This window comes from Falco punctatus (assembly GCF_963210335.1).
Source record: "Falco punctatus genome assembly, chromosome: 8".
Lineage (NCBI taxonomy): Eukaryota > Metazoa > Chordata > Aves > Falconiformes > Falconidae > Falco > Falco punctatus.
The window spans coordinates 2,159,139-2,447,496 of record NC_137588.1 but is presented as its reverse complement, the minus strand read 5'-3'; the positions used below and the strand labels follow the sequence as shown (position 1 = coordinate 2,447,496).

Here is a 288,358-nt window from a genome sequence, read left to right as displayed (position 1 = left end):
AACAAATGTCTTCCAAGAACCACAGAAGAGAAGAAAAGGAAGTGGGTATTTTGTTTGTTGTTTCATGATTTTTTTCTAATTTGAAGGTAAAACAGGAATGTTACTGTGATAAATTTTTAATGGCAAAAAATGAAAGAAAATCTGTCAGTCCTCAATGAAAAACAAGCAACCTCAGCTTTGCAATTGAAAGATAGTTGAATTCTTTTCACATAAATACAGTTTTAGGAATATTTATTTGCAATTCCCTTTGAGACTGGAGTTTCAAGTGCTGAGCACCTCTGAAAGCAGAATTTAAAAGCTTTTTAATAGCCAGCATCTTTCAGGATAGGGAATGCTGAGAGCCTGAAAAGCTGGAGGGAGCTGCCTGCGCTGTGTGTGAGTTTGCAAAGACATTCTCCAAAGCTCAGAACAGACACGAAAGCCACAGGGGAGAAAACATCCCTACTGATTCAGCAGTGCTGCTCTTCATTCTCATTCTGATTTGTGTTGCAGCTCTGCATAGTTCCAGCCACTGTGCAGCTGTGGTTTCTCTTTTTTGATGACCGTAACAGGGCCTATCATTGCAGCAGCTGACCAGACGTAGGTGAGATTCTTCAACAGCAACTCGTCCTTTCTGGTGCACTTGGCTGCATGCCTGTGACTCCTGCTACTTCTCTTTCCAAATACCTCTCAAGCTTCAGGGAGTGCTATCCACTGTTCTCCTCCCAGCTTCTGCTGTCACTGGGGTCATGCTGTCTCATGCCATCCAGACAGGGGAGATTTGTTGCTCTTTGCTACCCATAAGTACCCCATCATTGCTGTCTTAATCCACTTCTTCCATCTGCTACTTCTGTACTTCAAAAGCCCTCTTCCCGCTCTATACCTTCAAAAAGATACTCCTCGCCATCACTGTTGTTGAAAATAGAGGCACACACAGTCCAAACCCGCACTTGTCAGCAAACTCCAGCTTGGTTGTTCTTTTTATTTTCCTTTTCCTCAAGTGTGTATTGTGCAAGTGGAGATTTAAGTGTGACTTGAGCAAGTCTGTGTTGGAGGCTTTTCCACATCCTGCATTAATCTGCTATTCCAGCCTTATGCTTGTCTTTTAATGACAATCCACCCAATTGTTTGCTGATTTCACATAGGCACACCCACATACAGACAAAAATCCTTTAGGGAATATCAAAACCTTGCAGAGTCTTTTGAAACAAGATATATAAAGTATGGTCTTTAATGGGAGCAGCTGGTATGTTACTCACTAGTTGGTGGCTTAACGGTAACATGTTCTTTCTCCAATGAACACTTCACCCTCATGAAATTTGTGCTTAGCCTTCTTTAATAGCCCTATGAATATTTTAAGCTCTTCTCCCAGCAGTACTCCTCTTACACGTTATTTCCCCTAAGATCAGTTCTCAATTTATGTGCTACTCATTTGGCAAATGTTTTGCTCAGAACCAGCATGGACTCTGTAATTCAGGTAAGCATTTGAAAAGGCACACGCTTTGAACATGTGCACAAGAATCCTGTGAATCAAGATGCAGCAAAGTAAGGGAACAGAGATCTGTCCTGTGCACATGTGTAGATTTTTCTCAGTCTTTTCTGTATCACCTGTGTTTTAAATGTGTTTTGTGCTGGGATGTAGGAGCAGAATAGCATGGGGCAAACTGCAGTGTGAATTTGTAAGAGTTAGCTACTCCCTGGTAAAATCAATGCCTGAGAACACACAGTAAAATGCAATTTAGGCATTTATCATGTGCCACTGCCCATGCGTCTATTCCATTGAAGCAAAGATGTTGAACACTATTTTTCCTCTTTTAATAGAATTTTGTCTCGCTCAACTTTACAGTCAATTCTTATTGTCTATTAACAGTAGCAGTCTGTAATATGTCCTATCAGGCAATATGTCATATTAGGCAATCTTTCATTGGAGGATCTTAGAAGTTAATTCCACTATATAGCACCCAAGAGAGACAGTTAAGAAATATATTTTCACAGGAATCTCTTCACTCATCATGGACATGTATCTTCTCCAAGAGGGAGTTGCAAAATATACAGAATAAGGTACAGCAGTATGCATAATGGTTTCCAACAACATGGAAAGGAAAAATTATATGGAATTTAAGTCAATGCCATCAACCTCATTTTTTCCAAATTAATCCTGGAGAATTTTTTCACATTCATTTAAAGGCAATGAACCACATCATGTTGTCATAAGACTAATATTTTTATACAGGAGCAAAATTTGCACAATGATTTTCTTTGAAAATTAAAATCAATGAAGAATTGGTGAAGCCTCCATTTTAACTGAATTTCAACACAGTGCATTACACATTCTTTGTCTGGCCTAAAAGGCAGTTGTTTTATTACCATTATTCTCATCAGCACTCCTGTTATTGCACACATTTTTTGTGTATTTAAACCCATTGTGAGTTGTGAAAGCACTTGATTTCATTTAATGTATAGGGAGAAAAGGAGCTTACAGGTTTTTGCTGAGTCTACCTAGAAACAGCAGCACTAGTATCTTTTTTAAATGGGGTGAAACTTAAAGGGGGGCCTTCAGCCCAGGGGTAAAGGCATTTTTATATTCAGTATAGTTTTAATGAAAACGTCTGTCAAAAAGTCTTAACTTGTCACTAATTCTGGACTTATTAATTCTCTTGGGTTTTGATTAATCGGCTGCTCGTTGTTTTGGATGATACATATTAATTCCTTATAATTCAGAAATAACTACTTAGCCCAGAATTTTTAGTTATTAAAATTAACATTTTATTAATGTTTTCTTATTCCTTATTTCAGTCCATAATATAGAAATATAGTTAAAGCATTAACACTAGCATTTTAAAACAGCTTTGCGTTGTGTATTTTTTTTAAATCAGTGGGTAGTTTGTAGTCTTTATGTAAGGTGTTAAGTCTAGGAGTCAGATAGAAGGTTTCGTTGCTCTCTGGAGCAATAGTGTTCGTGTGCTCCCACCACCAGCTCAATGCATTTTTTTCCACCGTGAGTAGCAGGGCGATGTAATGCTTCAATTTATGTGGTGTGGCAGTCAGATAAGGGGTCTGATGCAGAGGGTCTGCTCTCTAATACTGGATCAGTCAGTAAAACCCTCAGGCTTTGATGAGTTTGAGTTACTAATTTATGACAGGGTTACTGAAGGAAGGCAGCTTGGTGAGATTAGAAGAAGAAAAAACATCCTTGCCACATTTTGGAGGACAAACAGGATGTGGAGCCCTGAGCTTAGCAGAGTTGTTTGGAAAGAACAACAAAACTTATTTATATAGGCATGATAAAAACAGGTGAGCTGCCAACCGGCCTGAAGGAATTCTGGTGAAGAGCTGGCAAAGCACTTGGACTGCAGAGTGGGAGGTAACTGGGAGTACAGGACAAGTGAGGAGCAAGTCTTTTTGTCTGTATGTTCTCTCATCATTCAGAATCTGGGTTGTGTTTCTTCTCCTATCCTTACACTGTCTTCTAGATACAGGACTGAAAAGATTACTTGGATTTCCTGTACAATTCCAAATGTTAACTTCCTTCTGCAAAGCGTGCCTTTCACAAGGCGTTTTTGGCATTAGAGAGAATGAACTGAATTATGGGCTTTGTTTCTTTAATTCTAATTGAAGAGAATCAGAATATCCATATTTTTCAGTTGATAGCATTCTGCAAAATGCTGAGGTGGCTATTTTAAGTCCTGTATATTTTAGCAAGACTGTCTTTCATTTCAATTCAGGGTAAAAGTAGAATACAGTCATTTAAATGCACTATGTGACAGAGACATTTTAACATCTCTAGTGCATTATTTGTTGAACAGCAAGTGAAAGTAACCAAGTTTTCTGAAGGATTTGCAGAAATAAAAAATATTAAGGACATATAAAAAATAAGCTATAGTTTGTACTTCCAATTCACTAATATTTTGACATGTGGTGCTGTGCTCCCTAAGTGGATCTTTGACTTTTTCTGAGTGAACCAATTGTGAAATTCTGTGGACAGAACTCAAGATTACAGGATTCTTTTTAAGCTAATGAACTGATGTAACTTTCAAATATTTTGGGAACTATTTTGCGTGTTGCATACAGACATACACCTGAGTTTACTCGGGTCCTGTAGTCCTGAAACATTCATGTCATGCAGAAACTTGTCTGAATATAAATGTCATCAAAATCTGGTACATTCAAATCACAGCCTCTCATCTGCAAGTTACTTCTGTAAAGAACTATGTCAAACCTCAGGTCTAAACACATCTAATCTTAGTTTACACCCAGATCAAAATTTCACAGTGGAGACTGATCTGTCTTATTCTTAGTGTACCCTGTCTTTAGTGGATCAATCTCAAATCTGCAGGAAAAATGGAGGATATTTTAAAGTAAATATTAAACACGTTTGTGCCGTTGATTTTGAGAGATTTTTTTAATTATTATTTTAATTTAAAAATCCAGTTTTAAAATTCTGTCCTGTGCTCAAATCGCTTCTCTAACTGAGCTGTGTTCGAATAATCAATCTGTTGTGTTCAGTTCTTGGAGTTAGAATTCGTGGCTTTCAAAAGTAATTTATCCTCAACGATTATGTAAATCCCTGTACAGACCTGCAGTAAATCCAAATCAACTGGGATTCTGTTAGATTTATTTTTCAAATGTCTTTTCTCTGTTCTTCACAGCTGAAATGAGAAATACTGCTATTTTCTAGTATGCCAGATATATCTGGCTTTTCTTTCCTCTAAGAGGGAACCTACTTCCAACATGTGAACTTCTCTCTGATCATGTAGACAGGAATAGGTGCAATGCTCAGTTAAGTTACCAAAACAGGAATGAAAAGACATTTTCAGAATTGTTTTCACTATAATATATAGTTCTTATAGTTGCTACATGCACACACATATGGAAATATTAGCCAGTGAAACAGAGATGTAATGCATTTGCATATAACAGATCTTTACTGTTCTCTTCCCACTGCTGTATTTCCTTGGGGTTTAATACAGTGTCTTAAGCCCCTAAGCAATCTCAAGCAGCCAACAATTAAAGCTCTGTAAAAAATGTTTCCATTTCCCCTAAGTATGGAATTTCCCCTAATCTCGCATACGTTAGCTTAGTGGGTGGCTTGCCCTCAGTGTGTTTTCAGAGCTACACCTCAAAACAATGGTGATCGATTCACAAGTAACAAAGCAACTTGTGGAAAAAAGTGGCAACAGAAATGTCATTTTCTTTCTGGTTCCCCATAATTGAAATCTTGAGCCCGGTTTCAGTTCAAGGCAGTGGCAGCTGAAATGTAAAAGTTATGTAAACTTTTAAGTTTACATAAAAGCTGGAAACTTACCTGCTCCATCTCCATTTCAAGCCTGCCTTCCCTGCTGGTTTGGCTGCCCTTCTCTGTTCCTCGTCCTTGTTCTCTGGTTTAGCGCTTCACCCAAGACCTTGACCAGCTCCCCCATGCTCCTGCAGGAGCTTGAGCTCTGATTGCTTCTGCTCCCCTACAGATTTTCCTCTGTTCTTTCTCGCCTTCTGATATGCCTGGACATTGCATATTAACACCAAAGTAAAATCACCATTACTTACTTAAAGAATACATGGCAGTACAGCTTACTGCTCATCAGCCCCAGGGCAACTATGCAAGATTCACCAAAAATAGAGGCAAGTTGTCATTTTTCCTTTGCTAAAGGTTAAATGAGCAGGCATGCTGGAAAAATTCTTGAGCCAGTTCTGCATTTCACCATGACACAAAAGGCTTGGCCTTATGCAGCTCAAGATAGGAAATATAGCTCCCTGACATTCTGTTGATGTAACACACTGCAGAATTCTGCTAGACAGCTATGAAAAGAAATAGTAGGTTTCTCTTACAAAGCATGCTATGAAAAGAAGATATGGAAGATTATTCCAGCTATACAGCACAGCCTGGATTTAAATTAAACCATGACAAGCTGCGTATATTTCTTAAACTCATGACAATTATTTAACAACATTTGTGCTCTGGTTGGATAAATCACGGAAAGCAATGCTCTGTCACAAAGGTAGCTCATGATTAACACTGAATAACTGCTTAACCAAGCATCTCTTGCTACTCCGAAGATAAAAGAAGTAGCTGCTTACTCTCCATTATACAATTATCAGGTTCTAATCCTTTTATAGACTATAATCTAGCTTTAGGCCTTTCCCCGTCCATAGCGATGCCTCTAATTGGGTTTATTTAGGAAGTGAATTATGCAGTTGTCAGTACCAAAACTGACAGGCTCATTTTTCTACTTCTCAAACAGTCAGCCATGCAAACAGCCGTAATATCTGGCAGAATCTTGGTATTTGACTGTCAGCTTAACATTCTTCATTGTCTCTCTAAAATACCTTCTATTTATAAAATAATTTACAGGTTTCTATGGATTCCTGAAAGGTACAAGGGTCTGTAATGATGCTGTTAATGTGGTGTTCAACAATACAAACTGATCTAGTTATTGTTTTAGTCTGAAATTTTTTTCAAAAGGACCCTTACTTACCTAAAGCAGTCTACTCACACTCTAACAGGACTTGGAGCTGCTATTCTGTCTTGGTTCCATGCAGAGAAATGGTGTAAGCAAACCAGAGCAGACAAGTAGATTTTGCAAATTCCCTTTGCAGCCAATGTAGAACCTGGAAATGGAGATAGAAAATGCAGTTTGTCAGTGACTTACATTGAAGTAAGGCAGATCCAAAAGGCAGTTCCTGGTCCCAAGGAACTTCCAGATGAAATAGCAAGAGGAAGCAGATAGGTCAATGGGGGGACGACATCTTAGAGGAACAGTAAGGAAAGAACTAGCACGGTTTAGACATGGCTCTGAGTCAAGGGAGGTGTGTGTAACTTGGTTAGTTGTGTGGTTGATACAGAGGATGCTGATCTGTTCACAGCAGCACTACTGGTAGAGAGTCTTGCCATGCCCTTGTATTGCCTTGCAAAGAGGAGAATCGAGGTAACACAACGTACAGTGCAACACAGGCTAGCAGTGGTTGCCCTGTCTAGTCTGACTTTGCATGCACAGAGAGCTGCAGCCCACTGGGAGGAGTTGACCAAAAAGTGGTCATTAACAGAAATCAGGGATGGGGGTGTTAATTTAAAAAAAAAATAAAATAAAAAAGAAGTGGAAGTCAGACAAGGATGTAAGTCCTCTTTCAGCTCCAGATACCCCAACACATCACAGTGAAGAAAACCTTTAGGTAATGTTCAGAAGGTGACAGACTGAGAGTGACGAATGTGGTGACACACAGGATGAGAGGAAGAAGATGTGATCATCTTTCCATCTCTCTGAACAAGGCTGCACTCCTAGCGACGTATTTAGCTGTCACTATGAAAGGGCACTGTTCTTCAGGGTGGAAAGATCTTTTCATTTACCAGTATTATCATTTCAGATGCCAGGTTTAAATCACTTGTGTGCTTCAGATGAAAGTTTACAAATAAAGCTCAGTGGATATAGGAGTAGGCATACATCTCCTAGAAAATACGTGGATAATGAAAAGCAAGTCAACCTCTGCCATTTTGAAACCCTAGACTGCTTGCTCCTGCTGCTTCATATTCCAGTGCAGCCGCAGGCGGAGGGTGAGGAGTGCTGCAAGCGGCTGTGTATCACCGACGCTGAGGTGATACCGTTGTGTCTGAATGGGGGAGCAGCTCAGATCTCAGCACCAGCACATTTGACGTAGAGAATTTTATCCATTGAGACTAAATAAATTGTTTGACCCTCACAAAAGGGGAAGTCTTCCCCTGGGTGGAAGCTTACGTGTTGTGGTACAGGCCCAAATTCTGCTTTATTCAGCAAACCCCACATTTCAGTCTGCATTAACTTCCAGCAGGTGTTTATATTTTTTGCTTGTATTGAAAAAGTGTAAAAACAACATGAATTTCAATACTTTGTTGCTTTCCCGAATGGTGATATAATGCCATTAAATAAAGCTGTTTTCACCATTGCTTTAGCTTCTGTAAGATTAGTTTCACAGTATTTCATAATTGAGCTTAAAAGCCTTTCCACAGTTACAGTATAACACAAAATCTGCTGTTCATCTAATGTCCTGACCATTTGCAAGTATGACTGACACTCCTAACATTTGCTATCATAACAATAGCCTTTGTTTCTTGGGACAGTTTTAGTGTCTAAAGCAAGAAATCTCGGCTTCTGAAGAGTTTTAGAAACTTTTTTTTCCTTACAAACTTCTAGAAAAAGCATAGCAAAAAGGGCTGGTGTTTTCATACAGTGAGTGTGTCTTTCTGAGTGCCAATGGCAGCTTATCTGACTAACCATGAATAGTAATTAATCATACCAATATTTTCATCATAATATCACCTGTTTTCCCTTTCTAATTCCAAGTGGCTTTCCTGGGCAAGATAAATTTACAAATATAAAAATCCCTGAAAATACAAAGCATAATTGCTCCAGACACTGACTTTTCCCATATCTACTTATTCTTATAACTGTAATTAATTATAATAGTAATAGATATGGTGCCCTTGTCATGGAAGTACATTACTTCTTAAATAAAGCTCCATGTATCTAAAATATTTCTTCAGATTTAGCACATGAAAGTAGTGCTTCTAATGAGTCAGGGAATGCCACACTATTGCAGTTAATTTTACTTGTGCAATGCCTTAGCTCAGAATTAGCATACGATTCTTTTAGTCAGCTAAATGAGATTACCTCAATATAACTAAATTCCAAATTTAGGCACACAGAAAACCCATGAAAAAGTAAATGTTTGTTACATAGGGTATTACTTGGTTGTATTACATGCCACTGAACTATGCAGACATCCAAGAGTACTAGTGTGATCATTAAGCGTATGAGTAGTACTGAATATCAGTGACTCGGGAGAATCAGAGAGAAATATGACCTTCAGACACAGAAAATCTGCATAAACCAATAGTTTGTACAAGACTTTTTATGTTATAGAACCCCAGCAAACTGTAAATCTATATATGTTTTTATTATGTAACAATCAACATTAAAAATTCCATTATCAGAGCTAATAGTTTGTGGTGGATAAGGCACGATCAGAATATGCTGTCTTTATTGTCTGTATTAATGTCATCTTTCCATTTGCTGATAATACTAAAACCTTTTTTTATTAGGAGATGAGGCAGATTTGACTTGGAAAATATGCATGCACTCTGATAGGTATGACATTGTTGAAGGTCCTTCTTCCTCCTTAAGTTTAAATGTGTTTTTCCCCAGTAAATTCCCTGCGGTATATACATTTGTATTTAAAACATGTAGCTACTTTTCTTCTCTGAGGCAAAATTGCTAGGCTTTTTATTTTAATTTCCTTTTGGATAAAACTTTAATCTACATCTGCTAGAGGCACAAGAAGCTCTAAAGTGGGATCACTGGTGGAAAACTCTTTTGGAATTCATTTTTCCAGAATAAAATTAAAGCTTGGGGATTTTATGTAAGAGAAGAGGCACCCTACTGCAACGCATCTTCTCCTTGTTGCTTTGTACAAGCATATCAAAGTAATGTTCCTTTAACTTTGTTTTCTGTGCATATAGATTTTCAAGACACACCAAAAGTCAACACCATGTATTAACTCAATCTTCCAGTGATAACAAGTACTGCAGCATTCTTATTTTGATGAGTCTAGTGTTTAACGCTATTTCACCAGAACCTCAGACTTTTGTCAGAGAAAAATACAGAGAGCTCAGTTCTGAGCAGAAAATTCTGGAAAAGCCTGCTGTTCCCCTCAGCCCTTCACAACAGAAGTCCAGAGAGGTTCCATTCTTTTCCTTTCTCTGATTGCCTGGATGAAGCTCTTGTTGGAAGTTATGTTCTGTAAAGAAGAGCAGTGCGGGGACAGCAACAAAGCACAAGGAAAGAGTATCACCTTGAAATACCATTGGCACACCGAGACTTACTGAACCCCATTGAAGAATGGGACTGAATTTGAGCAGAAAAAGAGAGTGGTGCTGGAAGATTAACATGAACACCATTAAGTCACTGTACCAGTTGTACGTGGCCTCTGTTCACATAAGGAATGTGCTGTCTGGAGATCTGTTTTGCTGCATCCAAATATCCACGGTAGTGGCTGCTAAAATGTCAACTTCTTTCTGTAGAGCACCAGAAGATTGTCCTTTCTTATCAGACTCTAACTTGGCAACAGCGAAGCGCACACGCGACTTCTAGGCTTGGTGATTGCAATTCATTACAGCTAGGAACGAAGCCATTTGCCTTGAGACAGCTCCAGTGCTATCAACCCGCTCATGCGGTAGCCAGAGCTGCCAGTTCCCTGCCACCAACTCGCCACCCTACTCTCTGTCCTGGCTCCCTGCAGGGTGCACAATCCAGTTCCAGTCTCTGATCTTTCCCAGTGGGTGCGGGCTGCCTAATCAGAAACCATCACCGAGGCTGGCGCTGACTGGTGCCTCTGTTGGCACCAGCTGCTGAGCGCTGGATGCGCCTGGAGACTGGGCTGACTGCTCCCTTGCAGATGGGCTCTCTCCACCTCGTTTAGAAGCCAGCTCCCGCGGTCTTTGCCTACTCCAACCACCCACTGACATGAGGATGTTTTGCATGCACACAAAATGAGCAGGATGCCATTCTCTTTCTTCATCTGAGGAATATTTAGTTAATTAAGATGCTGTAATAGAACCGAGGTATTTATAGTTATTATCTAAATTATTATTATATGTCAATGTTTTTATTTGAAAATAGTATCTTATGTTATTGCAGTTCATAAAAGACTGTGCAAGCACTGCTTGCTACTGTTATTGTACAAACATAGATTCTGCGAACAGAGACTCGTGAGACTGAACTCACGCAGGATGGACCAAAAGTCTGACGACAGCTAGCAGCAGATGTCTAAACAAAGAGCGCTGAAATTAAGCAAGCACACAGGGACAATTTCCATGATATTCCTTCCCAATTTCCTAGACTTTTCCTTAGGAACTTCCTGAAGGGATTGCCTATGTTTTTGTGTTTGACAGACTTTCAGTCTATTTATCTTATATATAAATTATATCTATTACCTAGAATGTAGTTATGAACAAATAGTCATTCTCGCCAAAGATGTGACAAGAATAGGTGTAATCATGAGACTACATTAATCCTGTAAAAACAAGAATCACAGGGTTGTCTGGTCCACAGCAAGGCAAGCAGAGATCAGAATTTCATTTTGTTTTTTCTTCGTTCTGCAGTCTATATATGTTAGCTGTCTTAAGGAATGTCAGATTTCTGACGATTTTCAAATTCTCTCCTAGGAAAGAACAGCAGCGAGCGTGTTGATCCTGGTTACACACACAGTTTAGCCATGCCGAAGTCAGAGCGAGTCCAAGGTAAGCACTGTTTACAGACACAGCAAACTCCATTGCGTTAGTAATTCAGGAAGGATTTCAGGCACAGTTGTATCACTAATCTTTATGCTCCTCACACACAAATATTCTCTATATCTATACTGCTGGGAATAGCAATGTAGCATGGCTGTACTAGGTCACACCAAAGGTGATTTCTCTTCTGTCTGTGATGCCAAGGGATCAACAGGCAGAGTGTATGTATATGTACAACTAGTATTTCCCAGCCTGCAGTCATTTGCAGTCCTGGGGCATTTTTGAGATTAGCGTAGTGACGGCAATGTTTTCCACTTTCAGAGTTCTCTTTTTGAAGATGCAGGCACTAGAAGAGTGCCTTCATTCAGTTTGCCTTTCTTATTGTTACTGAGCACCAAGTCGATTTTCTTATACCATCATCATAACACCAAGATTTCTGAGTCATAATGTTCAGCTTGAAACTCATCATTTTCTGCATGATTGCTGTGCAACATTTATTTGATTTATTTATATTCAATTTTCCCTGCCATTTTATTCACCCAGTCACTTAATCTTGTAAGGTTCTTTTGCAATTCTGGCTGTGTTTTTGCGAATTATGAATCTCAGAATAGATAGGAAGTATTCTATGGACACTGAAAGAAAGTCATAGTAGAAATGCCATACTACTAAAAAAAAAAGTGCATTCACATTTTAGGAAATAAATGGAGATCATGTAAGAGCACAAAAAAATCAACACATTTTGATTGATTTATTCTAAAGCAGAGAAGACAGTTTATGCAGCATTACAAGAGGAATAGATGTGATCCACTGTTTGGATCAGCTTCTTTTTGGGGAGTAGCACAAATAGGTAAGTAAGAATCTGGTAAGACCATATTCTGCTTACATTATAGGAAGAAGTACTGGAAATCTTTCCTGTCCTATTCTATCCATTCTGTAGCCATTGAGCTTTAGATGGTTCATCTCCAAACCTTTGGAGATTCTTCTATTACTTATTTTCATACTAGTTATAGAGTAAATAAGCTTTAATATTTTAAACCCAACCTTGTAATATCCTAAACAATTGCAGAAAAAAAGTAAAAGACAAGCATTTGGGACCTTTTTTATTATTGAATTTTATCAGCTAGTACATGGTAAATAGCACCCTGGAAATGCAGCCATGAAAGGCAATTCCCTGTCACAAAACTTGAACAAACACAGTTCTAGGAATATTGCTTGCTTTTCATCTTGCAATTGGCATTTCTCAGAGCAAGGATTTTGACTTAGTGACCAAGTTACTGTGAACCAATGTCCTCAGCTACCTAAATATAACTATAGATGCTCAATTGAAACGTGAGTTACCTTTCCCCTTTGGCTGGACAGGTATTAGAGCACACAAGCAGGTTAAAGGTCTCTTCTGCTCTTTGGCTCATTTCAGTGATTGCTGGGCCAGCCCTAGTGCAGCTCCCTGGCAAAGCCTTGCACAGCAGCCTACTCCCAAAGCACCCTGCGTTGAGGCTATGATAACCAAAGGCTAGGCTAGGCTTGAGCTCAAAGGTGTGACTGCAGCCACAGAAAAGCAGCTGTTTCATCACTGTCTTCCTCGGTGGCTGACACGGAAAGGAAAAGGCTGTGGGATGTTGACAGCTGGAGCAATAGTCACTTAAAAGGAAAGCTGAAAAATATCAAATGAGACTGTAAAGTAGCTAGAGAAAATCAAAATACATTTTAAAACATTAAAACATGCATACCTAGATGGTTGGCTGCATTTCCTGCTGAATGCTTTGTAGAGATACTGGACCTCAGGTTTTCCCGTTTCATCATAATACCTGGTATAATTTATTAGGTTGTCACCTACATTATTAGTGCTGGAAGGAGAACTGAATCTGGAAGCAGTATTCCTTTAAATCCATATTAGAAATCAATATCCAGAAGACTTTTCAAGGCTAGAATATGATATGGTTGTAAAGCAAACAAAGGAGCAGCAGTATGAATGACAGTTTTAGTGAAACATTAGGCTTCACCTAAGGCCAAAATCATGTGTAAGTGGAATAAAATTGCCACTAATTATCTTGGTCATTAATGTTTAATTATGCATTTCATTATGTAAAGTTCTTATTGTAAAGGAGTTCATTAGTAACGATTAGTGTCTCTCTTCTAATTTATATGCACCTGTTCTTAATTACCATGGTATTGAAATCAATAGTGAAAAATGGTTAGGTGTTTTGCATTCTACATAACGTGCTGTATACAACTAGGATTACAACACTTCCAATGAGCTCTGCTGATATTGGATCTACCTCCTGCTGTTCAGCACCATACGGTTATTAGCTGAAGATCAGGTTACCTTAACATCTGCTAAAATATGTTCTTCTTTGTGCTAAAATGAGGTCAAATCATACTTCCTGTAAATTCCAAGTTTCATAGTGAAGGTAGAAGTTATCTGAGTGAGTATGAAACTGGTGTTTGTAAGCCATTTTAAACTAATCTTTTCTGTTTCCTGATTTTTAACTTCTCAGTTCTAGCGTCTCTGTCACTATTATATACCACTGCTATATATAGTATACATAGTGTAACTGTTAAAAGTCAGCTTTGCAAGGCATTCATTACCATACGATGTCCTGACAGAAATAGTTGCTAGGGATAGTAACTATGTGCCAACAGCAAGAAAACTAGCCTTAGATGTTTCAAGTGAGACATCAGATCAAAAGCCTTTTATCAATTCACTGCTCACACATGCCAGTTTGACTGTAAAAATAATTCTTATTCTTTGTAATTTTTCATACATAGCTAGACACATTCTATTATGGAAAGTCCAGTTTCTTTAATATTTAACTTGATTATTTAACTTTAAATGGGTAATGGTGCTTTCTCATGTAATTAATGAAAATTTTTCTTGATATGTATCGGTGATTACGCTTAAGAAGCAACCCTTCAACTAGTAAGCGATCCTTAAAATAGTAACCCTTTTAAATTCAGCAAAGCATCACTGAGGTTATAGAGCTGTGCCCTAAAATTGCTCAGACCTAGCAACAAACACAGCATTAGAATGAGAATCCTTCCAAGTTCCCTTTTACCTCTAGCATTTTGGTTTTGACATCATATAGCCCACAGATTTCAAACACGTTTCTACTTAAAGCCATTAAAGCTAAGAAATGGTTTGTGGTAAATGGAACCTCAAGCATAGCAGGCACCCGTAGGAAGCCAGGCGTGGCTTTCTAGATGGTATCTGATTCCTCAGCTGGCAGGCAGGCGTTAGGCATGCTCCATGCAAAATGCGGCTTGAGGGGTCCTTCCAGGTACCAGGCTCGTTCTGCTTTAGTCTGGAGTGTTCCCGAGTCAGACCAGCCACACTGCCTTTCTCCTCCTCGCCTCCCTTGCCGGCCTCACACCTACTCAAGCTACAGCAACCATTACAGCAATGGCTCTGCATGATGAATGATCTTCTAACCACTTGAAATCTCTGACCTAATCCATGTGGGCACTCATGTTCTAAGGGAAAGGAGTTTAATATGTGCTGTCTTGCACCTGTCCCAGAATTCACAGTATGCTCTTCCCCTGTAAGAACAAAGCATGGAAAGCGAAGAAACATCATAGTGCCAATATTGGCAGCAGGAAATACTAACAATAGTCCGTGCAGCCATTTTAGCACTAAAAAAAAAAACACTGACCTGTGATACACTGATACGCAAAACTAACAGAATTAACCTATTTTTCATAGGAACCTAAATGAAAGTTCATTCCCCGTTATGATTTAAAGGTATGATACGCCCACAATAAACTGTAGCAGATTTTTTACATGAGAATGGAGTTTTCAAACACACACTACTACACAAATTGAAATTTTTCAGTGCATCCTGCACTACATCTACTAAACATTTGCTCATGTCTCAAGATGATGTCACAAATTTCACCTGTGAGATTCACAAGAAAGTGAAAGGGGGAGAAACTGTCTTCATAATATGAGTGCAGCAGAAGGAACCTTCAAAGAAAAACTGACTGATGTGGCAAATACACAAAAAGCATAAAAGCAAAGCAATACTCTCAATTGCAGGGAAGTTAGCATTTCGATCTGAACGTTTCAGACTCAAGACTAACGAACCGAATTAGCACCAGAAAACAACAGCTAGGGCTTCCTTCTATGCAAGTTAAAGGCTATTCTTTGGGAGTTTTGTTCTGAAATGATTTATTGATGCTATATCTGCAAGCCAAAGCTTAATTACATTGCTTTGATGGGTTTAATGCACATTTTTAAACATTAAGTTGAAAACCCAACAATATTCATTTAAAATGTTTATTTAAATTATTCTTTTGCATCCTTTTCTTTAAATTTCTTTTTATTTAAAATAGCCATTCAAATGAACAGTCCTGAAAGATCAATTTGTTCAGAAGGACATCAACACTGCAAAAATGTCTGCAATATAATTACATTGTCAATGTATATTCAATTATGGAGATAATTACAGTTTATCTTCACAGAAAAATACTCTAGACAAAAATAATTGTCAGACATAATCACAGAATCTACTTAATTCTCTTGCTCAAATGTGGCAAATGTTGTTTTAGGGCTTGGTTTAGTGCTTGTGGAAGACTGAGGCAGAAAAACAAGTAGCATCCTTGCACTGGACAAGCATTCCTGCTTTTATCCTCCAGTTCACTAGAGACCGGTTGTTTCTGTTTCTGGGTCTTTCCTGCATAAGCTGCTAGTTTTATTGAACTGTGTAGTGACTTCGTGACATGCACAAATCACATATCTGTCTCCCTTTCTCTTTGTACAGTATCCCAGCTTTGTGATGCAGTACAAGGCTTTTGTCTGGTTTGGGATCAATCACTGAGACTCTGCTGCTGTAAAGCGACTGGAATTGTTCATTAATCTTCCAGTCCAATAGTTTTGTCTTTCATGAAGTAAAATTGATTTCCTTATCTGGGCTTCTGAAGAACTGGAATGTGCACGTTTCTTGATTCATAGCTCAGGATAAGCAGTAATGGAGAAGCTGTGAAAGCAGCAGCTTTTAGGACACCAGAAATGGCAAATTTAGGTGCAAAAGTCTGATATTTACTCACAGGTACACTGCATATTGCACAGTAACTAGACAGCACTTTGAAAATAGGAGGGCAGTTTTACTTCTGTGATCACAGGAAGTCTCTTCACTCATAAATGGATATTGTAATTTTGGGAAATGAGATCCTTGGGGAGCATTAGCTTTTTTACAGATTCGCATTATTGATTCTCTGCTGGAGAGCTTCACAACAGTTTATACAGTACAACAAATCTCTCCAGCTGCAGGAGGGATACGTTCATTCCACTGTGTTTGAGTCAGCTGGGAAAATCAGAAGAAACTTTGAGTTGAACTACTGAATAACTTAAAGCTTTTTTTTCAAGGACCAGCAGACCCAGGAACAGACAGAATTTCCATCAGAATCTTACCTGTGTCCTGGCCAGATGGTAGCAAGAAGCATCGGAAATCAGATTAATCCTGTGGTGTTTTGTACCAGCTCTATGGTTACTGACCTTTCAAATACTTCTCCGAACCTTTTGAGGTTCTTTTGTTAGTAATATTAATACAGGTGATAGCTGACTCTTTGGGCCTCTAGAAAAAGGAGTCAAATCTTGGTTCTCCTCTTTGATTTAACTGAAGATCTGTGACAGGCTCCTGCCTAGAAACTAACTCTTGAGGAGCTATATTGTTTCCCATTCCTTTCCAATGTAGTCTGGGAGTGGCTGTACAGTCCTTGCACAGCCACCAACATAATTTTTTGAATCAAAACCTGAAAAAAGAGGGTCTTTGAATTCAGTCTACACTTTAGATTTTGTCCACCATCGACTTCATCTACTTTGCAGAAAAATGCAAATTATTTCAGCTTGGAGTATAATTAGTGTTCCAGATCCAGATCCCAGTTCCACATGGCTGCTCTTTGACTAGGTTCTTATTTTGCCCATTTTCTTTCCAATGAGAAGATACTCAAGGCACTGCATCAATGTCCTGCGGACAGAAAAGAAACAGATAAATAAGCTAGCTATACCACAATTATTCCCTGCTCTGCAAAAGAATTGCCTGGGTAGCCATTTTTCTTACAGTTTGCTCCTACTTTCAGAGCTGCCTGCATTAATGAGGCTCTGCACCTAGGTATTACTATAGCAGGGCATAAGCTCTGCTAAAGTAAACAGTCACTGTCTGCACAAAGATGATCTTCTCTATGGGTTCTACCCACATGGTTAGTTAGAAGCAGCGATGAGGGAGTGTACCTACATCTGTATTGTATCAATAAACAGAGCAGGGAATTTGTACCACTAATAACAAAATATCACACCCACAAAAGGGCAAAAACGTAACACAGATGGTTCTAGATTCTATTCTTAACTTGTGTTACATAGTCCTTTAACCCATATAAATACTTGTGACTACAGAAAGATAAACATTTTACTGAGGTGTTACCTGCCAGAAGGTGGTGTCACTGTTTATGACTGTTTCCATCATCTGGAATCAGTATCTGAAATGTAAGTCACACACTGGAAAGCTAAAAACTTTAAAAGTGTGTTTTACCGCAGCTCGAATCACAGCACTGGAATCTCTGACCCATGGACACTTGTAATTTGGGGTCTCCTGACATCGTGGTGGTTCTGTAATTTCTTATAGCATCAGCAGGACTTAGCTGCGCATGTAAGGAAGGAGCTTGAAATAAATACCCTTCATGTTCAACACAGCCAGAGCATGAAGGTCACCTTAGGAAGAAGGAAATCAATACATGACAAGAACAAAGGGCGAACACAAAATATAACATACTATTATCCCAACACACAGTGCTGTACACAGCTTACTGTCAACAAATGCTCAGAAATAACAAGAGAGATGGAGTGAAATCCCTCATCATAGTTGTTTGGAAGGCAAAGCAATAGGGAAAAAAAAAAACACATTCCACCGGGGAGAAATCTTGATCTCCTCCCTTGAAATGGCTGACAACTGAGTTGTCTTAGACCAGGGCACAGGAGGGGAACCATAAATGGAGTAAACTGGTTTTTACATTCCGTAGTTATTTCTTTCTTTGAAATAGATGTTTTGTGTTACTTATCTCAGTCTTCTTATTACCCTGAGCTCTACTATGTGTATATTTTTATGTTATAAGCTAGTGGTGTGTCAGATGTAGTTTGAGGGATCTGTTAAAATACCACTCTATGCAGAAGGCCTGAACACGACGAGGTTATAATCAGTAGTGCCTTTTTTTGGATTATGTCTCATCTTCTTTTAAAACATTCTTAAATGACTTTCAGGCTGTGGTAGAACTGGTGGCACGCTAGGGTCCCTGCAGGACGACAGGGTAAACAGTGCATGAGACATGAACTCATTCAGCTCTGCAGGTACAGAAAAGCTTAAACAACTGTGCCATTCAGAAGGCATTACCTAAATTCCTCTCAGAGGAGAACTGCATGGCTAATGAACCGCACAAATTCTGCGTGATATTTCAGTGTTAACCACTTAACCTCAAAAAAATCATGTTTTGGTCAACAATTCTGCAAGGATGAGTGAAATGGGTGCTTTCAGATGTACTCTTGAACAACAAATCAAATCAGTTGATAGAAAATAACTTTGGTACTTCCCATTCGCTTTGTCAGCTTGATGGAGTCAAGACAGAATGAGGTATTAAGTATCATTACTGCGGGGCTAAAGGGGAAGGCCTTTATTCTACAAATGCCAGCATTAAAAGCGAAGGGAAATCCAACTACCAGTGCAAGGTAAATTCCTGCATAATAGAAGAAAATCAATGAGCTATGGCAGTTGTCTGAAAACCTTGTTAGTTCAATGAATCACATTTATATAGACACTAATAATTATAATATAAATAAACCAGTCAGAATAATGTAAAATAGCCCTTCGTATAATACTCAGTGTGTCAATGTTATTACCGTAGTGTTATAATCACTGAAGTTTAATAGAGAAATATAAGACGCACACAGAAAGTAATTGGGATAAAAGGGCAGAGTAAATTGGTATAGTACTGCAGAGAGTGATGAGCCACAGTTATTAATTTCAACAATTACAAACTTATAGAGCAAGTTCTGCTTCTGTTATCCCAGTGAATTATTGTGTTAAAGTAAATAGTCCACACTGCTAATGTAATTCCCCTGCTTTATAAATCTGGAAGGTTTGTTAAACGTCCCACCTGGATTTTCTGCTATGTGGGGCTGCTTGTGTTTGAGTATTTCTTCCACAGCATCAAGTGCGGATAAGGAAATTCCTTGAAGTGCTGTAGAATGTCTCCGCACTTTGAAGTGTCTGTCCTGAATGTAGCAGACATGCCATCAGCCTGCTCAAAGCTAAGGGCATTCATGGATCTCAAATGAAATAAGTTAATATTTTGTGTGTGTGTCCCTTACATTAAAAATACCTCTCCTTTACTATCCCTGGAGTTCTCTCATGTGCTCCTGCCCTTTTGAGTGGCTTCTTCAGTGGGATGTAAAGAAAATTGACTGGCTGTCGAGGCAGCATTAAGAAAGAAGAAGAAAAAAAAAAGGAAAAGGAGAAAATAATCCAGTAAGATATAGTAGTGGCCATTTTTCTACATTTCAATGGGAAAAAGCATGACAGAGGTTTTGCATAACCAAAATAATTGCCATTATAAGGAACAAGTCAAACCCATAAAATATTAGAAGTTGAGCAAGCAAGTCAACTTAGTAACCCCTTGGCATGACTTTACATCGTACATTTCATGGAGAAGAATTTCCATTAGAGATGCACGGGGAGAGGCTCTGCTTGTGCTTTGAGGAGCAAAGGATACTGCCTGTCTCGGTTAGCTTTGGAAGTCAGCTGAGTAAGGTTTCATGATTAATCAGAAAATGCACAAAGTACAGTGCTTATATGGTAGGATATCCAGGAAAATCCTTGTTGAGCTCCTCCTTGTTCAGCCCACACATCCTGTGAGCTCTCCCACTTCTCCAGATGTCTATGACTTTTCTACAAGTCCGATCAAAACTCTCTGGCCTTATTGTACTACTGCTCTATGAGTAGTTATCTGGTCTTAAAATAGTCTGAAAAATGAGAGTGACCTAATTTTCCACACACCCACAACATCCAGCAATTAATTCTTCTGTTCCCAAAACAATCTTCCCTCCTGCTAGTCGCACATGTGTTTGTTCTGCAGCTCCTTCCTCACACCACCTTCCGTAACCCCGGGGGGCTGCAGAGAATCCTGCCTGCCTGCTCCACACAGCAGGGAGAAGGGAGAGAAGGCAGCATAAGATTTAGTGTGTCAGTTGGGTACTGGGGAAAAAAACAAAGATGCAGGTATCCTGAGATATCAGAAATCAATGCTTTTAATGAATGAAATTGTACTATGAATGCAATGTTTTCAAAGAGAGAAGGAAACCATTTTTAAAACGTTTGCGAGTTCAGTTTTGTAATTAATACTTTGCATACATATGAATAGGGGAACAACTAAGGCTGGATGAGACTGAAAATACCTGTTCTGAATTTGAATTTTTGCAGGCAGTCACAAGGACAATTAAAAAGAAGAATGTGCAAATATGGAGGGAAGATAACAGCTTGAAAATTCATTAAAGTAGAGCCTAAAAACTTTTTGATTTGCAGAACCCCTTTGGTGTAGGATTTAATAACTTTTGCAGCACTCCTAGGATTTACAGCTGGAAATCTTTAGAGTCTGGGAAAGATCAGAGGTTTGTGCCTGTTTAACAGCATCGCCTATGAGTCTGAATATAAGGAAAAAACATGCAAAGATGGGAGCAGGAATTACTGCTGGGACATATTTATGCGTTTTCCTGCCACTGTAGGAATGTACAGATTATCAGTCTGGGTCACTTTGTCTCTGGAAGAAATTCAAGAATTTATCCATAGGCCTTGTTTTTCCAGCTGCTTTTCTTCAAAGCTATCTAAGTGAGCTCTGTCAGCATAAATCTTCCCATGAAAGAGCAGCATCTGCATCCTGCCCCATAACACACACACCCTTTTCAGGCTACTTCGTGGGAGATTAGGTGTCATGAGGGGAAGGAGCAGTGCCAACTGCCTGTTGTATGGCTCCTCTAAAAAATTTGCATCCAGGAGGAGATATTTCACAAACACCAAAATACCTTCTCGCTGTTGTGAGGCATGTCTTCATGGTTCTCTGCGTCAGCTTAACTTAGAACGCCATAGCACCATAGCACCAGCTGCTACCGATAAAGCCAGAACTATTTCATTAAAAAAACTATAAAGTACTATTCCAACTGTTCATTTACATCTCTTTTGATACAGATTAATTCCTAGGATTTAGTAAAATAAAATGTTGAAACATACTTTATATTAAAACACAGTCAAAGTAAAAAATTTCTTTTTTTTACAGAAGAAAATTACAGTTTCTTAAATGAGCTATTTCAAGCTTAAGAGTATTTTCAGAATTGCATTTCAATCGCAAAAAAATCCAAATCTTAACTTTTCATGCTAGTTCAAATCCTTCAAATCCAAAAGGGTTGTAAAAACCTTGAAATATTTCGTATGGTGGAAGTCCTTTTTCCCCACTAGTTATTCTTTGATCTGTTACTCCTCCCTCTAACCCCTACCAAAACAAAACAACAAGAACAAAAAAAACATAAAAGAAATTAATAATGTTAGTCATTAAGGTTTTCATATAAAAATTAAAAAGGACTTTCAGGCTTTTACAATATAATTATGTATACATTCCCTTTAAAGTCCAGCCCAGTACCCACTGACACTGAAGCATAAGACCTCTTTTGGATGAGGCTAGTCACTGATGAGATTGAACGATGTCACTGAAATGAAGACACTGTGTTACCAGCCTCTCCGCTCATGTTATGAATTTTAGCTGAAAGACCCCATTATTAGTTTGTCCTTACATCAAGCTTTACAAATTCCAGATTATTATTCAGTTGCAGTGGTATATTTTATCTTTAATGTTCAGATCTCTTCAAAATTCTCTGCCTGTTATTAAGAGCTATATGTAAAAATACTGTTAGTTCATAATCAGGGTACAAAATTTATACATAAAAAAATATTTCTCTTTTGAGAAAGCTTACAGTAAGTTGGAAAAAAAATGTGTTTATCCATAAAATTAATACATCAAACTTCATGATTCAAAGGAAAACGTCATAAATACAGAAACTTAAGTCATTTGCATAATTCAGACAAGAAATTTCATGTAACCTACTGCCAGTTTTATCAGTGTTATGTTAAATGATCGTTTCCTGCAATTGCTTCATTGAGCCCTAATAACATTTGTCTGCCTTTCTGAATTGAAATCATGTTAGCATGATGAACACTAGAAGAGAAATCTGCTGGGAATGATTTATGAGGAACTTGGTAGAGCAGCTTTTAACAATACCTAATCCTGGAACCTTAGCCATGACTTTCATTAACCAGAGAAATATTGCCAATTATGAAAACAGATGAACTTCAAGTGCCAAATTTTACTTAAAAACACTTTAAAAAAACCAAAACAAACCCAAAATAAAGAAAAGCAGTTTGGGGTAAAGGAAGCAGGAAATCTGTTTATGAGAGAGAAAAAAAAAAAAGTTTCCAAACCAGAATTGGGTAATTATTGAAAGCCAAATTCTTGATGCCAAAAACAAGACAAAACCCCCAGATGGGACAAGACAGGCAGTTCCCCAGAAGTCACGTCACGAACAGTGCCACTGTGCCTTGTCAGTTGGATAGCCTTGCTCACCGAGCACTCACGTCAGGAGGCATCACATGGACCAGAAGCGTTCTGTCCTGCTGGGTTGCTCCAGCATCCTGCGGAGCACGGGCTCAGATCCCACAGACACTCATAGAGCCACAGCCTGGTTTGGGTTGGAAGGGACCTCACAGACCACCTAGTTCCAGCCCCCGGCCCTGGGCAGGGACACCTTCCGCTAAAGCACGTTGCTCCAAGCCCCGTCCAACCTGACTTAATAATACAGTCCTATTTCATACCAGGGCCGTGAGAGAAGGGAGAGTGAGATAGCACCCGTGCAGGAACCTTTCTGAGAGGCACATCAATACGCTGGAGGGTCCGTGAGCAGCCCGAGCTGTTCTTTGTAAGGTGGTAGGTGTAATGATACAATGTGACATTAAACACAGCTGTTGTCCACAGTCTTTGCAGCAAAGGAGGGTATTTCTTCTCGCTGGAGGTAGGTGTTACTTGGATAGCAAGCATGATGAGGGCACTGGTTATAGAAGTTGTAAGGTCTCCCTCTTACTGCAGGACGAAAGCACTCTGTACCAAGCTCGTGCTGACAGCCTGTGCTTCCCTGAGGACTTTGAACAGGAAGCCTGTACATGGCTGCAAATCCAAAGCAGGCTCTCCCCTCCTTGTGGAGGAGACATGGAACAGATGAGCCCGTGGCTGGTTATTCCTTGGCTGTGACAGATTTGCGCACTATCATACACTTGCTGTGTTTGGTTGATTTCCTTCTATCAGAAGAAAGATATTTCAAAGTTGTTTAGGGTGCAAATGAATCCATACCCCATATGTTGCTATTTATTTTTATGTACTCTCAGGGCATCCAGCAGACCTGGTTATGAAGCAGGTCCTTGTTGTGTTCAGCTACTATTCTGCTCATAAACACCTAAGTGCAAAGAACTAGACCACTGCTGTGCCTGCACTTCAATTGCTCATTATAATTTCACATCAGCTTCTACTCCATATCAATTTTCTATGCAACGTATTATAGTATCTGCTCATGTATTTTGTGCAGACTGTGTAGCAAGAAGCTTAATCTAAAACATCTGCAGCAAGACAAGATGATCGCATAAACATTATTTCTTGCAGAGGTTCTGTCTATAAACTACACTGAAGCATGTTTGCACTGCATCAGCACAATCCTACCTTTGCATTTACCTTTTATCATCGAAATGGAGAACAAAGGAAAATAAAATACGAGGGGAAAAGTCAAAGTCCCAGGCACATAATCAGTGTGTTCAGACAAAAACTGACAAAGCTCTGAAAATTATGTCCCTAATCTGTAAACCTGTTCAATAAACTGCATTAAATATCACTGCTGAGTATCTGTTTATGTGCCTAAATTCCCAGTAAGCCATATGGAAAATTACTTTCTAATGTGGAATCGCCAGAGCTTTTTGATAGCGAAAACTCCACACACATGCTAAACTGTTCCAGAGTAATTCATGTAGTCAGCAATTTGCAATTTTCAGAGCCTAATGGATACAGTAGACACTTAAGGGATGTCTCAACTTCAGCAGTGGCCTTGTACTCCATCGCATTACCCTGCAATAGAAGCAATGGCACACAACACAGTCTCATAAAAGATAGTACAAATTATCCTTGCAATTGAGATTTAACCTTGAAGGTTGGTATCCCTACCCAAGCGATTTCTCTTCAGTCATGCCCTTTAGGCATTTTCCAAAGGATAGGGGAGTTGCTTGTTATCAGGCGTGTTTCAGCTCTAAAGGTACATATATGCGGTCTCATCCCCGTATAAAATATAATAAGGATGCAGCTCGCCATCAACATACAAATAGCTTTTGTCAGCAAGCATGCTAATTACAAAAATATGTGTTCCAAGACTTTTCCATGTTAGTTCCTTAATGTACTAAGTACATTAGCTGTTTTCTCATTACATCATTTTGGATATGAGAATGAATGCAAGTCCCAACACAGGTTGCAGGCACTAGAGAGTGCAGGTTATAAAGATTCACCGAACTGTCGAAAATTTCACAAACAAACGTCATTTTTACAAAGGAAAATAGACTCTCTCTGAAACACTTAATGCCTGCCCCTCGGAAGTTAGTGGAGCACCTGGATGCCCTCTTGCCTTGTAAGATTTCATTAATAGGAATCTAGTCAGTCTGCATGATTTGTAGCCTCCAGTTTGATCTTTCTAGTTCAGAATGTTCTTCAGCATCCTCAGTGCAGAGGACATATATTTGTACTTCTAGATGCCTAAGAGGATTTTCCCCTTTTATTATGATGTGTCAAACTCGAGTAAGATTCAATTAATAAAACTTACTCAACTCCAACTGGCCTATAATATGATAAATCAGAATATCAGAGCCACCAGTTAAATGCAAACATGTCAAACCTTGAATGTCTGGTGACAAGTAATTCATGAGCTTGTATAATTTCCACCAAAATCAATTAATTCTGGGGAAAAAATCTCATAAGATATTTCCAAGCAGACTGTAAGATAAAAAAGCTACCTCCTGCTGCTGAAGTAGCAAAAGGAGTAAGAGCAGCATTTCCCACCGAACGGGAAGTAAACTCAAGGGAAGAAGGCTCCTTCTCAAACCTCGAAACTTGGCTCTGCGTACAAAGGGAACTGAGGACGCATTGCTGCTGGCTGCTGGTGAATTCTTTTCTTTGGACTTTAAGAACCCTGGGGATTAGATAACTAACAATCCATGGATGACGGGACAGCCTTTGTTTCTGACAGTTGTGCAGGAGAAGAGACAGAGCCCTTATGGTTCTGAGCTCAACCTCAGCTGGCGCGGCCCCCAGCGCTCCTGCAGCGGTGCCCGGGCCTCGCGGCCGAGGAGGCTCCTGCACGCACAGGCACGGTGTGCCGGCAGCTCGCCGCGAGCACCGCTGCTCTTCAGCAGCAGAAGGAAAGAACTGTGAGAAAAAAACTTGAGGCCAAAAACTGCCTAGAGCCTAAACACTGGCAGTGACTTCACTTTTCTGTTTAGGGCAGAAGGGGAGGTAGGAAGTCCTATTCATGTGCAGGGAAGGAAAAAAGTCCTTGAGGCTCATCGGTGAAGTCTATGAATTGAAAAGTACTAATTTAACACATGGGTAGTAAGTGGAATGATGGCATCTCTTCAAATGAATTCATAAATTAAAAGGTATTTCACATTCTTAAGGGAACATTTTTGTTAGTTATAAAAGAAATTAAGAAAACTGAAAACCTCTGAGTAATACATTGTAATTGGATTCACAGGTTATCGCCGAACACGTGTTAAGTGCAGAATATAACATCTACAAAGGTTGTGAGCTTAAAATGAAAACTGTAGCAAGTCATTCTCAGACAGTTTAGTTCTTGGCAACTCTTCTAAGAACACAGTGACTGATCTCTGCCCACATAAAAGAAGAGCCTATACTCAGTGCCTTCAATAAATTGAAGGCTTGGATATTCCAAGAGGGTGTGGAGAATATGGGGAAAATGTAGGGGTTTAAAATAGAATTTTTGAAAATGTCAGGTGTTTCCTTCTGTAGGGTTACCGTGCCCGATCAGTGAAAGCTGGGTGAAATGCACTGCGTATAGAAGAGAAGTCAGACCAGGTGAGCCTTTCTGACCTTAAAATGGAGATATAACTTAACTGAGTTTTATGGGACTCAGTAACAGGCATCTGGCCAAAACAAGTTTTGTGAGAGTATTCCTTTGCATTCTAGTCGTGCATTTAATGAGACTTCATACTTTTACTGTAAATTAGTATCTGTATCAAATTACTTTCTCTACCAGCTTCTTTCCCATCTGCTTCTTGTTCCTTTTTGCTTCATGTTTCTCTTCCTTCATATTTTCCTTCATCCTTTTCTCCTATTGCTGGTCCTTTTCCACTTTACTGTCCCCCAGCCACATACTTTCTTTCAGATTTTACTTGCGTATCACAACTCATTTCTCTTCCTGTTTCTTTCCATCATCATCAGATAGGTACTGATAACGTGGCCTTTTGCTGCTTTGCCTGCATTACTAAATATATTTTACAGCTGGGAGGCTGACACAGGTAATAAATAATTTGCTGGTTTGCAAATGCACCTTTAAAATATGTGTCTCTGCTAAAAACAGAACAGAGATCCGTGTAACCAGACAAAGCATTGACTTAAATTTTTTTTTCCTTTTCACAAAACTGAAAGAACATGTATTACGATCATAAATACAGCATATCCTTTCAGAGATATACATACTATTTTATCAGTGAGAAATCTGACAGAACTTTTTTGGAAGGCCTTTCTTTCATTGCCCACATCTGCTTTGGAGATGCACCAACCCCCTGCCAGTTCAAGGCAGTCGGTAGGCACATCAGCACCGCTGCCATTAAATGGAAGTTCTCTTGCAAAACTACAACATTTCTAAATCCACTCCCGCCTTTTTCATACAAAAGTTAAGTTTCACTTCTGCGGTTCTATCCTCTGCATTAACTTGCCATGCCCTGCCCCACATTACGCATTGAGCTGGCTTCCAGCGCACTCTCTAGCGAGGGTGCCGGAGACACAGAAGCATCTCTCAGAACTCGCTGATCATGCTGTGATTTATTATGAAATAATGAAGAAACTGATTGGCATTAGTTTCAAAGCTTTGAATCGGGCCCTTTGAGAATGGATGTAATTGGATTGTAGGGTATTATAACCTAGCAGATTTAAAGAATTCTCTAATTTTGGGTTGTATTACAAAAGATCCTGAAGATACTTAGTTTTAAGAAAAGATCAGCCATTCCCCTATCTGGGAAGGCAAGAAGAACAAGTCAACCATTTCACAAAGCTGAACACTTACGCTCCTAGCCAGCTTCCTCATCTATTTTGTAGTGAGTTAAATAATTGTTTATACATGTGACATTCTCACTACAGGATTAAATTCATAATTATTCATTGTGCAGCAATTCAAAGTAGAAACACTCATTGAAAGCATGCAGGCTCTAATCAAAACTATTTACAAATAATTGGTACTAAAGTAATTTTTCTGTATCAAGAATTTACCAGTGGGAAAAAGAAAACTCTAAATTATTTATAACAACACAATTAACTACTTAATCAGATAATAATTAATTTGCTTCTTCTGTAACTTTTATTGCTGAGAATTAAAGTGCATGGATATTAAGCAGGGTCTTGTTTCATGGCAGTCAGAGATTTTATAGTGCATGAGAAACTGTCTTGTCTTTAATTGAAACTTTCAACTTTCATGGCATCTAACTTTTCACTGGACCTTGCACACAGCATCAGCACTTTTTATTTCTTTTTTTTTTTTTTTTGCATGCCTCTATGAAATTAGAAGAAGCAAGCCATTTTATTTTGTAAATGAGCATTTATTGGTCTTCAAGCAAATGGTTGAGGGTACACCTTGCTCATTAGCACAATTACTGACCTAGCCAGAATTAAATGAACTCTGCATTTAAACTAAAACGCTGTAAACAGCAATGAATAAGGGCACCTAAACAGCAATTTAAATGCATCCATTTTGGTGGAATGAGTATTATAAAAGACAGACTTAGTTCATATTAGAAATCATTTCCTGCCCAACTCAGCATCTTGATATCATCTTCTGTGCTTATTTACTTTTCATATCATTACCACTGTTGCTTTGCCAGATTTTTTTTTTAATGATAACATCAGTTTCTCTCAGCCAAGAAACTTATTTTCCATAATTGCTTCTCATATTAGAACTTTCCGGAAATTAATGGCAATTTGACACTAGTTGTTGAGGTGATGCTGAGAACTTTCTAGACATCTAGAACTAAAAATACACTTCCAGAAGAGATAGTGGGAAGTAGTCCCACTACCAAACGTAGGATCCTGATTCAGCTGGTGACACTGACCAACACTAAGCCAGTAAGTACATTCAGGGCACCTCTGAATTCAGTGGAGACAGAAAGGTTCTGTTCATTATAGTCCTCTGTGTGTAATTTAGGCATCCTTTCTCTCTGATGACACACTTGTGTGCTGCTCATTAGTGTTCATTCTCAATATTATTTTTTTTAATATCCATATGATGAATCTCTAAAAAATTAGATTTCCTGTAAAATGTAAAAGACAGTGTTGTTAGAATTATGTAATGCAGAGAGTAAATCAGGATTTCCCAGAACAGCATTCATAACATTTTTGCACTAAGAACCGACTTTTCAGAAAAGAGATCAGTTTAAGGCCAAATAAGGTAAGAAACAGCAATTATACATTTTTATAACTGCTTTACCATCTTCTCTGAGCTTTTCAAGGCTCAGAGTAGCCCTGAAGGTGGACTGGAACACTCTATTTGTTGTACATATTTAGCCACCTCCTCTCCTGACCCTCCCCAGGTCTCCACCTAGAAATATCCATGAAGACTGTAGTGGGTATCTGTGCTGGGTTTGGCTGGGATAGAGTTCATTTTCTTCACAGTAGCTGGTATGGGGCTGTGGGTTGGATTTGTGCTGGATTTGTTACAGCAACATGAGGCTGAGGTCCTGAAACACAGTTGCTGTACATCTGGTATCAAGGATTTGAAGAGTCATATTTGGTCCCTGTAATCAATGAAAATGTAGTCTGGGCAGCTCTGAAAATAGCCAAGTATGTGTGGGAATACTGAGATATTTAAATCACTCTTCTTAAATTAATCTGAAAATTAATTTATATTACCGTAAGATCAATCGGATCAAAATCTAACCCTAAGATTCTCTCTGGGAAGACTTTCCCTAGGATTGCACTTCATGTCTAAGTCTGCTGATCTATGCTACTGAAATTGCATAACTATTTTGGGACTTTATCAGGAGATACAAGTTTCCTCACAGCTCAGACACTGATTCTATAAAGTTATTCACGTACTTTAGACAACTTGATGAGAAGCCCAAATGCAGAGGCCAGTGTCCTTAGGCTGTCTATAAACGTTGGTGGAGGGCGGGGGCTGTTGCAGGACATGGTTCAGACTAACATCTAAATGAGGTTCAAATGGAGAAGGATGAATTCTGCCTCTTCCTTCGTGCCTCCTAAAAGTGTAATTTGGATCGCACTGCCCAATACTTAGTGATGACAAAGACAGCCTTATGTTATCCCTCAGCTTTCAGGGATGGAGTCCAGTACTTAGGGAGGACAAAGACAGCTGTCAGGGGTGCTCTTGGGCTAACATGGCACCCTAAATACAGCGGCATTGCCGTTTATACCAACCTTACACTGCTTTTGCACAGGTGGAATCCTGCCCTGGCGCCTTCAGTCCTGGAACCTTTCTGAAGTTTATGTTCTGGGATTAGTGATCTGAAGTGTCCTGAGACAGCACAGCGGTTCAAGGCAGGAACCTCCAGGAGCGCGGCCTGACTGCAGAGAACCTGGTAGGGAACTTCCACAGGCTATAAATGATCCTTTGACAAACAAAATTGAAGGTCCAACCAGCTCAGCCACAGAACAGCTCTGCTGTTCATAATTCAGGGAACAGGAAAATGCTCCACTGGCAGTGTTTTATAGCCTCTGACAAGACAAATCTTTATTCTCGCGCCCTGCTAGGTGCCTAATGGGGTAACCCCCTTGCTAGACTGCAGTGGAAGTTTGGTGCTTGGAAAGACAGGGCGCCTGCCCTGAAGAGCCCTTGGGAGTATGTTCAGTGGCAATGCTTTTGTAAGCCTATCTCATTTTATCCAGCTTTAAGAAAGGTTCTAATATATTTCATGGTTCTGTGTGGCTTAATTGCTTGTGTCTTTTTTACCTCTGACTCTTTCAAAATGAAGAATGTTGTTTCCGTACATCCTCAGAGGCTATATGCCATTAGTGATCATCCATGCCACAGCTGTATATTTATTTCCGCGCATGATTTCACACCACCTCTCTGAAGTCTTTACTTTTAAAATCATTCAGTCTTCTCGTGAAAATGTGAATAAGGGGCCAGCTGATTTGTTCCCACAGATAATCAAATTCTGCAAGGAGTGTCTGGGCTAGTTTTTATATACTACGCTTGCCTCTGAGGACACAAGTACTTTTTAAATCTAAGTGTTAAAGCAAGTCAAAGGCAGGAGGGTGAATCAACTAGGCAGTCACATTAGGATGAGATAACTCAATGCTCTCGTACTGCAGGATAGCTATTTCACGATCTTTTGCTTGCAAAGGGAAACAGCAGTTCTGATTAAACACTATTTTATCTGTGCTCTTTGTAAGCATAACTCAGTGAAGATGACGGCATGATATGGCTGAGTTTTGAAGGCTTGCGCTTAAAAGACATATATCTTTAAGGCTAGTACCTTCCGTGGATTCTCTGCTAATTAAGAACACCTGTAGAGGCCTGACCAGACCCTGCGGTTCGGCAGCAAAACTGCCGAAGGGCTCTGAAAAGGCAGAAACTTTGTGTTGTCTTTTAACCTAAATTATAACAGGGTTCAAGCTTGTGCCAAGCGGAGTAAAGCTATATAATTTATGAGCTCTGAGGGCAGCTCTGGGCCCCTCTGAGGTGATTTTTATCAGTGCAGCTCTTCTTTACTTGAGCACTGGAACAGGGAGCACTGGAAGGCCTGCCGTATAAAGGAGACCCAGCCCCTGCTGGTCTATGTAGCCCACAGACCCTCAGGTAAGCGTGTTTGCTTCCCCTCCTTTTCTGAGCAAGGGCCGAGGAAGAGGTGGTGCTGAGCTCTGCCGTGCTGGGGGCTGAGCAAGGGCTGTGTGCTTGCAGGACTGTGCGAGGGGCCGTCTGAAGACAACAATTTGGGTTCTGCCATTGAAGTTTTAAGCCTGTTAGAGAGGATCTTTGCTGCTGTGTTTGATTCATTGCCTGCCTTTGTTTTGAAAGGCTGAGTTGTGCCAAACCTCCCCAGTGGTGTAACGGGACAGCAGTGCAAACCCTGCCCGGCTGTAACCCCGCGGCTGGGCCCTTGCTTTGACCGTGTTTTGAAGAACTCTCATTCCTATGCACAAGCAGGTGTAATTTAAGGACTGGTGCTCGAGTCAAATGGAAAACTATTAGATAGAAGCAGAACATATAAAGAATCCTTTTGTTTGCTATAGATTATTAATGTAGTTATATTGAAGCATAGAAGCTGGCTCATGATGAATTCAGAATGTATAGAACAGAACTCAACATAGTAAACTTTTTCTGTCAGGGTTTGAGGAGCTTTGGGAGACTTAAACAATAAGCTATTACTGCAGCTGCACGCTCTTTTCAGCAAATACTGGGCTGGAGGTGGGAATAGCCTAAAAATATCAGCTAACTGGAAACACAGCTAAGGCAATGTCCAATTGACCCACCTCCAAAAACAACAGAGGCTCCAGGAGCATCTGGCTTCTGTTTCTGTCTCAGAAGGTTGCGGGTTTTGTGGTGCAGAGCTTTTGGGGGGATACGAGTGTTTTGTTTGGGAGGTTTGTTTGTTTGTTTTTAAATACCATTTTGACTCTATAGTTGTTATAGGAAAAGGGACACCTTGAAAGTCTTAGTGCTGTGCTTCCCTATTGCATAACTCCAGCAAAAACAAATTGTAAAATGACCTTGAAAACCTTTGTTGGTATTGGTTCCTGGTGGTTACTGTTAGAACAGCTGCAATAGTTGTCATCTTAATTTAAAAAAAAAAAAAAAAAAAAAAAAAAACAAAACAAAACAAAACAAACCCAAGAAACTAACTCATTGAAGTTGCTCTATTTTTTATTTTCTCTGTAATGCTGCATGCTGACTGCTGCAGAGGCCGGGGTGGGGAGATACATTTCAGGCTCAGCTTGCCCGTTTCAGGTGAAGGGGACTTGTTCTTTAAAAGTTTTTTCTTGATGAAAACCTGGAGCCCTGCCCTCATTAAGCACTCTCAGTTGGCATAACTCACTTATGCCGCTCAGTTACGCCTCGTAAGTTTGGGATAAGAAGCTCCTCTTGATCAACAATTAAAAGGGAGACTCTTAGAAATGTTTTATAACATTGTGTAAGAACTGAGTCAGGCTGTAGGTTGTCCTTGGACCTGAAACAGCCAGGGCCACAGTTCCAGCCCGAACATGAGCTCGGTGCTCTCATCTTGGAGTTCTTCAAACTTTTAAGCCATTATGGTCTATGACTAACTCTGCAGCTTAGATTGGCACAGTCTCAAAGGAAGGTATTTCCCTGCATCTGGAAAAAAGTGGACACAGTCAAGGGCCTTTTAAAGCATACTGCAAGAAAACTATACAACAGCTAGAGGCATCATGTGTAGGTTGTTTAATTTCTTCAGCATCATTATCCTTTTAATAGGTGTGTGCAAGTATCATAATCCTTTCAGAAATCCAGTAGAAGGCTAAATGCTTGACTAGTTTAGGCCAGTGATTTCTGCAGGATCTGTGCTGTTCTTTGTTGTATATTTAATGCAATGGGTTTGTTCTGTACACATGAAGATCAAGGTCAGATTTCTTTTGTAGGATCTGAGCATCGAGAAAAGTTGAAGTAGCTTTTGATTAAAAACGTTTTAATATGTGAAGTATCCTATCAAATGCTGATAGGGTTGTTCACAGTGTGATTGAATAATAGCATAACTTTCTACAAACACCATTGTCAAAATACATATTCTGTGAGTGTATAACAGACATGTGGGGCTAGTTTCACTGAGTGATTACACAGGTTGTAACATCCACTATGGCTCACAGATCATTTTTGTTTTAATTTTCTACTCATTGCAAGTCTGTTTATCTTTGATCCAGAAAGTAAAATGAGCATTTGAAATAACAAACAGAAGAGGAAAAATATTATCAAAGGCAGTTTGGAAACCTCCCTCTCCCCTGGTCCCCAAGACCAGATCTCAGATGGATACTCTCCTTTCAAATAAAGGAGGAACAGAAAGTCATGCCTTAGAGCAATTCAACATGTCTATCAGACATGCTTTGTCCTTAAAATAAGGTGTGCAAGTCATAATAGTTGACGTGGTCACCTTGTTTATCACTGTGAACAAGCACAGAACACTGGCCAGATGAACCAGGCAACATTTTCCTTAGATATGTGAAGGTGTGTTGCTAGCTTGGGGGCAGGAGGGGTATCTGTAATACCTCTACGGGGTGTCTCTCAGAAATAGAAGAATATGGAATCTGATTCTTCTATTACATTTTTTCCTACATTGTCCATGTTTGGTCACCTGACATAACAGCAGTTTGTGTATGGCTTTTCTGTTGCTTTGTATAGGTCTTCATTAACCAGTCAAATTTGCTGGTCAGATTCCAGGGTGTGCGTGGGTCAGGGATACTTCATACTTGCCAGGTTGTCTAATGTCTGTTTAGACACTGTTTCAGGATTTTGTAATTTTTTTTTTAATCCACATCATTGCTTACCTGACAACTGTGACAGTCCTAGAACCTGACCGAGAAGCATGTAGATCTCACTTCTCAGTTTATTTTCTGTAATATTCGCATTTAAGACTCAGTGCTGGTAACACAGAATTGAGCTGGAGTTGATCATAACCAAGATCACTATCTACTGATCTCTGCTGAAATGTTCGGAGGATTTTACACTTCAATAAAGCCTCTTTAAAGGCTATTTGGGCTTAAAGTCAGATTACTCTGTGAAACTGGAATGGATAGTGGAAGTCTGCCAAAATGCTTCACTTCCTTCAAAAGCTTCTGCTGGAGATTCTCCGTCTTGCCTTGGTGCTCGGGGCACGGCGTGTATCTTGGTTGTATTGCTGTGGCTCATCTCTAGATCTGACAGAATACGTAGCTCACCAAACTGAGCAAGCAAGCTCGGCGACACTGTAGGAGACCTCGCACCAGGATATGTACTATAGGGAATATGCATTCTGTAATGTGAATGGCCAGCACTTAAATGAGAAGGTAATACCTGTCTAAGATAAGTGCAGCGTGTTGGTGAGTACAGAGGTAAGCCCACCCTGGAACAAAGCTGTGCACGGTGCGGTAGCTGCTGCAAGACTGCTGATAGCAGGCATCAGGAATGTATCTTCAACACAAACAGAATTCCTGCAAGTGAAAGTAGTGCCATGACTTCTAAGGCCAAGAAGTCATACTGGAAAGATATGAATCTGGAAATCATCGACTTGCATCGGTGTCCACTTTGAGGCAGGAAGGGCAGCAGGCTTGGGAAATCCGAGCATTGTGAGCTTTGCGCTCCTTCTGCTGTAGGGCCTTCAGGGCAGGGAACAACCTTTGATGGTGGAAGGCTACGCAGTAACAATCACACCTGCCGCTTAGCAGTCGGCATGCAACACTTGCAATTTGCTGTGAGTGTGCTCAGGTCGTTGCTAGTGCCGCCACAGGTGGGAGCAGCACACTGGGAGTTTGGGCAGGTCCATAATGAAATGTCTGTATTACTAGAAGGGGAGCACGGTAAAAATTGTAACCACTACATTCACTATCATCGCCTCCTGCTGCGCTGTACAGAGCTCCTGGAGAAGGATGTTTGGTCTTCCCGTCACTTATTTTGGTGGACTGGGCAGTGTTTGGTTTGCAGTTGGACTCAATGATCTTAAATGTCTTTTCCAACCTAAATAAGTCCATGACTCTGTAAGATGATCTGGATGCTTCCTATAATGAGTTGTTCGTGGCTAGCTGGGCGGCTGGCTATGCTCTCAGCCATACTGCACTAGTGGGAGTCTTGAAGATCAGGAATTGGCAGCTGAGTTACCAGGCAGGCACCATGTACCCTCTTTAATCCTTAAGAAAATGCGATGATGTATAGCAGTGCTTTTTAACTGAGAGAATTTCTGCTGCTAAACCAGGTCTCACAGCGGTGAGCCATCATCAGGAGGGCACACACCATCTGGACAGGCTGCCAGAACAGAGCAATGCCTGGTGTTGATGTTGCTGCTGACTGGGCAGCTGCTTCTGTAGGGCAAAGGGAAATCTTGTAAGAAATCAGTGGATGACTGGAATTATACATGTTCCTAGCATCAAACCCTGAGAAAAGATGTCAGGAAATATTTGAGGACATGGAGGAAGGCAAACCCATCTTGCACAGAAACAGCATGTTTGAAGAGCAAGCCTAAAACGGGTGTTGTCAGGCATGGGCTGCATAGCATGAGAAGACATGGTTTCATTTAACGCTGTATAGTTTGGGGGTTTCTTCAAAAGTAAACAACAGATAGCTGTCTCCTGGGTAGCTGTTAAGGAGAGGGGGAAATGGTGCCACAAGGACTAAAAAGAAGCAAATCCAAAGTGTGGACTCTGGCTGTGCACGTTGAAAGCACAGTAAGCCAGAAATAAAATATGGCTTAGGTTGGCAACCTCATTTAGGGGACAGGGACTACTCTACTGTTAAAATTGAATGCAAATGCAGCTTGGTTGGTTGTAAGGAAGGGACTAGGAAAACTGTGAAAATCTAATTGTAGTCTCTGTAGGACTTGTGACATACTCAAGACAAATATTTCATTTTTTATTAAAATCTATGGATCCCTTCCCTCCCTTAGCCACTTCTTGTATAAAGCTACAACCCTTTCTCTTCGTCAGTGTAAAAGTCTAACCCTGCAAACTTGCTAGAGAATTGCTTTGCCCATTTTCCCTTTCAGCTAAACTGTAAAATTCCACATGCATGAAGTAGCTTGTGTGTTTTACAGGATCAGAGCCACGCCACGCTAGTAACTTTTAATCTCACAAACCCTTCAGTACTGCCATGATCTGTCTTCCTTGGGCATCCCCTTTGATGGGCATTGCTTATTCAGAGTCTCAATATCAGAGTGCATAGCTAAAGCACTGTATTGACCATTGAGAGGGGGGTTATGCTGCAAAATAGGACAAACAGAAATGTAAGTGCACTTCCCTAAATGCTAGCTTTGATTTATGTTTTCTTCTTAATCTGTGCTAATTTTGGGGCTACTCGGCAGTAATACATAGCTTGAATAAGAACATTAGTGACTCTGAATGTTGTTGCCAGGGTTCTGTGGTTTACTTTTGCCCATAGTAAGCATTAAGCAATTAATCTCCAGGTCTTAGGCATGGCAAAACAAAACAACCTCTCAGATGTGGCTTACTGTCAGTTTGAGAAAACTTTCATTGGCAGTGAGGAGTTTGAAAGAAAGACCAGAGTATTTATAAACAACTATGTGACAAAATGCTTCTGTAAGCAGAGACTAAATTTAGCATTTGCAAGATTTTTACCTGTTCTCTGAGTATTCTGAAGTACAGGTAAACTGCCTGATAGGTCAAACAAAAGAGTTGTCTACAGTTCTTCCATGTACATTTTTTATAACATTTTCCTGAAAAATTACATGATTTTTTTTTTCCTTTAAAATTCTTTTCTCCATTTGAGAAGGTTTGATAGACATGCCTCAGGTGAAAAGTTGTCTTTGAGACTGCTGCCAAGTATTGTACAGATGAATTAAATTGCCTACAGCACATGCTGAGTGACCAGCCTATGGCTACCTGCCCTTATCCGAAGGGACTCATCCTTCAGTGGGTACAGACAGCCGCACAGCACCTGCCATGCTGGTGACATTTGATGAGCCATATCACAGTGCATAGCTGAAGCACTGTATTGACCATTGAAAGGAGAGGTTATGCTACAAAATGGGACAAATTCACTGGAGAACAATAAAGAAAGGCCACAATATTCATTTTGGGGGCTTTCTTGCTCCGCACCATATTAATATGTTGCATATTTTTAATGATATAAACCAGCTACAGAACCACGGTCCAAGTGCTGGAACTACTTGCGTATCTGGGCCAGGCATGACCCTTACAGCGCTGCTGCATGGCTTGCCCAGCTTGTTTAAACCAGGCTAAACTGTGGGGCTCGATAGCTCCTAGGTCCACTAACAAACAGTGCACCGTGCTGAGCTCTGACACCACGGACACCAGGGTGCATGCATGCTGAGCAGTGCGTGAAAACTTCCTAAAATGCTCCCTCTGACCGGCCTCTGACCCACCCGCTGCTGGCTAGAGTGAGCCACTGGGCTGAAGCCTGGCCACACGTGAATGCCCAGCGGATGGGGGACAGCAGCTCGCACCACGACACATAACCCAAGGGCTGAGGACCCCTGACCTGCAGTCATTGCAGCCCCAGCCACCAGTCACTGCCCTGCGGCTGCAGTGCAGCCCAAGGGTGCCCACAGCACTGCCCTGGAGCACGTCTCCTGTCTCCCCACAAGCAGCAGGTGCTGCAGCCTCTGCCTTTCAGCTGAAAGTTGAGCTGCTTCAGCAGTGGCTAAAGGCAAGGGCAGCCACTCGGGGAACAACCTCATCTCTTCCATGTTTCCTGCTGAAATAAGTCTTTGCAGCCCTAACTTTTGGGTGCACTTAGGTTTCTTCCCCTTCTTTGATGAAATCCCAGAACGCTGCCTGAGACCATGCTGCAGCATGGGGGGTGACTCCTGCAAATCTTCATGAGCCAAATTGCACCAGCCTCAAGTGGAGTTTCCCAGTGGGTCAAGATGACCAAGAGCACATAGAAGCCCACAGACGGACTGGCTGATGGCCAGCGCAGAATGCTGAGGCTGGGTGGCCGGACAGCAGCTCTGGAAAAGCACTTCTCTCTGCTTGATGCCATCCTCTGCAGAGACCCAGGATGAGCTCTGTGTGTGTGGGTGATAACATAAAACAAAGGGCGTTTAAACCACCAAATTACCTGAAGCAAACAAAAATACTGATGATACAGGTTGCTTGAAAAATATATCTATGCCTTCCACATAAGTATAAACCAGCCCTAACACTTCTCCTTCCCATCTCTCTAGACATATATTCTGACTTCATAAGGGATTGGAAGGGTTACTTCTTTTTTTGGCTTAGTTTGTCTTCTGAGAAATGAGTGGGAGTTAAGGAAAAATGTTTGAACAATACACTGCTGTTACTGGAAAGTTTCTTAATAATAGTAGTTCAGAGAAAGCTTAGCAGAAGTATATAGGAAGCCAGGTAAAAATGACTTTTGCAGAGAAGGTAGAAAATGTTTTTGGATTTCCTGTCATGACTTCTTGTATGGGGAAATCAGAGACTGAGAGAAAACTTAACCATTTACCGAATACTTTCACTATTTCTAACAGGTGTGCAGAAGGAACACAATCTCTGCTTCGGCTTTTGCAAACTTCATTAGAATGCACAGTTAAGGACCTAAAATAACCAGGGTTTGTAGTATTATATTATCTCATTTTCCCCTGACAGCTTGGGAGACATTGGCCACTTTCAACCAAATTTGACAGGAGAGTTTTTAAAGATAGTGAAGTTCACAGAAGTTTTATGAGAGCCACGGTAAGGGCAGAGAAGAGAGGTCCTATAGCTAGTGCCAGGGAAGTTGCCCATGGATATGTTGTGAGGTGTTGCCCATGCTGATCCTGCTGACACTCAGAGAGGCTGCAGGGGCTTCTCCCAGTAAGCATGGTGTGGCACAAGAAACATGGGGAAGTAGAGCAGGAGCAGCTAAAGGTGTGGGTCTGAGGGTAACAGTATAGCTTCTTTTTTTCTGACAGAATTTTCTGTGCTGCTAATGAAGTAATTTTAAACCACCTTTTCGTAACAGCTCACTAACCTACCCTGCCAATGCTGTAAATGCCCCAGCTGATGTTTTGGAAGTCGTGAGGATTGAGCATTGTCACTAAGGGGAATTCCTAGCTGGAGACGAGCCATTTCTCCAAAAAGCAAGGAACATACTTGCTCTGCTGGGAAAGAGCTGTTCTCTCCTCCTAACCGTTCTGCTACTGTTTAACTAATCAGAAATCCCACTTTTCTCCTCCTGTATGAAGGAATGGACCCTGCTTTCTTACAGTCTGTCTGCACCACCACTCTCCTACTTAATACACACAACTCAAAGCTCAGCTATGTTGTTTCCCCAAACACCTTCCCCTGTCTTTATGTTACCTATTATCCTCATCCCATTTTAAATAGTTGGTCTCTATAGTTACCCCTTGCCTTTATCCCCTGAGGGATCCTATCTGTCTTACACTTGCAGGCCCATTTCCTGCTCTTGTGAGCCCTTGGAATTCTTTATGCTTTTCTATGTACCTGTTTACAAGCTACTTTTGAGGGCAAGCTGTCACTATAAAAATAAAAACTAAATCCAAAATTAACTAAATATAGTTGTTCCACAGGGAAGCACCTTTACTGATAAGGCCATCAAAATACAGGAAAAAATAGAGATGTAGAACATGAGTCCTGTACAGCCAAGAGCAATTAATAGTATTCAAACAATGGCTAAACCAGCTGGGTAACAAAACAAGGTTCGATACAGCCAGGGTATAAAGACAAAAAAACCCCCACACACACACAAAAAAAACCCACGCAAAAACAAAAACCAACAATGCAGCAAACTAAGTAGTGCTGTGCAGGCAGCCTTGTCTTGCCTTCTACCTAGGTAGCTTCCCAATAGGCATGCTTATCGTGGGGGTCCCTCACGGAAGAAGGCCAGCGCCATGGGTGCTGTGCTAGCCACCCTGCTATGATGGTGGGTATCCACTACATGTGGGACAGGAAGGATAGCCGCTTCAGGAGTGAGCAGAAACGCGGACACTTTCCAAAAGACTAGGCTGATCCCTTCTCTCTACTCTGACTCTGTGTACCCTCATGATGAGGCACCGCAGGTTCATGGGCTGGAAGAAGGAGCTGAGGTAGTCAACAAATAGCAGCTTCCATACGAGGAATGTGGCTGTATAAGTAACAACCTATAAGTTATCAACCCTTGAGAGCAGTGCAGTCACAGTAATGTAGATCAGCAGGGACCTCTGGAAATGATCTTATCAACACTGGGTCCGATCAACCATGGCTTTGTCTATGCAAGTCCTCAAAAACTCCCCAGGCATGGAGATTCTGCTGTCTCTTTCAATAACTTATTCTAGTGCTGCACACCCACCCTCCTTGTGAAGCTTTGCTAATAGCCAGTTTTAATCTCCCGATTTGCAATTTGTGACCATCGTCCCTTGTAATATCTGCCACTATTGAGAGTAGTTTTTTCAAGGAGGGGAGAAAAACTATCCTTTTCCACGTGAAAGACAAAGAACAAACTTGTATGTGTATGCTGTGAATCACTAGGAAATAAGAGCTAGAGTGAATAAGATGCCGCATCAAATTCACTACTAGTTGTGTCCATAACATGCACACCTAGGAATCCTACCACTCTCCTCCACCTGAACTCTTCATTTAGAACTGGGATCCTGTGATGACATAAACTCCACAGATTCACCCTGTTTAATGGGGTTTGCTAGGGGCCAGGACAGGGACAGTAAATGACAAGCCAGTTTTATTTCTGCAGTTGCCAATTTAAAGAAGTATGGAAATGACAGCTGAAGTGAGAGCCCTGAAATGACTTTGGTGAGTTGTAGTGGAGAAGCTGTGGAAGACCAATCTGTACTCTGTTACAGACTGTAACAGAGATGCTAGATTAAGCTGCAAGATGCTATGAAGTCTACGGTTAAAACACTGGCTTGGGATAGGATGGATTGAATTAACTAAAGCGTTTAATTTGAAATGTGGGTGCTCATTTGCATGTTGTCAAGGTTAGGATAAGATTTAGAAAACAAAACACTGTACAACCCATTGTGCTTTTCTCTCTTTGTAAGCCTGCACAGCTAGAAGGAGAGCTGGGCTTGGAAGGTAATGTACAGTTTGCATTCATCTTGCTGAGTGTAGAGGTCACTCATATTTTTAAGTCGTTGACATGAGGGAAATTTTCCACACTTGCTTGCAGCACATCAGACTGTCCACACGAGCTTGCAGGCTCATTTCCCGCACAACTCTGGGACCTAGCTGTTACAAGGGCCAGCTTGTTCACAATCAACTAGCTTGCAAGGTCTTACAGGCCCTACCTTGACTTTCATTTAACTTGATCCCTCTTTAGAATACTTTCTGGCATTCTGCCTTAAAACTGTAAATCTTCTTCCTCCTTTTCCTGAATGTCCATAGGAAGACAGTCTTCGAGAGTTTAGGAAAACTGCCAGGCTGATCCTGCCTTCAGTGCCTGCCCTGGTCCAGAGGTAGCTTCACTAGGAACATCCATCTTTGCCTCTTGAGTCAGGGATACACTTTCTAGTCTGAAGAACTATGCATAGACCCGATCAGTGCCAGGAACTATAAGGAACCTGGGCATAATCAGCAAGTATAAACCCGTACCACTGTCACACACTAAAATGCTGGGGCAGAGGTGTCCAAGTGGCATTTATGAGCTTCTGTCAAAAGCTTAAAACTTGCCTAAACTTGGATGGATTTGTAAATTATTATTTTTTCTTGGAACAGCACAGTATCCCTCCCTGACGTGTTCCTCTCATTCTCCCATTCCTTTTGCATACATCTAGTCCGCTGCATAAGACTTAATAAAAATGTTACCATCATTCTTGGCAAATTGCTAGAACTGATAGAGCTTTCCACACACATTAAAAACACAAACAAAAAACAAAACAAAAAAAAAAAAACAAACCCAAAACACAATACCCAAACTTATCCATGCACTGGGTGTGAAATATTTAAGCCCAAATGGCTGAAATCTTGCAAAATTATAAGCAATTGTAAATGTATCTTGTGAGAAAGAAGAAAGAAGTGATGAGGAAACATATTAATATTTATTAATGTAACAAGCTTTGCCATTAACCAGTTCAAATTATGCTTTATCTGTTTTGTTCACTTACTTGTTATGTCATTGGTTAAGTGAGAAACACAGATGAGATTTCATTCTTGGAGGGTTTAAATCTTAACATCTGAAGTGCAGGGTGCTTTTGAAGAGTGATTAGTACATATTGGAAAACATTCTAAAACACTGTATCTGTTTCTCTGTAAATTCACATCAAATGGGGCTGGGAGCATCATGTGATTAATCTCATAAAATATTAATACGAAGGTTTTTCCTTCAAGTGTTAAGCCTGAACTCTGTCTCAGAGTTGAAAGCCAAGATAAGTTCCTTCATTCTGGTTCATCATCAATAATAAAATGTATGTAGGTCAAACTAGTTTTTCATTGACAATTGCATAACCTCATAGAGCTGCTGAATTAAATGAAAGCATTTATCCTCCCAGCCTCCATGTTTTTGGTGTTTTTAAATGAAGGACAAGGAAAAAGCAAGTCTTCAGCATATTCTTGGCTGGACCTGTAGAGCTAAAAAGATAAAACATAGCAAAACTCTTGCATTAGTAAAGGAAGCCATTCATCTACCAGGATACAGAATTTATCAGGTGCCTGAGCTGGATAGAAAGGTGAAAGAACATAAGATGGAGTGCCAGGTACTCTGCAACGGGGCATCGCTGTCGATTGGTGTTGGAAGTGCTTACACCGAATGGTGCACAGGCAGTGGAGATGGTGAACAACTAGGTATTAATAAGGTATAATAATGGTTCTGAACTAAAAGAAGGCAGATTTAGATTAGATACTAGGAAGAAGTTCTTTATGGTGAGGGTGGCGAGGCGCTGGCACAGGCTGCCCAGAGCAGCTGTGGGTGCCCCGTCCCTGGGAGGGTTCAAGGCCAGGCTGGACGGGGCTGGGAGCACCCTGCTCTAGCGGAAGGTCTCCCTGCCCAGGGCAAGGGGGTGGGACTAGGTGGTCTTTAAGGTCCCTTCCGACCCAAACCAGGCAATGTTTCTATAATCTCTTCAGAAGTGATAGCATAGAGGCAAAGATCAGGAACTCAACTGGAAGTACTGGCTATATTTTTCTCTGTAGGTAAATGAATGAACAACTGGATTTTTAACTGGGTTTTTCCTAATCAATTCTCCAAAGGTAATCCTACTGGTCTGCATAACTGCCCTGTGCATAGAAACAGTAAGACTCAAGAGGGTCAACGTGCCTTGTGTAGATTTCAAGCCTCCAGTTAATGGTTTGTGTTGCTCAAAGAACATGGTTTCTTACATAGTCTGTCTAATCAAGAGATTACAAGAACTCTAACCATAATTGTTTAGAAAGTAAACTCTTACCTGCCCAAATGAAAACAGGATGTAAACTAGCACACACTGCCACACAAAATGTGCTTACAGTAAAGATCCCCCGTGGGACTGTACACAGCTTTGGGCTACAGGGAAGCTTGGTAGATGGAGCAGTTAATTCCCCGTCCTCTTGCCGGCTTCTCTGTAGGGGGGCAAAGCCCGGAGCAGTTCTGTACCATGTCGGATGCGGCGGGGAGGAAAGGTGATGTGGAAGAGGTGTTCATTGTAAACTGAGTGCAGCTCTGTGTGTCAGTCTTCAGCAGTACACTATGTCTACTTGCTGTGTTCAAATATTTATTAACGTTACAATGGAGCCACAGATGTTCATTTTAAAAATGGCATAAGGAAATTAGGGGCTTGAGTCAAAAACCTCCCAATTCACAAATTTTAGGAAAATAAGGAAGGGATAGTGGAGAGTGAAGACAAAATTAGGCCAGTACAAGAGAGAGTACAGAAATCTCAGCACATGAGCAACACTCCAGGAATCTCATGCAGAGCAGGAAATTACCTTAAAGCTCTCAGGGCTCTCTCTGCTCCACTGCAGTAATGGAAATGGACGTGGGAGAAGTATTTGACCTCCTTGACCCACAGGAGGTTTGAGCCTCGCTACTACTTCAGCTAGTGGTGATCTAGTGACATGCAGCTTGCAGAAGATGTAGTAATATCGTTAAGGTTCAGAAAGAAAAGGGACTTCTGTAACAGAAAGATAATTAAGTACTTATGGGGTGGCAGCTGATGGCCAAGTAAAGGGCAGAGAACAAAACACATCACAGGTGAGGGAGAGAGCAGGCTTGTAACTGCCCTGATGAAGGGGAAGGCAGCACTCCAGGTTGACATTAGAGAATCTAAACAAACACGCAGTGAAAGAAATCTTATCGGTGGCCCACTGAAGAAGCAAGAGCTTTAATCAGTGCCTGAAACAACCACGAGAAATGGAGCAGTCAGAAGGTGAGGCTTGGTGTATATGAAATCTTGAGTCGTTCCCTCATTTTCCACCCTCCTCAGTCAGATTGCTCTTCTTCTGGTTTTGCTTGCCCTCTCTCCCCTTCCCAGTGAAATTCCTCTGTGGTCAGAAATGATTAGTCAAGTTTCCTTAGTTCAGCTCTCTCATGATCTGATCTTCTTTTAATCTCACAGCTGAGGAATATTAATATGGTGGGATCTCAAGCATGTTAAAAAAAAAAATGCACATGCAGGCTATCCTATCTCACATTAGCTCCTCTTGGTCCAAACCAAAACATTCAGCACCAGACAGCAGCCTGACCTGAATGCTGGTGCGTTCAACTCGCTTTTGATTCCATCTCAGTGTAACTGGCAGTAGAACCAGCTCCTCGCCATTGATGCGATTTTATTTCATTAGCATGTGGACAAGCTAGCCGAGATCAGACCCCTGTTTTTCTAAATACTGTGCCACACACAAAGCAAGACCGTAAAACCTTTGCAATACTAAGATTAAAGATAATCAGCCCTTAAATAACAGCCTGCTGGGGAGTAGGCTGCTAGTTGAAAATCTGCAATAAGTGAAAGCAAGTCTTTGTCCGCAGACTGGCTGAACTGTGATTTCAGCACACAATAAAATTACAATATTTTACAAATAGCTGCCTTCCAAATGAATCACAGCAACAGTGTACGTGGATGCTCTTTATCTGTCCCCACAGTGAGGTAATGCAGCTTAGAGCTGGAAAAATACCCTGTCTCTGGGAGCAATCCGCTTCAATGTAGAAACACTGATAGTATCAGGAAGCTGAACAATCAATCGTTTTATTGTCTCATATATAAAACTCAAAAGAGAGCAGAGAATCTTAGAGAATCAGGGAAATAAATTCTGGTGGTCTTTTGACAAAAACACGAGACAAATATTGTGCCATCATCCCCAAGAGCGAGTTCTGAAGCTTCCAGAGGTATGGTATGAATTTTAGGATCAGAAGATGTGTACAGTGAGAACTGAAAGTCATCTTTTATGCTGAAAACTCTTAACTAGGTGAAGTTCCTTTCACTGCTTCTTTAGTGAGCAATGAACTTAACATTTTACACTCCACACGACAAATCTGGGGCCTTTAAAGGAACGGAGTGTGCGAGGGACGGGGCAGTGAAAATCCAACATGCTTAGTTGGGGAACAGATGGGTAAAAACTTGACTCCGTAGCCTTTGAAGACTTCCACATAAGCTCATTTTATGCACGTAAATCGTCTTTTTTATTTCACTGGAGTACCCCATTATGTAAAGCTAAGTAAGGTGTAAGTAAAGCCCCTTCTGCTGATCCCACAGGGCCTGGCGGCCCCCGTCGTAGGACAGGACTTGCTGCGAGCCTGCACTGCTGCATTTAGTCCTCTGCTCTGCATGCGTTGTGACGTGGCAGTGTTGTGTCCCTGTAAGCGCCCCAAAGCAGTAACTCCTTTCTGAGAACAATTTATTACTGACCCAACAGTAAGCATGCAGAAATGTGGAGAAATGAGCTGCTGATCTAAAGGTTAAAGGATTTAATAAACAGGAATTTTTGCAGTCAAGTTGCAATAAATATTGTGGGTCTTCACTAACAGCAGATTGATCGTACTCTGGTGTGCAGCCTAACCGTAGTGATTTTATCAGTATCATGAGCTAGCAGCAGCAGTAATTCGTGCTAGAGTTGCACTGAGAAAGGTGAACGAAGTTTAGTAATTGGGGCTTTACTTGAAATGCAAACATACGATTTAACAGATTGCTGTGACACGTTATATATTAAAATGGAACTGAATTGTGTTACTTCTTTAGAACATTAACTGAGGTTAACAAATGCTGTATGAAGAAAAAGAAATTCCCCAGAATTCCACTGTCAGTAGTTGAAAATGCGTTCATCACAAATCACATGTGACAAACAACTAACCCCAGCTGGAACAGATATGGAAGAGGGGTTCTTGATTGTGTTGGCAGGTATCTAACACTGGTTTTCAACTGAATTCTGAGCCCATCTCCTTGGAGTTGCCACGCTATTACACAAGTAAGGGTGATAATAATAATAATAATAATTCAAACATAGACCATTTGTCATCCTCTAGATGTTAAAAAAAATTACCAGGTGATGTGTTAGTTTATGATATCAGGATGAACACGGTACAAACTTGGAAAGAAACAAATTTAGAAGTACCTTCTAGCTTTTTGATTCCAAAGGACTTAAAGCAAGGAAATAATAACAACAACAAAAGATATCACATCCTGTTTTGTCATCTAGCCATGTATAGTGCCAATTGCCATTACCATTCCTTCAGCCTTTCTGTCCATATTCCCAGCTGTGCTAATCATTAATTAAGCCAGACATGCTAGCTGTATTTAGAACCTCTGTAGGAATAATGCAACCCTTAATAGAGATATTTAATCATCCCTTCATTCTTAAACCAGCCTGTCCACTGGAAATTGCATTGGTAACATCTTTTCCTTTCTGCTCTTTTCCTTTTCTTTATCTGTTACATATAAATAGTTTGGGTTTTTTTCTTGAGTAGTGATACTTTATGGATATGAGTTGAAAAGTAAAAGTCAATTTAAATGTCAGGCAGAAAAATTTGAGAAACTGAATTTGCAAACTTAAATAGTGCTGGATTGGAGGTGTTATTTGAGTTTCGTGTGCTTCTTGTTGCTGTTGCTGTTGAAAGTATTAAAATCCCCTGTAACATTTCATAGAATCATTTAGGTTGGAAAAGACCTTTAAGAGGTCTACCATTTCACAGGTAATGATTTACTGAGAAAACTTAAAAGAGACCCAATAGCTTACAAAAGCATAATGCCCAACTGTATTTAGAATTGCTTGTATCTGTACAACAAAGTGGGAAACTCAAAAGGGCTAGTTCTTAAATTAACTACCTGAGCCATGTGATCTAGCAAAGCTCCCTAAGAATGAAAAGTATGTTTAATCTGGTAATGACTTGTTTGATCTCTTACTACCAAAGCAACATAATTGGTGTTGATTTCTCAAGAGCTTCTCTCTCAAATCCACTTAGCTTTATTCTCAATAACCTGGAAAACGTCTCCCTTGTGCTTGTGAAGCAAAAATGTAAGGCTGAGCTTTTTCACAGTCTGCTGAAGCCCAGGTGCCCAATGCCTGCTGAGTTCTTGTGGAAAGAAAATGGACTTTCACAAGAGGCTCAGCCCAGCACGCTGTTTTCGTTCCCAGCTGTTCTGTTTAAAGCTGCATTTGACTTGACTGGGGCTGTAACTGCCACGGCAGAAAGCTTGGGTGTTGAAAATAGATCTCAACAATCTAGTTCCTCTTGGTGTTGCATCTTCCTGCCACTTTGATGATCTTCTTTTCCGCTGCCACCCCCCTACCTGCTGCCACCTCTGGAAAAGAGCCAGGACATATGCGAGGCACTGACATGTCCAGCCTGTGGTCCATCACCACGCAAGTGAGCAGAGCTCAGCTCTGCCAGCCTCTGGTGCGCTGGGCAGGGCGCAGCTGCAGGGCACACAGCCCTGCTCCTGCTGCACCTGCTGCTGCCCAGGCCAGCCGAGCTCTGGGGGGTGGCTTGGGATGGGGGGTGGCCACGTAAAAACACGCAGCCAGCGCTCAGCTCGGCAGTCAGGGCGTGAGTGACGGCTGGCACTGCGGTCGTTCTGCCGAGGATGGGTCACCATGGGCAAGCAGTGTCAGAACACCTCATTTGCGTCATTAATCCACTAAAGCACTGGGAAGAGGGGGGAGGTGTCCTTTGTATGCTGTACCCAGCCTCTGCTTCAGAAGTTACTGTGTGTTGTAACTGCTGGTGGCTGAGGTGTTGATGCCTTCTATACCACATTCTGCCAGCGAGGGGATCTTGTTCTTAGTTGTTCTATGCTGCAGTTTGGGGGGGTGGGGGTGGTAGTGGTGGTTTTCAGGGTTTTTTTCACCTCCTCAGTGCTGCTGGCTTGCTCTCAGTTTCATTCATGGCCTGTAATGAGCTGTATATTTTCGGTAGGTTTATATGGACCTATAGTTAGCGTGGACTCTCAGCATCATAACTCGAAGTTTAATTCCATCCTTTGCTCTCCTACTAGTTTCTCCCAAATTAGTTCGTATGCATATGTCATTTGGTAATTATATACAATACATATTGTATAAAGCTGGCAATATAGCCACTTACAGTTTCTTCTAGGTTCTTCATTGAAAATAGATTTATTTTTTGTAGCTTTGGGATTGTGATTTGCAGGTTTTGAGTTGGGTTTTTTTTGTTTGCTTGTTTTTTGTTACTGATTTTCATTGTTTTCATGATCTTGCTGATCTGTTCTTGTTAAACCCAGATGATGCTAGCACATGTGACAACTTTTGAATGTTAGTGACGCTGTTTCTGTGTTCTTATTTTACTTCCTTTCAATTCAGCATCACTAAGAGCTCATAGTTTTCCCCACTTATGATCAAAAGAATGTAAAAACCTTTAAACTTTTTCATGCTATAGGTCCTGCTCGGGTCTGAAATACGATACTCTGCCATCATAATAGTAGCACAGTGGTTTGGGTTTTTTTTCATTTGGGGAAATGAAAGGGCGGTATTCCACACCACTTCAACCCTGTCCCACACACACTCTTAGTTTCCATTTCATATGCCAGTAAAGGCCAACATGAATCTGAAACATGATTTGCTGTCAAAAAATAAAAACATACTCTAAGTTCCTATTCTTTCCCTTCTACACCAGCATACAGCCCCATTTTAGTTCCTTGCACATCTCCTTACATGCAGCTGTTGAGAATATTTGTCATTAAGATCTTGCTGTCTTCATTCTGGAGAAGCAGTGCTTAAACTCCACTTTTTTTTTTTTTTTTTTTTTTTTCACATAGCTTTTTGTGAATACTAATAACAACTACAGCTAGACTGCAGCAATCAACACTGGGATGTGGCCCTAGACAGGGCTGGCTTCTTTTCTATAACAGATCCTTCATTGGCTCAGAAAACGTAGCAAGGCATGGTTGGAGCAATCATTTTCCTACCTTTTTGACTGCATGAGATAAACTTGCATTTCATTCTTTATTTCGCTCTTTTCCTGCACACAGTGACCTCACCTGCAAAATGATGAGGGGAGAGGAGGAGGGTGAGGATGAGAACTGACTTCATTATCCATGTCCTTCATCAGTACTGCCTTACCATGTTGCAGCCTCTGTCTTCCCTCCTATCTGTTCTCAGTTGATAGGATTGTTACCATTTGTTATAAAGTTCAGTGATCATTGATGTAGACAGCGAACATGATACCTCTGCATCTTCAGATCTGTAGCTTGATCTACCTCACAGGTGATTTCCCACATGGTAAATGGTGCCCCGTGTAGGCAGAACACTTGCCTTCAACCCATCGTTTGAGGCAACTGCCTCGAATGGTAAAGCTTCCTGCATCAAAAGAAAACAAATGAGTGTGTGTGCATGTTTCTGTGCGGTTATCGCTTGCTTGTTTGCTGTCTTGCAAACACATACGTATGCTACATTACATCAGGGCTTTATGTTTAAACATATTACATCAAATTCTCAGTTTACAATGGTTACGAGCTACAGGGCTCCAATCCATAGCTAAGATGAACACACCTCATGGCTGAAGAGCTGCTTAGATTTTGTTTGGGCCCATCTCAAATAAGTCCATGCTAATAGCAGGTTTTGGCCTTTTTTCTGCTGCCACTCCTCCAAAGCATTTACAACGCTGGCTTACCTTGGGGCTTGGGAGGGAAGCAGTCTTTCCAGCCAAACTGCTGTGTTAGCCTTTAATCAGTTGTCGGGAGGAGCCGAAGTTAAAAAGTTAACTTTTCTCTTAGATTGATGACTTCCTGGCTCTCCTTCCTTCTTTGTTGCTTGCTTATAAACCCAAACCTGTGCTTATGGATCCCCTGAGCACCAAAGGTGCATGGGGCTTTGGAGGCCCGTGCAGCAAAGGCTGTTTATCTCCTCAACTTAGGAGCTAAAGAGAACAGCAAAGACTAATCAGGAGCCCGGCTGTTAGACTTGACTGCTTTTATCAAGATGTTTCTAGTCCATTTGTAGAGCAGAAAGTCTGCAACATATTAATTGATCAATAGATTTAAACACCTGATGGAGTCTCTTTCTCTGAAGTTTTTTGTTTGTTTTTTTTTTTTTCCAAAACCACCTTTCCAAAAGGACAGGATAACTTTGGAAAGTGCAGGCACGGCCCCTTCGAGCTTGCTAGAGCTCCATCCAGTCTGCAGCAGAGCTGGTACCTGTGATGTTTCTATCTTCTTTCTACTTTGGACATGCTAGAAGGAGATTGAAAGACTAAAGAAACAGTATCTCTGTAGAATTGTCAGCAAAAACTCTGCACTTCAGCAGGGCTCTTCTGCTACCTCCAAAACTGCCTCTCTGTAAGCATGATGCTGTTTTAGCTCCAGCTGGCTCTTAGTGGCATCACCTTCCCATTGACAGGCACCCAGGACATATTCTGGTCCAAGAAAGGACATATTCCATAAAATAAAGATGATAGTCATAAACGGGGGGAAACAGGGTGCAGGGTGGGGGGTGGTAGTTCTGAGTGAAGGGAAGACAATGTCTTCTCCGCTGGAAGATTTTACCAGGAATCACCTCTCTCTTCCTCATCATTAACCAGAGTACCCCCAACTCAAATCCATTGCCTGCACTGTCCTCTCTGTCCCCTGCATCCAGTCACAACCAAAAGCAATGAGTAGCAGCAGCTCCAGCCCTAGGGAGCCCCGTTTGCCCAGCTACACTGCCTCCTGTTCTGGTGCTGATCTCAGGGTCCTTCTCACTCTGTTCCAGTACATAACATCATCAAGCCCTCAAGCCACCGCACTGCCTCATCTTAAACAGGAGGCATTTCCCCATTTAGGATCACGGATTGCTTTGTCCTGAACCTCTTTCATAGGCTGGTCCCTTTTTTCCGAACTCCAAAGTTGGCAATGTTGTCAGAGTGTGTTTCTGCAGAGGACAAGCTAAGGTGACACAAAATGCCACTTTATCTGGTGGCCTCTGTAAACTTTTTAAGAACATACGCAGTTTGCAGTGACTGCTTTTTAATTGAGCTGGTTAAAGAGCATGCAAACAAATATGTAGCACTTAACTGCGCATATATATATGGGTGTCAATCTCTAAGGATAGAAGAGAGCCTAGAAGATTCTTAAATTATACAAGCTTGTTAACCAGGCTTCACAAACTACTTTCCCTTTGGCCTCGGGCCAGTGTAACCACATTACAATCTCTTGGCATGAAACCGCATCTCTGATGGATTAATTCTTCTGTGAATGACTAACACTTCACCAGAAACTTTTATTTAAGCACAGAAGAATGGACGACCTTCAAACAAACCATTTCTGAGTGCCCGAGAAGCCGGCTGGGGGAAGCGCGGAGCTGGCCATCGTGCCAACCGCGCCAGTGCTTCCCTTTACGTCGCACCTCGTGCCGCCCTGCCGCAAACTGTCTCCAGCTCATTCTTTGTGAGGACAATGGGCTTTGCAGCCCAGCTGCAAACCAGATTACTTCTGCAGCCTTTCGAAGCAGTTCACCAGGTGGTAGTTTTCTTGCGGAAAGAGAGGCTAAGCTCAGCCTCTGGGTTCCAGGACTTGCCAGGAAGGGCATGGTGCTGAATGCCCTCCAAGTTCCAAGTAAAGCAGAAAGATGCATCCTTGGTTACCAAACATTTATTATCCACCATTACCCTTTAGCTGCTGGTTGGTAACACAGGTGAATGGTTGTAGTGCTTGGGGGGAATGCCGAGCAGGAAAACAAACATTTCCTTGCTCACAAAAGCCTAAGTTCCAAACAGGCTGCCAACACATCTCTTGATGCTAATGTTGCTGCTTTCTGCGTAGGGCTGAACTAGGCTTCGTGTTACTGGGGGGAAATCCATGTCTGGTCTAGAAAGAGAGGCAAAAGATATCGGCAGGAACCTGTTTCCTCCAAACCATCGATAACCTTGCGTGCTAACAGCTTTCTCTGTCAAAAAATTAACCTTTTATAGGGATAGCTACTGACTGTCCATTAGCTCAAGGCAGAGAGCTGCTGGGTGAGAGGTGATGGCTATGGCATCTGCCTCTCCCTGAGCATCTGCTGACGCCCCAGATTTCAGAGTGATGCTGGTGCCGCTACCGGGCATCACAACTCTGCTCTGACTCCGTTATATGCAATGAATTACTCTGTTCCCTTCCTTCAATGCTTACCCAAACTCGAGTGCCATGTTGCTCCAGGTATAGGCTCTGTGGAGATGACTTTGCCATCAGAAAATAATCCAGATTTTAATCAAATCACGCTGTGTGGATGAGTTAAGGCCACTGTCTTCCTAATTTGTGTGGTTAATATGGGCCACTGTTCGTCACCTTTGTGGGAGACTGTTCTAACAGCTTGGGATCTTATTGAACCTCAGTCCTTCTGCTGGCGGGTGTCCCCATGAAAAAACAGGGAACACTTAGAATTTCGGGATCCTTCAACACTGAGCTTCATGGTTGTGAAATGCAGAGGTATTGCAAAAGATGCACCTGATAATAAGTATATTAACTATCAAATGCATACCCTGCAGCATGTTGTTCTTTCCAATAAAACAGGCGGTAACAAACCCAAGTTGTGCTGGATAGGGAGTGTTCAACAGCCCAAACTGGATTTTGGCAGGAAGAACACCACAAATGGTAGCACGCCCCCTCTTGCAAAAAGAAAAGAAAAAAAAAAAAAAAGGAGGGGGGGGGGCCAGAAAAACAGCACTAAATTGTTAATGACCACACATAATCAGAACCTTGATCTTGATTCCAAGAAAAGGCACCTCAAGCCATTAGTTGGTATCTCAGAAGCAGGCACAGGCATCGGTTTAATAATGGCAACGACTAAGCTATATGATGCTGTCTGCTGTTGTTTCTCCCCTACGCCTTTGCCTGTGCCTACCTACTTAATCTACAAAATCAGAGGTTTTTAAATGTACACTACAAAACAGGTGATAACCCTCTGTTCTTCCAGAAAGGCTGTTCCATGGCAGTAAGAGGCAGTATGGTTAGAGTGAATATTTGTCCTCAACCCAGTTTGATACTGTCTTTACTAATTAATGCCTGTCAAACTTGTGTCCCAGAATTCCTACTCTGAGCGTAACATTACTAAATGATAAACAGGAGTCCGTTGTTGTTAGTGGACATCTGGCATTCTGTAAGTAAACTTGGAAGTACTTGCGTGTACCTCACAGAAGTCTTGTCTAAAAACTGATACTGTACATAAGAAGCTGCAAAATATGAAACCGAATACATCTAAATACTTGTATGAACATAGAACTGCTGCCTGCTGCCGGGGGGAGGACTGGGGAGGTGGCAACTAGGGCTCCTTGAAAAAAAATCTGCTCACGCTCTAGGAGGGAAAACCCCCAGTTTGTACACAAGCAAGGATCCCAGTGCAGAGAACAGTTCTGGTGAAGATCACAGAATGGGAGAGCAGAGGGATGGAGGGAAGGGGCAGAAGGGTCCAGGTATTACCATACTTAAAGATCACATTCCTGTTCAAGTTAATGAAAGCTGAATGGCTCAAACTGCATCTGAAGAGTGAAAGTTTAAATACCATTACAGCTATATTTAATATCTTGTCCCAGGTCATATAATCACTTGATTAATCAACTACTTCTGGCAATCCAAAACAGTAATTGGCATAGAAAAGCCATTCAATTATTTATTTTTTTATTATTATTATTGCATACACACCAAATACATTCCATTTTCTACAGTCAGATATACTGTGGTGGTTTGGGTGGATTTTTTTGTATGTGTATTTTGGTGTATATGGTTGGGGTTTTTTAAGTCTTTCATAAGAAAATGTAAGATCGAGCTCAAGGTGCTCCAATCTCTTGGTTTCCACTGTTCTAAAACCAAAGCAAACTGCCAGTGTTTTTATGAGTTAATTTTCTTCACCCTTCTGTTTTGTTCGTAGGGCCTGTCCTACTGATTTTTACAACATACGTGCTGTGTTCTTGATGATTCATTCCCTTGGGGGGGCGGGGGGGGGCGGTGGAATGTAGCATGTATCCTCCTGCTCCTTAGTATGGGATGCATCTTGAGTGATTAATTGCAGGTCTCGCTCAAGCCATCGCTCCCCTTGCTCCCTAAGCAAACCTGAAATGATTCAGCCGAAGTTTGCTTTCACATCAGGAGGTTAATGGACAGCTCTGTCTGGCGGGGTGCGGGTTTTATTCTTTTGGTGACGTCTTACATGTCAAATTCTAAATGTTCCAAATCTGACCTTCATGAAAAGAAATTAATTCTCTTGTTATTGCATATTGGGGGGGTGGGGGGGAGGTGAAACTGAAGACTCCCTGGCTATCCTTCAAACTCTTCAAACAGTGAAAAAATGGCTTCCAGGGCTCTGCTCTTAGGGCATGTGGGGTTTTGTTAAAGGACTTCTACAGAGCTCCTGCTGGCTGGCAAATGCAAGGTAAATTATCAGAGCAAGCAAATGACAAGGAAGGGACAGAGACAGCAGAAGCAAAGGGCGGGTTGGCGTGAGGGGGGTTACAGCAAAGCCAAGTACCCTGTGTCCGGAATTCGGGCCTTAACTAACAGCTCTGATTCTGCTGTAACAGCTTCCTGGCACAGCTGCTGGTTTTCTTCCTAAGTATTTTGAAATTTATTTACATCTTAAGCCTGTTTTGTGTTATATTTCAGAAAAAGGGTTGTATTCAAGGGAGATCTAGAAAAGTATAAACCCAGGCCACTGCTGGCGTTCATGTCAGAGGCAGCTCGGGGGTTTCTGTGCTGTGATGTACCCTCCTCACATCCCATGTTCTCCCTAATCATCCTGGCCATTTCAGGTGTACTGTGAGGAGAAGATGTGCCTCTCTCTCCTGATTTCCCCTGCACTGGCATCTGTTTGTTTGTTTCTTATCAGCAAATATCTATTCATTGGTCCTATCTTTTTCTTTTGCATGTATTTGCATTAAAATGTGTGTCACTTATTACCTCAGGGTTTGTAGATAGTCTCCTGCATCTAGCAGTTTTATTCTTGTTATTGTGTCACCTAGAAACAAAATTATTTTTCATTTATGTCATTATGTCAGATACTTGAATTTCTAGCTCTTAATTATTTCTCAGTTCAATCAGTCAGTTTTTGCAATTCGATTGTGTTGTGTGTTGATTGCGTCCTGTGAGTTTGACAGAATAATTGTAATCAAAACGTTCTTCTCCTTCCAAACTCGAGGGACCCAGAAAATGAAAAACCCACCATTTTTTTGTGCAAGCAAGAAGTTGTTTCTGACCTTTCTCTAAAAGGAGCTTTGTAAGTTAGTTATTTAAATAGAAAGCTCACAGGTTTACAAGCCTGAGCTGTATTAGCCTCACCCTGTAATAAAAGTCCAGCACCTCGAAGGCAGCTCATATTTAAATGTGAATTTGTAGTGAGCTACTTGTTACTGTCTTCTGTCCTAGAAGTCTACTTGGGAGAAAATCTTTGAGCACTCCTGCTAACTGCTCTGTAATTATAACGCTGTTTTTCTACTTCTCAGAGTACTAAAATATAAATTATGTAGGTATGTTCATATTAAATTTTCACATAATTTAAAAATCTTACCATACATAATTTCTTGCAGTAACATGTTCACAGCAAAGTTTTAAATTATATGGAGAATGCATTAGTGTAAAAACCAAAAGGTAAATTTGATTATCTAAATTAGGTCCTGATAATTAATGCTGCTCTGTAATCTTTGCCTAGTAGACACAGAGTAAGCCTTTGCAAAACAGTTGCGTCAGAATTCTATCATTTCATCCGAGTAGGGGAACCAAATGCTATGATTATTTTATAATCATATGATCGTACAACTCCAAAGCCCACTGACCCTCCTAGAAGGACTTCAGCGAGTTTCCCACGCGCAGTGCTGAGTCCTTCCCCGAGGAGCACCCTTCCCTGCGCGCCCCTCCCCACTGCAGAGCCTGTCCCTGCGGCTCCTCCACCCCACCCACGGCCAGCCATGGCCCTCCACCGGCGCCAGCCACCTGGGCAGGTGTCAGGGGGTTGCTTATGGTGGGAAGAAAGTGCTGCTTGGTGCTTGACTGGTAGCAGCTCCTAGGGATAATGGGAATGTAATGGTGAAACCAACTTAGAACTAGATTGGGAGCATCTGAAAACGGACTTCGATAGGTGGCACAGAACAGCCTGACTTCAGTTTCCAACCATGTTGCTTTTCAAGTAAGTGTATAGCTTATCCCAGTTGAACAATCTAAACATTTGGCCCTCAGATACGATTTTGTAATGAGGAGAGTTTAATTTCTTTCGGTCACCTGTACAAGCAATTCTCATCTACAGATTAGTTGCCCACGTTTGAATAACGTGCACTTTCAGCACAGCACAACGCGCGGGTCTAAAGCTAGCTAGCAATGCGGAAGCAACTTTGATTCAGACAGACAGATATTTACCATATATTTGGTATCTTAGATACGTACAGTTGACAGCTAAAGTTTATCATACTAATTCTATGTAGTTAAATGTGCGGGTTTTCCAGCAGAAACACAAAGAATATTAGTATCATGGCCGAACAAACTACCTGTAATTCCTGTCAAAACCGACATAAAAGCAGCGGGAAATAAGTTAACTCTCTTACTTCTTTGATATTTGATGCTCTATTGTCTGATGCAAGAAAAAAAAAAAAAAAAAAAAGGAAATAATTTATTACGACCATAAGCTCACTGCTGTAGCACAGAAATTACTTCACAATTACATAACCATGTCCTTTGCACACTTTGGTGTCTTTTGTTTGTAAATCATCCCAAGGGGATCCACAAAGCCAATACTGGCACTCAGAGAGGCAGGAATTTTACGTCGTTTTCATGACAAGATTTTTCCAAAAAGTACCCTATTTCACGGTCAGTTCCTGGTAGCACTCTCACTTGATAAACATCCTCTATGTGTTTGGACCTCCTTGTCCATAACATGTTACCCCAGTAGTCCTCTGTGGCACTGCTGTGGATCAGAGGCTTAGGGAATGCTTTACATAATTAGAGTAAAATCTCTAGTCTCTTTTCTCCCCCTGTGAAGACAGAGTCCAGTCATCACCAGGGCAGCCGGTAAGTATAACAGGGTATTTCATTTCTTTCTGTATCCTAGCTGAGCAGTCAGTGTATTACCAGACAATGAAATGGTGAAATACAATAAACTTCTACAGAATTGTTAAGAAAGCTGCGGATGCAGAGCAGGAATTTGAGTCTGCTCCAATCTGCCTACCTCTAGGTCTGTAGACCTGAGGGCAGAATTTGGTTACTTTTTTAAACCGGGAGTTCCAGAAAGTCAATCAGCTTTTCCTGTCCCACAGACTGTTTATGAAACATCAGGGGGAGCAAAGAGAGAGAAGTATTCCTTCAGCTCATGAATAGAGGCAATAAACCTGGATTTAAGCTTTTATTTTTAGATTAAAATTTGTTGTGGACATAAAATGATCTCCTTGGGAAGCTGGTTCACCAGTGGGAACCATGACATCGGGTGTAATAATGACATATTGGACCTTCTCTTGCATTAACCCAGAAGTGTTGCAAGTTTCACAGCTTCTTCACAGAGGAGGGTTGGATGTGAAAGCTCTGAGCACGGTGAAGGCAGGGTGGAAGCCTGTTGCACACTAAATGCACTCAGCAGCTTGATAGCTGGGCTAGCAGTACATGTCGTTTACTTTGTAAAATAAGCAGTTTGATAAGTAAAGACCTGTTAGATGATCAGAAATTAAATATATGTATTAAAAAGGGAGTAGACACATGTGGAATAAGCGAAGAATATAGCTGAACCAGATGTGTCAAGCAGTAACAAATGAGAGAAACATGCCGTTGGTGTCTTCGTCACCAGTCTTTGATGACACATCATAAGTATTTTTGCACCATTCATGTATAGAGTGTTAATGGCATACGCTTAGAAGCTCAAAAAGAAACAATTAAATGTCATCATTTCCTCTGGAAATGTTCTTTAGAGTTGTTTTAGACATTAAACAGAAGAACAGCGATGTGAAAGTGGTAGAGCAGAAGATAACTGAGCTGTCCAAACAGATTCACCAAACACCTGCATTTAAAAAGGGTTATGGTAAATTTGGTACAGGCAATGAATGTTACACAGTGTGCTTAAAAGTGGGGGGGGGGGGGGGGGTTTTAAATTAAGAAATGTGTTATATAATTGAAAATTTAATTTGCCAATGATGGATCATCAACAGCTAAAGCCAAGCAAGGTTTAGGGGTGCCACTTCAAGTTAGATATCAAATCTAGGGGTGGCAAGATCACAGTGTCCCCAGAAAACAATGTTTGGAGGGAAAGGGTTTGGGAAGCAGAAGGAGTAGTCTTCCCAAACCCATTTTTACAAAACGCTGTAGTGTTTGACTCCAGATAAGGTCTGATCTTGGGTAAACTGCAAATAAAGTGAGTTATGCAACTATATCAAATCAGACTGCAGGTTACATATGCACATAAACCAGCAGCTTGCATGACAAGCTGTGTGAAGAAAGCATCAGACTGGGTCTTGAATTGCTTGAAAAGAAAGGGTGTTTTACATCAGAGCCGGTTAAAGCTTTATTTAGGGTTCTGGAGCACCATTAGCATAATCTGTTTACTGTCTAGGCAGATGGTGATTGCTCCTGGATAGGCCAAAGGGAAATGAACATTTTGAAAGCATAAAGGGGCACCCCGTGGCAGGGTGGGAGGAATTCTGAAGTTACTTGAGATCAAATGAGTATTAAGAAATCCTTCTCAGGAGGGTGGAGTGAGGAGGAGGCTTTGAATCTTAATAACTCCCCAAGAAGGTTGTTGGTAGTACAAAAAACAGGAGGATTCCCAAAGTCGGATCACTGTATCCCTCAAGATATAAGCCATGCAGAAGGACCAAATCTCTGAACATCTGTGTTAAGAATCTAGCAGCATATTGGCTGGGTGGAGGGGATGTAGAAGAAACTTCTGGTCTTGCAATAAGTAGTTTCCTTGTTGTTCCCTCTCATTCCTGTCCTCTGCCTGTAAATGCTTTGTTTGTAATTCAGTTATCTACGTTGGGTTTTATATAAAGAGCCTTGTTACTTGTTCTTTAATATCCTGGATTTTAATGACTTCAAGACACCTAAATAATATGAAGGTATTCCACCCTTTATAGGCATGGTACATTTTAAACTGGGATGCTGGACTCTTTTCATAGTGTGCCCTCCCCACCCCGCACCGGTATCATGCTGAGGTATCCACAGGATAACCAAGTGTGCCCCCGGTAAGGTGCATGGTTTACTGTAGCGATGACAACTGAGAGCTGCGGGCCAAAGAAACATCTTTGGGTTGGCAGCATTAACCAAGAAGCTCCTCGGTGTACGTTAAGATAGTGAGACCTGTGCAACTAGTAGTATTTAATATTTCCTATCAGTGAATTCTGGCGGCTTCCTGCTCAGTGCATCAGCCGCTATGGGTGGTGGTCCACAATGTGTAGGAACATGGGTTGTATTTTAGAGAGAGGACACAATGACTGAGGCATTGAAACATTCACCACGTATGTTCTTTTTGAGAGTCTAGTCCTAGGTGACAGAGAGGCTTTCAAAAGTGTTATCACCTTGCTTAGATTGCGCCCACATAAATGTTTTTACACATTTACTTCTATACGATGAATATACAGGCTCCTCACCAAAACTGGTAACTAGTATTGTAGGAATTCTACCTACAACACCACAGGCACCGATTAATCAACAATACCCACTTTGAAAGTTAGGTCTTCTGGCAACTTTCCCAGTATTCAGGAGCAAGGCCAAAATCAAAGAAGGGTTTAGGGTTTTTTGGTTGTTTCTTCTCCTGAGTACAGACTCAAATCCTAATAAAAATTGATCTTGGTAAATTTTAAAGAGTGTCTTGCCTGTTAAAATGTCTCCTTAAGGTTTCAAGTGCTACTTAGTCTTTCACACTATCAAACTTGTTCTTTTAAGGTCACTGCACTTTTGTTCAGTCATAAAAACTTCCCTGGACTTTTTCACTAATCACTTTTGCTGTCTCTCACTTCCCTTTTTCTTTTCACTTCATATTTGCATTTTAAAAAATCTATTACTATTCATCCACTTTATACCCTCATCTTAATTCCAGAATATCCATTGCCTTTATAATTTCTTACTTAGTCCAACAGACTTTTTTTTCCCTTCTTTTTTAAAGTATTTCTGATTATCATCTCTCCCCCTGCATCATTTGGTCTATTCTCATCATTATTCTCTCTAACTCATCCTATTAAGCTTCCATTTAGACATTAATATGTCATTCCAGGTATAGCTGTGTTTAAGAAGTACTTGACCATTAAATTATTTGAAAGTAATAGGCATGATTTCTTCTAAAGATCAGACTTTATTGGCAAGGAGAGAGAGGGAAGCTCTCAGAAATTCTGTATTGTGTTACCAGTTATGCATCTGTCCTGGTATGTAACCTACTGGGATTTTATTGCGCTTCTAATTTCAACCTCCAAGCCTTGGTGTTGCAATGCTTGTCTTAATTCTTGCTAGCATACTTTAATTATTTGCATTCATTTACAAGACTTGTTCCTCAGACCAGTAGAAATGATCACCACGCTAATTCAGTTTTGAAGCACTAAGTGCACTTTAGGTCCATACAGGAAAACTACTAAAAATCAAAGATAATATTATTTTTTTTTAATAGTAGATATATTAAATGGCTTCTAGGTTTTGCCTCTCCTTTCTCATCACTGATTTAAGTCACTTTTATTGCATCTTGTATATGCATGGGGCTGCAGTAGCATCAGAAATTAAAATGTGCTGTTCCATTGGTTTTTTGTCTCATCATTTATAATGTGGTTAATATTAAATGGAAATGTCAAGTTAATGTTCATTGTCCAGAAGAAGATCATCTAGACACCATTGGAATAGACTCCTAAGAAAATAGTTTTCATTTATGTTCCTGTTAGTTAAGGCTCAGTTTTCCATTCCAATTAGGGTGAAAAGACAACATCTCTGAGGTTTTATGTAGGTTGAAGAGCCCATCTGCCCAAAGCTGACTCTAAGGAAGATGGGAATCACCGTATCTTCCTCTTCTTGTCTGGGGAGAAGCAGCCTGGATGGGAACTGTCATACTGCAGGGTTCCTGCCTGCCCGTGTGGGGTGCCTGAGGGTAGTACTGCAAGGGCACCCTTGGCTATGTCGCACAACAGATGTGACTCTGTAAGCTCTAATGGGATGCCTGCTCAACGGATGCCACAGACTTCCAGATAAAAGCCAATCGTGGGTGCAAAAGCTTGTGCTATTGCACGTTATCTGCAATAACCGCACGTAAGAAGGAGCTCTGAGGTCTTTCACTGAGAATGGGACCAATAAATACACCACGGTTGTTCGTTCTCTGAAACTAGGTTCTATCTAGGAGCAGAAGGCTCCTGGGAAGCATAGAAGTATTACTGGCCTGATCATTTCACACTGGTAGTTCCTCCAGGGGATCTTCATGTATGTGATGCTTGAATATTAAGGGTTAGGGAGCTTGCCGTTGCTGAGGTAATTGTCTACTGCCAAAGCAACTTTTTCCCAGAGATACGATAGTGAGAGAAATCTAGGAAGCAGGGATCTTAATCTAGCCTGAGCCTGACTGTTGGGAATAGGGATGTACGAATGACAGAGAGCTAGGACTGCTTTCCAAGAGCTTCAGGGACATTATTGTACAGTATGAAAACTGCCAAAGCTGAAGATAAAAAGGATCTCTCGTAACCTGTGTCACTTCAAAAATCAGTTAAATGTGTCAATTGAGGTACTTAAATGTTCTCAGACACTTCCTTTCAGGCATTCTTCCAGCTCAGTAGTACCTTCTGGATTTTCCCTAAAATATTGCTACAGCCTCCCTGCCATCCACCTTTGCAAAGGGGAGGTGGGAGCAGAAAGCTTCCTGGCGCTGCCAGCTCCTCCAGGCACCTGGCTCAAGTGACACTTGACTGTTTCAGATTCGTTTCCATTTTGCAACTCTTCAGGCCAAACCTTTCATTTTCTCCTATTAAAGCAGTGAACATATAATCATATGCATTTTCTGCCTCTTTAATTTTCTCTGAAACTGATTCTGACCCTTTGGTTTTAATTACCCTGAGAGAATCCTGAACTACATTTACAAACCCTCTGTGAAGCAAGCCCATGCTGTACCTCTGAACTGTATTTTTAAACTGAGGATTGCTGCCATCCAGTCTTCAGACATACTTGAACTGCACCCTGAAGCAGAGGTCTGCAGTGAGCACCCACCCCCCCCTTCATCACCCCCTCTCCCCCCACAAAGTCTTTCTATAGAGCAGGACCTCCAGGTAATAGGAACCCAGTTCCAGTTCGATGTGGAGTACCTAGTAGAGCGTTACCCCGGCGATTCTCTTGGGAAAGAAGTGATGGCCAGGCAGTGCATCTGATTAAGAGCATTAGTTGTTCACTTTGTGCCTTTCTTCTGTTATGATTTTCAAATGTGTACCTGTCAGGATAACCAAATTGGGCTCGTGAGCAATTAGATTAGCAGAATTTCAAAACTTGTGGCTTTTTATGACTTGTACCTGTCTTGTCTTGGCCAAGCAGTGTCATTATTATACTTCCATGTGGATAAAGGATGCTTACCACCTCCTCAACAACTTGTTCACTCTTATCTCTATTGGCATGCATTTCCATACCCTCCTCCAATTTCTTATCGCTGATTGCTAGCTCTGGAAGAAAACAGCAAGAGGCAGGACTAACAGGAGAGTTAAATTAGACCACTTTCACACACCACCCTGCGTAAATTGCACCTGAATAAAGTCTTCAGCAGCCAGAAGAAAGAAAAGAAGGTCAAAATTGCAGCTAAAGAGGCAAGCCTGTGACTTACTCCTCAGATGAAGGACATTGCAGGTATTCCCTGGAATGATGTTCTATGTCCATTTCCCCTCTTACTGTAGGGGAAAGTCAGACCTGATGCTACTCAGTCCATAGCTCCTTGGCGTAATTATTGGCTTAACCTTAGACCTTCCTCTCCCATACAAAAAATGAAAGCACCTTGGCTCTGCACAGACGGGGTGTTGATCCTCTACAGTGAAGCGCTACTCTTGTTACTGCGGGAAGAAACCTCGTGCAAATAGTGGAATTAAGCTAGTCTAAAAATAACAACATCTGGCATCTTCTCTTTAACAGAGAAAGGCAGATCACTGTCGAAATGCAAAACCCAGCTTTACTGCCTGAAAGGGGTTTTCTTTTTCCTGTGTTTCATTCTGTGTCCAAAAATTCACCTGAAAAACTCAGACCTTTAACAGCCTGTTGTGATGACCATAATAAAAGCAAAATTTTTTGCTTTTTTTTTAAATGCTAAAGAAATAAAATTACCATTTCTTCTCTTTATTCTTAAAGTGTTAGGTAAACTATTATTAACCCATATCACTATGTTTGAAAACATTAAATCTTTGTTCCCCATAAGTAAATGGAAACCACCCCAAAGGACTCACAGGACACTGAAAAAAAAACCCAATAATTATTGTTATAGTGTACGTTTATATATTCTGAGGAATGCTGTAGGCAGTGTTCTTGTGTTTACTGAAGTAATTATAAATACTTAAAGGGTATTTTGGAGGGGGTTTTTAACACTGAAATTTAAGCTTTCAAAGTCTCTTTGGTGTGTAGATTAAGAGTTGAATGTACGAAGAAATATTCTAAGTAAAGAAACAGAAGAAAATTCTATCACTAATTTTAGTTAACGTGCAACTGTTGAGAGGAATCCAGTTATTCCCAGAACAGCTATCCCTCTGGAAAGAGTGTGGTAATTTATGCGAGAGAGTACAAAGTTACGTGGATGTATTTTTTGGATTTGTACCGGATAAACTGGGAGGCTGTAATTTATTTTCGGGTTATTGATCGTTAATCTATCTGGTAAACCCCAACCTTCTAACAGAAAATCGTATGAGAAGTGTCAGTCAGTGGAGACAGTCTATTAACAAGCTGAATGCTGTGTAGCTAATTAGGTTTGGCTGAGCTAACTGCTCTCCGAGCATGTCTTCTTGTGCTCCAGCTAGAAAGCCATCCTCAGGGCATAGCTAGTTTTCCACTCCTGCTGTGCTGCCTTAATCTAGTAAACTTCTACCTATTATTTCCTTAATTACAAGATGCTTGCTCCATTCTTCTGCAAGACCATTTACCCCGATTACATCTCTGCATTACATGTTTTTAGATTTGGGCATATCTAAGCATTAGTGAAACAGAATCAGATTCCATTTCGACTCTAAGCGGAGAGATCTGATCCCTGGAAAAGGGGCTGTGCTACTCTGAGCTAAAGCTAGTGAGATGTTCTTGTAAGTCTTCAGACACTGCTGGAGTCGCGATGACTTAGATATGGAAAAGATGTTTGTCCAGATTAATAGTTTTTCCTGTCAGAATTATTCTAAACTGCCTGGAAGACATCAAGCATAGAATTACAATAGTTAGACCCAGTTCTTTTTTTACCCAAAGTCAAGTGAGCATCAGGTTTTGGATTTAGCTAACATCGTAACATCATGCACTGTAGCTAGGAAAGTAGCACTGGGCTTTGATTCTTGGTGGCAGCAGAGTCTTGGGTGTCATAGTTGAGGTGTTTTGGTCTTCCGTAAACAGTCATGACTTCACTTGCTATGCTGCATAGCTCGAGTTAAAATAAATGTTAAAAGTTCCCATAAAAGCTTGCAAAGGCTGGACTAAAACGGCATGGTGTGTCAAATGTGAGGCAGCTTCAAATATGCTGCAGTCCAGCTTTTCAGTCTGCTGTCATGGCTCAGAGATTCCATGAAAACAGTGTCAATGGTTTCTGCTTCGCGTGCTGCACCGCTCGTTCAAGCAAGGAAACTGAGTATCTGAAAACTAAATAGTTATCTAATATTTTTAATCTTAAAATTTAGGATGGAAAGTTGACCAAAAGAACTGGCTAAATGATGTTGCAGAGAGGAATGAACAGTGCTAGTGCTGCTGTCCCTTTGGGCCACTCTCGGGAAATCTCAGGGGGCTCACTGCTGGTTCAGGCTCTGTGTGTCTTGGGGAAAACAAAGAAAGGTATCACATTTGAGTGTTTGAGTAGCGCTTGTTTGTAAAACAAAGCGCCCTTTCCGGCAATAGGCATTGCTCCAGTTCCAGGACTACAGCACTGGAGCTGAAATTACATGTTATAAATACAGTTTGTCATACGTTTATACAGTGCCAGTCAGCAGCTTTACATGTAGGTTTTGTTTCCTGTAAATCTAGAATGAAAATATTTTGGTGGATTTGAAGTTTAGCAAATTGTTAACATAAACACATGGTAATGGTAAGAAAATTCTCTAAGCTTCTGCAAAAATAAAGTGCCCATGCTTTTGGACCTATCACAGTCTCCCTCTGTATTTAGTTCGTATTATTTATTCTCTTTTATGTATGCTTTTACTTACAGTGGTATCTTGCTTGTTTATTTTACTTTGACTTTTTAGGGGATGGGGATTGTGCTTTATTTGTAGGGAATAGGCTGGTACGTGCGGCTCAGTGTGTCTGGAGCCTCAGCCCCGGCCTTCGTTCCATAACAGCTTCACTCGCCCACCACCCTTCCCGACACCAGTTACGCTTTTCCTACAGCTGACCCACAGGAGGGGCGTGGGCCCCAAAAGAGCAAAGGACAAACTTCTACATAGGGGCAAAACGTGAACAACTCGCTCTTAATGTTTTACCTAAATCCCCTTACCACAGAAACAGAAAGGTATTTCTGCACGCAGAACTGTCATTATGAGTAAACTGGACTTGGTAATTACGGTAATTACGGGCTAATAACATGAACGTGAGCAAATGGAGGCAAAGCACAGAGGCAATGTGTTGCGGCAGACAGTGCCTGATTTGGGGAATATCTATGCTGCCTGCTTTTCTGCAACAACTTCTGGCAGCTGAAAGCAATGAAACACCTTGCTGCTTCCAATGAAATACACTCAGAAATTTTCTATGATGACTCGAAGAAATTAAAAGCGAACGCAATTTTCTTGAAGGGGTGAGAGGGCATGGAGCCTTTCCTGGTGTGCAGAGGTCTCTATGGGAAAGCAAGCAAGCCATGTGTTTAACGACAGCTGTGCGTTAGTGCTTAATGGTAGCTGTTGGCTCTATCTTTTATACTTTTCTCTTCGATTGTTATGAAAAATATCTGTCGAAACTGAAACATGAGAAACAAAACCAGCTTTGAAGTTTAATCCAGAGTTTATTGAAGTGAGCATATTAATTTTAGTAGGTTTTGCAGGAGCTGTTTGGCACACTGCGCTCCTCGTGGAGCCGTGTATTTGGGAGCAGCAGGTGTATGCCCCTCTGCAACTAGAGGGCCCTACATGCTGCTAAGAAATAGAGAAAGAAACAGTGTCATCGTGGTTCGGGCTGAATTCAGTGTGTATGAAACATCTCATAAAAAAGCAGATTTGTTGCGGTGTTACGGTGGTTGTTAGGGTGTCATGTGCCTGGCAGAGAGCAAGACTTTTTTTTTTTTTTTTTTAACATGTATGCAGTGCACCTACAGAAATCATGTGGCTTTCAAAATGTCTGGCTTTAGCATCTAGGACTTCTCCAGAAATGGCAGAATCTGGAAAAGCTCTAAATGCTCATGACAGGAAACATTCCCCCAGCCACCTTTCACACGTCCTGCCACGTTCTACCTTCCATGACAAATGCTCGTGTCCTTATTTGGTGTATGGTCACGACCACATTTTTCAGTAATGATTGTGACATGCAAAGGACATGATTCAGCAAGACCCTAAAGCATGTGCCTCACTCCCAGCACATTTACATTCCCATTGATTTGCAAGGAGCTACTAAGCAACTGAGTAAATACTTGCCCGAGTAAAGCCAGCAATATTTTTAAAACTCTGGAGGTAGAGTCTGATCAAGGGTAAGTACCACATTCCTTTATAAACTTGTTTTATCATCATTTTCGGGAAAAAATTAAAGCAAGCACACTTCCTTTAGGTTCACTAGGTGACTACTGGAAATGATTGCTTCAGGGTAATAGAAACCAAATAATCTTTTTTCCACGTTCTCTTGGAACTCCACCAGGCACAAGCACAATGGGGGGTGGAGGAGGAAAGCCTCACATCCCATTGTCTCCACAGGACTCGCTGTTCCCTACGGAAAGTCAGTGTCGCTTTTTCCAATGCCTTACAGATTTGTCAGAGGGAGAGTGCCTTTCTGCCAAAGATAATGTATGTGTTTTGAGCGTGAGTGAAGAAGAAAACTGTGCCACTCACACCTGGCTTGCTTGTGTTGTAAGCACTTCAGCAATCATTCCTGCCTTGTAGTTCATGGGTGTTTTGCAGTACTTAAGACCACATTGTATTAAACCCTAGCTTCAAACATCTCAGCAAAGCAGTATTGCTGTACCTGTCTCAAAATGGTCTACAACATTTTTTTATACCTTTTCTTTCTTTCGTTCTTTTTTTTCTTTTAAAGATCAATGTTGAAGTAAGTTCTCTAAAAACGCTGAGGCGGGCAGCTTTTTCTGTGGGAGGTTTCTGGTGTCTGGCTTTGCTCCTCCTAGAACATGACAAAGTGGAGCTCAAGGAAAACATATTTTTTTTGCCTCCTCTCTGAACTTATATTGGCAACGTGCTTTTTTTTTCTGAAAACAGACAAGAGTTTCAAGACCATACAAATATTATTGCTAAATTTGAATCCCCTGAAAATAAAGTCAGGCTAAAGCAAACAAAGTCCATCGAGGAGAAGCTGGTTTTATCAGCGCATTAACTGCAGCGATGCTACAAAAGGCAGTTCCAGTGCATGTTCACTAAGCAAGCATCAGATAGGAAAGGGTTCTCAAGCTGCCTCTTCCTGTATGATATTAAAGGAAAACTGTTTCAAAACTTAATTCTGAGAAGATTATTCCTCATCAGTATCTCGGGAACAGAATACATATATTCTGTGTCCTCTACATCACCAGGGCATAGCTGTCAGAGCGATGCTATGTAGTAACAGTCCATGGTGAGAGACTTCAAAGGCCTGCAGTGAGAAGTGACTGGGTGGTGGAGAGAGATAAGACAGCTTAAGTTTTATATTTGAGCCCTTATCAGCAACAGATTTGTTCTTCGTACTGATTCCTCTGTACTTGTCGCTCTTCAGTTATAATTCCACCTTGGCAAGTGCTGCCGCAGAGGAACCATTAGCACTAGTTTTAAGTACTGTGTTTCCCGAGCTTCAAAAAAAATAATTTAAATGATAATCTGGTAATGTCCTAACACCAATGCGACTTTTCTGGAGCTGCATTGGTAATAGTAGTAGGAGGAACTGGAGGAGAGAAGAAAGAGTCAAAGAGGGAAGACCACTTCAGAGGAGGAAATTATTTTAGACCATCTCCCAGACTGAATATGTTTGATTTGTGGCATTTCAAGGCAGTGGTCTGTTTGTGAACTTGACCATCCCTGTCTTATACACACGTTGCCACCACCACAGACAACCAAGGCAGGGGTTTTTTTGACAGCATTAAAGAGAAAGACTGGTTTTGGAAAAAACAAAATGTGCACACACCACCAGGAGCCTGCTGGCAATGATTTCTCCTATTCTTCTATTACGCTAAAATATCTTGGTTTCATAGGCCATACAAAAAGAAAAAAATATTTTAAAAAATCCACCCATAAGCCCTACCCCAGCACAAGTTATTGAATACAGAAGCAGTATGCTGCTCTTCTCTGCTCCACCTAAAAAGTGGATGTGTCATTTACATTGGCAAATGTTTTCCAGCTGCCTCAACAGCTGGAAATTCAACAGATTCGGCTCTGTTGAAGTGTACGCTGTCGGGAAAGGACATGGCAATGCTGTCCCCAGATGGAACAGAATTTCTGGCCAGGATTCCTACATCTGGAAACCAGAATATCTGTATCTGGGACCTCTGCACAGATGTGACCATACATTTAAGTCATGTTGGAAAAAAGCAGGGTCCTTTTGCTGAGATTCTTGAAAATGTAAACTACTCCTTGATGAAGACTCAATCATCGCTGAAAAGGTTTCTGTGGGCAAGTTATTTTCACTCTGTCTGTCAGACTTCAGTAAAGCAGATTTTTCTGAGGACAGGAGAGCAGAGTTGCGTGTTGCCTTTATTTAGATGGCATTATAACCCAAAACGGCTGGGTGACCTTGCTGGTGGTTGCAGCAAGGCAGAAAGCTGTGGGCTGCCCGAGGAAGAGAGACCTGCTCTGGGACCAGTGAACAGACAGAGATGTTTTGGGGCAATTCCATCTGTCTCTGCCAAACTCTTGATGTCTTGTTATTTCCTCCTCCCTCAGCTGTCTGAACAATTGCTGATCAGGTTATATTAGTATGAAGACCAGGTTATATTAGTGTGAAGACGGACTCTCTGTGTCTTTTGCCCTCAGGAGATCATTGACTTTTGAAATGAATGCTGGTTCTGTGCTGCTTTGCACTGCAACACAAGTAGCATGGGGGGAAAAAAAAAAAAAAAAAGAAGTTGCAGTAATTTTGATCCACCCCACCCTGCCCTGCAAAAATCGCTCTTCTCTGCATTACATTTTGGGTTACAATTAAAATTATGAGCAGTAACCTCTGAAAAATACCCTGCTGCTGCTTCACTGTTTGCAGGAACTGGGGCTTGCAGACTGCACATGCCGCAGAGCTCAACAGCTACAAGTTGTGTGCAGCCATTTGCAGGGTCCTCCTGTGAAAACAGCAGCTCTGGTTTTAAAAACTGGAGCGCTACAATAATATTGTTTTTACTAGCTCAAGGTTCAATATCAATATAATAATAAACAAGAAAACCCTGTTCAAACAGCTCCTTTAAAAAACAGTTTAAAAAAGAAACTGCATAGATAGCAACTATTCCTGTTGAGGGAAGTGGCTACAGGACAGGCAGTCTGTCCCTCCTGTAAATGGGGAAGAGGAGAAAGAGAGAAATCACAAGAATCAGGCACTGCTGCGGTGAATGATCAGGCTGGCGCTCAACATCGTGGTGTAAGTGGCCTCGCTGTTCTGTAAGGCGTGCGTGCTGCCCTCAGGAACGGGGTGCCTGCCCGAGATCCAGGCACGTCATGGCTGGCAGTTCATTTTCTGATTCACTGCTGTTTGGAAGCTGCATAACCAAGTTTATTTTTGTATAATTAGTGATAGCTGTGGTACCATTAGTATCTTTTGAGATAATGGGGGTGAAATTTGTATACTTCTTTTAGGGTGTGAAGTGCAGATTACATTAAAACTGAAGCCCCCTTGGAAAAACAGCAATGAATTCCTGTCATTCTTACACTATGAATTTTGACACACCCTGTAATATAATGTTATCCCAGAATCACGCTTTCCAAACTAAGTACTTTTCGGTCATTTCAGATAAATTTAACTCAAACTCCGTGAGTTGGTTTTTGGGGTAAGACTCTCCCAGCACCTGGCTGCTGCTTCACATGGGAACGTGGCGATGCACCAGCCCAGCCCAGGTACATACAAGCCAGAGAGCCCCAAGCAGTCTCTCTTCAAGTAACTGGCTTGCCTAAAATATTTTTATTCCAAGCTTCTTTGCAAATGATTAGTAAGTATTGACTTAAATTTTAGCTTCTATTCAGTTTGAAGAAACAGTGCCTTGAAGCTCCTGTGTACAATTTCCTTATTTTCATTACATATATTGATTTGCGAAAGGATATTGCGTTGTGCTTCAGGAACTTACTCTCAGAATTTTAGTGAGCTGGAAATTTGATAGATGACAGGCTTTCAAACATCAGGTTTCACTTGCAATTTATCCAGTGGATTTGTCTCTCATACATTTAATATTTAATTAACAGAAAAGTAATTCTGCAAATGGGAAAGAAATGGCAGTGTTTACCCAGCTACAAAGACTTATACTAAACTACCTGCAAAAAAAGCAGAGAACGATGATTCTCTGATGTGAATGCTGTTCAAAGTAAGGCTGTGATTCAAATAGCTGTGTTAAGGTACTAGGTTTAGTAAACTGCCTAAGTGGTCTAACAGCCCAAAACTACTGTGAGGCTGTGTTTGGTGAGAGCCACTAGCCACGCACTTCAATGTATGGACAGGGACAGGGTGAAGCACCTTCATGGGTAATTTTTTCTTCTAAGAAATAGCTAAGCAACCTCAGCATAACTTGTACTGAAAAGCTGTTCAGAAGTTATACGGATACCACCTCGCATGTTTAGAGAAAGCCACCTGTTGGAAGCAGTTCCACAAGCAGACATATTTATTGAGAGATGGCACCCTGATTAAATGAAAAAATAAGTATCAGTTTGCTCCCAAGACCTTGAATTTTGCCCCTACCTGTCCAACAGGCAGTAGTATTTGTTTTCTTTTTCAATTATTTTTCAGCCTTGAATTACAACACTGCATGCTTGTGGAGCATTTTGGTATACATTCGATAACATAAACCTGTTATAAAGAAGAGCTTTTTCTGTTCAACATTTTATTTTAAATATTCTTTGAATGCTCTGCTTTACCAACAAAAGGCATGAACTCAAATTTGTCTGGTTTTCTTGGAGAAGTCCATGATAATTTCATTAGAGCTACCACAGAGGCTCATCTGAGTTTACCCTTTGTGTGTATGGGAATGAATTTGTAGTGTTATTTCTAAAGTGCGAGGTAAGAGATACAAGGAGGGAAGCTTACCTGAGCGGGGTGGGAAGACCATACATAGTGTGTATGAAATCAAGCATTTTCAAACATAACTTTCTTTTTTCTTCCCAATTTCAGCATTGAAAAAAGTGGCATTAAGTTTGTCTCAGGCAGGTTTGCTTCCCCTGAGTTTGACAGGCTGTTAGTTACCTCAGCAATGTTGCTCCGACCCAACCATTGCAGAAATGGCTTTATTTTCTCTCTGCTGGCTCATTGGCATTCCCACCCCTGCGTCTCCTCGGAGCTCCCTCAATGCTCTAATACATAGCAAAGACATCGCCTGACAGGTCAGCAGAGACGCGTGGCCACATCCCCTCTTTCACAAGCAGTCTCGCTAGTCCCATGCTTGCTTGAGAAAATGCTTCAAAACTTCTCTTCCTTTCCTGAAGGATAACGGGATTTAGTCATCATTCTACTACACTACCCTTCTGCTGCTATAGCTTGCTCTCAGTGGAGTTACTACTGGTAATTGCTAACAAGCAATGAGTAAGGTTGCTAAGTTATGCAACGAAAGAGGCCTCCCCATTTCTCTGCTCTTCCCAGCTCCTAGCTGTGCGACATCCACGTGGCCGGTCCCTCCACTTCATTTCACCAGCATTCGTCTCTGATTTTCCCATTTCTTGTCATTTAGACCATATTCTACGTGTCCCTATGCTTCATCTTTGTGGATATCAGCTAAAGTTTACTCTCTTCTTCATAGCTGTTTATGCTTATATTCGCATTCTTCCTTGTGTTTGTTGTTAAAACCGTAACTAGCATCCAACTGTGCAGAGCATTTTGGGGCAGCAACGTGGAAAGGAAAGCTGCAGCACTGTCATTTGCAGTACTGTCAAATGGTTGTAGTTTCAGATTTGGAAGTCAGGGTGCTCCCTAATGACCTTCATACTATTCCTGGTGCTGGCTTATTTATTTTCTGTAGAAATGGAGGGGGTTGACATGCTTCTACATCATGCAATATAGGTGGAACAAATACAAAAATGTAAATTATGGGGAGGGTGTGACCCAACAACTTCAGTACATGCCAGCATTCCAAAGGTAAGGTCACATCCATCTAACAGCAATGGCACCCTGCAGGCCAGCATCCTACTGCTCCCTCCAATTCCCATTTATGTGATTATCAGGCATGGAAGGATAAACACAGCTAAGCTTAAGCTAACTCTTTCCATAAACTGTGGGCCAGTTATCAATAATTTTGATTTTTGAGCCTTTCTGTTGATTTTTAGATTTTGCTATTGGTACAGCTGATTTAAAGAAAAGCCAACAAAGCATGTTTCATAATTAGCTTTATTTCTGCAAACAGTATCTTTGTTTGTTTTCCCTGTCAGGGCATGTTCTTGTCTCCTGCCTTCTCTGTAGGTGTCCCTTTGAGGCTTCAGAGCTGTGATAAAGAAGGGATGAGGCTGTACAACACCCTTGCCCATTCATTCAGGCTTAAGTTACAGAAGCATGTCCGCAGTAGCTCGTATTGGCTCTCCTTTCCACTGCTGAAACTTCATAGGCAATTAGTCCCTATTCAAGTATTCAATATTCACATATTCAAAACAAGTAGCTGGTAACTTAAGGATGTCTTGGCTTCCTGGTTCTGCCTGCTGACGATGAAGGAATTGCAGGAGTTTAAAAAGGGTCATTTTCACTTTCATGTGCAACACAGCTGAAAGAAATGGGGAACTTCACCCCAGCTGTCCACTAAAATCTGTCTTTAGAAGAGCTAGGCTTGTGTTACTCAGCTTAGTTTCGGTCATGTATAAAAATAGCCAGTCATCAACTCAGTGGCTGAAAATTGGCAGGGACTGACATAAAAGATACTGGCCTTGATTTTTTCACTTTAATGTGCTCATTGATTCTTTCAAATAACATCAGCGACAGTATCATTGTATTTGTTCATTTTGTTTGAGAAAAGGGTATGAAACAAATTCCTCGGCATGTAAAGAGATTATTACATTAAGGTCAATATTTCCTCTTCGGTCAGGTGAGTCAGTTTTGGAAACAATCCAGTTTGCTTTCATAAGTGTTAAGCCTTTAGAGGAATTTTCAATTTACCCCACCCAGCCAGCTAGCACAGCTTTGTTTAATGTTTTGGACCCTGCCCGGCTCCAGCTGAGAATATCCCGTATTTATTGATACAGAGCTCTGCTACGGATATGGCCGTAAGTTCTTTGTGCTCGCAGTCTGACCCCAGTCATGCACTGAAGGAAGCAACTGAGTGGCCTTTCCCTCCCATCATATCCTTTGGTATGAAGATGAGATCTTTCTGCGACCACTGTGTACAGAAAAGACGCCACAAGCAAGCAGGTGCTTTCAACAGGCAGGAAGGAAGGGAGAAAAACAAATTAACCAGACTCTGCAAGAAAGGAAGAAGGCTGTGACACGCTGTCCTTGCTTTCTAATATCTTCCATTTTGAGCCTTATCCCAGCCCTGCTACCAGCAAATCCCATGGGTCTCAGATCCAACGAAAGGGCTTTTGGCTGCTTTAGACAGCAGGACTGGCAAGTTACGTTTAAAACAAATAATAACAAAACAAAGAGAGAGTATTTAATACAGTTAAGTTAGCCCAGCAAGAGTTTTCCTGTGGATAAGCTGCACTGACGTTTGCTAGGCTTGCAAAATTAACCAAGGGTCTACAAGTCATGCTGGCTTTTTTCCATATTGCAGAAAAGAGCTTTGTGTGGAACAAATACTTCAGCTATTGCTGCAGCATCACGTCCTTTTGCTCATGTCCTTTGATGTTTAGGTACCCTTAAGTCTAGAGCCAATGAAAAAGGTTTTAATGTCTTTTCACTAAAAATGTCAGCTTGTGTTTCAAAACAAAAAGCCTAGCCCTTTCCCACAAAGAGCCTAGCTCAAAAACTTCTAAAACAAAGATCTTTAAAACCAGTATCTTGGTTTAGCATGCTAAAAAAAAAAAACAACAAAAAAACCCCAAACAAAAAACCAACCAAAACCCCTCCCAAACCACAAAGAAAACCCCAAACCAAAACATGGGCTTCTGTTTAAAATAATTCCCTGTCAGTACTGACACTAGTACCATATTCAAAATTACATAGACTCTGTCATTGACATCGATATTTTTGCCTCAGAAACCTATATATATGCCCGTACATGTCTATATACTTTCCAAACAGGGGGAGTATATACATGTTGTTGTAAGAGAAGAAGTGTAAGATTTGTTTTAAAAAGCAAAACAGCTCAGATGGGTTTCCCTTTTTCTCCCATCTTACAAGTAATGCAACTTTCAAATTATACCTTCCAGTTGGTGCGAAACTAGCTAGATCTACTTTGAATTATCATTGGAATTTATACAGTTGAAACCAATTAGAACTAACTAAACAAATCTGACAAGCCAAGGCTTAAACAAGATCACCCAGTTGAGCAGGAATGTGAAAAAAAGCATATATAGTCTCTATTAAAAGTACCATTTTTATATACAGCGTTGGAGTTAAATAACCTTGGCCTTTAAACTGATTGTGAACAAGCCCAGTAGTCCTGAGGTGGTGAAACCCCACAGAGGACATCCCTGCCTACTTCCAAGCACCAGCTTTAATCACAGAATCACTGCTTGTTCATAGTGATACTTAAGCTCACCCTGATGCTTAAACACCTTCACTAATGTCCTTGCCGTAAGCAAAGTTTTTGCTGCTTCAGCACCCAGTGGCAGTGCCCTCTTACACAGCCCGGGGACGAGTACGTACCCCGCCACCCAAGGGTGACAGTCAACCTGTGCTCTGCAACTTAAACCTGCACAATACGACTGACCACGTATGGCTACACAGTTAGTACTGCAGTAAATACAAAGAAGAGACAACTGTCAACAGGTCATATTTTGAGATCGAGATTAGGAAATCATGTAACGAGGAAAGAAAATGTCCTCTATATGATTCCCTGATGTTTCACTTCCAACTTCCACAGCTCTTGCTAGCGCACTTCTGAGCAAAGCCTCTTGTAGTAAAGCTCTTTCACTCCTAAGGAAATTGGTAAAAACTGCTGGGCAAGTTGGCATGACAATAGCTGTGCCCTGTAGCCATTCTCTGCCTCCTCGGGCTTAAAGTGGCCACTTCCCATCTCCATGAATCTCTTCACTGAGCTGAATAATATTTGTCGGCCATTGCTAGACAAGAAAAGGCATTTCTGACTGATTCAGGCTCCCAGAATGAATGAGAGGCAAGGACAGAAGCTAGAAGTATGTTTTAAAGAACAGGAAAGAAAATACACATTACACATACACCACAAACCCAGCTATGCTGGCATTCAAACAGATTCTGATTAAATCTTTGGACAAGAAGATTTCAAAGGAAGGAGGAAGTCAATGTTCCAAGCCATTATCTTGACTTTTTCTTGAGGCATCAGTATTTCAAAAGTAAGAAAATTAAGCTGGGTTCTTCAAATAAAAGAGTGAAATTTGCCAGAGAGTACAAAACTTAATTTCAGCAACATAATAGTGACATTTTTCTCCCACTTAAATAGCAGAAGATGTGTGTACACCTTCAACTACTAGCTTTCTAAATGAAATTTCTCTCAGTTAAAATCTTTTTCAATATTATTTTTCCTAATCTCCAAAGAATACTTACAAGAGTCTTACTTTTGCTTACGGTCAGAGGCAATATCAGGATATAAGAACTAAACACATGTGCAGAATTCAGAACTGGGTATAAGAACACAAGCGGAAGCAAACCCCAAATTCTCCTTTTTTTTTTTTTTTTTTTTTTTTTTTTTTTTTTTTCATTTAGCAGCGAGGAAAATGTTGCTTCTAAACAAACCACTTTTGTGTATACGTATATATGTCAGACCTTCCATCCCTCACATGCAGTTAGGTTGTTACAAGGGAAGGCAGGAAGGGCAATCAGCACATGAGATCTGTCACACGCCAGTCTGACACCCGTTCCCTTCAGGCTGGCACAGCTCTGCAGCCTGCCTGCTCCCGGCTGGCCCCTGGGCCCAGGAGTGCCCCTCGGCGGGACCCCATCTTGAGAGGATCCTGCTAAAAGCCACCATCTGCTTTTGCAGCATCGTGCCCCAAGCCCTTCTACATTACTCACAGGATGCACTCCCTCCCTGCGCCCCAATGCACCAGTGTGTACCATGCAGCGGTACTCAGCCAGTAAGTGCCCTGTGAAAGGGTGGGGGGAGACAGTTCTGTTGTAAAAGTATAGTAACATATTGTTCTGTTTGAAGCTTGAAAAGTCAGTCTGGATTTCTTGCATGCATTTATCTCAAGCTAGCAGCGCTCTTGCAGCGCTGGCTGCCCTGCTCTGCTATACAGCTTCCCTGCAGCGCGGACAGTTGTTCCCACACGCTTTACAGGGAGCTGCACCCTTCTCAGCTGCCTGCTCTTCATAGTAATGCCTGATTTAATAGTTTTTGTTATGGATGTCTGAAGCTGAGGTATAGAAACTCATACCTTGTTTAACTATTGTGCAGGCAGTTCTTCATCTAAAACATACGCTTTAAAGCTGCGGAAGAGGTAACCTAATTACAAGATAAAATGTACAACTATAGGGAAAATGTTCCGGATACAAACGAGCTTTTCATTGTATGAAGAGAAAGCCATCAGGAGACTACCTAGCAAGGCTGTAGCCTAACTCTAAACACAAACTTAAGACTCTCCTTTCTTAATGGCTTCTTAAAGGATACTGCATCTGACAGTGCTGGTGGGCCTACTGATGGTCCCTTCTGGCTGTAAAACACCCAGGTGCACGCTGCTGCTGGCGAGGAGGTAGAGAACCCGCTAATACAGAGATTTTTGTCTGGCTGAATCTCTGGGAACCAGCTATGCAGCATCCCTACCTTCACAGGAAGGTGAAGCTGCCTTCAGAAAGCTTCCTTACCTACTTACCTAAATTTTCCAAGTTTTCTAAATGCAGTAAAACCAGTACAAAATCAATCAAGCCTGAAATTTTAAAGGGCCTTTCTGTATTAAGCATCTTAATTTCCATTCATCCATCGTAGCACTCTTACTAGAATTCTTGATTTTGTTTTTTTAATGAGATTTTTACACTATTTGAATTTCACTCAGAAAAGCTAACAAACCCCAAATGCTCCATTGTATTACCATGTACAATTCACTCTGAAGGAAGACAACACAAAACTGTACGTTTTTTAAAATTCTTTGCACTCGGTGAATTTCTTTCTAGACCAAACAGCAACACAAATCAGCCACGTCTAGTGATCAGCAGTGGGTGTTATGGTAGGTATCTAATGACCAATGTCAGAATCAGATCTGTATTTTATTTGCTGTACAAAAATTCTGGGAGATAAAGGACCTGCTCTGAGGCAGAAATCATTCAAGTCAACATACAAATAATCTGGCGCAACAGTTTGATATAGAACCTTATAACTGCTTTAACAGTCCCTAAAACTGGACCTGAGCAGAGGCTGTAAAATGTCTGGACTAGTATGTTTGTATTCTAGTGCCTGATTCGGTAAGACATTGGGGAAAAAATGGAGGGAACGTAGGTGTTGATTTTTTTTTTTCATCTCTAAAGAAATACTAAAGAGAGAAAAAGTGTTGGAGGAGATTTGAAATTAGAAAGTCTGTCACTGGGACATAAAAATGATGGGGGGTGGGGGGTGGGGGGAAAGGGAGTAATTGGAAAAGTTCAGTAAAGATTCAGCATCACATACCAGAAGATTGGTGTAGCCTAACACACAAAGCTGTATGCTAGGACCATTTGATAGGTCTACGTCTTTCTCTTAATCAGGTTGTTACACTATCTGCATTATATTGAATATTCATCTTATCTAGAAAAGTTGATTCTGGTCTTCTTTCGCACTATGACTTTGGGATTATGCTTATGTGTTTTTCTGAGTCTTGCAAGTATCACCTTTCTTTTGATTTCTAAACAGTGCTAATCCTTTACATTTTTAGTCTTTTAAACCAGTTTTGTTTTAAGGGGGATGTCACCAGGCTGACTTCGGGAGGCCTTGGGGCAGCTAAGCGTGGCTGGAGGTGGGACATGGTGGGGTGGCTGGAGGTGGGACATGGTGGGGTGGCTGGAGGTGGGACATGGTGGGGTGGCTGGAGGTGGGACATGGTGGGGTGGCTGGAGGTGGGGCTCTGGCCAGGCCCAGGCTGTGGCCAGCTGCCCCAAGACCGGGCCCGGTGGCAGTGCCAGGTCGGCTCTGCTCGGTAACGCGAGGGTCTGAAAGAAAACTGTACACATCTGTAACAAATGGGGTGGGGTGGGGGGTGTGTGCTCTGCTTGATGCTTGAAGCCCGCTATGGAAACACCAGTTACTTCTGGCGGAAACAGTGGTGAAAATTGTATGCAGATTTCGCAGAAAAAAAAAATATGAAACGGCCTAAAACTGATCTGAAATGTTCCTACAGCTGCACTGCAGCCTTGGAACATGGTTTCTATAAACAACTGTTCCCAGATAAGCCGGTTTCTTTTAAAACAGTGTTTGATGGACGGAAGGACCCCTGTATCTTGTAGGTCCTGCGTTCTACACCAAGATGTCGCGCGGCGGGGCAGTGTCCCAGCCAGGGGTCCCGTGGGCACAAGGCAGGATGATGTCGCTTTTCGGTTCCGTAGCTGTTGTCTAGGAGCCGAACGTATCTGGGTGGCGGCTCCCCCTCCAGCGGGGGGTGGGGTGGGGAATATTTATCACCTAGGTACGAGCAAAATCCGTTTCTGCCCCTAGCAAGCCCGGCAGGATTTGCTGGAGGCCGATCGCTGGCGGGCGACGCGCCCCCGCACCCGGCTGCCAGGGCCGAGCCCCGTGCTGGGGAGACCCCCGCTACGGGCAGGGCCCCGCCGCTGCCCGGGCGGCCCCGGCGGCAGGCCCGGCTCCCCCGGCAGGGCACGCCGGCAGCCCCGTTCCCCCGCCGGAGCGCGGGCCACGCCGCCCGGCCGCCATGGCTGGAGTGCTGAGCGCAAGCTGCCGCGGGGAGGGGAGGGGGCAGGCACGCGCTACGCCATTTTCGTAGCCCGCGGTGGGGCCGGGGAGGGGAGGAAATGGCTCCGCATTGGGCCGGGCGGGCGGCGGGGCCGCGCCTGCAGCGCGGTGCGCAGGATGCGTAGGGGAGAGCGCGGGGAGCGCGGGGCGGCCCGGCGTAGCCGCCGTTGGTGAATAGCGTAGCGGCGGCAGGAGCTGCAGGAGGAGGAGGAGGAGGCGCCGCGGCGGTTTGGTACCGAGCGGAGAGGGAGATGCACACGGCACTCGAGTGAGGTAGCTATAAAACCCCATTTGTTTACATTCCCTCCCCCACAAGCGGCCGGCGCGGCGGTGAGGGTGGCGGCCGGCACTGTGCTGCCGGCGGGGGGGGCCCGGCGCGGTGCGGCCCGCGGCAGACGGAGCCGGTGACGGCCGGCGATAGCGGACACCACCTTCCCCGGGATGCGGAGCGGCACGCGGGGGACACGGCCGCCTCATCACGTGGCGGCGGGCCCGGGGCTGCGCGGGTGGGCGAGGGGGGGGTCGGGGGGGCCGTGGCCGGGTCTGCCCTCCTCGGAGGCAGCGGAGCACGAGGCGCCACCGCGGCCCTGGCGCGTCCCCCGCGCCCCCCTTCCTCCCTCCTCCCGTCCGCGGGCCCGCCATGCGGCAGGTAAAGCTCAGTCCTGAGCGGGGGGAGCGGCGGCGCCCCGGGCCGCAGAGGCAGGGGGGGCTTGTGGCAGTGCCCGGGCCGCTGGGGCAGGCGGGGGGGCTCGTGCCAGTGCCCAGGCGCCTGAGGCAGGCGGGGAGGGCTTGTGCCTGTGCCCGGGCCGTCGCCCGGCGGGCCCCGCCGCTGAGGCAGCCCCCGCGCCCTGCCCGTTGGCGGGGCGGTGCGGTGCGGCCGGACCCGCTGCCCTGCGGGAGGCGCGCCCCCGCGGCGGGCCCTGTTGGTGCGGGGCCGGCCGGCGGCGGCTGGGTTCCCTGGCTGGCGATACCGCCTGCGGGAGCCGCGCCGGGGCTGAGGCGGCCCCGGGCTCCCCTCAGAGGCGAGAGGGGCGGGAGCCCCCGCCGTGCGTGGGAACGGGGAGGGAAGGGAGAGCCGGGCCGGGCTGCGCTGCGCCGCGTTGTGCGCGGCTGTTCCGCGGCTTGCGCTGCACCCGTCCGAGACGTGCACGTAACGTGGGAACTTTGGAATAAAACTACTTTTTAAAATCTTTAGTTATCTTTGTCTTTCTTGGGGAGACTTCTGTGGAAGTGTTCTTAAAACGCCTGCCTCTGAGCAAGCATTGGCCGAGCTGGAAATAATTCTGTTTTCTCACACTCTTAAGCACTGCATGCCTTTAAGTAAAAATCATCACTTTTTTGCGAAGATAGGATGCTGTACCGTAATACGGAGGCAGCCTGTGATACGTGGAGCCTAATGCAGCACTGGGAAACACATGCTGGAAGGCCTGGTGTTCAGAAACATGGAAGCAATTGCATCTAGTTGGCAAAAGTAAAGTGTTCCTTTGGGTCGTTGAAACTGATCTAGTGACATAAAAATAGAAAACTTTCTGTAGAAAAAAAGGTAGTTATTAGGATTTTAAAATTCTGTTTTAACAGGGAACGCACTCAGGTTTTCATTCAGAATGTGCTTTCCATTAGATGCATAGGGGAATAGGTATTTTGTGTAGACGGGTGAGTCATGCTACTCAACTCCAGGAACGAGACTTCCAAATGGTTACTTCATAGACTCATGCTCAGGTATGGTAGTAAGTACCATGAAAAAGTTCCATGGTTCGCAAGAACATCGAGGCCAGCGTGGCTATAGACTTCCGTAATGTGATTTTTTTTGATCTAAGATGACTTAAAATAGGACTGCTGGTATTGTCCTGCAGTGGTGCATTTTTACACTATGTTCAAGGCTTGGGTACTTCTGAGGAAAGAAGTATGCAGCTATGCAATCTGTTAAAGAGAATAGTGCCTGTGTATAGACCGTGAATTAATTGTGTTTTGTGATATTAATGGTGGCCGTCCATAGGGGGATGTTCCCTAGTGTCCACAGAAGGTGGGTGTAGAAGGATCGTATGCAATTGCCTACCTGGAATAAGCGACATGAAAGGAGGTTCTGCCTACATTAAAAAAATAAATCGCCATTTCTCCAAAATAGTGAGGCTTGTTTTAGTTGAAATTCCTTGCTTTCATGTAGGTCTTTGTGCTCTCCAGGTTGGCTTAAATAAAAAACGGGAACTAACTTCGGAGTAGGTATCCAGTCAGTCATAAAACCTGCAATTACAGAGAAGTTGTGGTTTGAAATGGCACAAATAGGTGCACAGGCTTGGCTGTGTTAACAGTTGTTCCTCCCATTTAAAAAAAAAAATAATAATCAAAATTAGTGAAACTGGATCATCAGGGTAATTCAGGAATGTTTCAGAAAGTTTACGTGAGAAAGCACAGATCCTGGTACTGAATACTGGATACCTGCTTGGGAATACAACTTTTTAATTAGTGTTCTCAAACAGGTTTATGTGCCGTTGTAACAATACCTATGTTCTAGAGTTACATCTTGAAAAGTCAGCAGGAGAGTGTATGAGTCCATATGGTGCTTGGGCCATACATGTTAATAAACCATTCCTTTCGAATATTGAATAGGAAGCTTTAGTAAGATACATACTTTTTGTGTAGTTTGACTTACACAAATAAGATAAATGTATACAGATGGAAAAATGAATATAGCTACCCTAGTACAGATTTCCTTTGTGGTCTTCACTAAGTCAGTCAAGCAGGTAATTTAGATACTCTACTCATGTGAATACATTTACTGCAAAGCAATGGCTGATTCTTTTAAGTAGTGCCCAGATCCCATGGACTTCAAGCCTGGGTGTATACAGTCCCAAGGGAGGTATGGTCGGACTTGTTTGCTTTGGCTGTCCAGTTATAACATTGTTTGATCATGACTGTGCCTATTGTAACAACTCTTAGTCCTTTCTCTGTCACCGTTTTTACAGAAGTGGAAGTTTATTTTGAACCTCCGATGGGCACTTGGTAAGTCATCGGTGATAAATCAGTCTGGCTTTGGAAACAGTTACGTGTTTTCATCGGATGGAATTACTGAGTTAAAATTATACACAAGCTACTTAAAAGCTAAGCTCCATGAAAGTTTTCCTGTAAGTTAAGATTCAGTCCTTCACTGTGGTGAAACTTAGTGGGAAAGATCGTGGCATCTTCACAAACTCTTCTGCAGAGTCAGGGATGGATGGGCCTAACTGCATCTGTCCACAAGGAAAATTACATCAGAAAAGAAAACCTCATTCTGTTTTCTTCACAGATTGGCTGTCACCTGCCAGAACACTTGCTGGTTTATAGCGTGTTGCTTTATAGCACGTTTGCAGAATTGTCAGACAAACTTATCCTGACTTCTTTCTTAACACATTTAAAAACATCAGTAGAAGTTTCAAAGAAGGAAAGCTTAATGGCAGCTCTGTGTCTTGTGTGGCTGTGCTTTTCACAGCATTGAGCTCTAGGTGCAGGGAGAGTTCTGTGCATACTAAGAATTTATGCCTTTTGGGAACCCGTTTATACCCTAATGTGAAGAAAATCAGTGTTAACTTCCTGTTCTTCTGTGGGAGCCCAACTCAATTTAGTGAGCCATTATTTAAAATAATTTTATCATCTGAAAAGTATTCATCTTTGGGGTGGGCTAGTGAATTTGTCTTAAATGAGAACTAGTCATTGTAGCTTGCTGACAAAGGCGTGAAGTAACACCTGATGCAGAAAGAATTTAGATTGGTTTTAGGTAATTCTTAAATTGCAACTGAGATATTATTTGAAGTACCCCTAACAAAGTCTGGTAAACAAATGTGTACTAATTAGGCAAAGCTAATAAAAACAAATGGATTGTTTTACATTTGAGAAACTGACTGAAATGCTGGAAACCATGTCCTGCCTACATTGTAATCTTCCAAAGAAAGGTACATGCTACATCAGTCCCTGTATTCATAATATTTTATGTGCTGTTGCATCTAATATTTTACGTGCTGTTGCATCAGTGCCACTTCTTTTTTTTTATGTAGTAGAAATCTGAGGAGCAAAGAAGTTAAAACATCATTGTTTGATGTCACTTGTGTTTTGCTACCTCTTGTGATAATCGAAACGCTCTACAGGTTTTAATACCAAAAAAAATGGAGGCCAGCATGAAAGATGGGGAAGATGATGATTTCCTGATGGCAGTCTCAAAAGCTTCTGAGAAGAAGGGATGTTGAAGTTACATGCAGGGTGTCATAGCCATGCTGGGGGATGTGGTTCATTACACTGGAAATGTTCTCATCTGCTAGGTATCAGTGCACTGCCTCATCTTCTCTCTTCCCGCTTTCTGACTCTGTTGTCTGTTGCTGCAGAGGAGGAATGACTCAGCTGTTGTCTTTTCTCTCTCAGCTTTTGATGACCTAGGAGCTTCTTTCTTATCCAGCCACCACCTTTTCTATAGCTTGCTGCTTTCCAAAGCAGTACGATGAGAGTGAAGAAAATCTGCTGGTTTCACTAATCCAAAATTAAAGTGCCAGTAAAACAGGATGGATGTATTACAGAATTTATGCTGCGTTGTCTGTTGGAGAGCCTGAATGTAGGTGTATTTGTCTGTTGCTGCTGCTCAGTGTGTAATGTTCACAGAGTAAGAAATGTTCCTGAACAGAACTTGAACATCAGCAAAATGAACCTGGCAATCTGTGGATTAGTTTGGTTGTGTTTATTAGAAATTTTTGGCAGTGAAGATTAATAAAATTAGTCTGCAGGTAGGTTGGTTGGTTTGTTTTGGGGTGTGGTGGGTTTTGGTTTTGTTTTGGGTAGGGTTTTTTTTTTCCTTTTGAAGAGCAGTCCTGAGAGAAATCTGCTTTCTACTTGTGAGGCATGTATCTGTAGTCTTAGGATGAAGCTTGCTATAGAAACCTACTCTTTCTGCTGTGTTGACAGTGACATCATCTCAGTATTAAATACAGTAACAAGTGTGTACAAAATGTGGAATATGAACTAGAGAGCGGTTAGAGCTCTGTAGCTCCTGACCTGTTCAGAGGTACAGAAAATTGTACCGTCTGAGCGTTTGATTTGGTGCTTCAGTGACAAAGACTGACTTTTGAAGTCATTGATGTTGGGTAGCTAAACCGATCTAGAATTGAGACAAAGTCTGCATAATACTGGAAGTGAGTGAATAACTATGATCATGTCTGAAACTCATTAATCGAATGAAGTCCCTTAAAAGTGTTACTGTGGTTGGTGGTTTTATAAGATAAAATGCATATGTGAGATAAAAATATCTTTGGATTAAGAATGTACAAAGGAGGTTTTATGCAAGATTGCTGGGTTTGCATAAAATTATAAATATAGTCAACAGGGACTTTGTGTGTGTAGGTTGTAAATGCTTTAGAGAGAGTTTCCAATCACAGCTCCTAATGAAGACTACTCTTAATAAAACATGAATTGCAGATAGGTGCTGTCATGCAGTTTGCATATAGAGACAGGTATCTCAGGATTGCCTGACTTGTACCACATTCATAAACTGATCCTTGTGCATTTTTATTACAGCTGCAATTTATTACTGCAGTGTGATGATTATTAATGGGCAGAAGTAATACCTTGAGTTCTGAAGGATAACTAAATTCAAACTGATTTACAGCTGGTGATTGAATATCTATAAATAGTTCCTCTTTTAACCAAGCCAATTGCTGTTAATGATGTGCAGCGTACTTGGCTTGGAGTATCAAAGCAAAACCACATGTAATCTCCAAGGTAGTCTCCTCAAATAGGCATTACTCAGTGTGATTCTTGATGTGGGGTTTTGGGTTTTTTGAGTAATATTTATATCTTTGTTAATGTTGATTTGCATTTTAAGTAGGACTGAGTAGCACTGCATCCCAGAGTGACTGGTTCTAAGGTTGTTGCTGACAGTAATCACATGTCATTTGTACAACTGAAAGATGAGTTTAGTTCACCTTGCAAAATAACTAATCACACCACAACTGAGTGTTTCCTGTGAGGGGGAACAGTGAGCAGGTACACATCTGAAGTCTCACCAAGTAAGGATTTCCACTGTAGGCACTACTTCATTCCTATCATATACAGAGCAGTCCAGAAGAGCTTCTTTACCATCAAGTGGAATATTGTACTCTCTGTTTGAACCGATGAATTACATCATTTGCCAAGGCTCGATGCAATTTCTGTAATCCATTCCTGTAAAGAAAGACCTCTTTTCCTCGGGGCTCCACTACCTTGAGAAGTACTGTCACTCTGTGATATGCAAACCATATAATTTAAGCCATATGCCATATTTATTTTCTAGTTCTGTTTGTAGAACACAGGAGCATTTTATTGCTGACCTGAATGTCTGTCTATAGAAGACAGTACCTCAGCCTAAAAGTACAATTCTAAATTGTACTAGCTTACATTAAAGTTTTAAGAAATAAGCTACTTGGCTGCTGCCCGAATAATGGAGTAGGCTTGCGCTGCCACATTTTTATCCTGAAATTAAAATAAACAAAATACTCCCATTTATTTAATGTCTGATATGATAGGTAAACAGGATAAGGACAGACCTTCAGTCATTTCTGTCCAGAAGGGTGCATTGAGGCACTTGCCTAGCAGAGGCATTTTATTGTATTAACCGTGCTTCAATTGTCCAGTTGCTCTTAAGACTTATACCATCTATTCAATAAATATACAGTGGTTGCAGCAGCATGTATATACCAAATTTAGCTTTATATTGTAATGTGCCCATAGCTAATTTCTTGATGCTTGTAATATATTCTAGACTTCTGTTGTGTTTGCATGTTGTCGAAGAAAAACAGCTTAAATTTCCTCCCGTGCTATAACTTTATTTTTTAAACAGTTACTGTCTTTGTGCTACAGGTAAGAGATTTGAGTTTTGTGAAGTGTGTAGTCTAAGTTTACACATCTGCATCTTGCAGAGTAATGTACAGAGTCCCAGCAGAACTTCATTTTTAGTGGCTCTGGGCAAAAATCCTCATGCTGGCTCTTGCTAATTATGTATGTTCAATAGTAGGGAGAGGAATGTGAGGGGTTTATGCTGACTCTTAATAAGAATGCAGCCACTATAGCAAATTATTATTACTCACTTCTGTTTTCTTTGTGTCAAACTTTATGGTTCAAATTAATTGCAGTAAACAGTTATGCTAGGCGATGTAAGAATACTTTCACTGTCTTTGAAGACCATGCTTTGTCTTCTGTTCCCCATAGAAACTGCTGTTCTGTCAGTAATAAGGGGCTGCCTTGGTCTAATGAAACAGTGTATTATTATGGTACCTTTTTAGCCTTTGACACGTAGGAACACCTCTCATAGTTTAATTGCAGTATAGTTTAAGCCAAGAACATCTTAAAAACATATAAGTTTAGTATTTTAATGTTTTTTGGGTTTTTTTTTTGTTAATTGGACTATGGACAAATTAAAATGGTGTTTTGGAGTAAGGCAATGTACCATTCTGGAATTCTTAAAATACTAGTAAAAGTGAAAAAGCCAAATTGTCACTAGGGAAAATTCTGAGAGTTTCTACAGATAAATTAATTTACTGGAATCCTCTCGTACTGTAGCTTCGGTACATTTTATAGATAAAACATTCTCCCAAGTGAAACCTTGAGAGGAGTACATTGTTCTTCAAATAAGAGGAATGTATTTTAAGTATGAAAAAATAATTTTTTTGCTGAATTTCTGCCCATGTACTTACCAAATGTCACTACTGAAAACAGTGAAATACTGAGATGACATGTCATGTGCTCTGCTGTTTTTATTCTGTGCATGCAGGTATGGTTTGCTTTGGTTTTACTTTCTTTGACAATAAGCCAAGTGAGATCCTTACCATTTCTACCTCACAGTCCTACTACCAGAAAGTCACTTTTTAAGCATTACATTTACATTCTGAAAGTTAAAGCTGAATACTAGAAAGTACATCAATCAGGAATTTATAAATAGTTAACTTAGCTTCAGACAGGAAAATCTTTTTTAGTATTTTTTCTTATTTGTTGTTCTTTGTTTTCAGGATAAAGCTGTTTTGGCCAAAGATAAGACACATAGGTAGTCTCACCAGATTTCTGAAAAAGGTATTTCAACCTTCTAAAAAGGTATTTTATTATTCAGGCATCAGATGATGAGATTTCTCCTTATACTGAAAAATTCTCTGATCAGGGACTGTGGTATAGCATGAGCTAGATCTGGATGCCAAATACAGGTTTGAATGCCAAATACCCAACCTATTTATTGAATATTTATTGAAGTATTTCAACTCCTTAACGTGGCGATGAGGTGGCCTGCTAGGAGACAGCATGTTATTCTAGTGACGAGGTACCATTTGACTGTGAAGAGGATCAGAGGATTCGCAAGAAATTGTTGCGCATCTAGAAGTGAGAAAAGTAAAGCCTCAGAGTCTCTGAACACCACACAGATGTTCAGGTGTCTTCAGCTGTGGTTAACTGGAATCAAAAGTGTTCTCGGGATTAAACTCTCATACTGTTTATGTTTAATGATATTTTAAACTGAGCTATTTAAGATGTTAAAATAAGTTTGGAAGTGTAGATGGACTGTAACTGTCTTGATTCTTAACTGGTTCTTCCAGTAGGCTTTAATTTTGCCGAGGTGTATCAGTTTGATAGATCTCTGTCAGATACGCTGGTGGTTTAAGCTGTCTTCTACCACAAGGTTGTTTTGTAGTCTGTTAATTAGTTGAACCTGTAATTTGAAATACAGTAGTTTTAATTGGCTTGATTTTGTAGGAAAGATGTGCAGCCATGATCACATAATGCATTTACTATGGACAGCTTTAGTATGATTGCAGTGAAGTATTTTGGAATATGACTGATGTGCTGAGCAGACTCTGGAAGGGGCTGATGTACTACTGTCAGGTGCAGTAGCAAAAGGAAGGGAGGGGTGGAGGGGGGATATTTTTAACAGAAAATGTTGACTCCACTATATATGGAATAATACAGCATTTATTACAGAAACTCAGGTTAACATTATGTGACTCTTAAATACTTCTGAAGTTCAACCTGTGAAATAATGGTCACAACTGACTATTGACCCTTTGATTTTAGAGGTAGAGTCTAGTTTTCATTTGGTTCCAGCTATCAGTGGCAGAGAGCATAAAACATCTTCCTCAGATAAATTTGATAACCTGTAATTTCAGTGCTAGACTGCCAAACCATTTCCGTTTGTCAAAGAGAAAACTCTGGATTAGTCAGGATGGTCTTCTTCGTTCAACAAACTGGATTTGTTTTGGGATACACATAGTGATCACTCGTGTTAAAGGCTGAAGACAGCAAGTTGCACCGTTTTTGTAAATTTTTTTTAACTGTTTCTGGTACCATAGTATGACAGTAGAAACCATTCTAAGTTTAAATATTGGAGAACTCGTAAGAAATTGGTTCACTTGCTTATTAACTGAAATGGACACATTTGACATAATTGGGAGGATATATTGAAGTAGTGGGTTCCTGATAAAAAGAGATCTTTCTTTACAGAAATGGGTTATAGAAATTAGAGAGCCTTGAGAAGTAATGGAATCACATAGAATGAAGAAAGCCCCAATAGCAAGGGAAAACAATAATCAATGATGAGGAAAGATGTCGGTGATCCAAGGAGTGACGTGGGAAACATTAATGTCCCTAGTGACTCTGCTGAGACAGATGGTGACCACAACAGCATGGAACCAAATCAGCCCTTGGTCCAGAAAATCATTATATTTCAAATTACAGTGAAAGGAAGAAGCCATGGTGACTGACGCTCAAGGATAGGGGGGCATCCATACTTCAGGAGAGGTACTAGAAGTATGTGCCGAATTATAGGTGCTGTAAAAGCCAGGATTTTATATTAGATCAAATCATAAAGCTACACAGCATAGTCTAGGTTAGATATATCGAATTGTAACATGGCTTTAGCCAAACTGGTAACAGTCTCGCTTTCCATAGTATCTGTCCTTGCTTGCCTGGGTTGCTGTTAGAATACGTGTGCACTTGCGCAGTGGTGGACACAGGGAGGTACATATGCATAATGGTATTTTTAAGATTGTAAGATTTTTAGCCCATCAGTATTTTTTTTAATTTGATTGGCTAGGATGACATCTCTACTTGCATTTTAGATTAAGGCTCTAAGGATTGTGCTTCCTTTCCCCTTTTCTCTCTCTAATCTTGCAGTAAGAGTAATACTGGGTATTAAATACTACATTTTCATTCATTTGCCTCAAAGTTGTGTCCCTTCAAAGTTGCTTTAATGCCTTGTTAAAAAAGATCAGTAATTCATGGTGAGTGATTTTTGAAGCCAACCAGTATTTGCATCAGTTTGAGTGGTTGCCTCGATCATCACACAGACCTGTTTTAACAATATCTATGGCTAAAATAAGCAAGAGCCAGGCAGTGTTGTGATTTCTGTTGAGGTCTTACTTGGAATGTGATGGAAGTTACACATTTTGGTTCAGTGGGGCGTTTCCTTGGTGGATCTGCCTGTTGTAATATTTAGGACGATTTTATGTTGTGCATCAGACTGGTTAAGCGTTACTCCTGAATCTGCTGAGATGTCTTTACGAACACCTTTGTCTCCCACAATTACCGAACAAAGACGGCTTTGGGAGCCCACTAATGCAGGATGTGAGTGGTTTCAGAGGCTGCCTGTTGTCTCCCAAATTTCCTTTAGGAAAAGAAGGCTGTGTTCTTGCATAAGAATAGTAGTAGTTCTCTGGGTTTGTACTCTGACAGAATGAGTTTGCTAAGAATTATTTGAATGGCATGTTGATAGAGGGCCTTTATAAAAGTCTGTGACAGTCATTCATTAATTAAATCTATTTCAAAATACAGATTTGAATTAACGGTATATGTTTATCAAGTAAGAAATTTGCAAATTCTGCATTCTAGAAATGGACTTTAATAATTTTAATCATAAACTACCAGGCACTAATTTGGCACATCACAGGTAAAAAAACCAAACAACACATGCCCTGGTCCCACTTTTCAATGGACTTTTTACACTTGATAGTTTTGATAATCTTTTTCTGAAGTGAGAGAAGTCATCAGCTTAAGAGTAGACATGTGTGATTCCTTTTCTGAATTGTAGCTGTGATAGAGGGTTTTTTATTGTAATAGTGTAGGAATTAAACACATACCAAAGAGATGCCTTTAATGCCTTTTAACATACTGCAAGTATTTTAACATACCACTAGGATGAAATATGTGTAGCAGTTTGCAGTATTTTTATTCTTTCTATAACAACTGGTTGTAACATTTGATAGCAAACATTACTGTATTCTGTACTGTGGGGGGAGTTGGAGAAGCTGTTGTCAAATGGCTTTCAATAGGAAATTTATTCACTGCTGTTTTTTCAGTGTTATTTGAATACATTTTGAGGTGGCCAGTTGTTTTATTTGTGCTATTGCCAAAATACTCTGTTAGGCTGCAGATCAGCCTAGTCTGTAAGCTGGTGTTGGTGTTGCCACCAAAAGCAAGGTTGCTTTCGGACAGGGGGGTGTTTGTGCAGCTGCACAATGAACCAGATAGGAAAAGTAATCTGTCTTGAAAATAATCTTTGTTTCTTTTTCTAGGCTATTTTTCAGCAGAATCTAGTTGTACAGCTGCATAGCGAACAGATCAGCAAACAAATGTGCTGGTATACAAAAATGGGTCTGTGGGAATGGGAAGGAATGAATGAGGCAGTGGGGGAGGGCAGAACCGCAGCTTTAAGTACAGCAGCAGCATCTTAAAATATTTGTTGAACTTCAGCCTTAGTTCAACCAAAAACATTTGCTTACTTTCAGCGGAAAAATAAAATCTTAAAATGCAGGTGTAACTGGTTCTTCCTTTCAAGTATTCCATTTTTACAAGCACTGGTATCTTAATAGGACCTAGTTAAACAGTACAATATTGGCACAAAAGCAAACCAGCTCCATTATCAATTTTGTGCATTAATAGATGTTCTATGGTCTACATACGGTTTATATATGAAGAACTGAAAATTAATTCCTGTTAACCAGAACTAAGACTTGCAGAACTTCCAGCTGTTTTGATATTTTTACATTCTTCTGAGCTCTGAGAAGGAGTCTGTACTCAGCAACTTCTTATAAGTAACTGGCGTGCCTTTTAAAGAAGTATGTCCAGGGTTTTTTACGTTCAAAATAAAATCAGTGCCCCTTTCTGGATAACTGAGCGAGTAGATTGCTACTTTAGGATCATTTTCTAGTATGCTTGGGATTTGGCACTTTAAGTACTTCACATTTCAGATTTTAAAAAAAATTCCATGGGGTGTTCAGTTATGCATAAATGCCTTCTGTACTGTTTAAGTCTTATCTGGTATTAACTTAGCAGATATAGCTTGGATCAGTTAGTTAATGGTCTGTTCTTACAACGAGCCCCTCCTACTGGGCTGTAGATTTTCAAATGAATGAGTTTTACTTAAATCCACAAACCTGGGTTTCATTGAAATTGAAGAGGGAGGAAAATACAGGAGATGGGTGAGAACTAAAGTTAGAAATTGTTAATTGTAACTTTCTAGATCTGCAGCATGTTTTCCTATTTGTATGTCCAGAAGCTGATGTCAGCTTAAGCCTGGTAAAACAAAAAGAGACTGTTATTTAATGAAATGTTTTTATGGCTTTCTTAAAGTGCCTTCCAGTAACAGCAGTATTTTAAATTTCACAGTAATTTTTAAAAAATAATTTATCATAATAATGTGGGCTAGGTTAGTAGGACTTGATATTCTGGCATTTGTTAGAAACTTGAAATTTAGGAAATAAAGGGCTTGGATTTTCAGATTCTAGGCTTTTTTTTAACTGAATATTAGTATGAAATACTGCAGAGTTGCTGGAGTGGAAGTGGTGGGGGGCTGCAGGTATCTCTCCTGTGTGTATGTTGGAATAAATACCTGCAATATAAGAAAGAATTCGGATTTTCAGGAATTGTAGTAAAAACTGTCTTTATGTAGTCAGTAGTTTTATTTCAAAGAATATTTCTCTTAAAAAGAAACAAACCCATTTCTTACAGAGCTGTTACTCTGAGCAGCTCTTTACAGAGAGGGCAGTATCTTGGGTTGGTGAGAACATTGCTTTTGCTTTATTTTTAACACCTTTAGTCTTTCTCAGTTGTGTGTTACCTTAGCTGAAGCATGTGTTGGGTGGTGGTGTGTGGTGTGACAGTTCTGGTTGCCCATGAAGTCTTGCTGAGGTGCTTTACTGCTGGCATTCAAGCTGAGTGACTGCTGAGAGGAGTCTTAAGACATTTTTTTAAAGTTCTCGTCTGCAGATAGGGAAGGGGGGGTGGGGGGGGGGGAAGCAGAACATTCTTCAGAGAAAGTAAGGAAAGGAAGTTGAACAAAAAGGGAGAGAAACGAAAATGACTCAGGAGGGAGCATGGGAAGGGGGGAAGTCCAGTGCACTTCTGTTACAAGTATTTCAGGTTATTAAGATTGCTGGGAGCAGACGGGGTGGGGGGGGTGGGGGGGGTGGGGGAAAGTTGGGCATTTAAAACATCCTAGTCAGCGTTGTGTGCCGACAGAAAATGCTATAGCATCTGGCTTGCAGGTGCTAAAATGAGAGATGTGACTTTCAGTTGGGTTCAGGCTCTGAATGACTACATTATTTGAACCCAAGTTTGTTTTAAGGAAAGCCTAACTCTTGAACTAGTTTTCTAGTCTCAGTGAAGCAGCTGGCGATTACGATCATATCCCAGAAATCAGTTCCGGTGATTCAAAAATTCCAAAGCCACGTTCAGTGCCAGTGCCATGTGCATACTGCAGGCTTTACATGAAGGCTTTTCGAAAACGAAGGGCTACAGAAGAGGCACGGCTGAAACAGTAGGCACTGCGGGGAAGCGTCGGGGAGCCAAGGCAAAGGATGAAAAAGGCTGCGAAGCCCAAACCAAGCAGCCGCCACCCCCGTCCCCCGGGGCGCACGCCGTTGGTGGGCGGGCACTGGGCTGGCGCGGCCGGGGGCCACTTCCCAGCGCCGGGCCCGGGCGCTGCCCCGCGGCTGCAGCCCCTTCCCCAGCGCTGCAGCCCCTTCCCCAGCGCTGCAGCCCCTTCCCCAGCGCTGCAGCCCCTTCCCCAGCGCTGCACGGGGCCGCGGGCGCCGCAGGAGGGAAGGCAGCGAGGCAGAGGCTGGCAGCAGCCATCGGCAGAAGCGGCGCAGCCTTGTCCGCGGGCTGCCCGTCCGCACTTGCGGGGGATTTGGGAGTCATGCCCTGTTGTTGAGGCCAGGCACGCACAGCCCTGCGCCGCTGGTATGGGCGGAGCTGGGGCTGCGGCTCTCCCGTGTTGTACACATGCGAAAGCTGCCCGAGAGGTGACAGCTCTTTACGGTTGCCTAGAGAATTAACAAAGCTTGCTTAAAAAGAAACAAATAAATAATCTGTTCTCTTAGGAGTTCTTTGAGATTTTTTACGATGAGTGCATTTTTTTTGTAAGCATCTTTATTCTGTAGCAAAAATTACAACAGCAGGTACAGAAGATGACATAATAGATGATTTAAAATATTGTGCTAGGGTTATTACTATTTTAATTGAAAACAGTGAGACATCTAATTGATTTTGAAATTGGTCTGATAATGCTTAGCTCATGTTTTTCAGCAATGAATCATGATCATAGGTTACAAATGGTTTTAACCACTAGGGCATGGAGAAAAGGTACCGTTCAAAGCTGAATGCCACAATTAGGGATGCATGACTAAAGTTTCAAAGTAATGTATTAGTAGTATTGTATGAGACAGTCACATGAAAAAGATCACGAGGTTGTGAAAAGGATTATGATCATGCTTGAGTCATGAATTTCCTGGTAGAGATATTTCAGTCCGGGTTGTGCTTCTTTAAATGGGAATGATTTGACTTCACTTGCTCTGGTTATGTTACCACTATGTGGCAAAAGGGGAGGAAAGGTGTCTTACCTGCAGAAGTAGTACCCTTTGAGTAACTGAATTTTACTTAAACTTCAGATGCTGTTTTCAGTACTGAGATGCTGAAGTTAAGATACTGAACAGTTTGCTAGAGCATTACAGTATACCATGTGTACTTACCTGCTGCTGCTGGCCTCTGTGCAAGCGTATGGAAGTTCATCTTTCCCCCAGGGCTTTCACCTGTCTTGCATGTACCTTAACTGCTTATTCCAGATCCTGAACCTGCTCTTCACATTAAGTAACATTCAACATTGTAAATCCTCGGTTGATGAAAATCAGCATGTTCCTATAGAAATGCGGAGCTCTGTTGATCTGCCACCAGCCACATTCCTGATCCCGTACCTTTCCTTACTGCCAGAATGTTTCTGCCCTCTGGGATGATGTAAGTCACAGAGCCCAGGTTCTCAGCCTGTGTGAGGGAGAGCATATGTTCTTCATTTAAAGGTTATGGCATGCGTTCCCAGACAGTATACGGTCTAGGGGCTGGCTCAGTCCAGTGACTCTCAGATAAAGATTTGCAACCTGTTTCTTTTTGCTCCGTCAATAACAACTCTGTACTTACCTGTTACATCTAAGGAGAACAGAAAAAGGTTCTGGAAGGTGCTTTGAGATGCTTTTAATGTTTTGGTACTAATCCCAGTGGTGTATTCAAAAGAACATTAAGGATGCCTTAAACAGAGTCTGTGAGGGAGAAAGACTATATGAAAGCAAGACCTCAGGAAATTCTGGGGATGAACTCAAAAGTACTAAATTACTTGAAAACGTTTGTCAGACCTTAAATCAGTAACTGGAATGTGGGTGATTGAACTGGAGGCAAACTGGGGTCATTCCAGACAGGTGATTGAACAGCTGTGAATAAAAGTAAAGCAGCAGTATACAATGATTACCCATTAACCTATCTGATGTCTCTGGCATCTACTCTTGATACAGATGCTTCCATTTGATAGATATTCTTCTGATCTTATGTTTGTAACTGGGTCAGTATTGCAAAAGAGAGTTTACTTTTTTTTTTCTTTAATCTTGCAAGCATTTGAAACTCCAGTGAAAAGTGAATTTTCATCTTTTGTATTTGTAGAGGTTAACAGGAAAGCCTTCTTCACCAGTCTTCTCTGTTAACTCATTTGTTTGCTGTATAAAGTCATTAAAAGGTAGCCCTTTTTTTCCCTCTGATTCCTTGTCTCTGTCAACCTGCTGCAAGTATAGGAGCTTCCAAGAGATATTTTTTTGTGTGTGCAATAATGTGGTTGCAAGTGCTTAAGCACAAAACATCAAGGTAATGGTTTATGAAACGTAAAAGGACTTCAATGTTTGAGGTTTGCTGCAAAGCACCTTCCTGACTGATTTCATGAAGCATGTTTTAGTTAGCAGCTGGGGTGGGCCTGAGAAGGGTAACTACACTTCCCCTTTGTTGTCTGAAAGTCTGTAGCACTTTAGGGTGCGTTGGCCAGGTCACCCATGCCTGTAACGTAGGGTCAGTCACAGCTGTAGTCAAGGTGCACAGAAGGAACTAAAGCTGCTTTCGGTGTAGAAGGAGCTGGAAGCATACTCACCTGTTTTCCTGGTCCCTTACATCCTTGCATTTGCTGCAGTGTTTTGGTAGCATCTGAGTGTATGGAAAGCAGGGTGGCTGCAGCTCCTGTCCTCTCAGCTCTCCTTTCCTTCTCAGTCATATTCTAAATTTAACGAGTTACGTGTAAAAAGCCCTACTTCTGCACTTGTTTCTTTTATCTACTTTAGTTAACTCTCTTGAACTTGTTCAAAATAAAGTAATTCAACTGTTCAGATCGATGGGGAAGTTCCGTGCTGCCTTCTTTTAGGTGTCTGCTCCCTTGCCGATAGGAGGGCTTGATGATCTACTGCATCTATCTAGCAGAGCAGTTGTAAATGGTACGTGTTTTATTTGGCTTGGTACCAGGCAGAGCAATTTAAGTGTTGCTAGAAACCCCTGGGAGCGTTTAAAGGATTTAAAGGATTCTCCCCCCCCCCCAAAAAAAAAACCCATGTATTTTAGAGGTTGTTCTCTACCCAATATAAGTCTCTAGCAAATACAAGTCATAAAGTACAGCTCTTCGCTTATCTTCAGCATTTTAGTTTTATAACGTTTTTACATAAACCTGGAAATTCTTTTTCTTAGAAGCTTCTTTTATAACAATTATTTCAGTTTTACGAATTTTTTTTGCTAGCAGATGTAAACAAAATAAACCTGTCAAGTTTTGTAAAATAATGAATTGTTTTCAACTCTGAACACAAGACTTCTGCCATGTCCTCGTCATTACCTGATGTTGAATAGTAAGGTTCTTACGTTTAATACTAAATTGAAAGCCACATTGTCTAGATGATACAAATTCTAAAAATCAGTACTAGCTAATTTGAGCTAGACTGTCAGCATGAACAGTATTTTTGAGTTGCATAAACAGACGTTTTCTGTATATCCTTATTTTTAAATTAACATCCATGTAGATCTTTGAAATCAGTAACTCAATGGAAGTGAAAGTACTAAAAAAATACTAAAATATGAACATTTAAGCAACACATTGAAGTTTTTTAATGGCAACTTATTTTATAATCGCTAATTATCAATGAAAATAGGGAATTGTGTGTGTGTTTAGTGGAGGTATTTTAGCAGCATATAAGAGAACAAATGATGTGTGGGTTTTCAACTTATTATCAGCCTGTCATCCCCATAAATAAGAAAATACAGAACTGTTGGTTTTAAATAATTTTTATTCTTTTATAACCTGTGTTTTAACAAGATTTCCAATCTTACAGGTTATCATAAGCATAGGTGCCTCTGAAAATACACACAAAAAATTATATGACTGACTGTAAGAGTTGATCTTTTTCTTTTAACTGGCTCGTAAGTATGCTGTGTAAGAGTGCATCTCTGAAACACATGGAGCCTATCTTACTGTTGGATAAGAAAAGTACATAAGCACAATTTCTGCAGTAAAAATCCTGCAATTGTCATTCTGTTAATACCAGTATCTAAACAGATTTGCAAGTCATTCAGTTGGTACCAATGAGTACCAGACTGGTACCAGTACTGATACTGGTGTAGTACAAATGTTGAGATTGCTTTTACGCCTAAGTGCTTCCCCTTGTGTTTCTTGTAGGAAACAGAGATGAAGGTACACATGCACACAAAATTTTGCATCATTTGTTTGCTGACATTTGTCTTTCATCAGTGCAATCATTGCCATGAAGGTGGACATGACCATGGTCCTAAAGAGGAACGTGTACACTACCATAATGACTATCAGATCTCAAATGCATCCTACTTCCAGAATGGAGGAACAGAATCTGTGCCGAGTAAATTTTCAACGTTGGAAGCTGAAAATGAACAGAAATACTACATTGAAAAGATTTTTGAGCGTTATGGTGAAAATGGAAGATTATCTTTTTTTGGCCTGGAAAGACTGTTAATTAGCCTTGGTTTAGGAGAGGTAAAGGTAGTGATGATCAGTCATGATGATATTGGCCATGATCATGTTTCTCACTTATATGCTTTAGAAATACAGGAGGGAAAGCATTCTCACTCTCATAACCATCCTCATAGCCACGCAGATTCGGAAAACCAAACCGTGGTTGGTATGGCTGCAAAGAGAAACCGTAAATGTGACCCTGAGAGAGACGCAGTAGTGCCATCAGTAAAAGATGATGGCAAACACATGCACGACCAGAGCCGCCATCACCATCACCACCACCCTCGTCTACATCATCATGACCATAATGGTACACATCATTCTCGTAACGATTCAGTTGGTCATAGCGAACATGGAGAACAGAACCATGAACCTTCAACAGAGACAAACACAACTCAGGATCAGCCAGAAAGAAAACAACGGAAACAGAAGAAGAAGCAAAAGAAGATCAGTGAGCCTTCAGGAGATGCTACCCGGGATTATGCCCCAGATCATGATTCAGGTGATCAGTATGAGCACAATCGTGTTCATAAACATGATCACGTACATGATGCATCTCACTTGCATGTGCACCATCATGAACACAGCAGTGATCGTTCTAGTCATGGACATCAAGATTCCAGTTTAGGTAATGAGGATGGACACCACCATACCAGCAAGCGAGAGGCACCTCATAAGCAGATTAGTGTCAGAAAACATACTCTTTCTTCAGCGCATAGTCACAAGGATCGCAATGAAGACGAACATGATCATGAAGAGGTGAGTGTGAAATGGAGAACCGGTAAGTCGGCTTCCGCTGTGCTAGGGAGCAGTTGAAGGTGCACGCTCACAAGTAGCACGGCAGCACCTCCGCGGCCGCTGCGTAATACGAGTAGTGGAGTGCGAGCACTGGAGGTCCCTGCCCCCCTTGTGTGCTTACTGTAGGGGTTTTCATTTCTGTTGGCTTCTCACCCATCTTTTCTCAGCAATCGATCTTCTAGCCTATTTATCTGTATAAAGGAGATCCTTAAAGGTTTCTGAGATACCCTGCTACAGGTGGGGGGTCTCCCTTCCCAGTATTCATGAATACTTCCCAGACAGACACCTACCTTTTCTGGACTTCTTTCTGAATTTAAGATCGTTAACATTCTTGGAAACTGCACAGACTCTTTCCAAAGAGAGGCACCTGCATCTTTTCAACATGCTTCTAATTTCTTTGTCCTAAGAGATCATGAAGCAAGGTAGACGTAGCTTCTGTAGCACTGTGCTTGGCGTAAGCTCTTCCGTTTCTCCCTTCAGCATCTGTTGTTTCTGCCAGGACCATAAACAGACTTCCCCTTCCGCCCTATAGTTACCTGCAAAAGCAGGACAGTTTGGTACCATGGCTTTTAGCTAGAAGTCAGGATAGGAGAGGATGGAGTGAGTGCCGAGTTTGAGGTTTTCAGTGAATTAAAACGTGAAGCTGCAAGCACAGAAGGTTGGCAGGTAAAGAAGTGTTAGAAAACCTATTTTGGCTGTATGTTCTTCCGCTCCTTTCCTATTGCTCTTTCTTCATTGCTTGTATTCTGTGATGGTAAAGAATATATAAACTAATTTTCATTGACATTTATCAGAAATTATATAGGCGTTTGGAGACTGAGTTTGCTGGGCAGATATTTTTACTGTTTCTTCCCCCTCATAAACCACCTGGATCAGTTTAGACATGTTTTAGTACTGGTGGGATGTTGTGGGCCAGATTTTCTCTTTTGTGTTCTTAAATTGTATGCTAAATTTTCCATAACTGTAGTTTTTAATGAAATAGTTGCTTTCGTATTTAATTTGTACAATTTGCTTGCAGTGTTTAAACGTCACCCAGCTGCTAAGGCACTATGGCCTGGAAACCAGCTCTCCAATCTCTCCTGAATTGTTTATATACATGTGCCCTGCGTTGCTGTACCAGATCGAGAGGCGGCTTTGTATTGTACATTATGATGAGCTTGAAGATTTTATGAAAAGTAAAAATGCGTCAATGGAAAATAAAGATAAAACAGGTGCATCAGGTAGGTGTGCAACATCTAAAGCCTTCAAAATTACTTTGCATTGTAAATATTAACTTCAAAGTTTGAAATGTCATACAACTTAGCATTGACTAGAGTAAATGAATAGTTGAAGTTTCGTGTGTTAGAAGAAATTTGAGACAGCATGCTACTTCAAGTGAGGAGACAGAGTACCCTGTTTGCAGGTATAATAGCTTCTCCTATGTAACCATGGCTCAGGGAGCCATACCTTTCTTTCTTGTACCTTTTAATCCTTTTCCATTATTTTCACTTTTTATTTCATGTTTGCTTATTTTTATTTCTTTTTTTTTTTTTTGGTGTTCTGTCATTGAGGCCTAATGTCCTGGCATTGGGCCGGTGGTCCAGGCATGTTGGCCTGGTTTATTCCCACATACCTGAGGAGGTTGGACTCTTGCAGGGACAGAACCTTTGGAGCTAGAAGGACCTCTAAGGAGCAAGTCCCACCTGCAGTCTGGATTATTTCCATCATTTAAAATATGTTTTTCTCTTGGTATGACTGAGGCAGTCCACGTGTTTATCTCAAAGTTGGAAAGTTGCAGTGTTACTTTGGCCCAGATTTTCTTAATAAATTTTACCTGGATGTATTCATTCAGGAATAGAGAACAGCACCGTCATCATGGCTCATTCACTGGAAAACAAGATTTCAGGTGCTACCATTTTTGTATTGTAGCAGTGATGCAAATTTGTAGATACAACATCCAGAGTGTTTTGTGAACTTAGGAAATAAAGAGACTTAAGCAAGATACAAGAGCACTTAAATTGCTGTTTCTCACAACACTTCTCTTTCCTGATTTCCAGTGTCGGTTATTCTATACTACTCCTCTCTTAAGCATACAAGAAGTATTCAATCAAAATCCTCTGTTGGCAGTTTTAATTTTTTGTGTGTGTGCCTAGAGTAAAAATCAGTAGAGATTTTTTTTTTTTTTCTTCTTACCATAGTTCTAAGCTAAAATATTTTTACTCTTGTTAAAGCAGTTACTTTAAGGGCAGCATCCGTTGTTGTGATTTCATGATGAGTATACTTTTAAAATATATGGTTACTACTGCTATCTGTCATAAATTATAATGGAACTGTTGACAGATGTTTAGCTGTGGTGAAATATTAAAAATCTAAAAAATACTGGGTACAGTGTCCATGTTTTAAAAATATTGCTAATTGTGACTATTGATTAGGACATAGGTTCTTAATTAGCATCATTAGATATAAAGTTTTAAGTGACTAGACTACATTCTCATAGATGTTGATGACTGTTGGAAAGAACATATTGCTGGTAATTTTTCTTAACAATGCTGGAGTCATTAAAATAATTAACTTGTTACGCATAAGTCTCCTATAGTGACACAGCTGCTATCTTGTTAACTGTTAAAAGGTATCTGTAAATGGAATATATTGTGTGTTTTATATGGCAGCAGTTTGTTTTGTGGGGTAGTCTCATTGTAGTAAGAGCTGACCCCTGCCTTATTACCAAGAGGATTTGCCAACTTCTGCCAATTAAAATGTTGAAACCATGTACAAAACCGCCATGTCGCACATGCTTTGAACCAGTTTAATTAGAAGTTTCTACAGATGAGTGATTCTTTTTAAAAGAATTTTCTTTTCTTGAATGAGTAAGGGAGCTGATGAATAACTCAGCTTGAAGACCTTCAACATTTTAAGAGAGTTAATTTGCAAAAGTAGTGAAGCTTATTGTGAGCATTTAACATGTTTCACAGCATCTAATATCTTGAATATAAGTATTTGCCAGTTAATTGTAAAAAAATTGGGTTTTAACTTACTGATTTGGCTCTGAAAACAAACAGTAACCTCTAAACTGGATCAGCTTGATGAGGTGATGGTAGCAGTTTCCTGGATACTGTTGTATTGACTGCAGTGGGACTTCAGTTGGTGTAATAATCATTTTCCCTTCTTAAGTAAGGAAGTAAATCACAAAATAAGAAATCATAACTGGTATGTGGGGATTGTGGGAGGTGTAGGACAATTGTCAGTCATAGAGTAACTTAACCTGCAGGTTGTAGGATTCTACTAAAATGAGAATGTCTGCTTACCCAGGCAAATGTAAACATTTTTAGATAGAAATATTTGCCAAATCAGGAGGATGCAGACATTTTTAAACACTGGCTTTCTGTGGTTTTCTTTGGTTTTAATTAAAGCTTTCAACTTTCAACAGAACTTACATACCAGTGTCGCTTCTATTCATCAATACTAACCTGTAAGGTTTCTGTGAGTTCTGACAGTGCAGTTCTCTAAAGCGATGTAATTAATTAACCGATGACTAAAAGCGTGCGAAGCTGTGTTGGGTTTTCTTTCTATAACATCCTCTAATAGAGGATTTTCAAGGGCTTATACACACAGCTGAGCTTTCACAGTGTGCCTGTTGGAAGGGGTGGCATCGTTACCGTTGAGGGCTCCTAAACAACTTACCTTGAGAAGAAAGGCACCCCCCCACTAGGAGTCAAGCTAACAGAAATGGTACAAGTACACAGCAAGCAATTTTCTTTAAACATGGAGATCAGTTAGAGCTGTTGATCAAAAGTTTTTCAGATCAGATTTGTCTTGTAAATCTGCCTGTGCAGATGCCAGAGTTCCCTGGAGCTTGCTGCGCCCGACCCCAGGAAGGCTTTGCTTTGGTGGAGCCTTTCTGTTAGCCTGCGCTCCCGTTACAGCCCGCAGTGCCCGAGCCGCCCGCAGCCTGCCAGGTGCCTGCTGCAGCAGCTCTCTTTTGTTTGCCACCCACTGTCTGAACAGAGGTCCCTTACTGAAGAAATTGTTTGGTCACCTCCCTCTTGGTTTTTCCACAGAAATATTTTATAAGCCAGTGCATAATAACTTCACCTCATTGACCAGGCTTTATACAGTATCCCTAGGAGTGTTACACACCAGGATCTTGAATAATTTAAGAGCTCTTGCAGTGTTCATACTATTTGCATATGAGTTCCACTTCCATAATATTTTAGTGTTTTGAACACTGCAGTTCAATGAAGTCCTTCAATAAAATTCTCTGTCAGAATTTTGTCATACCTCTTCCTCAGTAGTCCTTTTGGTAAGAGTGTTCGTACATATATGTAATTGTGGGGTCTTGCACAGCTTTTGTATATAGTGACTGTTTTGTCATTGACTTGACAGCAACCTTTTGCTGATAATTTGGGTTCCATAGCGTTTTTTAAGAGTTTAAACAGAGGCAGAAGCTGGCAACCAAGATCTGAGAGATGCACAGACTCCGTACGCTAGGTCTCATGTACCTCATCTTAATCGTGGTGCCACGTTTAGATGCTGTATCATTCCTAAGAGTATGTAAGCCCTTCAGAGAGGCGTTTGCCAAATCTATGCTAGGATATATGAAACCGAAGCTAGTTTGCATAATCTCCATTTGTCTCCATGTAAGGCTGTTGCTCATCTAACCTGGCATTTAATGTCATAATGTCTGTGTCCAGGTTGGAGATCCAGTGTCCTGCCAGATGACTGTGTAATTTTTATTTGGGCTACTTGTGCATGCATGCACGATACAGTATTGAATTACAAGTCCATGTATGGTGTTTCTTTCAGCAGAGCCTGTAAATCCAGCGTCTGTGATTGAAGCGCGCTGGGGATGAACCCAGGCTGCGTAGTAGTGGTAGTTTGGTCGGCAGGGTCCTGCTCCCACTCCAGACCTGCTTTTTATTCTCATTTTCCAGTCTCTGTTCTTTTAGTTCCCATCTGATGGCAGCCTTTGCCTTTTTTACCAGCTTTCCCTTTTCCCCTTGATGTCAGTATGCATTTCGGTGCATGCCGCATGCTTTCTAAAGCTTTTTCCCATCAGGTTTTCCTGGTGGGTATGCTCTTGGACCCTTTGCATTTGAATTGGATGGTTTCCATTTCTGCACTGTCGTGGAACGACAGCTACAGACTGTGTAAGGGTGAATGTCCCAAAATAAAATTTTAACTGGCAGATATTGTAAGTTTTGGTGCTGAGCCACCAGGCCTGCAGCAGCCGCAGGTCCACTGGCAGTCTTGTCACATCTGATTTGTAGCATTTTTGGTACAGACGGAATTCATGGAACATTTGACTGCTAAATTACAAGATTCATGGAGCAGCTACAACATCCTCACTCCTCCTGTCTCCTCTCCTCTCCTTCCCCCCCATTTCCCAGGACATTTTCCCCCCTGAATCAAAGGCGAGTGGACCTTCATAGATGTAAAGAGAAATCAGATTATGCACTGAAGCGTGGAGATGCTAATGATTTTAAATCAGGAATTGTTAACTTTAATGGAAGTTGCCAAACTGTGTAGACGTTTTTGATTAAAAATGAAGCAAGGAAAAAGCCTGGGAAAACCCTGAAGTGTTTAGGCTAAAAGTTTAAAACAGGGGTCCTCAAACCTTTAACCAGGGGGCCGGCGCGGATGCAGTGGCAGGCAGTCATCTGCGGCTGCTTGGTTTCCCCCCCCACAACCCCCGGCGGGGGGGGCGGGGGGGGGGTTCTGTAAATACGGGGGGCCAGACTGAGGACCCTGGGGGGCTGTATGTGGCCCATGGGCCGTAGTTTGAGGACCCCTGCTTTAAAATAAAGGGGATGGGGGCGGCGGGGGGAGTTCAGATTGAGGAAATGATGTTCATGAAAGATCTCGGCCCAAACAGTTAATGTTTGTAAAATAGAAGCACCAACTAACTACTCCTGTCTTTGGGACTGTGAACCTTTTGAACTGTATTGTTGGAATTATCAGTTTTTACTTATTGGTCTTTGACTTCTGTGATGGGAAGAAACGAGGAAAGTGATAGAGAAGTAGAGATAGAGGGGAAGAAAACCCAACAGTTTTTAATTCGTAGCCTTACTGATGAGTTGGAAAAGCAGAAGAAAAAATATTTTTATTAGGTGAGATGCTGACTGGAAGCGCCATGTTGTTTTGCTCGTAAGATCTGTTTCTTGTGTAATTTCTTCTTTTCTGTATCATACAGGGATTTGCACATCTTCCCTTATTAACAGGATTATCTTGAGTGTACCATATCCCATTATCACTTTTTCATCTAATGACAACAGTAGAAGTTCTCAGAAAAAAAGAGATACTGCTTTTTGTTGGTAGCAAGTTGCTTTCAGCTCTTCAAGCTCTTACTATAGCACTTGACTTTTAAAATTTCTCTGTCAAAGGTTGTCTTACTTCTCGTGAATAAAAATGTGTTTCAAAGCGCCAGGTGAAAAGAATGATGCCTAACCGAGCATGTTGCTTCTAACAAAGGAGGGGCAATATTGATTTCAGGAAATTTTGCATCAGAATTGTGTAAAAAACAAATGTTAAATATTAACTTAGTGCTTGCAGAGCCCTAGTTAAGTACCAGAGATGTTTTTGTTCCAACATGGAATCTTTTGCTTTTTGTGTTTCATCAAGGGCTACAGAGCTAAGCCTGGAACTCAGAGTCAGGAAGAATTGCTGGTTTTAGCTGATTGCCTTCTGATGTCTTTCACTATATTCCACTGTACTCTGAACCAGCCTCTGTGTTTTTTGTTGTGGACTTCAGTACTGCTTTCCTATTTTTCAGCACTTTTGAATGAACAATGACACAACTTGAGTTAAAGGAAAGTCACCTTCTTAAGAGATAGCTGAAAGTCATTTATCAGTCTTAAAAGTTTTACAAGTATTGTTCTGATAACCTTTCTGTGTTCATTTCTTCCCACAGCCTGGTTTTGTGGTATCATCTCTATCACCGTCATTAGCCTGCTTTCCTTGCTAGGTGTGATCTTGATTCCCATCATTAACCAATGGTGCTTCAAATTTCTTCTAACTTTCTTGGTAGCTCTGGCTGTAGGAACAATGAGTGGAGATGCACTACTCCATCTGTTGCCACATGTAAGTACAGTCTCTTTACCTTTTATTCTTAACTGTAATTTCATGGAATATAGAATTTTCAAAGAACTGTTTGACAAGTATCAACAAATAAATGTTCAGTGATGCAGAGGTATCTTGACTTGAATATGAGGGGCATCCCGAAACAGAGTCTTGAGACTTTCTGTTAAATAAAAGAAAGGAAATGTGTGTTTCTGAAAGGAAAAGGAAAGAAGAAGTTGCGTATTCATAGTTTAAGGTCTGCCACAGTATTTTAAAACACCTAATGAGACCAACAAGAGTATTTTAAAGTTAGCAGTATTATTGTCCTGTGTTCACTGGTACTTGTGTCCGTACCACTTAGAACTAGGTCAGAAGGCTTAACCTTTGTGGTTACTTGCTTTTGGGGGGAAAGTAACCTCTAACTTACTGAACCGAGATACTATCCAAGTTCCTAGGAAGGTAAGCAGTTTTTAATTTGTGATGGTGTACCATAATTTTTAGAAGGGGAAATGTTTCCTAAAATTTTGTTAACCTTGATTCTTTCATCAAACAGACTGATGTTTAACGGTTTTCTTTGTGTAAATGTTAATACAAATCTCTGTTCATGCTGTTTTGGTTTTTTGAATATTTCAGATCAGAATTGAGGTTGTAATTGACTGTAATAGTTTTAAAAAAGCATGAGTTTTAAAAAAACTATGAGGTTTGGTTGCTAACGGGAGTATAGGATGGTAATTCCTTGTGACATTTCTGAGTGTTAGTCTCATTATCTTCAGCGTTATGACAGAAAAAAGCTGAAGCTAGGTTATCTCACACACACACACCCCGCCAAAATTTCCCAGAAGAATGTTTTTTTATTTGTTAAGGTAATGAATAGTCTTAATGAAAAATATCTACGGTAAATTGTGTTTGTAGTAAACAAACAAACAAACAAACAGAAGAAAACCCCTAAAAAAACCCACGACAAACCAAACTACAAGACCAAACAAATCCCGCCCCAAATGAACCCACAACCCAACTTTTCAAGTCTTTCTATGCTGCATTTCTGGCAGGGGTACCTGTTGTTTCTTCTGAGCTTGGAGCCATTTCAGTCTCCTGATTGCACCATGCTGTGTTGTTATTTTCTCACCCAATAGTCCCATGGAGGCCACAACCACAGTCACCACCATGGCCAAGGTCATGTTCATGAACATAAGCGTTCTCATCGACATGCCCACGGACACGGAGCACGGGCTGAAGGCTTTCTAGAAGAGAATGATCCAGTGCTGAAAGGTCTTGTGGCACTCGGAGGCATTTATGTTTTGTTCATCATTGAACACTGTATAAGAATGTACAAGCATTACAATAAACAAAAGGTACGCACTAAAACTGCATGCTATCTTAAAATGTGTCCCTGAAGTTACCTCCTGAGCGCTGAGGGGTTGGCTGTGGGAAGAGGCATCATTCTGTGACTGTGAGCAGTGCCGCTGCTCTGCGTTCTGTTTGCTTTTTGAGGAAACCCTTTTCTAGAAGGGCTTGCCTCTCTTAACAAGGTCATTTGGTAGGTCAGAGTAGAGATCTGACAGGGGAGGGAGCAGCTTTTTGGCCAGCTGTATTTGGAGGTATCTAGGTAAAGGAGATTACAGCTCTTTCTCTAAAGCACCATGATTTTTTTCAAAAGCGTGAAAGGCTGTATGTAAGAAAGAACTGGTAATAGAGCCAGACAATTGTCAGACAATTTTCAAGAAATTTAACTATACTGTTGGTTAATGATGTCAGTGCAACAGAGGTATTCAGGTTTTCCACAGGAGAAAATACTAAAATTTGCAGACCTCCTGCTTTCTGTAAATTGCCAGTCAAATGTAAACTCGTCTCCCTGAAAACGGTTGGATTTTGAGGGCTGGGAGCGTGCTGTATTCATGGTGGTGGCATAAAAGGAGAGCGAGCGCCTCGGGAGAGGGGGGACGGGATAGAAATTCAAGCTGCCGAAGAGACATATGCTTTCAACAGTCAATATAAATCCACTCTTAACTGTTGCCTCCGTCATTTGACTTTGAGGAGAAAATGATGTTGGTGAAAGCTAAAGCGGCTTCTCCCCAAATGAGGGTGGAAACCACTAAAGTTCTCTGTTTCCGCATCAGACTTGCAGCCTCAGCTGGGCAGGCAGCAGCAGATTTTCGGTGTTGGGGGAGGCATTTCTTAGACCTTTTGATAAAGAGATAAAAGCTGTCACACTGGCCATATCTTCTTTGAGATTGATTAAGTAATTAAATCCCTTAGGCTGCTTTCGCAGATCTGCGATCTCTGTTGTACAGGCTGCAGACAGGAAAGTGGCATGCTTTTCTCTAAAGGAAAATACAAGGAAGTCATAGGAGTATAAAAAAAATTTAAAAGTAGATCAAAATAGAGGAGCCGTTCTTGTTGCATGCTTGCTTTCTTGACCAAAATAAGCAAATACAGTAACTGCACAGATGTGTTTCTGGCTGTTGGCGCAATCCATGTCATAATGTGCTGCCACTGGAGCGAAGCAGCGCCGGGGTGAGAGCGAGGGCCTGTGGTAGGTGGCTACCAGTTTCCACTGGGATAGGCATCCTTGGTGAACCTTAAAAAGCTTAATATTCTGTAGTCACATGCTTCTGTTAGATGTATTGAGAGAGAGCAACTTAGTCTACTTTGAAGAGGTTTTTGGACAGTATTTCAGTGTCTTTTATTTCCATCGGTGTCCCCTCACAAACCAGATGTTACCTGTTTGCTGTTGCAGAGTAAGCAGAAATGGTGCAAGAAAAAGCAGACTGAAGAGTCACCAATTGGAAGGAAACTTTCTGATCACAAATTAAATAACAGACCAGATGCTGACTGGCTTCAGCTCAAACCCCTTGCAGGTAGGCATTTATTTTCGGAATTTTCTCTGATTATGAGATTCAAAGTAATGGCGTGTTACCTATGGCATGTAGCGTGTAACCTCTTGTACAGTTTTGCTGCTATTATGCAAATCATTGTTAATAAGACTTAATAGGCTTTCCCTATTAAAACTTTTTTTTTTATTTTGTTTTCCTTAGATCTGAGCGCACTCAGAACACTTCCTAATATGCCATAGAAATGGTTCTCAGACTTCTGAAGCAGTCAGGTTTTGGGTGGCTTGGTTCTTTGGTTGTTTTTTTTTTTTATTTCTTTGGGTTTTGGGGTGTTTTTTCGTTAAGCTGTGGCTGACTAGCTCAGCCCTGGCAAAGCTTAGATCAAAACTGAACACACACTACCTGAAATTCCAGCCTCTGGCCAGTTATGAGAAGGCTAAACAAAATTAAATTTCTTTCCATAAATACAACCAAGAGTCCTGAATATTCCTCAAATATCCAAAATGACTTGCATGTATGTTCCTCCGTGACAGTCTGCGTGCGCGCGCAGTGCGTACCCTGAAGGAACACCACTCTCAAGGGGGCGAGGGGAGGGGAGGCCCTTTGCTTCATAAAATTCCCTCTCTGTTGCCTGCATGGCTGCTGAACTAATCTGTTGAAGAATCCGTAGGCATAAACAAATGCAATTTTGTTAATTGGGATGGTTTGTAGAAGGGAGAGTTAGGGCTGTAGCCTTCTCCACTCAAACAACTGAAAATGGGATTTGGGACAGTGGCACAGAAGGCGGGAAGGCTTCCAGCGGTGAGGGTGGTGGCACATCTCTTTGAAATGGCTTTTTTAACGGGCAATCAGGGGAATTTTGCTGCTGATAACGTGGAGCCCGCCCCGGTGTTCTAACACGGCTCCCCTGAAAGGGCACTCACTAGTTTGTGCTGTAGGCGCAGGAACCCAGTGCTGGATTTGAATGTTGACCTGCAGTGCCACTGCCGCTGACCTGAATGGCCGTTCCATTTCTTTTTAAACAGCTTCCAAGTGACGTTTAAGAGCTTGTTTACCTAGACCTCTTTGCTGCTTCGGTACTCTGTGCCTGGGTTTTAATTCCACTTACTGTTTGCTTGGTTTTGACTCTGGAATGTATTTGTTGAATTACTGTGAGCTAATAACTTCATTGGCCAGAACCGGGTATTTTTCTGCCACTGATTTTGCTTCCTGGAGTGTAGATTGCCAGTTTCATTTATTTATACTCCAGTAATATTAGTGGACTTGTTTGTCTTCTGCACTGTTTTCACTTTGTGTTTCTTTGTCAAAATGGCTTGACTGCTAGCAGGGCAGTGAGCTCGCTGTGACACACGTGTCCGACACAAAGCTGCACACAATACAGAAACTATTTGAAGATCAGTTGTATCGGTGGCAGACCCTGGTACGCCTCAGGGAAGGTGACGCTGTGACCCGTATGGGCATGCATCGAGAGCAGCCAGTTAAGGTTCCCCGAGCCACTGTGGTTCCACCTGCAGCACATAAGACATTTTTATCATTCTGGCAACTGTCCTTTTCAATGTTGAACCATAAATTTTGTCAGTAGCGAAAATACAGATGCAAGCCAAGGTCGGGCTACAACTGACTTTGTGTGCTGTGGATACAGTGCTGCTGCCTTGTAGTAGAGACTTCTATATGCTGGACGTGCAAATTAATGAAAAAATGGGGCAGTGAGAGTGTTATTTCTTTGGCTGAACATTGACAACAAGTTTACTAGATTGGGATGTGTTAAAATACTCTTTCTGCTTTTGCAAAGCAGTTAAATTCTCAGCTGCATGATGTGGTGGTGGCTGGTGATGCAGTAAGGATTAATGCAGTGTCTCTCTCAACCGGCTTCGATGCAGGAGCAGATGACTCCGTTTTATCTGAAGATCGACTCAATGAAACTGAACTGACTGATTTAGACGGACAGCTGGAATCCCCTCCCAAAAACTTCTTGTCTGTCGAAGAGGACAACAATATGCACCATTCTCACAACGACGTCTCACGTGCTGCTCAAGAGCGTGACCTTCACGATTCAGAGTACGACAGCCATGGCGAAGATAAAATGATAGCTAGAAAACACAGTCACCACTGGCATCACAAACATTCCCATCATTCCCATGGCCACTGTCATTCTGGAAAAGACCTGAAAGATACTGGCATAGCTAATATTGCTTGGATGGTAATTATGGGAGATGGCATTCACAACTTTAGTGATGGCTTAGCAATCGGTAAGCAAAAGCACTGAGTGTTTCTCAACACTTTCTTCTTACCTTTAGTAACCGGTAATATTTTACTTGGCAGTGATCACGGGTAAGGCTTCCAGCTACCTCCTGTGGTTACTGGCACTGTTTACTCTCCTTTGGAGCACAAATGAAAAGGCCATCGGTTGTAGTAGCCTTCCCCTTGTTAATAGGCTGTGACTGTGGCCACCGAGGTTACTGTATGGGTCGCAGTGCCAGCAGCAATCTGCCAGCTCACGAGAGGTGCAGGCAAACCTCCGTATGAACCACGGAGCCTGTGCAATGCACGTCTGCTCTCTGGGTCCTAGTATTTGCCTTTGAGTAACGACAAAGTGCCTTTCAGTCTTAGTTATAATACTATTACTATTTCTGTTATTATTTATGCATAGAGTTATAAGGTATTTGTAAATAATAAATGTACTATGAGTCAGGTTACCAAAATAATAAGAGTACTACTTAGGAAAATTTAATTTTTGGTTGAGCAAAGTATTGTTTCGGCTTATGGTCAGTATAGATTTATTTCTAGCCAAATGTAGAAGAAATTGAAGTACCAAACAGATTTTATTAGATTTATTAAATCACCTTTGGTTCACATAGCCCTCTAAATGTGATTCGAACTGTAAAAGATGTGAATTTGAATATATGCCATAGCCGTCCAAGTGATGGTGAGAGTGCTGAAGTGTACCCTCCTAATTTCTTACTTAAGTAGCTCCTAGGAGTGGAGCACGCAGGGTCTAGAGTCAACAGTGCAATCTACTACAGTTTCTCCACTTTCTGCAGACAATTTCTAAAGAAACTAAACTCCATAAAAATTAACATTGTGCTTCATTTTCACATGAAACAGGTAAGACATTTAGACAGTGGCTTCTAAGGCCAAAAAGGATCACTGCGCCATCTGTTGAGAACTTCGCTGTATTGACACTCCATTTCTAAATATTCCTGTGTCAAGCCCAAACAGCTGATTCTTTGGTAAAATGTAGGTTTTAGAAAAGCATGTTCGTCTTTTTAATATATCACCTTATGAGGAATCCAGAGGAAAGTTAAATTTCCTCTCTGTCTTCAGATTGTGTCTTCTCTTTCTGCTTTATTTTGCCTGTTCTGACTGCTCACTGTAGGCTCTTCTCGTGCCTCTCTCTGCTACAGTACAGAAACTTAATACCAGTTTTCTCATCTCAGAATTATTTAAGGTATGATCTTAAAGTTGATTAAATTAAATTAGCTTACGGAAAAGTTACTGAAAGAGGTTTATGCCGATGTTTTTCTCCTCGTTATTTTCCAAGTCTGGCTTATTAATGTTGCTGATATGCGCTCTCCAAATAAGCATCAAGGAAATAGAGAGGTTATGGGTTAGACAGTAGTTTGGATTTCCAGCCTGGAAAGGAGAGAGCTAGGCTCTTGCTCATGTGCATTCTTAACTGTCCTGATGTACTTGAGAGTTCGTAAAAGTGGTGCTGTTTATTAGTTTGTTGCCTTTTATGTCTTTGTTTTGCTCAGTTGTGTTCTCCTCTCCCAGGATTTGTTTTTCAGGTAAACTAAGTAATAAAGTATGCAGTAGTAATGCACATCCAAGATATTTCCAGTATTTTCAGTTTATACACAGACAGGACACGGATGTAATGAAAAGTGTTAGAGTGTGCGTTCTAACAGAAGGCTGTCATCTCTGGAAAGTCTGTTGATAATAGTAAAATATCATTCAAATTTTCTTTTTTCCTTTCCTCTAGGAGCAGCTTTTAGTGCTGGACTGACAGGAGGAATTAGTACATCTATAGCAGTATTTTGTCATGAGCTTCCCCATGAATTAGGTAACTAATTCTATAATCTCAATGTGTTCAGTGTCTTCATCTGTACAAAATATTTATCTGAAAGCTGCTGTGGTACTCATCCTGATAAGCACAATGCAATGCAGATGCTGCAAGGGTGGCCAGAACTTCAGACAGTAACAGCAGTATTGCCTCGGACTACATAATGAGAACATTAATACAGGATTATATTGGCCGGTACCTAGTTACAGCAGTTCTGTGAAGCTTTTTGAATATGGTTTTTAAAAAGTTTTTAGGAGCATACAGTTTACATTTTGGTGTTATACCTCTGCATTTTACAGAGGGTGTTTCACATGAGACTGTGTGGCATTTCCTTAAACAGAGTCAAGTCATTAAGTAAACACGAGCTTCCCTAAGTAAAATTCTTCATGGAGGTCTTCGGAAGATGCTTTATGCCAGTCGTTGCCGAGTCCGGCAGGTGTGGATGACAATTTAGGGTACAGCCCGTAGGTGTTGTTGCCAGTGCCAGTGATCCTTGCCCCCACACTGCACCACCTCTTCTTGGGGTTGGCTAACCGTGATGAAACCTCTTGTTTTCCTGGGAGCCGTAAGGCACACGGCATGAGATGTTGGTGCACCCTGGGACTTACGAAAGAGCACCTGGAGGGAGGAGCTGTGTCTTCTCTGCCAGTAACATGAAACTGTGCTAGCTGGCACTGTGTATGTACTCACAGCTCGCTTAGCTGACGAGCTGCTAGTTCTGATTGAGCAAAAGTAAGGTAAAACGGGTAAAAAAAAAAGCCTTGGAGATGATGAGCGAAAGCATTTTATATAGGCAGATACTAGGTATAAGGTAAGTCCTGGGCACCAATGGGACATAGTACAGCAGAGGTTCGTGGTTTGACCAGGGTGCTGTACACTCGCTAGGTAAGAGGAGCTGCTGCAGTACAGAAAGGATAGCAGTATACACTGGCGTGCTTATAACTTGCTAGGTTAACATGAGTAGATTAACCTTGTGTAAGGGAGTAGTTCACTGTCCATATTTTTAATGTCGATTCTAGGTTTTGATTCTAGATTGAGCAATCAATTTCTAGCATATTGGACATGGGAATACTGTATTAATTGCCCTCAGGACTGCAGCTCATTTTCTGCTCCTCATATTTACAAGAGTTCAGTCTGAAGGGAGTAAAACTATCTGGGCTGATGACAAGATGAAAATTTAGATCTTTATAGAACGTCTGCCTCTATCAGGACCTTCAGCAGAGCTGTCCTGAATTAAAAATAGAACAGGTTAACCTGGCGTGTCTTAAACCAGAGACCTGACTCGGCATGGACATGAAGTCATTCTTTCTGAATGTAACTCTTCCTTGCCTAGTGCTCCGTTTCTCAAATTCATTGTCACCTTCCGTGGGGACTGATGCACGCTATCCTCCTTTTGAATTGCAGAACGAGGCGTATATAGCCAAGAGGAATTTTCACAGGTGTTGACTGAAACTAAGCCTCTGTGTTTATGTGCCATGAAGAGCTTCTGTGAAGTCTGTAGGCACAGATGGATTCTGTGGGAGGACCAGATCTAGGCTCCTCCACTGACCTTTAACCATTGATCGCTGTTACCTTTCTGACTATCAGCACAGTGAATACGCACCTTTAAATCATACTTTAATCCAGAGATTGCCACACATAAGTGCAGTTCCTACAAGAGTTGTCATAGCCTGTTGCCCAGTCTTCCTTTGAGCCTCCATAGCAGCATTTTTACTTTGGCAGTGCCTTGGATTGGTGTCACAGTAAATGCGCGCTCATTTCTCTGCCTACTCTTCTGAGAAGCGTCGATATTAACACACACACCCCCCCCCCCCCCCCCCCCCGCCCCGTGTTCTGTCCTCATTTTAGGTGACTTTGCTGTGCTTCTTAAAGCCGGTATGACAGTAAAGCAAGCTATTGTGTACAACCTCCTGTCTGCCATGATGGCTTACATAGGGATGCTGATTGGCACAGCGGTGGGACAGTACGCTAATAACATCACCTTGTGGATCTTTGCAGTCACCGCAGGCATGTTCCTCTACGTGGCACTGGTTGACATGGTAAGGTGGTTGGATTCTCTGTCACTTTTGCATTCCACGCATACACCCAAGGACCCGAAATGGCACCTACGACAGAACTGGTTTTGTTATAGCACGTAAAATATCTGTAGACAGTAGGTGGCTGTTTCTGTTCTATGGCTTCTTAAAACGTTGCAGATGCTTTGAAAGATGTAGTGAAGTCTTATAGTTGCTTGCCTGTTTAGGTTTCTGCTGCCGAAGTCTGCCAGTGACTTCTGTTAAAATACAGAAACTACAGGGGCGATGGGAAAGACGCTCACACTTCCCACTAATAAGCTAATAAAAATAGTAACTTCTCACTACAAAAATAGGATGATTCCCTGGTTTTGTGGATGGGCCATCAGATGCTGGAGTTCAATCAAGTACTTAAATTGTTCTCTAAAATTTAACCTTCATATATTTGATTCTGGAAAGGTTAGTCTGAACCCTTAGCATGAGCAGCCAGTCATCCACAGCTCTTGCGGTGATTAGCTTTTTAAAAAGTTACCTGGTGGATAACTGCTGCTGCTTCAATAACACAAAGGTACACTGTATTTAGTGTGTGTGCACCGCAGATGCAGGTCTTTCAGGCAGTAAAGCACTTAAGCACATGCTATCAGTCCAAACTCAGTCCTGATTTTTCGCCTAAGCAGCTTCAGAGCTGCATTTAAATAAGCCAGTTTTCTCACTTCTTGTCTTTCCCAAGCCCAGCGATAATGAGATCAGTTTTCTTTTTTGGGGTATTTTGTAATGCTCAGCTCACTTCCCTGGATTTTTAAGGACAGATCTGGTAGCCAGTTAGATAGAAACTGCAGCCCAGCTAAAGCTTTAATTCACAAGGGTTCAGACAGCTGCTTGTGGGGTGGCTCCCTGGACTGCCGTCGCCTCGTTCACAAACTGCTTTTCCCTAGTACAGACATCCAAGGCAGAGGCCAGCTTCCTCCCAGCTGTTACTTTGCTCCTCAAACAGACTAAGAAGCCACCTACCTATTACCAGTAGATTGCTACCTGGATCGCCTGGTGCGGCTACACACTGCTTGTAGAAAAATACTGAACTGGAACTGGAGTTCTGGCTTTGAGGGATGCTCCAGCAGAGAGACCGTGGTGGGGAGTGTGCCCATAGTACTGGTTACGGTTAAATAACCTTTTTTTCTATCTCAAAGGGGTCTTTTACACGCTGTTCGGTGCCACACATGACAGCTGTCACTAGCCGTAGCTAAGCCTTCCACCTCTGCTCGTCACAGCACTGTGCTCTTCCTAGGTTTTGAAACAGATGACAGAATATTCTTCAGTTATTCTTAAGAACATCTTAGCAATGTTATGTCTCTGTAGAAGCTGATTACAAAACTTGAATTAGGTGCAGATCTTCCATTCAGAAAACATGGAGGTGAGAACTGCAATGCTAGCACAACTCTCTGACCAGGTTTTGTGTTACTTGCTGAATACAACTTTTTGTTTCTGATTTATTAAAAAAGAAAACAATTTTGCAGCAAATCTTGCCTGCCAACATGAGAGCTATAGCAATCTTCAGTGAAGTCTGTGATTAGTTCATTTATTCTTAATGACTCAACAGTACTTTGTAGTTTGGTGTAGTGCTTGCTGTTAAACTGTCTGGTCTACTCTATAGGTGATAAACATTTTTCACACCAGTATATTTTTCATATTTAAAATACTCAGTGGGTCAGCTTGAGTTGTGAGCTTTACGAACCTTTCTGAAATACAGCAATACAAGACCAGATGGGTAATGTATTTGGGGTTTTTAGCAGCTCTGCTGCACGGATGATTTGTCATTGTTGTGCCGTATTCAGGTCCTTGGAATAACCAAAACTATTCTAGCCTATCTAACAAGGAGCAGTAAATAGAGCTTTGTGCTGTGTGCTACATGAAGTTTCCATTTTTGTTCTGTATTGTTTTCCTGTACCAAGTGTGCCTTGAAGGAATTCCTTTCTTTGTAAAACATTTTAAGTTACTTCTCTTCTGTATGGGTGGCTTCGTAAGACAGTTTGTAAGATCTATTTTTTACAATTTTAAAGTCTGCTGTTATTTGTTACTTTCATCAATACTTTTGGACTTCTTTCAAAGATGAGGAATATAAGGAATATTCAGAGCTTTCAGAATTTTTTTATAGCTTCACATAGATTTTTGCTTGAATTACTTGTAGGAATTATTCCCATATTTAAGAGGGACATGCATGTGAATATGTGTAAGCATGTAACATGACAAATGACTGGCTAAGTTAATCAGCAGTTATTGTAAAGGGTAGATCTATACCAATGTAATTACTGTAGAAGTAGTAAATTCTTTTTTATGTTTATTTGAGCATGACAATTTTAATTGGGTAAAAGACCCCGAAAGAGCAAAGACTGACAGACCGGTCTTTATCCTGGGGAATTTAAAAGTTCAAGCAGATATGTGATCTGGTAAAAGCTTAAGGGGGGGGGGGCGGGGGGAGTCCAAAGGAAAGGCATCTTTAGGGTTTTTTGTAAATACATGACGTGCTCGTGTTTTGTCAGATGTTTTTGTGGTTAGGCAGAGTTTAAGCTGTCTCAGTGTATTGTTTTTATAACTGAATCCTGGAGTATTTATTCTTGATGATATATCATCCTGTAAACTTGTCTGTGTGTAAATGGAACAGAGATGACTTTAATCTGTTTTTTCCTTTTAGCTTCCAGAAATGCTTCATGGAGATGGCGATAATGAAGAGCACGGTTATTGTCCTGTGGGGCAGTTCATTCTTCAGAATCTAGGCCTGCTGCTTGGATTTGCCATCATGCTGGTGATTGCCCTCTATGAAGATAAAATTGTGCTTGACATCCAGTTTTGACCTAATTCTGGTAATCACTGTGGTTACAATAATGTTACTGTATGGCTTTGAGTCTGCACTGTTTCACTGTACGCACATTGCTCAGAGGAAAAGCGGTGGCTTGCACTACTTACACAAGTACAGTATATTCATTTCTGTGTAGATTAACTTCTGCTTTTTTTCTAATTCAAATCAGATGAAATATTGCCCAGTGCATCTTGTGAACTCAAGTGATCGACAATTAGGAAATACTAAATGCGAGAAATACATGCCAAGTTCAGTGTACTGTACAGGAAGCACTGCTTGCTTAAGAAAGAAGAAAATACAGTGAATGGTGTACTCCTCCGGGAAAATACCATTTCATTAGCACATCTGAAACGTTACAGCTGAAATTCATACCTCTGCAAGGAACCCGAGTAAGCCTTTAGTGCCACATAAGTCTTAAGTAGAGTATATATGTATCTCTCTATATATGTGTGGAGATACATATATACACACACAGATATGCATGCATATATATATGCGTGTGTTTGCGTAGAGATATACATTCATTCTGTGCTGATTCTTCTGCATAGTGGTGACTTGAAGTATTAAATCGTGGAACAGCACACAATTGGAAACCACTGTGCTGGTTTAAATTTTAGAAAAGAAACCCCCAAACCTTAAACACTGTTAAAATTCTTAGAATATGCATTAAGCTGCACTCCAGCGTTATAAACTTCGTGTGTAAGAAGGCAGGCTGTTGAATATACTCTGCAAAGTGCTATGTTCTGTCGAGGATCAGTTTGACGATGTTTTTCCTGACTAAGATTTATTTGATGTTTGTTCCTTGATATTAGTAGGAAAATGCAAAATGCAGTAGAATTAGTGTTAGCTTGGGGAAGTCCCTGATGTTGGAGTTATTGAGCTATTTCTGGTTCTTTTTTACAGATGCTAAACATGTATTGTGTGCCACTTGCAGCATAAACTACTGAAGAATTGTGGCTGTGAATTTGTGCAAACTCTTTTACAGAGAATCCGTATGGGAATTTCTCCATTTTTTTAACTATTATTTTTGGACTGTTGTCTCCTCTTCATGTCAAAACAATCCAAAGTGCGAGATGCTAGTTAGTTACTGAACCGGGGCACCAAGGTTAAATTATGCTCTGTGTATGTAGTACTGGTAGGTTATTTACAATACTGTAATTTCAGCTCAAAATCTGTTTCTACAATGCCTCGATATCGGATGTTGTAGCACCAGCCATTTCTGGCAGTACAGAGAGTATGTAAGATTTCTATTTCCAGCATAAAGGAGTTCATTTCTATGATATTTTTTTACAATTATGGTATTGAAATTAGATTATTAAAAAGCAGATGTGATAGATCTGTGGTATGTGTAATTTGGAAGGATAGACTGAAAATCTGGGCCTTAACTTGCTGGGATCAGCTGTCCTAGATCGCATTGTGCTGATACGCTTATATTGCCAGACAGGAGTTAGCTCTTTTTGTACCCCATCTCCTTAAAAAAACTGTGGGTTTGTGAGGAGTGCAAGTTGATTCTGTAGTACCAGTCCTAAGCATGGTAGTAGCCTTTTTTAAAACATACAGGTCGTCTTCTTTTACGCGTATGCCAGGTAAAAGCTGTATTTTGACTACGTGCCGCAAGTTTCGTTTCGGTCCGCTTGGTGCCAGTGTAGCTGCTAAACCCACTGATCCCAACGCCTTTAACGAGAGCCAGTCGGTATCTTCATTCCATTTCAAGTTCATGTGTGTCTCCTGTGGCCCTTATTTTGAAGCCGCATTAGTCAATGTCGTTTTTACCGAGAGCAGCTCGTGATTTTTAAAGCTGTCGGTTGGTCCTTGCCAGTATTTCTGCCTAACGCAGTACCAAGACACAGTATTAAGGGTCCATTTCAAGGAGGGGCGCGACTTCTTCAGTGAAGGAGCCAAAAGCCCAGCGTTCAGGCTGCAGCCGTTCCGTGCCCTGAACTCAGGTTTTCTTTTTGCTTCTTTAAACACGTCTGCTGTTGGACCTTAATTAGCAAACATGCCGTTGTTAGCTTCAGATTACTGAATTGCTGCAGTCTAAAGATCCCGGGTGACATTTGTTTCCGAGTGCCCGTGTTAGGTCACTGAGCACCATTTTCAAAGAGACTTAACTGACTGGATACCTTCTGAGGATCTACGTTTAAACAACCTATGTTTCCTGTAAATTAAACCGACCCTTAACTCTCCTTTTCCTGTTCATTCTGTCGAGTATAAGGGGGTCTTTATGTGGTTGAACTGGTATTTTGTCAAACCATTTTTTAAAGTTTATTTCTTTAAATCCTTTTACAAATGAAGATTTCTATATTTCAGGTAGTCTATTTACTTTTGTATTAGTTGGACTAGGGTTATAGCTTAATACACTGCCTCTGTAGGAAGATAGTTAACTTCCTTCCAAGACCATCTTCAGACAAGGGAAAAAAGTGGTCCTTGAAGGTAGGTACTGTATTTTTCATTAAATATGGGTTGTTTCCTTTTATTTTCTAGTATTTATTACAAGTTACGAAGAGCAGTGTAAGAGCTGTGACTTCTGTATGTTTCCACCAGTATTGAATTCCAAATGATTCTAACGTACACTTCTGAGTCATGTTACAGACAATCTGAATTCCACTACATTTCTACTTGGCTTCAACATTCCATTCTGCTTGAATCCAGAGTCTCATTTAACTTGTATTTGTTGGAGGGCATAAATGTTACTTGTATATTACAATGCTGTCACTGTGTGACATCCCATATGAATTTTGATGTAGATCACATTGCACTCAATCCGCTGTGATTATGCTTAGAAAATAATGTAGTTGCTAGATGCAGTGTGATTATTTTTTTTAAAAACTTTTTTTTTTCTTTCCCCTCCCTATTAACAATTGAGTCTATGGTTTAAAATGTGATTATGGTCCTATAAGATAACTTGCTGAGCTATCAGTCTTTTTGTTATAACTAAATCATTTTTTTAAAATTTTATAAAGCTGGAAATGATCAAATGCTGTTTTGTTCATTGTCAACAGTGTTGTGTTCATTTTATGTATGTTCCTTATAAATAAGGAGCCTTCAGAAAATAAAATTATTCAAGGAGCAGATTATTTTTGTTGGCTTTTATAAGGTTTTATTGTGCACCTTTGTATTTTAGTATTCGATTTCAAATCTCATGAAAGGCACGAATGAAACATCGTAAGCAAACCCATTTTGATTTCTCTTTTTATGTGGCATTTCAGGACTGATATGCATCCCTTACAAGTGATCTGGAGAACGCACCTACCTCCATAAACTGTGGTTATGAGTTTATGTGTTTATTGTGTTTATGAGTTAAGCTGACACAGTAACGCCACACCCCGCCTGATCCAGTGTTCTTGCGGTTTGTCTGAAGGGAGGGTCACTGCGGTGACGAAGTTGGTGGAATGGCCTGTAGTTGACAGGATCCCTCTTCTCTCGCTGGTTTTGTACACGGGGGCCAGGTAACTTGGTCGCTGTGGAATGTCTGCTCTCTTACATGGCTTTAGCCATATCTGCAGTAAAGAATAAAATAATACTTTCCATTTCAGGTAAAAAAAAAAAAAAAACGAAACAGTTTTGGCTTGGCCAAAGTATTCTGACATTGTTGGGTTTTTGGTTGGTTTGTTTTTTAAGCCCTGGAAACTTGTTTCTTGTTTCCTCTTTCTTAGCAGATTGTCTCCCTCTCCCAAAACATGCAACACCAAACTTCCTGTCACTGTCATTAACAGGGTCTCAGCTCCTCTCAGACACTTTATTTCTATTTCAAAGCAAAACATTTCTATTAAATTATCTTCTTTTTTAATAATTACCCTGTTACTTCCTTCAAGACTTAGAACTGAGTAGTAATTCTACAGTATTTGTGGGCATATACCACTATAAAATGTCACCAAACAAAAGATACTGACCACAGGTACTGTATCATAGAGGATTTTTGGATGAGATTCTCCTAGCTTCTTAGTTTGCCTGTTCCAGCGTGCTCCATCCAAGAACAGTCCGTGAACGTAGACCCCTGAATCAGTTGGAAAGATACCGCATTATGCAAAAACTGGAAACGTCTTCCAGCCAAGAGCAGCAGCTAGCACAACACACGGGGCTGTCGGCTCAGAGTGCGCGGGACTTTTTGTCAATCTTGTGTGTTCCAAGTGATGATAAAATAACTTCAAGACAATCTTGTCCTTTATCACAATCTACTATGATTACAATTCTGTAAAGTTTTATAACGTCATAATGTCTAGTGATATACCCTAAGGTAGCCAGCCTTTTCTGAATGTTGAGTGACAGAGCTTAAAAATTATCCACAGTGTGGGACACTTTTTACAGTTGTCATTATTACAGTCTTCTGTATGTACTACCTCTGTCAGCTCTAATGCTTCCAAACCTGGAAGATTTGACCGTATAAACGGTCTTTCACTAGTTAGTCTTCACGTTGTTTCATTGCTTACGTTTCAAATTGCTTAAACCTTTCTAAAGTGGTTCACTAAAGCAGTAAAGAAAAAAAAGTATTTAAATGTTTCAAAAACATAACTGTCTTTACTTTGATCTCACGATGACATGATAGAATGACAGCTGTCATTCCATCGGCTCTCCAGAAGCAAAAAAAAACCTCTGTAGACTGAAAACTGTAACTCCTAAAACAAAAAATAAAGATGCCCAACAGAAAATGCCTCAAAACTTGACTGGACGTGCGTCTCCCAGGCAACTTCTCCTTCCACAACTTCCAGTCAAACCGATCCTCAGGAAAGAGTACGAGGAACCGTTCCATCCGCCCGCCCTTCTGAGGAAGGGTAAGCTAACAAACGCATCTGCAACTGGAACCTAAGGTAAGTAATATATAATGAAGTGGTTTGATAAAAAATTCCCCACGTGGAGCGCTCCTCTGTTACACATTGTGATCGTATCCCTAAGATATTTTCCTAGGGACAGTAAAGTAGGACAGACACCTTCTCTACTTAACTGTTTGGTTTTCCGTGGCTTAGGAAATGGGGCATCTTCAGCCATACCTGCTAACGGAGTCAAATAAAGGGGAGAGGGGAGAAGGGCAGGCTAGGTATCGCTGCAAAAGCCTGACCTGGTGTAGGCAGCTGGTGTTCCGTTGAACTTGCATGCTACTCCTGTTGTATTTGCATGCTGCTCCGACAGGTGAGCTGAGCTCAGCAGGTCTTAAGGACTCAACAGTCTTTGCCTCTTCACTTCTGGGGCATCTCATGGGAGCAGTGCATTGTGTGTGTTTTCTGGCCGAATTCATTAACTTAATTGCGTAACTCTGAGCCTGCAAATTAATGCTAGCCCTGAATGCGTCAGCAAAGGCAGGTAATTTTGTCATGTGTTTACTTACCATCTTCAGGAGCAATTTCATATTCCTTATCTTCCAGCACTTCATAGTCGAATTCCAGTAGGTCTATCGGAATGCTGTATTTTCTGGCATAGTTCTGCTGGGCACCTGTTAAGAACGCTTGAGGGAAGAAGAGTCCTGAGATCCAGAAGACTGGTGGAGTTCCTTTTTCATACCACAGCTTCAGCAGCAAAAGAGAGAGGAGGAGAAAAGAAAAGAAAAACGCTTGGTTTTGTTTAGTTGATTTTGGGTTTTGTTTTAGTACTTAGGAAAGCAAGTATCTTCTAAATTAACAGCAGAAGTAATTTCTCCCTTTGTGAATCTGAAAGCAGAGGGACTCTGGCTGCTGCCGTCTCTTTAAAGTGTCACTAGCTTCTGTGAGAATCCTTGCCTGGAGATCCTTGGCTTGTATGAAGGGCTTTGTCTGAGGATGTCTGTTAAAACATGCATCACCCTTGTCAGCTCATCAAACCCCCTTCCCTCCCTCGTTAGTGAGGGCCCAGCGCCCACCTTTATTCTCTGTGCAACCGACAGCTGGTTGCAGGCTGTTTGCTCTTTGGAAGGAGCATATTTCCCTTCCAGGGCCAAAGTCGCCTGTTGTGCGTACAGCGTAGTGCAGGTGAGGAGGCTATGCGGCCTGAGTAAACTTCTGTTGATGCTGGGGTGTGTGCAAGAGGGTTTTGGCGTTGGTTTGGGGATATTTTTTTTTTGTTATTCTTTTAATAGCTTTACACTGTGGAGGCCTCCATATAAATACGATTTCTAAAATGACAGAATTAATTGGATTTGGTCGTAATGTATGTGAGGTGTGTTGCAATGGCGAACATTTACTGCATGCAAGGACCTTTTTCTGATTGTTGCAAACATCAGTTTTGAATAATGTCTGAAAAAATTTTGCTACAATTATCTGTTGTTACACTGAATTAGTGAAGACAACTAAAGTAGCTGTCTCTACTAGTAAGCAGTTTTCCTCCCAAGAAATCAAAAAAATAATCCTCCTAGCTAGTGGCAGTTTCCCATTTGTACAAGCTTAATTTCTGCCCTGGATCCTGTTCAAGAAACGGGGCTTTTGTTCTTTACACCGACCGCTGGCAGTAGGACTTCCTGAGCTGTGCCTGTTGGGTGACGCGTGTCCAGAAATACAAAATAGAAGCTGAAATACAGAGAATGTCACGCAGAGTGGCTGTCCTGATAGACCTGAAACCAGATGCTGCTTTTGATTTTTTTGTTTATTTTTGTTCCTAGAGCTTTTGTCTGTCCTGGGACCTGTTCTTACAACAGGCATGGAGTAGGCAACCTGCCATGAGATTGGTTTTCTTCAGTGGATTGAGTTTACTGAGCCACAGAACGGTGCCCAGACTCTAGACGTTACTCGTTTAAAGTCGGTTTGGGGAATCTGCACTCTTATAGGTGACAGAACCCCACCGATTCTCCCCAACTTGCCCAGCTTTCTTCCCCAGCACTCTACTGAAAGCTCGGTACTTGAATGTAAGATTTTACTGATACAATTTTGCACACTAGAAAAGAAACTCTACACCATTTTCCTTAGTTCTGTTTTACTTAACTTCATCACCACCAGGTCTGTATGCAGTTTAGGTAAATCCCCTTCAGAAGGCCGGTCTCATGCAGTATTACCGACGTGCCGGAGCTCTGTGGGGCGCAGGGTACGCGGCACAATGCAGGGGAACGGCCGGACGGAACGGGGGTGCCCATGAACTGCACTCACCTGTCGGTGGCTCAGTGGAAGAGGGGGAGGGGAGGGGGTGTGGGGATGTGTGTGCACGCACGTGTGTGTGTCCGTCCCCTTGTGGAGATGTCGCCTGACATCAATAGGCAAAAATAATACGCGGCATTGAACAAATCCCTGTAAATAGGGCGTGCTCACCTGTAAGAACTTCAGTCGGTTAAGGAAGTCGGTCACATAGCTGCCCAGAGGCTTGAGGCTTGGGTAAGACTTACTCATCCACAGTCCTGGAATTTTGCCTTTCAGAATGCTGTTAACCACTTCTTCCAGTTCAGCAGACATCACTACTAGCCCCTGAAAGAAATTTTGGAAAGGAAGATGTCGAAATACTTTGTGTAACAGGCTTGCTTTAATGATTAAAAATCAACGTAGCGCTCTGTCCAACAGATGTTACAAACTTTTTGGCAGGAACAACACTGAAAACAAGAGTAACGGCCACAATGGATTCCCTAACGAGTTACTGGGCTCTCCTGCCTGGTCGGTAAGCAGGCACTAGACTGGTCAGGGAAAGGTCCATGGCCTCTTTGGGAGAAAACTGCCCATAAGGAAAATTCTGCCGCGCCCCCCTTCCTCAGAAACACGGTCTTCCCAGAGCACTTGCGAGCTGCGCTAACGAACTGTAAGTGCTCGCTCTTACTTAAAGTTCCCTCAAAAATCTGTGACATCGCTGCAGGTGCCTCATTCTAAACTGGCAGACCGTTCAGCGTGTAGTGTGGCTTTAATGGGGAGAGGAGTGATGTTCGTGGGGTTTTTTGGTAGTTGTTTTTTTTGTTGTTGTTCGTTATTTTTTTTTAAAATACCTTGTCATCCTTAAGCTGCAATAGAGAGAAATTAAAAACCACCAAACCTGACTTTTTTTCCTGCTTTTTTCTGTGCAGCTGTACCTTTTGATCCCTACCATGAACAAACACTGACTTGAGACTGTGATACCTGAACGGGAATCCTCACTGGCAGGAACGTGCTGTTTGAGGTGCGAGGGGGACCTGCTCTCACCCGTAAACTGTGTCAGGTGCTTCAGGCTTTCACGCCAGTGAGGCACAAACCCACCTAGTTACGCTCGTCTTCCTTGCTAGCAAATCTGCAGTTATAAACGCTCTGGTTTGGTTTCCCTGCAGTAGGCACAACAGTACCTTTATATTCCGTTGTACTCCTGTGAGTTTTAAGATGCAGATCAATAAATCAGTTTGGAATCTGGATTCTCTGAAGTGTCTGGCTGACCTGAATCAGACTTCAGGAACTTGCACCGACAGCTCAGAGACTTGAGTCCAGGTTCTAGGTACGTGATTTAAATAAAGGTTACCTCAGCTCACCTTTGTTGCTTTCTGGATGTTAGCACAGGAGTCCCGTATTGTCTGCAGGAGCTTGTTAAAGCGTCCCATCTCCTGGACAAGCACGGTATTCATGCTTTGAGTATAAATGGTTGGGTATCTTCTCATGGCTGCTTCAATGTCAAAATCTGGAGGAAGTTTGCTCAGGATGTCACTTGTGACTTCATGGACAACTTCATCAGTGGATTTTACACCACCACCAGATGCCTGAGACTAGAGAGAGCCAAAAAAGAAAGAGGCCTTAGGAGAGTGAGTAGTTAAAATGCAGGAAATCAGAGCTGTTCTAATGCTGTTGGTTAGAAGATCATTACAGTTCCAACACCTACCCTGTGACAAACTGATTTGTTTCCAAATTTCCTGCATTAATGCAAGAAGTTATTAGCTTAGCATTAACAAGATCTGGTTTCCTACAGATTTGTGTCCTCAGTGTTTTTTGCTGAAAATCCTGCTTCCACAGTAAACTAGTCTTTCTCCCCCACCTCTGATGTACCCGTCAGTGCCACTGGCTGGCCAGGTGCTGGGAAATGGCACAGAGCAGTGCTGAGTTCTGTCTCACTGTCCCTCCATGTCCCTCTTGTTCTCTATATTCAGCTCTTCATTTTCCCCACGAAGTTTACAGGAACTCTGGTATCCCTGGATTGTACCTGGCTTACAGACCGGACTCAGACTGGTCCAGAAGTTGAAAACTGTTAAAAGCTGGGGTGGAGCGAAGATACACAAACTGACTATAGGATCACAGGAGCTGTTTCCTTAGGAAGCCAGTCAGGAAAAATACAAACCCCAAAGAGCCTTAAAAGATTCTTAAGTGGAAGAGTCGTTTCACCAGAATGGACATATAACAAAATAAGGTACAGTAAAAATCTGAACATACTAAAGCAGGGATAGAGTAGAAAGTTATAGTAAGACGGTGTGTAACTTTTACTCTTTACATACCTGTGTAAGAAGAATGGTATCAAATAACAGTTGCGTTTCTGACTGATCCTTGGTAATATCAGCATTTGCGTTCATTCCAAATATCTCCGGGGAAGGATTCAGTGGAAGTGTCTTTGTATATTCAATATAGCTTTGGTACTGAAAAGAAGAAAAAGTAATACTCTAGACCTCAAAGGAGATGCAGGAACGGCCAAAGAGCGCATCCCGGCTGCAAGCTGTGTCCCAAAGCCACCACAAACTTTCCTCAGGTGACAAATACATGTGACACTGCGGTATGGCAGGAAATACAGGGGCGGACTGTGCCTCACCAGTTCCTTTGGTCCATCCTCTTACCTCAAATTGGGATTGGCTTTGTTTAAATAATTTATGACAAAAATTCTGACAGCTGTTGAAAATTCTCTTACAAAATAAGATACCCAGGGGCTGCAGCCCCTTTCTAGGCCCACTGCTTGCCAGGTGCCTGAAGGCACACTGCTGGCAGAACTCTCCTTGCGTAACTCTCCCGTATGATAAATTAAGCTGATCACTATGGCATTTCTGCCTCCCTCAGGATGATCTTCAACTAATCCTGCTATGCCTATTTATAATGCTTTGGATTTCGGCAGGCGGTTTCTCCTTTATTGTCCCCTAATGTGCTGACTCACCCAGCAAAGTCAATGTAGTTAGTGGCAGCTGGGGTGGGTTTTTTACATCATTTCCATTTCTTAGAGGTCACTGAAACAAGTCCTAATAGAACGTGAGATTGAGCCACAAAAGCGAGCAGTGACAGCAGTAAGCGCTGAGGCACATAGCAATGCCAGTAAAGATAGAACTATTTTTAAAAAAATAAGCCATGGTAATTCTGTTGTTCTGGGATACTTACATCTCCTTCAGGAGGAGCAAAATAAAGGCCACTTGGATCAAATTTATAATCTACATTTGTAATGATTTCTGAGGAAAAGAACATGCTTAGAACACTACGGAGCGTACGCCGATCCCAGTCATCAGTGACTCTGCCACCGTAATTGCATTCTCCAATCATGTAGCAAAGAGCATCATACGGCACCTCCTGAAAAAAAACAAGAGAACGACCTGAGCGGCAGCCCAGCACGCTTCTGGCCAGCCACGGTGGCTACCATTGTCACTTAGTCATCCAGAATTCTCACTGCAAAGTTCAAAAGCTGTTATTTATTTCTGCTACTTCGTGCTTCTATCACTGATCTCCTGATCTTCAAACACTTTAATGATTAATCAAGCCACCCAGCATTGCTTCTTTTGAAGAATAATAGTACCAAAAATTTCCCTAGTAATGCAGCTGGAGCTCCCTGAGCACAAGCTTTTTCAAAATTACGTCTACTTGTTTGGCTATACATATTTCTAAAATAAAAGTATGCTGATACAGGGCCATAACTGTGCTCATATTTCTTTTTTTTTTTTAGACAATTAAATAAAAAATGCTTAAACTCTTGCAGTTGGGAGAAGCTGGACTCCTCTTAGGTGCACAAACGGAACAAATTCTAATGAGTGAGAAGAGATAAATTATTTACAGGAAGTCAGGGCAAGAGTGGGTGATACACTGCAAACTGGGACAAAGCAAACCAGTCAAAACAAGTACAAAGAAAGCTGTTTACGATGCACAAGATACTATCTTTTAGTAAAAAAAAAAAATAATGCTTCCCTGCCTGCTAGGCACTACCTTTAGCTCATAAGCTCTGGTCATACAATGGGAGGGCATCCCCCTCACCCCCCACTTCACTCTCCAGCAGAGAAAGAAACACCCCAGCTTCATGATGTTGCTTTCTCATGCTGAATGGCAATTTACGATTAACCACAGCGATAACCACAACCACTCCAGGCTGGCAGTGGTCTAAAAACACCCTCTTCCTGCCCCCAGCCATAACTTTTAACAGATTCTGGCTCCAGTGGGTTGCTTAGGAAGCTGGAACATGAAGAAGCAGTGTGTACTGCCAGCAGCTCCAGAGGCTGCAATGAAACACTGCCCAGCTCTGCTAACAGGGAAGGGAACATCACCTGCCCGTCTACTCAAACAGATCCAGGTTGTTACTAATCTGCAGCAGTGCAGGTCTAGCATTGCCCCTGTCGCTGGGTAACTCACAGTGAGCACTCAGGGGCTTAGTACTGGTTTGTACAGCTTGCAGTAACAGCACCAAGAGCTGAATCCACAGCTCCTGCCTAGAGACAGGGTAAGACTCCAACAAAAAGGCGACTATATGGAACTAACGCTGCTCTGTTTGGCACGGCAGCACTTTGAAATTTTGATTTGAAAGTTCCCACATTAGTTATATACTGTTCTATGTATCCACACACACGCACACATTACATATACATGGTACATTAACTACTTAAAATGAATGTGGTTAGCAGTATTGCAAGTAGATCTTGGTTTCTAATTCACTGGCCCCAGTGGCAGCACTCGGCCTGCGTTGGTACATGCACTGTCCTGGAACAGGACTGGTGAGCACTGGGAGGCTGCTGTACCTCGTATTGATCAAGGAAGATGTGCAGCTGCTGCACGCTGATGCGCAGGTCGGTCTCATTGAACTGGTACGGAATGTTCCACCCCAAGGGCCCAAAATTCCGCCTCTCTTGCACCAGCGCGTGGAAGAAGCAGAGGCCGTACAGCAATGTCTTGAACTCAGCCTTCAAAGTAAATGCAACACCATTAATAACTCATGGCTACTTCAAACCATTTCACTTTTTCTCACATCCCGCACAGCAGCTCTGTCTTTGAGTCACTCAACACCCAGCACCTCCTGCTCTACTGGTTATGAGTCAGGGGCAGCTGCTTGATATAGAAAAGCCTTCAGCAGCCAGTCATCAGATTGTCATAAGCATCACTTCTACTCTCTTAAACCCGTGTGAACCCTCAAAACAATTCCATTTTTGAAGTTATATACTCATTTATATGTGACTAATATACATGACACACAAAACTATGTTGTATGAGACCGTGTACCTATGGTTTTTTTTTTTTTTTTACACTATTGTATTATAAAACATTGTTCACACAATGTTTCTGTTTTGGAGGTTTTGTTTAGGTTCCGCCCTCCCCCCCCCCCCATTATCAAGATGGATTTCAGGTATTTAAAAAAAACCCTTCAGGTGGTAGGAATTTTTGTTTTTCAATCGAGACCATTTAGCAAAGTACTAAGTATATGACCTCATTTAGAAAAACTACATTAATTATAGAAAAATAAAGTAAAATATGCTTGCAAACAGACATCTAATTATGAAAAGAGTAGCTTTAAAAATAAAAGTTTTTCCCAGTCTTACTTCTTTTTTAAACTAGAGAACCGTAGTATTAATGCCGTATCACAAAATCTCAATTGAGAAGTAGGAGACTAGCAATAAAATAAAAATTACATTTACTTCACTATTGCCAGTAATCAAAACCAGTTTCACTGCGGTGGAAGACACTTATTTAACTGGGAAAATTCCCTCCCCCTCAGGCCTGCACACAGAGTCATCAGGGTCTGCTTATAACTGATTTACAAAGCTACAACACAACATTACTAACGGGTTTTCTGCAGCTGTTGAAAAAGTCAGGATCAGATATCGGGTCCATCAGGTACGAACGGGTGATATTGGCCCGTAACCCTTTCGGTGCTTCATTAGTCATCTTCACCCCGTGCTGCAGCACAGACACGGGGAAGGTGGCAGACGGGTAACTGGTGAGCCAGATTCGGAAATCCGGGTGTGTTGTGTCAGGGTTTAGCTCCTAAAATAAACACATACAAAACCAGACAATTGGAAGACACAGTAGATTAATATACACCTCAAGTGTTATAATTAAAGCATTTCTTAAGTAAGTGGGAAAATATACCACTGCAACATTTAACTTCTTAGATGCTTTCATGTGATTATAGTGAAAGTCACAATTATGAACAACCGCCATTCTACAGCTGGTTTACTTTTACTCAAGACTTCAGTATTTTTAACTAAAAGTTGTCTTCTTTGTGCATGTTTGTGGAATACATGAACAAAACCAAGGCCAAGCTCTCCACCACAAGAGCAATGGGATGAATACTTTGCCCACTGACGGCACTTACTGTCATTCAGCTGTTCCGGGAAGGGCTACAGTGACAATATGGACACAGCAGAAATGTGTTAAAATTTAACAAAGAGGGAACAAAGGAATTAAATATATACTAGCGCCTCTTCAGAAACCTGTGGCTTTCAAGAGTAGAATTCCTTAGCATACTGCCTTTCCGCAGCACTGGATGTACCAAAGCTCTCGGCCTGCAGAGCCTGTTGGAGCGGCTGGGATTTCCCACCGCGCCTGCGAGCACCCTAGTCCGGCAGGCAGAAGGACAATGACAGGATCAGTGAGTGATGATTTCCCTTCTCTAATGGGAATCCCCACCATGCATGCTATTTCAGTCACTTGTATGGTCAGATGTGCCTTCAAAAGTATTTATCAGAAGAAGAAAACACTTCTGTTTACCTCACAGACTCTTTCCAGTATTGGCATCCATGAAGTTGCTAGATGGCAATTTTGCAGAACTACCCAGGTTCCTTCCTTTACTGCCTTCTCGATCATCTTCATGGCTACGGGGCCTTGGCCTTGACCGAGTGACAGAGCGCTGAGCTTTGTGCCACCGTATCCCTGCACACAGACAGATGTTACAGGTAACGATAACATTGCCTGAACACACTAAACCTTCTGGTATGAGAGTTCACATCTATATGTACATTTGAACTAGTTCATCTACAGTATATTTTCAAAATACAGTTTAAGTCTTTTTTTTAAGTCATTCCAGTTGACTAAAACCTCTTACGTATCTTCCAGTGAAAAGCTCCGACTACGCATCCATTTCATCTGGAACTGGAAAATTCTGAAATACCCCTGGAAACAGTCCGGAACAGACTACAAAAGGCTCGATACGTGGGAAGCTTGGTGGCTGGAGCCTTGAAGCATGTCTGGCATTCTCAACAGCACAGGCTTCTGGCAAAATAACCATCAGGCAATGCAAGAAAAACATCTTGCCAGAAAACAGCAACGTTCTAGTATTAGAACAGTACTCTTCTGCATAACTGATTTAGGCTGTTAGGAATTTTTCGGTTTAAATACCATAATAATGACAGTCAAAGCCAACAAAAATCCGTACTTGAATTCTGAGGTATAAATGCCACCCGAGATCCGAAGGTCCTGTTACCACAGTGTTTATAATTAAGTAATATATTACATATAATGCCTGTCAGGAAAAAAATACCATTTTCAGGTAAGATTCCTTACAATGACTGTTTAACTCATTCACTATGCTTTTGTTCCGCTTTTCCATTTTTCATTTGAGATTACACAAACTAATTAAATACATCATGACAACACAACATTCTAAAAAATGCCAAAAACATTTAACATACAATTTCTTATGAACAACAGGCAAATTATTCGTTCCTAAAACCAATCCACTTGCATTAATTAGTGCTTTGTGTTAAAGAGAAGATGAGAGCAATTTTTACATGGTTTTGGGCAATTAAAACCAGGTTTTTGAACTTACTTCAGCATTTCAGCTTTTACTGAAATAAAGTTCTTTGCTTCATTCAAACACATGCATGCACACACAAGCATCATATTTTAGAAGTTTGGAGATACTGAAATACCTGATCATCAGCAAACTTCAGAAGGGCGGCCATGGGGTCAGCACCAGGAGAAAGTACAAATATCAGTGGTACACAGGAATGACTATCAGAAAATGCTTTCGACAAATCAAATGGAGGTGGCTCAATAAACGGATGGCCCAGGTTGTGAATGATAAATTCCTGCACCATTGGTATTATCTGAAAAAAAAAAAAAAAAAGGAAAAATAGAATTAAAGTGTCCTAGTTTTGTGTAAGAATTAACACGTATTACTCTAAACATTTTAATATAAATTTCAAGGACAGTATTCAAGCATGTAAAATTAGATACAAGTACAGTCGTGGAAGACTCAATGACTTGGCATGTGTAAATCAGGCAAAAAAAGATGCTTGCAGAGGGCTGAACCTGGCGGTGCCATGCAGGTGATCCTTAACCTCACTTCCCTCACCAATCTGGACAGACTAATGTGCTGGTACAGGAAGGCAGACTTTTTCTGCAATTACTCCATCTGTACTAAGGAGAGGATTTCAAACTTCAGGTCTCATAATGCCTTTCAAAGGTGTTAAGGTCTTGGCTTAGAAAACTGACGTGTACAGCAGTGTTGTACACACTGGTGTTCAAAATTCCTACTGAAGGTAACTGGGCGCTGTACGAAAATGAGAGACAATTCATAAACTAACAGCTTAGTATGTTTTGATCATGTAAACCCTTACAGATATAATTTTTTTAAATATCACCATTTATTCTATCTCTGGACACACTCTAGAATGTTTTACAACATCCACCTCCCCTTTAGAGAAATGCAACAGTACTTACAAACGTGGTATTAAGATTTAATCTCTAAACGTGAAATCCAAGAAACACTAAAGGTTTACAAATAGCAATGTTAATTGAACACTTTGGTCACAATCAGTATAATATTATTTAAAATTTTATATGTAAAATTGCTGTATTTGTAACTACAGTTTTATAATCTACACTTTTGTCATTTCAATTATAAAACTTGTTATTTTCATACTGCATTAACACAGGTACTTTCAGTTAATAAATATATAGTGTGACTGAGTACACAGAACATGGGGGGGGGAGTTTCAGTAGCTTCATTTGTCTTGATTGTCCCACTCAAACTCACCTGTGTTTTTACTTTAAAACTTCTTACAGCTGCGATGTGTCACCAATTAACACAATGCCTTAAATGTGAGAGCAGGAGGGAGGCTCTGGGCTATACTAACTGCAGGCTTTATAGATGGAGGCTCTCTTGAAAGAGCTTGGTTCGGCTTCTAAGCTCTTGAGTGATTTTAAAGATATGTATGAATATGAGAACCGTTTAAAAACCTTCACCAACTGGCCTTTTACAGAGAACTGCAAGTGCACTCCAGAAAATGTAAGTCTGAAAATGATGATTTTGACTATGCCTTGTTTTTTATATACTGTGCCTGAATGTGGAGTCATTAAGTATATTTGTGTTCAAGAAGAATTATAAGCCTCCACTAAGCCTGAAGAAAAGCTGAATACTCCAATTTTCCTGTTCCCTGCACAGAAATCCTGTAGTAGGACTAGCTTCTGTGTGTTCAGTTCACTAGTCTAGCTACATAATTGCATACAGATACTTTTCTTCTTTTAATTATCTTTTTGTTCTTTGCACTTAAAAGTTAGGTTTTCGTATTATGTAGTCTTTCTGACTGCAAATTTTCACTCATAAAAAAGAAGCCTACATTAGAAGAAGCATCTATGCATCTAGCCAGAAGGATGAAGTAGCAGAATGTTCACTGATTAGAATTCAGAAGTTGAAATAACTTAATTTTTAGAAAACTTAATGTTTATGTCCCAGCAGGCTTTGACTTAAGCATTAGAAAAAATCCAGCTGACTTCTACTTTAGCCCCACACATGAAACTTCAGGCTGGATCTCACATGAGTCACCCTGCAAGAGTTATCTGAGAAGGTGTGGAGTTTGGTAACTGAAACAAACCTTCAGTGTTCAGACCAGGTGTGTTTCTAAAGTGACAGGAAAACACAGAAGTCAGAGGTAGCATTTGACTCACGCGACTTACATTTGAAGGTTCCCTGTGTCCATGGTCTTATGCTATGGTTTTTCTCTGAAAATACGCTCAAGTTCTGTCTGCGGCAGATCTCATGCACTGCTACTGAAATGCCTCGTAGCATGGCATCTGCTAGAGCCTTCCGGCACAACGAAGCCACCTGGCAGGCTGTAGATACCACAGCTAGGCAGAAATCCCTTCACTACTTGTAGTTTACCCCTTGTTCCTTGTTGCTTATTTACCTGCTTGCAATCCTCGCACACTTAAAACTTGTTTTATAGCCTGATAGACAGCGTGGGGAAAGGCAGCCCTTCCAGGCTCTCAGCAACAGCTTGCTGATGTGGACAGGAGCGGGGTGTTGGCCGGGGCTCTAACTGCTGAACTGTCGCCTGCAGATGGCAAAGGCGGGCTTTGTCCACTGCCCAAACGCAAGCGAACCCGACGTGGCAATGTGTTTCTTTTGCTTGACAGAACTGGAGAGCTGGGAACCAAATGATGACCCACGGTAAGCACAGATGTAACAATGTTCTTGAAGTATCCTCCAAACTTCTCTGAGGATATCACCTTACTCACTGTAGTATTACCAGTTACTCTGTAACAGTTCACAAAACGGAAGGTTTATCTTTCCCAGTAACCTTGCACTGGTTCAACTAGCTTTTGTCCGAGATATTACCTGTTTCAGACAGATATATCTAATCAGATAGAGAATAAAATCTATTTTATATGTTTTCTGTATGATCTTTTTTTCTACTGATGGACCGAAGTACTGAAGAGACCTGTCAAGATGCCATCTCCTCAAATGCAACTTTCATGCTTTTAATATGTCCTTATTCTGGATTTCTGTTGCAGGGAAGAACACACCAAACGTCAAAGCTGTGGCTTTTTAACCCTTTCTAAGCACTTTGATGACCTGACAATGGAGGAGTACTACACGCTGGAGATGACACGGCTGAGAACCTTCCTTGTAAGTATTAACCAAATAATTTTAATGTAAGATTCAAAACTAGAATGTAAACAAGAACTTCCATTTCTCAACTTTTCCAAACATCAGTGAGGAGTGATTGTGTAAGGCTAGAACATGACTTATTCTGAAGCAGTGATTTACGTGCATTATTGGCTAAGAAATCTGCACCCAAACACTTCAGTGTAGTCCACTGCCTCACTTCTGAAGGAAAACCTGTTTCCTTTAGAAAGGTTATTAAAGCAGAAAAAATGTCTTGGGTGCAATGACCAGTCTGTCAATGCAGGAAGCTGTACAATGAGCTGCCCTCTCTCTCAGGAGGCATGAACAACACATATGAAAAGATAAAATTTGACCACATTGTTGCTTCACATGTCCCGTTTTACATGTAAATCAGTCTAATTGGGCTTTCAAACTTTAAAGCCAATTTCAAATGACTTAGTTATCCAGTTTTACTCTTCCCCACTTCTGGGATTTCATGCATGCCATAGTGCTGACATGTATCACAGATCAGCTGATCTTGATCAACTAGTTGAGGCAGCTCAGTTCTGTGTGCTTCTGTATATGACCCCTAATCCTATATATATATATATATATATATATAAAAAAATAAAATATATACTCCTATGTAAGAATCAAGTGCACCACGTTCCCTGATGAGGCACAGCAAAGGTTCTGCATCTTACTTCCTGATGGGTTTGCACAAATAAGATCTTTGCTGTGCTGATAATGTTCTGTATTGAAAATACACCTGGTGACTGGCAAGGTGAAGTATTTAAGTTCCTCATACAACAGACTCAAGCACTTAAAAATAGGACCATGTGCTGCAGTGGGCACAGTCTGGTATCTTAAAAGGTGGACTAAGTGAGAAGACTGTTATCTAACCTGAACAGCAAATCATTCAGCGCAGCATTCCAAGGTACAGAAAGCATCTTGGCCATAACATTACTTTATTTCAAAGTACAGCATATGGAAAACTTGAAGCAGCAGCTTCAAGTGGGGAGACCCTTTTGTCTCCAAGAATACTGTCACCAGTAGCTCGGAGGGCTTTGCACTAGGGCTGACCCAGCACGTGCTCTGCCATCTTGAAGCGCTGATACCCTAATGCGTTCTGAGAAGTGAGATCACACCTCTTCACAGAGAAGAGAATCACAAACTTAAGTGATCCCTCCCTGATGTGACATAAAATAGAGCTAAATAGTAGGTTCTCAATTTACTTCAAAAGTACGCCAGACATTCCCAGAAGTACTCACTGAACTGAGCCCTACTGGCAAGGCTGGTGGATTCCGAGTCCCTGGAGCCACGCACCTGAAGGATCTGCCACGCTGCTCTGGACCATCCAGACAGCAATACTGCTGACCACAGCCAAAAGTAGACTTCTAAGCTAGAACTGCTGGCAGACAGGTGGGGTTTTGAGGATCTAAGTTTTGAATGTAGCTAACTATAGTTAAACTGCTCAATTGAAAGTCTCAATCTTTTGCTTTGCTTTAAGTGCAAAACTGGCAGAAGCATAATAAACTCTTTCGAAGAAGAAGTCGCTGCAACTAGGCAGCGTCTTGTGGATAACTTTGTCTCCAAGCATCAGTACACACCACCGCAGCCTGCGCCTCTCCACGCCGATCCTTCTGAAAGCTCATACCACCAGGCAGAAAAAATCCAGAAGTGAAATGTAAACTCTTGACTCTAAAAAGTTTCTCCTTTTTATCCCGTACAAATGTTTATACTGTTATCTGAGTACTAATATATGGCTAAACAGCTGTGTGAGGAAACGTAGAGAATTCCTTTCACAGGCTCTCTGAGGCAGAGGTCCTGACAGTTTATGCTAATTCCTACCTTTTATAATGTGCTTTGTTGTTATGGCTAGGTGTGGACTAACAGTCCCACTAACCTGTGAATATATGAAAAATGTCTAAGCAAATTACTTATATGCTGGTTTGTAGTAGGCTGATTTTTTTTTTTTTTTGAATAAAGATTCCCAACTATGAGCACCTTTTGTGATCTGTGCCACATTCAAACCTCACAGCCAGACAGACTCAAATCAGAATAGTTCTGCTTCAAAACACTTTCCATAGAGCAAAATGGATCTGTCTGCAATAATTGCTGCCTTTAGAGCACCTACATTATCTAAACTCCTGCTTACCATTAAATTACCTTCCTGGATCAGACAAAATTTATCATAGTGACATCCATCAAAAAAGCTAGGCAGGCACAAATAGCAGGTGTACTGAAAAAGGACAGTCACAAGGAGGAATAGCTCTGGGGTTTTTGGTGTGTATGTGAAACTAAAAAAAAAAAAACCAAAACAAACAAAGGCCTAACAATTTCTTAACTATTTCAAACTTTAAAAAAAGAAAAGTCTCATTAATTCTGATTTTCCTTTATGAGAGACTGTTGTAGACACCATGGCTGAAATACACACTTGCAAATACTTTTGGTTTCAAAGATGGACAGACCTTGAGTAAGGTAATAGTTTCATACGTACTTTGTCAGGTCTCAGGCAGCGAATGATGAGCATCCTTTGGAACTCCCCCAACTTGTCTTGCCACTCTGCAGGAAAAGTCTCACGCTGGGGATCCTAAAAGCATATACATGTCAACGTTCTTTAAAGCATTTGTGAATTACCTATGACAGTGAATTATCTTTCAACTTGACACATGGAACCATGATGTATTTTTTAATTAATCTACAGAAATGGGGTTGGCATGCTTAAAGCTTTTAAAAAACCCCCACAAAACACTTTAAATGTATGTTTATCTGAGAAGCTTCTCTTACAGCAAAGAAGTTAAGAGTAATCTTTAAATCTCTAAAAGGTAATATTTCAAAGTCCTTCCCTAGAAAGAAGAAAAGGAATGAAGTGGAGGAATCCTGAAAATGTACTTCACCACCTCCTTTCTGTTAGAACTGAATTACAGTGTCAGCTTTCAATGTTACAATGGTAACAACATAATCAATGACAATCACATTACACGGTAACTAAGAGTTAGGCTGCACCTGAATGCAGGAAAACAAGAATTGGAAAATTAAGTCAAACAATGCAGCAGAGAGCTTAGTTTGTAAATGTTGGATGAGTAACCCAGCTGTTATTGCAGTTATCAGACTGGGAAGGGCAGCTGTTGTGTGGCATGTTAATTTCTGGTGAGACTGAAGTACAGTGCCAGCTAGGTATGCCTTTCTGGAAACTGGTGTTACAGCTCTGCTGGGGAGCCTCTGGGGCTTGTTGTAGAGGGCTGGGCACAGAGGTATGCAGACAGACCTGCACAAACGGCATTCTGGGCAGCTTTGATTTAGCAAATCAAACTATGCTGGAGCTTATGTTCTGCTAAGGGTCTGCAGCCTGGCCCCCAACATCTAGGGGCACTTAGTTTCAGACTGAAATCTAGAATGCTCCATTATTTTTATATTAATAAATGGGGGAAACAGGTACCCCAGAATTACATCTATAGCAGCTGTTGAAGGGTTTTAGCTAAAAAGTTGCAAGTTTTTTGGGAAACAGAGAATCAGGAAATGCTGAGGAGTTAAGGTTATACTGAAGACTCCATTGAGTTGTGCCACTGTGTCAAACTCTTGACTTCACCGTGAGAAAAGCTGTATCAGTAACTTTGAGACGAAGTCAACCATCCAGATGAGAAGTGAGTTTCTGTCCCTACTCCAAGATACTCAATACAACTTTAGATAAAATACATGGAATCCTTGAACTGGAGGGTTGAAGTTGGGTCTTCCCTACTTCTGGAAGCAACCTGATCTACAACAGTAGGAGGAGAAAAGTGCATCTCAAACTTTTTTGAAAAACATTCATATTCAGTGCTGATGACAAAGTGGCTCAAGCAATGCTGGTTTTGTGCCCTGTCTCTTTAACACACATGCATACGGGACTGAAACAGCCCTTCATTTAAATCTGTGTGTCGCTCACAAGACAGAAAAGGAGCTGGTTGCATGTTACTGGAGAAGAACTACACTGGTGATAAAAAAAAACCCAGCCATCAAGAAGGAAACTTCTCCAAAACCCATTAACTAGCATTTTTTGAAAATTCTAGTACATTCACCTTAAAGTACTAGTATTAAAGCTAGATAGGTAATGAAAATGTTTTCACACAACGAGTAAAAGGCATAGCAAGTCTTCTGTGCCAGGACCGTGATAGATAATAGGATTCCTTTTGATCTAGCACTCAGTAACTGAATGTTCCTGGCTTCAGTGTTACTGTTTATTAGATTCTTTGCCAGGTAACTGATGACCTGATTCTATAGATCTCATTTTATTGAATGCCGCTTAAAGTAATTCATATTTATTTCACTTTGGCTGTGTGAATGCACACAGCTATCACACACATCTTGACTCTTTACTTCTGAAAGTCAGCACCTTTCATTTATATTAGGCATTGCTTTAAAAAGCTGTAATCCCAAAGTGCATAATGAAGTAATCCCCTGCCTCAACCTCTTTTTCAAATGCCATCATTTCTCTGTTGGTTTTCTAAGTGCCTATTTCCCAGAGAAGCCCTCAAGGTGCTCTATCTTTTTGTAAATGCCCAAGGAAAGCTTTATCTCTGCTATTTGCCTGTTTCCTGCAATGCACACAACTGAAGGAGCTGCAGCTGCTCGAGTTCTGTAATGTTTCTCACTGTATGCTTATAGCATTTCCAACCAAAAAAAAAAAAAAAGCATTCTTTTCCTCTCTGTATACTTTAAGGCCCTTTTTAAACAAGAAAGGATTTCTAAATCCTTGACATTTACAAAGAAAAGTTTCCACAATCTTTTTGAAATGGGGTAAGAAGTCCTGGGTCATTTGACTGAATATAGGCGATAAATTTTCATCATTTAACGATGATGCGAGAAAAGTGGCTCATTGGCCAGTATTATCTGAACATGGAAGTGGTTATGGCCAGATATGGTGCAAGCAGGAAAGAAAGATAACTTTTAAAAGTATTTGTCCAGTAGGTATATCTACAATGAACATATTGATTATGAATCTGCATATCAAGAAGCTGAAGGGGGGAATATGATAAAATTAGAAAAGGAGTTAACAGTAAGATTGAAGATGAAGCAAGTGCCCAAAGGTGGAATAAAATTAATCTAAAGAACTTAGATTTTAAGGAAACAGTGATGAAGTTAGATAAAGACCAAGTCATTAATGCAAAGATCATCAGGTCACTGTGAGAACAGGGAATCCCATGTCTCCAAATCCCAGTCTCGTTTCTCTACATGGCAGTAATTGTTTTTTCAACACTTACCCAGGAAAGCAGCATGCTACATAATAGCATGATAAGCCATCCTCAAAGCATGGTAAACGAAAGTATAAACTGACAAAGGACAGTGTTGCCTTACGTTTAGCAAATTTCACTATTACCTTGCCACATCCAAATTCAATTCAGACCATGACTTGCTCTTCAGAAGCCACCTGACAAATTGCCAACAGTCTACTACTACACACCATTTGCTTAAATATTTACATTCATATATGTAAGAACATGCCATGTAAAATGACAGCACTTTCTTTTCCCCAAATAAATATTTACAATGTGTTAATTAGCATATGAATGCACGCAATCAGGAATGTAAACATACCAAGCTGTCATATACCAATTTCCATCCATCCTTCAGTCGCATAAAATCCTTACGGATGTTTGTAAAGCATGGCAAGTCTTCTAGTCGACAGATTTCATCCCATGATTTTGGAGGAAGCCAGGTACATGGATTAGAAAAGGGATTGTCCAAACCTATGCCTCCAGTCAACAGAAACTTCCACTCATTTTCATCAATCTACAAGGAAAAACACTGCTCTCAGGACTAAATAAATAAAATCAAATGGTTTTAGTACATTATCTAGGAAATCAATACATTTATCTGAATTCTTGCGTTAGTTGAAAAGGTTTCTATACAATTACTAAAAGCTTATTTCCAAAGTATTCAGTGTCTGGTTTTCAGTTAAACATGAATTTAAGGAATCAAAAAAAAAAAAGAACATAGGAGCCAATGTCAGGATTCATCTGCATTACTAACTTGGGGAATGAACAATGTTAACTGATGAGATTTTTAGACCCATTCTTCAAATCCCAAAATGTTGAAGGAAAAAATACTGGAGGTATTTTAGGGAACTAAGCATTTTGCAACCTTCTCCTATAATGCAAGTCTAAATAGGAAAGGAAATATCAGTCTATCACATCTCATTCCTTCCTCAATACTACTTTATCTCAGAATTTCTCTGATGGCTTGAATTTGTAAGTTGAAGTTCCTGTGAATGGAAAAACGGTGTCCCATGATTATTACTGTCAGCTCTTGAAAGAATTCATGTCTATGTATTCCCAAATACAAAAATTTTGAAAGTTTCTAAAATTTTAAATGTTCTCATATTACACTGAAAGAAAATAAATTACTCCAAGCAACCACAAGTACTGCTTTGCAGATGATACTGTTAAAATGCATGTATTTCATTATGATTCAAAAAATCCTGTAAAGATATTTCATAAAGAATTAATACAAATTAATAGAATTCAGTAGGTACAAGTGTTTGATTTTTGAGGAATTTATGCAAAAATAAACAAATTTAGCACCTCAAGTGAAAAAGATAAACAAAATAAGTAAAATTTTACAGAGTTCACTGTAAGAATAACAGAGGCTGGGCTTTGGTTTAAGTAACACTTAGAAAAAATGTTACCTAGCTCAGTTTTGCCATACTTGTTTGTTATATATTTATTCTAGGAAATCTTTTTTCAATGCTTATAATTGCTTATTTAAATGAAAATAAAACACGACAAAATTGAGGCTTAAGTAACATAATTATATATAAACTTACTTTTCTATCTATCTATTTCTATTATTGATAATTTGTATAGGCAGTTTAATATATATCTTATCAAACTGCAAACTGTTTTTAATTACTGACCAATCCTTCATGTTTCAGGAGATTCACAGTGAGACAAAAAGAGAAGAGCAGCTTGTCCTTTTCAAAGAGGGAGCGACAGACATTGACATAAAGTGAGTAAGTAAAATGATCCTTGAGAATCTTCAACCTACAAGTGGCAGAAAAAGAACACCCTTCCATTAGCATCATTCCAAAGAGCGTGCACTCTGGCAACCTATTACAAACCATTTAGATCTCCTTTGTTCTAACACACTCTCTGGTCAATTACCCCAAAGCAATCATTAAATGCATGTACCATTTTGTGAGCAAAAGAACATAAAAAACATTTAAGTTCTATTACATCTTAGTAACACGGTTGATTTTCAGAGGAAGTGAGAAGTCCCTTTTAGGAGGGGCAGAAAGAGCAGCAATTTTAAAATTCATTATGAATATAAATGCCAGGGCCAAAATCAAAACAGTCCATCTATAAAGGTTATCTGAAATATGCTTCCCATTCTACAGAGTATTTTCCTTAATACACGATAATACAAATATATTTAAAGCTGTGATTTATTATCAACTGTTTCCTTTAAATACAAAGCAAGGAGGCCATCTATTGTATTATAAAGGTTTAAGTTTGAATACCTTGAACACCTAGTCAAAATAAGGAAAAGTCCATTCGGGTGGTTAGAAATGCAGTGTCTGAATTTGCACAGCTACTTCAAATGCTTCTTGCAAAGGACTAACAGAGAGGTGAAGAGGTGCTGTGGCTTTTTTCCAACTACCTAGGTCACCAGTCCCTTGGCAGGAAGCTACCTGAACGGTATTCCTGCAGTTCAGACATCGTGATCATTCAGAAACCTAAGTGTGATCTATTACAATTAAAAAGTGGAAAAGCTTCTGGCACAAGATCAAGATTGAGAGCAAGCTATGTTGTTTGACGCTTTTCAGTCTTGTGTTTCAATCTATTTTCATTTTCTTCCATTCAGCTACCACTGATCATTTTTAATAATATTACAGTAATATGTAAATGTCCCTGAATCTTTATTAGCATTTTAAGTCCTTTCAACACTTCTGATTCCTCGTCATACATATATATTTACCATTCATACACAAAATACTGACCTAAAGATGGCCATGAAACAAAATAACTTTCCTCCTTGCAGAAGTATGTTGTGCATGAGAAAAGAATGACTGAAAATCTCAGCACAGAGTCTGTAGTAAAAAAATGTCTGACTAGCGAAGATCACCCAAGACAAACAGTCTTACATGAATTAGTTCACAGAGACTCTCCCGTAAGCCTGCCTCCCCCTGCCTTCGCTGGGCAAAATCACCAAAACGGGCTTACAGCGATCACTCCCTGGGCATGCATACTGTCAGCTGGAATTCAGTCCCGTATCTTTCTATCTGTGCTGACAGAAAGGTTCTGAATCAAAATGAGATTATTTATTGCTTACTTTAGGCATACAGGAGGGTTTTTTTTGAGATACGAAAGATTAATATTTAAAGAGCTAGGTTTATAGAACACAGATTGCCTTATTGATAAAAGGCTACCTTGAATGTAGTTCCAAATATGGTACCAAAATACTAAGGTCTGACTTAAATGATTAGTAGCTACATCTTTGATAAAAGTTAGGCTGGACTTAGATTGCCCAGACCTTAACTAAATTCTAATGAAAAAATAATCTTCATAACCAGTATGCCACTAAAATGAACACTAAACACTATTCAAATAAAATATGGACAGTAATGAATAATTCAGAAATTGCCATTTGCAATATTAAGTAGAAAAATTCTATATATAGAAACTGGGAGAGTACTTTCCCTCTCCCATCCTTTGCTCATTTGATGAACAGGCAAGTAGCTAAGTAATAGAGGCAATACTCCAGGATTTGAAGATGAAATAAAGCCCCTAAGTAGAATTTAGTAACTGAAGTAATAAAACACTGAAAAAACCCTTTCTTTAAACAATCTGTGTGTAGATAATTCACTTGAATTTTGAATAATCCTAACATGACCACAATTGTGAGGTCCATCACATGTAAAATAAAACTCAGATCATTAAAGCTTGCAGTTTCTCCTGTTCTCATGAACAAGTTGGAAGAGGGAGGGACACCTTAAGTATAAAACAATAATAAAAAAGTAAATGATTGGGTTAATAATTACTGCCTTGCACACTCTACAGCCAAGAGCCCCAGTCACAAGACTTCACTCTCTCTCATAAGTTACGTGAAAGTTTCCTGTCTGCTTCTTGAAGACATACAAAGTCACTACATCAAACATAAAATGAAAGCAAGCGGACCATTCTTATCTAACTGATACTTTGCCATTTCACACACAACTCGAGGTACCAATTACTACATAGAAATATTAGAATATGCAGCACTTGTAATACACTGTGCCATTTTGATACTGTGAGTAAATTATTTTCCAGAAAAATATCTGACATAGTTCTGTACCAAAAAAAAAGTAATTTCCTAAATGCAGTGCCTGAGACTATACACTTTGGAGAAATGACTGTAGCGTTTCTGAGGTAGCTATATGTCACCAATTACAAATGGTGAATTATTGCTCTTACCTTGTTTGTAAAGATTCTGATTGTTCTGAATTATCTATAGACATGATGAAAAGGTTAATAAACCACATGAGTGAATACTGGTACATTGGCTCAATGTTGGCTAGATCAGCAACAGAAAAAAACAAGATTGACGAATGGATAGCAATAGGACGATAGCCCATACGAGCAGCATCAATCTTCTTTTCTGTCTCTTCAGCTATAGCTTGCTTTTCAGAAATCTCATTAGCCAGAACTTTGGAAGAAGACAGTATCTTGATAGCAGTTTCATCCTCCAAAATATTTCCTTCTGAGGCTGAAAGAACTTCTAAAATCTTGTCTTCTATTTCTTTTAGCTGCCTAAAATAATATACAAGATTTTTCATGTGTGAGAGTTACAGCTGTTTTCCGTTAGCTTCTATAAAACAAGACAACGTGTAGATTCTATTCATGGCATGCAACATACATAACAAAACCTTTTTTTCTTACTGAACATCCTCTTAAATTTCTGAATAAATTATCCACTTTCAGGCTAAAAATGGATGGCAAAGGAAGGAAGTGACAAACCGCTTTGAATACTGCATATTTCGTGCTTTGACCCACGGAGAAAGATACCTTTGTACACAATGAAAATATTTCTGAAACACAACCTGATCAGAATTTGTGAGGGTAGCAAATCACATGCCAACATTATGGAAGGGATGCATAAAAACAGAGGACAGGATCAAGAGTCACATTTTGTAATTACACAACCTGCCATTCAGCTCTTTAACATTCTCTCATATTCCCAGAAACAGGACACCGTGTCAGAAGAAGAAAGGCCCAACCAGCAGGAATACGAGTAAGAGCATGCATCCAAATCGGCCCAAAAACCAAAGAGAAGCCTAAGTTTGGGCCTTCAAAAATAGCACTCTTGAGCTTCCAGTTAAACCAAACAAAACACTGGTCTCTGAAATGTATTTCCCGTGACTGCATTTCCTTTAACTACAACCTGCTTCTACCCCTAGGAAGGGAAGTTATCTTGATACCTTTTATTCTCAACCCCTTGAAGGATGAGGGCTTGTTTTTCTTCTTCAAGATCTGGCCTTTCTCTTGCAACTACAATTCCAAGCAGCTGATCCTGCATTCCTTCTGAAGTTATCATGAAGTTCAGTAATGTTACCTGTTAGAAGAAATATTTTTTTGAAAGATAGCATAATTACAGTCAGATGCAATTAAAATGCTTCTTCATTTACAAGATGAGGTTTGTATTATGTCACATAATATGCTCAACCAAACTCTGAGAGCAAACGAAGTCTAGCTGAGGGTTTAAGGTGATGCGTTGGAAAGCTAACTCGAAGATTAACCCAGAAAGCTAACCATAAAGGAGATGTGACAAGAACCTATAGAATTTCTTTCTGTTCCTCAAAATTACACTGAAACTTTGAACATCAGTGCTTCAGGTGATTGGTTCATATAACGTGAATCGGCACATCTACATGCAGGAGGGGTATTGCCCATTTGGTACCTGTATGCATCAAGCAGCCTTCACAGAGAAAGCAGTACTTCTATGAATGGAAGATTCAACTTAATGTACAGATTTTGTAAATAAATTTGATATTGTTTGTTTTCCAGAATTGCTCCAGCTGAACAACTCAGCACAAAGGGAATGCTGGCACGGTATTTTGCAAAAATTAAGATAAAGACCAGGCAGATCACGGTTTATGGTGTTTAGAAGCTTTCCACCCATAACATTTTTGCGGCTTTCATAAAGAAAGTGGTAACATACATGCCAAAGTTGTGCTTCAAACTACAATTGCCTCTGCCATGTATGTTTTCTCTTTAATGGCCTCGTTCACATGCAATTTGTGGTGTTATTACAGGGATATTTGTATCCTAGAATTAGGATAGCATCATGTTCTCTTTTTCATGAGAAAATAAGTGATTGGGAAAAACAAATTGTTTAAAAGAATTCCAATCCCATGACATATTTATAACGAATCCAGAAAAACCCACACAGTCCTGCTGAAGAATTGATGGAAACGTACAATATTCTATGTGAGAAAGGGAAGGAACACATTACCAGCAGAAGGCTAGAAAACAGTTTGATGCAGTTTGACTTCAAAACCAAAATAATCTACTTATCGATCATCAAGACTGATGAAAGTACTGGTTTTAATTAATGTAATAGTGACTACAGATTCTCTTTGGGATTTTTTGTTGGGTACAGGTATCAGTGACTTGTGTTTCGGAAGAACATTTGCCTTGAACATAGTGATCAGTGAGAATATGGAATGCCTGTGAAGTTACTTTGTCTTGATCTGCTTCTGCCACTAATAACACCTGAAAGGTGTCCAAATACTTGACGCTTTTATTCATGAGCTTTGCTTGTAAAGTTAGGAGGGGTAGTATTTTAACTTTCTTAAAATAACATCACTAATATTTTTTGTTACAGTAAGCCTCAACTGAAAAAAAATTGAGAGCAGATTGAATATCACACTGTTCCTTCAGACAGGAATTTTGAGACGAGGTTCAGTTCTATATGACACTAAGAATCAGTAAGATTTCACAAATGGCCCACTTCTTCATGTTATTTAACAACTTCAGTAATGGAAAAACGTAAGAGGGACCTAATGTTTCAGGTGTTCTATGGGCTGCATTTTCCTTCATCAACATAACAGGCCATTACTCTAATCAAAGACCAGTGGTTATCTAAAAGCACGACTGCTCAGCTCCAAGCAAGAAGTTAACAACATTAACAATAAACAGTTACGACTTAGCTTCCCGTGGGAGCTGCCATGCTCTGGAGGTGGCCTGGCTCAGGCGTTAGAACCTCAGAGGTCTAGCACTAACTGATGCCTACAGGCTATGTTTCTCCTTGGTCCCTGAGGGACAGAGTATTTGCTAGGGACAGGAATAAGTTCACCTTTCCCGCAGCAGTGCGGAAAATCATCTGATTTTTTTTTTGGTGGTTTATACAACATTTGATCAATAATTTTAGAAACAAACAAAAAAAAAAGCTACTCACTGCAAATACTTATCTACGTAGTGTAGATACATCTGAATCTATGACCTAACGTCACTTTGCAGGCTTCACTAGGTAAGGCACATCAGATTTCAGTATGATACACTAACCACACCAATTAACATTTTCCCTGGACTCATTTCATTAGCTAGCTCCTGAATAATCCTCGGGACAAATTCACCAATGGATATCAGAACTAGCTTCAGACCAAGGCATTTAGATACTACTTTTCTGCCTCCTGCTCCCTGTACGTGAGCCACCTTACTCAGGTAGCTCAGCAGCCTGTGGTGCAGCTGGCAGTATACCCAGCCATGTCATGAAGCAACTGCTCCTCATTAGAGAAATTAACATTCTATGTCTGACTGCATGGGTGACTAGAGAAGAGTCATCTCTAGAAACTTTATATTCTGAGGGAAGGAAAAAAAGAACAACATATTGACTGTTGATTGGCAACTAGGAGATTTTAATTGTCTGTTAAATAAACTTTTCCTAGGAAAGAACCTTCATCCAGCTTTTAAATGTATACGTGCTCTAAGAATAAAACTTTTGGATGTTATCTTCCTTTCATATTTTATCCTTTTTCCTGAGCATGCAGCTAATTACCTTCTTCGATAAAAGATCAATGTCTAGCTGATTTGATGTGCATTGAAATGAACAAAAATTATTCCATTTCATTAATTTTTGTCCATTTTTCCTGTATCACTTCTCCTTCATTGCTGAAACAATGTACTGTTCCATTTTACTATCATAATAGTTTAAAATGTTTTGATTTCAAGGTTTTGTGTATCACTGTGGTCTATGTTTAATGGAAGTGCAAATTTGCAATACTTTTCTATAAACGGTTCTTCAAAGAGAATAGTAAAGAGGGAATATATCTCCCAAACAACTTCAAAGACTAACCCACGAATTTTATTCTTCAAAGCAAGAAACTACCTTTTTGTTGTCCTAACATACAAAAATAATAGCTATAGTTACCAAATATATACATCTGTAAATATATTTTAGTTATAAAAATGTTTATATTTGTAGATGTATTTATATATACATTTATAAAAATATATTTTAGTTCTAATCAAGGCACAATGCCAGGAATTTCTCAGACTTTTGTCTCTAACTATACTAGAGATCAAAACTGTGAATATGAAAGTGTAATACAGAGTTTGCATGTGAGGTGACTCTGATATTAAGTCCTCGTAAATATTTTTTATTATGAAAGGTGACTAAATAGCATCAGGAGATACAGACTGGGAAGGGTGATAATTAATTAAAGAAATTCCTGACAGTACGAAAGAATGCAAGGTGAAGCATTAGATATGAGAAATGTCAACACTTCTAAGATGATACCAGTCTTCCAGTAGCATAAAAATACCTCCAGTGTTGGCAGGGGAGGAGGAATAAACAAATGTCAGAAATTCTTCCCTGGTTTTAGCCAAGGAACCATTTTAAAATTAAAACAGAATTGTACATTCATTTTCAAAATTCTTACCTTAACAGATGTTTCAGGAAGATAATGTGGATTTCTCAACTTAGTTGTAATGTAAAAGCGGAATTCAGGAGCATACTCGATAGTGGAGTCCCCAAGGCACATGCATATAATCCCTGACTGCTTAAATGTCTGTTTGAGCAAAAGTGGCTCTAGGATAGGATCAAGTTCTTCTCCAACATTCTCCAGTAGCACTTCAAAATAACATAAGAATTAGTAGGACTTTATAGGCATTCATAGTACTGATTGTTCTTTACAATATATATGTATAATGGGTATTTACAGTGTGCAAACAGTAAAATCATTAATTGAGCAATATCTAGAGATATGGTTAATGTTTATTAAGAGTGCTCAGCTGACTGAAAACTAAATCAAAGAAATGTACCTTTAATTTATTTTCCTAACATTATGTCAATTTGCAAAAAAAGCAACTAAAAGGCTATCACCGTTACTGCTGCCAATGGCTTAGAACAGCAGTTTAAGGATACCATTTTTAAAAGGGAAGTAGCAAACCAAATGGTACATGCCACAGAAGTCACGGGGAGTAACTAAGTCTGCTTCAATTTTCACTGTAAGCATATGAGATTGTCAAAATCAAAAAAGAAATAATGGAGAATAAAAAACCCCAAACACTTTCTTTACATGTAGTCCAGTTAGCCACCAAAAAATAGCTGGAGTTGTAGCTATGTGTTTCATTAACTTATTTCTATTTGAGAGTAATAAGACTACTTGCAGTAAAGATTCTACAGAGAATACAAGAATTGCGAATGATCACAGCCTAGCAATCTGGTATTTATACTCTTGAAAAGCCAAATAAAACCAGCATTACTTTTTAGAAATAAGATTATTGTAACACGAAAACAAAGAAATGTAAAATTTCATAAAGCAATTAAAAGTTGAACTGAATATTATATTGTGCTGAAGTAACTTATAACCTGGGGTGATTACTTCAATTACTGTAGTACTAATTTGATTCAAAACAAGAAAATTTTTTTGCTGTTTTCCTTAACTATGAGGTTTGATACTCACTGGAGCTTCATTTTTTAGCTAATTGTGCCCCCTCCAGGCTCTCCTGTAATTTGCACTTTCATTAGCAATTAACCTACCAGGACTGCCAAACTGAATGCAATTTTCCAGTGTTGTAACAAACTGAGGGTCGCTGAGTTTGATTATATGCAAACTATTGGCTTTTTCCATGTTCTTTATCCATTTATTTGCTTGACCCTGAGGATCTATCATCAGAGGCCATCTTCTTGCATTACTGAAGGGAGAAATACAAACTTTCAGAACGGACATATAAGCTCTTCAAAAGTTTACCTCAAGGTACATCTTAAGGCAATTTATTCCCTTTTTTCATTAAAATAAAAGCATGTCAGTATGAAATCGTAGTAGGGCACATACTCAGGTATAATCTTTGATGAATTTAAGAGTAGTTAGATGAATCTTAAAGTTCTCTGTTTAAAAAAAAATAATTACTTTCAAAGAAAGTTCTTAGAATAAGACTCCTTACTTCCTAGAAAGTTTAATCACATTTAATTTTATAACACTTTCAAAATAAAAATATTTTGAAAAATAAAAGTTTTGAAATTTTAAACAATAAACAGCTTTAATACCGTCATATGCATAAGTGAGCATTTTCAAGTGAAAACCAACAGAATTTTCCACTAAAGAGACATTTTAGAGTTAAAGGGAAATATATAAGCTTTTAATCCTTAAGCAGCAATGGACAAAAGAACTTCTGGATTTTATTTTTGGCGGACTTAGTAACTATTTCACAGATTTTTTTACAGTATTCTCTACCACATGTAGTTACATTACCAAGATATCTAAGACTAGTGACACACTTCAATGGTCAATTACAATTACAGCAATAATCACCTAAATTAAAAAACCCACAAACATCTAAGCAGGCAGAAGTGAGAATTCAAAAATCAATGTGGTCCTAAAAATTTGCATCAAGGGGCCCAGTCAGATCCCAGTTGGTTAGGAGATATAATACAGTCTGCTACTGGAAGGAAAAAAGAGCAATATCTTTTTTTCCAGGTTTTTTTCCTGGTTTTTTCCAGGAAAAAGAAATCTTTCAGACTACTTCTGTGGCCTCTATCATCATTAGAAGTTAGCTTTCGCACAATGACACTGGCATATTATTTATCATTAATAATTTTTTTAAAATTGAACCTATCTCTCTTGAAAAATTCTGATTCACAAATAAAACACAATGTAAACATGTCTGCATCTGTTTTCTTATTTTCCTTTAAGATACTGAAAAAGATGAAATGTATGCAATTAAGTTAAAACAGTCTCATTTTTGTCTGATCTTCAAATATACCTCTTCTTAGAAAAGGCGATGTTTTATTAAAGCTTTCCATAAATTTTCAACAGAAGGTGATAACCCTTGTATTAGAAAAAGGTACAGAGCAAGTAGTTGTAGATACAGTGTAAGTTCTAAGAGACCGTGCTTAGACAAACTTCGCTCCAGCAGCCTCGCTCCTTGCACACTTCAGTTTCGAGGCTGCTGGCGGGCAAACCTGTGCGACACGTTACAACCCCCTTTCAAGAGAGTCATTTGAAAACAGGCAAAGCACAGTTTAAGAGAGAAAAATCCTTTACATTCTCTGTTACAATCTCTATTCCACAAAGTTCTTACTAGGGACCAAGCATAGTTGTAAGGCCTATTTTGGGCGTGTAAACGTACCACCACACAACAAGAAGCGTGCAGCCCTCAACATAGGGGTCCAGCCACCCGGGACCCGGGTGCAGGTCTGTGAGGCGCAGCTGTGCGATTGGATTATCACTACCGAAAAAATACCAGCTGAGAGAGACTAGATAAGCAAAACTATGCAAGATCTAGAGAGTGAAAACAAGCTGAAAGGGAAGTTGGTTGCTTGGGACTCACAAGAAGTTATGGAACTTTGGAAAGAAGAAAAAAGCAGAGACTGTTTTTTTTTTTTTTTGGCAACGGCTGTCAGATCTGGCAGCTGGGCAAGCTGAAGAACCAGAACCTTCCAGGCCGCTACAGAGACCAGCATCCCCGATGCAGGGTCAGCCCTCTGGCCAGCACAAACTCACAGTGTTCTGGATGCAGCTATGAGGTTTAGCTCAGCAGTGTTAGTCCTATCATGTACGTGGCTTGGTGAAAAGGTAATTCTGAACTCTGAAATCGTGACTGGTCCTGCTTGCAGAATCTCTGCACAGTAAAATGTGCCCAAATAAACGTGATCCCTTAGAACAAGGAGTACATATGGAGGCAGGGAGCACAAGCACCTCAGGTTCTTTGGACTGAAAATGGAGATTGCAGAAGCAAGGCAGCAGTGATTTAGGAGCACAAGTTTTGGAAATGTACCATGTGTGGCAGTAGCCTGGGATTATACATGGGATGCTCCAGAGGTCCCTTCTGTGTTACGGATAACCACTTGGGCTTGGGAGTGACCATTCACCAGCTGAAGGCGGATGGCTTTCTTCTCCCTTGTAGAATGATTTAGGAAAATGTCCAGCCTACCCACAAATGAAGAAAGCTTTCACAGGCAAAATACCTTGAAAGATTCAGGAAATGCATTTGTAACCCACCAGGACAGGGTGGTATCTAAGCAGACATTAAGAAAATTAAAATGTGGGCTTTGTAAAGTTACAAGTATTTGAATAATTTCATAAACACAGACAAGGGCATATTTGGAAACACGGTAGGTCTAGAGAAGCAAAGAGAAGGTTTGAAATCTCAACATCTGTCAGAGAAGGCAGTAGCATCTCCAGTCTTAGAAGGTGATCTCACAGTAGGTACCAGTGTTCACCAAGGGATCCAAAGCACACTGAAAGAATCGCTGGGCTCCCACATCCCTTGGCGGCTCAGTTGCTTATGAGAACCCAAAAGGAGACCCAAGGGATACACAGCCAGGTGATTTAATTTAAGAGTAAGGTGATACAAGGTGACACAGCAGCTACAAACAGTAAACTGAACACAGTAAACTTACACATCAAACCCATTCTAAAGCAAATTTGCTCATAATAAATTTGCTAATTTTAAAATAGGCATTTAATATTTGAGAAACCAGTAGTATGTATTTCTTTCCTTAATCACTTCAAAGTTTCATGCAGGTATTATTTTCAGCATATCTTATTTCAGACTTACTGTGTAACAGAAATGAAATACTTAAGACTGAATAACTGAAGAGTGGTTCTCTAATAACAGCCAAACACACATAGCTTTCATCAACAATAAAATAATTCTTCATTGATGGGAATGCATAAGCAGTCACTGTGTACATGTTTGCAAATTATCCTTTAATAGCTCTCTAATTCTGCTTTTTTTTAAAAAAAGTTGTTGTTATAAAAAGTTAAGAGTTGCATTTTATATGGCACCTGGGGTCCTAATATAAAATTAATCTGGCCATAAACTCGTAACTACAGACACAACAGGTATCAACAATTTGAGGTAGATTCTATTTCACATTTCAAAATTAAAAGCTGTCATTATTTAGTTTTAAAATGCTAATCATCTTTCCATTAGTTCAAAGAGAATTTTGATCAAAGCTTTATAGAAGTGAAGTGTTAGGATGTACTGCAGAAGTGTTGAATTCATTAACATTTGCCAACTGTTTAGTCTGAGTGATTGAATTTTTAAAGTAATTACTGTATCACTAAGTTACATACAGAATCATAATACCAGCATATATCTTCTGACTTCAATAAGCAGCTTTGCTTCCAGAAGTACAATCAATGCCAATTTTTAAAGTCAAACGACAGTACACTGAGGTCCTTCAGCTAGTGCCTTGTTTTTGTCTTATGTGTTTCGTTTTGCACTTTGTCAGCTGTCCAGTTGCCAAAGCTGAAATATTATCCACATATCTATGCTTCCAAAAGGTAACGCTATAACATACGATTTCAGCTATGTGTGCACCTTAACATTCACTCTGCAATAAAAGAAGTATCCATTCACCTGTGCTATACAACATCAGATTCCTCAGAGACAAGAATTTTCATGTAAACAGCAGCAAAAATTAAAGATTTGTATTAGTAAATTTCTGCAGTAGTGTACTATAAAAAAGATGCATAAATAAATGTTAGGTACACGTTATCATAGACTTGAAAACTGTTAACCTGGCTATGGAAAAGAATTATAAGAATTATTTATTCATTATTCAGGAAAGAGACCCAACAGACGTGAAGTAAATAGTAGCAATCACAAAGAGACAAGCAGCTAACGCAGCGCTGTTCCACAGCCGACTCCGCTTCAGCTGTGCTAAGAACAAAACCTAAAAGCTGAAAGTCAGCAGCAACGCACTAGCAAGCATACTGGGCAGAACCGAGGGGCTCTTTGTTCACGGTCGTAACGAACACAAGGCCAAAGGAAAATCATAACTGCTCGTGCAAGGTCACAAAGCCTAGCCTACTGCGAGCACCCAGCTCTGCGTTTCACACGGCTCTCAGTGCCACACGTATCTCAGGCATCAGCAGGCACGTGAATCTAAAGCTGATCACCAGTGAGCTGGAGATATTTCTAGATGTTAAAACATTAACAGGGTTAGTTCTCATGCTCCACACTGTCATACAACTCACTGATGTCTGCACTGACTGTGATACCCGACAGATAGCAGATAGATACCTCTGCCCAGACATAGTTCTAGTGACTGATGAGAGACACAGACATGCATGTATTAGACCACCACGTAAGAATGTAGAATCATCTTAAAAGTGGAAGGCAATAATATCAGAGTCAGAATTCATGGATCCATGTTTTCTGTCTATGAGGAATTTTGCGATTTCAGAATTTGTTTTGCTTTCCAAATAAGAATGAGAGTATCTTTAAATATGCAGAACTTAAAAAATGTTTTCAATCAAACAATGTGTTACTAGAGAAAGTCAAACTATTTTATGTGGATGTAGCTTAAGATAATTACAGAAGGGAAAATTTAAAAACAAAAAAGGGATTTCAAAATGAAAAATAAATTCTTCTTTCCTTATCAGAACTTTCTTCAACTTGTGATAAGACCATTGTCATACTAACTACATTATTTTAATATAAGGAAGCTAGAATTGCAACTGCCAAGCTTTTAACTATAAATAGAATTCAGAAAATTCCAGCATTCCAAAGATGTAATCAAGTTTTCTGCTATAAATTAACATTTTACTTTTTTTTTTTTCCTTAAAGTTCTTTGAGGACTGGACTAGATGCAAAGACGACTTTGTGGTGCCCCGCTCATAATGCCTGCTAAAGAGGTCCCTACACTAACCCAAACCCCAAAGCTCCCTGCTTTTGTCTAGAAATATGCCAGGCTGTCCTGCTCCAGAAGGGACCTAGGAATGACTGGTCTGTATAAAGTATTGATAGCTAGGGGAATGAGGCCCTGAAAAAAACAGACTCCAAGTTAACAGTACAGATACACCTTTTCACCTTTCATCAAGTATCTAACCCCATATCTAACCGTCACGTGCCAGAAGTGATGTGAAAGCACACATTTCTGAAATCGGAAGTTACTGCACGACAGGCCTCTCCCACCGCTGCTTGCTGAAGCCGCTTAGAAGTACACAGAACAAGAAGTTCTTTAGAAGTACACAGAACAAACGGCAAGAAACAGAGGAAGAAAGTGGCAGGAGCGTACGGTGGGGATCATCCTCTGTAAGAAGGGAGACTAGAAATTCTCTCCTTTCTAGCTTTTTGCACCTCCCTTACTGCCTTCATTAGAAGATATACACAGGCCTTTTTTTGTTGTTTTGTTACTGTGTCCTAGCAAAATAAAAGATTCAGCTCATCAGTGTACAAACCAATACTTCCAAAATGTCAGGGCTTTACATGCTAAGTATGTTACAAGCCTAAATATTAAAATCTCCTACCAGCTGGCAACATAAACTGGGAAACTGTTTATAGAGAAGTAATCAAGACATTACCCATGGTATTTCCAGTGCCATCTTAGGGAAAAAGTGTGGCCCTCATAGAAAAATTAGCAAAATAATCTTCAGTACCTCTGCAGAAACACCTCTTGGTAGCAACCGATGCCAGCATATTTCTTAAAAATTGAAGAGCTTTTAGCTTTTTAAAAGGAGAATTACTTCCATAACTGTTGATTATACTGCAAGAATAGTACTCAAACTTCTATTCCTGAAGCATTTTAGGATGTCTTAAACTGAGCAGTGTGTAGCATGTTCAGGAGAAAAAAAGGAGGGGACGGGGGAGAAGGTATCATTATAGGAATCCATAGGAGTTAAAAAGGAGAGAAGTGAATTCACAGATTTTAAAACTTTACATTATAAAAAGTATTATTAGTATTTATCATAAATGTAAACATTACAGTCATTTTATAACTCCGGTTGTTAAACTGGATATACAGTACAAAACTGTCACCAAAGAAACAACTGAAAAGCATGTTGTAAGAAGCTATTTAATTAAAATTATTCAGTGTGTATATATATATATATATATAAACACATGCATAGATATATATATAGCTATATATTTACTTACGAGATAATGATGCCATTATCAATAGAAAACATGTCAGAAGGTAGTCCAGCAATATTCCAAGCTCTGATCTCCACTAGGTCTCCCAGGGTATTTGTTAAGGAAAAATCATCAGAACAAGGAATGTCTTTTGTTTTACATAGCAATGCCCACTCTTTAGTTTGCATCTAGATAAGAAGTAAAAAAAACAGTATTAACTGAAGTCTGCCTATTCACAAAATTTTCAAACAACTAAAACATTTTTCAACCTATTTTCCTTAACAGTTGCTACATACAAGATCACTGTATTGTCAAATGGAAAGAAACTCATCCTTCTGTATAAAATGTCTAAAAACGTCTCTAAAAATGCCTTCATATACAATTCCTATACATGAAATACACATTTATTTGTATATAACTGGTATCAGAGCCTTGGTATGATTTTATTTACCATTTTAGCAGTAGTCTTCTATACTGTAAAATGAGTGTAGAAGAAATGCACATATTCTAACAACAACAAAAAAAAATAAATAAAATCTTCATTATTTAACTCTCAGGGCACACATGATGAGTATCTGTCCACACTTCACCAAACTTAACAACTTAACGATCATTTAGAGTGGCTTTTAACTTCTCTGTATCATCTAACTCACTACAGTTGTGTAAACTATACAGGTTTGTATAATAATGAAGACCCAAAATTTAAATATGTAAACCAAAAAGCATATTCCACTAGAAAGAATGCTTCTAAAGAACAAAACTGTATAGAAATAGCATGTTCGTAAGAACGGCACAATCTTCTATGAAAGCTATGTGTAAGGTCAAAGAAATATGCTGTGGTATTCTAAACTAAAAATGAGCTGGCAAAGGCTCAAGCCACAAAACTCAGACATGTGGTGTTTAAGGAAATGGTCCCAGAGCCGGACACATCCACAGAGTGCTGAATGAAGGGTTCATCGATTTGCATAAAACAAAGCTGATATTCCAAAAGATGTTGTAACAACTTCTCCTATGAAAACTGCAGGGGGAAATAACCCCAACACAGCAGCAGCAGGTGAAATGAAGAACTGCACAAACGTGGTTATGCTATCCAGCAGTTTCTGAAAAAGATACCTAATGCACGCGTCTGCACAATCGTGAGCGTCAGGACAAGCAACCATGAAGCCACTGCACGTTCATTTTTAGTGAATATCATGCAGATGTCTCTGCCTTTTAGGAATATCATCCGCGCCTCTATCTACACTTCCCTGGAACACGGTTCAGGACCCCTTAACATGTTTCACCAAAAGCACCCCCACCCACCCAAACGCATTATACACAATGCAGGTTATAAGCATAACAGAGAACGCTCTCAAAATTATGTTATTCAGAATTGTAAAAAATGCAGACTATCTATTTACACTATGAACAATCACACAAACTCTTACAAACTCTCACTCTGTAAAGTTTTAAAATAGTAACATCACAACATTGACACTAAGAAGAAAATAATTGCTTGAAAGAACAGTACAAAAATTTTCTAAAGCAAAATGGACAGAGGATGTACATTGAGGGAAAAGTGGAAATAAGGATTATATCAAATTCTGTGTTCAAATGAGGTACATTTTTTTTTTCTCTCTCAATTTTTAGCCATTTTTTATACCCTGGACCTGATTTTCAAAAGAAATCAGCATTGATTTCTTCAGCTGCATTCAGCGGCAGGTATTGGTGTTCAAAAACTTTCAAAGTCAAGGTAACTTTGACATCCAAAATGTGCTATATCTAAAATCAGCTGTCATGTCAAAATCTGTTTGCATTCAGAACTTCCATTTATTTCACTAAGAGTTACAAGCACAAGTCTGCTGTGTTATTGAGCTGCTAGATCTTTTCTCTCTTTTTGTACAGAATTACTCCACTTTCAGAACTGGCTTAATGGTGCTGCTGCTGAAATAGTAGCTAATTTGTTTTTTCTTTTGAAGTTAAGGAGAACTCAGCCACTGAATGGAAGAGGAGTAACTAGAGCCATGAGGTATAAAATTACCAGCAATTGCTTTAGAGAAGGAAAGTAACCAAAGGACTCCATGCTTTACACAGAAGTACTTTACAGTAGAATGATTTTTTTTTTCCCCCAAGAGTCTTGCAAACAAAACTCAAAATCCTACAATACAGCTTCAGTTCCACTTACAAATCCTATTAAAACATATTTTTTTAAATATGAACTGTACATGAGAAAGAAAAAATAATAAAATCTAGATTATTACAAAACACAGGGACAAAAATGACTGTATGTATTACTTGTCTGTAGCTGGATGTGAAGGCTCCTAGGTAAGCCACAATTCCTGATGAAATAAGTACATCCCCGGTCAGAGTGACGTACTGCCTTCCCAGCTCCAAAGCAGTCTCATGCCAGCGAGATTTCTCCCCCCCAAGGCCACCAATCAACCGTTCTGCTCGCTGTAGCTTCTTGCTGCATAAGTCAACCTCAGAATAAAAAACCAAGGTTGATTATATTACATGATCACTTTAAAGACATTTTACAAATATTAAAGCATTCAAAGATTACTTTCCTGTGCAGATGTTTTCTTAAGTAATTTCACCAAATAGAAATAAAATACCTTCTTATTATAATGGAAATGTTTGAAGAACAAAAGCAATCTCAGTACCAGCACAGTAAACTATTCAGTTACATTTTCATCCAAATAAAGGAGTATGGACCAGGACAAAACACGCCATTCAAAACAGCTCTGTCTGCGACATGGGATATACTAACAGTCAAGGAAATTATCTACATGTCATAAGACAAACAAAATGCCTTAAAGAGATCAGTGTCTCATGAAAGTAGGTACATTCTTTTCTGCAAAAACCATCCTTATGAATACATAATCTGCATGTCTATTGTCAGCCATCTTTCCAGGCATGTTTATAATCTAACAAAAAAAATATGATTTAACAGGAATTTAATCCAGCTCTGTTAGGATCCTTTACTATCTAGTAGAGACACATTTCAGCCATGGGATAGGGGGAAAATGATGCCAACTCCTGCTGCTGCTACAATCCTCCCTCTCTCCTGGTAACCATAGCAGCCAATTTACACCACAGTAACAAACTGCCTGTGTAATTTATCCCTCCTTTCTACTTCCAAACCATATCAGGATGCAGAAGAAACACATAAAGAGCTGACTTTAACTACAGACAAGAATTACGACTCCATTTCTAATTCAGATACTATTTTTGTAAAAAAAAAAAGCTCAAGATGATGTACTGCAAATCTTAAAAAACAACCAAACTGAACAAAACCAAAAAAACCCCACCTTCTCAGTGTTGCCTCTTTCTGCACACATAACAGCTATTCAGCAGGCAGAACACAGTTCACCAAAAACATTCTCAAAATTGCATTAGCACAGGAGGCATCAATAAACTTTCAAAACTTTAAATGTACTGACTTGCAAGTTTATAGATGAATCAAACTCTTAGTACAATCATTGAAAATTTATCACCTTACAAGAAATCAGGTACGAGTGAGGATGTAGGAGACGGATATCAGTTGATAAATCCTTAACATCTACATTTTCTATTACTTTAAAGCATTTATTCCCCATGCTCTGGTCATTTATAACTTCAAAACCATTACATTAAAATAAAAACTGGTTATCTGAAAAGTACAGATTGTCAAACATATTGACAGTTAAAAGGAAAAATACCATTTGACAAAGCGGAAAATTTTAAATAACTTTTCTGGTATCTGTAGAACAATGGTTCTTCTTTTGCATCATATACCTGATTTTCCAAGTCAGCCTTCTCTTGTTTCTTGGATTCCAGCGTCTGCTGGAGTACAGACAATTTATCTTGAACCTCCCTCAGGTCTGCTTGTTTCTTTCTTAGGTCATCCATAGCAATTTTTAATTTTCCTTCAGCTTGATTCAGCTTTAGCTTTTTGGGTGCAACATCTTTTGTCACTCTAAATGAAGTCAAAGAAGAAATTAAACATCTGAAAGATAAACACTTACTCTACGGTTACTATTAAAAAATGAACATAGGAAAGGTGAAGCGAAACCTAGCAACTTAGTAACTCATGCAATATTTCATTTCATAATTTGATGGCATCTTAAGACAATTGTTTTTTACTTAATCACTTGTTTCGGTGCTGATACTGATTTATGCAGCTTCTGCACATTTTTCTGTAGTAGCAGGTAACGATTAAAAGCAAAAAGCTTTATGCTTCTGAACTGTGCCCCATTTGATCACAATTGAGAATCCATAATGGATTTGTGCCATTAGAAACACACAAATAATCATATACATTAAGTAACATACATACAGCCAGCTGTGTACACAAAATAAAAGCAAAGCTTTTCACACCCAAGGACCTATTTTCTAGTTTTGAGGGGAGAGATTTTTGTGAGGGGAATATTGCAGGTAATACGTAACTGGAAGCATATTGCTCATCTTTCCAAAAACAAGCAAGAAAATACGCTAGAATGTCCCTGTATCATCTGAAAGAGAATTTCAGAAGTATTAGCCTCGTAATTAATTCCCTCTTGTACTGCTCTAAGTTGCAGATCTCCTTTGAAGTCCACCTTTTTAGTTAATTTTCTCTCTAACATTGTTACTTGTAATGTTGATAGTTGTTCTCAAATAATTACTAATCTTTTAGTCAAGTAACAAAATGTCCTCTCAAATTAAGGCACGCACGACCTACCGTGACTGAACCTTCAACTTGCAAGTTGACCTTAGTCCCCAGTGCTGACGTACTGTTAAATGTGAGTTCCAGGTGTTTCAAATTAGGAAATACCATAAAAAAGCAGCACACTTTTTCAGTGCATCAAATATAATGTTTAACAAAAAACATCCTTTGGGCTTGATACAGTTAACAGAAACTTCCAAAGACTTATCAGTAAAGCCTCTATTTAGTGCAACACTCGAAGGAAGTGAACTTCATTTGCTAACTGAACAGATTGTTGCCCCCATGCCTTCTTAAAAAATTCAGAACTGAAAATAAGGCTCTACATCTTAACATCAGGTACCCTGCAGGAACAAACCCTTTATGGCTGCTTGTTTGCACAAATTTCCCATTAGTAAGAAATAATTTCACATCTCTTTTGGTTTCAAAATAAACTGGTATCTTTAATCACTTTTTTTTTTTTTTTTTTTTTATATACATACTTACTTATCATAAAACTCCATGGCTATGACCCATTCGCACAGACCTTCTGCTGCCGTGGAAGCATTTCGAATCTTGTCTGGTACAAACTCAGGATTTGTAAGATACTGTTTTCTTATGGTAGCCATGTAAGCTGGGGGAATGTTGTCCTTGTCATATTCATGTAGAGACTGAAGAAATCTTATGTCCCCCAGAAGTCTCTTAGCAGGACCCCAGAAATCCTCGATTTTTCTTCCAGAACCTGTTGGATCTGGAATCCTATCTGCTTTGATGCCTTTAAGGATGCATATAGCTTCCATTACAAGCTTGACACCAGCAGGAGGACTCTTCATGGACTTAATCACTGTAATATCCTTAAAAAATAATCAGAAACCCCCACTTTTAGAGCTCTGAAAATAGGCAGATTAATTCTTCTATTATCACAGAAATAACAACTCTTTTTATGTCAAAATAATACATCTCCATATAATTTGTTATTCTTATACTTGACAATTTTAATACAGTATGATCTCAAGTTCATAGCACAAGCCTGCATATTGATTTTATTTTTGCAAAATTTTTATTTCTTTTTTTCTGTTCTTTCCAGTCCTTTCTTTAAGGTCCTATGCAGGTTAAACTAACACTCACATCTAAACAAAAATATCTGAAACCTAGTCAATAATCAGTTTGGATGAGACAAAAAGTTCTTATCTGTAACTCATTCTTAGCTGTATTTTTCTGCTCCTAATTCACTAGAGGCTTTGCACCTCAGTCACAGCGTTCGGGTGTTCCAGCGTCCTGCTCTACCCTTCCGCTCAGCCTCTAACATGGTACTTCCAAGCTTACAGGACCGTATCAGTACTGGATTAGCAGATTTAAGATAACAAGGTAAAAACTACCTTCAATCCAGAACTAAAGATGTATGCTTTCCAAGTACAGAAAATAAATCAATTAGTATTCTGGTCAGTTATTAAGCTCTCTATCAAGCTGAACGAGGGAAGAGGCAGCTAAAAGGAAGCAAACTACTGGGTAAGAGATACTGACATTGTAATAGCAGGAAATGTATAAGCAAAGTTTTAACAACAAATATAGAATAGTAACATAAAATAATGAAATGCTTCTACGCATCTACGTAAAACTAATCAAGCAGAAGGTTTGTAAACTAAAGATTTATGGAAAATAATCTCTCTTCCTCTTCCCAAAGAGTAACTCTGCATGGAAATTCAAATATTCTAAGAGCTTTTCTCAGAATACGTACTCTCGATGAATTAAAGAATTTCTACATTCTCATGTTTATTTTGCCAACGAGTGTTAGAACGTGAGAGCTTGAAAGTTTTAGAAGATCTTGTTTTCAGCAACAGCAGCTGGAGCATATAGTCAGTCCCAGCCTCACTCTTGCAACCCAGGAGACTTCCTTTCATCCCACCAAGAGCAAAACATTATCCAGGCAAAGAACACCTGACTAGCCATAAAACCGAAGGTGACTGCTACACGGTCCTACTCTTACGGAGATGGTCCCTTAACGTGGGGAGACACAGAATTTCAACCTCAGTTTCTAGACTCTGAAAGACTCGATCTAAAAACTAACTACACTAGCGACAAGCTGGCAGGTTCTGAAGAAGGAAGTAAAAATGCATACATCTTCTAACTTTTGAATTGTTGAGTCAAAATATTTTTATAGCTGAATTTTGAAATGTCTAGACTAATATTTGATTTTGTAGTTCACAAAAATTCAGCATTACACCTTTTTCACTAGAAAATAAAGACAGAATAACATTTTGGTTTTTAAAACTGAAAGATTTCAAGAAGTTTCTAAATTATAAAACCGTGTAAGTATAGCATAAAATCTGAAGAGGCAGATATTCCGTGCTTTTGTGGATCAGAATACCTCTCCAGTGCGTAAAGATGCATTGTTAGCCATACCTGTGCTGTGAGTGTGTCAAGGGCAGCCAGAGCACTTTCTAAACGAGGCATGGCTTGTGCTAAGTCAGCATCACACTCATCTTTGATAGCTTTTGCAGCCATAGCCTGTTCATTTGCCACAGCTTCATCAGCTTTCACGACTTTTTCAGTTTTGGCTACTTCCAAAGATTCTTTTTGAATTACAACCATCATCTCATCAACCTGCTTGCTAGCTTCCCGTAACTGAGGTTGCAGAGCCTCCAGCTCAGACTGCATCAAGGCTATTTGAGATGTAGCAGAGTTCAGTTTCTCCAAGCCAACTTCATATCTTCTTTTCATTTTCATGACCTTACTGTAAATAAATAGTACTTTGTTATAAACATTTGTTATCAGTACTTCAACGCTTAATTCATTGGGATCCATTCTTCAAATTTCTCACCGCTCTGAATAATCCAATGCTCTGCCATTCTTGTCTGATTTGCTCAACAACTAATAAACATACCAGGAATTACATGAGCCATATACCCTGAACTATTCTATCATGTATACTCAGAGATTGGGATATAAACAAATAAGTGGTCACTTATAGGTAAATAAGTGTTTGTTTAGCTTCTTGTTAGCAGGAGCTACAAAATCAAGACGGCACAATAGTAACAGACAAGAAAAGGAGAGGGAGGAGGTGGGGATACACTCATGAAGATTATTAGCTGAGGTGAGGCTTAAATAGGATTAATGCAATTGGGAAAAATATTTTTAGCAGCAGAATGTGGATGGCTCTGGGGACAGCCAACAGTGTCAGAATCACGACATTCAAAAGACATTGGATCACTACGTTCAAAACTCTATTCCTTTACTCCTGGCATTTCTTGCTGCAGGCAGTGTTTCACACAGCCTGTTGATCAAATTAAGCACTTGTCTTAACTGTTACGTAGTACCTTATCAATGAGGAGAGGAAAGAAAAAAGAACTTTCCCTCCCCAGCCATGAGAATAGAACAGACACAGATGTGCACACGCATACAGAGGTCCTTTCTGCACAGGGACAGCTGAACCGTGCCAGCAAGCCAAGGACACCCAGCAATTTGGAAGCTGGTTTCCCAGATGTCATCTTCCCTGCATCCTCCAGAGAACCACAGAGAAAGCAGGCTGCATCAATTACTCTGGTAGCATAATATAGATAAACAACATGTAGCAACATCACCAGGGATGTTAGAAGTGGCCTAATGTATATTTTGAGAGCATCATCAGACTTTTTGTCCAATAAAGAAGCATGTGTCCCAAGAGTACATTTTAACCATCCACCATTCTGTCAATTTAAATTAACTAAAAACAATTCACTTGTTTTGTTCAGATTAGCTATAAGAAATAGAAATTAGTATTTTTGAGGAACTTGAGTTCCTCTAGAAAAGGTCACATTATAAATCCTTACATGCGTTTCTTTTCAAGTAGACTTTTAAAAGTGGAGATCAATTCCAAGTATGAAGTAGGTGTAACATAGTTGTGTCTTTGAAGCTCTGCACGGTATAAGTCTGATAAAGCAATGGTAGATGTATGAAAGCTTTTACACATTTCAATACACCCACTTCGAGTTTCTTCTGACATTTCAACATCTTCCAAGAAGCGAGAAGCAACAGCTTCTAATGCATCTTCTGGCCATGTCTAAAACAAATTAATAAATACCTTTCTCTTACTCAGTACTTCACACTCATAAATCTCAAAACATTTTTCAAAAAGGTACATTTACGCCATTTCATATATAAAGTTAGTGAGGCACAAAGAAATGATTTCATGATGAAAAAGATCATCAAATAGGACAATAATAGAACTGGAAAGGACCGAACTACTTAGGGATTCAGTTCAGTCCCACTGTCTTATTTCATCCAATGGAAACACTCACTAAAAGGAAAATTTTGGATTTTCATTATGTCCGTATGTGTGTGTAACTGTCCATGCTCTTCATTTTCAAAATAACCATTAAAGATACAGTACTACATTTTAAAACTTGATGAAATTTAAGTTCTTCAGATTCTCTGTATGATTACATTCTACATCTTAAATATTCTAAGGTCTTTTGCACATAACAGATAGAATAGTTTTATGCAGAGTACTCGGGGAAAAATCTGCTATTCTGCATGAAAACATGTCTGTATTTTTGACAGGTATTTCAGTTTCAAACCTTTTTGGCACCCTAGATTCTGGTAGTCCTGGTAATAGAAAAAAAAACATTACATATTTAAATTTGCCATGTCCACAGTGCTACGTTCATTCAGTTATACTCTTATACCGCAACCAGACAGTTATTTTCTTGATGATTTTGTATTCAGCCTATACCAGCCTTTATTACAGTAAGAACGATTCTAATTGTGTAAACAATTTTAAACATGAGACTAAGAAAATTCAAGATATTTTTCATTGCCAGCTTGAGCAAAAAAAATTACTTGCTACAAAAAGCACTGAAGTTAGGTTTCCATTGCATTTCTGTTAGAATAACAAGTCCAACAAGAGTTTTGGGTTTACCTGAAACCAGTCCAGCGTGCAGCAGCTGACAAGAGCTGGAAACTGACGAAGGCGGTTACGGAAAGCATCTCCGATGGGACTCATGGCCACTACTATATGAAGCTGATCTCGACAGCGATCAACGAACATGTTAAAAAGAGCGGCAGGACTGCCATCTGTCTGTTTTGTCCTGCTCTGTCGGCAATCTACTTGACGCATTTGTTCACAAATTTCTTGTTTCTCATCTACTGCAAAGAGGTTTGGCACTTCACCTGCATTTAGTAAGTTGTTAATGTCTTCTAAGAATGATTCCTTTTTAATCTGTGTATCTGTGAACAAGAAAACTCCCTGCCTTTCCCCTTCAGTAGACTTTCTTAGTATGGCTTTTAAGTCTTTATGCCACTCATTGACACCGTAACTTTTAGTTATTTCAACCTGAAAAAGGCTGTATTCAGCCATATGGGCTGCTAATCGAGTAAGAGATTGTCGACCACTACCTCCAACACCAACAAGGAGAGCATGGCTGCGAGGCTGTTTCAGAATACGGGAAATCCTACAAATATGCTCTATAGCGAATCGGAACAAGACAAGCTGCATTGGCTTTTTGCTTATGTTATTAAATTCTTCAAGGTGACTCTCTACAACTAATCTCAATTGATCCACATCTCTAATCTCCCTGTATTTAGTGTCCTCTCTCTTAGGGTCATGAAAATCACAAAACATTAAGCTACGCAAATCATCTTCTTCCACTCTGCCATCATTGTTGAAGTCCAGATTCTGGAAGAGTTCATGAAAGTCTTCATGCAAGTGATTTTTCACTACTTCCTGGATAAATCCAACAAGCCAAGCTCGGTCAGGATTATCCACCAAGCGATCATAATACACTCTAAGAACCTGCATAATAAAAATGTAGTTCTTTTAATAGTTGTTTCTGCTCCTGCTCCTGAATGTATACTTCTTTTAAACAAGATAAAACAAATACAGTTCTGAAAAAGGCTTCAAAATACAAACTATCTTAAACTTTGCTTCATAGAATAAAACAAAATAGACATTTAGAATTAATTGAAAAAGCTGAGCTGAGTAATATTACTTCTGAAGTAAAGTGAAAATTCATACAGAAATACATACACACACATATATAGATACATATTTATAAACATCACTACATAAATGCATTAAAAGGCTGCTGCAAAGAGGAAGGGAACATGTTGGTCTTTGCACTACACCCAGATAGGACAAGTGACGGGTTTATATTTCAAGAAAGAGGACTGCAGCTGGAACAACATAGTGAAGAACACGAACAGATTCCCTTGAAGTATGAACACTCCTTCATCCTTAGAGAACTGTAAGAAATTTTTAGAAAAAACACTTCAAAAGTTACTGCAGTTCCTTTCTTTATGTGATCCTGCGTTGGGGAAGGATGATGGGCTAGATGATCACCAAGAAAGAGGAGGGGAAAAAAAAGAAAAAGAAAAAGATAGGGACCAAACTTTAAATCACTCAAAATTTCCAGTGACCCAGGACTACTTGCTGTTCTTCTCACTGTTGATTTAGGTTTTTTTGAAGGAAGGAGAGAAGAAATGGAAAGGACTGTATATGCATTCAAAGCAGCAGAGACTACATAATCACATGAAAGTGAAGGTATCAACAATCAAGTTGTCTACTAAGATATGATTCATACTTTGAAAAAGTCAGATTTCCTCTGCCCATACAGTATACAAAATCCTTTCTCAGGAGTGTGACACTAATTCACAGCTATTAGCCAATACGAGATGGCATTGCAAAAAGAATTCACAGGTTTTTCTTATTTATAATAAATATCATTTCTTAGTATTAGGTAATTTACCTCATGAACCCACAGACGTTTTATCGATCCTGGAGAGTCTGTTGTTTCAGGCCTCGACAGGCAAACACCTTGAATTACACGTGAAAAGTCACGGAGATTGAACAAATAGTGAGATTTGGCTGGGGTAGGAAGCAGAGTCTTCATAGCTTCTTTATACACACGCATGGTTCCGTTAATTATTTCTGAAGTCAGTTCTACGTATTGTGATGGAAAGCTGTAACTGACAAGTTATAAAAGGTGGTTAAAAGAACAGAATGATTTTCATAATTTCATCATACTAGCATGTGACTAAATAAATAATATTATATATGTACACTGATTTACTTATAACTTCGTGCCAATTTTTACCTTCTATGATTACACTTCCTCACATGCAGTTTTACAAATCTTATTTCTCTCACTAGATTAACACTGCAAATCAAATCTAGTAACTGTGGAACATGCTGACAAATTTGGCTATGTCACACAGCTAATTATACCCTTTTTAACCCCCTCATTTTGATGACTAACAGCAGCAACAAAGAAGTCAGGTCAAATAGCCCTTGCTGTCTTCTGGGAACTCTCTCCCTGAAAGGGTCAGAAGCTGCCACATCACAAACTTGGTCTGGAAACAGGGTAGGAGCATCTTTTGGGGCTTAGCTGTCAGAATGGATAGACAATGGAAGTTGAAGTCCATTTTTAATAATGGATTTAAAAATTATGCAGCACTGTAAGGCCAAAGAAAGAGTAAGCCTTCTCAAACCAGAAGAAATTTAAGAGCAGTTTCCAGTTCAATTTTTTTAATGACTAACCAAATTCTATTCTTATTTATTATATATCAAAGAATACTGCATTACAGAAATATCTCAGCTAACTTAATTAGCCTCAACTAATATAAACCTCTGTTAGAAACTTCAGAACAAGAACTTTACTATTGGAGTATTTTAAGATAAGCCCTACTTCTGCTGAGTAATGAGTAACTCCAAAAGCACAGGATACAAAAGAGTGTAATTCCTTTTCAAGAGCACTGTCCTACCAGCACCATCTCGGAGACTTCCTAGTACCATAATTTAAACACTGACTTTGATTTTTTCCAATACACAGAGGTCACTTACCATACTGTTAGATGCCAATCTAAGATTCTGGAAAAAATTGCGTACATCGATTCATCATCAAACTCATTGATAGTAACTGTATTGAAGTGTCGCAGGAATCGTGGTGTTACTGGGTTTCGACCACCACCTAAATATTAGAGAGCATTAACACTATAACTAACAGAAAAACTCAAAGTAGAATCGTACAAGCCTAGTAATTTTTTTTCCCTAATAGTCATCTTTGATTCGGCTAGGAGTCTCACATTGACAAGTACCACACCTTGTCATAAACCCAATGAAAGCAGCACGCAGTTCTGTGTCAACCTGCTCCTGTAACCAACAGTCTGTAAAACACACATTGAAACCATCAACTTAGAGATAGATAGATTTGACACTATTTTAACTATGCTTCTGTTATGAAAGAAAACTTCTTATAAACTTCATACCCACGTTCTTGATTTTCAAAGCGTTACAATGAAAGAAGCCTCTACAAGTAACTCTGTATACTTTATTCAATTTAAATTTTATCCCAGTTCTAGAGTTAGTAGTTTGTATGACTTCGTTGTGATTTGGACAATGAAGCTATGGATGGAGATAAGGGGATGTAAAACAGAAAATAACTGGATACTTGCTCTTCTGTTTGGATTCAGGGTTAAGCTGCTGCACAAGTGTGTTCAACCCCCTTACAGCAGCGAATCGGAAAAAAAGTAGCTGAAAAGTAGGCAATTTACCATCCCTAACATCAGGAGCACAGCTGATAGCAACCAAATTAGCACGGGGAGTTCTTTTGAAACACATGACTCTCAGGCATGACCCTGCACTAACGAAACTAAAAGACCCCTGGCCTGGAGCTGCCCCCCCCCGCCACCTGGGACTGCAAGCAGCACTGGTGACTGCCAGGTTGAACCGCGCGGGCACTGCCACCGCCTGCTGAGGAATCTCAGCACGTCATGCTGAACAGGCCAGTTATGCATCTACTCCCTTCTACCCCAGCTAAGGTCATCTCTCAGACACAGCAGTTTACAATGCTTCTTGGAGTTTACATGTGCACAACATTACACAAGTCACTGGGATATAAGTATGAATTTTACCCAAGACAATACTTTCCTAACATAAATTTTAAAACTGACTTTAACAAAACAGCTTTAAACATTCTTCTAAATAGCTTAATATTTGCTTCAATAGTACTATATACAAGTACAGAGTCCAGATTTTCATTTCTAATTAGATTTTTTTAAAAAAATTAACATAGGCTGGAAAGGAATATATAATTTTCTAAGTCCTAGAAGTAGCTCCTTGTACATAGCTACTAAAATAAATTCTTCACCCTGAAGCTGAATTGAGACATTTGACGCAAATAATTGGGACCATAACTTGTACATCTGATCGGTCCATTTTTCACCATTCAATCAGAAGAGGACTGGAACAAAAAAACTGACATGAACTTATCCTGGGAAAGCAAATTTGTCCCAATTTCAGAGCAGCTGAAAGTCACTTCTACACTATCACCCTGAAACAGGAACATGGCATGAAGGATGCTTTACAGAAAAAGCACCTCCAAGAACTGGCTATTTCTGATGTTAAAAAAAAAAAAAGCTGTGCAATTTAAGTTATGCCAGAACATATTACAAGTCCTGATTTCACCTAAGCTTTAGGAAAATGAACATGTAAAATTTTAAAATTATTTCACATTCTCCTCCTCATTTATTCCACAGACTGACATTTAGATCAAGTGCCCTGAACCATGGATGAACACTGCCCCCAGTTTAAAATGATTCCAAGAAGCAGTTTTGCTTCTCTAGGAAACCAGCTATGTGGAACAGCAGTGGACCCCTACCCCACAGGCATGCACCACCCTCCCAAACACAAAAGCAGTATCAGCAAAGAAGAACCAGCATGTTCGTGTGTGTAAACAACTCTACAAAAGAAAGGAGGAAAGTTCAGGGAGGCTGAAGTAGAAAAAAGAAGGAAACCTCCGATCGCAGCCTGACTGCACACTGTAAATGTGCTCAGCTATGGCAAAGTTTTTAGGCGGTATGTGGCAGACACAGCTCTGCATAAAAGAAATTCTGTTACGTGCTTCCTGCTGTAGGGAAGGAAACAGATTCTTTAAAAACAAACACAACTGCATTAAAGAAACATTAATTGTTCATTTCAACTGATAAAATCTGCTAGACAACTTTTTTTTTAACTACATAGCTGTTGTGGTTTAACCCCAGCTGGCAACTAAGTACAGCTGCTCACACACTCCCCCCTCCTCCCGATGGGATGGGGAAGAGAATCAGAAAAAAGTGAAACCTGTGGGTTGCGATAAGAACAGTTTAATAGAAAGTAAAATATAATAATAAGGAAAATGAAAAAGAGAGAGGAATAAAACCCAAGAAAATCCAGTGATGCACAATACAGTTGCTCACCACCCGCTGAGGGATGCCCAGCCAGTCCCCGCGCAGTGACCGGTGGCCCCCACCCAACCCCCACCCCCAGTTTATCTGCTGAGCGTGGCTCTCTGTGGTGTGGAGTAGCCCTTTGGCCAGTTTGGGTCAGCTGCCCTGGCTCTGCTCCCTCCCGGCTTCTTGTGCCCCTCCTCGCTGGCAGCCTGGGGAACTGAAAAGCCCTTGGCTTGGGGTAAGCGCTACTCAGCAACAACTACAACATCCGTGTGTTGTCAACATTATTCTCACCCTACATCCAAAACGCAGCACTGTGCCAGCTCCCAGGGAGAAAACTAACTCTGTCCCAGCCAAAACCAGGACAATAGTTTGCACAGTCAATGTGTATGCAGGCTATCAGAAATGTGACAACCTTGGTACATCAGATACTTTACTACTTCTTTTTGGCCAAATAAAGTACAATAAAGAACATCAGTTAGTGCTATTTAGAAAAGCTCTGAAGAAGAATAAAATTGACTGAAGGCCAATGGAGGGTCTCATTAGAGCAAAGGGACTTTGCTAATACTTTGCAGATAAATCCTTGTCTTCCTGAAAAGCAGTACTTCTTCCTGGCAGGCTTGTGTAGTCTCTCTGCTGGTCCTCACCCGCTCTACTACAGCTGCTGTTCACATTTCCTTCAAGGAAAAGGGCTCCTTGAGCCCCATCCCTAGCCATAAAGACCCAAATTGTAAACCTACGCATCAATAAGTATTCAGCCTTTAGAAACATAAAACAGGAAAAAGCATACAAGACACATCTCTTACCTGGTGGTCCCATCGCACACATAATCTGAACATCGACAAGTTTAATCACTGAGCAGTCCTTAAGGTCGTACCAATTCCCGTGATCTAACCACTGCCGTAGTAACTCAACAGGCGGCTGCGCACCATAGACCTCTCGCGCTGGCATATTAACATCATCTACAAATACAACCTGAAAAGACAAACACAAAGGATTTTGCATTTATTTATTTTACTGAATATATGCCACTATTCTGCTTGATCCTCAAAATGCTCCACATCAATTCACTCCCATTAAAATTAATGGGAGTAATACACATAAATACATGTATTTAAAAGCAGACCTAAGCTCTTAATGGACTTGCTGCTGAGTTAAATAAAAGTAACTCTGTCACTCTAAAGCCATTACAAAACACACCTATAGAGGAGAGAAAAAACGATGCTTGCCTTATTATTGCTGAGTGTATTTAATGAAACACAGTAAACTAATACTTGCTATTTAAACCTTACTGTGCTACTTACATGGCTTTCCTTGGAAAAAAGATGGAGTCAAGAAGACCCACAAGAATTTCAAACTTTAGTGAGACTATGGTTCTCTTTTTAAATCTGTTAAAACATTACATCTTTCTTGCCACTGCTGTTCCTAAAGTATAGGCCCCTGCTGATCAGGAAATGTCTTCACACAACAAAGCTAATGCAACTGATTCAAGTTCTAGAAAGAAATTTATGCATTTCATCCTCCTTTCTTCTCATTCTTTAACCAATACAGAGTAGAAATTTGGTCAAAAGAAAAACAGGTTAAATCACAGGCCTTGTATCTTATCTAGCACTGCAATTTGGGAGACATACTGAAATGGTTTGAAGTGCTCTTGACTGATACAGATCAAGACAAAATTTATCCCTAAAAAGTATCTTTACATTTTTAAGACTGGGCTAAAATACATCTTAAAAGAATAGCTTGGAGAGAGGCAGCGGAAGACCATAAAACACTTTAAATGGTATTTCCTTAAGAAACTTCTACCATTACATGTTTTACTCTTGATAATAAGCATTTATTAAATAATATCTAGAAAATAAGAAAAAAAAATAAGACTGCAAATACCACAGGTCTATAGGCATCCTAAAAGTGCCAGTATTAAACCATACACATTATAATTGCATTGTAAACTTAATGATTTTAAAAATTTTCCTTAGAAGCTAAATTCTTCCTTAATCTGGGTTAAAAAAAAAAAAAAAAGATGAAAGAAACTCCTTAGATTTTAATTTTCACTCATTGAACTCTTCCAGACAGAGGAGAAAAGGATTTTCTCATTGGAAAAAAAAAACAGAAAAAAAACCCAGAAAAAGAAGTCTACTCTTAATATCCTTCCTGAGTTTCTGATTACTCAAGAGTTCCATTGATCTTTAACGGTTTGGGTTTGGCAAGCACCAGTGATAAAAGATTCAAATGCCCTTTCACTCTTCCAAAACCATTGAACTACCCAGGTTGGAAGGAACCTCAGAGTTCATCTAGCCCAGCCTCAGGCTCAATGCTGATTTCTCAACAATGCTTTCAAACCAGTAACAAGCTTAGCCATACAGAACTCTTATCTCAAGGATAATATCACAAAATATGGAGGGAGACATATGGCAATGCTGTTCACAGTTATTCAAATCATTTTTTTCTGTTAATTAAAACAGTATACATATTACTGGGAGAAGGGAGAAAGAAAAGGAGAGACATGAGGAACTAAATTAGAAGAACTAGAACTTTGATAGTTTATTTCAAATTGAGCATTCTTTCCTGATTATCACCTGTGAACAGTTGAGAAAATAATGCATTTACATCTTTGTATTTAAACATTTATTTACATACAGAAATATAACAGTTACCATTCTTTTCCCAAGAGGAGGTCCAAAAATTCCTCTTCTCCTTTTGTCCAACTTGGACATAACAATATTCTGAGTCTGAGCTGCTGTAGTTTGTGCTGAGAAGTTAATGAGCAGTGGCCTGTAGACTTCTTTATTCAAATTTTTTAAAAGAAAATTCTGGTAAGATTATGAAGAAGAAGAAGTTAAACTAGAAATATAGATAAATTTTATAACACTTAGCAAATGGCAATCAAGACAGACATTTATGGATCATTTTTATTTCTTTTAAAATGCTACGGTAATTTATCTCTAAAAGAACTCTAATAATATTTCATCAGTAAACCAATATGCTTGAATAATTAAAAAACATATTAAACTTGCCAGAGAAAAATGTATGTCTCCAATAGAGACATTTTCACATTTTGAAATAAATAAATTCTACCTAGTGTACTATATAAATTCAGTATGTTAATATTTTGCACACACAACACTTCATAGTACTAATTAGAGTTGACGCACATTGCCTGTACTAATCCACACCCGCATTTGCAAACGTATCCACCGGTCCAAACATTTATGCCTAGCTTTGAAGAGTTGTCAGGAATATTTCTTTTGGAGAGCACAGCAAGAGTATCTGAAGATAAGCTTTACCATGAAGCTTTTGGCAGTAAATTGTAACGGGAACTACCTTACATCAGCTGCAATTTAATCTCTGGGGGAAATCTGGATCCAAGTCAGCATTTCAAGTATGACTGAAAGGACTCATTTCTTACCCACGACCAAGTAAAATAAAACCACAGGGGAAGACACCCTTCCACCCTTCCAGCAGTTGCTACAGAGCATTACTGCATATAAAGTAATGTCTCTAAAGACTAGTCTAATCTCTGCCAACCACTGCCGAGACCATCACCATACAGTTTTCTCAGAAGAATGTTTGATCTCTGTCCTTGAAGGAAAAATCTGAGCTGCTTCACAAAAATGTACAATGACAGCTTAAGGAAACTATAGAGCAGTGTGACTTAATGGTCCTATTTCTTTTATCCTTTTTATCAGTTCTGAACTCTGAAGAAATATAATTTTCTTATATATCACCCCAGTAATGAACCGGGCAGTAGAAAGTAGTCATATTCTTCATTATCAACAAAGGTTTACTTATGCTTTATTATATTTCTGACATCAATACTCCAGGAACAGTCTCTTATGAACAGATCTTCCAGTCTTAACATTTATTTTCTTCAAAAGTATTTCAGAAAAGTAACTTAAAACCAAACCTAAGTTTAGTCCTTAGTCAGTAACTTCACCATTAATTTTTATCACACAAAAAGAAGGAAAGTAACAGATTCAAGACCATAAAGTCAGATTTATTTTATCTGCTTACATAACTCCCAAGGTTTGCCCCCTCTGCAAAATAATTGCGTGTACCCAGGCTTCATGCTGACTGCACTGGAGCAACCAACAGAAGCAACATCCTCTACAAAACAACATATTGAAGGAAAAAAAGAACAAATAAAAGCACTTTCGTGCTGCTGCTCAGAGGAATGACTTCTTCCTTCTCTCTTCTGAATTACTTTGAGACTCTCATTAGCTAAAAACACAATGGCTTTGCCATATCTCCACTCACATATGCCCTTTTTGCCTCAAAAGTACACTTTCCCACAGATCTAGACGGAACCCAGTGAAAAATGCTGAATTTGGAAATCCTTGTAAGTGAACCTCAAAAGCATGAAGGTTCTACTGGCACAGTTCCATTGCCTGTCAAGGCTCTAATAGTCTCCCAGAAAGATGGATGGTATCAGCATTTAACCCATAGTATCTGTCAGATCTGTCTGAAGAATTAAAATTTATCTAAAAATGTGATCTAGACCATTAGAATAATTTTCTGTATTACCCATATTCTTATCTTAATAGCCCCATGACAAAATTAAAATGAACAAAGCATCACAGGGTGACTGAAGATGAAAAAAGGAAACACTCCATCCCAAAATAAGGACTCAATTATTTCAAAAATGTAGTAAAATCTGCTTTCACTTTCTGCTTTCACAGTCTGACTTGTTCCTTTAGACCGAAAACGTAATATTTGTACACATGGAAAGAATAAGTTGCCCATAATTTTATCTCCTCATATCCAACAATTAATGTCTCATTTTCCTTTTCCAGAAAAGTTATCAATTTGGTCCTCATTTTACCCCTTTCATAACTATGGCTAGTGTCAATATTAAAAGTACTTACAGTAATATAGGCACTTTTCCCAGTTCCTGTTGGTCCCACAAACACTGAAGGTTTCTGATGCACTGTCAACAATTCCATCAATGCCATGTATCGAACAGTATCCAGAGTTGGTACAATTATTTCATTAAACATCATATCTTGAGGTATAGGAGGAGTTGATTTGAGTGTCTCCACCCAGGGCTCCCAAATTCCTGCTCCCTATTTCAATTTATACGAAAGTCATATATTTATTATAAACTGGAAAACACACCATAGAACCAATGGAAATAGAAAAATCTAAATTCTGTGACTTAACAGATGGGGTTATCAACCAATGTTCAGAAGGATTAAAAAATAATTTCATAGTTTGTTTCAGAATGCAATGCTATCAGTTTCAGAGTACTTCAAAACATAATGCCTGTGCATGAAGCAGGCAACTACTGAATGACAAAGGCTTAATTTTACCTTGTGTTACCTGTACACATGCTTACACATATGTAATGGAAAAATACATATATTTATATATACATTATATATAGTATATAAATATGTAATAAAATAGGAAATTGCTGTATAAATTTAATCACTAAACCTAAAAAAGCATCATCAGCCTTTTCACAGGTTCTCATTCATAATAAATACCTCCAAACTACGGGAATTTGAGGGCAGGTTAATTTTCATGCTGAAGCTCCACAGCAAAGCTTTGTCTTTTAGATCCACCTACTACAGGAGCCTTAAAACAAGTCAAAACTCTCCAAGAGTAAATTAATATACAGAGATTTTTAAAATTCCTGAACAGCCTTGAAACAACTGTATGTTCTATCCCAGCCCAAAAACAATCCACCTTGAGATAAAAGTCACATGAAATTCCTAGAGGTTGATCTCCACTGAAGTCTTTCTTAGAGGGGGCATATTCCCACCTCTGAACACAAAAACTCCTTTTCAGGAACATGTTTTTATGGATTATGATGAGAAGACACAAAGCCTTTACTGCTGATTGAAATCTCAGCCACTTTCCTTGGCAAGACGCAAGAATCACGCATGACCTGAAATCTAGACACAAGTAATTCTCACTGTACAGCAACAGGACTTCACAGGAATGACCAACTCAAAACCAAGGTACGTTTATTTTATCTTGGGAGTCTCTGGAGCACACCAGATCCAGTGTCTGAAGTTTTCATCTCCACTGGGAGAGATGCATTATGGATCCACATCTTAATCCCCAAAAAAGAGCAGAGAAGAAGAGGCAGAGAGAGTTATGTAATGTAATGAGAGTATAATAATGAGTAATGAGAGAATTATGGCCTAAAGTATTTCAAGTGCTTCTTCCTCAACCTAAGAAAAAGGCTGAAACCCAAAATAAAATAAACTTGCAAGAAATCAAGAATATTTTTTTTTTAAATAAAAACCAACTAAACACCCCTCCCCCCCCAACTGGTTAAGATTTGCTGCAAACTTGTTCTGCCACAGTAGCAGTTCTGGTAACCAAAACGTCAGGCCATGGTACTGCAAGTCGCAGCCAGCACGCTAGACCATCACCAGCTCGCAAGGAGGGATGTCTGGCTATCCAGTGGTACACGCAGCAGGCAGCAGAACCAAATCTACAGTAACAATACACACCTTGTACCATACATAAATGATTACTTCAAAACGGCAGTTTTTTGCAGTCCTCACCTTTTTGACAAACCGATAATCATAAATTGTTCCTTCTGTTGGAAATGGGACTGTGAAAGCTTTTGAAGGCTGCTGATCAATATTCCTCAACAATCTGTATCGCTCCCTTGTCTCCTTGCTAATTGGTCCATTCAACATTTCTCGCACAACTCCATCAAACTTCAGTCTATCATCTTCTTTACAGCTAGCTCCTACAGACCATATCAGTGAAAACAAAAAAATACCCTAGAGTTGGAAAAAAACAAAATGTAATTTCAGTACCTGCATATTACCAAGTTCTCATTCACTGAAGTCAGAGATACTTGCCACAAATCACAGTGTAATTACATTGGACCAACTTGATTTTATGCATATAGTATGGACCATGCTGCTGGTAAAACAGAACACCATTATGCTTTCAGCATCTGCTCACCTCTGCTGGGCAGCAAAATGCCTGACCTGCTCAGCTCAAAGCCATTCATTTGAGAAAGTTCAAGCAGACTGCTTTTTATTCCAGAACAATTTAGATTATCTTTCTGTTATTCAAAGGCCTATCTTATACAGTGATAGCTATGTCTGTTAACAGCGCTTTCCTTGAATTGTAATTGCTAGATAGCACTGATATATCTAGTAATAACCTCAGATATCAGAAACTGGAGCATCATATACAATTTCAGCCGGTTTGTATAAAATGCATTAAATTTATATGAAGACATCAAACACATCAGACTCAATTATGCATCAGTGATAAAGAATGTAATAGTATTTTCCTTCATGGACATGACAAAATATGTATTCCAATTACAAAATACAGGTTTTATTGCCTGTGAAGTCCATTTCACTAAAGCTTGGTTTGGAATTCCCTGTTCTGTAGGTTAAACTGCCTACCTCAAGCCAAGAGAAAATATCATGGTCATTCATAGCTTTAACTTTGGCTTCATCAGCAAATTCATCCATCATGCAGTCCATCAAATTCATTAATGATCGAATTAAGTTTGTATCTGAAGTAGGAGACAGTTCCTGAGAAGAAAGAAATGCTCCGCTGCAGCTGTGTTTTACTCTGAAAAGAGATTTCTAGATGGGACAGGATTTTTCCCCCTCACTGTGAAGATTAAAAGAGGTGCAGAATAAATGTGTATAAAATACACTCAGAAGCAATTAAAACAATACACTGCTCACAGCTTTCACCTTAACAGCTGTTTCTACAAAGTTATAAATATAAATTAATACGGTCCAAACAAAACAATTTGTTCCTCTGTCACTTGGAAGTGAAACTAATTCATACACTTGGTGTCTCAGAAAAGTTCTTTATCCTACCTTCGTGTATTTCCTAATAAACTCAAGACAGAGTGGAACCATTCTGTCAAACAGGCCTATTATAAATTCTTTATGCACAGAGCTGATTCCTGAATGCATTGTGTTTATCCAAGACATCATTAATGGCCTCCAGCCTAACATATGGGGCTCCATATAGATCATACCACACCTTGAAACCTAAAAATAAAGAAACGAACAGGTGCAACTCATCTTACACAATCTCCAAATTTTTTTTCCTATCTACCAGAACTTAAAATAACATTAAGTGTTACAACATATAGTTCTTAGGATTATTAGAAGCTGGTATAAATGTACAGTGGGGTTCTGTGAGCCCTGAGACAGGGAGGTTTCCAACCCAGCTTTATTCCTTCAGCCAACAGGAGACCTAACGTCAAAGACAGATCTTCCTCTTGAATAGAATTAATTCCCAACAGTAAGGTCTCAATAAAAAAAAATAAATTAATACAGTGCCTTATTAAATATAAACATCACTTAATTTTGAATTGTTTTATATACTTTTTTAAGTAAAAAGTCATTCCCAGTATGACTATACAGATATTTTCTTCTGTTACATTATTATCTGAACCTCTATTCATACTTAAGAGAAAAGTTTGGTATTCCATTAAGTGCCATCAGAAAAAACAGGCGTGATAGATATAGAGAGATGCCAGAAAACCAGTGATTGTTGTTTTTACCAGAATTTGTCTGGGAGATTAAAGATTTGCACATGAATAATTTTATTTTTCTTGTCAGATACTTGCAAGGGTTGGACTCTAAACAGTTACAGGGTCTTCCGTACATGCAATTTACATTACATTTGTATGTTTATGCAATTTGTCACATCATATTGTAAGATTATTAAAAACTTGAACAAGAAAACCAAGCTACAAGGTTCTTAATTTTAAACGTATATCAAATAAATACAAAAAAAATTTCCTATTTTCAGGTAAGTATATTTTTTAGAATTAGAATATATATCACAATAATCAAACACATTTTTAATCAGTCTTTCAGACAGGTACTTACAGTTGCAGGCGAAGCAACTTCTAAATCCATTGGTTCAAAAATAAGGCTCATTTGCTGTGACATTTTGATGATCTCTCCACTCATAAGGCACAACTTTTTATTATCGTCAAGGACAGTATTCATATTCTCAATCCATACTGCATCCACTGGTCCATCAAAAACCAGCCATTTTCTATCTGGAGTCTGGGTTGCATAAAATATTTTAAATCAAATATTGGTAATTTATTTTATTACATTTACTTTAAAGTAAGTATTTTAGATCTAAAGTTATTTTCCACAAAACGACAACTGAAAGCCCTCGGAGCACAGAGTTGTATTCACATGCAGTTTCTGAAATCACAATCTACATTCACAATTTAGTTCTATAACTTTAAAGCATATAAAACAATTAACTATAGAAAGGTTAATATCTTTGACTGGTTTCCTGCAGTAACACTTGCAATACAATACACTGCTCTGGTAAACTGCAACATAGTCCAATATTTTGACTTACCACACAGTGAGATTGTTAATACCAATTACTACTCATCAGTAACACCTACCACACACTTACCATGGAAGTCAACAGAACTAACTAAAGGAATATGGCCTACCTAAATGCAGTATGTCTGGGGGTTTTTAACAATGTAAGCAAATTGTCATAGGTATTCATCACATTTCTTACAGGAAAACACAAAGCAGTTGTGCGGTTCTGCAAATATTATTACAGATGGTGAACTTTGCAGTGATCAACTTCAATATGCTATTAGTTTATTTAAGTTTATAGGGGCAAAGAGTCCCATACTGCAATCACTAGCAAAAAAAGTCAGGTATCTGTCAGACAGATACACCTTTTATTATATGCAGTGAAAATATTTCAGTGGATTTTAATGGAACGTCAGCCATAAGGCGCACTCACTATTTTCTTTCAAAATAAACGTCAAAATGCCCACATACCTAAACAGCAAAGATCTGGGCCACAATCAATACAAAATAAGGAATGACAACATGGTAGAAAGATTAAATATTCATCTATTTATAACATACACACACAAAAAAAGCCCATTTATCTTCACACAAGGAATTCTGAAACACAAAACTTAATTCACCAGGTTCCAGAAAGTACTTTGCACGGCACACACTACAATCAAGCCAAACTGCAGTCTCTGCATTCAAATGATTAAACACATGAATCCTACAATGGCTGTGCAAACAACATGGAATTAGAATTTAAAATTTATAATTTGAAAAGCCATTTCTCAAAATGCTCTAAGCCTGTTGAGCACTTACTGGCGAAGAAGCAAATTCTCTGAAGCTCACTGCTAGTACCCCATCTGACCATTCATGTGACACAGGATCAAACTGTCCATATAGCTGACCCATTGTTATGGATTTGGGATTTAAAACAGTTATCTGAACTTTGTTTTCTTCCATCAGCCCCTGAAGACACAAAAGTAACAGAATCTGTTAACACCAAACATGCAATTTATTATGCCATGTTTTATTTTGAATTTTACAGTTATAATTAAATCTTCATAAAAATTTCATCAGTTTACAGCAGGAAGGACATTACATGTTACACTTGAAAGATGGTTTACAAGTGTCTGAAGACAATTACTGAAAATTTATCATATGTAGTTGGAAAGTTAATTTTAATATGAACAGTGGCTTGATAAATGATTTTTTTTCTTTTGCTTTCTTTCTTTTTCTTTTCTTTTCAATGTTCGTGAACTGGACATTAGGTAGTCAATAAGGAGACCCAAGTTCTACTCTTATACTTGGAGGGATTTCAGCAATCCAAGCCCTTTTTTCTCTCTATGCCGTTTTTCCCATGTTTAAGGAATACATGTAACTGCCTCGGTAAATTTCTGAGATTGATGTTAAAACGACATTACAAAGTTGGTTTGGGTTTTTGATTGGGGTTTGGTTGTTGGGGTTTTTTTTACTTAAACTATGTAAAAATATCTAATTTTGTTTTTTGATTAAAATTAAATCAATTCTTTTCTTCTCTCCACCTGACTACATATTGCACGCTGCACACATCAGAGATGAGGTGGTGGAGAACCACTGTTCCACCGGAATGAAACAAGCAAAGGTGACAAACTGCACTCATTTGAACACCTACTTACTAAAGCCTTAAAATATAGGAATGTCTACCCCTGATTTAAGCAAAAAAACCCCTTTCTTCCAAAAGCAGCCCTCTTGTTTATGAATTTTAACTGAGAAACCAGGAGTTTGACATCATTTCATGCCTGTTCTGCCTGCTTTACTCCCACAGACAGACATAATCTTTCTTTGTTTCCCGTCATGAAATGTAAAATGCAGGCATTGTAATATTTCAAAGAAGAAACAAGTATGTTTATAAAAAAGTATGATTACAACTTTGTTTTCTGATGGTTTGTATTGAATTATAATTCATTCTAACATACTTTTTTATTTCATACAGTGAATATTCACAGGGAAATGTAATACTTAAGGAAAGGGAAAATGGGTAACAACTTCTTGGAAAGAGTTGTAAGCTATCTGAACAGTGAACACATAAGCATGTCAAAAATCAACTTAAACCCTGAGTACAGCAACTTCATCACAGCTGCCCAGCCAAAAAGTGAAAACACTGCTGAAATAACAAAATTTTAGATTTAGAATCTTCAAGATTTGCATGTACAATTTTGTTCTGTATTATTTCTGTTAGCAGCTTCTTACCTCATTCATCACAGATATCTCCTTCTCACCTTAGCCACAATGCCCCCTAATAACAAAATTCACATATAGTCCCAATAGAGCTGCTAGAGCTCCCAGAACTAAACACTGATCAGTTCAGATCAATGAGATTTTCTTCAAAACAGTAAAACACCTCCAGCAAAAGCAATTATTATCATCAAAATGAAATTTTGTTGATTAGTTGGATAACTGTTCTTTTTTCGGGGGGTGGAAGCTCCAATAGCTGTGATGGCCATTAAATTAATCATTAGAGTTGATAGAGAAACTGAGCTAACAGGGAGAAAATAATCAGACAGAAGTTTCTTGTTCTACCATGTAACTTTTTCCTTAACAGACAGAAATGGAAAGGAGTGGACAAGGATTCACTGAATTACAAGGAAATGCAGAAAGTTACATACCGTTTTACTGGAATGACAGGCAGGAACAGAATTTGTCCTACATACCTAAAGCAAAAGCTTCACAATGTAACCTATAACGTGGGAAGCAACTAGGCTTTTAATAAACGACCCTAAGAACAGAGTTCTGTTTGACAGCATCACAGCCCAGCCAGCCTAGTCTTCCTGATATCAGCACAAAAATACAAGGTGCCTGCCTAAAGATCACCATTAAGGAAATGAAACAATTTTGCTAAGGTGGTTGGTTGCATGTTTCCAGTCAGCCAGCCTGAAGAAATTCAGTGTCCTGAACATCCCTTATTGCTTCATGGTTATCATTATTTTACTTTGGCGGTGCCGGGAGTTCACCAAGTAGGCCAGTCACCTCTCAAGCCTCAAATCCCAATCACTTCATTTCAGAAACAGCTACAAAAGTGCCTTGTATTGGGTTTACATTTCATCCTAGCAGATGAGACTGGACTAAATCTAGAGGTTCTCGAATACTAAGGACAATAACTACGGTTAGATTATTCTGCAAAAGCCTCCACAGCCCAAGTGGCAGGATTCCAGAGTTCCCATGTAATATACTGATGGCTTGAATTTGAGCAAGACTTGGTATAGCTGTAGTACTGGACCACTGGAATGTTCCACAGATGATAATTATTACCCACTTCTGTGTCAGGTGAGAAGTTACTTAGCTGAACAGATCTTGGATTTGTTTCAGGCCCAAAATTTGTCTGAAAAATTAAGTTACTGGGGTTTCAAAAATAATCAAAATTTAAGACTATTTATAAACTGAGTTTACATGGATTTATTATATAGCAGAAAATTTCAAAACTTTGTGTAAGTTTATGAAGCAAATCTATTGTTTGGTGTAGTTTGAAATGGCATAATGTCAGTTAAAAGTGTTCAACCGCTCTCCTAAGTTGGAAATCTGGTATAAAGCTTTCACAAGGAACAGTTTATCATAAAATTTCAAGTAGCTAATTCATTCCTTGTCCGATCCAATGAAAGAGTTTAAAGAAAACACCCTGTATAGAAACACATGAAAAGTATGAAATGCATACATCTAAAACTGGGTCAGCCTATCTTACCTAACTTTGGAAGTACAGCTTCTCAATCAAATCCTTTAGCTTTTCCTTACACTTTTAAGTTCCCTAAAGTAAATTCTGTATTCACTATAAATACTGTAATATTTATAAAATTTTTTTGAATATAGTTTTCACCAGAAATATTTTATAAAAATGTTTAGATACCTTCTCGCATATGTCTCCCAGTGCTCCTGCCAGAACTCGATAAGCAGATGTTTTTCCCCCAAAAGGCTCTCCAACTATCATAAAGCCATGACGCACAATCATCATCTCGTATATCTGCAGGATCTTTGTTGTAAAGAACTCGGTCATTTGCAAATTCATAGCATCACAGTTTGTTTTGATGGCTTCCAATAGGTCACTGTAGTCTGGTTTTGGTAGCTTCACACCAGGAAACAAATCAGAAGTAATAGCCTAACCAAACAATAAATTGGAAAGTACACTTACTTTCACAGTAATTTGGTTTGAAACTCATGCAATCAACCCTCTGTTAACACTAGGCAGACTAATACCTATTTTGATTAAAATAAAATAATTGTGAATTTCATGTCACCCTTGTCTGAGCCAAAATGCTGACTTTGTAAATTATTATTGGTATTTATTGTATGTATCTTTTTCCTGTTTACCTGGGCACATAAAGAAACAATTTACTATCTAAGCATACTGTATTATTTCCTAATAAACATTAGCTTTCATTAAACTACTTTATAAAACTTGCAGTTATAAAGTACAGAAAGCATTTACCTTTTTTCCTCAATAACTGAAAAGTAAATAACTGAAATCTACATTGAAAAGCAAAGATCCTGCAGTTTTGCTTACAACAAAACAAGAAAGATAGAGAATAAATTGAAGACGTAACAAGTGAGAAAAAGAATCTCTGGGCTATCATTTCAATGAGGATCTCATTATTTTGAATTTTCCCTGTTATTATTTATGTTGGTTTCCTTCCACTGTGTGCCTTGGTTTCCTTTTAGCACTGCTAGTTTCCACTGCTAACATGTTAATGAACATACCGCATCCTGACCTTAAAGTGTTTGTTTTCTTATAGCATATGAAAATAAACGCTTAACAGTTTGTGGTACCAGGGGCATGTTTTACAATTGACTATGACAAAATCAGGGCTTTTCCAATGAAAATAATAATATTTCCAAAATAGAAATATCAAGCTGTGTTCCGGGTGAGCAGCTTTTCTTATCTGAAACACATTCGATGTAAAATTTCCATTAGTTATTCATCTCCTGCACTCTTTGGTCATGCTCCCTGTTAAAGAATTAAAGACTTATACACTTCTGCTAAAGTATGGTCTTTCTATGCCTACTAGATCTTATAACCAAGATCATTAGAGAAAAAAATTTCTATTAATCATTTCCTTCCTACAAAATGGATGACATAAATATGGGGAAATATAAGAATAACTTATTAAAAGAAACCATTTAGTATCACAGCATAAATTGTACTGCTGGGTGAGAGAGTGTCTTCTTCACAGCAGAGCAGAATCAGTATTATAAACAAACCTATTCATAGGGTCATGTTATATGAAACATATATTTATGATAGGCCCAATGCAATATACTACAGGATAGTATTAAAGGAACATCTTTTTTTAAGCATTAAAAAAAATTAAAAAAAATCAAGATCCAAAAATCTGGATGGACCATAAATAATTTAAAATGAAGTGAAGCAGAGTTTTGAGCAAAACAAGACAGAGAAAGCATGCATCATTCGTATGATTCCATAAAAACACACAAGTGTTATTGTGTATCTCAAGTCAGATGTACCTGACGGCACTGGAAATCTGAACAACAATGGCAAAACCACCGTAACTCAAATAAACGAGGGAAATGTTTGCCATTTCTTTCAAGCATGATATATAAATGGAGGGTAGAAATTTATATTTCTCATAATAAAAATGCAAATAATTCGTAAAATCATATTTAAAATTTTAATTTACATCACTACTGCTGAACTTAAATCTTTTTATAATTCTTTGTGTCTGGTAAGAATTTCAAACAAAGCTACTTTATTCCAGAAGTAACAGAATTAGGCTATTACAATTCCCACATACTCTAGGTCTAACTTACTGCTGACCCTTAAATCTGTCCCCCAACGGGTAACTAATTACTGCAACATCATGGAGTCACGCTCACTTGTTGGTGTCTTCCTTCTAACATGCATCTGTTCTGCACTGACAGAATCATCTAATTCTAGTTATTAGCTTTACATTCCTTAGCCTTTTGCTGATTACAAGTCGATAATGTGATACTTCCCAGTTTCAACTTCTAAAAGTTTTCCTACTTTCGGGATATACCAACAAGCAAAGTATTAGTATGTGCAGGCTATGTCATCTCTAAATCAGCATACATTTATTATTTTAGGCAAGTGAAAAACATATAGTATTACTTAATAAATGTAATTTCTGTACACTGAATTCTTAACATTGCTAATCTTCTTCTTAAAGACTGAAACTCAGACAAACAACTAGTGAAGGCGCTTCAATTTTCCCAGACAACTTCTCTAAATTTATCCCCATTATTTTAAAACTTAGGACAATATGCAACCTCCCTCCATGCTCATGACTTGCTTTCAGGAGCAAGTGTATAATTTAAGCAGAATTTTAATTAGAGTAACAGTGTCCACAGACATATGTCCAGTTTCTAATTCATTACATTTCACATAACTTTGGGCAAGGCAATTATCTTTTCTGTGCCTCAGATTTCTAAGGATTTTTCTTAAAATTCCTAAAGGAAAAAGCTTCCATATTACTTTCATGCCCTCATGGATGCTTTCTTATAGAAATTATCTTTTTTTTTTTTTTCCATTACAAAATTACACAAAAGTATTAAGCACCTTATACATGAAGGACAGTGTCTTCACAGTCTCCAGACATCTATATACACCAACCCAGACCCTTTCTTCTTTTCCTAACAGGACACAGAAAGCTCACAGCTACCAAAGAAGATGGCAAACTCTTCCTAATGGAGTTCACAGCTCCCATTTGCGTTAGGCATGTCTGCTTCAATCAGTGGTATATTTTAAACTGACTATCCTGCAGTAACAGATTAGAAATCCAATCCAAAAGGCACATATTACGACACTGACACGGACTGGCTGTGTTAGTGCATCCTGTACATCAGGGGAGCTAGTTACACAGCATTTTTCTCCATGCCAAGTTCAACTCAGGTCAAGACTGAATGCAACCCGCTTAGTTTGTTTACTGTTTTGCACATTATAAATGAAAATCCAAATCTTCTCTTATAAAGAGGAGAACTATTAGTACCTACCTATTTCATAAGAATACTTACCAGATACTCTGAAATCCTGGATACACGATATATAAATACAGTACATTACCATTTCAAGCAGCAGACTTGGCAGAAACTTCCATTGGTCTAAACTACCAAAACCCAAATACTCACTGTATTTGCTAGGAAGGCATAGTTAGACTAAGTTTTAAAATAATTAGAAGCTAGATTTAAAAAGTCTTTCGTCCACCCATGATAAACTTGTTATATAATATTTTTATCAACTCCTATTCTTAGCAAGCTCTTTACATTACTAAAAGTTTGTACGTTTTCTACCTCAAAAAGCGGTAAATCATGAGACAAGAATTTAGGCAGGTTGACATCTTTAATGGACCTAAGGAGCAAAATTTCTTCATCTTCCGAAGGATATTTCAGCTAAAAAAATAAAGCAAAATAGTGTTAGTTCATGTTTATAGTTTCTAAAATCAGATGTTCAGTTTGCCTCTTTTACTGAACATCTCCTGATGTGCATCTATGCAATTATTTTGGCAGGTTCAGGTCCACTGATGATAACACATGTTCTGCAGCAGGTTTCCACGGTCAGGCCAATTTCGCTTTAGTTTATGCCCAGTGATGGCCGTTACTATAAATCTGGTGTAATATTTTCTCCAAAACCATTGACTTTTTGCTCTCTAGGATTATCCTTCTTATGAAGAGAAATACATTTCCCCTACTTTGATGTAAAACTACTGCTTTCAGCAAAGTGGAAATTCTAAAAGCTTGCATACAGAGCTCTCTCAGGCTATAAAAAAACTCAAAATAAAAAAAAGTGCTTCTTTTGCCGCAATACATATTTCAGTCACTGATTTTGAGTTTTGTAGAGTTTTTTGTAATAGGAGGATTGTAGGTTGGAAAAAAAAAACTGGAAGAGAATTTATATTAGTCTGCTTAAATAAAAATAACTGAATTAATAAAACAACAGTTTAGTTTCCTAGCAAAATGTATGCATTCATCCACAATGCAAGTCAAAACAGAAGGCTACAGCCTTTTCCTTAAAAACAGAAAAGTGATGAAAGTCACATGGGGCAGATACTAGCTAGCGTGTTACTGGGAAGTGTTCACATACTATGACAAAGGCATCTGAACCTGATACGAAAGGCAGAGCAAAACAGTGGCCAACATGCCAACCAACTCAGTAAATCCACATTTAACTAGAACTCTTGAAAGATAATCAGCACCCTTAAAAGGCATGTCGTTCAGTGACAGGTGGTGTGGGGAATGGCCTGGTAGCTCTGCCTCTTCCTGCCTTTCCTCAGCTTATGCCCCAACACACGCCCTTTGCATTTCCACAGGTACCACAGGACGAACTTTTAAACAGCTACTTGCCATCAGGTAGAATAGCGTACCTCCTGTTAGGAGAGAAACACGTTAGTAAGTTATTGGATGACAAAGAAAATTCAAAAAAACATTTACCTTCAGGTTGCCAGCCGCAGTAAGTACTGACTTCACAGCTCTCATTCCATAATCGTAATGGTGCTGAGAAGACAACTGTTCAGAACACAGACGATACGTAGCTACAATTTTTACAGACAGAGGTCGAGCAGCGACAAACCCACAAGAATACAGAACGATCTCTGCAATCATGGCATAATCTGGAACCATCATAGCTACTGTTCTAAAGAGAGCCTATTAAACATATACATGAAAAATGACATCAGAAAAAATTATACCACGTTATTATGTATGACTTTTCCCTACAATTACATAAAATACTATTTGTCGTTATTTCATTAATACACTGACAGCTAATTAAATTAACTGTCACAATTATGACTACAATATATTTAATAGCTTCCCATATATGCTTAGAAATAGACTTTTCATTGTGCCAATTCATGGCTGTAGGTTATCTTCACTCAAGATTAACAATCAAAACGCGTAAACCACCACAAGCTCTAGAACAAACAGGGGAGCGCTACAGTGCCATAAGTAAGTTGATGCTGTCAGACTCCTATTAGCATTGTTCTACCAAACATGCATCAGAATACTTTCAAACAGAAAAAAATTTCGCTCCTTTTCATATTCTACCAGGAAATTTTTAAAATTACCCTCTTTCATTTACATAAGTAATATTTTTGAATCTTGTATTCATACTATGTGTGAGTAAACTTCCCAGACAGCTCTGAGAAGTATTTCAAAGACTGTACTTTTCTACGTTTTCATTAGTTTATCGAGGTATTTGCTCAGACTTCCTTTTCCCTCTACGGACACAGGACAAACACTTCTAAAGGGCTTTACATTAAAAACACAAGTCCCTTCAGATAAAACCAAAAGATCAGAAAACACAGAAGTCAGTAAACCCCCACATTTTTATTCAATATTAAGCTATTATTTGCTGCTTGTACACTATAAAGCATTCCTTTTAATTTTTGAACTTTCAGGTGCTTAGCCAAAGAACACAAAAAGGTGGGTTTTTTTAAACTTTCTATTTTTATCCTAAGAATTAGAACTTGAATCAAGCAACCACTCCCTAACGTTTTCAAAATTAGTTTATTCCTATTTTTCAGTCTGATCATCCTTCTTAATTTCTTTTTCCTCTGAGAGATGTATTTTACACTAATGTAATCAAAAACTGAAGGTAATTGATATTAAATATTCTTAATTTCTATACACGATAAGAAGTTGTTTCTTTTTTACTTTCTGTATTAGCTATTAGAAGTAATAAAATTACAAGTGTTACAGTACCTTAAGATTATCAGGAAGCTCTGAACGCCCAGCGTAACCAGGATTCATGGTAATAAAGACAGCACATGTAGGGTTCAGTTTCAGTTCAGTTCCTTCAAATGCTATTAAATCAGATCCCGAATTAATGCCTATGGAGAAAAAAAAAAAAACTAATGTCATTGCTGGGCAGGTTTTGTTACATCTTTATTCTTTGTCATATGTAAGTGAAAGGCATGATAAAAATAAGAGATTACCTCTTTGGATAGTAAAAATCTGCTGAGCAACCACAGAGAGTACTTCCAAATCAATCCTATTGAATTCGTCAAAGCATGCCCATGCCCCACAAGATAATAAACCCTAGAAGAGACAGATGTATGACTAATAAATAGGTAAGTACTTATTCTGGACATGCACATCAAAACAATTCTTTAATAAGAAAAAGGTTTAATGGCAAAGAAAGGACTTATATCCATGATCCAGAGCACTAACTTCTAAACAAAATCACTCCAGACAGAATTTGCTTTAAAAAGAATTACAGAAATTTAAAAACTAACTTTGCTTGTAAAAAAAACCCAAACCAACCAAATCAAACAATTAAGACAAAAAAACTGTTCAAACTAGTCCAAAATCCTAATTCTTCTGTCATATGCAAGGTGTCTATCAAATTTTGCATGTTTTACCTTTATAGCCAGTATTGTACAACTGGATAAGGGGGAAGACTTCAGCACTAAACAAGTCTCCAAAAAACCTACTCTTCTTTTAATTCTATGCTAACAGAGTTCACAGTGACAAAAGGCCAAGTAAAGACTTCTGCACAGCTAAAATTAACTATTTTGGTTATGGCATCTTACAGCATACCACATTACCTAAGTGCAACTAAAGAGTAATTCTCTTTTCCTACAGTTCTGGTTAATCCACAGGTCTTTGCTGAGATATGCTCCCAAAATGCTACTGTACCATCTCTGCAGCACTGGCATCTCATACTCTGCTAAGAGTAAATCTAAAATTCCCACATAAACACAGAATTTGTCTTTCATCATTTAAATAAAAATTCTTAATTCAGTGTATTTTGGTGAACTTCTATCATTTTTAATTTTGAAGGCGAATCCCATCATTACAGTGGCGCCACTGACTCGGAACGGAAGAACAACACCAGGGAGGAAAGCATACTCGCTCTCTTTTTGTATCGTTCTAGGTTAAACCAGGACACTGGGCTGTAAGACACAGATGTCCATTCAGAATAGATTTTGGTAATACAGAGCTGTCTACTCAGGCTAATATCAAAATGAATATGCTTGTTCTGTATAATATAATGACACCACCTTATTTAGAGTTTAGAATAAACCTCAAGTCCTCTAAAATTTGCAATCAGCTATTAAAAATGCACTCACTGAAATGGCATCTATGATGCCTATTGAAAGCTAGTGAAATCATTATGGTGTATTTAATTTTCAAAGCACATAAAAACCATTTTGATATCTCAGTTGATTCTTACAGTAAGTCCTATCTGTACAACACTAGCATTACACCGCAGCCCAAAAGCAGAAAACAATTACATTTACAATACCTTAAGGCCACTTCCAATGTCAAAATAATCAAAGGGCTTTTATGTAATTTAAAATATAACCCTCGAGTTTTATCCACACCTTAAAAAATTTTCCTAATTCAAGGTAATCCAATCCATCTGAACAATTGAAAACCACACACTGTTTAGCTACAGCCTTTGCTAAATCTTTTGTAGTTTCTGTTTTTCCAGTTCCAGCAGGACCTTCAGGGGCACCTCCAAGATGTAGGTGTAGTGCACCAAACAGGGTTCTGGAAATAAAGCAACAGAAAAAAAACCCCACAACAGATCACACAAATTTTTATGCTATTTTTCCAGCTGCTCTAGCTTTTATCAGAAACATTTTTCTGTGATGGTGCAGTTTACTAGCTTCTGGGCAGCTATAGTTTAAAAATATGTAGTAATGTACTATAAGTTCACAACAGAGAACTACTTTCCACTTCCTAAACCTAAATCCTCTTGCAATTTATCACTAATTATAGTGTCACAAAAGATTAATTTTATCACAAATTTAAATTAAAATATTCATACAGGACCAATTCTGTTCCACCAAAAGAAATGTGTCCTATTCTAATTATGCCTATTAGAACACAAAAATACAATTCTGGAGCCATCTGTTCTCAGGACTAATTAAAATACCTCAACTAAATAAATACTTGCTAATACAGTACATTCAGTAACTTGCAGTCTTACCTGTAGCATCTGTCTGTTAGTGGAGTAATAACCAACCTAGGGGTATTGCCGAGATATTCATATCCATACCTCAGTCCAGCATTGATCATCTTAGTTTGTAGATGCCCCTCCTAAGAAATGAGACATTAATTTTATAGATTAAACAATAATTTCAACGCCCCCACACACCCCCACAACTCAACACAATACCTCAAGTTCCCTAATAGGCCCGATGCTATTAGAAACCACTACAAGGCAGGCTACTGACTGCTCTGAGACCCAAGTTTCAATGTGACTCAAAAAAAAGTTTGCCAACTACAGTATCAAACAAAAAGACCATTTTTTTACATTAACTGTTATCTAAAAAAGGGTGCTATTAACCATATTGCAGAGTAAAAGTGTCTTGTGTAGCTACTTAGAACATTAAGGGACTTTCTAAAAGATCAACAGAACTAATCATGACTCATAGCCCATTATGGTCAATGTGATGGTTCTGATATGGTAATGTATGATCTCTACATACACGGTTTTTTTGTTCACATACAATGTCTTGCCCTGATGAATGTAAAATATTGTATCCTACCACTATACAGTATAAGCACTGTTATTTTTCCAATAAATGTTATGCAAAAATAAAATAATTCTGACAGTAAGTCATTTAAAAACCTCTAACTGCAAATTGTCATCCCTACAGCATTTGCTATCCTGCAGAATCAGAAAACCCAAATACAGTTTCTGAGTGAACAAATTTTATCTGTAACCTCCCCTGCAGATTCAGCAAATGTACTGAGACTCTGCAGCGATGATTAAAACTGCTTGCATCTGGCTACTGGCCATTCCAGTTAGTAATCCATAAAATGGTTTGTTATAGGTATTCTTTTATCAGCAGATATTCCCATAGTACATAACGATTCACTGTGTGAGCAAGCAAGCAGAAACTGAACAACTGTGAACAGGAATTACCTGCTAACAGTATTGACAGGTATCACTTACCTCCCAGTAGTACCTAAGCTGACTTAACCATTCAAAGTCACTCTCATCTTTGACTTTCTTGCTCACTAGAGATGCAAGAACATCCCGAGCATGAACATCAAGCACAACAAGCGCTCCTAGAGTCACTCGATTCTGCTTAGACAGCTTTCCTCGCACCAAGGTGACAATGTCCTCAATCTGTCTTTTATTCTGTTCCAGAAGATCCTCTAGTGCCTGCAAAAATGTTTAGAAGTTGCATGTCTTGTCTAAGGCATGATTATTTTTTCTTATATTACTTTCATTTCTCTATATTAAAAAGTTCTTTCTCACTATAAGTAGTACAATGTCCTTCATTTACTGGTAGTTCAATAGTGGTTTGGGTCTGGCTTTTTTTGTACTCTACAGAATCATATGTAAAACATCAATGATACATATCTGGAAATAAAACAGCATACACTATTTTTTTCCTGGAACACAGGAAATAGTCATTATCTTTTTATACATTTCACATTAAGTAAAGGAAAATGCCACACATTTTAAAGATCTACTTAAATGTATACAATATACTTTCTGCGGCTAAGGGACACTGTCTCACTAGAAAAACACCCTTATGTCCCACAATAGAAACACCACCACACCTATAATTCATAAAGTTAACAAAAAAAAAATGCATTTTTCTACAACTTTTCAGTTTGCTGACTTCTGGTCATAGTCTGTGTTCAGATAGCTTAATGATTTCTTTTGCGCTGTAATTGGTTACTTCATGCTAGTAAGTCGATGATAAACAGGAAAGCCCCAATGAAGGAAAGCACCCATATCGTGACAGTACTTAGATGTGATGAAGTGCCTTATTGAATTGAAATTAACAAGTGGGAATTAACTTTAGTAATACGTTCGCACCAAAGCATGTTTCTATAGAAGACGGCTTCTATTTGCAGAAAAACTTATCCAACCTGGTTTAGATTTTTCTCCCTGCTAGCCTGCTGCTCCTCTCCAACACACTGGCACTGGTAACCCTCAACAGATTATGATCATTTTGAGATCTCTCGCCTCAGCTATCTATTTTTCAAACATTCAGTTTAAATAATCACCTGCTTAGTATGACTTCTTTTTACTTATGTGAATAAAGCTGTAAACACAGAGTTCAAAAGCAGTACAACTTCTACAGTGTTGCATTACAGGTTGTAACCAAGACAAAATCTGAAATAATCTTGTTCAAGTCGGGGATAACAACCCACTGGCTTACTACCAAGCCCTCCTCAGCAAACAGGAGCTGTCAGCTGAGGCACAGAGCGTGTCCTCAGCTCCTGCACCAGTAACGCTCCTTAGTGCTATCCTTCTGACCATACGACCATGTATCACCAAGAACGCACACAGGCCGCAACACAATGCTCTCAAAATCTACGAAACACCACGGTTTTTCTACAGAATCTCAGTTTTATTACGAAATTTGCACTTTTGATTTATGTACAATAGTTATTTGTTGGAAACAACTAACTCAAAAATGTCTGAAAGAGAGCAGGTGTGTGTATGTATGTGCTAACACATATTTAATTATTTACGAATGACTTAAATGATATTGCCATCCTGTCGCTGAAAACACTGAAGCGCTTCAGCCAGACTGCAGTACTTCTGGGCTCTCACATGGTCCCTGGCTGACTGTCATGCTTCTTACGCTTCAGCACATGACATAGGAACGGAAAAGAAAAAAGAGTATTTAAGGCTGTAAGACCAAGAGTTCTCCCTGCCACAGATTTGTGACGGATTGTCAGGAGATACAAATGCCTCTCTACCACTTCGCTACATACAAGCTCCTTTCTATAGGAGAATGAAGATTCTGGGGCTGGAGCCAGATGAGAAGAATTCCCACAACAACAGAATTTCAGTGAAAGATACAGGAAGGGCAGGTTTCTGTCCATGCTCATGTACAGAAGAGGCTTGACACAGACCACCACAAGAGCTTTTGTCTAGGCTGAGAATTCTGTAACAAACATTCCCAAAAGTAAAGCAATTTAACCTCACTTCACTTCCTCTTTTATTTGTTAACAACAGTAACTACAGGCTCATTAAGGTGAGGCTGGATTTAGGTTTTGGTTTTGGTTTTTTTTTTTTAAATCTAAAATCTCTAAGATTACAAGTCCTGTCTCTCCTTCCTGAAAGTCTTTCACCAATGGAGGATAAATGGTGCAGTATGTAGAAATCTTATTTCTTTCCCCGGGAAACTGAGAATCTCCTTTACTGGGAAAAGAAAACATATTCAAATCTTTTTCCAAATCTTCAGATATGTTGCAAGATCTACGCCTCATATTAGCAGGTAATGTCCTCTTCTTCCTTTAATTCCCTCTTCCAAAACACTCAGAAGCTTTGTTTCCTTTCATGTCAAACTCCAGCTGCTCAAAAGAGCCACTATTACCAGGAGCCATTGCTTCAACTTGTGAATAAGCAGAAAACGTTATACAGTCTTAAAATACTGCCCCATATATGGATTAAAGATTAAACATCATGTTTGTGGTACAGCTCAACTATACATAATCAGGAAGAATCAAAAAATACAATACTGTAGAAGTTCTTTCGATTGATACCACGTCTTGGCAAAAAACAGGAATGAAAAGTATCATGAAGTATCACAAAGTTATAATTTTATGTATAACTGAAAAGAGACTTGATGATTCTTTCTGTCCAAACACCAGAGAATTAAAATTTAGTTGCCTCATCTGATGGTGGCAATTCTGGAACACTTCCAAATACAAGTGAGAGCATTAACCCTTGGTGACAAATAGAAGAAAGGTCCTACAAAACATATATCCTGAATTTTAATTCAGTGCCTTAAGTAGCTTTATTCCCACTAGCATTAGCTAACTAATTATAAATTCTGTACCAGTCAGGCATATACATTCATTATTTCACAAGGGCGAGGACGGTATATATCCCCTAATGCTAGTCCTAGCCCATCTTCATAAAAAGCACTAAAAATTAATGAAGGTAAGTTAGACTTCTGAACCAGACATGAACAAACTCCATACCACCCAAAGTCACCGCTGCGCTGCTCTCACAGAAGTGTGTGACCTACACACTGAGCCGAACTGAACGCACTCTGACGGGTACAGAAGCATTGGTGCCTATACCCAAAAGGAAATACTAGCTTCAAAACCTTCACGGATTCCATTTCAGGTAGATACTCAAAAGATTAACTGTTGAATTGAACACCTATTCATCCAAAAAGGTTACTACCGAAGGTCTAATTTACTACTGCATTATATCAAATTGACATAAATTTAAATTTAAAATATCCTTACCCTTTGGCCATTTCTAATAGACATCTCTACTTGCATTGTCCAGAAAGTTTGGGATGCACAAAGAACTGTTTGTCCAGGCCACTCTCTTACCCAATTAACACGTGGAGTTTTTGGATAAGCTTCAAGTGCATCCCCAATGACCTGGACAGGAAAAAGCACACTGTAAGTACATGCAAAACCAGGTGATGTTCAACTTTAGAATTGAAGTTAGATTACACTGTATTACCGAGAATAAAAAAAATAGAACAGGGTCTAGATTCAGCCTCAAATTCAATTTTGTAAATACTGACACCTTGCAAGCAAATCTCTCAGTAAATCTCACCCCCTCAAATGTCATAATGTGAATTAAATGATCACATAAAATTTCCAAGAACTGATTTCACAACACATTCTAAAATGATTCCTGCCATCAGATACTTAAACATTTCCATCTACAATGAAACTAGAAAACAAGTACAAAGACCATTTGATATTGAAGCAATATCCCAAACTGAATTTTTTTTCATCCATTTATTCTAGTAAAAACCCAGAGCTTTCAATTTTGAAGACCATGCTATTTCAACTTATATCTAACTTCAAGTGTATTTTCTAATAATACAATGAATAACCTGGTTCTAGTGCCACTGAAGGATAATCCCAACAAAATCAAAACTTGCACTGGAAAATATCTGCCAGTCCTGACCAACAGGTTTTTCTCCTGCCACTAAAAAAACCCAGGGAAGAATAAAGTTGTATTACCAACAAACCCCTCAGTAAATCTGGATGGCTCCTCAGATAAGCCATATAAACTACCTGAGTGAAAATCTGCCATTCATTTTGCAGTTCCAAGCCTTTTTGCTTTTAACAATCTATATATACAATAGCATCAATACAAAACAACAACAACAAAACCATCTATGAGGGAAAACTGTGTCTGTATTGACATTAAAACTATCTAAATGTTATCTGGTCTAGGTCATTATAAAAGTTCTGTAGTCAAGGCTAAATGCAGATGAATGGTGCTTAACCATTTCTTGCTCATGCAGCTCAGAGTCCATGTCTGATATGCACCGAACAGATCAGGTTATTGACTTTCTTCTGTACTGCTATGCCACTACAATAATTAAACTGCTGTGCTGTAAGACAGCGTCAGGGAAAGTGTGTGCACGCTTAATTACCTCACTTGACATTAAAAAGGACCACAAAAAAGAAGGCAACAGAGATGGTTAAATATATGACACAATGATGAGACACTATAAAGACCAGAACGATAAAATCTGAAAAGAAGAGTTGAGTCTTGATTAAGGTAGTCATAATCAAGGAAAACATCAAAAACAACCCACAGGCAATCTTTTCAGTTTAATATTGTCCCTTAATACCACATCAAGTGTGGAACATTATCCAGTAAAACAATCCTTGGCACAAAATTTTTTTGTCTCTACTATTAAATTTTAAAGAATTTTAGAGAATTTTACAACCAGTAATTGACACCAGAACTAAAAATTAAAGAATAAAAATTACAACCTTTAAAGACTGAATTAATTGTTTTAATGTTCACGCTAGGTGCAAAGCGTAAAAAGTAATTCTAGTACATGTTAATGTTAACTGAAGAAATCAATGCCAAATGACTTCAGCCTAGAGCGTAAGAGCTCAGGGCTCCTTACCTTGTGGATAGACTTCACCATAGCTGTCTCCAGTTTAACCAGCCATTTTTCAACTTGACCTCTTGCTTCTGATGTGGAGATTGTCTCTACGAGCTCCACAGTTTCTCCTTCACTACTTTTAATGTGTGTAATATCTAATGTATCAGTAAATTGAACTCTCGCAATTCCTTCAAAACACTTTTTCAAGTGAGGTTGTACTCTAGAAAACAAAACTAGTATTAAACAGCTTCTGACAATTTCTTCCTGCCAATACTACCAAAGATGATCTAATTAAAAATTAAAAAATGAACAATTTACTTCTATTTTAAGTTTGTTAAAAAACAGAGTTTATCCTCAACAATAAATTGTGTGTACTACTCCCCACAAGATGTTACCACAATATTTTTTTGAAGATCAGTTTAGATCAGTTTAAAGGTGTAAAATATTACATACATACATTACAAAATAGTCTCTATAACACACAAACTAGTAAGGATAAACAAACATTCTTTCTTTACTGCTAATTACCCTACAGTACATTAAATTCCATTATTTTTATCTTCCCAGCAAACCAGAGTAAACATTAAGGAATTTGAGTAAAGCAACCTAGTGCAGTCTCAACACAATAGCTTGTAATAAATAAAAAAAGAACCCTTTAAGATTTTTTTTCCTCACAAGATTTCTTGCCCTGCTCATTGCACTGCATGAATATTTCTCTGTCACTGAGCTGGCATTTCATTTTTCATTTTTGTTCTTATTTTTGCATGACCTCACGCTGCATTCACTGCACGCTATCAAGCCTGCATATTGGGAATCCAACCCCAGCTCCTCTGCTCATAGCGAGGGCTATATTGCTTAACAAGATCGCTACTGCAGAATTCTTGTAGAGTTAATACCACTCAGTGTAAGAGGGACTTGGACCGAGTTAATACTTTCTGCAGTTTAATCCTGAATGAAGTTGGGGAGTAGAAATCGCAGAGAGAGTTAAAACACAGCAAAAAAAAATTGAACACTTTAATTAGGACTGCCCCTAAAAAGATAAAACTCAAGTCAGCAGTATACAAGTTCCACCTGATATTCCAGTTTTCTGCTGGGAAAAATCAGGTATGTTCATTTCACCATGAATTACTATATGGGCTTCTGATTCTTCTGAAAACCAGTGTATGGAAGGGTTCCTAGCTTAAAAAACAGAACTTAATTTAATTACCCATATTAAAAATTACTCTGTGCTCACCCATCATTAAATCTAACCAAGGAGGCACTTAATATCATAATCGTCAGTGAGAAAGAGAGTGTTCTGGGCTCAGAGAAGCAATATAACAAGACCATCTCCATGCACTGTGAGTCACAAATACATCTATTAAATATTACCGTACCGAGTAGGATCTTTGGTCTCTGAAAGATTCTCAAGGAGTTCATCATTAGATAAAAAAAAGAATCTGGGGAAAAATAGGCGCTTCTTCTCTAGGTATTCATTAAGTCCCTTGAGAATTAGCTCCAGAGATTCATTGCACTTCCTCAGTTTTTCAAACATCTTGTCTATTATTACTACCGTCAGCACACGTTTGTCCTGGAAAAGAAGTTACTCTAGATTAGTATGTTAATGCCTTCTCAAGTAAATCACCACACAGCACTGCAGGAACTCTTTAAGCACAATGAGTATTGATGTCAAATTCTGCTTGACTCAAACCATTGTGAGGTTTGTAATTTACTAACCTCCATTGCCAGGGTTCACTGGAAAAGTAGTTAGGCAGTTGCTATTAATTTTTTCAAAACATGAACTATTATTTTTCAAAAATAATTTTCAAAACAGGATCAATTCAGCACAGCACAACTCCCCTCATTCTGTTGGAGCAACAGCAATTTACACTGGCTATTCAATTGGATTACATAATTAAGCAACATGAACAATTAAAACATTTTGATGGGTTTTTCAAAGCGTACTTTTACAACAAGGCAGTCACACATTTTAAGTGGCACTCATCTGCCAGAGTTGAATTCAAAATAAATTATCTTTCCTTCCTTATAAAATACATAAATATATACATGAGATTGTAACTACGGAGATGGCAAAGCCATACACAGGCAACACTGACACTTGGTACTGACTGGTAGCGCGATCTAAAAAAAGGTTTTCTCTGATCCCAACGTGTACTAGCTACATACGTTTTGCTAGCAAAAACCTTTAAACACTTGAAAAGTTGTATTTGCTTTAAGAATATAAAAAAATTGTATTTTTATTTCTTTTTACAATAGCACCTGAATTAACACCTGTCAAGATACATACTGGATAAAACACTGGGTTTCTTCTATTTATACGCTGTGTGGATGGCAAAATATATTAAGACATACAGTGCTTTCCAAATTCTTTCTAGTGCTTCCCAAATTAACCCCTCAAGTTAAATAAATATAAATGCTTACAAAAGCTACTGCATAAGATGAGTTTATCTCAGTTGGTACAAATATAAAGAAGATTTTGCAAAAGACCTAGACCTAAAGGTTGCCAAGCAAAGAAGCTTTAGAGAAACACAGTTGTCTGAACATCAGGTTCTACCGTTCAGTATGCCTTATGACCAATCCATAGCTTAATCATCATTACAGGTTTTAATCTTGCTCATCAGGCATGGGGATTTGGGAGTAAAATGCGACACATCGCAAAGTAGCGAATTACACAGATTTATGACCGAGGAAGTCAAACCAAGCAAACGCTTCTACTCAGTTCCAGTATGGGCCTGGGTTCATCTGTGACTGAATTTATTCTAGTTCACTTCTAGTTCAGATCCCTGCATTGTTAACCGTGAACTGATTCAAACCCACTCACTTGAACATACAGAACATCATGTTCTATAATGACAAAATCCTGGCAAGGAAAAGGAGAGTGATTAACCCCAATCCCCTGCTCCACTTCCCGAAGTCTGGGAACACAGCTTCTGCCATAGCTTCTCCTTTACCACTAAACCAGACCACACTCCCCTGGAATTTGAAGGGGGCCACAATGACCACAGGTGAAATGGAAACAGAGCTAACTAGCAATGTTAGTCAGCCCGGAGGTCCCCTCCGTTCTGCCCAGTGAGTCTGCGCCTGTAAACACACAGCGAAGAACACATATCCAGGATTAAAGTAAAAAAAAAAAAAAAAGACAGAGCTATAGGCAACCCTAAGAGATTGGTAGGGAGAACTGCAGACTAGTCAGTCTACTGAGGGCTCGTAAGAGCTGCCGACAGTAACAAAGAACACCCCACCAACGGACAGCAGAAGTCAAGGATGTACCCAGAGTACTTCTACTAGGAATAGTTTTGTCAGAGCCCATTACAAATGTAGAATGTTCTGCTCAGAAAAGTCTGGCTGGGCTTGCAGAACAGCACAGTCTCATAGGGCAGAACCACGGGTGCCTCACGTTGCAGGGGCAGGAGAGGAGCCAGGCTGGACTGCCCTGCAACGCCCCGAGCTGCAAAAGGTGTCTGCAAGAAACACTCCTCACAGGCTGACAATGCGGATTTGACCCAGGAGCCTGACTGCTGTTCAGCTTCAGTTTGGTGAACTGAAACAAGAAATTCCAAGTTCAGTTTCAGTTCAAAAACTCGTAACATTATGAAATTATTTACAACATGCATTCAGCTTTGGTTCAGTTCCTGCTCATGTTACACACGTACTTCCAATCTACTGAAAAAAACCCCACCCAGAATTGTATGTTTAGCTAATTGATTTTCACGGGGGTGCATCTCCCTAATACAATAATCATAGCGTTCCTCTGCACATGAAATACATTTATCTTCTGTCACCTGCCTCTTGCATCACACCAAACCACAACAAACTCAGTAACTACATACTTTTCATCTATACATAGACAATTAAGCTGTCAGCATACAAACATAACTCAAAATTGGTTTTATAAAACAGTTTTTAATGCACAACCAACCATATGACTACATGTTGTCAACAGAGAGAGCTTTTGTTCCCTTTCTTAGTGTATTAATCATCAGCAAATAGATTAAGTGAAACTGGTAAATCAAAGCTGTGTTGCCAGTTTTATAAATGGGATTCTTCCTGCTTGTTTTTTCCTTCATATGAGGAAAAAGTAAAGAAAAAAAAAAAGAATTTATGCTACAGCATAGATTTCCTATTTACAGGTCTGCTAATGCATAAAGAAAAAGAGCTAATGACATCATTCTCAGTCATTCAAAACATTAGTGTAACTTTGTCAGTGACACTGTTGGTGTTAATTAGGGGAAAAAACTGTATCAAGAAAAGAGTATAAATTAAGTGTATAAAAATAGTTTGAGCATCTTGTTAAAAGACCATCACCAACTCTAGTTTCTAAATATAATTTCTGTATGTATCACAGGTTACAGCCTGGGGGTGTGTGTGTGTCTTGTTTTTTGATTTTGTTTTCTTTTTCACCACGAAGACAGAAAAGCTTCCATATCCTTGAATTTTTTTTAAATATAATCTAGAAAATAAACCATGAAGTAATTTAACCCTCATTAATGTGTGCTGCTTAAAAAAGATACTTAAACTGAAAGAATAATATATGATTATTCAATTTTGTGATGAAAAGCTAAGCAAATAAAAGCAATTCATAATACACAGCAATTTTATAATAAAACGGCTTATAAATGCAAAAAAAGTGCAAACAGACTCAAGTTAGCTTTTAGCTTTGGGCTTTAAGAAAGACCATTCATATGGACTGGGGAAGAACAGTCCCCAAACACTGTATTTGTGGAAGCAGAGTGCCATCTTCTGGAAAATAATGCCCACTAGTCTAGCCAAAATCAACTTTAGATTGTTAAAACTTCTATTGCGGCGTTTACGCTCTCCTGTACAAACAAAAGATTGTTCTCTTTTCTGGCAGTGAGAACATGTATCACATTTAAAAGATACTTTGTATTTGATTAGCACTGAATATCTGACTTCGAAGATTTTTTCAAAACAGATCATCAGCACACAACATTCAGAAATATAACATTCAACAAAATTCTGAAAGTCTTGCCCTTTTTATTGTTATTGAATTTCTTCCCAAAAATGACTACTATTAATTTCACAGCACTATGGGATAAATTCTTCTGATTTAGAAGAAAATCAGGAAAGAAAACAAGAGGAAGAAGGGGGAGGGGGAGTGTAAGACAGAAGGAGAAAAAGGGGGGGGGAGGGGAGAAGCAGAGGGAGAGAAAGGGAAGGAGAAAGACTTAAAAGATAATACAAAGTGAAAAATTATTTTTAAGTGATCAAGCTAAATTGCCAGGAAATTAAGCAAATGTTTCTTTGTGTATACTACACATTTTGTGTATTCCTACAGTAAGACCACATCTACAATCTTTTTGAAAAGAGCTCAGACCAAAAGCTTTTAGACTGAGTGAAAATTTTAGCATTTTTCCTAATGACATAACGGATCTCCGAAAGTTCTGCAAAGGCATGAGACACATGAAAACTAAGCTGATTTTTTCCTTCAAAAAGTAACCTTATGTCCCTACCCTGGAAAACAGCGGACCTCATAAATCTTCTCAAATCTGTTGAATAGTTAAGTAAGCCCAGTTAATAAAATATTAAAAATACAACACCCTGCTAGAAAAGTCCTTGATGTTAGGGAACTTTTTCCGAAGGAACGCAGTTTCTCTAATCATTATTAGAATCATTAAAATTATGTAACAGGATCGTCAGAATTACTAGCTAACTGGTTATCCCCTGAGGAACAGTTTGCAGAGCGTGCATTCAGCCCATTGACTGCGCAACCACTCATGAGTCAGCTGTGCCAGGTTCAGACCTCTCCTCCTCCCTCACTGGTACCACCGCTTTGCTAGAAGCTACTGTCCTGCCCTCTCACAGGGTCAGCAGAACAGAACGTGGGAGTGTTCTCCATCCAGTTAGGCTGGCAAACATAGCCGATCTAACCCGATCCAAGGCTGGGAACATCTAACAACTGAAGCAAAGCATTCATATAATCTCATTAATTGATCCTAATTACTGCGCGAAGTTCTGGAAAGCATCAAGTAAAAGCAAGTTGGCAAGACAGTAACATTTTGAACTGCCAGACATGCGCAGTGATGGCATCTGACAACTGCCCTATATACTGATGTACAGTAGATCAGATTAGTACTTTTGAAGCAAGTTAAATATCTAACCAGCTGGAAGTTACAGAGGCACCTCTGCCATTCAATATCCAGATAAACAGCATTTTTCAAAAGGATCAATCAGTGTGAGAGCCGATTCATGTCAATTGACCTACAGTGCCAGGATCATTTTGTCTGTTACTTTGGTTTGTATGCTGCTCAATTTTACTCACCAGCACGGCACACAGCCTGCGAGAAGAGGCTGGGACAGCTGGACTTGTTCAGCTTGGAAACTAAGTGGAAATTAAGGTAGCACTTCGCTGTAGCCTACAACTACCTGAAGGTCAATTGTAAAAGCCAGAGCCAATTTCTCAGTAGTGATAGTTGGGCAACAAGGGGAAACAGGTATAAATCTTTGGACATTTCTAGAAAAGTATTATTTACTAGGAAGGTACTGCAGCACTGAATTCTCTGGAAGTAATCTGCAAGAAAACTCTGTCCTTGGAGATTTTTGAAATTTGGCTACACAAAGCTGTGGCTGAGCTTACGTAATGCTGGCAAAAGTTCTGCTTTTAGAAAGAAGAGTAACTGAACTCCAGTGGCCCTTCCTGTTCAATGCTTACATGACTCTATGTGAAACAGTTCTGCAAAACGAATCTAAGAAAGGGGGCTAAGATGAAACAGAAAACATAGGACTGTGTTATCAGAAGCAGTATTTTTTTCTCAGTACACGCTACAAACTCACTCTATATTCTTAAGACCACAGTACTTACCTGAAAAACTGATTTCATTAAGTCCTTCCACGTCCTAACCACACTACTGAATCGTCTACTTTCCTCCGGCATTTGAGCCACGATGTCAGGAGAACTGAAAATTGGCTCTAAATAAAGCCAAGTAGCCTGAACCTTCAGCCATTCATCCAGGATCTCCTGTGCTAGCAACAGTGTTCCTTCCCATTCCCTACAAAATAGCATTAGTTGAAATGCATTAACTGATGCTTCCAGTAAAACATTTCCAGCAGACTGCTAAGATCTTTTTGGAAATTTGTGTATTCAGCAGCAAGTGCAATATATTTAAGATTTCAGCACAATGTCATATTCACCTAGCGTAATTTCCTGCATATCAGGCCCATGTCCATTTCTGCAACTGGATCATCCATAAGGTTGACTGTAGGATTTCATGAACTAGGCTAATCCAATAAATAAACTAACAGTATCAGTGAATAAACATAGCACACACTTCAGCATGTAATAGTATCTGTGGAAAAAATTACTTGAGTATGTAATCTGTTTCCAGCATAAACAAAAGCCCAGACTACTATTTCTGTTTGCTAGGACAGACAGACATGGAAGTAGCTTAAATCAGTAAACCAAAAATACGTAGACATTATCCTAAAAAGATATGTTAGCTTAATTAAAAGATTTCAAGAAGTAAATAGTCCAATGGTTAAATCACATTTCTGACTTCAAATTCCAAACATGGATGTTGGACACATTTGTTTGATAGATTAAAGACTCCCTCAATATTACTGCTCACCACTGAGTACACAACATTATAATTCAATAACTAGTCAGTCTTTCCTTTTCATAGCCAAAAATTCCAAGATACTTTAGACTATCACTTTTTCTGTGTCCTCAATTTTTCTGCATCATTTTAAAATTATTAACACCACTATCGGACACTTGTTACTATCTCACCAGTATCAGACACATGATATTATCAGTTCCCTCATACCACTGGTATTCTTAATTCACTGACATAAGCAATTTGCAAAAAATATATAAAAATAAAACGCTACTTATAATCCTGTAAGAAGAACGTATATTCTTCTTTCCTGTATAAAACCAGTAACTATTATTTTTTACAACTTTCATACCACTGGACAGTACAGACAGAATTATTATAAAAAGTGCATGCTGTTAAAAACTGTATTGTACAAATAAACCATGGCAAGAATTTTCTCAATAAGACACTCATACATGGGCTGCACTGAGTTCTGTAAAATGATACATGTGAAAACACACTTAACTTCTGCCTTCATTCCTCTACCTGCCACAGGTTCTAAACAACAGATAACTCTGTCTGCATGTACCTTCTCTACCTGAAGCCCCTCCTTTATCTTTTGGGTATTGGCACCTCATCTTTTGTGAATTTTCTTCTACCAAGAGGTAGAGAAAAATGTAGCTTTCCAAGAAGAAAGTAAGGCAGGTCAGTTAATATCCTTACACCAAAAAAATTCCCAAAATGAAGATGAGGAATTTGGAAAAATCTCTGGCAGCAATCCAGAATTCTACATGCTTTGGTGGGTCATTGAGAAAGCAACCATTGTGCAATTGCCTACATCTCAAAGACCAAAGTAATACATTGTATTTTTACAAATGCTGTCAGTCACCAAAAAATTGCCACGGTGTGCTTCCTCATCTTTGATGAGGACAGGCAAAACCCACCTTTTTACATTAACAAGGAAGAAACTACTACACTGTAGTACAGTAGTAACTGGAGAATTAATACTAATTGGAAAAAACCCCAATGTGTGTATGTGTACATATGAATTCATATTTATTGAATACGTGCTGAAATGTGAAATAGCGTTTTTGCAGATTCATGGGAGTTTGGCAATACCAATACAGCTAGATGTAGTTTAGATTAAAGACTTTTAGGTTTTCACAGTATGGTTATGTTTGGGGGATTTAAGGAGCAAGTAAACTATTTATGGAGAAAGACACACAACCAGATTACAATCTATGCTCAGAGATGGAAGTACAGGATCTTTAACATGTAATGCTAAATTTTAGAATTTAATTTTCTGCATTAGAAAAAAAGAAATCTTTCATAATTTCCCTGAAATGTGTTGTTTTCATTTTCTTCATCTCCCTTACATAAGCCCTATCATTTTTGATTGTTGAAGACCTAAAACATTCAGTAGCTTCAAAATTTAGGTAGAAAGTTTAGACTATATTCTCTTAGTCTACAACCTTTCCATCTATACCTCAGATGTGTTTTACCTGGTAATACAAAGGCAATGTTATGATGTATTTGGTACCTTAGGAAACAGAGCACATTAAAAATACTTAGCAACCTCTCCCATGCATCAGCATTTCCCATATTGTTAATTAAAAGTAAAAATCAGCTTTATGGGATTAAATAGTGCGTAGCTGATGTGGGACAAAAGCTTTAGCCCTTTTAAAATGAAATTAATTCACTGCTTTCGGAGGATAAACAAAAGCATTTGAAGTCCCTGTGCTTCAGATTAAGCAGAAAAGATTTCTTATTTGGTAACATAACCTGCACTTTCTATTAGAAAAAAAATAATTACCTTATTCGCTTTTCATGATGCTTAATGAATGAAGAGCCTCTCATAGTCTGAGTTTTGACAATGTGGTCATCCAATAACATCTGAATATCTTCTACAGAAGACAAAATATGGGTTCCTGTTTCTCTGTAGGCAAGAAGAGTGAACTCCATTTGATCCCATTCAGAAATCATTTTCATTAAAGCTTTCTCAAGCGAATGTTCTTTGCTGGCTGTTTCACTGATGGTCTCAAACTTTTCCAGGAATGGTTCAAGATGCAAGTTAATATATGACAAGACATTTGAGTCTTCAGAAGGATACAGTGGTAAGCCAGCAATTTTTGACATCTCTTCCCAGTGCCTTTCTTGCAAACCAGGATTGCAAATCACCTGGATTAGAGGAATGTGGCACCTGAACTCCTCTACTTTTGATTTGACAAGTCTTGTAATTGCTAATGCATTTGGAGAATTCTGGAAGGCTTTTTCTAGTTTATACAGTCCACGCCAGTGGTTTCCTACATCTACCTCTACTTGGTCTGGATTCACTTCTGTAAGTGATCCCTCTGTCCAGTCTTTGTGTTTTCTGTTGAATTCAACAGTTGTACGGTAGAGATGAAGATATGGAGCAAGAGTACTCCAGATGTTTTTATGCTGAGGGTACTGAGATATTGGCCATCCAAAGGACTCTTCTTCTGAATTCAACTGATGAATCTGTTGAGACATAAGTGAGGTCTGAAATGCAACCAAAGCTGTCCGTGATATCAGGCCCTTAACACACGGATTAGGGAGTATTCATACATATTAGGATTCTGGTGTCTTCAACAAGCTTCGAATTAAGTTTTACCAAACCAGTCCATTATGTAATTGCCACCACTGACCGCAGTTAAAGCTGCCTTTAACAGTAACAGCTCAGCATTCACGCTAGGCAATAGAGGAATACAGTCAGAGGTTTACAATGGTACTTGGCCATTCCTCCATAGCTTGCATTGCTGTGGAGGCTTTAACAGACAGAGGTAATAATGAGTATCAGGAATTGCACTTCCAAGCATATTAAAGTATAATTTCTATGCAAACCAACGTAAACTTAATCCACTCTTTCACTATGCAAAGTACTACCATATTAACTCCAGACCACATAGTAACAAATTACTGTGCCCAGTAAATTTGCAGTTTAAATTGCAAATCATAAAAAAATGTTTTGTAGCTGAATTAAGAATTATTTTGCCACACCTCAGAAACTGTATTACTAGGACAACTCTTGATTCTTACAACACAAATATTAAGATTTACAGTTTATACTACTGGACTAGCTTAGACTGTAATTTGTACCTTCTCAGCAGCAAGATCCAATTTTGTATTTAACGCTTCAGCTTCCTTCAAATACCTGTTGACTTCCTGAATATCTCCAAATGCAATAAATTTTTCAACTTGCTTAGAGTAGCTTTTCAGTTCCTCAACAAATTGTTCACAGCGTATCTAATTGAACATCAAGCAAGCATACACTCATTTTAACAAAATCACAATAAATTTCTGTCAAAAGAAGGAATAACTATTTGGATTTGGTATGGTAGAACACTTTGTACTTACAGAAAAACTGAGACATCCAACATATTTTTGCACAAGTATCTATTCCACCCAAATGAGAGAATTTGACCCAAATCCTACTGTCATCGGCAGTGATTTACTGGGCTGACAGATGTGTCTTTGGGTTCTATGCCATAGTTGGACATAAAAATTACTGCTTTCTGTGATGGACACAATCAGCAGGCTAATAATAGAAAGCTAAACTCAAACGCCTAGTACATCTCGAATTAAAACAGAATAATAAAAATAATTCAAATGACAGATGAAGCTAAAGACTTTCACGAGACAGAGGTGTCTCTTGCCTTAAAGCCATACAGTTCAAGGACAGCTTTTTCCTCACATATACAACCCCGCAACACATATTTCACATTGAGTACCAGTAGTGGTCAACATCTGAAACCAAGCATCAAACCATACAAAGCAATAACATGTTTGAAGGTACAGAGCCTATGCTGCACGTTTATTTATAACCCAGTAACACCCACCAGCTACTTCTTTAAATGTCCTGCATAAACACAGGAGCTCACTATCTCAAAGTACGTACGAACTAAGACAAAATGACGGTGAGACTAAGGAGTCCTAGAAAACCAAAGCAGACAGCTATACAGGAAGTAACTGTAACGAAACAGCAGCCTAGTAATTAGCAATCCTTGTGGAGAGACCACATCACTTTAGATAACTAGATGTACTGTAAAAGCCTAGTAAACTTAGTGAAAAATTCTAACAGAGATAAAATACACATACGAGTTTAAAAAATAAAAATAAAACAATCCTGAATCAAGATGTACTTATGTTATAAAACTACCTTATTTGATATTATCCTAACAGCAAAATCACACTTGGCAAATTAACACACTTTTCTTCTTTTGAGCTATCACAGAAATTTTATATACTGCCACTGACTCCAAAGAGACTGCTCATGTGTATAAATCAAGGCATGTACAAGCCTTTAAAAGATGTATCTGAATTTTACTGTTTCATCTACAGACAACTTTCATCAACATCACTGGAAGACCTGTAATCAAAGAGCTTTCAGAGTGCAGAATGTGAGATGTGGCTTGTCTTGCAGTACCCGTGGATATGTGGAAAACAAATGAGTGGAAAGGAGACAAAAATTAGTTCATACCAAGAATAATATAAAAACATCTACTTCGAACTTCTTCTTAAAACATATGGGAAAATAAAAGAGGTTATTCAATCCACTATTTCATGTCCTATACGTCATTCAAAGTCAGAAGCTCAAGTATTCTTAAAGTACTGTCATTACAAACCTTAAGGCCATCTTGAAATTGATCTGTTTTTTCTTTAATTATCTTTCTGTGCTCTTCAAAGATATCTGGCATTCGTGCATACCATTGAAAAACACTGTTGTTCAGTTGAATGTCTGCTGGTGAAAAGTTGACACATTCTATCAGGAAAGCAACACGATTTACAGCATCTGATAATTTCTGGTCCAATTCAAGCATGTCACATGATTCCATTTTCTGCACACAGTCCTGGGGAATAGAAATTAAAGAAGAAGGTATTTTTTAATATAATTTAATGCCAAAGTAATGCCTGAAATAGTTAATACTTAACTTTAAAAGCTTATTTTTTACAAGGAAAATTAAATAAAATTAGAAATACATGCCCTTAAAAGATGCTTATTTGGAATGGCATGGTTTAGGCTAATGGAAGCCAATCCAGCCAGCCTGTTGTAAGTGTTAGAGGTTTGGGAAAGAAAGCATGGTGCTACCACAGAAAAATTAGTAAAATAATTACAACAGAAAAGAAGGACATGCTTCAGAAAGGGAAGCATTAGATGGCCCACTGTGAAATTAGGTCTTCCCCAGCAGTAAGAATATAAGGAACATAAACGATGGCTGTACTGCTCATTATGATTAAAATAAAAATTACACTGTTCTTTCAGATCTCCAGAGTTGGTAGTAAACTGCACTAATACACATCGCATTCTGCAAGGTACTCTTAACAGAAAAGCAACACAGCCCAGTGTAAACAATAATCCATAACGAAGCACTCTGAAAGCCTCTTAAGAAAAGAACTGTATTAGTAAAAACGTTGGCCACATGGACAGATCAATAGTACATCGGTACACATAAATATTACTTGATATCTATCCATTGAAGATACAGAAAAATTTACTACAATGGCACAACGTGGTATCACTGGAATCATTTTTAGGTATGGATAAATCATCCTAGTAAATCTACACTTCTGCTCTTTTAACAGCAGTTTTTCTCCTTCAGAACGTACTCGTTGTTACAGACCTAGAGAATATTTGGCTATTAAAAGAATACCCCAAACAAAGCCTGACACGTCTTTTCAGCAATGAGATGGAACAGCTATTAGAAGGGGGTTGATGCTGGTATAATATTACATGCTACCCATGATTACATGCGATTTGTTTATTGTCCAGCATAAAGATATAGCGTAACAAGCATGCATTTTAAAGGCAACATATTCTCAGCTCATAGTTCAACTTGTAAAACTTTCACTTTTTACTGGAAAAAAATTACTCCAGTCATATCCTATGTTAAACTTCACTGTAACAAAAATCTGACTCGCTCAGACCCAAATGCAACCAATCACTCAGGCACCCAATTTATTTTAAGCACACACCTATATCCCACACATTTTGCTGGACACACACACCAGAACTTTGCTGAATAGCAAGAGACTAAGACATGTTACGTTCTGAGCATGAATAAAGTGCTTCACTGAACTGGAGCCTGAGTACATCAAAGAAACAGCAGGGTTTTGATTACAGAAGTGGTATTTCTAAAGTGAGATGATGGGATTTTACAGTTACTGAACTGCAAACCCTACATCTGCTAAATTTTAAGTGATCTTTCAACAAAGGGTGTAAAGGCAAAATTACTTCATACAACTTGCCAATGCATGCTTTTTAAAGTCTTCTTGTGAAGAATTAAATACACATTAAAGTTCCCTACATCCCAGGTTTCAACTCTTTGCTTAGTTTAGGATATTGGGAATGGTTACTGAGTCTTCCACATCTAATTCAACTGTTTGAATTTAATTCAGGAGAACCAAGAGAGACTCGCTGTTTGATGCTATCTGTTCAGAAGCCTGAAGAACACGCAGTCTAAACTTAATTCTACTGGCACATTGCCCACACTACAGAAATTACTTGTTATCTGCTTACACTAGCTAAACGGGGATAGAAATAAACCCATGCACTTATTCCAAGACATTATATATAAATGCATTGCTTCCTGAAAATCAGTGAAAAAACATCCAGGTAATAACTATACTACTAGCTAAATACCTATATTGCTAACAGGCTCAGTCAGCCTTCCAGCCAGCCACGTTGCTTGCTAGCAAGGAGCCCTACAGCAGTGGTCTCCAAACTTTCTTGATCACACAGCAAGAAATTTTGAGACATGCATCCTCAATATACATACATTTATTTATAGATAATACCCACATACTACTGTCCTAACTTATTATGTACATAATAAAACATGCACAAAAAATAGTAAAAAAGGATTCAATGAAGAAGAAATAAACAATATTTTAAATATTTAGTTAGTAATTTCACAGAAAACTTTTTGCTTTCCCTAAATAATATCATTAATAATATTTTTAGTGAGAGCAGTGTGATTGAATATGCTTCACTAATCTTGCTAAACCCTTTTGAGATTCAGAGGTCTTGTTCTAAGTTCAGTTTATTTCAATACTTCATTTTAATGGCTGTCATAGCTGGAAAAACCCTCAAATACACCTAGATCCAAATGGAAGAACTACATCGTTGGCTGCACTTTATAAATCATGATCATCCACCAATAATTTTTAACAAACACGTTCGAAACTCAGTGAAACATTTGTAAGGTTTTTAAACAGGTTAGAAAATTCTGTTTCCAAGTTTTTAAAGTGTACAGATAGGTGTTTTTATAGGGAGGTACACAGTTTTGAGCAATAAAATCACATAACAATGGGAACACACATGCATCATTTGTTCTAATACTTGTTTCTACAAATCTTTAGCAAGGTTTTCCGTGCGTGCCTTCCAACAGTACTTTCTGTAAAAGACACGCATTTTAGCTTGTCACCATATTGCTGTTCATGTATTATTTCAGCCATTTCTACCATAGCAGGAAGATGTGTTTCCCCAATGGTACGTGGCTTTTTCTTCCACTATTAAATAAGAAGAGGATTCTGAGTCTTCTGAGCATGGATTATTAAATTTTGCAGAGTAATGGATTAAGTAAAGTATGACCTGAAATTTCACTGAAAAAAGTGTAGAGGCTTCTCTTTATGATCTAGATGCTTTGTTTTTACATGTCTTACCAAGTGTGATGGTTTTGTACTATCATTAACTAGTATCTCAGGGCACAACAGACATTTCAGGCAAAGTTCATCATCAAAGGTAGTGGATGTAAATCTGTATTTCAAATACTCTTCCTAAAAATTTTGAATTTTTTGGCCAACTTGTCAAATCTGATTAGACCATTATTATTTTTATCTCATAACGTGGATGATGAAGACCTTGTACTCGGGGTAGAAAGTGTCACCTCTGCCATTTTCTTGTTGATCACTTGTGCTCGCATTATTAGTATCATCTTCAATCTGCAGTTTCTTCGAGAGAATAATTTTAAGGCCCTTGTCCATTTTGCAAGGGCTAGGTTAGTTAAAACTAGCTGACATCATCTGTGAACCTATGCAACTGGGCACACAAACTGCAATACACGGTAATATGCTCCAGCAGATGAACAAGCGAGGGTGCCACCGTGAATCCCTCTGCATTGTGGAACACCTGCCCTTTCCCCAGGACACGTCATGTATGCATGTGGCACAGGACCCTCTGACATACAGACTGAGGGCACCAGTCTCAATCTGTATTATTAAATATAGGTAAAGCTCGATTTCTCACTTTTTTTAGATTAAAAACCCCATCTGTTTCCTTCACATACTCCAATGGATATGTTGTGCACTCCCTGGGCTGCACCCCCCACACTTTGGGGACTGCTGCCCTACAGGGTTTTGGCCCAGGCCAACTGGCATCCTCACCAGTAAGGCCATCGTATGGGGCAAGCGACAGCACAAGGGACTGTTCCAAACAGGCAGTCTGGCTGTGGCCAGGACGTTCTGGGGGGGAAGAGAGTTGCGCTGTATGTCTAAGAGCCAGACTGTGGTGTTTAGCCTCACGGCCAAAGTCCTGTCCTTTTCTATTTTACAATACAGAAATAGCACCAGTGACTTTAACAAGGCCAGAACCATACCCGTAAAGGGGGCAACTTGCGTATGCTACTGCTTCGGGCCAGAGCAATAGTATTGGTAACTACTCACTTAAACTCATAAAAAAGAAAAAACTACCTTAAGTTCCATTAGTTCCTGTGTATTAGATGGAGTAGTAAGGGCTTTTTCTGATATTCTCTCAAACTGATCACAGAGTCTGAAAAATACATAAAATAATGAGTTTGGCATGCATTTTGTTTTAATCATCCTTGACAAGTCAAACACATTTATAACAGCAAAAATGAGATCAACATATCCTTTAAGGATTAAAAAAATTCAACAGTGGAAACAAAGTTAAGTACATTTCAATATACATTTTCAGTCTGAGAGTTACCTCGCATTTATGTCTTGATGATCTCTGAACATTTTGGAAATAACTTGCTCACAAATATTATCCACTCGCTTTACCAAAGCGTTTATTAATTCATCACAGTGCAATTCAAACATTCCGAGACGGACACACTGCAATACAAATATAACAGTTGTCAGAACGCTGAACAGCTTTTACCTATTTGCTGTCACCGTCTTAAGCAGACTGTCGGGGATCTCACCTAGGAATTTAGTTAAACCACAAAATGCTTCTAAAATTTTCAAGCAAAGAAGGGAATAACTGTCCTGTATCCGCACAATGAACTTCATATAAATCCTACTTCTATCCCTTTTTACCTTGACAAATAATCTACATCCTCAAAAAACAAGGGCATGTACTACCTGTAGCAGTGAATGTTGTCTGGTGAAATTAGACTTTGAGATACATCTAAAATGTGGTAATCTTGCTTTACTGTTAGAGACACGTGACAGTCTTTAGGATTAAAAAGACTCTGCCACCTCCCAGTGAGCCTCTGAATCCAATGTGTTGATCACTGGGCCAGTGAGCTCCATTTCCACACGCAGGAGCCCTCATGACAGGCCTGTTAAGTACTAGTCTCGCCAGAACCGAGGTTAGCACTGAATGCTGGGAGAGAAACAATTTAAGGAAAACCACTTTAGCCTTCTGAGCTCTTTTTCAGAACAGACTGACAAAGGATTCTTACCAAAGAAAATCCTTACAGAGACAGAAAAAGGTGGTTCATGTTAAGGATCATCTCTCTGCCCTAGATGCTCGGAATGAATTTGGAAGTGGCTGGACTCACACTTTCTCTTACTCCTCAATGTGTAAGAGCAGCATGCTCTGGATGCCTTCAGAAGTCGTCAAACAATTTCTAGCAAAAATAACTTAAATCTCACTTAAGTACTACAAATACCCCCCAGAAATGCTAAGTCTTAAAAAAAAGAAAAAATATTTCATTTTAATTATCTCATGGCTAATTATCAGCACCTTTGACTAACAACATTCTTAGTACAAGATCAACATTAAATAGTAGCCATATAAGTTTATGAATATTATTGTAATTTACCTTCCTAGAAGTATATTTTATTTCCTTAGCAAGTTTCTGGTACTTTATAATTTCCCTTTTCATTTCTTCAAAGGCATGTTCCTCTGTAAGGAACTGATCAATATCTTTTTCAGCTTGTTTGTTTATCAGGAAGCTGTACTTATCATACAGCTTGAGATGTTCCACAGGTGCAGCACTTTCTTTGATAATTTCTTCTCTGATCCTTTTCTTATGTTCATCCAAGATCTCATCTAGGATAACAGGCTTCAAGACAGTTGATGAGAACTCACCTTTTGGCTTTGAAAAAAAAAACACACATAAAAACTCATTTTCAAATTACAGTTATGTCTGTAGCTCAGCCATGTCATGGAAAATAAACAGGATAGTAAAAAGTTCAACTAAATGTTACTTTAGTTTTGTCAAAATGTTTGTAATTAAAGTCTGATTAAAACCTAATTTTGTAGATACAGCTATTTCCAATCCCAATTTTTTAAATCATAGCTTAAGGATGTTTGCCTTAAGATGTTTGCCTTATTAACAAATAAGAAATCAGAGGTGCTTCATTGAGAAACTCAGCAGTCCACATACTTATCCACTCAAAACAATTCTGTCAGTAATTTTAAGTTTAATCTACAGGGATTTTATTTTTCCTGAACCACAGGCACAACTTCAATTTTGCTATCAACTGATGAATCTGTAACATTAGAAATACGGAAAACATTTTCCTGCAAACCCCCAGAAGATCTAAAGCCTTGCTGTTATGCATTTAGACATACTTGAGATGCTTCTTTTAATTTGTCTTTTCACAGATTATTGATTAGTGCTTCTACAAAGCACAGTGTACTACTCAGGTTTCTGCTTCATCACTGTTCAAGCATTATTAACAAAAATGTTGACAGTTAGTATCTTTATTTAAAATTCAAGTTGGTGATAAACAGAAAGGGAAGCAGAATATCCCATGATATTCCTTCAGGAAAAAAGAAGTGTTCATCTCCCACAGCTCTCTGGGAAATGATCAAGAGGCACCACAGGGCACTCCTTTATTCTTTCCATATTAAAAACTAAGACTGCTATACTAGAAGTAACATGCAATTCTAAACCAAGTAGGTACTTTTTATGAAATAATTACATTTTTTTAAAAAAGTTTTTTACTTAACCTAGATTATTTCCTGTTTGACCTAACATTTCAACCTGGTTGAATACATAAAACAACTAAAATATAAACTGCTTAAAAATTAAGGTTTAGATTATTTATTTTAAGGATAGTCTACTCAAAGAGGGTCTATATTTAAAAAGACAGTACCCTTTCCAGTATCAGTATAGAAGATATTTTACAGAATACTGCAGAAATGTGTTTAAAATTTAAATACATCAGTTTTGTTTCTAGTACGTTTGTAGTAGCTGCTACAGAAAATAACTCATAAACTAGGCAATTCTTAGCTTTTCATTTCCTTAGAGAACACTGATTGGGCCTTTTATTAATAAAATTAAGATGATGTCAAATTGTTCCAAATAGTTCTGACAACAAGGCCTAAGAACAAAACGTAGGAACAATACAATGATAAAACAAAACCCTCAAGTATTGTAATTTCTTACCCACTTAGAAAATAATTTGGTCTCAACTCTTGGTATATCACTGACAGCTTGAATCATAACAGTATAAACATCCAGTAATACATCCTCACAGTCGTTAAAGTCAGGTTCAAATTTAATACCGTCATTCTCAAGGATTAGCCTCAGGATTAAACCTGGCTCTTTGTAGGTTTGGACTGATTCCTAACATGGAGCCGGGGAGAAAGTATAGTATTAGTTAACCTAACTCATGCAGGAAAAGTCATTAAGAATTACTCCAGCATATGAATTTTAAATTTTCAAGACTTTAATTGCAAATTACATGGCATAATCCTAACAAAAATACTTGTGCAAGTAGGAAGTACGTCTCTGATAAAATTCATATACACTGACGTTCATTAAGATGAAATGCAACATTATTTTCAGTAGGCACGAGAGGCATCCTCTATACACCAGCAAACAACTTTTCTAAGTTTTTTCTGCGTAGACTGAAGCAGAGTAGCTTTACAGTAGTAGCGCTCACAAACATAGCAATATGTAAATTATTATGTGTACAGCAGTACCTGTATTCATCATCCAGAACAGTCACTATCAATCTACTAACCTTAAAAAAATAAAGTGTTACATCCAATTCTATTTGCTAAACAAGAATTTGATTACTAAAATTGAGTATTATGAAGGTTTTATATACAGTATGGAGTCCCATGTATTAAAAAAAAACACTGTATATGCTTTTGTCCTTTGCGGCATAATTTGTTTTTTTATCATATTTTTAATCTGGCTCATGTAACTTTTCCATATCTGCTAACATATTCTAACTACAGAAAAATTTGATTCGGAAACGTGAGGAAGCAATTTATCGCTACTAGGCAGCACAGGATAGCTATTAGGAAAGGTAAGACTAGAAAATACATACCAATTACTAATACTAACAGAAAATACTACTGTAGACATCACAGCTTACTTAACTCAGAAGTAGACAATGCAATTACAGGGGAGCAGGAATGAAAAATATATACTCTGCCTCCACAACATGATTCCTTACTTCCTTACATTCTCTGCCTATTTTTTCATCAATATTACCTGGAGCCAGAGTTCTGTGGATATTTGATGGCAAGGCTGTACTAACAAAATGCTGATCCAGATGCACTCCAAGATATCAAATATCAAGAAATATTTACCTCTACGGTAGACATTATGTGAGTGCAAAGGAGAATCTCCTCCTTTTTTACCTTTTCCCCCCTGCCCAGAACTATCCCGACAAAGCTAACTCCCAACAGGAGAGAGAAGATAAAACTTCCTCAAAGACGGGTATTACAGAGAGCGCGCTAGTAGATGCAAACAGCCTTTACATTAATGCATTTCTACTGTATGCCTGACAGCAGTGTGCTCTTGAGGACACCAGATTTAAAATATGTTGATATTCCCCTTCTTACATGAAAAATAAAAGTTATTTTAATTCTGCTTAATAAATAATGCATTCCTAAAACACTATTCCTTTTCTTCCAGAAAGCATCTGCCAGCAAAGTTCATACCTTCTTTTCTATTATTTTTTTCAAAATAAGCGAAATAAACAGGAAATGACTTGTACATACATGGATAAACAATGCTGCTAGCATGCATATTAAAGACTACTTACTGCAGGTTGAACAATTAAATCTGTGAAGTCTTGAATCGAATGTAGAAGTAAATGTTGCAGTTGATGAGTCATTAAAGTGGCAGCACAATTGAAGAAAGACTCTAGTTTAGCAATGCTGGCATGGCTGGGTACTTGTTTTCGCTTATTACCTTGGTAAAAGATTTTCTGCACTTCTGGAAACCACCTGAAAAAAATACAATATTTTTAAGCTTTTCAAGTGATTAGCATTAATAAATCTGTGCTTTTAAGTTAATTGCTGTAAATGCTTATATTACATGCAGTCAAAAGATGCTGCAGTATACTTAGGAAACTATACCTTAAGTCAGTCATATGGTAGTATCTTGAAACTCTAAGGAATTTTGTCTCTGAAAGTATTTTTATTATCATGAAACCATACTTAAACCACCAGGTATTATGATAGACAAGTCTGCTATCTTCATCTCCTGTTTCACAGGCCAGAAAGGCTTCACAGGCAGCACACTCCAGTCCCAGGGGTTGTGCAGTGCATTATGCACCCTTGCAACCTCAGCGGATATTAAGATGTGAAAGCAATCCAAAGGGAATTCTGCCCAGTTGCCCTTAACCAAAATAAAATTGACTCTGGCATGTCTGTGAAATCAAAAGAAAGCACAGAAGTGCAGCCTTCAGTTAACAGCAGAAAGGTATTTTAAGGGTCTGGAAGAAAAACACTTGAAAGCAATAAAGGCCATACATAACAGAACCATGGACAAGTGCAGAAATAAAAGCCTTCAAGGTTAATAACATGAAAAAACAAGTATTTGAGAATATAGCCGTCTTGACAGTTGTTTTACTTGACTAAAACTTGAAATAGTAAAAATGCAGTAATACTTAACTGCAGAAATCAAGCATTGTAAGTTAAAGAAAGATCAGATGCATACAAATAATACACATTGTGTTTGGCCACAAATACCTAAAAAAAGACCTAGCAATTCTGATGCTTTATTTGAAAACTTAATGGCGGCTTACTGAGTCCGCTACCAAGAAAACTGCCTTTTTTCTTTTAAAATACCTCAGACTGAATATATAAAAATTATGATATCCAAACACTTTTTAAAATCTTAATCATAATCCCTGAAGTCAACAGATCTCATTAATGCAGCATTTTTCAGATGATTCTGTTCTCAGAAGCAGCTGCAAAACTGAGACTATACAAACTGAAATTCATCAATACATGGTCTGCAGAGATGCTGCTAGTGAAGTGACATCAGGTTAATCTTCCTATCCATGAGACACTTCCTTTGTGTGAAGTAGGGATGGGGAAAGTCTTATTATCTAATAAGTTATATCACAGTTTATATTCTAAAATGGCATAAATAATTGATTGTATTAAATGGTATTTTCTCATTTATCCAGCACAAATGAATCCACAAAACAAAAGCTTCTGTCAGACTAAAACACATACATTGTTACTGTCCCTCTAGGAAGTGAACAAAATATATCACACCAAAATTCAGAATAAGAAAACTGCACAAATCATGACAACATGCTCAATATTTACACAGCAGCTTTCATTCACAGGCCTCAATTTCACAACATTGCATCTCTTACTTTAATACATATTATTAAAATGGGACATTTTTCCTCTCTCCAGAAAGTTCAGTTTCAAAAACAGTGGGAAAAAAAGTTAAATATTTCCCTATAACTTAAAAAATATGATACAGCGGATCATACTTCTTGGATAGAATCTCTTTGGATTTTTCAATTTCCTTCATGACTTTATTCTGGAAAAATGTGAGGTCCTCCGCTTCTTGTTTACTGTGAAATATTTCTGTATCAAAAAGGCGTAAAGTTCTGAAACAGAATGTAACATGAATATTTCAGGAGCATATTCACCGTATCTTGTTTCTCATTCTTCTGTTTTCATTAAACTTTTTTCATATTTCGCATTTCAAAGTGTTTTTAATCATATCTTACAACACTTTAAAATAATGTTATTTTCAGAAATTATTTCCTATTGTTTCAGAGCAACCAAATACAACCACTGCAGTGCCGTCTGTATGCATGGTCTTAAACTGAAGTAGTAATTACTGCATTTAGGCATATTAATAACTGTTTTCAGAATCAGAGTCTGTGTATACGATATGCATTATATATAGGATCAAACATTAACAATTCTGAATGTATTAAATATCATTGCTTTCTAGGACTGGATGGATTTCTACAAATACTACAAAATAACATAAAAATAAATGAATAACCACCTAAACCTAGTTTCAAAATAATTTTCAGTTACATTTTTTTTAAAAGCCATTGGCTGAATTTCATCTCCCACTTAGCAGATACAACAAAAATTTAAAAATAAAACAAACCACTCCCTGTAACTTGTTTTGGCACTTGGCCTGGACAGGTCAGTTCATTCTCTTTTGTACCACCAGTCAAGAAACAAGCAACCAGTTTGGTCTACTCTGGGAAGCAGAAAATAGCTCATCTAATGGCTTTTTCTCTTGTTAATAAGGTAAAAGACATAAATGCCTTGCTATGCAAGACAGCAACCCTTCTTTTCTTGGGAGACAGATTGTTTTGAATACTCATGACCTGAGAAAGACTGAAGAAAAAAAAGAAAGGTGTCATATCTGAACAGATTAAGGGACCATACTAAAAGCAAGAAAGATTGAGAAATGGAACTCATTTCCACAAATAAATTATTTTTTCAAATATGTCAGAAGAAACTTGCCAGAGACTGTAGAAAAAAACCAAACCAAAAATCAAAATCACAAACTGCCAAGTCCAAATGGTATTTCACCCACACTCTAAAAAAATAATCAAGTACAAAACAGCTATTGAACTTTCATGTTCAGCTTCTTGCTTAAAACTGCCTAGATATCAAAAGACATGAAGATGGCAAAGTGTTCCCTGTGATTTCTGGGGACGTACAGATACAAAAGCTTGACCTCTATGGAGAAACGGTCAGCAGAAACTCCTTGAAGCATGAGGAGAGAACACAGACAAATCTATTTGGGATAAGGGCTGTCAAACAGTGCCATCATATCCATGACCAGTGTTCAGGTAGATGTATCGTAGCAGTTCCAATTCAACACAGTAACTTGGAAATCTTTAGATGTCATCATCCATTATTTCCCTACATAGATTCTGAAATCACTGAGCAGCTGAAACCTAAGAGATACAAATAACACTTACTTAAATGAAGTCTCCCATAAGTTCAGAACAGCAAGCATTAAAGGATTTATTGCATGCAAATTTTCTTTCACGTAACTGCATGCTGATAAGAAAGACTTGTTCCAAAGTTTTGGCACTACTTCTAGTCTAAAAAAAAAAACAACAAACCACCACCAAAAAACAATCACAAAACCAGTAAGAAACAGTAGAATGAATGTAGTAGCTGTGCTAAGAACCAAAATGTTTATACATTTACTTTAAGATAATTCTTTTGCAACCCAGAAAGCACAGAATGCAGGAGATAAATCTAACTTTCCGCTTATTATTCAGATACCAAAAAGAAGGTCTTCAAATACTGACCACTACATAAAAAAAATATAACGAGAGAAATACTGACCAAATTCTAAGAGATCCATAACCTATTCATGGTCCCTTATATTTAGCATATAAAATCATTATACATACATAATGTATTTAGTCAATTAATAAGCAATTTTCTACAATAAGTACTATTTTATATAAGTTTATGCTCATCACTCCAAATCTGTAAAGACTCATAGATTTAGAGCCTTTTCATTAACTCAGTTGGCCTGCTTCCAAATTTTTCAAAACATTAAACTATTTTGGTGGGGTGTTTCTTTTCCTGCTTTAAAAATCGTTGTCATTTTCTACAGGCAGTCTGATTTTACTGTTAACATATTAAGCACTACCACTTAAGTAGCATACATTGCAACCTTTAGGTTTCAGGGGAAAAGCAAAAACACTCCTGACAAATGTGTTATATACTTTTAACACTTGTTTTCATTTGCACAATGAGCTCCCACCCATAAAAGTAATTTCCGAGATAAAAAAAGCGTCAATTTCTCAGAGAATCTCTATTTTACAGGAGACAGAAAAAGTAGCTACAGGAAATTTAAAAAATTCCAAGTTTTTCCACCTTTATCTTATATTGTTTCTTTAGAATGAAGTTTCAAATTTCAAATACTGTTAATGGACTGAACCTGTTTTACCAATGATTATTCTGCTAGGAGAATTTTGTGCTTTTGGATTTGCATGTTAAGCATGTGATATAAGCTTATACACATGCTACTGTGATGTCCCACGCAGGTCCTAGGAGGTAGGGAAGATCTACAAAGAATCAGATGCAGGATGGCTGCTTACCCCAGGGATACAGTAACAACAATAAATTCATCGTGTATGATTTCTCTTTTTAAAATGCAAATTGTTTCAGTAACATCTGTCACAGCCACCCCTTCTACTATATTCTAATGCCTAGCATTTGAGATCTAAAAGCATCTATCTCAAACCACTATTTCCAACAAAACCTTTCCTGTTTTTAAGATCACTCAGTATTGCTACCCTTGAGCCTGGCTGGTATCGGTGGAAGCGTTCCCCTTCTGCAGCGTTTGTATCATTTCATTCCCCGACAAGGCAAATTTATTTCCCAGTTCTTGGCTGTATCTTTGGAGGAGGTACCTCTTCACTTCCACGTCTCGGGAAGAATGACAGTATGATGTTCTAGGAAAGCTGATACTAGGCAGGCTGACCCACCCTGGGCAGATGCTACGATCCCTGGAGTAGCCCTATACTTGCTTCCAGTAGACTGCAGATTTTTTAAGGCAAGTCCGAATGGAACAGAGATTAATCCATTACTCAGAACAAAGGCCACATCTATCCACTCCAGTATGGAGGTTGCTACGTACTGGAAAACTCAGCCAGAAAAGCCAGGCATCTATCACCGTTCATACCACATATTGCTGAACTGCTCTTCAGATCAAAACAGTCTGTATTTATTACATTCTTAAACCTGGATCTATTGACCCAAACTGTCACAATCTGTAAATGAGAGACTCAGTGAAATCTGTGCAGAATATGACACTGTTCCATACATTACAATGCAGTTTATACATAAGCATTTGGCCTCCTCTATCAAGGGTTGCCTGTTGGCTGTGGGATTAATTGTGAGACTTCTTACCAGTTGAGCACTGCTAAACAAAACTAAATCCAAACAACCTTTCAAGGTAGACACACATTTTCCAGGGTTTTTCCAGACTGTGTATAATCATTATCTCAATTTACTTAAGTAATAATTAAGTCTGATTTATGGCTGACATTGACTACCACTACTAAGACTGTTCTTTATACGTGCTATTCTACCCCACTGTTCTCTAGTCAGTGTTTTTGAATCAATATATTTTCTTACTCTGCACGATGAGGTAGAAGAATATCCTTCTTGTCTTCATCTTTTGCCCTGGTGTCTCTAAACACAAAGTCAACTGAAAAAATATATTAAAAAAGAAAAAAAGAAAAAAGAAGCCAAAATAATTTTAGCGAAGGAACAGAATCAGAGAATCATGTAGGTTGGAAAAGACCTTTGAGATCATCAAGTCCAACTGTAAACCTAACAGCACCATGGGCACCGCTCAGCCATGTCCCTGAGCACCATGTCTACACGTCTTTTAAATACCTCCAGGGGTGGTGACTCCACCACCTCCCTGGGCAGCCTGAAGGCTTGACCACCCTTTCAATGAAGAAATTTTTCCTAATACCCAACCTAAACCTCCCCTGGTGCAACCTGAGGCCTTTTCCTCTCATCCTGTTTCTTGTTATCTGGGAGAAGAGACCAGTCCCCACCTCGCTGCAGCCTCCCTTCAGGCAGTTGTACACAGTGAGATGGTCTCCCCTGAGCCGCCTCCTCTCCAGGCTGACACCCCCCCCACTCCGTGGCCCCAGCCCCCCCCCCCCAGGACCTGTGCCCCAACCCCTTCAGTGGCTTCGCTGCCCGGCTCTGGCACGCTCCAGCCCCTCCATATCTCAACCAAAATGACCCAATACACAACTCATTGAGAACAGTTCTATCTAGTCATATGTGAAAAAGGATTTAGAAGAAAGCTATACTATTAAATGGGGATATATATATATAAAATAATATTTTTTTGAAAGTGTTGAAAGATCAAGAAATAATGAATATTATCATCTTAGGTCATTACAAAGACCAGAAGACCCAAGTATTCTTTTTATTAAAATGTGCCTCTAACATGCAGGAGAGAACTTTCATATCACTCTTCCACAACGGCAGCTCTCAGCAGTGAGCAGCACTCAACCACAAACACTTCTGAATATTAGCAATTTAGGAGAAAACACAAGTAAACTCCTAGAAATCTACCTATAGCCTTTTTTATACTCAGAAGATAGTCTTCTTTCACTTCATCAGTCAGTGAATGTATACTTTCATCAAGTACTTTCAGGCACTGTGGAATTAAAGCTAAGATGTGATCTAGCCATGAGTCATCCATGGGGGCCACATTTGCTGTACCAATTCCATGGCAAATGTAATAGTGGTATTTCTGCAGGATAAAACAATAAGATGCACCGGTTAAGGCCAGTATGAGACAGCCATTGCTACTACAGGTTTAGCTAGAGATACAGGCTTACTTAGTAAAAATAAACATACTTATCACCAAGTACTGCTTTATGTTGTAAATTACATACACATCACTAAATGTGATGTAAATACCTTCACCAGCCTGCCAAGCACTAGTGGGCAGAATAACAATAAAACTCCGTGGAGACAAAAAAACAAGAGTATAGTGCCATAAGCCTCATTCCACTTCTCTGAAAAGAGCTAAATAACAAAAATTTCATTGAAGAATGGACAGAAGTTGTTGAATTCTGGCTTTTGTTTTGCTTTGGCTTTTACAGTTCTACAATTCTGGTGCAATGCCCCTCCTTCGCACTGTTCCAGTACCAACTTTTTCCTCAAATAAATTTTCAAGATATATTGATCTATCTCATCACTCCAGTGCTTCCATTATTATCCATTAACTCTGGGGCTGGACCACATATTCAAAAAGAAAGCCAGGCATTCTGCAGACTTTTGTGTGGACATGCAACATACAGCTAATGCACTGCTCGGAATATGAATGTATAACCACAGATAAGAACATCTGCTTGTATAACAGGCACGTGAAATCTGCTTAACAAAACCTCAGAGCATCAGTGGAAACATGAAAAAACTTATCAGCCCAGATGCATAGAAATACACAACGGAATATCAAGTGGAAGATTACCAATGTCAGGAAGTAACATGATTCTATTTCAGTCAATTTATCCCAAAATGAACTCAATCTGTTTTAAATATACATAAATCACAAAATTGTGTATACAATTGTGTCATGCAAGCTATCTTAAACCAGAATGAGAATGAAGAACATCCTAGGCCCTAGATGAGGGTAACCCAAAGAGAATAGTCTCATGGATTCTATCTGCTTAGACAAAGCAGTGCACCTGCCCTTGCACAACATTCTCACCTTCAGGAAGTGTAGAAAAGATTAATTTATTACTTTCTGACACCGGTTATCCTCCAGTTACTATTCCATTCTATAATTCCTTGAATCATCTACACGTTCCTAATGTTCCATTCTCAACAGTAACATGATAAATAACATACTGTGTGAAACTAATAATGGAAGCATATGTCATTATCAGTCATATCTCATTGTGTCAATCATCTTGACAATATTTACAATAAATGATCTGCATTGTATTTTATTTAATACTCAAATTAACTTCATTTAATACAGTACTAAATACATTGAGCTACCAAGGTATCTTTCTCTACTGGTGTAGAAGAATCTGCTCCTGCAGGCTGGGTTCTGTCAAGGGATGGAAGCTGTTCTTCAGTAAGGTCTTGCTGCCTGAGACAAAAAACCAAACAAAATACAGAGTATGCATCACATTCCTCAGATACATTTTACTGGCATTAAAATGTAGCTGTCCTACATGTCAGTTGTGAAGAAACACCACAAAAAAAAAGGGAACCGGAAAACCTTAACAATGAGCACAAGACATTCTGATTCAAAAGGAACACAGAAGCATGTGACCAAATTTCTATTTTACCTGCTAATGTTCACCTTTAAAAATTGGTGATATAGTTCATGCTCATATACATATTTTCCATTTACAATCATCAAAATCTTAAAATAATTTAATTCAAATATTTGGTTCATCTATGAAAAAGTATAAAACCCACATTATTCAAGGATAAGGAAACTCACAATATAATGTCAACAAGAGCACTTCTGAAACTTTCATGTTTTTTTTTCAGATGACTGCTGCTCTGCAATGTAGAAGTTGACGGCCCAGCACCTGCTTCATTATCTGTAGAATCCTGTATCTTGTGTCTCTTGCATCTCATCTTCAGATATTCTCCTTGCAGAAAATACATTTTGAAATAAAAAAAAAAGTTCAAATGTATCATACATGTTTTATGTTTCTGAGAGGTTTTCTTTAGTAGCGCTAAAAATGTTAACCTTACCAGGTGAACACTCATTTTCTACAGTAAACTCATCTGCCTCGTCATCTTTCTGTTCTTTGCTTAGATGGAATGAAGGGCAAGTCTGCTGCCATAGTGGTTTACACCTTCCCTGGAATAAACATTTATTTTATTTCGACACTTGTGGGTGCTACTAACACACACTTCAAGGCTTTGTAAATATAGTAAATCAAAGAAACTGTAGCCTAATATACAGCAGGAATAATGCAACATGAAAACCATACAATGAACTACTACTTACACAGTACCCTCAAATTCTAAATATCCAGGCCGTTAGAGAGAAGCATGTTAAACTTGTATGTGATATTTATAAACTCACTAGTTTTACACCTTACATAAACATTTTCAAACACTACTTTCAATGTTTTCTAAATATTGAAATATAAACAATGTTCCACATACAGACATAATATACATAAGCAATATACATACATAGTGCAGAGAGAGAATATACACCTCGGCACATACTGGAATGAGGACCATGGTCTTTACATAACCATGCTGCGACACATATTTGAAAATGAAAGCTTACAAAAAAGCCACCAAAACTACCTGAGACAACTGTGGTAGTAAGTTCACTGTTCTCTTGGCCAGCTTCCCTTTGCCACTTGGACTGGGCTTAGGAAAGGAAAAGAAAAAAGGGGGGGGGGAAAGATGATCACAACTAGAAATTTGAGATTACTACTAGTATTAGACTTAAAGAAATACATACACTTGTAATCTAGCTCTAGCTGCATTTTTCTCTCATATAATAATTTTCACACATACAATTTCCTATCACTTTCCCTGTTCTTCCTAGAGTGCTTCCACGTAGAATTCAACTTTCTCAAACACCTTTGTAAAATCATAGCTCTGAAAAATTAATTTTAGGCTGGGAAGCATTTATGTTACCTTTTGGGCAAAATATACATTACAGCATTACAAGATACCATCAAGTAATACAAAAAACCAAGTAATTTCTCGATTCCCATTCTTCAGTCAACATTTTTTAAAACACAAAATGGCCCCTTTTTTTTTTTTCTAACCCATAAACTTTCATTTAAGAGTGTCCGGTATTATTTGCTTTTCCACAATGTTGATCCCTCAGCACGAGACATCAAAGCTGTTCGTCCAAAAGCATCCCTGACCATGCCCAGGATGCTGGCTAGCACACTTCAGCAGGGTACAGCACCTTCCTATGAACAAACGAGACAATCTAGTTGTAAAATTTGGCTCTAACACAACTGCCTTTGGCTGCTTATTTCTCCTTGGTTTCACACCACCACCAGTGCCCCTGGCACTGCCCACACTGCCTCTTTCCATGTAACATGCTTTGTTAAATGTTAAAAACATTAAAAAACCCAAACATAAACATGTTTTGAAAAAAACCCAACAAATAAAATCAAACCCAACCAAAATATCTAACACTGCGCGGTTATGCTACAGCCATTCTCTTTCTGCTTTGTGTCTTATGCAGACTGTAACAGACGAAAGACACAAAGCACAGAAAGTCTGTGCAGACTTGAGCTACCCTTAAACAAAATGGGTTTGCCATCATTTTCTGTACAGTTGCTGTGGTGTAAAACTCACACAAGTTGTAGGCACTTAACTATCTACATAGATTTTGCAGTCAAGAATGAAGTCTGGCAATTCCTCAGCGAGCCAAAAATCTATATCAGGCTCCAAAGAAAACCACCTTCAAAATACAGGAATTTGACAGTGATAAAATATGTAGAGACATACATTATCAGTTGTTAGCAATGTCTTCATATACTAATTTGCGATCCCATTTGTGAAAGGGGAGCAAACTCATTCCAGCTCCAAGGAGTTATTCCCCTGAACGTGATGGGAAAAACTCCATGAAACTCCCTGACTACCACTACTGCAAGAAGGTCATACAACAAAAGGTTTTAAGGATCTTGTTTCAAAACCAACAGCACTACTCTTTTAATGAACAAAAGATCAATCCTCCCCCTTTCTCTCCTCAAATGAAATCAAATGCATCTGGCTTCCCCTTAAACTGAGAACAAAATGCCTGGTAAATTAAAGTACTCTAAACACCAAGCAGGCCAGTTTTGGTATTTTTAGTCTAGCTTTTTGGCAATCACAGAACAGGCAACTGAAGACCTTGTCACCATAACCACCTCTCTTTCAGTCCCTCATTTCCTGCTCTCGACAGTCCATCTTCCAGTGAGGCACAGCCCATGTGCAAGATTTTTCACACCTTGACATTCTAACACCCGCACCAGTCTCACAGCCTGCAGTGACACAGACGATCACTTCTGCATAAATGAGAGAAAAGCAGGATTATAACCAATACAGATTTACTTGACAAGCTTGCTTTTTGTCTGGTAATTGGAACGGTCACTGGGAAAATACAAGGCCATTTGCTTCTCTGTAGTCTAACATATTCAGCTGCAAAAAGTTTCTCACCACAGACCATGTAACAGCTCCCAGTCTTTTCTAACGCCAGCACAGACACACTTCCCAGCAGCGCACCCACGCCGCATCACCGAGCTGCTGCCTACCAAGGCGGAAAGGCCACAGGGTGCAGCGCAGCCTATGGGCAGCGTTCGGACTGCTTTGGACACAGCTTTGTACAAACCGCCCGCGGCAGAATCACGAAGAAAAATCAGCAGAACTGTGGCTGCGATGATCCGCTCTCCTCCGCACAGCAGCACCAGCTACACAAAGCTAGGTCAGCCTGCACAGGGCCCTGGCCAGCTGGCACCACCTCCCCAGGCAACCTTCTCCCTGGCTTTATCACCTCAGGGTGAGGAACGTGGTTGCCATGCCTCGTCACAGCTCCCCTCCCTGCAACTTGAGAGCCTTGCCTCTCCTCCCGCTGCTGCACAGCACCAAGAGGGATCCACCACCATTTTCTCCCTAGTTCAGGCACTGGAAGACAGTAACTACACTCCTCCGCCACCTTCTCCAAGCTGACCGCCGGGCTGTTCCCTCAGACTCTTCATGCGATCTGATGGAGTCTGGTTTGGCAACAGCCTTACGGCTGCTGGGCCGGAGCCAGCTCCGCAAACCCACCCTGGGTGGGTCTGAACTTTGCTACAGACACGCCCTGTTCCCCGTGTCTCATGTAAGGAGGCTGCACCGTGCAGCTCGCTGCTCCTCCAGCCCAGATGCTGGAGCAGATGGAGAGTGGGATGGGGAAGAAAATCAAACCAACCAAATCAAAACAAACCAAACCAACCAGCCAAACAAACAAATGACCAAAAAAACCAAACCAAAACAAACAACAACAAACAAAACCACTTTTCTATAGAAGAAAATAGATCTGAATGCTTGGAAGAGTATTATCTAGTTCCCTCAGTCACAAGGTCCACAGTCTTAATTCTTAGGATTCCTCGTTAGGAACAAATAACAGAAACCTGGGCATTTGTACAAATAATGGGGCTATAAAAATGGCTAAGACTACACCTTACACTGTATATATATAAAAATGGCTAAGACTTCACATACAACGCCACACAGTTTTGATTAGATCTTCTGTTGAAAAATTCAGCACCGCAACTTGTACCCCTGAGCTGCGATACTGATAAACTCACATGTTGAAACCAGTTCCACCGGTGACAGTAGGAATATTTTAAAATACTGTACTGCAAACTCACTACTGGCAATAAGCTGTACTAAAAAGAAGAGTGCTGGGTGGCGAGGACTATCGGATATTTATGAGCAGCCAACTCACACCCTCTAATCAGCACCTCAAGCAGAAACACATGTGAAGAAAAGTTGGTGAACTTTTAACTCACTGGAGGAAGTTACTGAATTATTTCACTTAAAATATCTCACATACTTTGTTTAGAGCAAAACAGATCCGAATGAGGACATCAAAACCTAGGGTGAGTGAAAGAGTAAGGCTGACTCACAAACAAGCGAACATGGCTTAAGAGGGCAAACTGTTCCCTGGAATTACATCAACCAACTACACCTTGATCAGGCCATCAGAGAAATAATACAAACTACTATCGGTTAATGCCCGGTGATTTAAAGCCACATTTGCAGCTAGAAGCTTCTGGTGGCATTTGCCTTCAGCATGTAAGCTTTCTGCGCTTCTGGAAAGTAGGACGCTTCATGTTTAAAAAAACAAACACCAACACCCCAACACCCCACCCCCAAAAAAAAAAAAAAAAATTAAAAAAATAAGGAGAGGGCTTCCGATGCCGCATTTTGCACCAAGCCAGCTCACAGCTGGGCCGCGCTGCCCCGCTCCTGAGGGGCCGGCGGGGGGCGGGGGGCGCCGGGGGCCGCTCGCAGGGCACGGAGCCCGCGGGGGTGCGGGGCCCGCCATCGCGGCTCCCTACGCGCTCGTCGGCAGCGCCTGCGGGGAAACCGGCACCCCTCACGCCAGAGCAGCCCCCCGCCAGCCCAGCGCGCCCCGGCGCCCCGCTCTCCCCCCTTCTCCGTGAGGAGCCGCGCGGCCCCGCCGCTCCCCCCCTACACACACTCAGCCAGGCCGGCGCTCTCCCTCCCTCTCCGCCCCCCCCCCCAGGCCGGGCCGCCGCCCCCCCCCAGCGGGCCCACCGGCCCAGCGCCGGCCCCCCAGGGATCCCCCGCCGTACCTGCTCGGTGCCCATGGCTGCGCAGGCCAGGCCGCGGCGGGACGCGCCGTTACCTGGCAGCGCCACGCGCGCGGCGGCACGGCCCGGCCCAGCCCAGCCCAGCCAGCCGCTCCGGGGCGCAGGAACGCCCGGGACCGAGCCCCCCGCAGCACCGACCCGCCAGCCCGGCCGCGCCGGGGCAGCCCGCAGCGAGGCCGCCCGCCCAAGGTAACCAGCGGCGATCGGGCTGCACCTGTGCGCGCCGCTCCGCTGTCGCAGGGAGCGAAGAGCTTTGCCGTTGCAATGTATTTGCAGCTACACCCCGAGTTCAGCTTTGCTGCTCCCGCACTGAGACTGCCAGCGGGCAGCGCCGTGCCCCGCGGGAACCGGGGCAGCAGGGTGGCTGTGCGTGGGGCGCCCCGCTGCTGCTCCGCGCCCCGCCGGCCGGCAGCCCGACACCCACCGCGCCGTGCCGGGTAACGGCGGGGCTGGCGGGGTCGCTGACACACGGCGCTGCCACCCCCCAGGCAGCACGGACGGGGCGCGCCTGCTGGAGAACCCCGTAAATGGGCGCTGCTGCAGGCCTGTACCAGCCTCCCGAACTGCACGCGGAGCCTTCCAACAGTCCACGGACCGAGTTTTACACATAACCTCCCTTTGTTGTTAAAATGGCACAGACCAAGAACCAGCAGGGTACTTCTGCTTTGTCCAGCTGCAGAGCACTCAACAGGACCTGGACTTCCCAGTGCATTTTCTGCAGCAGGATCCAGCCTGGTTTTGGTTCTGCAAAGAGGAATCCCCTGGCACTCCACGTACCTTCAGGAGTGCAGACCAGCTGCGCCAGCTCTGATGTGCAACAGCCCGGCCGGAGACGTGCAAGGGGAAACCCGTGCCGTTTAGCACCGAACCGTTCCCGTTAGAAACCATATCCACAGAGGGCTGCAGCACATTCAGCACACATCTCCACGCTGCTGGGCGTCACGATTCCTTTTCCTCAAAAGCAGCATTTAATTTGTTCGCGTTCTGATGAGGAAACTGCAAAAAGCACACCTGCTTGTACTCCTCAGGGGAGGAAAGACACAGTTAGGTTGCCAATAATACAAAAGCTACAGACAAAATAAATTCTTGTATAGATAGTGTTTTTCCCTATCAGAAGGACATTCCTTCTTACAGAGAACTAGAACTTCTATGTTGCTGTTTATTTTTTCCCTTTTTTCCTGCATTTCATTCTTTTCCTGCAGTGATCAGTTAAACACAATTTATTTACATAACAATACCAGCTGATTTTAATCAGCATTGACAAGGCCACAGGAGGACACAGCAGAAAAAAAATATGGTTTAAAACTCAAGGTTTTTTGCCTTCCTGTGTTTGGTTAACATCTCACTTCCATCTGAAATCCCATAGTCATAGCTAACATAACAATCTAAATCTAACTTCAGAGATAAAAATGAGATCAAACGAATAAAATGGTGAAAGGATGAAGAAGGGAGCACACACCGATATAAAGTAAGTACTCAACATCTGTTTTAGAACTGTACTAAAAGCAATTTAAAAAATGGAGCAGACTTTAAAAAAAATTCATCGTGACAAGACAAAGTCAACAGAGCGTAGGCATTGACTATCACACTGTTCTAGAGTAAGTTTAGCCAAGACTGGCACATCAGTGCAACAAAAAAGGGTCAGTGACGCAGTAAAACTAAGTACAGGAAGGAAATAAGGCCATAGCTGACATTTTTATCACTAACTTTTCGTTTTCTGAAAGAGTCAGTGACATGAGGTATTTATTCCACCTTGATGCCTCAGTTCAGTTCTGGTGGGCCATTAATCAGGAATACATTTCTTTCTCCCTTCAGAGGCAAAAGTAGGTAACAATGTGGTTTAGTCCATGGAATTAACAAAACTTAAGCCAAAACACTATGTACAGTGAAGTGTTTTACTGACCAGATGTTTCCTTCTAATGCGTAAAAGTTATCCTTCAGTTTTTAACCAAAGTACTTACTGGCATGCTTTCTAGGTTTTCATTAGAGCAAATAAACAATGTTTGAAAGTACAAGAAATATTAATAATGCCTGTGTGTACAAAAATGAAAATTCTCAGGATCTGAGTATTGGTTTAAAAATAAATTCAGGAAAGGTTTTTTTTCTTCCCCAGAGGTTTCAGATGACAGACTGAAAAACATCAACTGGCATGAAAACGGAACAAGATGTTTGAATGCAATGGAATCGCAGCTTCTGCAATGCCTGCAACCCATCCCTCAAAGCTGTATTCCTAAATCACTCCAGCAGTTACGGCCGTCTCAGCTGCACACTGAGTGCACATACTGGAACCTACCCCCCACATACGGCCTTTTCCTGTACTCCATCTAGAATCTCTTTTGTCTCTTTTTTAAAAAATTAAATATATATATGCATATATATATAAATAAGTTCTTTCACATTTACCCTTCATGAACTCAGTATAGTTGTACATAAAACCAGTAATCTATCTCATATTGTAAAGAACTTTAATGAATCAAGCAAAGCTTTCTCACAGGGGCTTCTAACAGTGGGGAAATTTATAATGATTGGTAATTGGTAATGATTTCTGTAAAAGAAAAGTTTTTGTCATCAAAATTCAAATTTAAGGGTTTTAAACCAAGAATTGATACTTACACTGTTATGTTCACAGGCAGGACTTGAATTTTTGACAGCACTTAAAATGCAGTTACAGACAATGATCAATTCAAAAAGGTAATGAATTTAACATTCCAACCCACCAGAAACAGCAAGAAATTACACTTCAGGCAAGGTTTCGGGGAGCAGGGGGAGCATACATTTTTCAGTTCAAAATTTTTTTTTAAAGACAAAACCAGGTCTCTGTGTTTTTCCTTGTGTATCTTGGTTTTGCCAACAATATGGAAGCACAAATATAAGTAGTGGTTTTATAAGTAAGAAGTAATTCCTATTAAATACTAGAAAATTTTCCCCTATTTGAAAGAAGTTGGGTTGTTGGTTTTTTTAACTTTATGATCTTTATTAAGTCAGGTCTTGTTATGCACATCTCCTGAGTGCAGAATAATATTAATGCCTGAAAATCAAATTAAAAACACAAATACAATAGTATTTGCTTCCCTAAAAGAAGAGCAATAATTATTTACATACTGCTTGTAAAAAAAAAAAAAAATCTTCATCAGAAACATGCTGTGCTGTAAGAAGGTGAGACTTCCACACATACCACAACAGAACTACTGCCCAGCATGGAACGGTAACTTTGCAAATTGTTTCAGAACAGCCACCACAGTAACAGCACAGAGGTACAACACAGTCCTACAGTTATGGAACATGGAAAAGATCTTTAAAAACAGTGAAGAGATCTGGGTTTAGCTGTGTCAAGGGAAACACAGCAGGTTACAGGCCACAACCTGTGTGCTTATTTCTTCCTCCCAGCCACTCCCAAAGAATATTCGAACGAGCTTGAGCACCTGTCGGTGCTGGTTTAAAAAAGAAAAAGGAGCCCTTGTTTACTGTCAGGGCTGTAACTTACCTTACTTGGCAAAAGTACGAGCACGACTGCCCTGGTAAGAAGATGGGGAGCTGTTATCAAGATGATATATTTTTCTAACCTCTCCTTCCTTCGGAAGCCTTTTGAAAAGACAGAAATGTCAAGCTGTCTCAAATTCCTACTAGTGTTAAACAGAACAGTGTGTTTTCTAGAGGTCTTAAAAAATAATAATCCAGAAACGAGGCAGCATTCCTGGTAAGAACCTTCAATGCAGGAAACTTAAATATTGAGATAATTTCTGAACTCAGTGCTGCAAGCGACACCAAACCAAGCACTATTTCTTTCACTAAAAAGAAAGCCCGTTTGTGCATTTCTAACAAGAAGCAAGCTTTCATTTCGTCAGTTAAATGCGCCTTTGTAGGAAACCTATTATCCAGGCCACAAGGGTTTACCACCTCTTTTGAGTGTAATTCCCCTTCTAAAGAAAAACTGGTTTTTTTAAATCCAGCCATCTACTTGAAAATGAAACAAATGTACAATCAGTGCCCCAAGAGTTAATAAGTCACAAATGTGCCATTTAAGTTTCCTTACATGGCCATTCAGCAAGGGCCATTAGAATTTCACATAAAAGGTTACCACCTTAGTAAATACTGCAAGACTTAACTAGACCAGTACATACAGGAACACAAACTTTTTATGGATAAAACGCAGGCACATATAAAAGTTTCAAGAAGTTAGTCAATAGGCTCATGCATCCGTAGTCGTCAGCATGGATTCACCAAGGGGAAGCTACGCTTGAGCAATCCATTAGCTTCTGTGGTGGAATGAGGGGAGAGCCGTAGCCGTTGCCAACACAGACTTCGACAAGGCCTGTGATGCTGCCTCCCGTAAGATCCTCATAGACAACCCGCTGATGTGTGGGCTGGATGAACAGAGAGAGGTGAACTGGGAGGTGGCTGGGAGAGAGGTGAACTGGGAGGTGGCTGACCAGCAAGGCGCCGGGGGCAGCCAACAGTCTAGTTAGAGGTCAGTAACAAGCAGCACCCCCCAAGGGTCAGCACTGGCTCCAATCCTGTTTAACATCTTCATTAACGATCCAGATGATGGGGCAGAGCATACCCTCAGCAAAGCTGCGGATGACCAAACTGGGGGGAGCAGCTGATACACTGGAGGGTCATGCTGCCATCCACAGGGACCTCTGCAGGCCAGAGAGATGGGCTGACAGGAACCTCAAAGCTCTGCACCTGTGGAGGAACAGTCCCATACACCGGTACATGCTGGGGCCACCCAGCTGGAAAACACCTTTGCAGGAAAGGCCCTGGGCTCCTGGCAGACACCAGGTTGCACATGAGCCAGCAGCACACCCTCACCACAAAGGGGAGGAGCTGGAGCTGGCCCTTCCCTTCTGCTAAGCACAGGAAGACCCAGTCCTGCTCTGGGCTTCTCAGTACATAAGGCATGTGGACATACAGGGTGATTAAGGGACTGGAGCATCCCTGCTAGGAGGAAAGGCTGAGGCAGCTGGGACTGTTTGCCTGGAGAAGAAAAAGTTCAGGCTGGATCTTATCAACATATATAAATATCTGAAGGGAGGGTGCAAAGAAGATGGAGCCGGGCTCTTGTCAATGGTGCCCATGACAGGAGAGGAGAGAATGGGCACAAACTGAAACACAGGAGGTTGTCTGAACATAAGGAAATACTTTTTTTACTGTGAGGATGACTGAGCAATGAACAGGTTTCCCAGAAAGGTGGAGTCCCCTTCCTTGGAGATACTCAAAAGCCATCTGGACACGGTCCTGGCCAACAAGGTCTAGGTGGCCCTGCCTGAGCTGGGGGGGCTGGACAACATGTCTTCCAGAGGTCCCTTCCAACCTCAACCATTCTCTGATTCTGCAAAGAAATGAAAACACAGAAGTTTTGAAAAAAGGCAAAGTTTATTATTTTTTTTTTTAATATAAAAAGGTCATGAGCTACATAGAAATATGACTTCAGTCATCTTAAAATGTTACTCATCACTCATTTAAACTTTTTAGTTCCCAGGAATATGGCAGGAAGCAAGACAGGCTAACAATTGTCTACAATGTATGTATTTACATTCAGTTGAAGTTATGCGTGCACAATAATATTTTTAAATAAATCAAACTCACTGATCCGAAGAAAACCTGATTCAAGGTATATTTTAAGTTTACATAAAGTACAAATAAAGTCTTCAAAACTTAAGTTTCTCACATAATACCAATTTTCTTATTTAAATTTAAGTTAGCCCCCAAAGTAGTAAGAAATGTAAACATCAGATATCATGATAAAAATCTTAAGGAATAACAACTTTGTCATAAAGTGCTGGCATATGCTTTCAGCTTTATTTTCCAGATGTTAAAAGTAGAATACTCATGTATGAAGACTTTCACAAGCTTCCCAGTTGTCATTTCAGTTCAGTAATATTTTTGCAGAATTTAAAAATGTAACAATTTTATAAACATCATTTTCTACCTTTCTATGTCACAGCTTTTCAACATTTTCTCCTTTATCTTAAGTGGACTTTAACTTCTGAGTGGATACAAAATTGTTTGTGTTTTTTAGTTTACCCAGTTCAAACTGGACTCCATGCTGGTGGAAAAAAACAAAAGGTTAGGTATGACTTCAACTGGGAAAAGCCAAGGACTTTGAAAAGTAAGGGTATAAAGTACCTGAACACAATCCAACAACTGCCTCCAGTGAAGTAATTTATAATTATATATATTATCAGTCCCACTGAAAAAAGCAACATGAGATTACATAGAGAAGACTCAGTGTGGTTCACTTAATACTTCGGCATCTGAGCTTCATATGTGCTGAATATATCCATTACTTCATTTCACATGGGAGTAAGTCCTTACTACTTCCAACAAACATAAGCTGTAAGATAGTCTCACATGCCTTACACCTCAGTCGGCCTTTCACTTGTTGACTTGAGTGTCACCCACAATAAAAACAGTCCTAAACCCCCACACATTTTGGTGATACTATATTGAAATCTATTTGTAAAAAAACCTTATTTCTTCCTTGTGTGAAGAAAGGTAAAATACAACCTTTCACCATTCCCTGTTCACCTCTCAACCATAGGTTGTTCCAAAACCTCCATCTGCCTAGCTATTGACAAGTCCACAGGCACACTTGGGAACGATTATCAGATTGTTGTATTTTATTATACAAAACAAACAAAAGACAATTTAGTCTAAGCTCTGAGGAGTGGAAAACCCCAAAAGTATCTTAAAGTGCCATTTACTTTCAAAATATTTGCAAGAGCTTTAATACATTCCCTACACAAAAAGGCTTCCAACCTCAGTGTTACGATCAGGATTTTATCTTGTCAGTATCAGTTTCAGGCTGTTAAGGCATGACTGGTATTTGCTCTAAGTCAAAAACTGACATAGGCATTTTTTCCTCAGAGCTTAGAAACAGGAAGTGGAAGGGATATAACTTGAAAAAATAACAAACCCACTAAACAAACAAAATTGAAAGGCTTAAAACAGTTATTAGGTAGTTTGTCTTTAAAAACTAACACACTGCAGTCCATTTCTCAGAGTGGGCACAAAGCTAAGTTATTATGCATAACAACAATTGACAGAAAGATGCACTGCATTTCTACATTAGAGGGCATAATGAAAAGCTTTTAATTGCAGCTTCACTGGCAAAAATGGTTATTTTCAGTTTATTCAGTTACTATTTTTAACTCTAAAGAGGCTTTCTGTTTGGGGGTTTTTTTTTGGTGTGGTGTTGTGTTTTGTTTTTTCTTAAGATGAAGAACAGGTCAATACAGGTAGACAGCACTATTTCAGAGGTTTTATGAAAGCAAACTAACAAGTTTATCAAATGTTCCCATCAGCATGGGACCTTCATCCTCTTCAAATACAACTTACTGATAAGAATCAAAGGACCACTAGCACAAGGAATGACAGTCTACCTGCTGTCTATTCAAGCACTGCAGAGATCCAACACAGCAAAAACGCAGAGTATTTATTATAATTGCTGAGCGGACCAGATCAGTAAGGCAGAAATGTTTCATTAACTACTAACAATCCTAGAGAGGAAGTAATTTTCCACATGGCCCCAACAGATGTATCATAATCCCAAGACATACCAACTTTAGCTTCCATTTAAAGGGATAAGAGTGATCACAAATAAGCCCAGTAGGACAGCTAGATTCGGTTTCCCTGCTTAGACCGATTTCTTATTAAGGCTAGTTATAAAAGTGTACATGTATTTAACCACTGGCAAAACTTGAGCTTGAACAAACTCATTTTCAGGTTTTAGTTTGTTCAATCTGGCATCACTTTTGGACTGAAACTTGAAAAGTGCAAAAATATTTAATTATATCTTCTTAAAAAAAAATAATTCATTTTATTGGTGCAACAACCCCAATTTTTCAGGAGTTAAATCCATTGCCCGCAATGGACAGAAAAGGAGGCACCAACATAAAAGAATCAAAGTGCATTTCCAGTATGCCAATGCTGCATGAACTGGCAAGCCATAATCTTATATTCACCACTGGAATAGATTATGCTAAATTCATTTTTACAAAAAAGTCTATATTACAGATCAACATACAAAGTCTGTCATGAAGTCTTGGGGATACTGCAACGAATCATCAAAACGGAAACGTTTGGAGACCATGCTGCTGTCCTCTGGAATATTTTCTTTGTCTTCCTTGTTGCTACAGGTACCATTAGAACTGGATTTTACACTCCGCTCTTCTAAGTATTTTGTTGCATGTCCTGGCAGCAGAGAAGAGCAACAAGTTTCTTCAGGGCTACACAAGAGTGTGAACTCCCCTTGCTGCAACCACAAATGAGAAAGACAGGCCTCCGCTGTGGGTCTTTCCCTTCGAAAGAGAAAGAAAGGGGTAAAGTTGCTTAGGTTAATTTCAGAAATACTAAAACCATAATCAAAATAGCTCTGACACATGCTAAGAAATCTTAAGCAGAATTGACGCTAAAGAGTTAGTATTGCTGTTCCCCCACCACTACCAAGGCTGCTACAAAACACATCAGATCCTAAGTATTGGCAACGTGCATCTAAATTTTAATTGACAGTTTCTCCTACAGCTGAATGTCAGAACTGGTAAGCTATTAATCAGCAAATATCCACAGTCCCTCGGAACACTTCCAACATTGTACATATAAATGTCCACATGCTTTTGCAGTCCTATGTTTTATACAGGCCATTGCAAATAGGGAGGCTAATGCACCGTCAGGTTCTCAAGGAGGGCTAAACAACATTATGTCATCAGCTCTACCTGACATTTTGCAGGGTTTTACTCTTGCAATTCTGGTGTAAACCCTTCTGGAACATAGTTACTACCAAACAAACCACAACCTTAGAAAATCGTTCCTTTGGATAACCTAGTATAGTGCTACTACAGTTTTCATCATGTTCTGCATTAACGTCCATAGAACTTCCTGCAAATGCGATAGAGCACACTACGTGTCCTTAACTCTACTGGAACACCTGAGTATTTTTTGGTCAGAGAACTGTAACTTTACAGGGTTGACTATCTGAGGACAGATTTTTCCTCTTAAGATTCAAGAGGGTATAGTCATCAAAAACTGGAATGAGAAAAATAAAATAAAAAGGCTATTGAGGATACGATGAAGACTCCACAATGCCCAGAAGCAAAAAAGCAAGCACAGTATTAACAGTGATAGCATGTCAAACATCCCACAGGTCTACACCAACAGTTATCAAAGCAGGCTCTTCAGAACTGCTTCCCTCGTGACACTACGGTTTTTGTGAATTATTCCAGATCTTGACAAACCCTCTGTGTGAGATACTAAAATAGAAAGGACTGTCCAGACATGAATTTATATGGAGCCTGTTATTTCGTCAAAGTAGGCACTCTACAGGTATCGCCTCCCACTGTCCCCTCCGATCAGGAGTCTCTCTCTCAGCCAACAAAGAGGGTCACTCCAGCTTGCTGCGGACTTTCCGAAGGAGACAGGGGCTACTGCCTCACCACGAACGACAATACGTAGCTCTGTAATTGGTAACACCCCACCAAGCCTAGTAACCACGACTAACTGACTTTACTAAATATTATTGCCCCGTATGTATCTTTCAGGGTGGTGGAGTTTTTTGTTGTTGTGTTTTGTTGGGGGTTTTTTTTGTTTGTTTTTTGTTTACTGCATTTGCTGGTGCAACAGTTAAAAAATATACAGTTTTAATGCTATCCAGCAAGCACAGACATAGTTAATGTCTCTAACTCTCCCACTCTCAGAGACTATCTTTTCAAAGTTCAGCTGCTCTGAAAGGCTTTAATTCAAGTCTGAACTGCCAAAGAATGAAAAGTTATGGAAGTGTGCCTTACAAACAAAAAGAAGTTTGTGCTTTTGATTGAGAACTTCTTTTAAAAGACTGAACATGGCAAAACACTCTGTGTTTCTGAAGAACACATACTCAGTCAGAACATTGCCAAGTTTTTATATAAAATGTATTAAAGTAGAAAGATACATTGAAGGTAAATCAGAAAAGAAAAAAGCACTGCACCAAAAAGACTGCATTTTATCTCTCCAAATTGTGCAATAAAAGGTTAAGTTGTAGACACGAACGTGACCTTTCTATAACATGTCAGCAGATTTGTTAATAATCTGTCCTCTGAATGAAAATATAAAGAAATGCAAAATAGAACACTCAAAGCACAAGGCTGACTGCAATCACAGCCAGACAGCAAACCAAAGATCCTTTTTATGCATTATGGAAAAGCATAAACACTTTTAAGCATCTAGCTGATAATGCCAATGCATTGTGAAACGTCTGATCATATCAGCAGTATTAAGCTCCCAAATTAACATTCACTTTTTCTAGGTGCTCCACAAGCACAGAAGACCAGATTCTTGCACTGAGGAGTTTGTCACTTACTCTGGATTTTTTATGAGAAGTTTTTGAACGAAGTCTTTGGCAGGCTGTGAAACCGATGAAAATGTTTCTTCTGAATAATCCACATTAACTTGAGATATATTAAGGTAAGTTTCTTGATTATCAGCTCCCACAAACGGCGATTCTTGCGTCAGCAGCATGTATGAAATTACACCTATATTCCTGAGGTAAGAACACAATGTATAATCCTGCTAGAATATCTAAACAACATACCCCCCATATTTACTGGGACGCAGATCAAACTTCCTGATGTTCTCCACACCGCGAATTAGAAACATCACATGTGACATCTCAGATTTATGTGATTCACGCATGTATGCACATGCACACACAAGGAAAGCTATGCATATACCTCAATGAAGGTATTTCTGAAAATTGCTTACTTTTAATATACCCTTTTCTTCTCATTGAAATTGTTCAGAAAAGGGACTACAATCACTTTTACACGGGCCACTCTTGGCCATATGGCAATTCTGGATAAGAGAACTGCAAAAAGATAAAACTTTCTAAATCTCACATAAATAAAACCCCATCTTTCACTACAATTCCAGATGAAGTATCAAAGACTGAGATTTAGTCAGCCCTTCTGTACAATCGACATCCAAGTTGCATTACAATATCCTCTCACTGAGATGTTTTTCACCAAGAACATCAGTACCACACATCACGTGATTTATTGTAAATCCTAGATAATTTCTTGATGCATAATAAAAATTGTTTTGTGATCTGATAGATCAAACTTTGGTAGTCATTACAGTGTGGACACACGCAGCTGCTCTGTTTGTCATTCCAAGTAGAGCACCAGTAGTCTGGTTTTATATCTTCCCACAAAACCAGGCAAATAGTAAGCGGTTAAAAAACATTCACCAACAGATTTATTTGCTATTGTAAGTTGAGAATTTCAAAGGAATAATTAGATCTCGGCAACTTTTAAAACTGAATTTTAATTATTTAGGTGCTCAAGAGGAGCATATGAATATTTTATGTTTTTAAGAAAAAAAATCTCAAAGCTAGCCTTTACACTAACATAGCTCATGAAAATAGGCTACAAGGGTATACTTAAGAGTTGTGGATCAGTTTAAGATACTTGTCTCTTTTTATGACTTGTTCTGCAGATACTGCTCTAAAGGTAAGAAGTAGAAAGCTAAAATACTTCTTACCATCTGTATAACCAAATTATTTAATGATACAGAAGTGGGGAGGAAAGAGTGTCCAAAGTAGTTACTCTTGGATGACATGCTTCAGGTATTAACTAATACCTAGAGTATGCTATCCAGTCATTGTTCTTGCTCCCTTATAACAAATACCTACACTCTGGCATGATCGGAAGCTGCCTGCATTCCCTACTAGGTATGCAACAGGCCCATATACAGAATTCCTGTAAGCCCCGAGTATCCTGAGGGCTCCTTCCCATCCCAACTCTCCTCTTCTGGTCAGCTCACCAAGAGAAAGGCATTCTTGGAAGCCAGATAAAACCACATCAGAGTCTGGATCTGGCCCCTAGATTAAGTGGTCATGCCTACTTCAATAAAATGAATTTACATATACAACCTACCACATATCTGTAGCTGTGGTAATAGGATCGTAGTTTAAGATTTCTGGAGCTAGAGAAAGAGATGATGAGAAGAAAAACACTTTAATAGATATATTATTCAAGTAGCCTTGAATCATACACTACATTTTCAGTAGTTTTTTGCCAACTATTATTATGACACTAAACATGCAGCTTCAACCATCAAATTTTTTTTATTTTCAAGCTAGAAGGGTGGAAAAGTTATTTCTGTTTGGTTAGACCCAGTGATGCCTCATAGTGCCATTTTAGTGTGAATCAATCTGGCCTAGTGTCTACTCTATCCAAGCCCCAATATATTTTCTAATCAGATGCATGCAACATAAAATATTCTTTGAAGACATTTTTAGGGTATATAGCTTTTTAAGGGGAATGCATAAAGCCTTCAGTGTATTAACACTGCAAAGCCAGCTGACCAAGCCAATTGTAGTGGTTGTTAGTGTATGCTAGATAGCAAGTTATTCACTACAGACTGAAGTGCTCTTAAAATTGAGTGCAGGCAAAACATTAAGTAAACCTGCCCCTCAGAGAGGGCCAAGTGTTAATGGAAGCCTTTCCCTTTCCAAAGAATATTTTAATCTCATTAAATCACCACGCTAAATGGCACTACTAATTCAAAGAACTTATCTTTAAGCATGCTAGCATTGCGTTTCAACTCCAATCAAAAAATTTAACAGACAAAATTTATTGTTGATTCAACAGTCTGCATCACAGAGTGGAATCAAGAGGTGATACAATTTGGGATATTTTTGGTGCAAGTATTTGTTGACTACTCAAGAACAACCAAAGAGCTCAAAACATGTTGCCTTATCCTGCCGCTGGTCTTTCTCCAGTAATGAATGCTAAGTTGATAAGCACATTAAATGAACTGTTTCTGTTTTTTCGAAGCCACACATCAGAAATTGTGAAGCAACTCTTCCATACCTAGATACTCTGTTGTTCCCATGATCTGCCGCAGTTCACTAAAATTCTCAAGCTTCCGAGACATACCAAAATCTACAATTTTTACATCACCAAGAGGATTGATGCTGCTCAGCAGAATATTTTGAGGCTAGAAAAGATTTAATTCTCAATTAGTATAATACAAGCAGCAAAAAAACCCCAATGTACTAAATGACATTTCAGTTTGTTGCTAATTTTTTTAACCATTATTTAATCTCTAACACACTCATCTTTGTAATGTATTTCACAAATGACTGATTATCATAATATTAAATTGAAGATAAAGTACTAAAATAAAAAGTTTGCTGCAGCCTCACCTTTAAATCAAGATGAACAATATTGTTTTCATGCAAGCAACGAAGTCCTTCAAGTATTTGTCTTATAAGTCTTACAATATCCCTTTCACCAATTCTGTCATCCAGATCAGGGACACACAAGTCAAATATTTCTCCTCCAGCAGCACTGAAACACATTCAAGAACATTTAAGTACTAAGTTTGCATTTTCAAGCTTAAGTGAGGAAAAATTTTATGTATAGTACCCATTTACGTTACTACTTTTTTTCTTCCTTTTTAAGAAACCAGACACTTATACCAAGACACATCACATAAGCACTTAGAAAAGGAAAAAAAAATAATCTGATTATGCTTTTTCTTTCCTCATACCCAGCAACAGCAGTTGAGACAGTGAAACAGACCTTTGTGGCTGAAAACCTCATAATGCTTTAGTAGCCTCAAGCATGCTTTCCTGTAAGCAAGTGTGAAGATGCCTTCAGGAAGATGAGTTCTACCATCATTCCCTAACAAAAGAAGCCTTTCTCTTCAAGTCAACTTCAAATTTCTTCCGTTAGACTAGTTCCATAAATAATTCAAAGCAAGAAAGGCCAGAAGTATTCCTTTTATCTGAATTTTGGCAGTAAAAGCCATCATTTTTTTTTACATGGTGTGGCTGTGGTGTAAATACAAAAAACACAATGCAGTGAACAGTTAAGAGCTGCTGAAAAATATTTCTGGAGTGGCAGGAAACTCCTTAATTGTCACTCTAGATCCTGCCACTGACAGAAGACTAAGAATCAGAGAGGTACCAGGAAGAAAATCTGGCACACTGCTGCTCATTAAAAATACAGTTGCCTAATCAGTTAGTGAGCAGTATCTTCCAGAAATCTACTAGACACAGAATATTCAGAAACCCAAGGACTCTGCTCTGTCACCTTGAAATCTACCACATCCACACTAACAACAGAAATGAGACTGATAAGCTTCAAGATTTCATACAGCATCTCAAGTGTGTCTTCCTCAGAAATAGGCCGCTTGTTTACAGAAAACCCTACAGCATAAAGGAAGCATGGAAATAACCACGTTGCATATGGTTTATCAGTTATACTTCTATACCTCGCTGCAGTGTCAGCTGTTTCCTTTTGTGCTGGTTTTGAAATCATTATTCAGCCTGCTCTAAATGCCTGAAGTTTCTTTATCTTAAGGACAAAGGGCTACCTCAAAACACAGATCAGTAAGCCTGAATTTCATCATTAGTAAAATAACAGAGTCTATAAACTCTGTGGATAAACACAGCCACTAACCTGCTGGAGCTATGCAAGGTCTGGTAATGCCTCCCCTAGTTGCCTTTACGACAAAGCATAGATGAGGGAAGAGCAGTGGATGTCATTTACTTTATCAAGGTTTTCAACACTGTCTCCCACAGTATTCTTGTATCCAAGTTAGGACACCATGCTCTGAATGGGTGGACACCCAGATGGGTAGAGGTGAACAGCTCTGCTGAAAAGGATTCGGAGGTCCTCACAGTGAGCTAAACGCACAAAGACAGTCAGCAGCACCTTGGGCGGTAGTAACAGCAGCACAGCCAGTAGGCTGAGGCAAGCGACTCCCCAGTGCACTAGACCACAGCATCCTGGTTTCGGCTCCCCAGTTCAAGGAAGACATTAACAAGCAGAAGAGAAAGCGAGTAAAAGAGCACCAGATGGCCTGTAGCATACATAAATGTAAGGTATCTTCAGAAAAATAACCAAACAGAATCCTACACAAAGCCAGACTTCGAACTGGCAGGTACCGTTCAGGCAATTTTAATTGACAGTTCTCCGAAATAATTGGACCAGTGTGCAGAGCAGCCAAAACAAAAGCCAACATACATGGCTACCATCAGGAGGGCTCCTGGGAACCCAGGGCAGCAAAGTGACGCTCAGTATAAAACCTCAGCATGTACTTCTGGTTTCCGTATCTTCAAGAAGGATGTAAGATTAGTGAAGACACAGAGACAGGCAAGTAAGACAGCTGCTTTACAAGAAGAAACCAGCAACACCAGCTCTTCATTCTGGAAAGAAGACTGGGGGCAAGTCCATGAATGAGGCTTACAAAAACACTAAAGCTGGTTCAGAGATGAACAAAGAACTATTATTCACTGGAGTCTCACAATATGAGAACTAGGAGGCACCGGATGAAACTAGCCAATTAGTTTAAAATTGACAAAAGAAAGTATTTCTTCACACAGTAGGTAACAAACATCCAGAATTTCTTACCACTGAAGCAGATGGTATCATGAGGTTCAAAGAAGGGCAAAACAGATTGACAGATACTAAAAAGGAAGAGGCAGAGAGGTATCCTCAGTGCAATACCTCTGGGTGCTGGGGCAGCGCAAAGAGAATGCACAGCAAAAAGTGGACAGGATCATACACTCCTTAGTTCTTCCCACATCGCATCTCCCTACAGCACTGCGGGAAAGGGCAGCAGGTTAGACAGACCTTCGGTCTGACTCTGTGGGGCCTCGCTCAGTTCTTCAATGAACAGAACTAGAGAGATTTGAAAATTAGTTCAGCTGCCTGGTACAGCCATGAAGCAAGCAAGCACAGCTGCCTGGTTTCTCTCTAACCGGATTCCTCCAATTACCTTTGACCATCAGATTAGAAGAATAACAATCTCCATTGTGGGGCTTTTGGAGTATTCACATCTTCAGTAATTCTTTCTACAAAGATGCCCCTTATTAGGAACTAGCATCCATTTCTCTCCTTTATTGAGAAAATGTGTGCTTATACAAACTGACTCTTATTTCTGCATCTTCCAAAGAACCCCACCAATACAATCCAGCAGCAAGGACTATATATAGGAGCAAAAATACAGCTAAACTGAAGAGGCTTGTGACCTATTTTATGAGTAAGAGACTAATGCTGCTTCAGAGTTCTGATAATGAGAAACAAGCAAAACCCCCAAAAAAATCCGTGTTTTCTGCTACAGAGGGACATAATTTACAAGCAGAATCAGCCCTGTACTTATCCCAGTAGAACTAGGAACGCTTACTGCACCACTCTGGAACACTACTGCAAAGCAGACCATCAACACCAAAGTAGTATAAGGAAGTTGTTTCATTACAGAGCTTTAATAATCAAGACAGCAGAGTTCAACGAGAAGCAAGAAAATCAGTATGGCTTTTATGTGAACTTGCACTTGTTCTTGATAAATAGTTCAACACTTGTCATTTTGTCTTTACTTCTACATCATTATCATCTTAGCCTTCTCAGAACAACAAATAGTATGTTAGGTATCATCTAGTTCCATGAAAAAAAAGCATTTTTAAAGATCATCAGCTACATTCTTTGGAAAATCTGAAGGAACTTATTATGGGGTATGCAGATCACTCTTAATAGCTCCTCAAATACTTTGTACACGAAGCTAAAATCCTAGAGAGGAACTTCCCTTACACTCCAAACAACCATGTACCTATACAGCAAATATGATAAGATATTTCAAATTAAATTCCCAAGTTAGACTTGTTTTCCAAGCTAAAGAGAAGCCACAAGGACATCTAAAAAGATTAGGGAATTTTGGAGGAAACAGCTCCAAAAACCAAACAGTTCTAGAACAACAAAACCACTCAATTTCGAAGCTCAGAATCTGCAAGAGAATTGCAAGTTCTCAGTCACCAATAAGCGTCAAGCAGTGACTGAAGTTCACAGAACATGGATGTGCTCAGCTTCTCCAAAACCTGTGTTCTTAGTATCCATGCTATTATATTTTTTTATGGTATGATTTAAGATGCATCAAAGCACTATGCACTTTCTGTGGGATTCAAGAACATTCTCTCCAGTCACCTTGCACAAAAGATTAAGAAAAACCCCCCACTTAAAATAATAATAATAAAACAAAGAAATTGCACCCTAGAGTTTGTATTCAGGTTTTATATTAGGTTGGACTGACCTGAAAATTGATCAGAGCTTTTTTACAAAAATTGAACTAACAGAAGAAATAAATTGCTCAAACAGGCAAGTTTTATCAAAATTACCTTCCTGAGATAGTACTTAAAAGGAAAAAAAAAAATCAGTTTGAAATTGCATGAAATTGTCCACAGAAGTTACGCAATGAAAAGAAAGACGACTTTTTTTTTTTAATAGTATTTAAAAACCCACAACTTTCAGTCCATTTAAAAAATTTTGAGTATAGAACTACTGTAGGTTTTGGTATTTTGTTTAATGCCTTATTCCATATTGTCTGGCATAACTCATCAGCTCTGGATGCAGTAGAACACACGTACAAAACAACAGATTCAAATTAACAGCAACTGATTCAGAAGTCCCTATGAGCTTATAAAGTATATCATAATGAAATATTAGCATATGTATATAGCTTACTGTTGTAATTCTTCTGGGTGTTCAAGCAACTCCTGCAAGAAATTAGTATCTTGACAGATTTGTAACTACAAATGTGGAACATCTGATGAAGGCATACTCACTATTCCAACACTAAGATGATTTCATTTGCTGTTTCATAGACTTCATGAAGATTAACTATGCGAGGATTAGATTTCATTAATTCAAGTACGGCGATTTCATGAAGAATCTCTGCTTTGCAGTCTTGACCTCTTCTTCTTTTCTTTAAAAATTTAGCTGCATACTCTTGGCCTGTGGATTTAGCTATACATTTTCTAACCACAGCACATCTTCCCCTACAAAATAAATGGGAAAACATTAAAACCTAAGACATAAAAAGTAAATCAATTGCCATTAGAAATAAAAAGGCATGACAAATAAATGGAAACTAAAAAAAAAATAATTAGGGGAATGCCATGTTTGGCCTACTCCCTGAACAATGACTTTCGGCCACTGTAGGAACAAGGACATTAAGCTAGATGAAGCTTTGGCGAGACCCAGTACAATTCCTTTCATACAGGCTAGCTAAGCATTAAACTAGTGCATCAGGTGACACTGACAGTCTCACAGTAGGGTCACACAGTGCTGGAGTAACCCAGGTTGGAAGGGACTTCTGGAGGTCTCTAGCAAAAACTTCTGCTTAAAGCAGGCCCAGCTGTGAGATCCTACCAGGCTGCTGAGGGCTTTGTTCCAGTTGGCAATACTGTATTAAAACAACTCAACCACATTACAGCACCTACAGGATACGGTAATAAACAAAGCAAAACCCTGTGAAATGCAGAGAATGAACATGGAAAATAAAGCATGTTTGTATGCTGGGGGGGGGGGGAAGTCTTCAGTGCAGAAAATTTTAGAGTCAAAAAGAGAACATCCCTCTACAAATCACATAGTACTGCTAAGAAAAACACCCAGGTATCTGCAAAACGCTTGGAAAAATCTTAAGAGAAAACCCACCCACTACTTAGCATTCTCTTCTCTATTACAGTTAGATAGAGCATGCTGCTTTATTTCCTAGCCAACTGTTTAGGTATGGAAACAAAAATGTATTTTGGCAAGGAAATGTTTTTAAAAGAAAACCACATACTGTAGTTAGAACACCAAGCTGACCTTTTATAAAATTAGGGGGGGGAAAAAAAGGGCAGTTTTTTAAGCCAAGTTATAAACTCCTGAAAAAACAAAGTTTTATAACAACCAGTTTTGCATTCCCAGAAATGTCTAGTTGCATACTTGTAATGTGTTTTCAAATGATACAAGAAACATTACTTAAAAAAAACAACTTTATGGGCTAAAAAAAAATTGTGTAAAGTTCTAAAAACAGTTATAAAACTGTGTACAAAGAACCAGATCTACACTAATGCCTTTAAAAAAGTGCCTTTCCATGCATGTTTTTTGTTACCACTGCATACTAAGAACAAATTTAATGAAGAAGCTCAGCTGAGCTGCGCTTTTTCAACTAAATTAGCTTCTTTAGTAGAAAGGACTATGTTGCCCTGTAGGCTTTGCCTTTCTTCTGGTGCAAAAACCCCCAGTGCCTCAAAGGAAGATCTCCAAAAAAAATGTCTGAAGCTTTTTTGGGAAAAAATATAAATCAATCTAGACTTCAGTATTTAATCAAAGAGTATAGGCATCTCATGAAAAATCAGATTTCCATTTGCAAGTAAGTGTTAAATAGTTTGTACGAATTGCCTAAAATAAACACGTAAAGCCGACCTTTAATCATACTACTATCACTTATCTAGAAGTACATTCAACAGAACAGCTTCTCTGTCATCATTTATTTCAACATCAATGAGTTGCAGGATTTCTCTATCCTTTTCTCAAAACACTAGATTTAGAAATGTAAGGGTACAAAAACTCAAAAGAAAAATTTAAAGAGGTGAAAGTTATTTGTAGTCTGATACACGCACACTCTTCATTTTAGCAACTATTTGTAAGCCTGAAATGGCCAAGACCTTTCCGAGTTGTTAAACCAGCTTATTGTTGTAGAGCATTAAGTTATTGAGCTGAATTTCATCACATACGAGAGTTCAAGGTACTCCCCCACAGCTTACATTCTCATTTAACGTCACATCACCCTGTCAACCACAAAAGTTTCTCTGAAGTTAAAAAAAGGGGAACTGGTTGAGTTTCATGAGAACAGAAAGATGTTCCCTAATAGTTTTTGCACATCTTCCTTCAAGTTGGTGCGGGTATAACAGCTTTGAGGGGTCAGCAGTATCTCCAGACTGATGATACAAGAATTTTCACTTGTTTATACTGTATTTGTAGTGCACCAATTAAGACAAAATTATCAAGATAAAAAATGGTTGTAGAGCAGTGGAATTCCCCCAGAAATGCAAAACCACTCAGATCTGAAGTGCTGCACTGAAGCAAAGTGCTTCCCACTCCTTGTTGCCTGCAAGGCAACTGCTTAGCCATCACACTTCACAGCCCAGTTTTATGAGATAAAAACCAATTTCAAGTTGTTTTCATATCCCAAGATATAGACCACAGAAATTCAACTACTTCAAAAGAAGCCACGCCATCCACACGCTGGGGACAGAACTACCTAACCCACTAAACAGAACCTGCCTGCTTCGTGAGTCAGTGGCTTAAATACCAAAGTACCTAAAAGATAAGGTGTGGGAGGAAGAAGCAGGGCCTGGGAAGCTTAAGCAAAGAACAAAAGAACCATTTACTAAGTAACCTGAAGAGGAAGAAGAAAATTGCAAGTGAAAATAAAAGCATATTAAATCTTTTAGCGATGCTACAAAGAAAGGTGGATTTTACATTACTTAGGAAGTGTTGTAAACACTTCAAACAAACAAAAATAATAAATACACACTGTTAGGCCAGGAGAAGTCAAAAGTGTGTTTGGAAAACATGCTACTCTCTCAGTTTCTTGGCATGTTGGCACTTTGTTATGTCTGGTTTAGCACACACAGAAAAATATTACAGACTGTGTGCTGGAATTCACACAAAATCTGTATTTTTGTTTGCTTTAGACATCATCCCACAGGTATATATAATCTGAAATCAAACATTTTAAGAATACCAGAGTTCTAGAGGATGGTGCATATACACTGCTTCTATAGAGCCTAGAATTTAAAACTAGAGCTGACAAAAGGGTAACAAAACAGGAAAATTACTGGCTGCAAGGTGTGCCTTTATGAAAGCGTACCAGATAAAACACATGCTAGGAAAAGAACAACCCCAGGAGAACGATCAAGGCTGAAAAGCACACAGAATCAGATGTGAAGAGCATCTTGGCTGACAAAACAAGTTCTGGGGCAAAAGATGGCTATGTAGCACAGCAGCATGGCACAGAAGCGGCGGGACTGGCCCATGCCTCCTCTGTTCAAAGAGCCTAGAAACACAACCACAGTGGCATTACAGTTGCATGGCTCTACACCCAATCCACTGAGTATCTTCAAGGTATGAATCAACCCAGCGCTTTCAAAAAAGCACTAACTCTGATGTCTGAAACAGTATCGTAAATACCAAGCGCTTTTTGTTCTTTTGTTTTATTTCCTATTTTACCGTTGCAAACATGAGCAAGGGAAGCAGGCTGAAAAACTGCTCTGAAACAGCAGGTTGTTTGATAGACTAAACGTTTGAGAGTGGGAGGGGGGATAGAAAAAGTTCCTTGCTTTCTGGACTTCAAAAAAACTTAACCAACCAACCAGAACCACCAATTCAAAATCCCCATTCTTTGTTGTGCAGTATTACCCTACGTCATCTCTTCTTTAGTTTATGTACCTGGAACGTGATGTGTGACTAGACAGGGGAAATGGAAGAAAAGGAACATAATCCCAGATCTACATGCCTATGAAAACAAGCTAAACCTCTCTGACATGAAAAAGGCTGGCAACTTAAGCCTCACTGTACCTTTTCCTGGTCCCTGGAGAACCTGTCAGATACCGCCAAGAAAGGGGCAGGTGAGGACAGAGGCATATTTCATCCCCCCATCTACTACCATGAAAGTCTGCCAGAAAAAGCCTGTCATTGCACAATGAATTCTCTTACAGCAGAAATTCCTCTTGCTAAAATAAATGGGAAAAATCTTACCTTCCCAGCTCTTTTGATTCAAGCATATAAAAATTATGGAAATTGTCTGTCTTGATTTGTGTCTGCAGAGATGTGGCTAACAAGCCAGAAAGGCTTTTATTCTCCAACTTTCTCCTCGACATAGTCAGGAATAGGTCTCTCTCTTCTACCAGTCGCCTGTCAAAGCAAAACAATTAAGAGTTTTGAAATTCCATAATGACAGCACAGAATATTAGAGTTCAGGTCTATCAGACTAGAATAGCCTTAAGTTTGTTCAGTAATGACCTGAAAACAACACACTAAATTACTGCAAAAATAAGAACTGAACGCTAATCAAGACAGGCTTAGAAAACTTACAACTTTTTTTTAAGTAATTTTAACATTTCAGATAAATTGGTGTGTGTGTCTGTCTCCTGCAGCATACCCATAAAATACTAGGGACAAGCTTCAGTAATAGTAAAACCCAGCATTTTTATTGCTAATGATATGTACTTTTCTTTTTTTAGCTTTCTAAAAATAAGCTTTAACTCTTCTGTGGGCTCTGGGTAAGTTCAAGCAATTCACATGTCTACACTTTTGACTAGTATCCCTGGGGAACCTGACCAAAACTCCTTCCTGTTTGTTGTCTGCAACACAGCAGGAATAGCCAACCACAGGAAAAAAAAAAAAAGTATTTTTTCTTCCAGTGGAAAAATTCACATTTCTTACTAAACTCACTTGTAGCTCATCTAAGTTTCACTTTAACACTAAATTAATTATCAAAAAGCAGCATGAATGGGTAACATCCTCTTTGCAAGTTCAGATCATTTAGAACCAAATGATGTAGGAAACCTGATTCAATTACCTTAATGAACCAGTAGAACAGCACATTGCGAAGATGCACCCATCCACGTTATTTCTTTAAAAAAAAAAAAAAAAAAACAACAAAAACAAACAAAAAAAAAAACCACACACCACCAAAATCCCCCAAAACGAACAGTAGAAATACTGGGGGTTTGGCACTTGCACTTACAGACCTGAAGCATGTCTTCAGGTGAAACGCAAAGGCAAGGCAAAAAAGAGGTTATTGAAGGGTAACAGAAACCTTAATTGATGGTTTATTTTAAGTTAGAAGAGTAGGTTTACCTTAATTATCGAAGAAAAAATAATGCAAGGCAAATAAGAGTTCAGATACAGTTAAACTTACAAAAACAAACTTTCAGTTTTCAAATGACAGACATGTACCATCAGAAACTCTGGGGGAGCACTCAAACTAGTTACGATTCAAATATAATCCAGTACCCATCAAACACTGTTTGAATTAACAGCTGGTGTAACATACTAGAACTATTCTAGATTTAAATTATGATTCATACTTAAACAAGGAAAAAAACCCCAATCAGACCATTCAGTTTAAGAATACCTTTAAAGCAGCATTTGATAAGCCTGAAATAGCTTCTATAAAGATTATCAAGGGGTCAAATACTATCTAACATACAAGTCTTTGAATTGTCTCATTTGTAACACACACACAATTCTTCTTTCCCAATTAGGTGGCAGTTTATCATTTAAGAAACTGATCTAGATGCCTGAAGTTTTACATGACTTTCCATAGAGCTGTACTCCCTAAATACAGCTTAACAGTTAAAATTATCTTGCTTCTGCAGTGCTTCAGCACGAGAAAATTTACGTTAGACAGCTAATCTAATCGATTCAGAGCTTACAGCTATCACATTTATTACGTAAACTTTCATTTCATGTCGTTAATCTTAAGGAATAATTATTAAGGAGAACTTTTGTCTTATGTTGAGTTAGCTCTGTTTCTCTGGTAAGACACACCTCGTTTTAGCTTGGTATTATCAAGAATAGAGAAAAACACACACTGACAGCAGACGGCAACCCACAACCAGGCACAGAACCTGCTGAGGAGCACGCAAACCAAGTTCAAATCCAATTAGCCATGAAAAAAGGCACAGATCCTAATGCATTAGCTACTTCCAAAATCAGAAGCGATACCTGCGCTGCTGCCCCAAAAGCCCCAAGTGACAGACAGCAGAGCCGCGCAGAAGTTTGCAAGTAACAGCTCCCGCTAACCGGTCCCGCCGCAGGGAAAGCACCGCGCTGAGCCGCTTGCGGGAGGAGCCGGCCGGCGGTGCGGGGCAGGGCCCGGCGGCGGGTGTGCAGGGGGGCGGGCAGCGCATCCCCCCGCCTGCCGCCCCGCCGGGCTCCCGCGGCCGCCTCACGCCGCGGAGGGGGGGCGCGGTCCCGCGCCCCGCACATCCCGGCCCGCGGGGCCCGAGAGACCCGCGCCCCCGACACTCGCTCGGCACGGGCCGCCGGCCCCGCGCTGCGCCCCGGCTCTCCTCACGGGCACCCCCCGCGCCGCGCGGTGCCGCCGCCAGCGCTGCCCGCGGCGGGGAGACGCGCCCCGCCCGGACCCAGACCGGGGCAGGCAGGGCGAGACTCCAGCGTCCCGCCGGCCCCGGCCCCGGCCCGGGCACCCGTGCTCCCCCGCCCGGGCACACGCACCTCCCGACGCCGTCACTCTCCCCTCACGGGCCAACGGTCGCCGCGACGGCCCCGCGCGCGCGCTGCAGGCCGTCCCGCGCCGCCGCCAACCGCCGCCGCCAACGCTCAGCCCGGGAGATGTGGCTGCGCCCGCCCGGTTGCGTCGCCAAGAGCCAATCAGCGCCCAGCTGGGCGGGCCGCCCGCGCGGCGATTGGCCGGAGCGCCCCCCGAGCGGGCCGCGCGCCCGCCCCGCCGGCCTCGCCCCCGGCAGCAGACTGAGGCGGCAGGTGCCGCCCGCCCGGCCCCCTCGCGCCCCGCTCCGCCCCCGCCTCCCCCCGCGGGCCCGGCCCCGCTGAGGCGGGTGGCTGGGGAGCCGGGAGCCGGCCGCGGGCCCGGGGAGCCATCTTGTCGGGCCGCCTGACGGCGCGCAGGGGCGAGGGGCACCGGCAGCTGTGTTTAACCCAACGGCGCGGCGGCGCGGGGCACGCTGCGGCCGGGGACGGGACGGGACGCGATGGCGCTGAGCGGGCCCAACCCGGGCACCCCGGGGCACAGGCACGGCCCCACAGCCACCCCGCACCCACCCCACCGCACGGCCGCTCGCCTGCGGGGCTCCGTGCGTGCCAGCGGGCTGCGAGGCCTGCAGGGCCCGCGGGGCGGCCGGGCACGGGGCGGGGATGGCCGGGCTCACCGACATCCCGTGAAACAGCACCAGCTCCTGATGGCGTTTACACAGCCCGCACCCTGCACAGAGCCTCTTGCCTCAGCCTCTGCAGCAGCGGCGTCTTCAGAGCCTCTTGCTTTAAGGAGCCGAGAAAAAGAAAAAAAAAAAAAAAAAAAAAAAAGACTTTAAGTTGTGGTTTCAAACACCCTTTCTGAGGATATAAAACAGCCTAAAGCATGCTTTAGAAATAAGTTGAAATTAGAAAGAGTTCTAAAATAGCTGCAATTTGTTTGTCAAATTTATTTCCTCCATGAAGCAATCCAACCAGCTGCCCTAAAAATTTGCAAACATCTGTTTTATAATAGATTTGCCATAAAGGCACTAACAGTAATGCAGCTAAGATTTTTAAGAGTTACAAACTTAATTTGAGCAGTGTGCCATTAGAGCTACTGGGTTAATTTTGTTTATGCCATGGCACTGCCAGTGCAATGGGTAATTGCTATGTGCACGGCGAGTACAGCACCCACGTCACACTGTCACAGCAGCGCCTACGGTAAGATCAGTTAGAGCAGTATAAATGAAGGTGAGATACGCAGTCTGAGAAAACGGGAAGTACTCTTCAAGACTTTGGAACGCGTTATACCTCGTAGCTGGCACAATAACATACACCTACTAAGAAAGAACAAGAGATGCTTTTCAAGCATAAGTCCTGCTCGCTTGACCTTCCATCTAGACTTCCAGTATTTTGAGCTGTGGATATTTTTGACAAAAAAAGTCCAAAGTCTTCACTCTCTCCCGCAGAGTTCCACTGTCTCTGCAGAGGTCCACACCATGCCCTTTCCTCATGACAACATGACTTCTAATACAGCTGCCAAATAAAAATACGACATGTAGAAAAGATCAGTTTTGTTCAGAGGCATTCTTTGTGCAGTATGAAAAGCAAGCAGCATTCCGAACATACCGAATGATCCACAGGAGTAAAATTAAATGACGACTACAATTAAGATGTTTTAGGTTATTATAGCACGTGGTGCCAAGAAGTAAATGACAGTGCTTATGTTTGCCTCCTTAGCTGCTTGTGTGCTTTTACCCATCCTTTTCAAGGCCAGGGTTTGCTCTGCTTTCCCTTTAAGTTCTGAAAACCAAATGAATACTAAAAAAGCTTCATGACACGCATGTTATTGTAGTCTAGGTTGTCTGTTTATATAATGCCATAGAAACATGTATGGCACTCAGAGAAGGGTATAATTGGCAGGACTCCGCCCTGAGGACTTTGGAATTTTACTTAGATACACCACTACCGAGAATGACAAACAAAGGGTGGAGAAGGGGGAATGGTAGGCTGAAGGTCACAGCAGTGCAGGATCATGAACAATGCTTATTATTGATGCATACAACTGGTCATTAATTGCTGTTTTTTAATTAACCCAAAGGTGTTAGCTTCATCCCTCCCATCCTTGGTGACTTCTCTCACTTTCCTTAGTTACTTATCCATTACAGAGCTGGCTTTTTACAGTCTTCAGAAGCCTTCAAGAAAAGAACCATTTCTTCTTGATCAGTTATCCATTTGACAAAGCCGTGCCATACAGCTCACACTGATCAGACCCACAGGTGTTTTAGGAAGCTAACCTTGTGGCAGAAGCTCAGCTCCCTCAAGAAGCGCCAATTTCAACACAAACATGCAGTGGGGTTGATGTAGTTTGGACCCGACAGACAGCAACGACCCTTCTCAGCGGGGAGCTGCATCACCTGGGGGATTTGGGACAAGCACGGAACATTAAGAGCCTCACAGATGGAAGCTGAGAGTGTCTGCGCTGCCTTCTCCAATTCGTCTTTGACAAGACATGGAGAAGGCAAGACCCCCATTCTGTACCACCAAAGAAGGCCTCAAAAAACAAGAGGTACAAATAGCTCCACCAAGCTGTTAAGCCTCTGTGTCACAGCCATTCCACAGGGGAGCACGTGCCTAAGTAATGCAACAACACATGCAAAACAAAGCCTTACCTGAGCATCTTCAGCCTCTGGCAGTTCAAAAGTCACGGGGAAAGAGCCGCATCTTCTACACGTTGCCCCTACTACTGCAGCCTTCAAGAAGCAAGAGCAAATCTGTCTGTGCAATGGCTGATCGTTGCTGTGCAAAGCGTCCGCTGCTGTTTGCTTGATGGAAGAGCATGGAGCTGGCGCGCCAGAGCACCCCGCAGAGCGGTAGGCTAACTGGAAAACGTGCCATGCAGCGCGTCTCAGATCACAGTGTGACGCTGCCCGTCTTCGGGGGGATACTCCTGTGCTTACTGACACTGAATGTTGTTTCTCTCATTCTGTGGGGGTAAAAGGAGCAACACACACACACACACGCACCCCCACCCACCCCGCCACAAACCACCACCCTACACACATTACCCATGCCTCAAACATTTGAGAGCACTGCTGGCTGGAGCAACCTCTGTGGTAACAAATGCCAACCAAACCCACAAAACATCCAGAGCACAGGGTGATCGATATTTTACACAGGCCCCTCAGAACCAGCATGCCACCTCCCGCCCTATCTGCAACAGCCAGTTCTGGACATGACCTGATCACTGAATACAGATAACCCCTCATCTGAAAAGAATTGTCATGGGTTTATTTAATACAGGTCATTAAAAAAAAAAAACCTTTTTTTTTTTTTTGCCTATGCCAAAACCTCTGCAGAAATCCCACCACCTGCGGACACAGGAAATCAGCAACAAAAGGCAATCGTCCACGCAACAGGCAAAGCCACCCCGTCGCTGCTTACCATGGCTGCCTCGCTGTCGCCCAGCACGCGCTTCATACGAACTCCGGTCTCTATACTGAGGAAAAAACGAGCAATTGCTCAATGCATGGCATCAGGTATCCGTCATCTGGATGTGTCTTTCGAGTCTAACATCAAGAATGACAACAGAGTCTGACAAGGCTGAAGTCTCAAAGCTGCTTCTCTTCCCACAGCAGCTCTCCTTCAGTGATTTAGGTTAGCTTGCATCACATGTCTGGTAGCAGCAAGGTAACACAAAATTACTTTCTAAAAAAAGTTTTAAAATAATAGAAATAACACATCAGTCTTAGATTCTACAAAGAGTAAGTAAGAACTTGCCGTGCAACTGTTCTAGAGCAAAGCTCTCCTTGGACTGTGTCTGGTGGGGAGAACCCCTGCCCAACTGCTGATAAAAGACCAGCTTCTCTTACTGGAACTAGTATCACCTGTTACAAAAGCAGAAGGAAATGTTTGGCTGGGGCCCCTGACTTTTATTAGAGACAGAAAAATGTATTTTTTCCCTGAGGAAATTTCCCTGTGAAAGTAACAGTGCTCCTCTGTGCTACAGCCACTGTTGTAAAGCATGTTGCTGCCGGTTTGGAAGCTCCGTTCGGAAGCAGAGACTCTTACGTGAAGCCTGGGCCTCTCCCACATGTTGACCATAGGATCTGGTGCTTTGTTCATCATAGTTTTTGTTTCATACGTAGTTCTTGCTCAAATTACGTTGCAGATGGCTGCAGAATCCTTACTTGCTTCGCCTCCAGAATTACAATCTGTAACATGTCAGACTCCATAGGCCACCAGAAGTCACGTCGAAAAGGTGACGTGAGAGTTATCCTGTGGTTTCTCTAAAAGGTTTTAAAATGCTGCAAAGGACATGGAATGATCTAGAGATAAGAGGTACTCATTTAAAAAATAACGTTACAGTATTTTCAGAGGCCCAATAAAAGAGTTGATTTCCAAAGTGGATTTTGTAAGAAGATTTATTTTAATTAAGTGATTTCATGATGAAACATGGTCTTAAACAAAATAGAGATCAGTATGAAAATAAAATTGTACACAGAAAAATCTTTTCCCCGAATGCTGAGTAACAGGAAATACAACACAACACTCCTGTATTCAACCAAGTAGATAATGATGTGAATCTGTGAGCAAACATTATAGTACATTCCGTGAAGCCAGGCACAAGGAAACACAGTGTGTGCCCCCGTTAACACTCGACACATTTTGTGTCTGCTCTCTCTGCCTCAAAGGAAAAAAAGTGAAATGTAATGCAGTGTAAATGGAGAAAAGGACACACACCATCTTAATGCCTGAAGCACATATTCCCCACTTAGTGTTTTGTGAAAGACGTATACCAAATTCAGATGAAACTTAAATTGGCTTGTAGAAAGATAGAAAAACTTGATATTGTATTTGATATACAGTCTTGTGAACACTTAACTGAAAAGTATGGAAAGGGTTAAAAAATACACCACGTGTTCTATGTAAAGCTTAGAAATAAATACACACTCTATTCTCAGTGCCTGAAATTCTTTAAAAACAAAGAACTTGGTATAAAATTATATCAAGTAATTGTCAAAAATGAGGGAGATGCACCTATAGACCAGTTAGATTCTGGATGCCTGCATCCCCACTACAAACACTTGTAAAACTGTATGTGCTTTCAAACATGCTGAATAAAGCACACCGCAACCTAGCGAGGGCAAGAGTATCGACTGACTCGGGGGTAGCAGTATGCCACACCACACACCCCTCATTACCTTCTTTTTCCCTAAAGTTGTCCCAGTCCACGCCGTACCAGCCCTTACAAGTACAGATGTTTGGTCACTTACACAAAAAGCAGCCTTGCTGATCAGGATTCGTGGATGCCCTCAAGGCTATGTCACTCCAAAGAAAAACAGAGTGCAAAGAAACAGCATCCTCCTAAGATGACTTACGTACTTATTTATTATTACAATTCTTCTCCCTCCCTGCAATGCCGATGATAAAAAACTGGCTCCTGAGTGTTGCAGACTCACTGCAGAGAAGTGTCCAACATTCCAGTTGACTTCTCGCTTAGAACTTAAAAGTTTATATAAAACTCTTACCACCTCAGATACCATGTCAATGAAGAAAACTTGCAAGGAATTCCTCTTTGACTCTTACACTGACTTATCCAATAGTCTTGGCTTTTAGGTGAAGAACTTGGTCAGCTTTTAGGTACAGAACCAGATCCTGAAATCTTCCTACCCTCTTACACAGTATTATTTTTGGTAACGTTGAGAACATTTTAATTACCTCAAATAAGCTTTAGAAATGTCCTATCAGTCCCTCTCTTTGTGGAGATTCATGGTTCTTACACAACCATAACACAAACCCCAACTATCCAAAATAAAAGCCCGGCAACCCAAAAATACACTTTCACACATCTACATGCCAGGCATTTGGCCCATCCTGTTTAAAATGAATGTCACCTTCGGTAGTGGTGATTTAACTCCTTACCACATGCTACTTCTCTTGCAGAATGCAGCTAGTAATAAACACAGTAATTATTTGTAGAAACAAAAAGAGGACTTTCAGACACCCCTATTTAGAAGCCTTCATCTTCATAAGTGTAGTCCAAATTAAAAAAAAACATGCAATCCAATAACACAAGAAAAAACAACAGAGAAGAATGCTTTCTGATTGTGTATTTTAGATTTTCAAGACCTGAATTAGGTAAAATACAGCTTGCATTTGCAGTGACACCAACATATTTCAGGACGAACAGTCGTTTTTCCTGGGTACACTATCACAGCTCGATTTCCCAGCAGAAGCGATCCCTTGTGTGTACCCGCCTGCCCCCCGTTCACCAAGCAGAGTCCCGTTTCTGTCCCTACTCGTTCAGTCGTGTCTCCACTCCAGGATTATTCCACGGTTGCACTTTGTGTGCCTGATCTGCTGTGTGGAACGGTCATATCTTATCATTACAGCACCTACAATTACATTCCTTCCTTAGTATTGTTTATGAGGCTTCAGCGATTTATTTGCTTATTCACACAGTAATCTATTTTTAAATTACTTGGCTCCAATGTCTGATTGCAGTCCGCGTGGCAATCAAATATGATGCCTCAGCAAAATCTTTTATTGACCCGATTTATACTGCTAGGTGAGCGTTTCTAACTATAAAAATTGTAATAGTCATTTAAAATGAGAGATGCCAAATAGTCATTGCAGTTATGTCAGGAGCTGCTTATATTAGCAATTAGCAGGCAATGCAGGTATGGACGAGCTTTTGGAAGAAACCTGTTCAAGGGCTGTATTGCAAAAGCCTCCCCCTGTGGAAGAGACAGTCCTCACTAAGGTGACGCATCACCTGCTGCCGTGATTTCTGGATCAGCGCTCACCCTGCCTCCCTGCAAGAGTGACTCACCCTTCCAGCCAACAGCCCCGAGCAGCCCACGGAGGCTCAGAAATTCTGGCCAGAGAACCACCCCACCCCCACCCCCCTCCCCCCCTATTAATTTTGCAAAACCAAAACAAAAGGACATTTTACCCTTGAATGCCTAATCAACTGTTTTCCAAAAAACTTTTATGACTATTTTTCCTAAACCGCTCACAACCTAGATGTCAGAGTAACAGCTGTCCCACCGACTCCCCGGACTGAACAGACCTGCTTTTGTCGCAAAGGAGACCAGTTTAATTCTTGATGCAAAAATAAACAAACCCACAACTTATTCTGATACTATAGCTACAGCCAGTGTAGGTGGTCAACGATTGTCTCTGGGTGATTGCAGGATTATGTGCAATTAAAAGGGAGAGGCCGGCTGGCCTTTGGAAGGCAGCCCAGGGTAAGGGAGACCAGAGTCCTGCGGAGTTTTGTAGGTCTATACATTTAAAAGCTGATTACATTGATGTCAGCACAAAACTATCTTCAATTAGCAGAACAATATACCTCCTGAGCGCTTAGCAAAAGCCCTCTTAAGTAGAGAAGACTTTTTCTAGCAGGGGCTGAGCGAGAAGTTTCTTAAAGTTCTAAAAAAGAAACAAACTGAAAAACAAAATCCAAGTTTCATTATTCATGTATTTCATATATAAGATTTTTGAAGGGAGGAAGGATTGAAAGAAGCATAGTTCAGCTCCTTTTGCATTCACTGCAACTTTAAGAGACCTGCCAGAATACATCTAAATTTTATAAATCAAAATGTTACATTTTTGTTATTATTCTGCAACATAACTGGACTGCCTTTGGTACGTAAAGGAAACAAGTTAAAAATCCCAATTATTGATTTAGGCAGGGGCTAATCAATAAGCACAGCAATTATTTCACATAGTCCTCAGGAGATAATTTAATTGCATTGTGAATCCATACAGATACTACAGTGGATTGTAACCATTCCGGAGGAGTCCCTGACTGTCAGCTTTTCCCTACGGTCAGGGAAGGTCCCTAAGCAGTGACCAGAAGGTCATTATAATGTCACTGATATTAAATAGAACCTTGAAATTAATCATGAGTCTATGAAGTAGAGCCCTAACTGAAGTCTCAGCCTGAACAATACTTTTCTTTACAGTAAAATTATTTTAGAAAATACCAGAAATGTTTGAATAAAAAACTTTTCATAGCAATGAATATTCCATATAGCAGTAGTCTAGTGCTGAGACAGGACAAAAGCACTACGAAGCTCATGGTCTGTTTGAAAGAGATGCAAAACATAAACCACCCTGTGTGTGTATATGGTCAGCTTTATAATTTTGCATACTGCCAACAAAAATGGGCTGTAAAAAGGCTTTCTGCCTTGCTGGCTTTACAATAAAGTTCTTCTTTCCCCCTGTTTACCTACTGTGTATTTATTTTTCCAGCAAACAAGCAATTTCAAATCGAACCTCCTAAACGCTTTTTTATTTTAAAATATTTAGGCAAGAAGGTTAGACTAGTCCAACAGCAGTTGCTGTGGTTATGCTAATGAAATTGTAAAGGCTATTTCACTTGCAATTGGTGAGCTAGTCAACCCATAACATTTCTGCAGTTCTGTTTTGTACTGCGTAATTGAGCCAAAACGCAAACAGTTGAAGAAGCCAGGTTTGAGTAATTATTCTGAAATTTTGTTTGGAGTTCAGTTTGCTTGCCTAGGGAGGAAAGGAAAGGGTGAGAAGGGGAAACAGCAGTGATGGCTGAGCGTTAGCACTGTAAGGTTAATGTTAAAGCTGTCTGCAATCTTGCGACTGGAGACCAAGCTTTGCTCAATGCCCGTCCGTGTCAACAGGAATAATTACCCATCCACATAAAAACGGGGGAAAGAAAAACATAACTGCTAGTATAACTTAATACGCAAAGTGAGGTTCATTTGCTGAAAAGAATTCATTTCCTTCATGCTATGGGAAATGAACTCCCAACTGGCTATTCAGACACAGCTGATGCAGATTCCCCTTTGGTGAACAGGAATTCCCTCAGCAGACAGGGTGCTCCGAGGATCTCCTTAAACCTCTGCAGCGAAATTCAGTAAACATCTGCAATTAATACTGCTGAGATTACATTCAGCAACCAGCTGATACCATTGCAAATGCTTCAGAAGGAAGCTTCTCTTCTTTTTTTTTTTTCTTTTAGAAGTATTAAAAATAAATAAGAAACCACAGAACCCTCTCCTTTCCTATAATTTTAAACTGAGCAAACTACCAGTCCGGTCCTCTGCCAGTTTAACTCACGCCAGCAGCTCTGTCTGATGTGCTGCCAGCACGCTGCTGCCCAGCTGTGCAGTTTGCCCGCAGATGACTGCACTCACCAGGCCCTGGGTGACCCGACGTTTGCTGCTCCAGTGCCGTGGCCACCTGGTGCCCAGGGTGGGCTTCACCCTGGGTACTCCCTAAGCCTCATTAACACCTTTTTATGGGGGGATTGCTGCAAGGATACTGAAAAATATATTTAAAAGCAAAAAAGGCAACTGCAAAAAGGCGATTATTTGATAAATAGTAAGGAAAAAGAGCAGGGAGGTGGGGAGGAAAGGCGAGCAGGACTGCAGATTAGATAGATTGGATGTGATTTTGGATTGCAAGAAGGCTTTGCCGTGTTACTCCGCAAGATGCTGCTGACGGTGTGACAGAAGTAGTGGATGGCTGTCTCCTGCCTGCTGTGGGCAAACCCACGGCTACCCTAAACCGCTGTTGGCTGGCAGATTTTTAACAGGTAACTGCTTGCTAAAGGAGGTGCCACGTTGCATAATTTCATCAATTACCAGCTTTCCTGGTGTATTTAGAAGCGTTATGGGTAAACTGACCGCTAGCAGTGCCCGGTGAGCAACACACACCTCTGCTCAGCTGGGACACGGGGACAGAGGCCACTGGCAGGCAAGCGCAGGTCTGCAAGGACCTGCTAGGTGCTTTTTTGGCTAGCAACGCGGGGTTCTGCTCCCCAGCAGAGCGGGAAACCTGGGCAGCTCACTTGAGCTCTCGCGGGGACCTCCCAGGCAGGCTCTGTCAGACGGAGATGCTGCAGGTAAGTTAATACAAGCTGTCATCTCGCTGCAGCTGAAGGGAATCTTTTGTCTGCTTCAGGCTGACCAGCTTTTTCACCCTCCCTAAATGCAAAGCTCCTCAGCGCCGTCTGGAAAAGCTCCGAGAAGATACAGAGCTTTCCGAAAGGCTTCTCAGCCTGCACCCGCACCCTCGCGCCTGCCACGGCGTGCTGTAAGCAGAAGCACCGTGGTCACCCGTTGCGGTCATCTGCAGGACGTGGAAAGTTGGCTTTCTCTTGGGACGTGTTGAACAGGAATGGCTTCCCACACCAAAGGGAGAGTATTCCAAGCAGTAGCCAGGAGACATGGGTATCTGGGAAAGCTCAGGCTTCCTTTCCTGTATTCCCTCCCTGCTAATCACTTCAGAGCAGCAGCATCGCTCGTATCATCGCACAGAGCCAGCCAAGGGTGCAAGACACCGCAGGCAGCCGCACTCAGGCCGCTAACGCCGCATCGCTGTCAAACAGCGCTTCTCTGGAGACCCTCAGGTGGTGCTGGCAGCGAAGGAGGAAGCAGTAGCTCCTCCTCAGTCTCTCTTGGCCTTAATACTACAAGGATTCTGGATTTTTTTAATTTTTTTTTTTTTTTTTAACTGACAGCTGCCCCACTGGTGACCCTGTCACATCTTTACAGATTACCAGATCATCGTGGCTGATTTGACTTAGTTTGACATGCATAAATACAGAACAAATGCGTGCAGTAGATATATTTAAATAAAAATTGACAAGATGCATTTATTGGTTTAGTTTTGTACAAAAGCATAACTTAAAAGGCAGACTAGTATAAACTTAATTTGTGCCAAATATTTAAACTTCATTCCAAAGAGTTTCTGGTTCAAAACTTGTAGATACAGTTTCCACCTGGGAAATCTCCTTTTTAGACCACAGATAATACGGTATTGTAAAATCTAAATTCTGCAGTCCTTCAACCAGTCAGAAGTTGCATTCTGCTCCGAGTGCCAGAGTTTTAGCTACTCGGTGAATGGGTCATGAGCTATGCTGGAGTGACCTGATGAAGAGTCAGCCTACTGCTCATTCGTGTTCTGAAAAAAAGATGCGCATTAGGATCTGTGGCATGCAATCTTAGCAAAGACTGATAAATACATGTGTAAAAATAGGGTGACATGTTTGCATTTTTCTTTGCCACTTCATACCAGCCAGAAGTAGCGTAAGAAAACCTATGTTACTTAAGTGAGTCCCGGATGTCATGCAGAAGCTCAATTATTCCTGAAATAAAAGAATGCTTTCGCTCTGATTTTGCAAGTGGATTTTCCTTTGCACAGGCAACAATTTTTTCAGTAAGCCTAAAGGGTTTTCTCAGTCTTGGCTGCCACCACCACAGCTGCACCTGCCTTCTGACTTGGAGGCTGGAGTGGCAGTCCTTGCTGACGACATCTCCACAGACGTGAACCGCCGCTGGAAAAAAACCCGCCACAAGAACCAGCAGGATACCTCCCCGAGATGCCCTTTCGAGAGTCTCCAAAGAGAGCGTTATTTCCAAAGCTACTTTTCCCACAGAACAGGGCTTGCTGTGCTTCAGGGCTACCAAGAGGGCTAGCGCAAAGCTAGATTCATGGTCTTGTCATCCAGTATCCAAGTGCAACTTCCTGGAATTTTAAGATGTGGTGGATGCACTGCGTGACAGCAGCTGGACAAGAAACGGTGCGCAGCTGCCCAAGTGTTCCACAAGACTGTCTGGAGGAAAGTACCAAAAATAGATGCGAGCAAGCCTCGTGTATTTCAGCAAAATTAAGCATAAAGAAATTGGTGTCCATGCAGTGTTTGATATGCCATAAAAACTCTTCCAAATAACGTTTGATAAGAAACTATTTATCAGTGGAAATGCAAGCTTAGACACTATGTGAACAGTTTACATCTTGTAGGTGTTCACTGATACGGGACAGTGGCATTGTGACCAGTGGCTCACCTTGAAGCAGGTTACCCATGGGTTTCCCAGCTGAGCTAGTGTTTTATGGTGCTGTACAAATCAAAAGTTGTGGGGAGCATATGAAATATCTGTATTAAAATCCACTGCATTAAGTTATCCAATGCATGAAAAATGACCCAGATGCATTTAAAATAAATGCATATTACAACATCACATATAGTATTATAAAATTATTACTTATGTGCACAGTCCTGGTTTCTCTAGACATGGCACCGTGAAGAAAGCCTGGTTCCTAAGCATTTTTATAGATACTTGATAGTGATGCAGTTTGCTATCAGTCAGATCATAATGTCCCTTCAACTTTGGTACATTCAGTGCAAAATATTTTTGGGAGTTTTTCACTCTTATAAAAATAAAAGGCATTTTTTTTCCCCTTTGAGAGTGCTTAAAGAATAAACACTAGCAGAATATCTGTTCAAGCATGGAAAGTGACAGAAACAGAAAGAGCGTTTTAGTTTGCTTGTTTCCTGTTTACACTCTAAGAAACATAATATAAGGAACCTATAAAAATAAACAGAAGTCACTGTGTTAGGGTTTTTCTCCTGATATGCTGTGATAAATTGCTAGTTTCTTCTTAAAATAGTTTCCATGCAGTATAAAGCATAAAATCAGTCTTATTAAGTCATTAAGTTCATTATAACAGCTAATCTTTTGTCATACACACCACTGGCAAACACATTTCCACAAACCTCAACGCAAGCCATTGCTGTGATATCCTTTGGCTCTGACCTTCCCTCCAATTCACTTCTGCCCCAGGGACTTGAGCTCTGTGGTGCACCCCATGCAGGCACTCGTAGTCTTACGTAAAGCAAGTACTGAGAATGCTATTACAACACGGCATGAAGTAATGTACCTTCAGGAATTTAAAAAAAAAATAAAAATCTCTCGTATGATTTTTTGATAATTTACTGGGTAGGTAAGGGGCTGAATGGTTTCACATTTTGCCTTGAATTTGCTATTCAACAACTCTGATGAAATCCAGTTTTCGGATACGTGTCAGTTTTGCAGTAGCCAGGTTGATTGTAACGTGGGATCACGTTTCTTGTTTGCTCAGAACATAAACTTAAGAAATTTGGCTGTCCTGAAAAGCCATGGATTGCAAGAATTGGTTTTCCCTGCACATCAGGCACACTCTAGTTTCACCGTAGAGAAATTTGCCACTACTACAATGCATTTTAATTGCTTCAGAAGCTCTTTCATGGAACCTCATTATTTGAATTGCACCGTGAAACAATTTTCCTCTAGGAAATCCAATACAAACGTTCATTCATTCCTTGAGAAGACAGACCCACAAAAGTCCAGTGAGCTGGGCACTGTGGTTTGTGTATCACTCAAGTCCAAAAGTACTTGTCTCTTCAACTGCTGTCAACAGTTTTTCATATAACATAGAGAATGACGGATAAGGGGGAAGGTCCAGACGATTGAAACAAGTGTGAGCCCTGAGGGAGGGGGGGGGGGGGGGGGGGGAGAAAAAAGAAAAAAAGAGGAGGTGAAGTAGTACATTATTTTAAAAGTTCAAAAGAAAACACACGGACTGGTATGTGCTTGCATAGAGATGGGCAGATAGTGTTCTTTCAGAAGACTTTGTTCTGTCAAATGATGTTTTCCAATTCAACAGGTAGTGAGGTTTAATCTACTTTCTTCTAATTAAAATAAGCCAGTAAGAAGCATTTATGAAGGTTTTCAGAAACACACTGACAGCCCAGAGGGCTTGGGGTAATCTTTATCCATTAAATGTGCATGAGAAAACAATGATATAGCGTGGTACAGTTCAAATAGTCTGTTCTGAAATCGTGGCTTTAAATTATCTTCTGAGCAGTAGTATTTTTTTTTCTCTATTCATGACACTTGAATACTGCATTTGGAATGATAAACAAGGTATTTCAGTACATTGAGCATGCATAAGATATTAGATTTGATGAAATATTAAAAGTATTCTAGATATGCAGGAAACAATCCCACAGTCCTAAAGGACAGACAAATTAGATGCTCTTAAGTCTACGTTTCCCTGGCATACGGATCATGTTCTTGGGAAGTTCCTCCTTGTGCTGATTTACACTGCGTACATATCTGACCCTGCAAGCCAATGACCTTTAGAATAACACTTTTTGTAATTACCCAAAACTATGCACGTACCTCTGGCACACCGCCCTGACTTCTTAAGAGGACAACCACGTGGTTTATTTCCAAAGTCCATCTACCTCGGTTTTCTGACATGCTTGGAACCCATTCTCAAAACCTCTTCCAGGGATTGTGAAGGGAGTTAATAGAGGTTTCTCCTCATGGTAGGGCAATGTATCTCATTGCCTGACCTCAGGGCAGGCTAATAAGGATACTACTTTCTAAAACATGCAGTGGATGAGGCTGCTGTAGTGAAATCCACAGCATAACTAGTAATGCGATGGGTTCTTGAGGAAGAAATGACATGAAGAGGAGCTGGAAGAGGCATCTTTTCTGCTCTGAAGCTCTGTACCAAATCCTCACTGTAGACTGATTTTAGAGGATGAAAACCTTGTGTTTTGGTAGGTCTCTGTTTACAAATACTTTATTCTTTTGCAATAAAACACATCACTGAGTGAGCTACTTAAACCCCAGCTGAAAAACAAATCTCCTGCGGTGACCTGCCCTTCATCACTATGATCCGTATGAGGTGTAAATGTGTAACAATGTTAATGGAAGGACTGAACAAGCTCCCTCCTCACAAATGCAACTCCTTGTTTAACCTAACCCCTCCCAGGAACTTGTACTGAGCTTCCTCTGAGCCAGAAAGTGCTGCCTTCCATGGGAGCAAGTTCATTAATTGCCATTTTAAGTGGCTCTCGGCTCCCAGCAATGGAACAACGGGGATGGAACATGAAGTGAAGTGGGTTAATCTCATTTGTTAATAAAGTAAGAGTTGATGACAAACCCCTTGTGAAGCTGAAACACCCACCAAGTTACATACAGCCTTAAAGTGTCGTAAAAAATACCAAGCTGTGGAAATGTATACACAGCACAGAAGGTCACAATATTATTATAAACACAGCCCAAACAGCAAATACGCAGTCCCTTACAGAAGCACTTAAATCTTGCACGTTCCCCCAGCACAGTACTCCTAGAAGTATGCTGCTAGTACATGCGTATAGCAGGGAGGGCACTTCCCCACCCTGGATTCCAGGAGCCCAGGAAAATTTCTCCACCCAGCCATCCCTCTAAGGCTCCTGGAGGAAAGCTGTCTCTGTTCTCCTCGCTTGCCTTTCCAAAAAGCTTACAGAGTAGTACCTGTGGTACAGATTAAATTATTGCATTTCATGCAGAGTACTTTTAAAAAGGTAAATAAAAATGCCCGTTTGAAGAAAGAGATTGATTTAGACCCAGCAGCAAATGGGCAACTGGAACTCGGTGATGCCATTGAGTTCAGTGCAGCGTGTGGAAGAGTCTTAGGCAATTAACAGCCTAACCACATGCTTCTGCTGCACGGGGCTGACAGCCACTCATTAGAGCTATGGATCATGTTGTGTGGGCTGTAAACCCACAAATTATAGAAGACATAATGTATAATTAGCAAGGGATTCATTACAAACTGGTTTAATAGTAAGCTGGTATGTTGTTTACATTTATTAAGAGAACTGAATTTTATCTTAAATTTGAGGGTAATTTTGAAAATGCAGTCACCTACTGTGGAAAACCAAGCCATTAAAAAAAGACAAAAATGTAAGATCTTTGTCTTCTGAGGGAATGCACGGTTTCCTCACCATAGCAAGCAACATTGTAAGTCTTCAAGAAGAAAGTTTTTTTTTCATGTGGGCAGTATTTTCCCATTCCACCATTTCAAACCATGCAGGCACGAAGAGTTCATCTTCCTGGACTCGCATTTTATGACAACATGAAAAACCATCATGGTTCCCAAAGCCCAGATTCCCAATTAATCTCCACTTTAAAACCCTAGAGTGGCTTAGGGTTAAAATGCAGCAGTCAGACATAGATACTATTTGCACGTGAATCACCACATGCAGCAGATACAAACGTACAGCAATGAACCTGGAACTAATTTCTCAGCACGTAAGTGAACTGAAAGCGTAACAGCCCTCTGCCGATGTACTGTCATCTACAAACAGTCTGAAAGAAGGAAGTAGAAGGATCATCAGGGATAGCCACAGTTAAGCTAAACCTGTAATAATCGATCTTTTCAGGGCCTTTTACATGCTCCTGACTTACCGCTGTAAAGGACAATGATAAAGGCTAGGCAACCTGACGTGCACCTCAGAAATGTCACTACTTTCATCCAGCAGAACTGATCACACAGCAGGCAGAAGAGTGGCAACTCGGTAAACTTCTAGTGAATACTTCTGCGGCTATATTCACAGCTGCTCAGACCACAATCACACACCTAAGGAACTGTATTAGTTGCCTTCTGTGTCTCAAAATCAGGAAGAAGAGATGGGGACGGGTATTCTTAGGTGTTTTCAGCAGTGCAGTATTTTTTTTTTTTTTTAGAAACAGGAAGAAATAAAGTCCACTGACAATTGTTGAGTCCTGGCTCTTGCCACCCTCACGCCAAGTATTACAAATTTCACAAGCATTCCCACTAAAAGGGCAATTTGCAAACTATAAGGCTGCTAGGGGTGAGTGACGGTGCCTTAACACAAATGCTTCGCTTTACCTGCAAATGAGTGAGAGCCACAGAGTCCCAGGGCAGCATTCTCAGCAGCCCTAGCAATGTGTTTACACATGAAGGGCTTGTTTGGAAACCTCCTGAGAGTTTGCTACTTGGGGTCATTGTTAACCATGTCTTAGCTTCAAGCCAGGACTACGTGGTGTTTGCACAGTACATCTTTGAAGCTGATGAGACAGAGGCTGCAGCTATGCTGCATGCAGGAAGTAGGTATGTAAAAATGCAAATCCTGCTTTCTGTTTAGGGCTTAGCCCATTTAAGCATAAACGTGGAAGATCATTTATTTTTTATGAGATCAAGGTTCCCTGCGTACGAATGCCAGGAATTGCCAGCTCATGACAACTGTAGATGTTTGCCATACACAGTTGTCTTTATTTTAAGAAAACAAGTGTGGTGTTGGTTTACTTTAATTCTCACATTTGTATATTAAAAACTATCCACAGAGAGAAAAAAGATAATCTAATGTTTCCTAACCAAGGAAATCATACATGACATTTCAAGGGCACAAAACATTCTCCTAAACGTTGGCATTTCCCCTACAGCGGCTGAACACCCTACGGTAACAAAGATTCTCAACATGTTTCTCCATGTTGCACTACAAGATAGAGTCTTATTCTGCAGTTTATTACAACCAGGGCTCTTTGTAACCTTTTCAGGGAAAATTCTGAGCATCCTGTTCTGGCATTTCCTGACGTTTTCCATGCTGCAAGCCGTGCTTGTTAGCACCAGGAATCCCAGTATTAGAGAATACATGGAAAAACTCCCACAATGTTTAAGTTTCTTACTTAAACTCACAGGAGTATCTTGTATTTTGAAGTCAGAAGGTATTTAAAAAAAAAAAAAAAAAAAAGCTTTTTCTTTTTAAACAGAATCAAAGCTAGTCCATAGGTCATTCATAATAAAATCCTAAAGTAGAATTACCAGGCTACAAGGTATGACTAGGCCCCCAAAAGCTAGCAGAGTACTTGATTTGAAATCGCAGTTTCCAGAATTTGCTTATCTCTAATCCCCAGCTGCCTGGCTCTCATTTGTACTGTACGCTGGAAAGTGGCTTTGTCTGAAGGCCACCTGCTGTGCCCTGGCTTTTGCAGTGCCACTTCTGCCCCTCGGACATCTCGGTGCAGTTCCACAGCAGCCTGCAGGCAGGAGCCAGCCCCGAGACGGCACGCTGGAGGAAAAAGCTAAGGGTTGCTGGTCAGAGACCCTCTGTGTGTCTGACAGCCACCTTGTGTCTAAAAGGAGAGTGTGAGCACAAGGTATTCCTGAGGAATCTTGTTTATGAGGAGCGGGCTAGGATTAGGGTTGAGTTTCCTCCCCAGATGAGCCCAGCCCAAAGCGTCCCCAGCCGCTGCAAGCAGCCTGCTAAAGCTGAGATCTGATCGAGGAGTTAGCTCACCCACACTCCACACACTAACCTGGGTCTAACCACTGTTAACCCATTCTAGAGGCTATGGAATTAAAGAAGGGTGAAAGGAAATCTTCCAGAAGCAGATCAGACTGATCACAACACAGAAGAGGCTAGAATCTGACATTTTTTGTCAAAGAAGTGTCCATGCCTGGAAGACGTCTCTTGCATCACTCATGTTACTTGTCTAGTCCTGGTATTGTTACCATGGGCCTTGGAAAACAACCCTTTTCCCTGTCATTACAAAATGGAAAATTCAGAAAAGGAACTTTTTTTTTTTTTTTTAAACTCCTCATTCTACTCCTCCAAACCTGCCATCACCTTTTTTTAAATGCTGCCTCTTCTCGTCAAGGGCTTGTACAACTCAGCTCCTGTGTTCTATCTCAGACTCTCATCCTGTTCCTTTACCCTCTTGATGTATTTCAATTGACCCTACTTGTTCTCTTTGAAATCTTCACCCTCTCTTGTCCCTGTGCTGCCTCTTAAGTGAAGTGACACCCTCCTTAAACACACTTCTGCAGCTCCTAGCTTACCTCTTCCATATTTGTTAACACTTTTTACACCAGAGGATAAGAATTACATCACTAAACTCTACCGTAAAGGCTGTGTGTCTAATGCAAAAAGTCTGATACTAGCTTTCACTCAGACACAGTCACAAGTGCCATTGAATTTTAATTCATATTAACTTTTGCTCCTAAGCAAGGAACCACATGTTCAGTAAGTAAACGCTTGTACCTTTAACCAAACGTAACAAAATAAATGTCAGAAGCAGTTATCTTCCTAATATAATTTTCCATGAAAAAAGCATGACAATCTGGACATCAGCTGCAGTTACACTGCCTTGTCCATCTTACAGGAACAAAACCAAGTTCAAAGAAAGAGGAATGCATCAGACACTGGAACAACGGGGAAGGAAATTTTCATCTAAGGTGCCATTTATTTGCACAGTCAGTTAAAACTTGTTTATGTTTCTCAAACGGCTTCTCTGTTATCGCGGTAACCGATATTCTAAAGTATCTCTATCGTTAACATACACACAGTTGTACCTTGGAAGAGCAGTGATCTTCCCCCACTTCTCCACGCAGAACCTTCTTGGACCATTGCTCCCCCGCAGAGAGGCAAATCCTTCATAAGGTATGCTGGACGTGCCTGTAACAAACTGCCAGCGCAAACAAAACATCGTGGGTATCGGGGACACAGATGGTGCAGATGAGAAATTAATTTATATCAGCATATCCAACGAAGTCCAAATGCTTATGTAAAATTATTTGCAAAATAAAGAAATTTGTGAGGTACAAGTAAGAAATGCTGCTTTAAATGGAGGATAAGGGAAAACTAACCATTTGCTGGTAGGGCTCTAGAAAAGACAACTTAGATGATCAACTCCCTTCAAAGGTTTCTCTTTGAAAGAGTAATTATGCTACATAAATAGTGTAGAGTAAAACACTATTAATTTTAAGTTACTTAAACTTCGGCCTAAGTGACTTTTTCCCTACTGTCATTATTTTGTTTTAAGAGGAGCCGGTAAAAAAGTAATAATGTATGATAATGGCTCCATGTTACGCTTTTTTGGCTATGTGGATTTCAGTGTCTTCATAAACCAGTATTGAATGCTCTAAAAAAAAGGAATAAATTCTGAAGGTTAGGTAGATCATCCACTGACATTTGCTGAAATGCTGTCTGTTGAGCAGATTTAGTTATAACCCGTCATGAACAGATGAAATGCTGTTTTTGACAGATGAGAGGCTACTTAATTTTTAATTACCTGGATACGATAAAACCTTCTAACTAACAGATGCAATAGGAACGTATAAGCAGACATCTCTGGCACTCCATCAAATGAGGTATCACACACTGTTACAAACCTGTTTTAAGTACTTAATCAGATACAAAAAGAAAATCCTTCATCATACTCATATAGGTAACTCAATAATCAGATGCAAACTCTGAATTGTTAAACAGTGGGTTTGTAATAGATCAAGAACATGGTATGGGTTGGGGTTTGTCTGTTTCTTTACAGGTATGATGGATGTAATCTGAATTTAAAAAAAAACACCACCTCAATAGTAGACCCACATGTAGAAATATAACTCTGCTGAAAGGTTTTTGTCCTTCAGCAGCAGGCTGACTGGATTCTGCAGGCTGACTTAGTGAAAATGGCATTGGACTGACTTTCAGGTTTTTATGCATTATTTTGTGATGTGAGGCACTTGATCTTCCACTGAAGCTTTCTTCTTCCTAAACAAGTATTATTAAAATATCTACCTAATGGTATAACCAATTACAATCTTCCTCTTCTATCTTTACTAGTCTTAATATACTTTTAATCAAACAATAGCAAAGGATTACTAACAACAGATACTTTATCTTAAATGTGCTTTTTTAACTTAGAAATCTAAAAAAATAGAGATTAAGCTCCAGTCATTTAAGATTATTACAGTTAGTGTCTGAGGACTGTCAGGTTATTCCCACTAGCCAGCATCACTACAATTTTTGTGTGTCATAAACCTGGATGGGACTAGTTTAGCATGTAACTGTAACGATGCACATTACACAAACCAGCAGATTTCTTACCTGTAAAAGTCTTAGTCGTTGTTCATTGTTGAACCTTTCCACAGCAGCCCAGAACCACCGGATCACAATGTGATTGTCATGATAACCTGTTAAAACAAGAAGAGCCTTTATACCTTTGGGTGCTACAAAAGTGCTTGAGAGAAGTTAGTACATTTTTCCTAGTTTGGCCCTAGTCACACTAATGCTGTATTTCTGATCCAGTTGCAGCAAAAGACACTAGGTGAGTGAAGAATACTCCTAAAATGCTTAAAAATCTTCAAGGCAGAGAATTCATTTAGTACGACAAAAAGGAGTGAAATCTATTCTGCAAGCATTTCTTCCATTCATCAATCACCAACAGGAATGCAAATTCCTGAAATCTCCAGTGCTGTGCTTTTTACATATTTAAAGCTACAAACGGTGTTGCAACCATCTCTCTCAAAGTAGTTCCCAAATCTTCCATTGTTCTCAACCGATCTTAACTGCCAGTCTGCAGTCACTAGGATTACTTCTGATTTCCTCCCCCTCTGAGAGTGGAAAAGAGGTAGATCCTACTAAGGACAGTTGCCACCTCCACTTGTCCCCAGTGCCCGGGTGGTCCCCTACTGGTGTACCTGCTGGGGAGAAGGCTGCTCCTTTACCCTCTCCAGGCAGGAACAGTAAGGGAAGAGCTGCAGGGGGAAGCCATGAAGCAAACTCAGATGGACAGATTACCTTCTGCTAACGCAAACTCAACCACAGAAATTCAGAAGATACTCAAGATGTATCTCATAGGATGGTGCTTTGGTGTCTTTGAAGCCAGGCAATTCCAGTCCCCCCAGCACAACAAGGCCAGCGAACAATTCAAAATTAAGGTCACCTCCTCTATACTCTGTGTTATTTCTCCAGTCGCTCAAGTCGATTTCTGCTGTTCCAGCTATAACCAGTTCCAGTTCTCTGGCATCAAACACAGACACGAGCCTCGCATCCACCACCTGCGAAAGCAAATACAATGCACAGTAGCATTTCTTCATTTATTGATTTTTGCCTCCCTGTGAAAGGCTTTAGTGGGGCTAAGGCATTTACCAGGTAACATTTCTCTCATGAATGGAAAGAATAAAAGTGGTTTTTTTTCTTTTTAAAGGCAAGTAAATCAACTTCTTTTTCTTACACTGCAGACACTTTCAGTTTCATTAAAGGATCACAGTGATTGGGAAGAGAATTCTACTGGCAAATAATACAGAATTATGAATTATTTCAGGGCAAATTAAGTTCAATACATTCCATTTAATTGTCCACATAAAAACAGGTGAGAGAGAAATACCTTGAAACACACTCAGTCCGCCGTGTTACACCAAGTACGGCACACGCACAAACCCCCTCAAAGACCCAACGAAGAAACGGATGGGTGGCCTAGGCAAGCGTTCGGTGCTAACCACACAAATAGGGATCAAGAGTATTTTCCAGTTTACAGAAGATAAACTAAACCATATCATAAGTCAATGACTAACAATTTTCTTTTTGTTTTATTTAACACCCCACCCCACCCCCAAGATCTGTAAGGGCACTTCTGCTTCTGGATGTAGCTGCATTTTGGGACACTGTATCTGGGAAATGTGTATGAGGAGAAAAGTATTTGCGGAAGATAAAGGAAGAAAGTAGATTTAATTTTGTAGTTTTTTTACCTCATAGAAACCACGAACTAGACTTTCTGTCTGTTGTACAACTCCTCTCTCAATTCTCCATTTCACCATTCTTTCTATATATTCTTTCTTGTTCTTTTCAGTTACTGGGATGTTGGCACCTCCGGGCTTCAGTTCCCGTTCTGTGATCTTAGGGAAAAAAAAAAAAATGACCAAGTGACAAAACAGCATTGTAATAACAAAAGAAAGATTTGTAATAATTCAAATTTTCAAGTTGAAGTAATTCCTTAAAAGCACGAGCCAAAACTGACTTTAGCAGACTGAAATATGTGAAATAAGAGAACATACAACTATACATACAACAGAGGTGCTGTAATACCTTTGAATGCTAACTCTACTGCAATTAAATTCACGTAAACTACCTCCAGCAGAGCAACCCCAAATTTTGGTATTTCAGATACTCTCCAGAAAACTCTCCTTAACCAGAAAGACATGCCTGACCAGTTACAAATAATAATTACACCTTAGATTTCAACATTGTTTTCACCAACCAGAATTTTATAAAAACAAGTTCAAATCAGCATGGAATGACAATAAATCTTCTGGCCAAAGAAATGTTTATCTAGCAGTCAAATACACAAAGGAAATTAAATTGAGAATCTTACACACCTGCCCAAAAACTTCTTCATTTACAGTAAATGTGAGATCTAGAATATCATGTATGTCATTGTCTTTCATCCACTGCAAACTCTGGTGAAACTCTTCATCGAGATATTCCAGGTCACTCAGGTCACAGAGTCTAACATAAACAAGAAGAAAACACCCAAGTACAGATGACAGCAGCAGCGTGCGCTCAGTTACTAAACTCAGATAGGACAGCCCTAAAAAAGAGACTGAGAGTGGGAGCCAAGAGGAAAAAAAACCAACAGAATAAAGACGACACTACTTCAAATCTGTTTATTTGCCCAGTAATAGCAGTTACTGTGTAACGCAAAATAATTGTTGGTATATAAACTCCAGATTTATTAATTTGAAGACACATTGCTTATTAAGCTCATGGTGAGTCTGTCCTGTGTTTCCTGTGAAGAATATTTTGGAACTCTGAAAATACATAGATTGAAGAGACAAAAATTTTATATCATAACAGAAATACTAGGTTTTTATAAAAAGCAACTACTATTCTTTTTGCTTATGTGACTACACTGCCCCTTGACTCTTTGTTGTGCAACGAAGCCCTTCCAGACACCCTGCTTATCACAGAAATACCTTTTTACCTTTGCCTGTTCCCCCTTACCCTGTCCTCCTCCTGCAAACACCACCTGTAAGCCAGCTGCCCCTTGCTGGTTTTAACAGTTGCTACTCAGGCTTTGAAGGTGCCATCTGTTAGTAACATTTAATACTGTGGTGGCAATTCCTGCCACTCGTAACTCCTGTTCTGTGGAACAGGCCAGCGGGGCTGTTCATTAAGGAAGGCGCTTCTCGGCTGCAGCGCTCCCATGCCTCGTCCCTATAAAGTCAGATGAAAGCCCTGTACTTTCAGTTGGATACTCAAGGGTCGTTCGAGTGACGTGCTGCAGTAACAGCCCCTACATCAAAGCTGACGGATGGGGCACCATGTCCCGCTGGCAGAGCTAGTCTGGATGGCTTACCGGTTCTGAGGAAAGCCGAGGTCCAGGGCTTTTATGGGGAAGCTGCATGAATTAGGCTGTGTACAGAGGTGACCGCCCCTCATTTTTAATGTTACTGTCCAGAAACCACCACGTCAAACAATTAATATAATTTTGCAGTCACACCATACTAGTATTAAAGTCCATCTGGGATAAGTCCTCATTAAAATGACACTGTTAGCATTGAGGTACTTCTAAAATGTATGTGCAATAGAAACGGATGCACTACCCCACACCACTAAAACGTACGATGTTTTATAAAAAAAACCACCTTCCAGACTTCCCAAAAACAGCTTTCAGTTGGAGGACAAAAGGTGAAGCACCGTACATTCATTAGGTCTTAAATTTCAGACATGCTGAAGAAGCACAGCTCTTTGTTTCAGCCAGAACACGAGTAGTAGTTCTGAAAACAAAGTCTGAAGTGCATCAAAGTAAAGCTCCTCAAAATGGAGATTGCCAACACAACAGTCTACCTCGGAGAATGGGTTTTGCACTTGCAGCTACAAAGTGATTCACACCCTGTCCTGTGAGTCATTACAAGGCAAATGAATAAGAACCCTATTAATATTGGGAATAAACCCACAACATTTCATTGTACAAGTTCAAACGTAAGATTTTCGTAGAAGAAAGCTGGTAATACGGCTAAAATAAAACAGGAGGTTTTCATACTGATCAGAAACATTCTGAGTTATTAGGTAACCAGCTAATAACCATAAACAGAAAAAAATAAACTTTTAAAAAAAGTCCTCAGTTGAAATGAAATGATTGAACTATAAATAATGTCTTGTCTTCTTCAATGATAAAACATCACGATTTACCCATACGCAAAATGGCATTATCCATGGGGATGGAATCAAACAAAAAAGCCGACAGAACAATTCTACTCACATTCGGAGGAGGGCTTTATAAAAGGGTCGTGTAAAAAAGGCATCTAGCAAATACTGATGTATCAGAGCAAGACCAAGAATTCGACCGCTAAACCTGAACCTGGAAGGGAAAGAGTTACAATTGTTATACTGAAACTTTGTGGTTTGTACACTGCTCTGCGTTCAAAACTTACATGTATTTCCAAACAGCATTTTAAAATCAGATAGCTATGTCTAAATTGTGGTATTTTTGTGGGTTTTTTTCTTTTACATTCTCAGCAGGACAGAGAAAAAAATGCAAGCCTGTAGGGTGTGGAAAATCCCTGATACCTAAGTTGCAACTTCTCAAAAATGTCGAATCCATATTAACCCAATCAACCCCTGCCAGACTAACCTCTTTATAAAAGCCTATCTTCTATGCTTTTCTTGCAAAAGAAATATTCAAAAGATATTGCAAAGCATATCTTTTCTTTGCACACCCCTCATAGGATTAACTTGTTTGCATGTTACTGGGAGGCCAAAGGTTTTTCCCCCCTTTCCCAGCCCGGCAGTCCTTGCTGGCTGCCTTTTCTCCTTACAGTGGCTCCTTGATCCCTCTTCCGACTGGTGGCTATGGAGTTCTTCCAGACATTTTCACCAACAGCAGCTGGAAGCTTTGTTATCTATCACCCCAGTACTCTCCAGCCCTACATCAATGGGACCTAAATGATCTCCTCCTCTCCTCTCTCCTGTTCTTCCCCTATGAGCTTCACTTTGTCGGGCGTGTAAGGAGGGTTGGGGGGGGGAGGGAGGGAGTTTGACAGATTTGAGATCAGATGGCAGCAACTTGGAAATAGTAGGGTCTTTGAAAATATTCTCGTGAGAATAAAGATCCATTGTGAAAAGTTCCATCTCTGAAACTAGATTTAAGTCTAGTATTTTTTTTTCCCAAAAAAAATAATAGTTCTTAAACTTTCTGTTTATGCATCTTCAGCAATGTTTTTCTTGGAAAGACGAAGACTTTATTATATCTGTCTGTACAGAGGGTTTGCAAGGTGAGGGTGTGACATGCAGGGCCCTTCTTCCATGCATAGCTGCTTGACACAGCTGCATTTTCTGAATTCCCCCTGAGGTTGTACGAGACCAGCCCGTCACTGGCACCGGCACTCCCAGAAAGAGAAGGGGGTCATGCCTCCCTCACCCCCGAGGTCTCTGGTCCAGCACTGCAGAAGCCAGGGAGGAATACAAAATGTTGGCAGAAGCTGCACAACACGCAAAGTTTTTTCTCCCCCTTCTTGCCAGACTGTTCTGTTTTTCCAATGCAGCATATGCCGAGTTTTGTTGCAGAACTGGAGTTCAGCAGATAGGTTGCTTCAACTGACTGAAACTGGATGCAACCTACCATTTAATTTTCTATAATTTTTCAAACTAGCAATGAGGTTCCTTTCTGATATTCATTCTTCATAACTGGCTTCCAATACATATGAACTCAGTACGTATCTGTCCTACACAGGTGAGCAGCTGTCATTCTACTGTTACAGTAATTTAACTACCTACTCAACAGAGTTCTCTGTTAATAATCATAGCCCAGCTTTACAGACTTCTGGCAATGCCATGGCTTAAAAATCAACTGAGGGTGATTTAAACTGGCTTGTAATGGTGAAAATGGGCTTATACAAAAATCCTTGACAACTATTTTAGAAGTATGTGTGTATGTAGACACTTTGCTTAAGAGCTATGTAATCAGCAGTCTTCCCCCTGTCCCCAGTTAAGATACCACCATAGATTTCCTTCCAATAGACATGTTGGGTTTTTTCCACCGAGACCTCTGTAATCTTTAGGAAGACTCAAAGAACTTCCATACAGTAACACCTGTTTGAAATCTCCCTTAGTCTCTGCCAATGACTTTTTTTTTTTTAAATGCACAAGAGGGTAATACTGCTTTCATGAAATGACTGCTAATGTACAACAAACACGGAGAGTTGTGTTGTGAGACAATCCCACGGTACACATTCCAAATCATGGTTTTGCTGACCTTGCGAGAAACAAGATCATCTAAAACTGCAAGAGAAAACAAAATCAGGATAAGTCTAAATAAATGCAATTATTTCGCTGCTGGTTAAAAAGATCAGGTTCTGTGTTATATGTCTGAGCAGGTAAGAGCAGCTGTCAGCAAGTAGGCACAACAGAAAACGTATTTCAAAACCAAAAGGAAAAATAATCCTTACCACTCATGGTGATTGTCTACAAAAGCAGACATGGGACTTATTTGTACTGTGTAGGTATCGTTGGCTGAATACTCAAACAAACCATAATATGGATTGAAGAGCTCTCTAGACACCAGGAAAAAAAACTCTCTTGAAGGTCCACTGTAGTCCAACCTTTAAAGAGAAACTTGACATTACTATAAAGCGTTCATTGTGTGCGAAGAAATGCTGTTTTGAATCTACATTCCTTACACTATATTTTAATTAAAATTTCATAAGATTTTAACCAGAACCCTTATCCTGCAGATTGCTCAGTGCCAAGGTACGTGCAGTCCTCACGGGGCTATTCTGAAATGGAATGGCTTGGAGGACTGGAATGAAGTGCTCTGTGCCGGCTGCTCTCGTCAAAAATGTTGGCTCCAGCTGTGACGGCCTCTTTGCCACAGGAACATGACTGACTAACTGGGGGAGGGAGGGAGGAGGAAACATGAAAAGAGCCAACGTTAGACCTATCTGCATCTGACTAATTAAAGAGTGAAAATGAACAATAGGCATAGTTTGTCTTTGCAGACTTGCAACAATAGGACAATTTGAAGGATAATATTTCTGTTTTCCCTAGCAATATAATCTGAGATTACTTCAGTGATTTATCTTTCTTGGTCTAAATTTTCTTGTCTGTCTTCCAAACTTGAGTGCATTGAAATGTCTTTTGGAGAATGCATTTCCTTTGGTTTTGTTTTGTGGTTTGTTTTTTTTTTTTTTTTTCTATTTCAAGATTCCAGTACTAATGAAGAAGGAATCTAAATAACCCCTTCTTCCTGAATCATAAACAAACTCATTGCTGACAAAGCGCTGAGACTGAATGTTGACATTACGCTGCAGGTCACCAGTGAAATGAGTTAAGTATGAAGTTAATGCTCTGGTAGAGTTGGAAAAGAGAAAACTAGGGATTTTCCTTGGGGAACAGATATTATCATAACCGTAACAAACAGATCTAAAGATCTGTCTTCTAAGATTGGAGATTTCATACTTGACTTTTAAGAAGGCCTTGCTTTAGTACTGAGACAATGCACAGACAGAAGTATTACAGAGAAGGTCAGCTGTCACATAGGAGTTCTGCTGCAAATCTTTGGCTCATGAACTTTTACACAAGACAAACATCGATGAGAGCTGGTTTTGAGGATGAGGTTGTCAGGGAAGTAAAGGCTAGGTACCATTGTCAAGTTGAGGACAGAGCCTCTTTCCTCTGTTGAATGAAACACATTTTCCCTTCAGTCATTTGGAAGCACTTTGCATCTGTTAAGCTTCAGAAGTGAAGTACTGCAACAGATCCTTACCCTGGCAAGAAGGGCAGATTCCATCCTCAGAGTGCAGAAAAAAAACTCCAGATGGTTTGATATCATGGACAACTGTTGGACCTTAATCTCGGCACAAATACCAGGATCAAATAAAGGGTCATCTGGAAGATGTTGTTGCAAACTTCTGGGATGATCAGACTCGCTATGAAATCTTAAGATAGACTAGAAACCGTGTGCTTGACTACCAGCCGTTTCATACGGCTCCTTTTGTACGCCGAGGTACTGTGAGTCATGTTAAATAAATCAGTCATGAGAGTCCTGCACTGCCAGTCAGATTTATCCCACAATTAAAGGCTTGGCACAAGGGTGAGAAAACTTCACGCAAGAGGTATGCAACCACACAACAGCTGCAACTGTGGGGCACTTGGGTATTCAGGAGCAGAGTAATATGTTGTTGGCAACATGACTCATGTCTCCTAGGAAGCACCATTAATACTTCAGATTTACCACTGTTAATGCAAAGCAGCTTCTGCTTATAGTTTATAGAACTTCGGGAAAATAACTTTAAGGAACCATATTCTTTCTATCAACATTTTCTTCATTTATCACCACATGAAGTATGAATGTAAAAGCATTAAACCAGCATCACAATTGCAAGATGGTAGAAACCGAAGGTTCAAGAAAGATGCCAAACATTATGGAGACAGGATAAAAATCTTAGGAACAGTAATAACTGTGTTCGAGTTGCCTCATTTACTGATTTATACACTAAAAAAACCCAATAGTTACTGGAAAGTTTTGATTTGTGAGGATTTCATTACCCATTACTTTAAGACTTACACCTCTTTACCAAGACTAAAAGAAATACAACAGCAAACTCCCACTTAAAAACTTAGAAAAGGAAAAGGACGAGTGAACAGGAAACAATTAACTTTCAGTATATTCCTCCTCCTCATCACCCTCCTCTCCTCCACCCTGACCTGTCTTTCTACACCTAGCCAAATTAACATTTGATGCGATACACATCCTTACACCATCTCTGATGAAATAATACTGTTTGCATACATCCTTTCTTCATTCAAAACACGGATTTGTAAATAGAGAATTGAAGTCATTTTAATTTGACTTTGCTCTTAATTAAGTCATTCTTTTCCATTAAGAAGAGAGTCTTGTGTAAAGCTGGGTATTATGGGAACAGGATGTGTCACCTCTGTTTCCAGGTCATCCTTCATCTTGCTCTACTGAGTGATAAAATGCAAAAGCCTGACGTCTGATGAAAGGAGATGGACTATCTGGATCAATCTCTATCTCACGAATGATTGAAAATTTTCCCTCTCATTTTTAAATTCCAGTCAAGATGGTAGCTGTGAAAATAAAGGCTGGTGGGGCTGTGTGAGGCCTCGTTTCTGCATCCCCACCCTGCTCTTTCAGTACAGTGTAATCTCACCCCGCACCAGCCTCGTCATGCCCGTTCTGAGCTCTTCCTCAGACAGCACAGCGATATTATTTATATGAACAAGTCCAAACTTGGCTCTCGGCTGTCAATGTTTTTTATTTTAAGACTTCAGTGAGTCCTTATCAACACTAAGTACTTCAGGGTGAACTTTGAACAAACAACAGGATTTAGGGGTTTTCAAAGACGTATTAATTTTATCTAATCTTGCATGAGATGCTTCTCTTACAACTTAGCAATTTTAATGACTCACACATCACATGGCAATAATGTACACTACAGCATTCCAAGAGCCGTGTCCTGCAGTTTCCTAAATATCAAGGAATAACATTTTGGATGTATTTACAAATACATTAATATATCAATAAAAATATTTGTGCCTGAGGCATCAGGCTTTAAGACCTGACAAAGGGGGCACAAATGAAGCGATGAAAGAGAGCAATAGCATCTCGTTCCAGTTTCACACGCAAAGGAAAACCTAACCATGTCTTGCCTTGCAACACACGTCTCGCGACATGTTAGAGTTTCATGAGACACAGACTGAGCATTCTCCGAAGCGACTTTGAAATGTCAGAAATATTTGTGTTTATTTGACAACTAGCAACAGCCTAGTCGCTTTTATTTGCGGTGCAGGCCCTGGCCTGGAGAAGCAGTGAGCACCTCCTGCAGCGCTGTGGGCTTTCAGCTCCCACTGCCTCAGACAGGAGCTGAGTTAAGGGTTGAGCCTCTAGCCCACGCTGGAAGCACTCTCCCCTCCAACAAACATCAGCTGTCTTTTAACAAGCACCGGAGATACAATGTCAGCACTGACAGTAAAGAAATACGAATAACACAAGCAAGTTGTTTGGGTTTTTTCTTTGCTTTCCCAGCAACATCCTGAAACACACACTAACTATTGTGAAAATGCACATAAATACATGCATTACTTCTGCAAAGGCAGGATGCATTACATTTCACAATGCCTGAAAAATCATCTTGAACAGCTATATGTTCTAGGCTTATATATGTGGCATTTCCTGACTGTAATCCTTCCTCTTTTCACTCCAGACCACAAGAAGTTTGATGAAACAGCAGCTGCGAGACACACTGAGTTCTGAGATCACATTTACTTCCCTGTTCTACTCACCCTTCTTCCCCAACAAATGTGACATAGAGTTTATTTCTCTGCAGGTCTTTTCTTGAGTAGCCCATGATCTGGTTAAAGGCATCTTCTAGCAAGTGATCTCTCCTGATGATTAATCTGAACAGGAAAATAATTTTGAAATAGCAATTTATGAACATGAGCCACAGTTAGAAACATCTATTTATACTGCAAGGTAACAGGGTGACTTCCCAGAGATATGTGTTTCTGCTGGATAATTAGATTCAGATCTGGCAGCTTCTGTCTGTAAATCTATTTCTCTCAAGGATCTACATTTCAATATTTCAATAAAATTTGTCTCGTACCAAGAAGTGTAGCTTTATTTTTTTGGACCCTGGTTCTTCCTTAAACTAAAGGCTTCAAGGGGAAAGGTCCTGAAGGGGGAATTTTCATTAAGTTTAAAATCCTTTTGTAAGGCTGGGCCTCTAAATCAGTCTTACTGTAAGCAAGAATCTAATCTTTTGTGTAAAAATCAATCTCTTAACAAGGAAAAGGAGAAAACTGTGACAAAGTCACTGAACGGTAACTCCAGAATAACACATTCCTAATGCTATCCCCAGTGTGTGACAGGACAAAAGTCTAGAAGGAATGGCACTTGTTTGTCCAAAACCAGACTGAAGCATCTGTACGCAAAAACATGTTACCTTCTAAAGAAAAATTGTGATAGCGAGGAAGTGTCATAAAGATCTAAAATAAGAGGTGAAAGAATCCTCCTTCCTTAAACATTTTACCCTCTGCCAAAAAGCTGTATTTGATTTCCTTCCCGGAACTCAGCTCGCCTGATATTCACATACGTGCCTTATGGCAGTGCTTGGTCAGTCGGGCAGACCGACGCGGGCGCTGCTGCCGCCGGCGGAGAGGCAGCG

General features: G+C 39.9%; 5 protein-coding genes and 1 long non-coding RNA gene across 14 annotated transcripts in view; 3 read left to right on the top strand and 3 right to left on the bottom strand.

Annotated features, from left to right (window-relative positions):
• Positions 1 to 66,284: 66,284 nt before the first annotated feature.
• Positions 66,285 to 120,892, top strand: SLC39A10 (solute carrier family 39 member 10). Of its 5 annotated transcripts, none has more exons than XM_080399367.1 (11): positions 66,285 to 67,312; positions 82,891 to 83,049; positions 97,917 to 98,984; positions 100,042 to 100,243; positions 105,910 to 106,079; positions 107,192 to 107,410; positions 108,796 to 108,916; positions 110,770 to 111,138; positions 112,872 to 112,952; positions 114,801 to 114,991; positions 117,654 to 120,892. In XM_080399367.1, the coding sequence occupies exons 3-11, from the start codon at positions 97,926 to 97,928 to the stop codon at positions 117,810 to 117,812; spliced, it is 2,571 nt and encodes an 856-aa protein (XP_080255493.1). In that variant the 5' UTR covers positions 66,285 to 67,312; positions 82,891 to 83,049; positions 97,917 to 97,925; the 3' UTR covers positions 117,813 to 120,892. The 5 variants fall into 5 exon arrangements, with proteins under 5 accessions (XP_080255493.1, XP_080255492.1, XP_080255495.1 ...); XM_080399368.1 differs by lacking the exons at positions 66,285 to 67,312; positions 82,891 to 83,049 and adding an exon at positions 79,859 to 80,200 and having other exon boundaries at positions 117,654 to 117,822; positions 118,722 to 120,892; XM_080399366.1 differs by lacking the exon at positions 82,891 to 83,049.
• DNAH7 (dynein axonemal heavy chain 7) lies at positions 120,213 to 232,836 on the bottom strand. Its single transcript, XM_080399345.1, has 64 exons — positions 232,743 to 232,836; positions 228,739 to 228,804; positions 228,169 to 228,277; positions 227,909 to 228,062; positions 227,455 to 227,548; positions 226,018 to 226,198; positions 225,055 to 225,127; positions 222,873 to 222,998; positions 221,406 to 221,525; positions 219,714 to 219,897; positions 218,099 to 218,278; positions 216,524 to 216,799; positions 215,461 to 215,588; positions 215,205 to 215,283; positions 211,142 to 211,366; positions 209,616 to 209,762; positions 208,312 to 208,997; positions 205,769 to 205,955; positions 200,325 to 200,518; positions 198,970 to 199,168; positions 197,327 to 197,467; positions 194,052 to 194,264; positions 193,080 to 193,189; positions 192,469 to 192,637; positions 191,077 to 191,179; positions 190,844 to 190,971; positions 189,572 to 189,784; positions 188,435 to 188,533; positions 185,022 to 185,270; positions 181,961 to 182,110; positions 180,692 to 180,874; positions 179,666 to 179,842; positions 179,237 to 179,368; positions 178,370 to 178,594; positions 176,717 to 176,914; positions 174,509 to 174,664; positions 172,661 to 172,829; positions 169,489 to 169,615; positions 168,395 to 168,614; positions 166,570 to 167,442; positions 165,482 to 165,711; positions 164,076 to 164,406; positions 162,180 to 162,526; positions 160,790 to 160,970; positions 159,308 to 159,493; positions 157,058 to 157,221; positions 150,708 to 150,862; positions 149,605 to 149,795; positions 146,143 to 146,276; positions 145,139 to 145,474; positions 142,603 to 142,729; positions 141,285 to 141,479; positions 138,208 to 138,300; positions 132,748 to 132,924; positions 131,588 to 131,749; positions 130,661 to 130,861; positions 129,622 to 129,783; positions 128,006 to 128,191; positions 127,144 to 127,281; positions 126,193 to 126,423; positions 125,024 to 125,176; positions 123,142 to 123,319; positions 121,712 to 121,815; positions 120,213 to 121,318 (listed from the first exon to the last, which is right to left on the bottom strand). Exons 1-64 carry the CDS (start codon positions 232,755 to 232,757, stop codon positions 121,112 to 121,114), a joined length of 12,027 nt encoding a protein of 4,008 aa, XP_080255471.1. The 5' UTR covers positions 232,758 to 232,836; the 3' UTR covers positions 120,213 to 121,111.
• LOC308068550 (baculoviral IAP repeat-containing protein 5.1-like) lies at positions 132,874 to 138,201 on the top strand. Its single transcript, XM_080399373.1, is given in 6 exon segments — positions 132,874 to 133,911; positions 133,913 to 133,969; positions 133,971 to 134,108; positions 135,160 to 135,269; positions 135,614 to 135,728; positions 137,218 to 138,201. Coding segments are annotated over 6 exon segments (705 nt in total). The 5' UTR covers positions 132,874 to 133,800; the 3' UTR covers positions 137,392 to 138,201.
• A 14-nt stretch (positions 232,837 to 232,850) lies between the features above and the next one.
• LOC308068555 lies at positions 232,851 to 235,211 on the top strand. The gene is made up of 2 exons (XR_013930009.1): positions 232,851 to 232,949; positions 234,874 to 235,211. It is a non-coding gene; the product is annotated as an uncharacterized lncRNA (long non-coding RNA).
• STK17B (serine/threonine kinase 17b) lies at positions 235,209 to 256,912 on the bottom strand. 3 transcript variants are annotated; one of them, XM_080399370.1, is made up of 10 exons: positions 256,301 to 256,500; positions 255,150 to 255,203; positions 254,327 to 254,482; positions 250,363 to 250,575; positions 245,944 to 246,088; positions 245,609 to 245,735; positions 244,670 to 244,718; positions 243,097 to 243,276; positions 240,790 to 241,063; positions 235,209 to 238,092 (listed from the first exon to the last, which is right to left on the bottom strand). In XM_080399370.1, exons 1-10 carry the CDS (start codon positions 256,483 to 256,485, stop codon positions 237,976 to 237,978), a joined length of 1,500 nt encoding a protein of 499 aa, XP_080255496.1. In that variant the 5' UTR covers positions 256,486 to 256,500; the 3' UTR covers positions 235,209 to 237,975. The 3 variants fall into 3 exon arrangements, with proteins under 3 accessions (XP_080255496.1, XP_080255498.1, XP_080255497.1); XM_080399372.1 differs by lacking the exons at positions 255,150 to 255,203; positions 256,301 to 256,500 and adding an exon at positions 256,814 to 256,912; XM_080399371.1 differs by lacking the exon at positions 255,150 to 255,203.
• Positions 256,913 to 262,887: 5,975 nt separating this feature from the next.
• Positions 262,888 to 288,358, bottom strand: part of HECW2 (HECT, C2 and WW domain containing E3 ubiquitin protein ligase 2) — a 202,633-nt gene continuing 177,162 nt past the window's right edge. For all 3 annotated transcript variants that reach the window (XM_080399346.1, XM_080399347.1, XM_080399348.1), the window contains 9 exons: positions 287,478 to 287,591; positions 283,622 to 283,774; positions 281,437 to 281,535; positions 279,551 to 279,680; positions 278,924 to 279,070; positions 278,119 to 278,233; positions 277,281 to 277,366; positions 275,753 to 275,865; positions 262,888 to 270,086 (listed from right to left, as the gene is read on the bottom strand). In XM_080399346.1, the coding sequence (XP_080255472.1) occupies positions 269,975 to 270,086; positions 275,753 to 275,865; positions 277,281 to 277,366; positions 278,119 to 278,233; positions 278,924 to 279,070; positions 279,551 to 279,680; positions 281,437 to 281,535; positions 283,622 to 283,774; positions 287,478 to 287,591 (1,069 nt within the window). In that variant the 3' untranslated portion in view covers positions 262,888 to 269,974. The remainder of the gene's footprint in view (positions 270,087 to 275,752; positions 275,866 to 277,280; positions 277,367 to 278,118; positions 278,234 to 278,923; positions 279,071 to 279,550; positions 279,681 to 281,436; positions 281,536 to 283,621; positions 283,775 to 287,477; positions 287,592 to 288,358) is intronic.

Excerpts from the sequence above, each read along its gene's own strand:
- SLC39A10 (XM_080399366.1), top strand. The coding sequence starts at position 97,926 with ATGAAGGTACACATGCACACAAAATTTTGCATCATTTGTTTGCTGACA. Across the intron at positions 98,985-100,041 it reads ACGAACATGATCATGAAGAG|TGTTTAAACGTCACCCAGCT; the intron begins GTGAGTGTGAAA and ends ATTTGCTTGCAG. Across the intron at positions 112,953-114,800 it reads TGAGCTTCCCCATGAATTAG|GTGACTTTGCTGTGCTTCTT; the intron begins GTAACTAATTCT and ends TCCTCATTTTAG.
- DNAH7 (XM_080399345.1), bottom strand. Across the intron at positions 226,199-227,454 it reads CAGTAGAGAAAGATACCTTG|AAATACCACTATTACATTTG; the intron begins GTAGCTCAATGT and ends TTTATCCTGCAG. Across the intron at positions 164,407-165,481 it reads CTACTTGAAAAGAAACGCAT|TAAGGTCATGAAAATGAAAA; the intron begins GTAAGGATTTAT and ends ATTTATTTACAG.
- STK17B (XM_080399370.1), bottom strand. The coding sequence starts at position 256,485 with ATGCGCTGCCCGCCCCCCTGCACACCCGCCGCCGGGCCCTGCCCCGCA. Across the intron at positions 254,483-255,149 it reads TGTTCTACTGGTTCATTAAG|GCGACTGGTAGAAGAGAGAG; the intron begins GTAATTGAATCA and ends TTGCTTTGACAG. Across the intron at positions 243,277-244,669 it reads ACCACAGCTACAGATATGTG|GAATATAGGTGTAATTTCAT; the intron begins GTAGGTTGTATA and ends TTCTTACCTCAG.